Here is a 274277-nt window from a genome sequence, read left to right as displayed (position 1 = left end):
GGGACAAAGAGGAATGGCTTCCCACTGCCAGAGGATTCAGATATTGGGAAGAATATTGAGGTGGTGAGGCCCTGGCACAGGGTGCCCAGAGAAGCTGTGGCTGCCCTGTCCCTGGAAGTGTGCAAGGCCAGATTAGATGGGACTCAAAGCACCCTGGTCTAGGGTGTTCCTGCCCATGGCAAGAGGGATGGAACGAGGTGCACTTTAAGATCCTTTCCAACACAAACCATTCCAGGATTCCGTGAAGAAAACAAATTAAATGCTGGGATGTGCCAGACCCCATCACCAGCGCTAGAAGTCAAACTTTTCCACAAAATAACCAGAAGAAGAGTTTTGTTTATGTTACTGCTGCACACCACAACCTGTTTTTCCTACTAAACTCATGTACTTCAAAGCCAAAATTAGTTAATGAGAAAAACCCTGAGCCCTGCTTGCCTCAGGCACATCACAGCAGAAGGATGACTGGGAAGCCCCAGAGGACACTGCCCAGGTCAAGGGCCCTCCATTTGTCCACTGCTAAAAGTGCAGCAAAGCCATTGTACCAAAGCACTTTGTATTCCCTTGGCTTTTATAAGACTCACCACCTCCCGTGTGTTCGAGCAGCTGTGTGTTTCCCAGGGAGGAACGCTGCTAGAACTATTGATTTTTGGTAATGTGGCTGTACTTTCTGAGAGTAAACATGCTACAAGATTTAGAGGACAACCACAGACACTTTTCTCTGCTCTTGTTTCAGGCCGGCTTCTCACCGACGCTCCTGTGCTCCCCCTGAGGCTTCCCACAGCAGAAGCCACCGGACTCCAGGCACGGAGATCACTGCATATCTGAGACCTGCCTCAGGCAGTGTGGAGAGAAGACCCTCAAACATCATCCCCCAAGACCTCTGAGACACCAGGAATCCTCCAAGACCTCTGAGACACCAGGAAGTGGCTTCCCATCACGAAAGCATCCTGCACTCCGGTCCCTGGGGACTCGGGAAGAGACTGAAGAGAGCCAAGCCTCTGCTTTTGACTTTCACTTCTATTTATCTTGAGGAGAAGCCAAGCAGAGCCAAGAAAGATATTTATAACTCCCCCCTCTCCTCAGCCACCACGGAAACGCTCTGGTTTCGGAGGAGCCCTGGAGCACAGCTGATGAAATGCCTCCTGGGAAAGCATCTTGGCGTTTTTTCATTCCGCACCAGGAAAGAAGGTACCTGGAGGTTCCTGCCCTTCAGAAGCAACTGAAGATTGGCAGATTCCCCTTCCCATCCTTTCCTACAGCTGCCAAGGGCCCACTTTGCCCTGAAAAGGCTGCAGGGAACACGAGGAGACGTGGATCAGGAGCAGTCAGGAGGGAGGCAGGGGAGGAGAAATGCAATTGCCCGCAGAGCCGTGTCATTTGATTGGAGTGGGACGCGAGGCTCAGCAAAAGCACAGTAATTCTATAAATCCAAACACGCCAAAGGATTTATGTCCTCGATGCCCAAGGAATAAATAAGAGGATGGAGGTTAGGATTTTTTTTTAGAAGTATTATAAATGAGAATGAACCTGATGGAGGTAAAGGTCAGCTTACAGAATCAACACCACGCATGCAGTGCAAGCTACTAACTCCCATCAAGGGAATAGCACTTAGAGGACTAAGTGCCCTCTGTCTCCCTGCTGCCTTCCCAAATTGAATTAGAATAGAATAAGGAAAGAGCACTGTTAACTTTTAACCCCAAACCCAGCACCTCCAAGAAAATGCTCCAGGGATATGTCCTGCCTTACAAGCCACAGCCAAAGGTTGGGAAACACTCAGTGAGGATGCCTGCAACTCCCACGGGGACAGAGCAGGTGCCTGGAGAGTGGCAGAGCAGCATCCCAGGATCTGTGGGGGATGGCAGAGAATACAGCCACACTGCCCAGGCCAAAAGCCATGAGTTCCCAAGAGAAGAGAACTGGATGATGGATAACTCACATTTCACAGGTCTGCCTACAAACTACCGTAGGCCCAAGTGCTCCTCTCTCTCCCTCTCCTGTCCTGGGGACTAAGTCCAAGGATACATGATGAAAGGCCTGTGGTAGCTCCCAGAAAGCAAGTTTTCCTCCACTTCTCCTCCCAAAGTCGTTTATCATGAGGCAGGAAAAGCCAGCAACACCACTGTCATTTCTGACACCACATTTTCTCCCATTTAAGACAATTTTGTTCAGATGCTGGAAACCCTTCTCCCTCTGAGGTCTGTTCCCCTCAGTTACCCACAAATTACCCAGCAGACCTCCCTTGGGATGAGACAACCACTTTCTGAAGGAAGGCAAGAGGTTGGAGACTTGTTCTGAGCGAGATGGAATCACATATCAAACCGCTTGCTCCTTGCAAACCCGCTCGTACAAACTTCAACCCTTAAACCACAACAACTTCCTTATCAAAGGCAGAGCAACAGATCAAACCCAGGATGCCTTTTTGCCACATTTTCTTCCCCTTTTTAAGCCTGTAAAATAGGTTTTGCTGAGGCAAGGAGGAGGATGACTCCTCAATGAAGAAGTTAAAACAGGCGCCTAAATGATGTCGTGTTCCAAAGCGCGGGTGTTTGTCAAGCTGTCCTCCTCGGGGGGCTCGCTTCCCACAGACAACCTTCCTGGAATGAGACAGCACCTCTGTGTTCCAGCCTGGGAACAACAGCAATAAATCACAGCTAATCCACATAAGGACAGCAGCGATGTGTTTCAGCTCGGGTTATGAAGAGCGGAGGTGCCAACGCAAACCGGGGCTTTTAAATCACCCGTCACGGGCTCAACAAGCATGAGAAATATTAATGGATTCGGCTGAAGAAGCACTGGGAAGTGGGAGGACAAAGTAAGTCCACGGAAAGGAAGGGAGTCAGAGGTATTTAAAACTTCCTTCACGTAATCTCTGGCTTGCATTCACGCTGCCTTGGCCTGGATTTTGCCACTACCATCAGGATTATTGATCAGTTTTTAAAGCCTTACGTCGTTTACAGTAGTCAGCCAAAAAAAGACCCATCCTGAATCAATAAAAAGTCCAAGCAGCTCTGCTGAGAACCTCGGATATGCTGAGGGAAAAACAACCCACTGCAATGCCTTCCAATTAAAAATTCCCACTAACAAGGGGATAAAATGGATATACACACACACACACACACACACACCTCCCTGGACTGCAGGGAGTTCTGCTGTGAACTCCAGCCCCAGAAAGCAGTGCCTTAGGACTGGGCTATTATAGATCAACAGCCCAAAATTGTCCCTGGTGACTCAGCGCTGCGGGCGAGCAGCGCCGTGTAATGTCATTATAGCCTGTGACAATCCGCCTCACAAACCCCACTGCCCTCGGCAGGGAGCTGAGGGAGGGTCCTGTTTTCCATATCTGGAACAAACACAGAAATTAACAACTTTGGAGAGGCTGGGAGGAGGACGCTCGTAGCTCCAGGAGCCTATGGCTGTGGATGAGCTCGCTGTCATTCCCTCTGCCCGGTCCATGCTGAGGGTGGGACGCCAGCAATCCCTCCTCTGCCGTCTCTCCTGGGTGGAAGATGTTTATCCACCCCAGGATCTCATGCAGGAAGGGTGTGAACAGGCTGAGCACCACTGGCCTCCATGGTAGAGCACGTGCAGGAGGATCACGCTGACGGACAACCCAGCGCTGGGAATCGGGGTCTGGCAGCCCACGGCAGCGCACGGAGAGCTCCAAGCAGGAGATTAAAGGGAGGCTTTGGAGGAGCTGGAGGCTTTACAGCTTCAGCTGCTCCGCACAAAGTGACAACACTCACCAGCTCGCCCGCCGGCAGCACAGCCCCAGCGCGTCCCGATCGGGAGCAACGAGGGAACAGGCTCGGAAAGCTGGGAGATTTCCGCTGGAAATCAGCATTTTATGGTGCTGTTATCCCTCCAGGGAAGGGGAGGAACAAACAAAATCCCAGGCATCCGCTGACAAGCATGGAGAAAAATTAAGCGGCGTTTCTGAAGAGGTGCCTCAACACAGAGCAACAAAACCTGTTTGTCTGCAGACTTTCTGCGCTCTCCCCTGGAAATTTCTCCATCTCGTAAGGGATGATATATTTGAATTAAAGTTTGTATCCCACAGCTTGGGATGGAAAACACTGGAGAAGAGCAGGGAACAATCACCCTTCCAAATCATCTGGCTAAAGCACAATGCGCAGTTCCCATGCCAGACACAACAGGAAGGCACTGACTGCTTGGCAGAGTGCTGGATTACTGATACCCAGCACCAGGCAAAAAGGACTGATGGGAGGAAGTGGCAAAAACATGGCAAGATTAAAAATCTTAAAAAATTAAATTTTGAAATGTGCAAGTAACACTCAGAAACACTGATGGGCTCTAAGAGAGTGGGCTGAACTCCAGGGAACTCTGTCCATCCGAGTTCCTCTGCATACCCTCCTTTGCTGGCACAAACCACAGACTCCAATCCTGCTTTTGGGATTCCACCTACTTGTTTAATGCACCTCAGTCCTGCAGCCTCCCACACAGACCTGCCAGGACCTCTCCAGAAGGCTGTTATCTCCAAAGCTGCCACAGCTCCCAGGTTGCAGTATGTGCTGGCAGAGCTCTTTTTTCCTCATCCCAAAAAATTCACCAAACTCCATCCCAGTCGTGACCCAAACTCCCCCAAATTACGACAGACAAACCCCAAAACCAAATCACCTGGTGGCTCTCAGAAGATGACAAATAACCAGGCAAATTGTCAAGATCTGGGGACTTTGCTAAATAAGTAGATTCTTCTTCCTTCTATTTTTGACATTCAAAATTTCCTGAAACAATTTGGTGCCAAAAAAAGAAATACCTGATTCCTGTGTTATTCACCCTGGACACCACTCTGCCAATGATTATCTGTCAGAGATTTCATTGTGCTTGGAAGCCTGCCAGGAATAATGCATGAGAAGCATAGGAAAAGCAGGTAGGCAGGCATTCATCCAGAGAGGAGGCTCTTCCCAGCATTCCCAACCTCCTCCTCAAATTAGCAACTGCTTCCTTTCCATGGCTTTTTAAAGAATGGCTGGCTGGGAATTCAATATTTCCAAGGCTGTTCAGGTGTTACAGTCTTGGAAAATGTTGTGCAGAGGGTGGAAGACAGGGAGGAAGGACAGAGAGAGTGGTTGTCACCTGGCTGTCACCACCAGCACAAGGCTGCAGATTGTTCTGTTCTGCAAGTGTGCAGCTGGCTCTGGAGTGTCTCTCCATCCCCAATATAGCATCCAGTCCTTCCACATGGATAATGCAAGGAACAGCCCTTCCCCTCTCCTTTTCTTCCAGCCTCTGGCAAGATATAAAAGGCAGCAGCAGAGACCTTTTCACCTCATCTCCCTTAGGGAGAATAAAGCAGGCAGACTTCAGGAGGGAGAAAATCTTGTGTCATAAAAGCCCCAGTGGCCTCTCTTTTGGGAGATACCCAAGTCAGGGCTATCTCCTCTATGACACAGGAAAATCCCTTACCATTAAATCTCTGGTGCAGTGCCTTGGAAACAACATGACCATCTCTCTCTGGCAAAGTACCACCAATATAAGAAGCAGCAAGTTCACAGAGAAAGCTCCACGGCGCATGATGGGAGGTTTCCTTTATATATTTTTATTTCCTGAGCCAAAGTAAATGCCATGTAAACGCCAAGAAGCTCTTGGTACATTCACAGATGCCATCTCATGGGTGTTCTGCATGCATTCCATGTAGGACTCACGAAGTGACAAACTGAAGAAAGGATCAGTGAAGGTCATTGGCTCCACCATCCTCCCCTTCTCCAAGGCAGGAGAAGCTTGGTGATGGCAGATCCTAAATTTACATCTCTGCTCCCTCAAAACAATCAGGACCCCCTTTTCCCAGCTCCTCTAGAGCAGTGCTTCCTTATCCTCCCCTTTACAAGGGTTTTCCTAATCCCTTGCTTCAATTTAAGCCCATTATTTATCACTTCATCATCCACTACTGGCAAAAGCATTCCCATGCTTCAAGAGTTTTTCCTATGTGCTGTCCTCCTTCCCTTTACCAGCCTCAAATCAACTCTTTCAGCCCCAGCTTGCAAACATTTTCTACCCTTCCAATTATCTTACTGTTGTCCCCTGGACTCTTTGCACCCATCCATGGTAACCAAAACCTTCAGCTAAGCGTAGTCAGAGGTTTACTTTAAAGACATTTGTCTTTTTATTTTATTTCCACAGACTGACTCAGTCTGGAGCAGCCCCCCACAAGCCAGAGCCTGGCCTGCTGGGCTGGTATTGAGGCATTCTCCATCCTCCCTCCTGGACCTGTCCTTGTTCGCAGCTGCCTGTTTGCTTCTTCCTGATTTCCCAACATTGCTTGGAGCTCTGTTCCCTCCTACTCACCTGTGCAATATTCCTGCCTCTCCCCAGCTGGGTTTCACCTGCAGACCTCAGAGTGTATTTCATGCTGCCCTAACACCCTCCTGACCTCCACAGGTGGGATGAGGACGAGGTTTCTAGCTCTGTGAATATGGAAGCAGCTGATCCTTCTCTGACTGCTGCCATGTGAAACCTCAGCTCTTCATAAAATTGGAGCAAAGCCACCTCAGCTGCCAGAGGGTGATGCAGCAGTGGGGAGGGTGACATTCAGCAATAGTCTAAATTAATCTGTCAGGCTGGATTTTTTTTCAAATAGAACCATTCAGGGCTGGGTGCAGGCCTTTGTTCAGCTGAATTCCCCTCCCTCCAGGATCCCCCCCACTCTCAGAAGCCAAATCTAGTGGTGCTCCTGCCACTGCCACGCTGCAAATCCTTTGCTTTAGCTCACAGTTTTGGGTCTGTTCCCCCCATCACAAATCCATGAAAATTCATGTGCTTCAGGAAATCAAACCCCAGTTGCTATGGTGAAAGGCATTCTGCAAACTAAGAAACAAATACAAGTGGGACATTTGGAGGTTACCAGATTTTTGCACGTCTTTCAGACAAGAATAAAAACCCTTTCAGCAAATTCAAGGATCTGGTAAGACCCTGGACCTACACCTCAAATGTGAGGGATTTACAGTACAACTTAAAGAAATTAATAATCAAACACTGCATTTCTCCACAGAAGCCTCATTCCCACGGCTCCTATTACAGCAAATGCAGCAACAGTTTCTAAGAGCTGGGCTTTGGCTTTGCTGCAGAGATGGCAGGAGGCTTGAGACGCATCCGGGAACACCAGGACAAGGAGCTCCCCTCAGAGTGACCTCTCATTATGCCCATCAAACACCAAGAGGAGGAGTCTAGCTACAGAGCCAGTAAATTAATTCAGACAGACACAGAAAATTATCCAGCAGAAGGGTCATGGCACCTTTGGGATGAACTGCCTACTTTTGCTAATCAGTGGGTTGGGGTTTTTTGCATTTAATCTGCTGGGTCCTTGCCTTCTATTAAGGCGCTGCTGTAATTCAACCCCTGGCAGCTCCACAGAGAAAAGTCATCTTAAGATCGAAGAGGTGACGCTGTCCTGGCTGGCTGGTGGCATAACAGGGATCTGGGAAGTGAGGAGGTGGGATGCTCACCGGGTGGGAGGCAGAGGCACCCACAGAACCTCCAAAAGGCTCAGCTGCTGGCCTGGGTTGGAGTGCAGCGGTGCAGGGACAAGAGGATTCAGAGACTCTCAACAAACCCTCTTCCAGCAGTCACAATTCCTGCTAAAATTAGTCAGAGGGGTGTAGAGCACCTCTGAGAGAAAAAAAAAAGGCTTCTTTTCTTGGTAAGGTCACCAGAGATCTCTGTCATGCAAAAGCAGCACAAACCTTCTGCAGTGTGCTCTCCTCAGTGCAGTGGCTCAGCCTTCCCCCAAAACCTCCAACTCTGCCTCCAAGGCCCAAACACTCCAACAAAGATCTTTTCCCTCCTTTGTCTACTCTCATTTTTCAAATGCCACTTGAGATTTCTGTTTCATCAAATGCAAATAACGTGAATATGGCTTTTTCTCCCTCTGAAGAATATAATTCGCAGGAAAGCATTTTCACAGCAAACCCAATCTAATCTCTTTTTTTTTTTCCCCCCATGATTATACAAACTGATCTCCAGTCTCATCTGCTCAACTGTCACATCCTCCCATCCCACTGTTGCTCTAATTGCTCACTGCTGAGCCCCCTCGATTGTTCCGGTACCTCTTGGTAATGGCAGGAATTCTCCCCTCTGCAAAGTGGCATCACAGCCTTTCATTTCTGCTTTTGATTCTTCTGTAAAAACGAGGTGAGGAAAGCACTGGCTTGTTTCTGAGATACTGATGTTGCACCACGATCTCTTACTCAGTCTCTCCTTGCCCCAGTGGATTTTTTGTTTGGTATTTTTAACTCTAAACTTCCCTAGCAGCCACCTCCTGTTAGGTATTTGTTCCAGCTGTCAGTCCTGCTTTGGATCTACATCTTTACCACCTCGCTGAGGATAACAAGGTGTTCTTACCCTTTCTGAACACCAGGCAGTCTTGATCCTCACCTAACACCAGCTCATTCTTTAGCTCTTTTATTTCACCTCAGCTTAGAAACACGTCAGGAAAAGATTCAGCCTCCTTAAACCCACAAACAAAAATTACACAAAAGGCCTGGGTTCCAATGGCTGCAGAACACGAGACACACTCCTCCATCTGCAAGTGGAGTTGGCCCTACACAGGGGCAGGTGTTCATTTGTTTAGAGCTTGGTGGGCTTGGGGTATTTTGAGGGGTCAGGGGTTTATTCAGGCCAAGGTTTTTCTTTTCCACTGCACCTCTGCATTGCATCAGATGTTTTGAGCTGAACTGCTGCATGGCACAGCCTCTGCACTTCTCCTACCCAGCAGGACAGGCACAGTGACAGGGAACACCACTGGCCAGTAAATGCACTTTCCCCCTGCTCCCAGTGAAAGCAGTTTCAGTGCCATAACTCAGTACACTCTTGCAGGCCTCGAAAGAGAAGGAGCCTCATCAAATGATGCCTTATGTGACCTAGAAGCCCTCCCTGGGCACTCCTGCAGCCCCACTGCTGGACCAGGGCACGCCAGCATGTGTCACCACCTTGGCTGATCCCGTTCCCAGTCTTCCATCCCAGCTTAAAGTCTCCCCTAATGCTGTAAGACATAAGATGTGCAGCTTTCTGCTGCTGTACCTCTGTAGCTGTTCCCGCAATATTTAATCTTGTAAGCTGTTAATGCACGGATCTGTGCTAAGCGGCAGGCTTCAGCTTTTTCTGCACTCAAAATTTGTTTCCTTCTTGTCTGAACGTGGCAAAGGCCATTCATTTACATCTCAGACCTCAACACAAGCCAAAATCCATTCCATTTTGACCCAGTGAGAGCCCAGGTGTTTTTCTTCCTTTCCCTTAAACGTGCAACAGAAATTTTTGGCCAGTTGGGCTTTTTACATTTCTTTTCCTTTTTATTTATTCCCTGCAGCTTTAGTTGTTTTTTTGTTTGGTTTGGGTTTTTTTTTTCCCCTCACTAAACAAAAATAAATAAAAGCCCGGAGGCAGCGCAGCCTCGTCTCCGGAGATGCCGGCAGCTGTCCCGGCCGCCTCCGTGCCAGCGCTGTGCCAGCTGCGGCGCAGGGCACGCGGCCACCGCCAGGACACGGCGGGGAACACGGCAGGGAGCTGCCAACCCGGCCTCTCCTCCAGGCCCAGGGCCTTCCAGCCAGGAATTGCTGCCTCCTCCCTCCGTTCTCTGAGAGATTTCTCCTGACTAGAGCACGGTTTTGCCTAGAAGGAATCTGTATCTCTCCGTATGAAGCGGTCCATGAAGCATCCCCAGCTTTTTGGGACTAGATTAGAGAAGTGCAAAGTCAAAGCTTTGTTGGACATAAATCCATTGGGTCACACAGCCCCTTGGGCTCTCAGCTGCACCTATGCCAGGAAGCCTTTTTTAGGGATATTCTTCAAGACAGAAGTAATTTAAACTCCCAAACGCAAGTTATCCTACAGGATCTATTTTCTGAGCAGTGTGGGAAGGTACCGGCCTGCACAACCATTTATTAGCACAAATAGGAGTGTATGTTTAAACTCTGTGGAACGGGTAGAACAAAGGATTATTAAATAAAATTCCGATTAGTTCAGCTGAAAGCAAAATACCAGCTGGAGCCTGGTGTAGCGCAGGCATGTTATCAGCAAACATGTGCTGCCAGCGCATCTGCACACACACACACACACACACACACACACACACACATACACACACACAACCCTCAGCTCTGACCACGGGGAGCCTCAGCCTGGAGTAGCACAGCCACAGCACTTCCATCGTGCTCCCTGCTCTGACAGCTCCAGTCCTGCCCTGAGCCTCTGTCCCTGCACAATGGGAATGAGAGCGATGAAACCTGAGTTTTCCCACTTACCCTCCTACCAGCAGCCATGCTTTGTTAGCGTTCCAAGTGGGAACACAGCCACTCAGCGCAGTCCCACCGCCTGGAATCACATGCAGGGCACATGGCTCTCCCTCCCACCAGCCTGCCTAACTGCAGCCATATTCATTAACAGCGTTTAGATGCTGGTGCAAAAGTTAACGAAGCCACTCTGCGAGAGGGCAGCCTCCCCGGCACAAGATAAATAATGGATATAAAAGCAGGCTGGGAGGGAACTGGCACGTCCCTGCAAGGTCATGCTGGAATGCATCAGTGGCTCACTGAGGCTGGGCTCCTCCGGTAAGAAGCCTGGAGCTATTTATGACTCATGTAATTAATTAATGCCAACGGGCGTTCTGCTGCAGGCACGTGGGAGACCAAAGGGAAATACGAAGCGGGCAGGTTAGGAAATGTAGTGGAGGTGGGAGAGGAGGATGACATTTCTTGTGGCAAGACATGCTTTGAAGTAATTACCAGCAGTCCAAACAGCCAGCAGCTCTTCTGGCTCTACGTCAGTACAAAATCAATTAGGAGCTTTAAAAATGCATCGGGCTCATATTTCTGAGAGCATCAAGAATAAGAAGGAGCCTCAGAAGAAGAGCAGTTGCACTTCCAAGCACGGCAAGACCCTTCCCCAGGTCCTCAGCCCCCACAAATGGTGTGACCAGCAGAGGGAGCACCGTTAATACCTTCTCAGTCACCAACGGCTTGGGATGAGAGCACGGAGGAAGACGAAGAGTTTAATTTTATGTGTCTTTAAAGCCTGAGGACAAGTTTAACACAGGCAAGAGAAAGCAGAGGCCTGCAGGCACTCGGGGCTCCTGATACACATCTCCTCCCCCTTCCAGAGCTGGCTCTCCCAACACTTGGAGCTATCCAAAACTGCAGATCACATCAAGAAAAGGGACCAGGGCTGTAGCTTCCCTGCTCCAGCTTGCAATACTGCAGTCTCACACTGCACACTCAACACGTGGTGACGCTGAGTCATGACACCATGCTTGCACAGACCGTTTGAGGACAATGAGAGCTTAACCTAATTTTGTCCCTTTGTTTGTCCTCTGCACAGAGATCAATCAGTTCCACTCCCTGCCTTCACATCCCCCTGCATTCACTGCCTGATACATTATTAAAACTGTAAATACAAATAAAGCGCACTCTTCCCCTCCTCTGGGAGGGCTCTGAAGTCCTTCTGGGTTGTCCAGCTCCCACTCAGCCTGTATCCTCTCTCGTCTCTTTGTTGCCAGAATATCTTCTTACCGTTCCCAAATGTATCCATGCATTGTCCTCACTCCCTCTTATCAGAGCAGCCTGCAACAAATCCTCTCAACACAATGAGGATTGCAGATTTGCTTACAAGCCAGTGCTGTTTTCCATTTCTGCTCCTCTGTGTGTCTCTTTTCTCTCTGGACACTTGCAGGGGTCAAGCACCACGGCACCAGTCTGCCACAGCCATCTGGATGAACAGCAGAGGCTGTCTGCAGTCCCAAACCTGGCTGGCAAAGCCTGGGAGTCTGCAGCATGCTTCCCCTTTGAGCCTTACCCAACCTCCAGAGTCTGGGGGATCGTGTTTTCTACCCTCTGATCACTGCCAAAGCCCTCAGATCCTGGTGGGACTCCCTACCACTACCCGCTATTTTTCTGGAGCAAATCAATAGCAGAGATTAAAAACAGCAAGAAAACAGTAAGTGAAATCAGAGTGGGGTTTAGTTTCATAAATATATATGAGTAGAACAAGAGCAACGAAGTGCTTCTTTCTGGTGGGCTGAGAATCAACTCGAGCCTGAGTCTCCAGGGTAAAACAGGAGTGAAGTAAACGACAACACGAACACCCACTTAGCATTCGTGCTTCATATTCCTGCTCTGAGCCTCAGCAGCTTTAGGAATGCTCCTGTTAAATACTGTAATGCTCCCAATTATGAGTGATCTGGACTGTTTATTTTCTAAACAGATTCCCCTCCCCACCCTACCCAGCCCTCAGGAGATCCCATAAGCCTGAGACAAAAGCAGTCTTGAAGAGGTGTTTTGACCTCTTTAGGCTATACAATATCCATAGCTGGCTCCATTTCCCTAATTGTTTCATACTGACCTTGAGGATATTTTGGCCATTAAATGACTCCCTCTCCTTGAAAGATGATTTACCAGTCATTGTGTTGTTTCGTTCTTCAGCTGTAGAGAGAAAAGCCACCACCAGAATGAACTTCAGATGGGAGACCTCTGCATGCTGTACTTCACCCTCCCACTCTGTCCCTCCCCAAAATCAGCTGCCAGCTAATAAACCAATGCAGAAAACCCCACTTCCACTTGAATTTTAGGAGGAAAAGGGCTGGAACTGGTGCCTCCATTGGGATCACTGTTACCTGGAGGAAAGGCCCTAAATCACAGCTACTGCCGTGGTGATTCTGTAGGGCTGACTGCTCAATGCAACACACCTGCTTCTCTCTCTGGCTCGTTTTCATCCCACACCCTGCCATGTCAGCGTGAGAGACAGCTCTTGCGTGGCCTGGAACAGCACCAACTTCCAGGCTGAGCGTGCCAGCACCATGCCAGGCGGGACGCGGACGGCACCGCCACAAACCTCTGCTGCCTGCACCACCCGTGTGGTGTGGATGCTTCTGCGGGGTGGGCACGCAGCCACACACACACAGAGACATTCAGAATAGCAACCCAGGCCTACAGCAGCTGCCAAAAGCCTACGTCTGAGATCCATCTCCCCACAGCACGTCTGGCTTTTTATATAAATCCCCAAGTACATGATCTGCCCGTTCCACGGGACCTTTGCCTCGCTCGGTGAATATATTCAGTATTTCTTTTTCATCTCCATCATTAACTATGAAGTCCCACTCACATCCAGCTTGCTGTTCAAATCCTGTATGGAATACAAAGCGACTTGTATGGCTGCCTGCGGAATGCTGGCGGAATGCTCTCCCCATTGTGTCCGAATGCCTCGCGTGCCTCATGGGGTTGTGCAGGATATAGACTCGGGATGCCAGACCTAACTGCCCGTGTGCCTCCCTCCCATCAGCACTCTGGGATCACATCTTCAGGGCTCGGTTTGAGAGCTGAACCCCATCTTTACAGGGTTTCTATGCCCTGGGTATGTTTGACTTCGGCAGCAGTCAGACCAAAGGCTGCCCAGAAAACGATGACACAAATCACCTGCTGTTACCACAGTCCCCGCAGAGATTCAGAGAGGCAGCAACTAAAGAATTCTTGACACAACCTATTGCAGTACAGGGGCCACTGTGCCAGAGCACGCACGTTTGCACAGGGACAACCAGGCTGTGACACACTGCTCCTCCCCTAAGATGATGCTTTTAGGGCTGCTTTATAAAGTAATGTGATCAGAACGATGCTACAGACAGCCAGAGCAGACAATCTTTTGGCAGAGACAGCAGACGCCATACACTCAAGAATAGCTCGCGTTCAGCTCTGCAGCCGTCTGCATCTGATTTAAGGAGAAAGACAATGGAATTGCTTTCCTGAAGAAATAGGCAATCTCTAAGTTAGCCAAAGAGGATTATGTTTTCATCTTGTTTGAAGGTTAGCACAACACATGGAGTTGTTACCCAGTTTCATTTTAACACTGGGACACAGAGAGCCCAAGATCTCACCTCCATGAGGAACAGCTGAGGTCACTTGTTCTGTTCAGCCTGAAGGAGGCTGAGGGGAGACCTCCCCAGGGTCTGCAGCTTCCTCACAAAGGGCAGTGCAGGAGCAGCTCTGACCTCTGCTCTCTGTGGCCAGGGACAGGACCCAGGGGCATTGCTGGGTCTATGCCAGGGGAGGTTGGATATTGGGAAAAAGCTCTTCCCTCAGAGGGAACACTGAACAGGCTCCCCAGGAAATGGTCAGAGCTCCAAAGCTGCCAGAGCTCCAGGAGTGTTTGGACAATGCTCTCAGACACAGGGTGGGATTGTTGGGGTGTCCTGGGCAGGGCTAGGAGCTGGACTGGATGATCCACGTGAGTCCCTTCCCACCCAGAATATTCTATGATTCTACTTGAACTTGTATTTTTCTCTAGCCCAAATACTATGAGTGCTACTAGGTGACAAGTTTTTGAATCTATGATTCTTGCTCATTGCATTTTAAATTTTCTTCTGGGTTTTATCTGCAGACATCTCCCCCCTCCAGCCCTGTGGGGTAAGAAAAAACCACACTGAAAAAGCAAACAACAAAAGTGTCTGCTGAGGAATGGGATTACTTTAAATGCATTTAGCAGCAAGGATGAAGGCTCTGTACGTACTTGGATCTTTCCTGAAGAGAGTGTTCATGACTGTGGCATGCAGCTTCACCCTATCCCATTCTTTAAGCATCAGGCCAGAGGCCACAAACCGCTCCACCAGCTGATCAGCGACCATCTGCAATCTGGGAAGGCACCAAGAGAAAGAACAGAGCCATGTAAAACAAGGAGCCTCTGCATCATCAGCTTTTGGCTTTTCAGCCAGGAGGGCAGCAAGTGTGAAATGAAGTCTCTGCATGCACACAGGAAAGGGAGCTAGCTAGTCCCTGATGGAAAGCGAGCAGAGGCATCAGGATTCAGCTCTAATGCAAAAAGTTCTGACTGTTGCGCAAAGCTTCCTCTGTGATCGCTTCTGCTGCAAATATTCCACGAGGAAGGGCAGATTTAGCACAGCAGAGAGCTTGCTCACAGTGACAGATGTTACTGGGAGCTGAAGGATGCATCTTTCTACTGCCAGGAAACACAATGTGACTCTCCTTGCAAATGCTAAAATCTGCACACCCGCAGGGGCTTGGGCACCTTGACTCCCAGAGGATCTGCTCAGGGATTGCTGCAGCCTGGATCCTCTCTGTCCCAGAAAAGCAACCCAGTCACTGGGCTTGCTTTCTGGGAGAGCCCAGAATGTGGTGACAGGGGGTGCACAAACCCAGTCAGCACATTCTGGTGAACAGTCCAGCTTTGGAGCTACTGAGCAAGCAAAATCCAGTCCTTAATAAGGACTTATTCCCACCTTTGTGTCTGGCCTTGACTGTCAGGATCTGAGGGCAGACCCATCCTAGGACAGATAGCAGGAGCAGGGATCAGAGCAATGTACTCATGTCTAAGGAGCTGAAGGAACTTCCAGGCTGCTGCTGTGACACAAATATTTCTGCCTCATTCTTACCAAAGGCAGTGAGGATATGCCAGAATGAGAGCTTCCCATCTCCAAAACAAAAAAAGCCAGGGGGTATTAAGTCTATACAGGAGAAACTGAGCTTCTCTCAGCACGTCCCAGGGATCAGAGAGCTTTCTGCTCCGTGAGAGTTGCTCCATGTTGGTGTCTCAGCTGTGGCAGTGTGGCCCATCCCCAGAGCCTGGGGCTGCCACGCTCTGGATGCCAGCTCTGACCCCACTGCTGGCTTTGGACTGCCCCTCACGGGCTGCCAGCCCCCATGTGACCATTTCAAGACTCTCAAACAACCAATTGTCATGGCTTTCTACTATTTTCTGGCTTTACTTCAGTGATTTTTAAAATTAGCAATGACAAAGATTAAATGAATATCATTACAGACAATACTAAAACAAATTAACAGAGAATAGCTCAAGTGAAAATAGTGCTTTATTACGTTATAAAGTTAATCAAGGAAATAAAACAAATTAGAATGAATTATAATGGAAATTATTTGCCATGTGGGAGGCATCAGAGCATGATCCCTCTTTCAGTCTGAGCCATTATATGTGCAGAAGGGCTTGCCAACCCCTAATTCTGTCTGCAGTTATGCAAGCTAAGTCAGGATAAATCAAATCTCCTGCTTTACAGCTTAAGCTGATCAAGATCATCCAAAGATCAGGAAGGAACTCCACCCCTCAGCCATGCCAGGAACTACACAGAGCTAACAGGACATCTTGCATGAGACAGGAAGGCACACACCTCTCTCCAGCACAGGCTGCAGCAGTCTGATCCAGCACAGGAAGCCATGTGGCTCCTACTCTCCTCTAGTACTGGCCTTGCAGCTCAGAAACTGCTTTCCCATTTCCCTAAGCAAGGCACTGCAGGTTTCAGCAGGTTCAAGGAGCTGTTCTGCAATGATCTGTGTCCCAGGCCAGAAGACAAAGCAAGGTTTTCTAAAGAGATCACCATTTGTCCCCTCTTTATAATCACTGCTAGTCCAACACAGTGCCTGCTGGAATCTCAAAGGCATGAAAAGCTGCTCTCCATCAACACAAAAATATCTTTTTTTTTTCCCCTCTGCAAAGCTAAATGTTTTTTCTGGATGCTTGCTAATAGATAAGGAACTATATAAGGGGAGAAATGCCAGATGAATGATATCAGGAGAAGGTGCTTCACCCAGATGGTGGTGGGGCACTGAGCAGGGAATTGTCACTGGCCCCAAGGCTGCCAGAGCTCCAGGAGCATTTGGACAACACTCTCAGGGATAGAGTGGTGTTGTTGGCGTGTCCTGGCCAGAGCAAGGAGTTGGTCCCTTCCAACTCAGTCTATTCTGTGATTCTGTGAATTAATTTGCAGGTGAGGGCAGGACCAGCCTGAACCAAGGATTGAAACTTCAAATTACTTGGCCCTCCCTGAGCCTGCTGCTATGCAAAAAGCAAAACAGGTGCTGTGGAAGAGAAGCCTAGCAGTTTCCAGGTGCCATGCTAAGCACAAGGTCTGGCTTTGGTCAAAACCTCAGCTAACAGATCTCTGTCAAGGAGAGTGGAGACACCAGTCCTTTCCGGGGGGGGTGGTGAGTGCTGTTTTCAGTTTCAAGGCAAGGTGGATTTGAAGACCTCACTTCTCTCCCCTGCCCAAAGCAGCTCTGCCACCCCTGATGCACATCAGCACTTCCCCCAGAATTATACCTAAGTGGGTTCTCACCGCTCAGGATACAGCTGGCATCTGAAACAGAGCACGGTGAAAGTACCAACAATTCAAGCTGTCCCCAGAGGCACGCAGACATCACTGTCAACTGAGGCCCTGCTTATGCTCTACACCATTCCTCTCCCAGCTCCTCAGGCCACAGACTTATTTTCAGATGCAACCAGACTGGCAAGCACTGCACCTCAGAGAGAGCCAGACTCGGGAGAAGAGACCCAGACCTCAGCTCCCAGAGCTGATATTTTAGATGCTCTCTACAACAAAACCTACTGAAGGGCATTTGGGTCATCCAGTGTCTGTCTCCATCTCATCTTTCCAAGTGCTTCTGCCCTCTTTCTCCCTGTGCTCTCTCTCCTGGCTGATCTCTGCCTTGCCCTGGTTCTCTACCCACCCCGCTTGTTTTTATCTCACCTCTTTCAGGGTAGGACAGACTTCAAAGTGGAAGAGCCAAGAAAAGGGAAATACTTCAATTTCTACTGCCTCTCAGCAGTTCTTACATTTTTCATTTTCCCACTCATTTCCTTATCCCACTTCCGATCTCTTACTTCAACACAGCCTTCAAAGTGTGGTTTTAAGCAGGGCCTCCCCCCTCCATCTCCTCAGCCCTCAGGGAAAGGATATGCCAGAACATATCCCTTCTTCCCTGAGCCAGTCCTTGCTCACAGCCTCCCTCCTCCAGCTGCACTGCTCCGTGCTCCTCTGCTAGCTCCTGCTGTCCTCTAGCAATGGGCACAGACAACAAAAGGGCAGTGCTGTCAGGCAAAGAGAAGGCTGAGGCTCAGAGACAGGAGGTAAAGCTCTTTTGGCTACTCCCTTTCCCTGTTTCTGGCAACCAGCAGCACGGAGTACAGCAGCTCTTATGTTAATCATAGAATCTACAATGGTTTGTGTTGGAAGAGGTGTTAAAGATCATCTGGTGCCAAACCCTGCCATGGGCAGAGACACCTTCCACTAGACCAGGGTGCTCCAAGCCCCATCTGTGTTTCCTCATTCTTCTGGAAAGCACCAAGAGAAAAGATGGTGCTGCCACTGGTGACGTAGTCCTTGCCAAAAACAAGATGAAGGAAGGTTGTCCAGACATTGCCACATCCTGGGCAGTGCTGTTTGTAGAGCTGCAGCCATCAGCCACAGTGGTGAGCAGCACAAACACTCAAGATGTCACCAACCAGCCTTCGAGATTTTGCAGCAGCAGCTCCAAAAGACATTTCACACCCAGCACCCGTTCCAGGCTGCTACAGACACACAAACCAGTCAAAAAGTCCTGTAATCAGGTCATGCTCTTCTGAGGACCTCCTGGGCTAACTGGCTTTTAAGAATAATTAAGTGCTGCAGAATACACCAGGCTGTCCAGATTAATCTGGATTGCAGGTTGAAGAACTAGACAGTAGAGGCCAAATCATCCTGCCTTCTAAGTCATCTCAGGAGTATCTCCTTGGCCATCTTATCCCCGTGTGAGCCGTGACTCCATTATTCAACCTGACAGCCTGCTGCAGAAACAAACGACATCCTTCAGCTGCACCACCAGTGACTGATTTAAAGAGCAAACACATCACTGCCTTAACAGGTTCAGGAAGCAAGGATGACTTCATCTTTGTGACTGCTGGCCTGAGGACTGCCAGCAGCACCCACCAGCTCCACAGGGTTTCCCTGGCACTCTGGGGAGGAATGAAAGACAGGAGCATGGGGAACTCACCTGTCTGAGCCATCCTTCATGTGGACTTTGGCGTAAAGGACGTCTGTCATGGCAGGGTCATCGTTCATGTACTCCACTCCTGCCACCTCCACAGTCAGGGGCTGGCCTCCAGTAATTTGGCTAAAACCCAAGAAATCTCTAATGTTAAAAAGTAAAACATCACACCAGCTCTTGAAATGCAACACAGAGTGCTCTTCGTGCACACACCAAATATTTGGGTTTGCTATGGGAATGAGATTAGATACTCTCCTTGCCATAGTGAGACGGCAAAATTTGACTAATTGCATGTTAAGTGGGACTTAAATGTTATACAGAGTCTATGGGGCAGTGAACTCCACTCAGGAGCTCTTTTCTGTCCCCTATTTTTCAGCTTGTTTGCACTAAAAAAACCCAAACTCAAAAAGTCTCCCAAATTCCTAAAACTCAAAAGGCGATGGCTGCTATTGCCTTATCACCCCAAGTGGTAAAATAATTTAAATTCATACATTTGGTGTTTCAGACACACATTAAGTCAATTTGTCAGTGGTCACAGGCCACCTCAACATGAAGATCTGCACATCCACATGCCAAAAAACCCACCAGAAGTAAATGATTCAAGTTCTCATTGCAGAGAGGCTTCTGCCTCCCTGTGAAAAGACCAACCATAAAGTCTCCAGCTCTCTGATTTTTGCTGGGAAAGGTACTCGATACAGAACACAGCTCTGGGTGCAACATCCAACCAGTAAACAGAGCTGGTTTAAAATCAGCTCCAGCTCTTCATGCAGGATATAATATGCACTCCCACACCTGCAAACGCTCTGTAGAGTGTATCTGCTTCCCAACATGCCGCCTCCTTGCCTTTCCCAGCAGAGCATCCCAGGAGGCTGGGATGAGAGTAAGTGATGCCTCCTTTAACACCAAGGCTCGTGGAAAGAACAGGGATTGTCTGGGCAGGCAGATGTAACAAACACCACGAGCTGAGTTAGCAAGGTGAGTGTGACATTGCCCTGACCTTGCTCGCTTCTGTTCAGCTTTGGAGGTTCTCAGCAAAGATTCCCAAGAGAAATAAGCAGAGTGTAATTTCCCTTCCCAGTATAGTTACTGGGAGGGAAACAGCACAAATGTATTATGGACATCACACTAACAGCACTAAAGGTCATGTATTTTAAAAAGGGTCAAAAAGGTAACAGCTACCTTCACAGGTCACTGCCTGCACTTTAGAAAAGGAAATGAAAGCTAATGCAGGTTTATGTAGGTGGAAGGGAGATTAATTAATTTTCCAAGCATATTTACTTGGGTGTGGAAGGGGAAATAAACTAAAGGTTACCTTCAAGTGTTGATTCTCCCTTCACTAAAGGAAATAGGGAGCAATGATTTTCTCGGCATCAGTTCAATCCACTTATGAGGAAGCTGGCACTTTCCAAATATTGCATTCAGAGCCTCCCCCTGGAAACACACTTGTATTTCTGTTCAACAGCTGAACTGGAGCCATCCTTTTAAAGGCAGAGGTATGAATTCTGGCTGTGCATTAATTCCCACAGATATTAGCTGGCACAGCGTGGCCAATTCTTCATGCACCGAGGCAACAAATAAATGAATGCAAAGGATCTGTGCTCTGTGTGCAAAGGCTTTGCAGAAATAAATAAATAAACCACTCCCTCAGGCCATCTTCAATTACTAAGCTGACCAGAGATAAGCTAATTACGGTGTCACTGGACCACATTTGCAGCTAAAGCCCCAACATCTGCAGCTTGGTGTTAAGAGGCAGCGAGGCAGGCGCGCTCCCAGAGCAGCACGGACCGTTTCAGGCTGATTACTCACAAGGCTCCTGATGGCTCCCCTGCACGCAGCTCCCCTCGTCCAGGAATGCGTGTCAAGGACACCTCAGCATCTGCTCTGAGGCAGGAGGGAAGTGCCAGAGCTCACTGCAGGCAGTGTGCAAAGGTAAGGGAGCTCAGCCCTCCCTCTGCAGCAGGCAGGGGACAGCGGCTAAGACTGCTCACGCACAAAGAACGGGGACGTGTGTGAGGAAGGGAAGTGAGCAGAGCAGGTTTTCAGGGAATGCTGAGGGTCTGAGCTGAGCTATAGATGGCTCAGCCTATAGTAAGACTCTCTGTGGCTGCTCAGTGATTTCTACTGCCACATTTGAAAAATGTCAGCCTTCTTTTTAAATTTCTAGAGTTCAGAGAGACTACTGAGCTGCTCTTCTCTTCGCTGCTCCTTGTCAGGACAGAGTGCTGCTTTCCCCTCTCTGCAGGCCTTGGTGATGACACCCCTTTCCCACCACTTACTCCACAAAGTCCTCTTTGCATCGCTGCAGGAGGTCACACGCTTTCTGGATCTCTTGTTCGTTCAGGAGCACCAGCGTCCCAAGAGTCAGGTGAAGCTTGGCAGGGTTCTGGAACAGGCTGCTGCTGACCCCGTGATCCTACAAATCAATCCATCACACAGAGGTGTCTTAGCTCATCCACACACACCCTGCTCCACCACAGGGATAAAGAGTACAGAAAACAGGTACCGAGTCACTGGCATCAACCCTTTTATCTCTGGTCAGGTTGGTGATGACTCAAAGTTGAAAATTTCTCAAGCCTTGTGAGGAAGCAAGCTCAGCCTGGCAGGTGAGGTGCTGTCCCACCACAGCCCCCTGCCTGCTTTTTCATCAGAGCTGCTGAACAGCAGCCTGGAAAATCATTATAGCAGGCTTGAACTCAGGACCCAGGACCTGCAACACTCACTCATATGGGGGTTTTTTTGGGAGGAGACTTCCACAGCTGCCAACACAGCATCTGTTGCCAGCAATGAACTCAACGCAAGCCAGCTCAGATTTAAAACTTAAGTCCATTTCTTGTGCAATAAAGCTGAGACCAGCTGTAGTGACAAGCTCTAAATGGTCTCTAAATCCTGTCTAAACACAGGTTGCACCTCACAACAGAAGCACAGCTAATACCAGCTCTGATAATTATATTTTTCTTCTTCCCATATGCCCTATAGTTTGCAGAGATGAATTAAAGTTTAAATTCCCTTTATAAGAATAGCTGTGTGTTGTTGCTGGGGAGGAACTGTTCCCAGGTGGAGCAGTGGTTGCATCCAGCTTTAAGAAATATGCTATTCTGTTCTAGGATACTCATAAAAATACCTCAGGGATGGTTAACACACCCATATTAAAACAATTATTTCCACTTAGTGGCCACTTCCCATCAGCGCATTAAATAACCTCCAATTTTAACTCCAGAAGAAGCCAACCTGCCAGGCCATGGAAACCTTTCTGCATCTGAAAAGAGTGCACCAGCTGAGAGCAATAGCTTTGAAGTTCCTACTGTGCTCCAGAGTTTGAAATAAAACCTTTCAGACGTTTAAATGCTGCAGTATCTCAGGCCGTCAAGAGCTTAATGCCCCACATCTCACTCAGCATTTTTCATGCCTAATGACCACATGCAGACCCTTCTTTACAGCACAGCTTATGGGCTGGACTAAGGACAAGGCAGCCTGCAAAACAGAGGTCAGGGCCTTGCTCCAGCAGCCACAGCCTGGCAAAAACCAGGCCTGGCCCCATCTCACTTCTCCCTACCTTCCCCTCCCTGCAGTAAAAGCTTTGTGGCTTCCTTTAATTCAAGCTGCTGCTCACATGCATGACAGGACACGATTTCTCTCCGTCAGCCTTTTTTCTCCAGCGATATCCACAGTCAGAGAATATTTGGCCCATCACAAAACAACAGCTTGGGTAACAGAAACTGGGAGAAGGTTTGATTTAACCTTGCCACAGACAACCGGCCGAGGTCACCCCCATGGAGTGCACAGATGAGGTACAGGAACACAGCCCTTTGCAGGTCAGAAAGCCAAAGCCCTGCCCTCATTTTCTGCCCCAGCACAACTTGTGCTGTAAACATGACCCTGCCCCAAAAGCAGCATTTTCCCCCGAGGTTTTCAACACCTGAGCTGAGGTGCTGAGAGTTGACAAACGATGGCACGCCACCTCCACGAGCCATGTTACTGCTGCTGGGGAGTTTAGCAGGCAAGAGCAGTGCACAGCAAGCAGGCCAAGACCTAGATAATCCTCCTGGTTTACTCCCTAGTATTTCAGGCAGCTCTTCAAAACCCTGCTTACACTCCCTACTCCTTCACAGGCCGGCAGATCCCACTTCTCCCACACATAAAAGAGATTGCTACGTCAGAGGTGGCTCTCCCTGGAACAGCCAATGTTTCTGAGAGTGTCTCAGCAGCCTTTCCTGGCTGGATACTGCTCACCAGGATGCAAAAAGGCTGGAACTCAATTATTCTAATCCCAGATCATGATGTGAGATCATCAATCACTGAGCCACCTCATGGGAATCTGCCCTATTGTCCCTCCAAAAATTCAAATCTGGGCTCTTTAAGATGTATTGAGAAGCAGGAAGAATAATCCCTTTATGCACTGTCCATATGTGATGACTGTCCTTTTTAGCCTATGCCTCTTCCTTTAGAAGGACCACAAGAGAATGTTTTATCTGGGGTCTCCAACTCCTTGCAAAGCCCAAGCATGCTGTCCCTCCAAATCTAAGACCCTGTAGTAGGGAAGCCATAAACTACAACACACTTCAGCCCTTCTACATGAAAAGGCAAGGGATCAAGCTCCTTAGCTCTTCTGCCCTGGTTGTGTCCTCTCTGCTGTTTTAAGAGCTCCCAATGTTTGCAGACAGCTTCATGTTTTTCAGGATTTTTTTTCCTTAAGAGCAGGATACTGCATGCCAGTTACGTGCCCTCTGCCACCCTGATTCACAAAGGAGCGAGCCAGGAAAACAGCATTTGCACAGGATTGACTGAAGAGCTACAGGCTCAAAAAACCCTCCCCCTTTCTGTCCCTTCTGCTCTGAGATACAAGGCCTCATTAGCAATGTTTGATATTTACAGGTTGCCATATATTACAGTTTCTTTTCCCTGCTACATCTGCAGCCCCTTCAGCCTGCAAACGTTGCGTTTGCACAGCTCTCAAAGACCCAACTGTGATTTTTTCACAGCAATGTTATTGCAAATCTCTTCCCTTTTCCACCTGCATGCTCAGACAGACGTCTCAGTTCTCCTCACTCTGACACCTACATGACTGTGAGAGGAGACTTCCAAGGTCATCCAGTCTTCTGGACCTCCCACTGCACCACAGCACTGATGAGCCTGTCCAGGTGAGCCACGTCCCCGTATTTAGATTAAATTAAGCTAAAAGAGCCTCCCCTCAGCCCTGCTTCATTTGCCTGGCAGCCCTGCCTGTACAGCATGAACAACACCTGAAGCGTTCTGTATTTCAGCACAGGGTTTATCTTCTAAAAGCTTTTAAAGACACACACACACAAAAAACTTAGAAAGCATATACCCACCAACATAATGCTATAAAATATAAATGAATGGTTGTCATGGTAACTGCTTCAGAGAGAAATAGAGTCCCTCACAAATGCTCAATGGCCAGAAGAGATCCTCACACACACACAACATACAAACACACACACACACCTGGTCCTTTCCCTTCCTTACCATTATTACCCCTCATTCAAAGGCTGAAGTTTACCCAATCCTGCAATGTTTTGCACTAGGCAGAGAAACGCCCCACTTCTGTCACTGAAACCTATTCAGATTTCCTCAAGTATTCCGAGAAATCCCATTGCTTTGGACAAATCTATAAGCTCTTTTATTGCTCTGCGAGGCACAGTTTTGAATTACTGTTTTTCATTACTGATGTGCTTTCTAGCAGACCCTGCTGTGAGATAAAGTGGTATTAGAGTGGCATTACCGGCTGGAGGAGTGATTGAGAGACACACGGGGCTGCACTGTACTCCTCCAGCTAACAGGAAGCAATAAATATATCTGGAAACCCTTTTGCTAATACCAGGAGAAGGGAAGGGCAGAAAAATAAAGCACTATATATTCCTAGGCTACACATATGCAACCCTCTGAATACCTGTTACTGAGTTCTAAGTTTCAAAGTGAAAATTTAAACTCTGGAGCTGATGTAAGCGGTGCCAGGAACATTTCAGGCCTTTACAGGACTTGGAGCTGTCCAGACACAGAACAAAAACTGCAGAACAGACAGAAGATCAGGCGGGAGGAGGAAAATGAAAGTGGCCTGGTCTCAGCACTTCTCTGACCAAAGCTGGATTGCTGCAGTTTTCTGAGACAAGGAGAGTGTGAAGGTTTGCAGATGTTCCAGGCAGCTCCTTCCAAATGTGACTGACAACAGTTGGGGAATGCACAAAGTCTTTGAACACATTTTTAAGAGGATGGCAGACAACCCCCATCCAGAGATGCAAACTGACATTTAAGAGTGAGCAAGAGAGAAACAATGTGACAGACAAGATGAGGAGGGGTTTGGAGAGCAAGCAGGATCACCAGAGGAGACTGGGCCAATGGAGGGGTGCAGAGATGCAACCCACCCAGAAGGCAGGAAAAATGAGTGCTCTGCAAGGAGAAGGGCTGGTCCTGTGTCTGTCTGTTGTGCTGCAGAATTAAAAACACTGGAGGAGAGTGCCAGCAACAGCACTGCCTGCAAAGATGGATAAAACACACATCGTAGAGATGTGATGCTGAAAGGACTTAGAAAGGACCTTGGAAGACTCAGCCAACACCAGGGCAGCCTGGAAGCCAGAAGCCAGCAAGTGTTATGGGATAGACTGAGGTTACTGCAGCAGGCAAGGCCATAGGAAGGGACTACAGAGCTCCACGGGACCTGCTGGCAGACAGCTAGAGGAGGAGGAAGAGGAGCAGAAGGATCAAATATAGAGTCCAGGATGCCAAGCCTTCAGGCAGAGCAGGGCCAGATCTCCAGGGAAGGCCAAGTGAAAGGACTGTAGCAGCCATAAGCCCAGGAAGAAGGGGTTAAAGGGCAAGAGAAACCCCATGCCAAAAGCAGCAGCCTCACTCCAGAGCCAATGGCATGAGCAGCCCCTACAGAGCCCCTCAAAGAGCTGCTTCTCTCACTGTACCTTCAGCATGTCCCACACAAGGATGGAACTAGAAACCAACAGAGGGAGCCAGGCCATCACTGATGCCAGCCTGAGGTCCCAACTCTCTGTCCAGCCAACACCTTCCCAGGCTCATGTTTCCATCCCCCTGCCTGCAGGGCATTCCTTTAATCAAGGTGAGCTTTAATAAAGGTAGTGCTGCTGGCTAATGAGGAGAAATCCTGCTCCTAGCCCTAGGGAAAGGTTCTCCTGGCACTGCACTGGCTTGTCCCTGGATCTGTTGGCCAATTCCAGTTGTATCTAATGTCAGGTGATAGGAAGCTCCTAAGATGTCACGGAATTAAGCAGCTGGGAGGAGAACAGGGGCTTAAATCCTGACTGCCAGGAAAGACAAGACTGCAAAGACAGCTCAGATCTGCTCTTGGAGATGAAACAACGGATGTGCAAGGGACCATGAGAACTTGAGCAAGAACTCCTATCTCCTCAGATTTAAGATAATACACACCCATGACATGAAGACATAGGAAACTAAACTTCTTAAGCCGTGCTATCTGCAAGATTGTATTTTCCCTTTAGCAAGGCACCAGAAGAAGAGATGGACGTGAAAGTGAAGAGTATGAGCCCACAGAGCCCTGCAATGTGTCTGCAATGCAACCTGCAGCAGCCACAGAGAGACCTCTGCCTGCCTAGAGATGACCTCCAGCAGACACAGAGGACATGGCAATTTAGTGGCACCATGCCCTCTCCTCAGCCCAGCCCTGTGCACTGACACACCACTTCTGTCAGACCAGAAGCACAATAAAATAAACCAGGGAATGCAGGGCTTTCTCTTCATTTTCTTCCTCATTTCCCTATGCCTAACTATTTCCTGCTCCTCCCAACCCAAGATCTGAAGGCAAGTAGGAGTGCTGTCAGCACAAAGTCTCCCGGGGAAGAAGAGAAGTGGTGATATTTGCAGGATAGCATGTGCTACCAAGTCATTTCTTGCTCAGCTCTGGCAATGACACCCATCTTCCTTCACTGTCAGGAGCCAAAAGAAAAGTGAAACAGAAGAAGCAGCAAATTTGGGAATTCCTACTTGGTTTCATGGTTATGTAAAAATCATATAAAATGTAGACAGACACATTACATTATTTAGTGACTTTCCTATTAAAAATAAAAACCCCAACCCTCTTTTGAAACTTAGATATCCTTCCATCTAGAAAAAACTCTGCTAACAATTCACTAAGTAAACCATTCCACTTTTCAGAAAATTTCACAACAGCACTCAAGAAATTCACAGCAGATCCACTCAGTAAAAGGCCTATTGAAAATGCATTCCTAGGAAACAGAATAGAAAATGGCCTGCAAGGAAAATACCAAAGAGCTCTCTCAATCAATGAAACAGCACTCTGCACTCTAATCCTCACGTGGATCCCTACCTTTGAGCATTTCTCCAACACCTCCTCCTTGAACTGCAGGAACTTTTCCTGGATGGCAGGCTGGTTGAGAGCGAAGGACAGGAAGTGTGTGAAGGGCTGCTTCTTGCGGAAGCTGTCCAGGAGCACATCGATCCGCGTCCGGGCAGAGATGACGCCGCTCCGCTGCTGCCCCGTGATCACTGCAGGGAAACACAGCAGCACCTCTCTGCTTCCCTGAAACTCTCTGCTTTTAGTCCCAGCCTCCTGAGGAAGCAGTAGAATCAAAACCCCCAGCCATCCACTGAAAAACCTGCCAGATTCCCTGCTTGACTTAAAATGCCTGACACGGCTGTGCTTTCCTCAGCAAAAACAGGATGATGCCATCAAAAGCACGCCTCTGCTGTCCAGAAAGTCAGCTCTGAGGGCCTAAAAAACAGTAACTGAGAGCCCATCAGTTCAGGGGCCCTTCAAATTTCTAGAGCATTGTTTCAAGTTTTCATATAGGCAGAGTGAAAACGCCAAGGAAATCCATTAAGGATCAAGACGGTCCGTGTGATTTGTGCATGCACTTCAAGGCACCAAACAGAGAACACTTGAGCTCAAAAGGAAAGAACAGCAAGGAGCAAAATTTCCTTGGCTTCCTATTATCCCATATTTTCAACATCTCTCAAGCTTCCTAACAGTCCTTCAGAGTTCTCTGGGAGAAGTCAAGACCCACTCCTCGAGAAGCACCACCGTGTTCCCGTGCAGCATCCCAGTGGGATCCTCCCAGCATTTCCTCCTCCCAGCTCTGTCACAAACATCCCTGCACACCGTGCCAGTCATCTCTGGAATGTGCCCTAAGGAACCCTCCAAATACCCACTCTGGCAGAACCCACATGGGTCAGCCCTGATGAGCAAGGTCTCCTTTCTTTTTAAAGCCCTGGAAGTGATGAGAGGGAACATATGGAGAAGCCCTGCTCTCACTGTTGGCATCTAGTGACAGCACCAGAAAGTCAGGAATGTCATCTCAACCCTTCTCATATTAAAGCATGTGCAGATGTTTATTTTGCACACAGACAAACAAGGTATTTCTCTGAATGCTTATTTCAGTTTCTTATTGATGGAATACTGTTTGAAAAGCAGAACTAAAAATAAAATACCACACATTCAGGACCCAAGTTCTCAAGCCAGTTATTTAAGGCCCAGAAATTATTTTTTTAAAAAAAAACCAAAACCACCTGACACTGTTTTATGAGGATTTATAGACAATAAACAATAAAAAATAAACTCATGAGAAGAGTGAAATGACTTTCCCAGGGCCAAAAGCGAGTCAGTGCTGTGTTAGAAGTAGGAAATAAAGGGAAAACATCTCCTGTACTCCTTCCCTGTTAAATTGTGCTTGTGCAAGAGCAGATAAAAGCACATCCATTTTATGTGTATTCTACTCACCAATTTCTCCTTCCACTCCAGGCTTGGGAATGCTGATGGAGGTTCGAGTCTCTGTTTCTAGCCTCTTCTTTGTTTCCCCTTTCTTCCCAATGATGTACCTGGAGGCAGAAAGTGCAAGAGTTTCCCCTCACACAGTAACACTGAGCCACTCTCCACCACGTGTATCCAGATCCAGACCCTGTGTGCTGGAGGGATGCACACACCCAGCTCCATGTGCAGGACCACACCCAGGCACAGAGGTGATTCCCAGGACTTCACATGTGTGCAGCCTGGGACAATGTTGAGCTATGGCTTACAACTGGTTTAAATGAAAATAAGTTGGTAGAGCCACCACATCTTGCTACAGTCTCTCCATCAGCTGGGTTATCTCTTTACCCATTATCCCAGCTGAGGAAGAAATAAGGGCTTTTTCTGGTTTTTGCTTTGCTCAAGGTAGTCATTTGCCAGAATACACAATGGATTGCTTTTCCTTCTCTGTATTTCAGCAAAACTATTCAACTAATAAAACTGTCAAAAAGAACTAGATAAAACTTTGAACACTACAGGTTCCTCAGTAAACAAGGGACTGCATTCAATAGCCAATTCCAGTCATGTGTGCTTTCTCTGAAAGCTTCCACAAACTCCCCCTGCCAGGCTGCTCACTCCAGTTCTTCCTCCCCCCTTCCTTCTCCCACCCTCCTTGATGCTTTCATGTTCAAGGGGAGAGATGCTCAAAGACTCTCCTGCCAGCCAGCAAGCACCACCTGCTGTCCCTTCCACGGGGACAGTGAGGAGTCAAGTGAGGCCCAACCACACTAGAAAAGCTCTGCCAATTTCCCATTCCCCCACACTCAAACCCAGAGCAGGGAGCACATTCCAGAGATCCAGCGCTCACCCCAACCTCAGAAAAGAAATATTCCGTGCTCAACTTCTTCCCCAGCTGGTGGCAAATCAAACAAAGCAAAGCACACAGGCTCACTTGTAGAAGGGGCTGGGAGCCTCCACCCGGCACTGGAAGCCTCGCTCAGTCTCCTCCACCACAAAGGCATCGCAGGGCTCGTCCGCGCAGTCACCGGGGCCTACCGGGAAAACCACATCAGGCCCTGCACAGCCTCTGAGAAGTTTGGCAGTGCTTTATGGAGGACAACAGTCTCCTCCCAGCCTTCTTTCAAGGTTAAATGAAGGAAGGAATGGGCTCCTCTCTGCTGTGGATAACTGCTTTTTATTTATCACCTCACTACCAGCTCTGGAACACATAATGACTGCTTCTAAATCCGGCCGGCTGTGAGGCACAGGAAGCAGGTAGTTACAGCCCAGGTTTTACCTCAGCTGGAGTTTGTGCAATTCCTACACAGTGGGAATGCTCTCTTCTGGCAGCCAATTCAGAAATTTAAGGTTGCAGAAGAACACAGATAAAAGGTGAGGATAGCTTTGGTCCGAGGGTTCAAGCCAGGGATTTAGAAACAGCCTCAGAGCCACAGAGGTGCCTTTCTTCCGTGGGCCGTTCGGTCGTGCACATATCAAACAGAACATCCTGAAAGAGCCTTCCTATTCCCTTTCCAACAAAAACAGGGATGAATTTGGGTGGAAAGCACCTTGTTAGAGCTTAGTGCAATCCACTGAAAGGCAAGGTGGGAGGAGAAACAGGACACAACTGCCATGTTCCCATCTGAAAAGTAACACTGGAGCTTTTCTGTGCCCACAGGTCACACACAACTACAGCAAACACACAGGCAGAAACACAAAGCAAAACACACCAGGACATGAAGAATTTTGTCCCCAAAATAGGTGACACCTTCCAAAAGCTGCACTGTAAGAGGCCAGTTTTTAAAGGTGCAAACATTGCAAGGACAGAGGGGCTTTAGCAAGCAGCTTCCATATCTGCAAGCAGTGATGGTGAGGAGCAGAAAGGAACACGGGAAAAACAGATCTACAGAGCTATTCTGGATTTTCCCTTTTCCTCGAGATCTTCCACAGTCAGCCAAGCCACTTGGGATAACTGGAACTGCTTCCACTTTGGCCAGCAGGATCATCAGGGACCAACACAAAGCCTCCTTCTCCCTCTTGAACACCTCAATCCGCCACACGGGCAGGTCTCTGTGCTCACAAAGATATCAGAGACGACACTGAGAGATCCCTAGGTCCCCAGTGTTGATGCTTCCACCTCCTGAGCATCACTCCTCACCTGTACAGAAGTCCTCCTCCTCCTCGTGTGGGAAGGCTTGCTCTTGGATGAGATTTTTCCGGTACACTCGCCCCCCGATCGTTATCAAGGGGGGCCGCAGCACGTCCATCCTGCTCCTCCTCCTACTGCAACAACAAAAACAGCTGTGCTAACTCAGGCCAAGGAAAAGCTAATTTCAGTGTCTCCTTGCACACTGGGTTGGGAGGGACCTTAAAGCTCAGCTTGTTCCAATCCAAAGGACACTTTCCACTATCCCAGGTTGTTCTGATGGGGCAGCCACAGCTTCTGTGAGGAGCCTGTGCCAGGGCCTCACCACCCTCATAGGAGAACAATTTCTTTCTAATATTCAGTCTCAACCTCCCCTCCTTGAGCTAAAAGCTTCTCCATGTAGTCTTCAGAAAGGCAACACCTCCTCAAAACGTACCTGTCTCAATCAAAAGGTAATTTTATCAGAAGTCACAAGTACATAAAGCACAATCAGGTGAAAACAGGAAATCAAAGCAGTGTAAGGTATGGAACTCTGAAACTCGAGGGTTTCAGCTAAAACTCACTGTAACCTCAGTCAGTGTGACATTTCATCGTTTCTTTGGGCTTTAGCTGGCACTGAGGTAAAAACATTTAGAGCAGAGAACATTTAATGGTGCTAAAACAAAGAGCCAGCAGTGTTTCTGTCAGAGACTTCACATCTTCAGCACCCGAATTTCTGCATTCACTGGCAGTGTTAATTTAACATGTCTCAATTTTAAACCACAATGTGTTACTCAGAAAATAGTTTCCACCAAAAAATTCACCTTTGTCACAAGGTTTAACTGTCCACTGCAACAGAACAGGAAAAAATTAAAAGCTTGCCTCGGAAGCAACCAGCATTTATTACAGAGTGGCATTGGGTTGAGAAGGTTAATTCTTCTTCCCTCAGTTTGAGCCCCACCTTCTGAAATGACTCACAATCATCTGAACTTACACGGACGATTAAAAAAACCTTACACTTCGGTATAGGTAATAATTCTTGTAGCTCAAGGGAAGGAGTGCAGAGGTAAAATGGGCACAATGACGGAAAAAAACATGAAAAAAATCAGTCGCTGGGCTTTTGCTTCCACGCAAGATTTTTGGGGGAGGTGTATGCTTTTAACACACTGGTATCACAATTTCTTGACACTTCTGAAAAGTGAGCAGCGACAGCGGCAAGCACAACGCAGCGAGGTTTGCAGCCTTACAACAGGATCCGGAGGGGCTGAGGGCAGCTCCGCGGGAACCAACTCCAGGCCACGCGGGGAGGGCGGCACCGGCAGGGCGCCAATTCCCGGGGCGCCGAGGGTACTGCAGCAACGGAACCCCAGAGCTTTACGTTCACATCCGTGCGGGAAAGCGGCAGGAGCAGTGAAGCGCTCCCGTTCCCTCCGCCGCTGCCGCCATTTTGTTCCCCCTCCCCTCACCCCCCCCCCAACCCAGCGTCCCGCCGGAAGTGGCGCGCGCCCGCCCCATCATGCACCGCGAGCGCGGCCACGCGCGCCGCCCGCACCAAGCAGCCGTCCGGGCTCCCGGGTGAAGGAGAGAGGGTTGGGGACGGGACCGGGCATCGCTGGGAGGAGGCGACGGCGGCGGCGGCGTCCCGGAAGGTGAAGGGCGACGGCATGAACGCGCGGGGAGGGCGGAGGCCGCGGCGGCGCGTGGGCTCCGCACTCACCGGGAAGCGACTCGGAGGGGCCATGGGCGGGAGGGCGGTGGCGGAGGCGTGGCCAGTGATGGGGCGTTGCCACCGGCAACAGGGCGTGGCCTGTGGAGGGGCGTGGCCTCTGATGGGGCGGGAGCGCGGGCGGTGGGGCTCCCCCCCCCGCCAAGATGGCGGCTCGTGAGGTGCCTGAGGCGTTGGCTGGAGGTTCCTGTAACAGGCCCAGGCATCGCCCTGACCTGCCGCCTCCTCTCCTCCGTGTTTGTTTAAAATAAACCCCCTGCAGCCACACTTAGGAATCTGTCGGGTCTGCGAGCCCCGGCTGGCATCGTTTCAGCGCAAATCGTTGCACTTCTCTTGCGAGCAGGGTGCTGAGCCCTGAGGGTTTGCTGAGGGAGGTGTTGCCGGGTGTAGCATAGCAAAAATAAAAGTTCGTTTTATGCAAGCATTTTTATTCATGGCCCGTAAGCCCCCAGCCTCCTGTGAGCCGCTGTTTTCTGTGTTACAGTAACCTTGAGCGCTCTTGGGAATCCTACAGGGGAGGGAGGAACAGGACAAAGGGAACGGCTTCCCGCTGACAGAGGTTGGGTGGGATATTGGGAAGAAATTATTCCCTGTGAGCCCCTGAGAAGGGGCACAGTGTGTCCACAGAAGCTGTGGCTGCCCCTGGATCCCTGGAAGTGTCCTAGGCCAGGATGGACAGGGCTTGGAGCCACCTGGGATAGTGGAAGGTGTCCCTGCCCATGGAAAGGGGTGAAATAAGATAAGCTTTAAGGCTTTAAAACCCCCTTTTCTCCACAAAACGCTCGAGTGCTTCCCAAGGGCGCTGTCTGTGTACTCTACAGAGCCTGCAGAAGTGTACTAAATACGATAACAGAAATGAATTAAATGGGCAGGATCATTTGGAAGTGCTTATAAGTATTTGGAGGAACAGCAAGTGCTGTCACTGATAAGGGCCAAGTGACAGCTTTTTTATATCAGAGAGGGACATGACGAGTTTTAAGTCCCATGTCGTGACAAACCCAGTACCTCTTAAAAACAAGGCTGAGACGAGAGCATACAAGAGGCATCTGGAATTGTGCTGCACAGGCTGATGGATCCTCAGGCATCGCCAGTTTAAGTCAAATACAGTGTTTCAAAAGGCACAAGCACGTCTGGAGTGATGCAGAAAGCAGCTGCTGCAAGTTAGGCACGGCGTGGCTCCGTGCAGGATGCGGTGCTGGAACTGGCAGTCCTGCAACCTTCCAGGTTTTATGAGGCAGCAGAGCTCCTGTGTTTGTGCTCCTGGAAACATGGGGGAAAGAAAAGGAAAGAAACCCCGCCTTTTATGACCCTGAGGAGCGGGACAAGCGCCAGGGCAGCTAAAGGCTAGTGAATTCAGGCCAGCAACCTGTACCTTGTTATTTTTGTGCATGCTCTGGATTAATTCCCAGGGGAATTCTGAGGGGCTGGAATGGGGGTTACCTAAAGTTTTGGGGTGTGACAGCTCTGTGCCCATCCCCACAGTGGGCACAGGCAGCTCTCCCACACACACAGAGCAACCTGGACGCTTTGGGGCAGCGGAGGCGACTTCATCCTGCCCGTCACTGCCTTCATCCATCCTCAGAGACACGTCGCCGCTGGCTCTGCACCCTGGGGAACTCTGAGACGCCCCTCCTAACTCAGGCTCTGCTCTTTGTCCTCCCAGGCTGGGCCGGGGTGCAATGGCAGCCTCCTCCTCGTCCTCCTCGGCCGGTGGAGTCAGTGGCAGTTCCGTGACAGGGTCGGGGTTCAGCGTTTCGGACCTGGCGCCGCCCCGGAAAGCTCTCTTCACTTATCCCAAAGGAGCCGGGGAGATGCTGGAAGGTGATTGTTCCTGCTCTTCTCCTTCCCCACTCCTCCTCCAAGCTGCTGAACTTCACACCCCACTGGCAAAAGCTGGAGGTAGAAAGGGAGCACCAGGGCTTGGTTGGTCCCGGCTTTCCCACCAGTTGTTCATGAGGAAGTGATTTTTCTGGCAGTCACCTGCTTTTTAGCTCCATGACAACACTTCAGACCAGGAAGCATCTACCTGAAAGGGAACATGACTGTGTTAATTGCTCATTGTTAGCTAATCCTTTGATGTCAGGCAGGGATTACTGCGAGGATAGCTGAGACAGGAGTATTTTTCTTGGCAGAAGTAGTAATTTTCATGGTTTGGGTTGGATTTGACCGGGTTAGTCCAGGAGGCAGCTTGTCTCCCTGCCAGCTTGTGTCTGGGTGTCCAAGCTCTACCACTGTCTTTGTTGGGATTGAGGAAGGAGAAGCCCAGCAAGCCCTGGGTGAGGGAGGAAGGGCAGGTCCTCTGGGTGACAGGGTTAAATCAGAGTCTGTCTGCTCCCCTTGAACTTCCCTTGTCACCATGGGATGGCTGGGAGCGACGCTGGAGTGTCCCTATGGGGCAGCTGGGAACTGATGGCTGCGCCGTTGAAGGGTTGTTTTTATTACATATTAGAGCCCATATGCCAGGCTATTGAAGTAATTATGACTAAAGGTTTGCTCACAGAACTTAACGAGCCCTCAAAACAAATTAAAGTAATGAAGCACTTTGTGTTACCAAATAGACAGGCAGCTGTTCCTCCCGACAGCCACTCGGCAGGACAGACAGGGAGCTGGAGGAGAGAATCCAACATTTCGGTTGGAAAAGGCCTCCAAGACCATTGAGTCCATCCTGTGACCAATCCCCACTTTATCAACAGCACCAGAGCACTGAGTGCCACGTCCAGTTGTTCCTTGCACACCTCCAGGGACAGTGACTCCACCACCTACCTGGACAGCCCCTTCCAATATTTTTCCGTGAAAAAATTATTGCTGATGTCTCCACGATGCATTTGGGGCAGCACTTGTGAGAGGAAGCTCGGAGCACAGTGAAATTCCAGCTCTTCCCTGGGGTTCAGCTTTGGATTAGATTTTTCCAGAGTTTTGTCTTTGAAACTGCTCTCCACATTGTTCTGGCACAGAGCTTTAAATGGATTGTCCTTTAGGCTGTCCTCTTTACCAGGAACACAGCAGTTCCTGGGTGGCAGGAAGAACCAAACACTGTCCCTGCTGCAGGAAGCTCTAGCTTGGCTTTTTAATTTCTGACACCAAAGGTGATACACCCATTCTTTCATCAGGCAGCTACCAGTGCCTGTGCAGTTTCCTCTTCACAAATTCACACCGACTGCCTGATTTTTATTACTACTTTAACTATCTCACTTATTTCTAAATAAACCCATAGGTATTTGGGGGTTTTTTAGAAGGAGGCAGTATAAACTATGTCAGTGCTCGGTACATGATTAGCCATGTTTTCCAGATTGCTTTATTTCTGAGTCACTTGTGTGATCAATTACTGACTTGGATACACATTATTTGAAACTCTATGTAGGGTTATGGTCTGAGCCCGTGGGAAATCCTAAAGCATTCTAAGGACACAAGCGTCTGAGCCCTGAGGGAATCAGAGACTTCCATAACATTACCTGACTTCTCCTTAGTTTAACTTCTATTTAAAATGGACTAAAATTGCTTCTCAGAGGGGATGTAACAAAATTCCACCTAGGATCAGGAACCAGCCAAAGCCCTGTGCAGAGTCACAGGAGCTGCACTCAGCACCAGGGAAAGTGTCGGAACAAGGCAAGGGGAACCCACACCTCAAACTGAAAAATAGGAGGTCAGGGGCACTGAAGGCTGCTCAGCCTCAAACTCTGGGGTTCAGCCATCTCCTTTTTCTGTTTACAGATGGCTCTGAGAGGTTCCTCTGCGAGTCTGTGTTCAGCTTTCAGGTTGCATCGACGTTAAAGCAAGTGAAGCACGGTAAGCGCCGAGCGCCGGCCGCGTGTGGCTCGGGGAGGGTGGTGGGAGCAAAGCCTGAGCTGCTCTCGGGTGCCAGCCACAAGAAAGCAGAGTGAATGCTAAGTCAGGCCACCACTGAGTCCTTTTGCAAGCCCTATGCAAAGTGCTGGGAGCCCACAGAGGCTGGGTGGGAACGGGCTGTGCCTCCCAAAGCTTGTTTTTCCATGGCTGTGTGGCAGCGCAAGGTGAGGCCGGAGGAGGAGGTTCTGGGCAGGAAACGCCCACGCTCTGATCTCGGCCCAGCACTGACTGTCTCTCTGGCCTGGGGCAGAGAGACGCTCCATTCCACCTTTGTTTCTCTGCTGAGCCCTTGTGGCCCTGGCAGGGTCAAGTGAGGTTTCCCGAGGCACTCGGGAGGGAGGTGGCCACGCGTGGCGTGGCGTGGCGTGACAGGGCTGAGTCCACTCCCTGCCTCCCCAGGGAACAGCCTGACATCCTGTTTGAACCTCTGCTTCCCTGCCGGGCCCTTTGCCCTCACCCAGGTGCCTGTGACCCAGCAATGGGCTTGGCTGCGTCACAGCTTTGGTTCTCACAGAGCCCAGCAGCAGATCCTGTCTGCTGCTTGAGGGTCACATCCTTTCTGGTCCCCGCCTCTTGTCAGCCAGAATGGTACTTCCACCTGTTGTCTCTGAGCGGAGAGGTTTCCTGTCCTACTCCGGTTGTTGGGGCGTGCAGCAGCTTGCAAGGCCCTGATCCTGTATTTCTGCACCAGAAAGCAAAGCTGAGCTCCAGAGCCATTGTTTCCACAGCTCTGCTGTGGCTGTAGCTACCAGGGGCTGCTACACAGCCTGGCACCCCGATAAACACCAGCCTTTGGAACTGTGGAGCACCTCCCTGTTTTCTCCCTGTAAGAAAGGTGAAGGGCTTAAAAAAAAAAAAAAAAAAGATTGAGGTCATCAATTTTTGGCTTGTTTGTTTGACAGTTCCCAAAAGGGTGCAGGAGGTGGAGTGAGAACAGTCCCTCTTAAAAGCACCCACTGCTGCAGTCAGCATAAATCACACTCGGTTTATGTTGCGCCTCTTGCTAGCCCTGGGCTGTCTCTCCAGGAGGCTGCAGTGAGCTTACAGCACTGTTAAGACTTCCAGCAGAGCTGGGAGAAGGGATATTCCCATCTCTGCACTACTGCAGCACATTTAACTGCAAATGTGTGCCCAACACACGACTGGTTATAAATAAACCTGAGAGGAAGATGCTGTCTGGGGACCTTCCTCTCATTAGCTCTCTGCAACCAGAGCCTCTCTGCCACACTCATCCAGGTCCTCCTCCAAGGACCTTTATCAAAGTCACTGTTCCTCCTGCTGCACCCAGCTCTACCGTGGGCTGACCAAGCCCTCTCTGAACTTCTCTGTTCTTCTGCACTATAAATATTTATGCTTTATGAAATGAGCTTCATCCTGTTTTCACCCCCATACACTAATGGGCCTGATGTTTCCCTGTTAGGACTTGAATGTACATGGCACGGGCAGGGATGGGTAAACACACACTGGGGCAGAAAAGCCTGTCCCTGCTTTCTCCTCGCTGTTTGCACAGAGTGGGTTTGGATTCAAATGGGCTCCGTGGGTTTTATTCTGCCCTGCTCCCCACTGACAGCTGGGAATTTGCATGTAATTGAAAGGTTTAATTGCACTGCCATTGCAAACCGCAGTTACCTTTGAACTCCTCGCAGATCAACAAGTCGCAAGGATGGAAAAACTTGCCGGTCTGGTGGAAGAGCTGGAGGCAGATGAGTGGAGGTACAAGCCAATAGAGCAGCTCCTGGGATTCACTCCCTCCTCAGGCTGAGCGTGTCTGGATCGCTGCTGTCAGGGAGCAGAAGAAAAACATTCCCTGGCCTGGCTTCAAAACGCCCCCCATTTATCAGATGCTGACAGCTTCATCGGCCAGGATGGGGCTTTGGGTTTTTTTGAGAGTGGGGATCCCCCGTAAAGCTGCCAATAAATGGAAATGAGGGGATTCTGTAGGTCCTTACAGGCTGGCAGGGCTTGGTTTCTGTAACTTAGAAGGCAGGATCAGCTGTACAGCCCTTGGAGAATCTCGTATTGTTTACAGAGGAGGGCACACGGACAGTGTGGCTGCGGGGAGGGCGACCCTGTAACTCGGCCCAGGTTCCCGCTGGAGCGCAGCCGGAGCGCTGGGTGAGCGGGGAAACCCTCTGGAGCAAACTCCAGAAGCACTCCTCAGCCCCAGCTGTCATTCTGGGGGATGGACACAAACTATCCTGGGGTCAGGTGAGGGGCCAAGCGGTGTCACCTCCTCCAGCAGTGCCTCGGCCATTGCCCAAGCCATTCCCTTTTCATCACCCTTTCTCTGATAGCACTGGTGGGACACTGCTCTGTCTTTAATACCCTGAAACTTTGTTCTCTTTGTTCTGTGTTAGATTTCTGACAATAAAATAATTCTTTCTCTGAAACTCTTTATCTGGTCTGATGAAACAATCGGCTGTAGGGGAGTTACGGAGGTTTAGCAAAGCTCAGAGGCAGATCGACTGTCACGATGGTAGACTGAAGTTCAATGTGAGACGAACCAAGTGGCTTGACTTAAGTCAGATTTTAATCCTGGTTTAACTCAGCCAGAGGAGAAGACCCTGGCTTAAAACCATCCATTTAAATAATCTTGTTTTTTGGTTGTACTTCACTTCTGTTCTCGGAGGGGAACTGGATTTCCATGTTCTGGCGTAACCGTTTCAACATGTTGATTTTCCATGGATGAGAGCCTTCGCCCCATGGCTCTGTTGGCCAGCAGGGGGTAGGAGCAAGGCACCGTATGCAAGCAGTTATTTGATTTACTGCTCCAGATGCATAATTTTTCCATTTCCAACATCTTACTTACGAGATGATTGTATATTTTACTATTTCAGCCCAGCCACATGTGCATTGAAACAGATTAACTGGGATCCGTTCCCATTTTAGATCACCAGCAATTAGCTAAAACTGAGGGGGGGAAGTTATACAGCCACCTTCTGTGTTTGTTGCTGTTAATAAATCAGTTCCAGTGCCAGAGTCAGCTCTGGGCAATCCAGAGCCCCACGCTGCCGGACCCGCAGGTGAAGCGCGATTCCAGCCCCGTGGAAATTCACCGCGCGGCTGCCGGAGCAGCGCAGGGATGTTCTCACACAGGGCTGCAGCTCAGCTGAGACTGTCCCACGCTGGCTGCCCCGGCCCCGGCCCCAGCCCGGAAAACCTCCTCCCCAGCCTTGGAGGGCTGCCAGGCCCTGCTCTGCGGGGGCCTCCTGCACAGTCAGCGGCTCCGCGGCCAGGAGCGCTCCAAACGTGACGGCAGGCGGGATTCAAACTCCATCCCACATGGGAAAGAAGGGAGCGCTTCAGCCCTCCGCTTTTTTGTTTGCTTGGTGGCATCTATTTTTAATCCCGCTTACTCCGGCCACCTAAATCTACCTCGGCCAAACCTGCCGAAAATCCTCACCTCGTATCGTCGTGGGGTTTGGGAATGGAGCGGCGGATTCCCCCCCAAACCCCCTCACTCACACCCGCTCCCTCCCGACTCACTGACCCAGCACAGTGGGGCACAGAAAGAGCTTTTCCTTTTCACTGCTCAACTTGGGAAACTTTTCCACCCTGCCAGCCCTCCTGGGATGCCAGGGGCTCGGTGCCTGCAGCTCTGCCCGGGGGATGCAGTGCCCAAGCATTGCCCAGACTTCCCCGTCCAGATCCAAAACACGGCGGGGCTGAGATTTATCCCCCTCGCCCTCCTCCCATTCCTTGTTTTCCAGCAGTTCCTTGTGCTGGGACAGAGCAGGAGCAGGGAACGTCCCCAGCTCTGTGCTGTACATGGTGTGTTTGTATGTGTGCCCAGCACCAAAATAGACACATGTGTGAGAGCCATTGAGAGGAAGTGAAAAGTTCACCCTGTACAGTACTACAAATGCAAAAACATGTTGTTGGCCGTTCCCTCCTCCCGCTCAGTAAACACTTTATGTAAGGCAGGGAGAACTGGAGGCATCCGTACGGGCAAAAACCTTCCACGCTCCCCCCTCCTCCAAACCTAGGTTTTCCCTGGCAGCTGGAAAACTCCCAAGCCAACCTAGAATTTGCTTTGCAGATCAGCGGTGGGTATTTCTCCTTGGGGGTGTGGAAGCACCCCGGGGGTCGCGGGAGCTCGGGGGCCGCTCGGAGCCTGCAGCTGGAGCGCAGGGGGGAGGGAGCCCGGCAGCTGCCAGAAAAAAAAAGTTGATGCGGGGAGGGGAGGGAAAATGAAAAAAAGAGCCGAACAAAGAGCCTCGTTCAGGGCTGCTGGTTGGTTTTCCTGTGGGTGCTCGCAGCAGAACGTTATGTACCGGCACAAGCCTCGCTCACACCTCCCCTCCCCGGCTCCTCTCGCCGCTGGCCGCGGCCCCATCGCCGGCCACGGCGCCAAGGCACGCGCTCGCCTCGCTGCCCGGGCAGGCCGCCCGCCGGGGAGGGCCTCTCCCGACAGCGAGCATGCAGCAGCACCCCCAGAAACACCCTCTGCCGTCTCTTCCCCCCCAGAAGCACCCGAGGGGGGATGAGTTCGAACGGCCCGGCGCCGACCCCAGCACTCGAGCCGGCGCTCGGCATCTCAGCTGCCAAAACCTGCCCACCGCCCTCCTGGATGCGCGTCCCTCCTTCCTCCGCCCGGCTCCTGCAGCTGCTTGTCCCAGGGCCGAGAGACGGGCCCGGAAGGTTTGGCTGTGGCACAGACCTGCCCGGCCAGCAGCACGCCGGGACCTGCCACCGCGTCCCACGCAGCCAAAAGCTCACCTGTCGGAGCTGGCCACGGGCTCGGAAGATGCAGGGACACCCCTCGTGTGCCTGTCACCCCCAGCCACAACCTGCTGGGTGGGAAGGACACCCACCCCGCCAGGCACAGTTAAAACCATGGCCTCAGCCCCTCTGTTACTTGGACACGGAGGATCTCACCGGTGTCTGTGCCAAAACAGTGTGTAAATTTACCTAAGAGCAACTTTTTGGGCCACAGAGCTGCTGGGGAAAAAAAACTCATGAAGCCAAGGACTCCTCCATAGCAGTAGCCCATGGGGCAGGAATTTGCTCCCCACCATAAACGGGGCACAGTTTGCACTCGACGTGAGCCAGGGCACTCGCTGAGCCCCTCAGTACATCTCCACCCTTCCTCCTCCTCCTCTTCCTCCTCCTTCTCCTTCTTCTCAGCCCCTCCCCCTGCAGCCTGCAAAAGCGCTGAGCTCAGCACATCCCGGGCAGGGGCCCAGCCAAGGACCCTCCCCAGTGCCAGCCGCTCCCCCTCCCCGGCTCCTGCTTAACCCTTCGCAAAGCCGGGCTGGAAACCAGAAGGATCGAGTCAATCTCATCACAGACGGGGACAGGCACAGCTGGCTGGGAACAGACTGTCCAGAAAGCCTCAATCTCTGTCTGCTCTCCCAGAAAGGACAGCAGGTCAGGGGGAAAGACACACTGCTCATCCACAGAAACCACGCTGGGTTTACTGCCAGCAGCAGGACCAGGGGAGGGGAAGTGCAGGGATTACCAACACTGTAGCTAAAACTTTACTTTCCAGCCCAAAACCATTCCTGGAGGCCCTGCTGCAGAGGAGTGGCCTGGATCTCAGCTTCTTTTGGGAAGCAGAAAGAGCTGCCAGCCCCACATTGCCTCCCCTCCCCTCCCAGCTGGATTCTTTTATTGTGTGGATCAAAAACTGCATTTCCCCACTAAAACTTGCCATCACACCAGAGCTGCTTGCTCCGCTGCCTACTAGGAGATGTTATGGCAAAGAAAGAAAAATATTTATGCTTGGCTCCAGAATTCCAGCTTATTTTTAGCAAGGCGCCCTCCCTGTGGTCCTTTACCTCTTTTTTGTTTATTTGCTGCCTTCCCTCTGTTTTGACCCCCCCAAAAGCAGCAGATTCTCATCTATTTTCAGCTTCACCCAGCCGACGCTCTTACCAATGACTTGGTGGCTGCGGGGAGAAATAACCCACCAGGTACATTTTGTGAAAAACAGGATCCCAAGCACCATCCAGCTGAGTGTGCAAATATTGGGGTATATTTTTAACAGCTGGGGCTGGGGGATTGTTCATTTTTCATCCCAAAAAGCCGAGGAGTGGCTCTGCAAGCCGCAGGCGCAAGCCAGGACTTGTTCCCAACTCCCCGCACATCTCCTCTGCTCCCTGGGATGCTTCCCCAGCACGGAGTCCCGCTCCCAAAATGCGGATGGGTCCAAGCTCTGACCCCTGAAAAGAACCAGAGCTGCTGGTGGCTGCACAGAGCCTGTGCTGGGAGGTGGCAGGCAGTGGGTGCGGGACCCTCGCTCCTGCCTGCCCCGCGCCGTGTTCTTATCGCCGGGCTCTTATCAATCTCGGCTCGGGAAGGACAGGAGCCAAGATAGATCCCGGGCTGGCTTCGGAGCGTGCTCAGCCCCTCCGATAAAGCGGCAGGCAGCGCAGCGGGAGGATAAACAAAGGCCTTTATCTGCCTTGGGGAAGGTCACGTCCGCGGGGACCGGCGGGGGACGCGCTGCCAGGGCCGGGGGCTCGCCCGTGCCCCGTCCCGCCTTTAGGGAACACCAGGGGAAGCAGGGGGATGTAACCCCGAGCCTGGCACCGAGCAAAACCCCACCCCGGCCTGTCCGTGCCCTGCCCCGCACCCCTTGGTCATCCACCGGAACCGGTGACGGAACCGGGACGAGGCCGGCGAACGGGACACCGGCATCGCGGAGGGTGGGCTCCCGCTTTTGGTCCGTCCAGGAGCCGGCAGTGCCGGTGCCAGCACGCAAACAGCCCCCGGACCAAGCCCTAATCCTCGGGGAACCCTCACTGGTTCCCGGCCCAGGGAGGGTGCGGGGACACGCCGGGCGTCCCCTTCCCCACCGCACCGTGACGCGTGTGCCCGAGCGGTGCGCTGGTCCCGGGGCTGCGGGGGTGATCCCGGGTGCTGGGGGGGTGTCCGGGGGCGCTGTCCGGGCCCGGGGGGTGCGGGGCTCCCCGGAGCCCGGCCCGGCCCTGACGCAACCCCGGCTCCCGTTTGCAGCGCCCGGGGCCGCGGCCTGAGCGGGAGGGGGCGTGGCCCGGGGAAGGGGGCGTGGCCTCACCGCTGTCACCGGGCAGGAGAGACGCCGCGGACGTGCCCCGCGCTCCCATTGGCGGAAGCGGGGAGAGGGGCGTGGCCTGCCGTGCCGTGCCTATATAAGGGCGGGGCGCGGGTGGTGCGGGCAGAGCAGCGGCGGAGCCGGGGCCGTGCGTGTTCTCCCGTATCCAGATCCATGCCCGGGCTGTGGGAGCGGCTGGCGGGCGGCGAGCGGGGCCGCCTGGAGACCTCCGACTGCGAGTCTCTGGGCAGCGCCTCCGGCTCGGAGGGAGGTGAGTGCGGGTCCCCTCAAGGGCTGGAAGATGGATGAGGGGTCCCCTGGGCAGGAGGAGGAGGTGGCGGCGGTGCTGCGCCAAGCCCCCGTTAACACCCCCCAAAACCCGGGATCGGTGTCTCCTCTATGGACCCGCGGCGCTGACCTGCCTCTGTCTCCTCCGCAGATGCCGAGTACGCCGAGGGGGTCTCCCTGCCGGACATGGACCTGGAGCTGCTGCACGACCCCGAGGACGAGCTGCTGTGCGCCAACCTGCTGGACGTGGTGCAGGCCGCGCTGGGCCGGGCCCCGCTGGGCGCCAAGCGCTGCTCCCGGCTCCTGATGCCGGCCCAGCTGCAGGAGCAGGTGCGGACGGAGCTGCTGCGCCTGGCGTGCAGCGAACCCTGCGGGCTGCGCGGGGCCCTCCTGGACCTGTGCGTGGAGCACGGCAAGGCCTGCCACGACGTGGGGCACATCGCCGCCGACCCCGGCGTGGTGCCCACCTTCCAGCTCACCCTGGTGCTCCGGCTGGACTCCCGCCTCTGGCCCAAGATCCAGGGACTCTTCGCCTCGGGGGCGGCCTTCGCGCCGCTGAAGCTGAGCACGGGCTTCAGGGTGATGAAGAAGAAGCTGTACAGCTCCGAGCAGCTGCTCATCGAGGAGTGCTGATGGGCCGGGCCGGAGGAGCCACTTCCCAAGTGCTTCGGAAGAGCCGGGCAGAGCGTGGCGGCCCCTGGCAGCCGCTGTAGTTTAGGTTAGGCTGGAGTAGGGCTGTAGGTGGAAATAGTTCGGGCAGGCCGAGGTCCCCGCGGGGCCCTGCCCGTGCCGGGACGTCCCTGGCGTGGAGCAGCCGGGAGCCGGGCGGAGGTCGCTTCACGCCGTCGATGATTGCGGGATGATCCCGGCGGCCGCGCTCCCGGAGGCGGCAGCGGGGCTGCTGGAGGGGTGCTGGTCTCCTGGTGGCACATCAATCATGGGGGGCTTTTTTTTTTTTTTTTGTAAACCAGGATTGTAATCAATGGGGTCTCAGTGGGAGGGGGCGTCTGGATGAAAGGCAAAGCCCAGCGCCGGCTGCCGGGGTCTGGAATTGTGTCCTTGATCACTTGAGCGGTGGGAGAGGGGCCGGAGGGCAGGACCCCTGGCCCTGCCACTCTGGGGGCACTTCGTTGGTTACAGTTTTACACTCACTTGATGTTCAAGTGCGAGAATTCCTATGCAATCGTGTCGGGTGGTTTTTTTTACTTTTCTAATAAAACTTTGTCTTGATTGATGATAACCCGCCGTCTCCCTGTTGTCACCTCTGCTCGGGGGGGGGGATGATGCAACCACTGGTTTGAGAATTCCCTGCTGGGCATCCCCGGGAAGCCTTTCCCTGGCAGGGCAGCCCCTGCGCTGGGAGCTGGATGTTTTTTGGGAATGGTGGGGGAATCCCGCTGCTCCCACTCCTAATGGGAGCCACGGGGCTGTGACTCAGGGGGGCTGAGTCAGGACCCCCGAGCCAGCCCTGGGCTCGCTCGTGGCCAGCGAGGAACCCCCAACACCCAGCCAGGGTGGGGAATTTGGGCAGAAACCCGGGAGAACGGGCTCGAAGTGGGATTGAGCAGGAGGAGGGTCACAGCTGCTGGGGGGAGCACACCCCAGCCCCAAACACACTCTGCGACGCTGAGGCCAATTACCCAAACCTGCAATTAGAAGCCTGGGGGAAGAGGCTTTCACTCAAGGATAATTGAGCTGCTTGGCAAACGAGGAGCCTGTGGAAGGTGTGGGGGGATAAAACCAGCCTGAAAAACCATTTTCATTCACATGCGAGCTTGTTCTGACTCAGCCTTGGGTTGTTTGATTTCTTTATTATTATTATTTTTTAATACCCCTGTGGACAGACAAACAGTGACTTTTTGATGAGAATTTTCACCACAAAAACCTTGCTTTCTGACACAAATGACCCCTAACTGGAGTGCTGGGAGCAGAGATTGCACCCTGGTGTAAATACCAGCTTGGAGCAGTCAGGGCAATAAGCAGTGCTGGAAATGCACCTTTACACACATGTTGTACACAGAGGAGGGATTTCCCCTCAAATTTTGGGGTCTGGAGCATTTCTCAAGGGATCGCGTGCTACAGCACCCCCCTTTCACATGAGGGGCATCCCCTGTGGGCTCATCCAGCACAAACCCATCCCTGGAGGGACTGAGAGGGGTGGAAAGGGAGCTCCAAAGCCTGAGTTCCTTGGCCAGGCTGGAAGCGAGGCGTTGATCCCAGGGCACAGCAGGAGATTTACGGCAGCAGCTCAGCTGGGGCTGTGCCCTCAGCCCTGCTGAGGCATCCTCAGTCTGGGAGCGGTATTTATAGCTCCAGAAAGACGTGGATTTTTAAATACTGAGCTCCTAAGGGGGTGGCCCTGTCTGTGCTGTCAGCCTGACCCCTGCTCATCCCCCGCCAGCCACTCTCAGGGAAGGTGATTGGCTTCGTATCCCATTTTTTAAAAAACTAATCACGCCAATAAAAACCCCACCACAACTCCCAAAAGCCAACACAGAGCGATGTCACAGCCTCTGTCCTGGGGGTGCCCAGCAGAACCTTCCCCACACCCCTTGGAACGCCCCAGTCACAGCCCCAGCTGTGAAGGTGAAACTGCTTTTATTTATAGTAAAATGGCCTTTCCATGAGAAATTTGGGGGCGTCTCAAGGTCCCTGGAAGGTGCAGAAGCTTCCAGTGAGGCTGGATCAAATGTCTCCCAGGGCAGGGGGTTAGGCAAAGGGATATTTTGGGACCTGGGAAGAGTCAATGGAGCTATTTGTGGCATCAGCATCAGCCCAGGGATCCCAGGTGCCAGCAGGGGAAAGGGAGATTTTTGGGGGCATCAGCAGCAATAAGGCAAATGAGGATTTAAATGCCAGGATAACGCTAAACCCTCATGTTTTTGTTATCAAAAATAATGATGGGGGGAAAAGGGGTCCCCTTGGCTCCCTACCTGCCAGAGGAGGATGCTCTGGAGTTCCTGCCTTCCTTTGATGCCTCCCTGCCTTTGGCAGACGCTCCAATTAAAAGCTTGGGCTAACGAGCTAATGGGCAGTTCAAACTACCCACACCTTTGGTGAGTGGGCAGGGACCAGCACACCCAGAAATTCCAGAGTGTCTCCCATTGCTCCAGGCTGGGAATGACCCAAAATGCAGCAAAACCACCCCAAAACCTGGGCTGTGGATGTGCCCTGTGCTGGCAGGGCTGACTCACTGCCAGAGGGGAAATGGCAGGGATGTGACCCTTGGCCTCTGAGAGGAGGGGGAAGAAAAGGGAAAGGGGAGAAATTCCCACCCTTGCCCTCTGAGAGAAGGGAGAAAAAAGAAGGAAAAGGGGGCAATTCCCACCCAAAGCTTCCAGCACTTTGGTGCAGGGGCCTGGGGAGGAAGAGGGAGGTGCCAGAGGGGTCCAGCCTGCCCCAGCCTCATCCTGCCCCAGGCAGGGGGATGTGAGGAGAAGAGACCCATCCCAAATCCATCCCCAAAACAAGGCACTCCCTACCCACCTGACAGGGATCGTGTCCCAAGGGCACCTTCCAATGCCAGGACAACGCTGCCAGGCTGGTGCCATCCTGAGGATGACAATAATCCCCCAAAAGAGCTCAGCCAGAGGATGTGGGGCTAATGGGACGGGAGAAGGGCCCTTCTGGGAACATCCCAGCGGAACAGGAGCTGGCTGGAGCAGGGATCCACAGGACACCAGCCCAGCCGGAGCTTTTCACATTATAAACATTTATTTATAGATGTACAATTGTATAATTAACTCTAAATCGAGAGATACAGCCTCTGTGAGCATCCACTGGGATCGACGCCTTCTCCCTCCTTATGATCCGTCAGTATCGACCAGGAAAAATAACCTGAAGGTTTTGGTGGGCAGGCTCCGGGCAGGGAATGCCCTTGGGCAACACATCCAGCTCCTTCTGCGAGCAGGATTTTGGTTTAACCCCGTCCCCATCATCCCTGTGCCTCTATCGAGCGCCATTTCCAATCCTCAAACTTCCACCCAATTTCTTCCCAAGGTGGAGGAAAGATTAAAAAATAAAAAAAAAGAAAAAAAAAAAGAATAAAAACCCCTTAAAATCGGGTCCAAGCCATGGTGGCTGTGGGATAAGAGGGCTTGCAGCCAAGGGGAGGCTGAGATTTCACTAAGTAAATAAACAGCTGAGACAGAGCGCGTGGATTCCTAAGGACAACGGGATGAAACCATCTCTGCCAGCCCACCCGGGAGCTGCCATGCTCCCAGCTCACTCCCCTGACCGTGCCAGGGGATGGTTTTCACTGGAAATGTCTTTAGACACAAATGAGCTGCAGAGCAGAAAAAAAAAAAAAGAAAAAAAAAAAAGATGAAAATAATCCAGTTTATTCCATGGGAGGTGGCTCTGCTCGTGCTGGCTTTGCTCCCGAGAGATGGCTCCTCACCTGGAGCAGCCTCACACCGGTCCTGCCCATGGTGGGAGGGGGAGCAGAGGGCGGATCAGACACCCCCTGATCTCCCCCAGCAGAACTTCTTCCAACAGAATCAACGGAACGCTTTGCTCCTTATGGATTTGCGGTATTTTCCAGGATTTGTGGCATTTTCCAGGTGTCCTCCGGGAAACACGAGGCGGGGTGTGAAGGCCAGGGCCGGGCTGCACCCTGTGGGTGAGGAACCCCAGCCTGGGACAGGCACAAAACCTCCCAACAAAGGGTGAGGCCGATGGAAAGCCCTCTCTCCGCTGATTACCAGGCAGAATTCGAGCGGACTCGGCAGAAAAAGGGAGTTACGTGCACAAATTAACCAAAGACTGACGAGCAAAATCCATCCAGGACAATCCTTCCCGTCCCCAGCGCGACGCCGGCGCTCAGCTGACCCCGCGGCTTCTGCCGACGCTGCGAATCCACGGCTCTGGACGGGCTCCCTGTGACCCCCTGCACTTTTGGGATCTGCTCTGATCAAAACCCCAAGGGCAGGTGCATGGACGTCCCCGGCCGCAGAACGTCCTCCCGGGAGCAAAGCACGGCAAAGGGATTCCTGTTTTCCAGGCAGGAAAGTGCTGCGGAGAGAGACGCCCTGGGAAGAGGCTCCCTCGCTGCCCTGCTCCCCAAAAAGGGCAGAAACCAAAATAATTTAATCATCCAACCCCTGCATAGTTTAAAAGTACAACATATATACAGCTATAAATTAATGCTAAATAGATTATATTTTCTTTGCTTTTTCTTTTAGTGTTTTCTTTCGTCAACAAATCGTCCCACTTGTCTCTCCGCTGGCAGCGGGGAAGGGTCTCCTTCTGCTTCTCTGCAGTTAGTTTGGGTTATTTTACACTCTGTGTGTCTGTTCCAGGGGCTGTGGAATCCTTGTGGGATCCTTGTGGGATCCTGGGTGTTGGAAGGGGAGGAGGAAGACGGAGAGCTGGATTTCCTGTCCCAAGCGCTGCCTGCGATCGTCAGAGAGAGGCAGAGAGAAGAAAGAGGGGCAGTTGTGCGTTGCTAGTTCTCCAATTCTGTTTTTAAGATAAGGTTTGATTCTTTTTGAATAGCAAAGTCAGTCTGTCACCTCGGCTCAGCGACTTCCCCGAAAGTCTTCAGGCATTTCAACGCTCTGGGAACAAAAGCGGCAGCGGCGTCACTCTCCGGACAATCTGTGACTTCCCCCTTCCTTCCCCACCCCACAGCACAGGCAGCAGCTTTTCCAGGCTCTTTCCAGACCACAGGTGCAGGGAGGGAATTAAAGAAAAGCAGGTAATCAACACCAGAAGAGGCGCAGTCATCCAAACCAGAGAGAGGGAGGATCAAGATAAGAACAGATCCAAAAAAAAAAAGCCCAATGGGCCCCCGAGGATTTGCTTTAAAGGCCACACTTTCAGATGCCAAGGAAAACAACCCCCAAAATGGCAAATCAAGCAGCTTAATGGCCAATGTCCTCAAGGAGTCTCTGTGAGCCGAAATGGTCTCCACACAACACCTGGTACAAGCTTCACCCAGGAGTTTTTCCATAGAAATCCCGTGTTCAGGTAATTTTGGGGTAGTGGGATCTGCACATTTCACAGCCAGCCCAGCAGTACCTGGTAGGCGAAATCAGCCCAAAAATTTATGCAGAAAAAGGACTCCAAAGCCTGTGGCCATTTTTCCCCCATTATTTTGGTGCAGCTCACCCAGCACATCCGGTCTCACATGTGTTATCCGTGCTCTCCTTAATCCAAGCTCTCCAACCCCCAAATCTTCCAGATCCACCCCCTCTCCCAGCTGCTTTTACTTTGATTGCCAGTTTAACACAGTAAGTCACTTCTACAACCTGCTGGGAACATTTGCTTTGCTCTCCTTGAAGGGGAAGACAACAGGAGCTGGGACAAGGAACATCTGTTGGCTGGGACTCCATTCCCTGTCACCGTGTGGCTTCACGTGCCAGGGATAACAGCTTTCCCAGTAAAACAGGCAGCAAAGCAACCAAAAACAAGGGTTCATTAAAACGTGGGGGCTGGGTGCCACAGCATGTAAGAAACTTCCAACCTCACCAAGGGATTCTGCCCTGCTCCTAGAGGCCAGAGAAAACAGGGAGCCCGCAGAGAGCCGAGGGTGCCGACATGCAAACTAAACCCAATCGATTCCTGATTAACGAGGGCGCGCTCGTCGGAGGGGAGGCCTGGGCGTGTGCACCCCGAGGAGACTCCTGGAGGTCTGTGTCTCAATCAGGGATTTCAGTGATAAAAGCACTACGGGTTCCCTGCTCCCGGCTCGTACTTGGGCTGGGACTATCCGTGCATGGAGGCCTGGACGTCTGACAGTCTGCTACAGCTGGGGGTGCCCATCTTCTGTGCCCGCTGGTACAGCTCCGAGTCCCCGAAGTAGCGTGCCCGGTACAACAAGCCTTCCTCTGCAAAGGGAAAAGCCCAGCGTCAGGAATGCCCTCTGCAGGAGACTCCCCAGCCAGGCCCTGCTCCCCCCACGGCTCTGCTGGGAACAGGAGGCACCTCCAGTCGTCCAAGGTGAAGCAAAGGATGAGGAAATGCCCCGCGCCCTTCGGGACAGGATGGGCGTAAGAGCTGCTGACAGCTCATCCATCCCGGGAAAAGCCAAGGGAACCCGTCTCCGGTGCCAGGAGGGGCATGGGCAGCCCACACAAAGCTTACCCCAGCAGGGCTCCGTGCTTTGGCACCACCCAGGGATCACAGCCCCTCCGACATTCCGGAGCTGAAATCCCATCCCAGCCACAGCTCCCAGAGCCGTGACCATCACAGCAGCCCGAGCACACAGGTTGGCCCTGGACTCGCTCTTGGACCCTCTGCCACCAGGATATTTGGCTGGATCACCTGCCTGGGCAGCCCCCACAGCCCTCGGAGCAGGGCTGGGATGTGGGACGCGTGACACCACGGGCAGCGGACTTCCCAACACTGTCCTCGACCAACTGAAATATTACCCAGGGCTATCAGAGATCCCAGAGGTTCCACCTTCCCCCTCCACTGGAAATCAGAGGTATCCTGCTGACATGGCAGGGCACAGCTCTTGTCTGACCAGTTCTGCAGCAGCATTAAAAAGCAAAACAAAACAAAAAAACCCCCACATACCGGGCCTGTCGTGAAGTCATAGACTGAAAAAAAAAAAAGCCAACAACACAGGAAATGTGCTGGCACCGTGTTAAAGTATAACTTTAGCACAGCTTAGTCCTCAAAGGCCTTTCCAAAGCCACCCCATGGAGCAGCTCCTGCCCCCTCACTACTCACTCTGCTGCTTCTCTCTCCAGCAGTTATTCCGAAGGTTTGCTATGTAATCGTCCTCCACGCTCCGCTCGACGTTCTTCAGGTTCGTGCCCGTGTACTCCTCGGCAAAGTTCTCAGACACGTAGTAGGGGACTTTCAAGTGCTCTGTGACCCTCCTGTGTGTGTGACCCACAGACCTGGTGCAGGGACAAGAGCACAACAGTGCAGGACGGGTTTCAAGGGTGCAGCAAAGCCCCCGGTTCAGGTGATGTGATTCCAAAGGGTGGGAAACATCCCTCACCCCTAACCAGCCACCAGAATGGAGGCTTGGGAGGGAACAGCATTTCTGCTGGAAACCAACCACCAACACTGGGAGAGAGAAGCTGCCAGGTCTCCAGCAAGGTGGGCAGAGCTGTGAACACACACATATATAACTGCAAGACACACTGCCCAGGGCCTAAACCCACTTAAAATAAAATGTTCCCTGGAATTTTCATTAAATTATCGAATCTGTGATTTCCTCCACTCACAAAGTGGGACCTGCTCTGTGCCCCAGCACTTTCCAGAAGGAAATCTCTTCCTCCCCTGTCCCTGTGAATCTGCATTTCAGACAAAGCCCTGCTCCTGCTTCCCCTGGCACCCCAGCAAACCTAGAGATCCTCCCTAGGGTGTGTGTGTGAGCTGTAACACAGGAGCTGGGCCCAAATGCTGGATCTGCCAGGAACTGCTCCACCTGGAGACGTGCCCAAAGTTCCCCGTAATAAATACCAGCTGTTGCTGCTGCTGCATAGAAAGTCAGCCTGATTCTTGAGCCAGGTATAAACATTAACTCATCCAGCTCACCTTTCAGTCTGTTATCAGAGTTTACAGGTGGGATCCCAAGACTCCTGCACGTTTCAGTGCTGGGCAGCTGAATGGACTGAATGGGAGCACAGAGCTCTGCTGGGATTTCTCAAGGCAGAGGTGCAGCCAAGCTCACTATTTTCCCTGGCCAGACAGAGCCCTGAGCTCTCCCAAAGTTCATACTCCTCTCCTGGATGGACTACAGAGCATGCCCTCACAGGAGAAGGACTGGGAATGGCAGGGGTGTGAAGCATGAAAATCAGGGCACAAGAAACCTGTCACCTGCAGTCAGACATGCAATTAAGTCAGGCCAATTCCATGAGGTGTTACTGAACAGTAACAACCAGGCCCACAGCCAGGCAGCTCTTCCAGCAGGAAGATCCTTTCTGGAAGAGATTTACAAAGGGAACAGTGGTTCTTTAGGACTCTGCCCTCCTCAGTGACAGCTTCACTATGGAGAAGTGGCATTTAAATCTCTGGGTTCAAAGCCGAGCTGAGCTCAGGCACAGCTTTCCCTTCCCTCCTGGCAGAGGAGCTGGCAGTCAGTGATCCAGCAGCTCCTCCTGCCGGCACTGCAATGCCTCATTCCAGCTCAAACACCCTGGCTGCTCGGCAAGGCTGGAGGAGGACTAGATGAACTCATTTGCCACCCCTGTCCAAATCCAGGCTTGGAAACCAGGTTGTTTGCTGCTACCTGAGCATGCAGAGACAGGGACAGCACAGGGAACAGGGAATGGAGCAGCAGAGAAACATCTGGGGCTCAGGGATGGCTTCCTTTGGCAGCTGGCAAGGTTGGAAGCAAATCCCTGCCCACTCAAATGCTGTCCTCCCTTTGGTGTCTCCCCACCCTACAAACTCCTCACCAGTACAAACCAAACTGGTGTACGTGTACAATGCTTAGCTTTACAGTGCTAATACCAGCTGTGGAAATCACAGCTCAACACCCCTCACCCTCTCAGAATGACCCTTAACTGTGCCAAAACCATCCCATCTTTTGGTCCCAAGCTCCAATATCAAAGTCCTCACTCTGAGTCTGAGAGCTAAGCTGGGTTTTATAGTATTTAACATCATGCCGCTCCCCTGGAATTGTTCAAGTCCAGGTTAGATGGGGCTTGGAACAACCTGCTCTAGTGGGAGGTGTCCATGGCCACAGCAGGGGGGTGGAACAAGGTAATTTTAAGGTCCCTTCTAATCCAAAGCCTTCTGGGATTCTATGATCAATGGCAAACATTGCTACCTGTGAAAACAGGCAGGAAGCCCAAGCTGCAACCAGGTCTGCCCTCTCTAAAAGCACATAAGGAACTCACGCTGAACATGCATTAAGCTTTTGCCAAGAATGATGCAAGCAGACAGAAATCAAGCCTGTTTTCCCACTCTTTGTTAGCACTGCAAAGTGACTAAGAATAAGGACACATTCCATTAGTCACTGGAAGGAGCAGATGGGGGCATTTCCACGGGATCTAGAACACAGCAGTTTCACTTTCACATCCTGAATGTCTGGCCAAAGCTACTTCATGGCAAGATGGGAGTTCAGAAACAGGGGGGTTCTCTGGGAGTGTCTTTTATTCCTTATCCTCTTCCTCTGCTGTGTTGTACTAAGGCTTTCATGGCTTTTGTTTTTCACACTCTAACTCTACACCTCAATTTGTTCCAAATGGGATTTTGGTGCTGGGCTTCCCAGTCTCCCCAAACCATTTTGTCTGTCCCTTTCCACGACAGACACAGCTGTGGGTATGGACTGCAGGATGTCCCTGATAAGGAACTCTCTCCATTAGGGAAGTGAGCACCCTCCAACTTTCCCTGCACCAGGTGTCTCACACCTGTTTGAGAACCACAAAGACTTCACTGGCAGCAGGAGCAATAGGGTCAGGAGATAAAGAAAAAAAAAAACAAACCCAAAGAAAGACAGAAAGAACGGAGGCAAGATCCCTGCCCCCCCACACCCCTCCAGAGCCACCCCTCCCCATGTGGATAAGTTTTAGAGGAATGGGTACTAACAGCCTGTGGCTCAAACTGTAGGGTGGGCTGGAGACCATCATCTGGCTGAGAGCAGACACGATGATCAGGATGAGGATGGGCATCAGCTGGACAAACAGCCCCAGGCCACCCTGAGGGAACAGAAACACACAGTGGAGTGCCACCCATACAGCTGGACAAGGATCCCATGGCATTGCTCTCCCTCCCTCCCTCCCTCTACAACCTCCTCTCTCCTGCTTTTCACCCAAAACAGCTGGGAGGAAGAACCCAGCAGCCCACAGGACAGTGTGATTCCAAAGGTCCAAACCCCCTGGCCCTTCTCTGGATGTGACAATGGGCAGAGGGGACTGCCAGGGGAAGCCTTGGGAAGGGAATTCCAAAGGCCTCATGCCGGTTTGTATTTCTAGAGCAAACCAGTGAGCAGGATTGGTTTTATGGCTGGCCGCCTCCCCTTTTTAGTGCTGGATGGATGAAGGGAATTCCCCCTCTCCCTCATCTCTTGAGCTCCCTTCAGTTCCACCTTTAAGCTTAAGAAAAAAATATTCAGGAAATTCTTGTTTATTTTTGTTACAATAAAATTTGCTCTGCCCAGACAAAAGCCATAACCCTGACTCCAGCTTTCTGTTGGAGGGGGTGGCAACAAGCAGGACTGTTGGGACAAGCCAGCCACAGGAACCAGCTCCCAGTGATGTGCTGGGAAAACCTCCAGCCTCCTGGATCCCAGTGCGTTTTCCACTTACGTCCCCCTGGTGCTCCCGCCGGTCCTGCCTCTGGTGGTAGGTGTATCTCATCCTGCCATTGCTGTACACGTGAACATTACCTGAAGGAAGAAGAAAACTCTTTATTCCAAAGTCACAGTGTGGAGGGTGCTGCTGGCTGCCCAGGGAGGGGCCACAAAAGGTGGCCATGATCTGTGTCACCTGCTTACAGGCTGAAACAGGAGTATTCCTAAGGTGCTTGGAGTGCAGAGTTGGGCACAGAGTTGCTTCTGCAAGATTTTGCAGGATCGTATGAAAACTCAGCTTGGAAGTGACCTCAGGAGGTTCAACCTCCTGCCCAAAGCAGGGTGAGCTACAGAGAGAGAATACCTTGCACAGGCCTTCTCCTTTCTGATGGGATAAATGAAAACCAGTTACAAACACAAATAATTCTGGGGTTTTCCCCACCCTGCAAACAAAGCTCTTCCATGTCTTGTTTTAAATGTCAAAGCTACAGCTGCAAAGGGAGACAGGCTGAGACACCAGCCCTCAAATCTCTTGGGACAGTGAGGAAAGGGAAAAAGAGGCTGAGCTAAAATAGCAACATGCTGTTTTTGCAGGAGCAGCTTGGCCTCTCTGCCAGGCAGAGCACAAATGTTGCAAAAGGCTTCCAGATGCCTTTGAGTCATTGGTGTTGGGGTGTTAGTGCTTAGACTGCAGTCAGGAAAGAGCTACCAGAGTGAATTTTCTTAACTGAAACGAAATTATTTTTTTCAAGTTGGTCCACAGAGGTCAAAAAGCCCTGTGTCCACTTCCAGTCAGATATGACTGGAACAAATACAAAGAAGTCTCCTGAAATACCCTTCTCCTGACATGGAATCTGTGTCTTTTGTGCAAGTAAAGGAACAGATTCTTTCCTGCTCCCCAAGCCATGATCAGCACCGTGGACAGACAGGACACAGATTTATTTTTCAGTTCACAAGGTCTAAATTATGCTGTAGAAATATTATTTTCCTTTTTTTTTTTCAATGGAACACAGGGGAGAGAAGGAAGTGGCCACTGATCTTGGAGAACCCGTTCCAGCTGTGTGGTGGAGCAGACAGAGATCAAGAACAAGGCCCAGGTGTTACCACAGTTTGCTCTGATAAGAAGATTTAAATTTCAAAACCACCAGGCAGAAAAGCCTTCCTCAAAACCAGGATTATATTCACAATGACCCTTAAAACAGATCACTTTTTCTTCAAGCATTCAACCCAACCTAACAGCAGCTGATGTTGCCGCATGCAAACAAACGCCTGAGGCTGGGAAGAAGTCCAGCTCTGATGGTTGCTGAGCTCTCCAAAGATGAACAATTTAAGAAACTCGAGGTGTTTAGGCCACATGTGAAGGAGAACTACCCCTCAGCAAGCCCAACAACCCTTGCACAGCCCAACAAACCCCAACTGCGCCTTTCCAACGCCAAAAGGATGCCACAAGAAATGAAGATTTGAAGACTGAAGGTGCTTACTAGAAGGAAAACCACCCCCGAAGAACATGTTGAAGAGGTCCTCAGGGGAGATGTCAGCCTCGAAGCCGCGATGGAAGTCGGCGTGGCTGTGTCCGTGGCGGGCGGGGTTGAGTTTCTCGTCTCCGAACTGGTCGTACTGCTTCCTCTTCTCCGGGTTGCTCAGCACCGCGTACGCGTTCCCGATGGCTGCGGCACGGACAACGAGGAAGCAGTTAGCTCCTTTCTCCCACAAACTGCCAGGATTTGCCTTTCTCGTCCTGCAAACCAAGAGCCTCAGCTCTTGGCCTTCTGTTGCGAAGATTCGTGTCTCTGCAACAGGTACCAGGCGCGAGTCTCGGGCAAATCCAGGCAGGAGGAAACCACAGTCAGTGAAAAATTCCTTAATTAATTCAAATCAAGATGTTATGATATGACTGATAAAGATTTGGTGAGTGTCCTCAGAGAAACCCTTCAGCTGTAGGCAGATGTGGAGGGAAATAAAATTTTAGTTGACAAATTTTATTCAAAAGTGGCATTAAGGGAACTCAGTGTCAGAGCCTAAAACCAGAACTGCAAAGAATTTAATCCCTGAAAGAGACTTTAAAACTTTCCATAAAAGCTGCTAAGGAAACATTAGCCAGAAGTTGCATCCATCAGCTATGAGTTTCAGTACCTCCAGATGCCACATGTAAAGTGCATAATTACAAGGACTGTTAATCAGCACCTGTGAGGCTGGAACTAAACCCCTGCCAGGTCTCTGGGTCCCTCTCCTTCCGGCCTCAGGAGTTTGAGCCCTTTTCCCAAAATGTCTGCCTGTCACCTTCCTATTCCTGTACTCACCCCTCCACACATTCCAGCTTCCCACTGCCCTCTGTACCAACCCAGCCCAGGCCTCCCCGCGTCGCAAGGACCCAAAATGCCCACGGCAGTGGCTGCCTGGTGTGTAAAATGCAGGGGCAGAAGGGATGGAAAAGGGGGAAAAGGGGGATAATGGGCCCTTCTGGAGGAGATCAGCTCTAAGATTCAACATTTTCCCCATGGTCAGATGGAGGTGTACAGTTTCTTCTCCGAGTGGAGATTTGGAGGGCAGAGGATGTAATGTCAATACACTCCTCCTTCTTGGTTATAATTAGTGCACCCAGAGCAAACATTTCTAGAGCCTGGCAGGGAAGCTGGTGGACAAGGACTGACTCAGAGAGTGTCGACCACACAGCTGGAAAGAACAAGGGAAGCAACGACAACAGAGCGGTGCAGGGTTTGTTCACTGACTTTGTGCTGACAAAGCCCAAGAAATGCCTCATTTTTTTAGCTCCAAGTAGCCAAGGCTCAAGGCTTTTTCCAAGAGCAGACAGGTAGTGATGCAGATCTGCCATGAGACAGCCTGCAGCCAGCTGGAACTGTAAACTGAGACACGGGCTCAGCACAAGACGCAGCACCTTATCAGCAGTCACCGGGAAGGCGAATGCCAAGACTTCAGCTAATACATCAACGTAAAGAAAAATTAACTCATATCCTCATAGCAGGGCACGTTTTCCCCTTCACCCTCTGGAACCAAACAGGTGGACTTCAGCTCAGCTCAGGGGCTGAAGGACAGGAAGCCGTGGAGGCAAGGCCTGGAGGAGATAACCCCGTGGAGGAGGATAAAGGGCACTTTGCTTAACGCTCCACTTCTGGCATGGAACTCCTGCCAAAGCCTTGGGCAAACATCATTATTCAAGATTATAGGTGAGGAAACCTGCCTTTGGCCACTGAGGGATGCAAGGATGAGCTGTGGAGCAACAGCTCTGCACAGACAGAGCTGATACCTGTGTGCAGATGCTCTTTCATCTGCCCCCAACACCAGCACAGGCTCTCCAAAGTAGCTGGGGGTCAGTCACTGTTTGCTAACACTTATCAGGGACAGATTTAAGTCTTAAAAGGCTTGAACAAACCTTACCTAAGACTTTTACTGCTGAATTTGCGTCTGTGAGGAGCTCACCTGAATACTGTACCAGAACACCCACATCAGGCCAGCACTGCTCCCTGCTCCAGCAAAGCTCTCATGCGTTTCACTCCCACCATCAGGCTGCTTTGGGGTGGAAGGTGCCTTAAAGACCCTCTTGCTCCAGCCCCTGCCATGGACAGGAACACCTTCCAATACCCCAGGTTGCTCCAAGTCCTGTCCAACCTGGTCTAGAAAACTTCCAGGGATGGGGCAACCACATCTTCTCTGGGCAGCCTGTGCCAGAGCCTCAGCACTATCTCGAGTGAAGAATTCCTTTCTAAAAAGTGGCCAAAATCATTTAAATGGCTTCCAAACCAGTGCTGTATGACTGGCACTCAGGAGTTCTGTGTTTAGCTCAATGATAATAATCAAACTTCCACAACTTGCAGGGGAAAATGGGATTATATGTTACAAGCAATAGCATCTCTCTTGGAAAATAACTCCAATTTCAAGGTATCTTACTTATCTTACTCTTATTACCCAGGAAACACCCCTGCTGCATTGATAGAGAGGCTCTGAGAATTGAGCTCTTTGCAGCAGAACTAGAGCTCTTTTTCTGAGTTTTGGCTGGGCTCACTTGTGTGGCTGCTTCAGTTTGACCCTAGAAACTTCCACTTGGGATTTCTATCCACAAATGGTCGGGTGTTTCCTGGAATGTTTCTCCTGAGTGGTTTGTGAACCCTGCATCCACCTCTGGTGCTGCACAAGTTAACTGGGTTAATCCTGACAGAATTTCCTCCTGAGCAGCGAGGCAGGAGGTTGGAGCAACACACAGGGAAGGGCTGCTGGGAGAAGGAGAAGGAAGGCTTTTCCTCACCCAGCCATCAGAGGTGAATCCTACCCGTGCCAACCTGTGTTTATTATTTTAAGCTCATACTTTGGTCATGACATGACCAGCCCTGAAGTGAGACAGCTTCACAAAGAGCACCTTCATTTCACTCTGCTTGACTCGTGGGGTTGTTTTCAAGGGTTCTCACAAGCCCAGCTCAGTGAGAGTTGGGGGCAAACCACAAATCTGGAGCTGGCTTTACCTTTGAAGGCCTCCGTGGCCCCCGGTGCGTGGTTCTTGTCCGGGTGGAACTTCAGTGCCAGTTTCCTGTAGGCCTTTTTCAGATCCTCATCAGAAGATTCTCTGCTGACTCCCAGAATTTCGTAGTAATCTTTGCACTGCTTTACCCTGCCAGGGGAGAGGGCAGCAAACAGAGACCCTGAGTTCCAGGAGTGAAAATTCGAGACTCTTTGTCTCGAATATTTGTCAGCTCAGAGACTTTTCAGGCAGCATCATTTGGATGGATGTTGCTCAGGGAATCTCTGGATTACTCAGCCCCTGCTCCTCACAGGGTGACCCAGTTGTTTTCACCAACTCACTCCGGCTGTGCCGGCAGGACCAGCACAGAACGAGTCGGGCCAGTGGAGGTGGAAGGGCCCCTCCTCAGACCCACACAGGAATGTGATTGGCAAATAAACTTCACATTCATCATCTGCACGTGTTGGAGGCTGTTTGGGAAGGACTACAGCACCTGAAGGATATTGTCCTTTCCCCACCTCACTCTCTCCTCAGCTAATTCCCAGATCTAAAACTTGCATCAGCTGAATTGCAGAGAAGGAAGGAGGGAGCAGCCCAGGGTGTGCAGCCCTGTTCTTCCTGGGCACACTCAGCCCAGCCAAGGCTTCTGCTTCTCTCGTGATGAGACAGAATCCGGCAGGCTGGGTTTTTGGAAAAGTGGATGACGTAGCAAACATTCCTGCAAGGCCCTTGGAGCGGCTCTTGCATAATTCAGGCCGTGCCCATAACCTTAAACAAAGTTTACCAAGTGACTGCACCTGCAGTTCAGTCCTTCAGCTTCCAGGATGGGCAAATGGGAGAAAGGAATAAAGGGAAGCTTGAAACAGGGTTTGGAAAATGAGCAGACCCAACCCAGCTGCCTGCCAGGGCGACTGGAGCTATAAATCCTCCTGGGCACGTTCTTAACGCTATTCCATATGGTTCAAAGCTGAAATCTTTAAAATACTGTGAAAAGCAGACAGGTACCACGTGATAAAGTCAAACAAATGCCCCTGAGGGCTGTGCACAAACCTCTTCACTGCATCCAGCTGGTCCTGAGTGTAGCCCTTGGGGGCCTCCCCCCCAGCCTCTCCGTTGGCAGATGGGAAGTCGCCGCTCATTTTCCTGAACTGAGGGTTTGTGGATTCCCTGGACTGGGATTGGCCATTGGCTGACTGCTCGCTCTTGTTGAGTGACTCGAGCAGAACTGAAAGGAGAGAAGCAAAAATATAAAGAAGAAAGGAACAAGCTCAGCCTGCCCTTCCAGCTCTCCCATGAAGAGACTCCATCTCTGCCACCTTCCCAAGACCCCCCCATCCTTCCCCAGGAAGACCCTCAACTTTCCTCCCATGCAATCTTTCAGCTCCTGTTGCTTTTCAGCCAGGCATGAGGGCTACTCCTGAAGATGTTCTGCTTTTCCCAACACACACAACATCTATAAAAACCCCAGGACCACCCAGACAGACAGTCCAGGAGCCACAGCAGATCAGTAAGGCAGTGTATCCCTGTCCTTTTTTCCTCTTCCATCTCTCCTTGACAGCAAAGCATGTCCAAATTTGTCCTCTAGCACATAATAAAGCGTATCATTCTTCTTTATCTCCTGCCTTTGAGAGCCTACAGTGCTGGGGAAGTGATGTGATGATGCCATATCTTTAGAGAGCTTAGAAAATAATTCTGTGGGCTGCCAATCCCACGGGGACACTCCTCTTTTGGGGACAGAGCTGCAGCACTGCTGGCTGCCAGCTCTTCACACGAGTCACAGGGGCGCTTTGTTCTCCTGTCGCTACCTACGGATTCGGAGCAGCTGTGAAAACCATCTTCCCTCTCCTGGTGCGCATAAATTCACCTGCCCTTTTCTTTTCCTCCTTGCAAGGCTCAGGCACTGTCTTCCATCCTCTCCAGCCAAGAGGGGACAAACATCCAGGCCTGGCCTAAGCACCCAGGTGACACAATGGAGGGAGAGTCCAAGCATCTTTCCATCATGCATTTCCCTGGCAGCTGCATAGCACCATCCTTTAAAACTGCTTTTCAAACCAAGCATCAGACTGATTTCTTCACCCCCATTAAGAAGAACAGGCACACATGCCACAGTGAAACCCAGCCAAGGACATTTACACAGGCCCCAGTATCCTGAGCTTGCAGTCCTTTATCCAGAGCCTAGAACTGGGAAGGACCTTCCACCCCCTCCCATGGATTGCACACTACAGACCTTGCACTATGGGGTATCACCTTCTTTAGGCAAGTGCAAACAACTCTTGCAGGCCAAGAGATGAGCCAAGATATCCTATCTGGCCCCAGCACTTGGAGGGGGCAGAAAAATCCACTTGGTAATCCAAAAGCCAATAGAGGATGAGGGATGAAAAGGACAGTGGGCTAAGGAGCAGTAATGGATGAGCTTTTGGGCTGGGGGCTTCACAAATTTAAAAATAATTTATTTTAGAAAAATAATTTCTTCCCTCCCTCATATTCCCGATGCTTCAGTGTTCACTGAATGATAGCCTTTGGTTTTGCTCCTTCCAAACCTAGAGCAATCTGCCAGGTGATTTTAAATTTCACCTCACAAGGCTGTTCACCCACCTTCACCACATCCTGCTGCTTTGGGCTTAGTTCCCTACAGCTTACCAGGAGATTTTGATCCCAGAACAGTTCAGGTTGGAAGAGATCTCAAAGCCCATCCAGCTTCACCCCCTGCCCTGGGGCAGCCTTTCACTATGGCTCCAAGCCCCAAAGTCCAATCTGGCCTTGGGCACTTCCAGGGATCCAGGGGCAGCCACAGCTTCTCTGGGCACCCTGTGCCAGGGCCTGCCCACCCTCCCAGGGAACAATTCCTTCCCAATATCCCATCCATCCCTGTGCTCTGGCACTGGAAAGCCATTGCCCCTTGTCCTGCCGCTCCAGTTCCTGATGAAATCTCTCTTAAATTTTCTTGTAGCCCGTTCAGCCCTGGAAGGAGCTGTGAGGTCACCACAGAACCTTCCCTTCTCCAGGCTGAGCAGCCCCAGCTCTCCCAGCCTGGCTCCAGAGGGAGAGGTGCTCCAGTCCCCTCAGCAACTCCATGGCCTCCTCTGGACTCTCTCCAGCAGCTCCAGGTCCCTCCTGTGCTGGGCCAGCTCTGCAGGTGGGGTCTCACCTGAGCACAGGGACAGAATCCCCTGTCCCCTGCTGCCCAAAGTGCATTTCCCAAACCCAACCACAGAAATCCACAGGTGGCCACAATGGGTCAATCCCATTTTGCTCTACAGCAAAATCTGTTGCTTTTGCATCCTCTGTGTAGCCCCAGCACAGCACAAATTCAGGGATTACTGAAGCAGAGAGTGCAGAATTAGGCTTCAGTTCTGCCAACTCAGTTCCTCCCCAGCACGTGCCATGGAGCACTTTTCCTCCATTATTAGCCAATGTTTGCCCAACTTCCAATAAATTTTCCCCTGCTCCCGCTCTTCCGACCAGCGTGTGACTGCCTCTGCCAACGTGCCCTGACACAGGAGATTTTTGCTGCAATCCCCTTGCAAAACCCTTCCCTGATCCCAAAAAGCCCAGCCAGGGTCAGAGTTTGCAGCATCGGCTGCACAAGGGCCACGTCGCTGAGTGTTGCCAAACCCTGGGTGACTCCTGGGAAAGAGATTTCCCAGGAGCTCCTCAGGGACCACCGTGGGATCTCTGGCAGCGTTTCCCAACTCCAGACCCAGGAGGACATCGAGCAAAAGCTCCTTGGATGAGAAACTTGGTTGGGTCTGGCCACAGATTAGCACGTTGTGTTGTTTAACATTAACCAGCCCTGCTGCCCGCCCTCAGCCTCTGCTTTCCTCCAAAAGTCACTTTTCCTACCCAGGAATTTCTCCAAAGTATAAATTCCAGAGGAAAGGGAGGGGAGGAAAACCACACCACACGTACAACACGCTGTGTTTGAGGGAGCGGGAAGAGGCCTGGTGCAACCAAAAAGAGGATTACAGGAAGCCTTGGGACAGCCAAAATGCAAAGTTCAGCCAAAGAATCCAAACTCAGACGAGGTCAAAGTGGAAAAAAAAAAAAAAAAAAAAATTTTTTTTTTTTTCCTTTGCATAATATTCTGCAATGTAAGAACATGCAGGGAAAGAACTGTGTTTGGCTGCTTTCACAAGCCACTTCCCATATTAATTAAAGCTTTCAGGAAATTATGAAAACGAACATAAATCTGTCTTCAAGGAGGATTATTTTGTTACACATGTGAGAGTGTGATCCCAGCCACGGCCTGTCTGTCTGCAAACAGGGGGAATAGGAGGGGGAGAGGAGGAATACGATGAAAACAGAAGGAACAGGAAGAGGAGAGAAGGAATGGAAGGAGGAACAAGAGAAGGAAAGGAGGAAGGATGAGGAGGAGAGAATAAATAAGAGGAAGAGATGAGGAGGAACAGGAGGAGAAGGAATAGGAGGAGAGAAGGAATACGAGGGGGAATGCAGGAACGGGGAGGAGAGGAAAAGGAGAGGGAGGGGAGGAATGGGAGGAGGAGAGGAACAGAAATAAGAGGAGGAGAAAAACAGGAAGAGGAGAGGAACGGGAGGAGGAAAGGAACAGGAGGAGAGGGACAGAAACAGGAGGGAAGGAATAGGAGAGGGAAAAAAAGAGCAGGAATAGAAATGGAGGAATAAAAGTGGGAAAGGAGGACTATAAGCAGGAGATGAACAGGAGGCAGACGAGGAATAGGAGAAGGAGTGTAACAGGAAAAGGAGAAAAGGAATACGAGGAATAGGAGAAGAGGAACAAGAGGAGGAGAAGGGCTTTTCGCAGCCCCCCGAGAACTTCTCACTCGCCCTGACAAGCTCCTTCCCTCCCCTCAGCGCTGCTCCACCAGCAGCGGGTGTTGTGCGGCTCAGGGGTCCCACAGCAGCGCGGAGCCGGTCCCCCGTCCCTTCCCGGGCCCCTCCTCACTGGGAGCCCCCGCTGCAGACAGAGACCGTGAGCAGACGGCACTCGATCGCAGCCCATCGGTGCCCGGTGCCAGGCGGTACCACAGCCCGAGCACCCGGGACACCCCCGGGACCCCCGAGGAACTCGCTTTCCCGGCGCGCCCCGCGCGCATTGCGCAGGCGCGGTGAGGGTGAGAGGTCAGGCCCGGCGGCGGCCGCGCAGGCCGCGCTCCCCCGGGCCCCCCGCCGCGCCCCCAGCCCGGTGCTCACCGCGGACCCGCTGCGAGGGGTAGAGGCGCTGCGCCTTCTCCAGGAAGCGGCGGGCCTTGTCGGGCTGGTTGGCCTTGGCGGCGGCCAACGCTATACCAATGCACCGCTCCGCCTCGTCCCGGTTCGACTCCATGGCGGCGGCGGCCGGGCGGGGGGGCGGAGAGGCGGGGCCGGGCGCAGAGTGATGACGTCACAGGACACCGCCCTCAGGCGGGCGGGGCCGATGGAAGATTTTTGGGGAGCAGGGAAGGCGCAGGGAGGGAGCAGATTTTGGGGGGAGAGGACGCCAGGGCAGCCCCGGACCCTGCTCTCGGAGGGGGTTCGGAAGAGAAGGATTAACCCCTTCAGGAATTCTCTCTCCTCCTTATCGAGTTTCCTGCCTTTGAAACAGGTCTTGGCTGCGGGGACTCTGTCCTGAAGGAGACGCTAAAGGGGGATGAGGCTGCTCGGGGCTGTTTCACATTCAGTCGCACCAGGGATGGCGGGGAGAACCTTCATCCAGACGAGAGAATTCAGGTGACACATCCCTGGAGGCTGGCCACGGGGAGCAGGCAGGAGAGAGGGAAGAATGGCTGCCGCCAGGAAGGGTCAAACCTGCACTCCCACCTTGGTCTGTGGGGTGTGACGTGTGTGACCCACACCCAAACCATCCCGAAGGAGCAGGCTGTGCCTGGGAAATGAGGGAGGAGAGGAAGATGACTCTAGCTGGAGTGATCAGGATCAATATTTCTGTATGAACCACAGAATCACAGAAGGGTTTGGGCTGGAAGGGACCTTAAAGCCCATCCAGTCCCACCCCTGCCATGGGCAGGGACACCTTCCACTGTCCCAGCCTGCTCCAAGCCCTGTCCAACCTGCCCTTGGGCACTTCCAGGGATCCAGGGGCAGCCACAGCTGCTCTGGGCACCCTGTGCCAGGGCCTGCCCACCCTCCCAGGGAACAATTCCTTCCAAATATCCCATCCATCCCTGCCCTCTGGCAGTTTGAAACCATTTCCCTTTTTGTCCTGGCTCTTGAAGTCCTTGTCAATATTCCCTCCCCATGTTTCTTTTCACCTCCTCAGGCACTGGAAGGCCACAATTAGGTCACCCTGGAGTTTCTCTCCAGGCTGAACAATCCCAATTCTCCCAGCCTTTCCTCACAACAGGACTGCTCCATCCCTCTGCTCATCTTGGTGGCTTCCTCTGGACTCTCCCCAGCAGTTCCATGTCCTTCTGTGCAGGAAGGAAAGTATTCCAGGAGTGATTTATCCCCTTTGTCTTTCCAGCTCTGTAAAGTCATGGAGTTTTCCCTGCCCTCCCCCGCCAAAACACCCCATCTTCAGTGCCTCAGCCCCAGCCTTGGGGGAGGATCTGGAGCAATGGAGAGACGGAGCCAGGCTGCTGTGAGCAACATCTTTACATGATATTTTACAGAGGACAGCACCCGGCAAACAACGGCTGTCAGCCCCTTCCCGGTACAATTCCCCACGGAGAGGGCTCTCCATGTGGGAAATCGATTAGGGAGCTCCTGCTCCTCCTGGTGTAAGGCAGGAAGGGCAGGAGAGCCAGTTGCTCCACTACTTTTAGCTGCCCTCCTGCAGTAGGTGCAGCATGGAGCTTTTGACTGGCTGAAATCTTGGTTCTGGGATCCAGGAAATGCAGGAATTGCCCGGCTTTTCCGAGGAGCAGTCTGAGAATCAAAGTAACCCCCGTGCCATTTTTTCATAGCATTAAATAAAGGTGATTTGGGGTCCAGCTCTGGAGCAGGGCACATCACACTGCAGAGGTGGTGGCAGTAAAAGTCCTTTCCTTATTCCTGAGAGAGAGGAATATTAAGGAGAGCCAGCAGCAAGCAAATACAACAGGCGTGGATTTCTAACTTGGATTGACAAAACCCTCCTGTTACAGACAGCCTGGGCTCTCCAGAGCCTGCTGCCACCCTGCTGTGCCCATGGGCTGTGCCAGGGGATGGGGGTGCTCCTTCCCAGCCCCTCTACTGCTGCTTGGGAGCTGTGAAGTCCCACGCTGTCTCCTGGGCACACTTCCACATGGCCCTCATGAGCCGTGTGAAGCCCATGTCCTTGGGCTTCTCCAGGCCTCGCATCAGGCGCTGCTTCATGATGGCAACAAACTCCTTGTTGCTCAGCTCACCATTCCCTGCAAAAAGGAGGAGAAATAATCAGAGACCCACCATCAACCTCCTTGAAATGGTATCTTTAAAGGGCAGCAGTCATGAGTGTCCTTTCCTGCAGAAACTGAGACCACGTTTGGCTCCCACCTCCCAAAATATCCTGCTCAGCAAGGGATCCTGAGCCACAGATTCTAAATCCCAACCCTATGGATGCTTGCAGGAGGCAGAAAAGCAAAATGCAAACCAAATGTCTGTGTCCTCCCAGGAAACAACACTTCAAGTGGTTTAGGAAATTAAGGGTGCAGAATTTTTTCTAATGAAGTAGAAGGGAAGATTTGTTGATCAGATGAATGAGGTTATGGAGAATGCAGCCACTGAGTGGCAAAATTCCAGCAAACTATCAAGGGGTGAGCAAAATTCCCTCCAGTACTGCAGGTTTTTAATGTCTGTAAACACTGATGGAATGAAAACAACAAAATAATAACAATAATAATAATAAAAAGAGGTCTGTGCTCTCTTTTCTGCTTAGTTTCTTCCTTGGGGGACTCCTTGGGCAACCACAGTCTTTCCCCCTGAGGATTTGCTATCAAAATATTTAGGAGATTCTCCTCTGAGAGAAGGCAAACAGTGAATATTTGGATACACTTCAGCTCACTTGAATCTCCAGCTGATCATCTGGTGTGAAGTTTGTATCAGAACAGTGGTACTGAAGCACAGAGGAAAATAAAACAGGAGATGGGACCTTAGAAAGGTGCAAAGGAGTGGGTGGGGCTGAAACCAAGAGGGACAACAAAGAATAAAATAATTAAACACATTTTTTAATGTTCATACTTATGCACCAGTGCTGCCAGATGCTGGTGACTGTGCTGGAGAAGCAGGGTGCCAGCCAGGACTCTGATTTTGGCTTGGCTGTTTTGGGCAAATGGAGAATTTCCTTCTTTCCAAGTTGGAATTGCTGTCACCTGGCAAAGACTCCAGTAATTCTCGTTAAATCAAGCCAGGAGTGCTTCAGTGTGACAACAATCACCCCAGGGCACTCACACCCTCTGCAAAGCCACCAGCTTCCCAGCAGGGCACAGAGCTGCTATTAATTCATTAAAAATTAAGCTGACATTTGTCTAGGACTTTGGAGATAAAGCCCCAGACCGGCTCCTTTCCAACACTGCAGCACAGCAGTTCATTTTGTTAAACAAACTGCAGTTGTGTGGGGGTAAAAAAGGAGCAAAGTGTGCACATCAAACCCTCCCATCTGTGCTCCAAGACCCACATCTCACAGGGTGGGTACCACTGGATACCCTTCCCACAAAGGCAGGGGGATCACCACAGATCCACAGACAAAGAGCATGGCAAGAAAAGCCCTTTTCCTGCCCTGGATTTCCTGCCCTGGATTGACTCTCCCAGCCTCGCTGAGGTCGGGGTGGTTGCTCACCGTCGCAGTCGAAGAGCGCGAACACCACGTCGCACACGTGGTCCGAGAGCTCCACCTTGGCCACTGTCCTGGCCACCTGCTGCATGGTCACTGCAACACAGGGAGGGCACAGGGTCACACAGGGGGCAGGATGTGCCAGCCACAGCAGGACACCCCTGCTCCTCTGCAGAAAACGGCATTTGTGTCTTCAGAGAGGCTGGGAATAAGCTTGATTGACGAGGCAGCTCCTTCTGACAGCATTCCAAGGATGATATTCTATCAAACAACAATCCCAGCAGGCTGGGAATTCCAAAAACTGCTTTTCCTGTTGCAACCCAGTAATTGCAGAACGAACCCACCCCCCCTCCCACGGGGAGAAGACCAGATTAACCTTGCAAAAAATTAAAGAGTTGTAAGGAAGTATTTCCCTTTTCTCCCCAGACTGGCAGCAGAGAAGCAAGCAGGAGTTTTATTCCCACCTTTAGAAAAGGGCAATCCATGGAGCTATCAATCTGGAAGGGTTAGGCAGTTGATTTTGCTGCACAAATGGAAAAAACAAAGCCCCCTGGCTAGGCTAGTGTGAGTGTATTTAAAGTTAAATTGCTTCCCTAGAAAGCCTGACCTAAGGAAACGCCATTCACAGCAACTGGGATCAATGTTTAGCTTTGGAGGAAGGGCAGAGAGGGAAGTGGTGCATCCCAAAACCAGACTGAAACCACAAACAGCTTCTGCTTTCCTCCACAGCATCTTTATGGGTTTCTGTATGCCCAGTCCTTCAGTAATATTGGAGAGTTAAGTGTGTCAGAAAGGAAAAATTAATCATCCAATGTATACTGTAACTGGATTAATTACAAACTGCATAAAATATTTCTAATAGGATTTTTTTTTTATGTATGTTTACACTATTGATACCTTCCACCCCATTTCTGCACCCCTGAGTGAAATCTGGGGTTTTCTGAGAGGAATTCACAGCCACCTTCAGGTCCTTTTCCCCGTAAAACCTCTCCTTCTACTAAATAATGCAGGAGAAAATTGAAATGACACAATGTACATAATGTAAAATACATAAAATCTCAAGTAGGACCCTGCTTATCCCACATAATTATTCTTTTTGAGTGAAATTCCTTTTCTCCATGAGTGATGCAGCTCCAGTCAGCAGTTATTACTCTGTATTTCCTCAGACAGCAACACCAAATTTCATTTCATTTGTTGCAAATGTAAAACTTCTCTCCAGGTGCTTCACCTTGATGCCATCCCTCCCCTCCTGGTGCCTTAGGTACCCTATGGCTGTAGCCTGACATATTAAAAAAAATTTAGAATGATTTCCTACATCACAGAATTCCAGAATGGTTTGAGTTGGAAGGGGCATTAAGGATCACATCATTCCAACCCCTTGCCATGGGCAGGGACACCTTCCACTGTCCCAGGCTGCTCCAAGCCTCATCCAAACTGGCCTTGGACACTTCCAGGGATCCAGGGGCAGCCACAGCTTCTCTGGGCACCCTGTGCCAGGGCCTGCCCACCCTCCCAGGGAAGAATTTCTCCCTAACACCAAATCAAAATCTCCCCTTTCAGTTTGTAACCATTGTCCCTTGTCCTAATTCCTTCAATTATTAAAGTCAGGTTTTTCTGCTGAGATTTTACCTGCTCCTTCCATCTCTGCAAAGAGTCTCCTGATCCTTCCCCTCCTGTTTATTTTTTACTGCCACAGTTTTCCCAGCTGGAACTTGTACTCATGGCCACCAGTTCCTGCTTCCTCTCTCATTAATCCAACTGCACAAGTGTCAGCTCCATCCCTTCGTTCTTGCTTGATGCCAATATGACTTCATATGACTGTGCTGTGCTTGGTTAGGGCTGTGCTGGTTTTTAAGGAATCAAAAGGAAGAGGGAAAGCATCTCTACTTTCCTCTTCCACACACATGCTCCAGACCACAAGGTAGCTCAGGGAGGGAAATAAAATTTAAACCTGCTGGACTAATTTCTTTACCACTTCACAAAATGAAATCGGTGCTGTCTGGCGGAACATCTCTTAAAACAAAGCCTGCCAAGGTTTGGGACTCTGGAATAAAAATTCTCCTGGATTTCATACCATCAGAAATGAGTTCTACATTTCTGTCTTGAAAAGCTTCTAAAATTTCATGCATTGGTATGCCCCACTGATTCTTTTAATGAGCCATCTGAGTTATTTTATGCAAGTTTAGTGTCTGACACAGTTATCCTTTTTTTCCACTCTGATTCCCAGAACTGCACCATGAGCAATGCTGCACCAAGCGTCTGCAAACGGGGCTTCGCTCCAGGCGAGAGCCTCGCCAGATGGCAAACTTCACTTTTTCCTTCCAACTTCAGATTAATCACACATGTGGCCAAAAGAATGGACAGCTGGGCTGCTGCCTTTGTTTTCCAAATGGCACTCGGGGTGATGGGAGCAGAGCTCCCTGCCCTGGGCCATTCCAGGATGGAAAGGCAGGACACGTGTGTTTTGGTCTCCCAGGAATCAGTCTCACGTTGATGCACACGTTTCATGTCAAGGCTCCCAGTTGGAAATGTTGGATGCTATCACTGGCAGTACAGCTACCAAAATCCATTGAACTTTTTACAAATCATTTGCATGAGTACGTGCCGGAACACCCATCCAGGAAAGAGCTGGATAAGCCTTATGCAATCCTGTAGGCACAGCACATTTTCCTTTGTCTCCTCAAACCATGAGGCTGCAGCCCTGCAGCTGAGCAGAAGCTGTTTTGACATCAAAGGGAGCATAAGAGAAAGTCACAGAGATCAGAGAAAAAAAAGCAGAGTTCCCAGACCAAAGGCAGTGCCTACCCCCTGTTTGTGCAGTATCTACAGCCAGAAATATGGAAAGAAAGGAGATTCCTTGGAGACATCCCAAACCTGACTGCAGGTGGCCCAGGGTGAGTGGCTGCAGGAGATCCTGTTGGATATGAGGGTCTCCAGGGACCCAAGTCCTCCCCTCCCTCCCACTGCCATTATTCCAGAGAAGCAATCTGAGCTGTGCTTCCAGGGGGGGCAACTTCTTCCATCCATCTCCAAGGCAAAGGAAAGCAAGCAGCAATTCCATGACTGCATTCCAGCTCACCTCCTTCCTAACTCCCTGTTGACTCTGCAGCTGTTTCAAGAAGCATCATTCAAAAAAAAAGATTTTCCATGAACCTTTCTGGGGCTCCAGCCCTGCTCCAAGCCACAGATCAGCAGTGGGCTCAGCTGCCTCCCCGTGCTTTGGCCCATCCATGCCTTGCCCTAAGCCCCAAAGGAGTTATCCCGTGGCTCTCCACCAGCAGAAGGGCTGCTTGGAAAACCTGGCTGCACACAGTGCCAGAAAAAGTGCAATTCACACCCTCCTAAAAGGGGAATAAGCACCAAATTCAGCTGCTGTCCTGCTTCCAGCTGTGAGCCCAGGCTGGGGAAGTCTTCTAAGGAATGCTTGTGATTTAGGAGAATGACAGCTATTATGTTGCTGGGAAAATGAAAGATGGGCTAATAAATAATCTGGGTGTTTTTAAATGGGTCATTAAAATACAGGTTTATGATCCTTTTTAGAAGAAGAAGTGACTTAAATTCAGCACAGAAAACAGGCTGTCAAGCTCTGGCTGTTTGGTACCAGCCATTTTTTTCCCCTCTGAAATTTTAAACAACCCTTCTAAAATCGTAATAATGTTTGCTGCTTTGTTAGCAGCAAATTATTACACACACTAACCTCTTCCTAGTCCCCATCCCAGTGGAATTTTTACCTTGTTAGTTTGTACCCAGCAACCTTGTGAAAGCTTCACTTTTGGGAGGGCACACTCTATTTATGGTTTATTTTACTTAAATCTGATTCCTGCCCAAGGAAGGTTCCCTTGCCCCAGCTGGGGCAAACACTCCCAGCTCAGTGGCTGCAGCAGCTCATTAATGGCACGTAATTAAACTGCAATCACACTGATTTACCAACTGCACACAGACCTAAATTCTGCAAAAATGTGTATTCCACAACACGATAAATGCTAATTTCCTGTGGGCACTGAGTAAATTTGATTTGCTGGGCTATTACCTCCTCTGGGATGCTGCAGGAAGGGCTCAGAGCAGCAGCACACCCAGACTTGGCATTTTACTTTTAAATGAAAGAAAATCCTGTCAGGTTCTCTTAAGTCTTAAGGTAATGATGATCTAAACCAAAGAGTACAGATGATTTCCCCCAGAAAAATTTAAGATGAGAAGGGCTGCTGACACACACAAGCAGAGATGTGACACGTTTGTTTCCCTCTGTAATTCTACTGCCCCAAAACCTATTAATGCCCTAATATTTCCCCACAACAGCAGCAGTTTGAATAGCTGACTTCCAAAATGTTTAATTCTGCAGCTGCCTAAATAAATCAGCTTTAATTTTGCAGCAGACAAGAGTTTCCACTTAGCCTAAAAATCTTTTAATGAGTTTGCCATCTTTTTTTTATATTCTCAGTCTGTTTAAAAAAATAAAATCCCCTCTTAAAAAAAAACCTAAAGACAAAAGCACACACTTGTGAGAGATCCTGGCAGCAGAGCTGGACTTTGGTTTGAAATATATTTTGGGGTTTTTTGAAAAATATATATTTTTTTTTTTTTACATCAGTGTGTCAGATCTAAGAACAGACCAGCTCAGAAAAGGAAACATGATGAGAAGGAGGAGGAGGATATGGATTGGTCTGATCAATAAACCACATTATTACCAAGGTCCCCAGGAAACACCAGCTCTGAGTTTTATTCAGCCCACTCCTCTGGACTGTGGGTTATCTGAAACACAGTCTTGGACAGATTTTAATGCTCAGTCTAGGGCTCAGTGGTGTTCCACTGCTCCCCCCTCTTTCCCTCCATCACTCCCTGAGGGGAGCTCTGAAGATGTTTGCCACTGCTTGGATTTCAAGGCAGAAATGCAGCACCCAGCCCTTATTTCTAGGCAAAGTCTACGATTTTTGAGCAAAGCTGAAACAAAATAAGGGTTCTGCAGTTCCTACCACCAGCCCCACTGCTGCTGTGCCTCTGCCATGTGGATCAGAGACCCACAGAAGATAACTCTGCAAGAATTTTTTTACACTCATTTTTGAAGTCCTTTGACAAAAAAGGTCAATACAGAAGATGGGGATGAAGAAGAAACACCGGTGTCCCTGGGATCTGGAGCCTGTGGCACACTCCTTAGGTCACACAGCACAATGGTCCTTCTGCAGGTACCACCATGAAATCACTGCTTCCTCATCCATTCAGGCTACACATGTCACCCTTTTTTTATCCCTGTATCTAAAACTGTGGAAGTATAAAACCTGGAATCCCTCTTTATCCATGGATGTAGCGAGCTAAGCACCTCATTACAGGGAGGAATTGCAATTTGGGTACATTTTTAACCTGTCAGCCTGGGCTTGTCTGATACCTTCCTAACTCCAAAGACACGGAATGAGTTATGCTCCCTCAGGCTTTCAGCACCTGAACATCCCTCAGGTTTTAATACCTTTATCAAGAGAAGCTCCAGCCATGTGGTAGAAGCTCAAAGCTGTGTCCACGTCATTTATGTTCTTCAGAAAAGTGAAGAAGTTCTCCACCTCCTCAAATGTCAGCCCCTAGGACAGAGAAAAGACACTCATGTGGTGATGGGAAAAGGAGATCACGGACACTGCCTGGAAATGACACAGTGACTCATTGGCCTGAAGCTGTAGCCAGAAGGGAATTCATCTGCACGCTCCATAAACTCAACCTTGGCACTTGAGGATGTGGGTTGTGACCTATACTTCTGTTCCCCTCCTGCTTCCCTCCCAGTCCCACAATGGGAAGGGACTGAAAACCATCTCCCAGGCGAGCAGACACACCACAAGCCTGTAGTTGGGATGCAGAAGACCACTGCAAACAGGTGAACTGATAATTTTTTCTGAAGTCTGCACAGTTGCAATGATAATATCAAACAGTCTGTGCACTGTAAGGTCCCTCCCAAGGGATTCAGGGACCCCTGGGGGCATCCATGTCTTACCCAGTGTGGCAGAAGATGACACTAAAACACAGAAGTGTCCCAGTCTGCTTTGCTGCTGGAGGCAGGATCCCTGTCTGCTCCGCTTACCTGGGCCAGGCGAGCATGTGCTCGGTGAGAGCCGACAGCCACGCTCTGGGACGGGCATGGAAAAGCATCCTGAGCTCCCCAGGAGAAGTGGTGCCGATGAGCACAGCTCTGGGAATCCCACCTGGTTACACTACACCTGATTTTATCACCCTGCTCAGCTCCAGCACAACCACAGCAGTGCTGGGACAAGAGCTGGAGCCTCCAACTCCTCCAGCAGAGCCACTGCACGGAGCCAAGGGAGGAGGTGAATCATCACCACGGTAATAACCACTCAGACTCCCTCTCTGAGAGACATAAATCAGCTTGTCAGGAGTTCAGGTTCAGGCTCCTCCTGTCCTGCCTGGCACAACAGATTGATAGAGCAAGATATTAAAAATCCTAATTGCATAACAGCACAGTTCCATGATCTGGATATGTTCAGCAGGTACTGTCAAATATAAATTTACACAATCTGCTGTAACTCTGCTCAAACAACTTCTAATCAGGGAAGAAGCCACCAATCCTTTGAAAGAAAATTTTTAAGGTCTTCCCATACAGACATTTGCAGCTTGTTCCTGTCTTTGCTGTGAGTATGTGGCACTGCACTGATAATCTACGTGTGCACTGACACATGCAACAGCAGCTCTGTCAGCCCTGGATTCATGGATCTGGGCCAAAAAGGATGAGATGGCAAAATGGGAGAGCACATGTGGACAACAGAGCTGACTGAAGACAGAAATCCCTGGTGACTCTGCAGGGAGCTTTCCTTGAATGTTTGCCTGCTCCTCTTCCTGAAAGGAACACTAGGATGTACAGCAGAATTAAATTAAATATTGTCCTAGGAAAAAAAAAAATCCAATCAATCAGGTACTCCTGCAGGAAGCACTGCAAAGATCCCTCTGTTTTGTACAATGGTTCTACAATAGAAAATATCTTTGCAATTATCATGATGCCTCCCTGCCTGGGAGCAGGGCACTGAGAGTGTGGAAAAGCCTGGAGAACCATGAGGTGTGTGGCCATTTCCAGGTCAGCAGAAGACATTGTGCTGTCTTCTTCAGCAGAAGATGAATTGTCAGCATCTGCCTGCTCTGTCTGGGACATCTGAGGTTTGTAGTGCTCTAAGCAAAGAGCCACAGACCTCATATTTTCTTGGAATTCCCAAAATGGCAGATGCCCAAGCAGCACTGCTGTCTTTGCAAAATGGACCCTTGTTTGGAATGCTGGAATGGTTTGGGTGGGAAGGCACCTCAAAGCCCATCTCATTCCACCCCCTGCCATAGGCAGGGACACCTTCCACAGGCAGGGACACCTTCCACTATCCCAGGCTGCTCCCAGCCCCATCCAATCTGCCCTTTGTGGTCCTTTCACCAGCTGAAAAAACAAACTCAGTGACACACGTGTATCCTACAAATTGTAGCTTTCATGTGGACAAAACCACTGAATGTCTGTAGCAAAATACCATCAGTGTTACGAAAATTAATATTTTTTTGAGGAACCCTATAGGTGAGGATGGCATCAGTATTAACTCTGTTCCAGCTACCAAAATAAAATAAAAATCAGAGACTGGGACAGCCTCAGACAAGTCAACAGATGAATGATCACCTCTTTCAAGGCATTTGTAGCTCCAGCTGTTGATTCATAATCAGATGAATCCCTTCATCATCCAAGTAATCCCCACAAAACATAAGCAGGGAGACTCCAGAAGCACTTACCTGCTTATAACACAACAGCTCCAACATCTCCTGCAAAAATTAGGGCTTTTCACTTGGGAACCCAGGTTCAGCCAGGAATTCCACCTTGCTGCCACCCCCTGCTATCTCCACAGAAAAATACCTCAGCCAGCCCCCAAAGCACATGTAGATGATGTGAATCACTGGTTTCTAAAGAGACTGCTTGGTTTTCTAGCAGTTAGGGGGGCATAAAACAAATAATAGCTTGCTTGTGAGTATTGCTGATGACTCAGGCTCCTCTTAGGAGAAGAAAATCAGCTGTGTAAGTACAACTTGGGGAGGAACTCATGTTAGACAAAACAGAATGTGGCAGCTCTGCTGAATAAGCAAAGTACACCTATGTGCAGGGTAAGATTGGGTTTTTCCTCAAGAAAAATAAAAATAGTGAAAGCAGATTGGCAGTTAATAGAACCAAACTTATCACTCCCAAAAGCAGGAATGCAGAATAACAGTGTTGGAAAACAGCTAAAGATTAGATTAAACTCAGAGTTTTGTTGTTTTGGAGGCTGCCAGGGTTGCCTTGCGCACTCAAGGTAATTGCATCAGACAAGGAAGACAAGGTTTGGCAGATTCCATAAGAAAGCTCTCTCAAAATAACAGTACTTCCAGGGGAAAGACTTGCTGGGTGAGTTTGGGAAAGTTTCTGGGCATTTTATCCTCACCAGTGTAAGGAATTGTGAATTTTTCACCAATTCTATTCCTTGCAAATGTAATTTTTTTTTTTGTCCTATTGCCCATTTCCTCTCCTTGAAAGTCCTTGGAAAAAAAGGAAGATAAAGATTTGCTCTGAATCTGGCTGATTTGGGGATGAAAATAAGGTAAGAACAAGAAGTTCCTCCTCTGGCACAGATGTCAGGGTCTTAGCTTACACATAAAAGGAAGAAAACATCTGTTGTAGGAAACCTTCCAAAGTAAATTCCTTTGCCTCTTTTCTCACACATCAAGCTACTGTTCAGTAATATCTATACACACATACATATAAATAAATGTATATATAAACCCAAAAATTACAGAGAAAGAATAAACAATTTGCAAACTTCAAAACCAGAGCTGATCTTTTTTATACACACTGTATTTAAGCACTTTTTCTTGGAGAAGTCAAATTATTTCTGTTAATGTAGGAACCCCATTAAGGAACCAAAAAAAAGGAGCAGAACCTGGTCAAAACTTGTGTTTTATAACACACTTGGCACCTCAACCAGTTAAGAAATAAACTCTGGTTCTGATGTCAGAAGAAAGCAGCTCTAAAACAGCCAGCCAAAGATTTTCCATCCATTCTCACTCTGATGAATTGTTTGTTTATATTCCAGTTAATAAAAGAACATTCTGGCTTAATAAAAGAACATCCATTATAGGAGCAGATGTAAAATTCTAATTTCTCAGCCCATACTTGCCTTACCTGATAAAGCACATCTTGTGGTATGGATATCTTATTCCAAGGTCTCTCACTGAAATAATGAGTGTAGGGTCTGCAAACTCACTCCTCTGTAAATTGTGAGTAATTTTTCCCAGAAGTTAATAACTAAATAATAACCTGCCTGGCCACAGCAGCTAATGAATCCAAGGTCGAGCCAGGAACTGGGAGCACGGCTTCAGTGTTTGTTCTGGCTCCAGACCCAGGGTGCCATTCAGCAAATTGAATTTTTAAAATTACAGCATCTCTTTTCATAAGGCATGAACCTACAGCTTGCACTGGCCACCAACCCCTGCATTCCCAGCTCTTCCCTCTCTCCACCATGGCTTAACACGGTGTGGATGCTTTTCCGAAGGAAACTTGGACTGACCTAACTCATCTCGCAGCCCAGCCTGGGGCTGAGAAATTTTCCCAAATTTTCCAAGAACACCACTGACCTCTCCATCCTGGAAGTGCTTCTTGAGCTGTTTGAGCATGACAGTGAGCTTCTTGGACTGCACCCCGCTGTATGCCAGCAGCATGCTCCCGAACTGCCGCTCCGTGATCCGCCCATCCACCGGGTCGTGCCGCTCGAACTGCAAGGGAAAGGCAAACAGGGAGATGAAAATGAGGAGCAGCAGAAAGCTCCACCTGATGTATGAAGCATAAAAAAGACACCATAAAAAAAAATTAATATTGCAGGAAACACTGGTGAAGAAGTTCTGATGTGTTTCAGTGTCTGCTTTCCCCGGGATTGTCTCTCCACATTCTCCCTATGTGTGATTCTATGGACAGCTCCTGGGAGAAGCCCTTGTATCTCACCCTCCCAATTTTATCCCACAGGACTGGGCTAAGGATTGGTTCCATGGTTGCTCTAAACAGGGACAGTGGTTAATAAACCAAAGAGAAGTCTTGCAAAGTTCTTCTCATTTTACTCTTCCCTGCTCCAAGGCCTGTACCAGTGTCCCAGCAAGGGAAGGTTCAGGGATGTCTCCAGACTTCACCTTCTCCAAGTTCTCCTCATCCTCAGACCCTTCCAGTCCCTGACTCTTACAAATGCTGTGTGAAGCTCCTGCAGCACTTCCAAAAAGCCCTTGTGCAGAGGAAATTTTTCTCCACTAATCCATCTCTTCTGCAGTAGTTTGTCTCCTGGCTTCCACTGCAGGCAAGGAGGGAAGAGCCATTGCCCAGCTTGGGGAGGTGGAGGGTGGGAGCACCAGGTCTTTGCCTACTGAATAATGGGGATTATTTCATCCTTTCCTCTTCCTCCACCTCTGTGAATCTACAAGCATCAACATTAGACTTCACCCAGCTTTGCAGACCTCAGCACTCAGGATCCCTTATTTGGGATATATCCCTTCAAATTTACCAGGAAACACAAGACCAACACTCCAGCTGATCACAAGTCAGAAGATGACATTTAACAACAAAATTAATTTTTAAACTCATGGGGAACAACTTGGTACCAGTGATTGACATTCTGCTGCCTACTGAGTTGACCATTCCTGCCTCAGCCGCTCTTCAGTGCTAATGAATTTTTAATTATTACCATATCAACCAGATTTTAGTTGCTTTTCCCAGTGGGAAACCAAGGGATTCCTGATAAGGGAAGCAGCAAGGCTGGAGGGATTTGTATGGGTGACTCTGGCAGGAGGCAGACCCCAAATGGAGAAATTCTGCTCTTCAGCCCCCCTGTGCTTTCACCTGAGTGGCCCACACGGTTTTGGGGGAAAAATGGTGATTTTTACTGTCATCTGATACAGGCTTTGGAGATCACTCATGATGCAAAACGTGGGCCTCTCCCATTCTCCTATGCTGGGGGAAAAGAGAGAGAAAACTCATCTTTTGGGTATGTTCCTCATTAAAAAGCAAAAGTAGTCATTTCTGCCATGCCTGAAGAATGCCAAGAAAATGCCCCTGGGACACAAAAATTTGCCATCAGTGCTGCTTCAGAAGCAGCCTTGATGCTTTTTTCTGCTGTAATATTCCTAATTTCATCCCCAGAGACACCAACCAGCTCTTTTCTACCAACAGCCTTAAAGTACCCCAAGTTTTAGCAGAGCTTTAGGTACCATCTTTAATTAAAGGCCAGGAAATGGGTCCAAATATCTCAGATCAACCTCCTAAGTGGTGACTATGCTTAGAAAATCTCAAGTTGGTGTCTAAAATCCTATCAGCCCCCTCTCCCCTTGCCCTGCATTAAGGATCAAGCACTGGGCAGCTCCATGGGGTAGCACAAGCAAACACAGCTCCCTGCAGATGGGGGAATAAAGAACCAGCTCCTTGAAGGTGTTTTTGGAACTAAACCTTCAGATTGTGGTCAGTTTTGTGCTACCAGATGAAAAAACCAACCAACCAACCAAAAAAAAAAAACCAAACCAGAAAGGAAAAATTAAAATACTTTTCATCTTCATTTTTGTACTGATATACCACACAACTATTTACAAGAAATAATAAAAAAAAAACCAACCTGGAAACTATGGAATTTATGCTGCTTATTATTTATCTCACTTTAAAATCAACATCTCTAACATTAAACCAGAGCACTCAGATATTTGCTGTCATGTACGGTTGTGCTCATTGCAAAGGTCAGCCCAGAACGGGGCTGGGAAGTGAGAGCTGGTCCACATCCAGTTCCCAAACTTTAATATAACCACCACTGAACTGAGAAAAAGCAACAGCATCACAGTGAGGGCTAAAGAAAGTTCAAGTCTTACCTCCAAGCTACTGTCAGATGCATTTAAATTAATTACAGAAGGGATAAGCAGGGCATGTCATTTAAAGAGAAATTTCAGGGGGGGAAATTCTGCTTATTTTTTTCTGGTATGTCAGAGATTCTGTTTATCCATAAAGAAACTGGGTTTCAAAGGATTTGTGAGTGGAAACCCATTGATTCTTGATGAAAGAAAACCCCCAGCTACTCCTGACACCCCCTTTCCCACCCTCCTGGCCAGGAGCACAGGGACATCCATGCTCCTCTACCCTCTGGAATGCTTTCCAGCCAAACACAAGTCACCACTTGGAAATGAAGGAAGGTGCAAAGCCTATAGGAATTTTTCTTTCAATACACAGCCTACAAAAAGTGTTAAAATCCTCTGGGTACTTGAAGAAAGCAGGAAAAATAGTGCCCATTCCCAGGTAATCAGAATTATTTGCCTCCATGCACAGGATGATATTGTACAGGTTATTTTTTTGTTCATTGGGGAGGGGCAAGAACTCCAAACCCTACAAGGAGGGGATGCAGGGCACAGCACACTGAGATTTATTACAGGCAAACAAGTCTTCTGACAGCCTTTTTCCCTTTCATGGATCTTCAAGAAGGAAAAGCAGGGCCAAAGCAGTCCCTGACCTGGCATTATCCAGAGGGGATCCTACCCCATCCCAAACTGCAGCCCCAAAATCCAGCCAGCCCAACACCTCCAGAGCAGTTTCCACTCGCAGCCACTTGGTGCCAGCAGTGGATTCTGCATCTGCACGAGGCAAGGAAAATGGGATAGAATGCTGGCCAGTGTTCCTCCTGCAGGCCAGGACACCTGAGGTGCTGAAGAAATTAGCTTGAAATAGAAAAAAAGGCTGTGTTTTGAAATTCATTAAAAGCCAACGTGACGTGAAAGGAAATCCAAGGCGTTTATGGAACAGTTCAGCAGGAACTGTTCATGACAAGAGGGAACAGCTTCAAACTAAAAGAAAGGAGGTTTAGATTGGATATTACAAAGAAATTGTTCCCTGGGAGGGTAGGGAGGCCCTGGCACAGGGTGCCCAGAGAAGCTGTGGCTGCCCCTGGATCCCTGGAAGTGTCCAAAGCCAGGCTGGATGGAGCTTGGAGCACCCTGGGAAATTGTGGTGGAATGAGATGGGCTTTAAGATCCCTTCCAACCCAGGTCATTCTGGAATCCTATGGGAGAGGAAGAAGGTAGGAGAAATGGGGTGCAGCCCTTCACTTCACCAGCTTTGGTAGCCCAGTCCCAGTTGTCAGTCCAAATACACAGCAGGGTACTCCCTGTTTTTTGTTATTTAAAAGATTACCCATAACCTTAAACATGTGTTAAATAGTCCCAAACTCCCCCTCAAACCTGACAGGATAAGCATATTCCTGCTCCTCTGTGAGATGAAATGCCCAGTTTTGTTCAAATAACCCCACTCTCCTTCCTTCTGAGAGAAAAGCTTTCTCACAGGAGGAGAACAGAGGACAAATAAGCAATTTTCCCTGCTTCTACATCTCCTAAATTGCACAAGTTTATGGAAAGGCAATACAAGGACCCATCATAAAAGAGGAGAGCCATAATATCTTTTCTTCCTTGCTTCAGTTTTTTTTTCCCTCCACTAACTCAATCCATCTTCCTCTGCAGGAAATCAAATCCCAGGCTCTGAGGAACATCCAGCCCAAACCAATTCAGAGATACCACCATGAGAAACATCCTGGTGGAAAAAAAACCCCAAAAAAACCTGCTGGAAGTTCCTAAATGTAGACATTGGTTTCCTTTCATCTCTCCTTCTGCCAGCAAAGCTCACCAGTGGGAGGGAAATGAAGCAGCTCCAGTGGCCTCAGAAAAAGGCCAAGTTTGGATACCAAACACTTCCCAGGAAAAGGTTTCTCTTCCCAGCTGATTGTCTCCTTCCTCCTCAATAAATCTGTCATAATCAATAGTATTAACAGGAGAAGATTCTACCTAAAACTCCAGTGCTAAAATCCTCACCAACCAGAGAATGGGAATTTAAAAAACTGCTTAAAAAAGGAGGAGCAGCATTTTGTGATTGCTGTCACCAGACCCAGCTGGGCCCAAGAGAGCAACCCAAGCTCTGCAACTGGGGAGGGGACACCAAAACCTTCAGAGAGGGCTCAGCATCACCAGACAACCATGAGTGGATGTCAAAACCTCCCATGGCAAAGTGGGATAAATAATGCCTGCAGATGATACCCCTCCTTCCTAAGCTGGCATTTTTGGGCTGGACACACACTGGTGGCTTGTGTCTCTTGCTTTGTTTGCTGAAGAAGAAAATGGCTAAAATAACCTCCAAGCACTTGGCACAGACAGCATTTAGGATCCACCAAATCCCATCGGTGCAGGAGAGAAACACCCAGTTGTAACAGGAGCCAGCAGAATGAAAACACAGCTCAGATTTTTCCTAAAGCAATGCCAAAAGGATATACTTCCTATCCTCTTCAAACACTCATATTAGCTAAATATCCAGCTGTATTTTAGCAGGCTCTTAAATTTCTAGGAAGGTTTCCCCTAAAAACAAATCCAACAGATGATGTATTCCCTACAATCTCAAAGCAAGGATCTTAAATAAATAAATGTATGTGTGCCACATTCCTAATTGAGATAGCAAAGAGAAATACATCTTCAAGGACTTTTGGATGGGGAGAGAAGTGTTGAGGAATGATTTTTGAGCTTCTTTCTGCAAGTTAAAATAAACATCCATGGAAGAAATATTGCTAATACTAATTCTATCAGGTTTAGGGGTAGTTTAAAAAGGTGACCTGTTTCCAGAGCTGCTCTGTGCATAATAAGGAATCAAAAGGGTCTGGGAAATAATGATTTGTAGGGTAATATTCAGATTCATAATATATGACCCTTTAAAGTAATATTTGCTCAAAGCTTTCTTTGACAGGCTGTAATACATTATTTATCTGCAAACTACTGCAGCACTGGCTCTGTTTACTGTTCTGGAGAAGGAGGCTGCCAGGATCTCTCATCAAGTTGCATATACAACTATGACAGGAAGAAAAAGAAAGGGGAAAACACTATATATCTCCCTAAATCCCAGCAACCTCGTCCATCCAAAAAAATTTAATGTATTTGTGAATAAGCTGAAGTGTTTGCACAGGCACCAAATTACTGCCAGAAAAAAAAGAAAGGCAAAAGTTTCTAAAGGCTTTTTGTTTGGGGAGATTGAAGATTTAAAATATTAATTTCTTTTTGAAGAGGGGGATAATTATGCTGAAGGGTTTCTTCTGTGGACACAGACCTAAAGTGCTGGGTTTTGCAAGATGAAGCTCAGTGTGCTCTGGACACAGCCTACAAAGAGCCCCCAGGTGTAATTACTGCATTATTTGGTAAAGCCCACTCAAAGACACAGCTCTGAAGATGTTCAGAGCTGCTAACAGCAGGAGGAATGAAAATGGGAAGGAAGAAATGCCAAACCCAGCCTGCAGCATCGCTTCTCTTTACCTTAAAAATTAATAAAGAAATCAGAGCTATTTTCACATGAGAAGAATCCAATCTTCCAAACACTCTCCCTTGTTCACACTTTCTTCCCCTCTGCCTAAGTGAATATGTAGCAGCCAGGTTAAAAATGTCCATCTGTCAGCAGCAGTGCAATCCCAGCAGACCTGATGTTGGAGAGAAGCTTTGGAGATTTCATTGACCTTGGCGAGCCACTGCTGCCTGCAAGGGGGAAAAATTCATTCCCATCACCAGCCACTTGTTCCACTTTAACGAGTGATTTACAAAAGGGTTATGTAAAGATGGCTGCACCTGAACTTCAGCCCACAAATGAAAATATCTTCCTGCAGGCTCTGAGGCAGATCCACACTCTGTGCAGTGAGGGAATGACAGGAAGGAATCCTACAGAAAAGGAATCAGTAATGCTAAAAGGACATGAAAAAGGACATGTCTGATAAATTAAAGGGATGGAGAGGGGGAAGAGCTGAGCCATCTCCTCCCGTGTCTGCTCTCCAGACCTGGCTCTGTTACTGCCATCCCTGCCCTTGACAATGCTCCTGGTACCATGGAACAGAGCACTTTTTCCATCCTGCATGCTCCCTGAATAAGAGGAAAGTTCAGAAACAGAACAAACTCCCAACCCTCCACACAGGACAGCGGAGCTGCAAGCACCTGAGTGAAGCCATTACTCTGAAAAATACCAATATCTAAGCCTCCATGGAGCTGCTGTAAACAGTTTTATTAAGAAATACAGCTCTCTCACTGCCTGTTAAGAGTTCACATTGTTTTCTGCTTGACCTTGGTGCTCAATTCCCCAAGAAGAATAAGTTTGCAGGAGTTTAATTCAGCCTAGCAGGGGAAAGGGTCCTGCTTCCACATTCTTCCTGCATCAGCAGAAGCAAAGTCAGGGCTGAAGCACAGCCAGTAATGTGTGGGAATAAAACAGAGAGCACAATGAAACTGATGAAGGAGCCTTGTGTCTTAGGCCTAATCAAACAGAAACCATGGGAGAGACAGACACAAATAACTGCTCCCTGGGGCAGAAGTGACCAAGAGATATGTTGTGAAACTTTGATACCAGGTAACTGCTGCCATGAAGAATGTATAGCCAATGGGGAATTGTTACCAAAAATAGAACCTTATGTAAGTGCCATACAAGTAAAACCCTATATTAAATGCCTTGTATACTCAATAAAACTGGCTTCTGATCTCAACTTGGATGTCCCTGTCTCAGTCACTGACAGTGTGGAGGTGCAGAACAGCTCTGAATTCAGAGCCTGAAAGGGGAGAATGAGCAAGAGGACAGAGGTGTTTGTTCATGCAGCAGAAGGAGGAGGCAGAAGCCAGGTACCTGCTAAAAGAACACATTCACACAGACATCCCCAACCTCTTGCCCACCAGCTTTTGCTGCTCCCTGGCTGTTGGCTAATTTGGTTGTGCACACATAAACAAGAGCATCTATGCTAAATGGCTGATATTTCCTAATTCATGGACTCTGATACAAACCTCCACACATTCCTTTGGCAAGGTAATGAACCCAAATGGCACTCCTGGGGTTTTATTTGCAGGGGTCCGGCAGAAGGCTCTGCTGCACTGCGGGAGCTCGGCAGTGGATTTACACACCCTTCATAAACCAAAGGAGCCTGTTGGTACAGAGTAAAGCCTTCCACTGCTGCTAATGATGCAATAAATAGAAATTCCAATAAAATCCTCCACGGCTTCCCCTGCAGAGCCACTGCACCAACCACACTGAAGTCACCTGGTTCAAATACAGACAAGGCAGCAGCGGGTGTTTTCTCACCAAGTGGTTGTCCCTGTCCCAGCCTGTCCCAGCCATGCTCACAAGCAGCTGCAGCACATGTGCTGCCACACCATGCCAGCCTCACTGGCACACTCCTGGACCACCGGGTATTTTGGTCACCAGTGACAGGACCCAAGGGAACAGCCTGAAGTTGAGTCAGGAGAAGTTTAGGCTGGATATTGGGAAAAGGTTCTTCCCCCAGAGGGGGGGTCAGGCATTGAACAGGCTGCCAAGGAATGGGCAGAGCTCCAGAAGTGTTTGGATAATGCTCTCAGGTACAGGGTGGGATTGTTGGGGTGCCCTGAACAGGGCCAGGAGATGGACTCCTGTGGGTCACTTCCAACTCAGGACATTCTGTGATTTTACAGCTGACATGCAGTTGCTCAGTATGCTCTTATAATCCTGAGGCCCCCCCAAACCACCCCACAGACTCTTTTCTCTGCCTTTCAGAGTGAGGCATTGGGAAGGTTTGATTTCCCTGGCACAAGTTTCCTCATTTAGATTTGGAATCAGCTAGGAAAAGCATTTATGGCATCTTCTGACTGAGGCACAAAGACCAACCTTCGGTAGCTCACCCGTGACAGCAAAGCCCCCCACCCACCAGCATTCCCCCTGCTTAATGGAAAAAGGGACTGGAATTCAACCTGCCTTGGATTTCAACTAAACTTTCCCTGGTGCACACTTAGGCATTTCATTACCTGCTCTTCTGTTCCTGATTGATGAAAATGACTTGCCTCAGACTCCTCTGTGGTGACTCCTCGTGTTTAGTGAGACAGTTATATCTCCCTCCTGTCTTTCCTTTAAGCTGCACATGCCATGGCCTCATAACTTATCCCTATCCTCAGGTTTTGCTTTTTTTTCCATACTGATGTTCCACTCTGAATTCTTCCCAAGTCTTTGGCTGACACTGGACAAGAACTGAATGCCAGCTTTTCCCCAAACCTGAGACAGTGCAGTCAACCTGAAAGCTTCATGTGACCCTTTCTACTCACATGCCAAGACAAAAGCAGGCTGCCAGCTCTGAATGTTGTTAAAACCAGGATGAGCTGTCCAAATCACTTCCACTGCCTGCCTAGAAATCCCCAGATTACATATGTGTGTGCTGGACTGTGCCTTCTTAACTACAGAGCTCCCTGATGTGAAACTATTCACAGTGGTTGGATGGTCCCACTTTTAACTGGACATGTCACATATGTATTTATCCATCAGCCCATCTTCCTCTCCTTCCCCTGTAGCCAGGTCAGGAAATCACTAACAAAGAACACAAACAACTTTTGTACCTGTCATTAACTGCCCTACTGAAGAGGCAATTCCACCAGTGCTGGTTTGCCTTTTCAGATGTAAACATTGTGTGAAGGAAGAGAAAACAAATCTGGAACTAAAGCAGGAGTTCCAGGTATACAGGATATAGATACAAAACTAGGTGTAGAACTGACAAAACTATGTAAGTACACAGAACCCTTTACAGGATTGCTGAAAAGGCAGAATTCATAAGGAAAAAGGGAAAACATGACATTCCCAATCATTGTTTCCACAGGGGCTGGGTCAGTGGTGAGGCTGAAGTGAAAAGATCAGCAGGTAAAGGACAACTTTGAGAGACAACACAGCTAATCATGATAGAGATTGTCACAAAGGTGACTTAAAATCAAATAAAAATGTCTTGTTTAAGTTCAACAGCAAACTGACCTCTAAAAAGTCCGAATTTTGGGTCTCTCCTTGCAAAGCTCAGCCAACCTGACACCATCACACTTCATTTTTTCAGGCTCCTCAAACCAATTTACTTAAGTTACTCATTTTCCCCCTAAATGACTGCAGAAGAAACAAAGATATATGCCTCATTACTGCAAGCTTTGTTGCCTGTGTTAACAAATCACTGAAAACCTGTATTGCTGTGCCAGCCTACATAAAAACAAGGCAGAATCCCAAAAAATCTTGAGTAGGCTTGTAACAACAGAGCAGTTTTTAATATCTGCTACAGGATTACTTGGATACTAACTATTGCAACACTGGGACTCAGAAAGGCACTAACAGATTTAAGTTATTACCCTAAAACCCAACTGAGCAGCATCAGAAATGCCTTCTGAAACCACAGTATTTGTTAAGACAGGGTTGATATCCCAAAGGATCTAGGACTTGCTAATGAGAAATGCAGATGGAAGTGCATCCATCACCCCCTTCTTCATAAAATCCAAACCAGGCAGTAACTGTATTGGCACTGGCCATGAAATCAGGAATTTCCAGGATAAAGAAGTTACTCCCACATCACCTGTCACAGAACAGACACAAAGTATGGAATTTTTCAGATGACAGCAATGGTGTCTTATACCTTTGCCATAGTCTTTCAGAATCCCATTTTACTTTCCTTGGAAGACCTTTTTATTGGGAGATCCTTAATCCTTGGGTAAGAGGAAGAATATGGAGATTAAATCAGTGCTATCAGCAGGTTTTGGGTTGCCTTGCAGGAGTGACACACACAGAGAACAAAGGGCTCACTCATCTCTTCCACGTGCGCCTCCAGAATCCTAAAAAGATTTAGGCTGGAAGAGCCCCACAGCCTGGCTGGGAATCCTTTTGGTCCACCAAGGACACAGGAATATCTGGGACAGGCATTTACAAGGTGAAATAGCATAAATGATGATGTCAAATTCTATTCATCTTCCAGACTCACAGAGATCTTCCACTCAAAAAACGAAGAGTGAGCCCAACACCACCTGTCCCAAGGGGACACGTGAGGGCTGCAGAGCCTGTCCAGACAAACTTGTCACTGTTTGTTGAGGTAAGCCACAAGAAAAAAGAATTTCTGGTTTTAGGATCTTGCCATTTGCTGGGCTGTTTCCTGTAGCTCAGCCTTAGCTAAGCAGAGCCACCCCATAACCCAAAAATCTGACCACAGATTTCTCCAAGTAGCCAAACCCCAAAAGGACGAAATAAGGTGTTAAGAGCTTCTCTTTTACCTCTGGCTGTGGTTATTTTCCTCATCCTTCCCTTCCTGCAACTGAGTTGACTGCTGAGTCTCCATAAAGTGATGGAAAATACATTCAAAAAGAAAGTAAAAGAAAGCAGAAGAGAAGAAGAAAACACCAGGTCATGGTTATTTAAACCTGCTGTCAGCACTTCAGCCATAAGGAACATTGAAATGTTCAGGGCTTTGTCTGAGTTAATTCCTCTGTGAGAGTTTCTGCTGAATCTTAGCAAGAAATATGCATGGATATTTTGATTTTTAAAAAAATGAACAAGAATCAGTAAGAGGAAAGATAAAGTGGGTTCAGATGGTCAGAAACTATTGTTCCACCTTCAGTCAGCAGCAAAGAGCTCTAGTATGAACTGCAGCAATGCCTGAATCCTGAGCTGAAGGAAAAAGAGCTTTAAAATAAAGATCTTTCTTAAAGTAGCTTTTTTTTTTTGGAAGAGACAAAGCCAGCAGCCCAGTTTGAGAACAAAAGCTCCAGGTCACTTAGGGGCTGCACCAGCCCCAGGAGATTCTTCAGACCTGCACTTCCCCAAGGACTTCCCCAGAGCTCTGAACATGAACAGAAACTGAGTTTCAAATCAACATCCCAGCTTCAGACCATGCTCCAGTTTTCCTGAGCCAGCAAAGGATGAGAAGATGAGGGAACAAGAGTTCAGCTGGACATCACTTCTCACATTTTCCTGATTTACATGGGTCAGGGTAAACCCTTCTCTTCTCAAGTGACATCTCATCTCTGAATTAGCATGCTTTTTAAGCAGCTGAGTTCATTAGGGCACTCCCTGAGAAAAGAACAACACAAACCCACCAGACACTGGTGTGAAAAGCTCCTTAACTGTGAACAAACACATCGAATGTGAAGCAAGGAGAAAAGGCGGGAGATCATGTCAAAAGAGATAAAAGCTGAAGTGGAGGGAAGCCACTCTGAGGACAGAAATAGGCCTGTTTTGCCTAATGTGAGCTTTGAACAGGAAAATCAGGGCTTTAGTAGCATGAACTCAGGGAAGAGTTAAGTTTGGCAGCACAGAACCATCAGTGTTTCAGTGGAAATGAGTATCAGGAATGCCAAGCACAGCCTGGTGCTGTGCTCAAGGGTGCTGGTAGGGAGTCAGTAATGATGCTTTTATGATATTTGGTAACTTACCTAGACATAAATATCTTTTATTGTTCCCAGTTATAAATAACCTGTTAGACAAGCAGCTACTATTAGCCAGGAAGATGCACAATTGACTGGAATAATCAAAAATAAAATTGTGACAGCAGGAAAAGAAGAACAAGTACCATGAAACTGAAAAAAATAAAAATCCCCATTGCTTCTTAATGAGGGAAGTGGGGACCTGTGGAGGGAGCAGAGGGTCAGGAATACTTCAGTGCTCACCCCTGGAGTGAATATGGCAGTGGAAAATCAGGGCATATAGAATAATCTCGGCTTCTTTTGCCTTTACATTCAAGTTACAGCTGATGTTTCTTCACCTTAAAAAGTATTTTACTCCTTTCAATTTTCAGAGGCACTGAGGAACTGTCTCAGTTCACAAAAAACATTGTATTCAAGCAGCCTACTCCCTCCCCCTGCAAAGGCAGGGCCACACCACCTGCTTTAATGGCCATGAAATAAATGAAGGCAGTGAACTGGACAATTGCCTTCATGAAAATAAAATAATCAGTCCTCAGGTCAGTTTCTTACTTGGATTTGTAAATTTCAAATAAGAAAGGGGATAAATTCAGTTTCAAATTGCAATAACTGACTTGATAAGAACTTAATAAAATGCTGATCACAGAACCTGAGCATGTGAGCAATAATACACCAGACTGAAGTGACAGAACTCTGAATACTGTTGAATAGGCTGGGGGGCATCTTCTTGTGCACTAATCCTGATTTCCAACGCAAATAAAAGCCTGGCTTTGCTCAAGCCAGGTTGAACCTTGCAGCCTGATGCAGTGATGGGCACCATTTCCAACTGAGTCAGCTCTGCCTGGGAGCTGAGACAGACCAACAAGTCCACTGTTGCTTTCCTTGTACTGATTTTATACAAAAGACCCAAATTTTGAAGGGTGATGCTTAAATTTAGATTATGTGACTAGGAGCAGGAGGCTGGGAGCTGTTGTTAAAACTCAGGGTAATGCAAATTAAAGAGGAGGTTAAATTCAGAAGAGATGGACAACATTTCTTACAAAACATCCAGGAGTGAACAACAGAGGTCACATAATAGAGACCACCTATTTAGGAGGATTCAAACAAGCCTTGAACATTTTCCCAACAGAAACATTCAGAATAATGAAGCAAACAGAAAAGGTGAGGACAAAAGCAGAGATGAAGAGTTTTGGGAATGTTATAAATCCTGGCCTTTTAGGGCCCAGCTCACTGATTAGGACTGAGACCAACTTTCCTCAGCAAGGTAGCAACAGGTCACTCACAGCCTCTGTTGTTCTTCCCTTTAATCACCTCAATCATCTCCATCAGCAGTGTCAAGGCAACAGCCAGGCTTTTGGAGGGACACACACCCAGGATGAGCCAGCTGCTGCTCCAACTCCACAAGAACAGCCACCAACAAATGCTGGAGATGTTCCTTGAACACTGAAATGCTCATCAGGAATTTAACAGGTTGGACCTGCAAGTCACAGCTGCAGAAATTCCCTCTGTACCCTTCCCAGGCTCTTACTCCTCCTCCAAAAGCCCCACTCTGCAGCACAATCCCTGCTGCACTGCCCTCCCCCATACAAAAAAAACCACCCCAAACCTCAAGCTTCAGAATATCGTGCTGCAGCTTGCGCTGGAAGTCCAGGAAGTGGGAGATGGTCAGCTTTCCCTTCAGATCAGCCCCAAAGAAGTAGGTGGTGAGGGCAGAGTTGAAGCCGGTTTTGAGGGTGTTGCCGGTGGTGGAGCGGTCCCGGTGGCGCATGCCCATGCTGGTTTGGGAACGGATGATGCTCTGCACCTAAAATAAAAAATCACAGGGAGGATGTCACAATCAAAACCATACCAGTCAGGTGCCAGCATGAAGTACTCCACACTCAGCTCACCTTCCTTTCTTTTCCTCCTAAAATAATTCTCAGAAGACACAGCAATTCAAAAATTTGGCTGAACTTAAAGAGAGTCACAGAATAATTCAGGCTGGAAGTGACCTTAAAGACCATTTAGTTCCAAAACCCTTCCATGGGCAGGGACACTTTCCAACAGGCCAGGTTGCTCCAAGCCCTATCCAACCTGGCCTTGAGCACCTCCAAGGATGAGTCCACAGCCTCTCAGGCTTTGGTTTTTTCAGGCTACTTAAAGAAAGAAGAGAATCAAGTGCTTAAAATGACTTTTAAGAAACAATTCAGCCAGTTTGCAGACAAACATTCTAGTGCTGATCCTACCCTTGGTCAGCAGAGCAGCTCCTTCCCAGCAAAATCCCAGGAGGTGAGAAAACTGCAGCAATTGTGGGGAAGAAAAAACTCTTCAAATGTTTCAGAGCTTCCACTCCTTTAATGCCCATCCTTGTGAGCTCACACACATTTCTGCCCACTCGTGCACAAATCCTGGGGTTTTCAACCCAAGGGCACCCTCTCCTTGTCTCTGTCACAGCTGGAAGTTCCTCCTCCATCCCTGGGGCTGTGCCACCCAGCACAAAAGGCTCTTCAAAAGAACTTCCCTAGCCCATAAAAGATGCCAAAAGGTTGACCTTGAAAGATGTTATAGCCTGAAAATCTGAGAGTGTGTTATTTTAAGGGTTCTGATCAAATTTAGGGGGGCAGCCAAGCCAAATGCAGCCATCTCCTCTCTCCATCCTCAAGTATCTCACTGAACTATCCAAGTGCATCTGAGTGATTATTGCTGGGATATGAGAAGCCAGGCTTATTCTCTGTGTAGTAACTGATCTCTTCCAACAAGGCAGCAAAAGGATTCATGTTAAGGACAAGTTTGAAAAAGGAGGGGAAAAAAAGCCACCTGAAAACCCAGGCTTCCCAAAGCTCCAGTAAACACCACTGCTTTGCCATCAGCCTCTTCCCTCTGCCGACAGAAGTTGGAATGGAAGAAGAAAAGCAGCTGCCAAGAGCTCCAGCTGTCACAAAGATGCCAGAACTTCATTATTGTGGTATTCAGTGTGTTCAAATTTTTCCTAATGAGAGAGTGAGTGCTGGAGCAGCCCCAAAGGAGATGCTCTGGAGGAAAAAGGCATGCTGTTGCTGCTGGGTTCAACTTGCTGGAAACCCTGCATCCCAACCAGAGACTGCTGGCTGTTCTTCCACAAGGAAAATCAAGTTGGGGAGAAAAACAAAAGGAAAATAGCACAGAAAAGAGGTTTTGAGGCTTTCTGGCCACTCTGATGCGAGGAAGGATGTGGGGCGACCTAATTGTGGCCTTCCAGTGCCTGAAGAGAGCCTGCAAGAAACCTGGAAAGACTATTCACAAGGGTAATGACTTTACACTGAAAGAGAGGAGCTTTAGACTAGGTATTAAGAGGAAATTCTTCTCTGTGTGGGTGGTGAGGCCATGGCAGAGGCTGCCCAGAGAAGCTGTGGCTGCCCCATCCCTGGAAATGTTCAAGGACAAGCTGGACAGAATCTGGAGCAACTTGGGATAGTGGAAGGTGTCCCTGCCCATGGCAGGGGGGTTGGAATGAGATGATCTTTCAGATCCCTTCCAATCCAAACTGTTCAGAAATTCTGATTTTTTTCCCTGTAAATAACAATTCCTTAGTTTGCTTTGTGCTACACTGTTAACTGTGAGCTCTGCATGCAGCAAAGTTTGGAGACAAATATTTATAAACTGTCTGAAGCAAGGCATTTTCTGGCCAGCTTGGAAAACTGCCCCTGTTTCTATGTGAGTGTTTACCACTCTGCAGAATGCTCCACAGAGCAGCTTCTCCTGGGTGTAATTTATATGGAATCCTATGGCTCTCTTTTCCTCTCCCATATATAACAAGTGTCAGACAGGCTGAAAATCCAACTGTGGGCACTGGAGCCAAAATGATTTCACCAGTCCCTGTTTTGAGTAATCCTTTTAATGCCCAGAAAGGCAGGCACCACTGCAAGGAGCTACCCTAATCCACAGCTCATCAACTGCACAAGGACGTGGAGCTCTGAGATGCTCCACTGGTTTTTGGTTCATATTTTCTTATTTCTTCCCCAAATGTCAATCAATGTGAAACCACCACATTGCCTAAGTGTTTGTGATGTTTCATCTTTTGTACCAGATGAGGGGGGGGAAAAAAATCAATTAAAATAGTTAAAGGCTTGAAGAGAAATCACCAGTAACACTGTCTGCGAGCTTTCTATTTTACAGCCAGCTTTCCTTTAAAAATAAAGGAGTAAACTAACAATTTACATGCCAAAGGATGAAGGATTGAAGGCAATACTGATGCAGGCACCACTTTATTCAGGACTGAGCACTAACCAGATGCCTTAACTGGATAAAAAAACCTTTACAAGGCCTGAAGAAATTCAGTATTTTTTATTACGTAGTTAAAGCCTCCAACTTAGTCACATATCAGCTAAATTACTGAATTAATTTTCCTTCCTGATGAAGTTTTCAAGCATCAGTTAAGAAGAAGGACCTGCTGTTGGCTGCCTCCAAAGACAAGGTGTGAGGGAGGAGTAGGAAGTTCATTCCCAAGTGCTCACAGCCAGCAGGGATGGAATGATGCTTCCATGATGGTCCTTTTCTTACTCCTCTTTTTCAACCCATTCTCCCCAAAATGATGTTTCCTTTTTAAACCCCTGAGAGGGTCAGTTCCAGCTGCCCCTGCCAGGTGAGATTTACAGGATAAGGCTGCAAACCCTGCCATCCTTCATGATCTCCCCTAGGCATTTCCACAAGGAGTGAAAAAGAGGATTTATCTTGCAAACAATTGTTTGTAACATTATGTGTTTGCATAGTGAGATATATGTGCCTCCCGCTGCAGCTGTGTTTGTTCTTGCAGCAAATCAGTATCTCCACAGGTAACTTCTCACTTTCCAAAACAGCTCCTTCATCCTCTGACTCTCAGGCTCTGGAGGATGAGCCTTCACCCAAATACTCTGATACTAACCAGGAACTTTATTCCTTCCTATACATGCAGTGACATGTGTAACCAGCTTAACAAAAATACCTTCCCCTTCCTAAGGAGGTTTATGTGACTTAGTGCATGTGTAACTTCCCCTGGCCTACTGGACAATTTGAAATTATTTAAATCAATTTTGTACCCTCATCTTCATAGTGATTAGGAAACATTCATCCTATAGAAATGTTCCTTTTTCACTTGGCTCTAATAAAAAAGCCAAACATGGTGTCTGTGTTAGCACCTTGGTATCACTGCATTTTTAGTAGGAGGTTAATCATTCTCTGCTTTTCTTAAATTCATCTATCTCCATAACTGATTTCATTCTAGAACATTACAATTACCATAAATCACCTTTTGGACTGTTCAGTATGGTTACACAGCTGCAGTGGAGGGCTATGTCCATGCACTGTGCAGACAGAAGGAAGAACAGCAATTTTTCCTTGGGGAAAGGAAGGGACACGAACAAAACCCCAGGTTTACATTTCAAGCTGTCAAGTGAAGTGATATCAGACTGCAAATGAACACACTCAAGTCTCCTCGTAGTCCAAAGTGTGCATCCAAAACCCTGCACTTACCCAGTTATATTCCATGGCTCTGGAGCAAGCTCGTGATGGTGACATCATACCCACAGGTAATAATTTAAGGAGGATGACAGCAAAAGATTAGAAAGGGAGGGCAATTCAACAGACCTCCTTTGCCAGTAGTTCTTCCCATTTATAGCAAGTGCCCCAAGCATGACCTTGTAGAGACTCTTCTGCAGTTAATTACTCATTGAGACAACTGATGAGTAAGAATCTGTCCCTGGATTCTCCAGGGCTGCTTTGTTCTTGGGTAAATGCATTTGAATTTCCCTTTATGAATAGGACACACAGGTGATTCAGGATGTGATTTCAGGGTGTTTTGTAAGTTGCCAATATCTTAAGGCTAGAAAGAGGCAAGAAAAATCACAGTCTTCTGCCTGGGGAGGGCAAATCTTTTCCCCACTGACAGTTCAAGCCTTCAATCTATTCTCACTAGGACATAACCATAAATCACAGCTTATAGGAAGAGCTCACCAGTATCAGACATGAAGGCTAAACTCATTAAAAAACCTGCAGCAAAGTCCCTGTTGATGAAGCCTTGTAAGAAGTAGAGGACTAATGAAAACACGCTCTCAATAATACGTTTTTGGATTACACTGGAATAAGTGGATAAATTCTCCTCTGAAGCAGACTTACCTTGGCTATTCTCTAAAGACAAAATTAAAGAATGCAGTAGAAGCTGTGAAGGCAGTAGGATCAAAATCCCACTTTATCAGTAGAGTGAAAAAAGTTCTTTGTCTACCTCAAAGGTGACTTTTTGTATGGAAATGTTACAGAATCATAAAATGGTTTGGGTTGGAAGGGACCTTAGAGCTCATCCAGTTCCACCCCTTGCCACAGGCAGGGACACATCCTCCAAGACCAGGCTTCTCCAAGGCCCACCCAGCCAGGCCTTGAATGTTGGTGAAAATGTCACAGGAAACTTGAGTTTGTAGTGCTGGTTGAATGAAAAATTTTCTCTTGAAATATCCAGTTTAAAGAAACAAACAGCAAGCACTGAAGCAACACAGCAGAGCACAAAAGGGAAAGGTGTAAACCAGCACTAAGCACAAATACAAAAGGCAGTAACATCAGAGAGGAATGCTGTGCTTATGGCTAAGGTGCCACAGCACTGATTGTTCAACTTGCCTGCTCAAACTCTTCCATGTCCACCTCGCCGTCACCGTTCAGATCGAACATCTTAAAGGCGATTTCAAAATTCCTCTGGGGAGCTGTATGAAAAACCCAATAAAACACAAAAAACAGTCAGCAAAGATACAAAAGCTCAGTAAAAAAAGGGCACAAGTTCTGAATGACTTTATCCAAAAGCAATTTTTCCTAATTCTTTCAATTCTAATCAAGAAATGTGGCACTTAGGAACCTCTAGCTAAGGGCTTCATGGTGTTCCTTTTACCAATAGTCTTGACAAGGAATTGTGAGGAAGAGATATTTCTGAAAGATTTATTCTATTTACAGGTGGGAAAAGCTGGAAAGGAAGATGCCATCTGATATTTCTAATGACAACTAACAGAAAATGATGCAGCAAGAAGCTCCAGCCTGTTCCATGCAGTCGAACACCAGAGGATGTTCCTCAGGCACTGCACTCTCTGTGCTTCCCACGGGTGAGGAGCAGACCTGGAATCTGGGCTCTTGCCTCAGCTCTTGCCTCCCTGTACAAATTTAAATAAATCATGACCACCCTGTCTCAGCCCAGTCATGACACTGAGATAAGGTGTGGGCTGGAGCTCATGAGCTGAGACGCCACTGTGCCTTATTTTTCATTGCATTTAGTCTGTGCTGTCACGGTTTATTTAGTCAGAACTGCAAAAGCATCCCTTTCCCAGCCAACCACGCTCCTTTTCCCTGCATCCCACCACAGAATTTCAGTACATTTCCATTTTGGGCTCTGTAACCCATCGCCGTTTGAAGCTACGACGCCGCGCCACAATTTTTTCCCAAATTAAGTTAATATATCAGGATTTATCATGCTCTGCTACTTTCAAATATACACCTCCTACAGGATTTGTGGTGTTTGCTGGGATTTCTAGGGAATCCTCTAGGCTATAACTAATGCTAGGGCTGTCATTTTAAATGATCAGTTAAAACCTAGCTCCTTTTTTCATTTCCCACCCAAATCTAACACGGATCACTGGTGAGGTTCACCCCTCTTTAACCTCATCTGTGCAAACAACTCTTAATATTTCCTGTGGATGCTCCAAGAGTAATGAGTTTTTGCATCCACCCTTCTGTGGGAAGGGTGTTCCCAAATGGGGGTGGGAGAGGGGAGACAAAGAGGAATCACTCAGAGAAAAGGAAATTAATTAACAGAACTGGATTTTGGATGTTTGTTACAACTCCAGCTCAAAACTTTCACACTGTGTTTTCCCCTTGCTGCAGTAACGATTAGCACTTTATCAGGAAAAGATTGAGCAGACAGGCTAATGAGACCCCTTTTCCCAACCACTTTGTGCCCAAAATAGATGAATTAAGGGCATTGGGGCTGATGGCAGGGACAGCCTGTCACTACCTGCTTGATATACGCAGCACACGTGGTCCTGCCCTTATCATCCCTGCATTTCCAATTTCCCCTGCCAATTACTCGGGCTTGGAATTCCAGACACCACGTGCAGGAGCAACATCTCCTGTGACCACAGCCAGGGCCAGCAGCACGTGGTGGGTCATCCCCCCTTCCACCCACATCCCTACTGCCTGCTGGGAGGGGGAGACCTTCACTCTGTCCCTCCTTAACTCAGTGTTAATTGACCTGGGGACAGCCAGTTCCCAGCACCACCTTCCTAATCTCTCCAATGATACATCAAATTTAAGGGATTAAGCCTCCTCTGTATCCATCCAGCGTCTCCAGTGGTTAATTTCCTATTTTCTTGAAGAGCAACAAGCTTCCAACTGCCCCCTTAATAGTTCAGTAACACATGCAATTTTATTCATTTTAATTGCAAGTACTGCATGAAAGCCTGGAGCAATTTCTTCTTATTAGCCCCAAAATCTGGCACTATGGAAATGTACTTCCTCTATGGGGAAGAGGAGGAACAGACAAAACTCTCATCTAGTTACAAGGTTCTACAAAAAGAGCAATCAACACCTATTTCTTATCCCATTTTCTCTACCAGAGTATATTGATGTTTATTTAAAGATTGGAAAATCTGTTACTCCTTGTGCAACTGTCACAAGTTGGGCTTTTTTTCCCACCTTTTTAAAGGAAATATATAATACCATTTGTGCAGACACACAGTGAACCGAGTAAAACAGTCACTTGTTCCTCACAATGGCCATTTCTCTCCTTTTCAGTCTCTAAACACATATTTCCATCAGCAGTGTATAGAAGCCCCAGAGGAGAACAACACCCCCAAAATTTAAATGAGCAGTTCAGCATCAACGATCTGCAGGGTCAGTATTTCCTAAAGGCAGGGAAGGGTAGCTTTAAATTGGCAAATTCAATTACTTCATCCCTTCAGCTAATAAATGGCATGGCTGGTTTCATCCTTTGATCTACATATCCAGCTCCAATTACCTGTAATAACACTTCAATCCAAACAATGTGACCCTGAGCCAGGGGAACCAGAGGGCACCCAAGCCAATTAGCTCATCCCACTCCTGCTCAGGAAGGAATTTTCATTAGAGATGTACACCCCTGATGTCCAGGACTGGATTTATGGGGTCTGGGTGAGATGATTTCTGCCTCTCCCCTCGGCTGTGATGCTTCTGACCAGGATTTATGTGGGAAGAGTTGCCCTGACAGCGGCCAAGCCCATTACCTCAGCCTGCACAACCTCCATTTCCCTTCCTCTTCCTGCACTTACATCCCTCAAACTTAAAGACCATAAAAGCAGCAGATACCAGATTGCCCAGCTAAATGCAGCCTTTGCCCCACTCTTTTACTGTGCCCCCCAATTTTACCATTCCCAACTGCAGCATCTCTAAATTTCCCCACTGCCTCCTTAATTAAGATGCCTGCAAACAAAACAAACCTCATGCAGTGGCTTCCAAAGCCATGCAAAGGACTGTTTGGTTTTCATATGGCATGATGCCTGCCTTGATAAGGGAAAACCACCTCTGGATTTTCCCCAAGTGCTCTGCTGCATTCCCAGCTCTCTCTGATTGTGTGAGCTGTCTCCTCCCCATCCTTTCTGACATTATTAAAAATAGAGACTGTTTTGTTGCAACTGATTTCCCTTGGGCAATGAGGCAGAAACTGAACAGGGCAACCAATGGCAGTTAATTTTTTAGCTTTATTTCTATCTTTAGATGTTCCAGGGGATCCTCCAAATCATTAACAAGGAAGCATGGAATGATTTGGGTTGGAAGGGACCTTAGAAATCACCTATTTCCAATCCCTTCCATTAGGCCAATATGAGTGAAAATGTGGTACTGAAGCCAACACCACTATCAGTGAGTTCCTAGCTTAGAGATACAGGGAAAGATCCTTTAGATCTGTAATTCCACCAGTTCTCCATGCCAAGCTGCTTTTTCAACTAAGCCAGGATTTAGTACAAAGGACAATTAACATTTTTTCTTAATTCATTTGTTCCAATCAAGTATTTGGGGACAGAAAGAGAGCAAGTAAAGCAGAAGCCAAACACAGAAGTGTTAGAGAGATGAGTGTCCTCCACCAGCAAACAAATAACAAGCAGCAGCACTGACCACATGGAAAAAACCCACTCAGATCCATCAGGGTAGAGCCCTCGGGAATGAGATGGGTTGATTAGGCATCTTTAAGCCAATTATGCCATTTTAAACTATTTTCAATTATTCAATGGACCAATTTGCAGCACTCAATTGCTCTTTAGTGCCCTGTACTCTCAGCAGAAGCAATGCACTCTGAAAGACATTAAAAGGTTGTTGATGAGAAAGGCCCCATTTCCTTGTTTTTGTGCTTGTTTGGGATCTTTCTCAAAAACTCAACATTCCACACTTGGAGACACCTCTCAGCATATCTTTCCCTCTGACCTCCAGCAGAGGAACTGCATTTTAGGAAAACAGAAGTTTTAATGCACTTTTGGAGAATACACATTGCTCTCTTCTCACAGAGCTGGGAATTTCTTTGCCAAAGGTGATTTTGTGGTGATGTTACTTTAAAAAAATAAAACTTCTGGCTATTCCTTTGAAAACACTGGAATATCTCGTGTTTTGGTGGGAATTTATACACAAAGCAGCTTGTGACTCCCAAGGCTTAATAACTCCCCAAGCAACTCCAGTGTGGGAAGAAAGATCAAGAACTCAGCTGGGAAAAATCAGTCACTTGGAGTTAAATATCCTATGGTTGCTTCTTTTCCATTTCTCCCAAAATTAAAAAAAAAAAAAATAGATGTGAAAAGGCCACAGTATCCTGAAAGTGAATCAATCCCAAATTAACACAGCCCTGAAGCAGAGACAGCTATCCATAGAATACAGATGGCTGAGCCCCAGCTGCAGTAAATATAGGGGAAAAAACCCATTAAACTTAATGTTGCAGATATTTTCCTTTCAAATTATTCCATCATTTCAGGAAATGAATCCAAATCACACCAAGTTGAGGGTTTTTTTTAATGTTAATCAACCCAGAAATGTAAATAACAGGCAGCTAAAACACTGAGCCCACAGCACAGACACTGAGCCATAGTATCATCAGTTCTAGAGGAGAAATGGGTTCTTTCTTCCCACAAAGAAGGATCAGAATTAACTTTGAAATAATGCAAGTGTGTAATCTTGGGATACAGGGGAGAAATTGCTCCCTGTTAGGGTGGTGAGGCCCTGGCACAGGCTGCCCAGAGAAGCTGTGGCTGCCCCATCCCTGAATCCCCCATCCCATCCATCAAGCCCATCACACCACACAAATCCAAGGGATGAAGAGCTGAACAAAGGGAGACCAGGTGAAGGATGCAGGCTGACAGAGCCTCCCATGCCCTACTCCGAGTTTTCAAAACACTTGGCAACATCCCAAACTGCCAATTGTGAAAGATCATTCCCATTTCTGTCCTTCAAGCATGGCACAAGTGGGATGCCAAGCCAGAGAGCTCTCTCTCTGCCAGGAATCAACCAGGCCTGTGTTTGGAAGCTGGGATATTCCTTGGAAGATGCTGCTCAGAAAGGTAGGAAGACATCCCTACTCCAAACAGTGAGGATGAGATGGACCCACGGAGGGTCTTGAAAGACTGAAAATTAACATGAAGAAGACTAAAACAAACCAAAATAGTCCTATAAACCCAAAGCAACTTATGCTTGTGGAAATGAGCCCTGTGGCACAGGGCACAGTAGGATTAAACCACCACTGGTGAGGTAACTGAGGACTTTCCTGGAATTATTCCAGGAATAATTTATTCAGAACAGTCATGGTCCAAAGAGACCCTGGAGATCCCAGTGTGGGAGAACAAGTCCCTCCATCCCAGGGACACGCACAGAGCTCAATATCTGGCCAGAACATCATTTCCAGAGTTAGATGGCTTGGAAATTGTTCCCTGCAAACAGGGCAGGAAAAAAGTAACAGAGGTGAATCTATCCTAAGTGAGTTACCTGCTCTGATGGGAGAAGGAGCTGCAGATCTGCTTTGAGACCCCTGGCAAAAGGCTAATTACTGTGGCTTCAGCCAGTGTTATTTAGCCCTCCTGCCAGGAGAATTAAATCCAGACACAGCAACAGTCCAACTGTGGAAACAACACCAATTCATTATTTTAATGCCCAGCTCTCTTCAGCACCTGTTAATGAAGTCAGAATTAGCGTGCCTCGACAATGGACCCCATTTGCTGGGAAACCGCAGTCACTGGCGATGGAGAAGCTCTTTTTCTCCTTCCTCCATTTGTTTTGCAAGTTCCAAAGCAAAAACCTCTTTGGTCAGGGAAGCCATGTCTTTGTTTTCCTATGATACTCAAAGGATCCAGGGGAAATTCCATCAGAATTTGCTCATCTTTCTACCTCTGCCCCAAAAACATGAGGAGCAGCTGAAACAACAGAGTGGAGTTCCCTCAAGGCCCCTCAGCTCTCATTGCCTTTAACAGAAGGCTGACTTTCTGAAGCAGCTAAAAGCTACTTTATTAGTTGTTTTAAAAATAAATTTTCACAGAAACACAGCAACCGACGAGAACAGACAGTGCTGGAGTGAGAAATGGCTCGTAAATAAGATACGGTGACAGACTCATTTTCTGAGCAATGTGCAAACAGCTGCCTCAGAGCAAACGTGAAATGAAGCCTCCAGCCCTCTCTCCTCCTCTTGCTCCCCATTTCACAGAACTCAGCTGGAGGGAGTTTCAGGTCAAACTGCAAAGACAACTGAAAGGAAGAGTTTGGGGAAGCCCTCCCAAAGCCTGATGGAACACGACCACAGTGAGCCCTTGGGGCTTCTTGTTTCCCAAGGATCTCATTGATCAGTTTGGAGTCCAGTGAGCCAAACCAGACCATGATGGATCTCTCCCCATCACTCTCCCTCCTGCCTCCCTCATCCAGACCCAATGTCCCACTCTCCCTTCTGATTATCTTGCTTAGTGCTCAATGTGCCACCTTCCTTCCCCAGTTTTTATTTAGTTTTATCTATATGATGGCATCTACAGTTCCACCATGTCCAGATAGCTCCTTAATGTTTGGGTTATTTAAACAACACGAGGAGAAAACCAATATTGAACTGTCACATTTAAGATTTACTTTCCTCATTCTATTTTATTTATTTCCTAGGGAAAAGAACCCAATCAGGAAGTACTGGATTCCTGCAAGGCAATGTTCACTGGTCAGAGAGTGAATCAGTGGGGTGCAACAGTGAGTTTTCTATTTAGCCACAGGGCAAGGTTTGCTTGGGAGTTTATTTTACAAAAGCAAATGCTTTAAAAGTGAAATCCCAACTCTTCCTCTGGGGAATCATTGTTTAACAGGAGTTCCAGAGACACTCCTCCATCTTTAGTAATCATTTAGCAAATTCCTCAAATGTTTAAAAGTCAGCCTCAAAGCCCTGGATATTTTTTTTCTCCCTTTTTATTTTTCATTTTCCTTTTTGAAAGCTCATGCCTTGCCAACCCTTCACATGGCTCCTCAAAGCCAGCTCTGACTCCTTATTAACCTAACTCCCCTATAATTGTGGACATGCTCAAAAGCCCAAGAATAAGAGGAAAAAATACCTGTCCCTCCCTCACAGCCTCCCAAACAAGGCTGGCTGCTCCTACAACACAAGGTTCTCCTTTTCTTTTATTCTCACAACAAACAAGTTAAAGCAAAGCAAGAACAATTTCTCTTACTGCTGCCTGTGGAAGCACATGAAATTAATTTTGCGCCCTGTGCACTTGATTAGGGGGTTGTTCACCACCAGCACAACCATAAAAACAAGGGCAAGAGTGTTTTCCAAACCACATTCAGTAATGTGATACCAGAGGTTTGAGAGTTCATTGTCATCTGTGGAGGCTCAGATGAAAAGCCCTCGTTACACCTGAGATCATTTTGGCACAGCCCAGATGAAAGTAAGAAAGGAACAGCAAAGGTCTTAAGGGCCAGTTCTGAGACTCAGTCAAATAAAAAAAAAAAAAGCAAAAAAAAGCAAGCAGATTAAAGTCATAAAACAAATTCCCTGGCTTGAACCAGCTTTATCTTTCTGTTTGTTTTCACAACTTGAAGGTCACACACAAGTCTGCCCCCACCACGTCCATCTGACAACAAACAAGACCTTGCTGCTTCCCAGGAATAGATCCTCAGTAAATGAAGAGCTGCCTCTCGTGTCTCCTGTTACAACATGCAAGAACATGAGGGGAGAATAAAACACCTGTTGCTGTGACAAAAGATCAGTGAGTAACCCAGCTGACTCCCTGACCAGCACCAGGCAGGCAGCAGTGGGCTCTGCAGGTCACTGGGAAGAATCCAGTCTTTTAATTCCACAAATCAGTTCAGCATGGAATAGATACTTAGAGGATCAGATGGCCGAATTTTCTCTTTTTAAATCTGACAATAAAATGTCTCAAGTTCATTTGGACAGTGGCTTATTCCCCCTTACCCAACATTTTCTAATGGGGCTGAGAAACTGCCATTGACTTTCTTGTTTATGACACAGCACCTTCCAAGCAGCCAGAGAAGCTCTGCAAATGAGGTTTTGAGCTCAACTTCCACGTGAAGAAAGTCTAGAAATGCCATTTGACATTACCAAAGGCTTCAGTTTCACTGGTTCTTGCCAGCAAAGCAAACTTTTCAGTGCTGGCACTCCAAGTGCAGACGACATTGCTGGAACAGATTAGCAGATCATGGAAATATCGCAAATGCAAGTCAAGTGCAGCAGGGTGAAAAGACAGAAGGTATCTAATGATACTTGTTGAAATGTAAACAGCTTAACTTCCCTCCTCATTGGATTACATCACAAACTCCAGCTCACCCAAGTGAAAATACAGCTGGAAAAGGGAGTTTGCAGAGGCGTGAAACCAGTGAAAAGCTGGAGATCTGTGTTCATCCAAATCCAAGAATATCACATGAACACGGCTCAAGAACGTGTCTCCATTTACAGATCTGAACAGCAGGTCAAGTGAGTCATTAAAAAAAAATTTGTCACATTTCAAAATGAGAAATAAATCTTCAGAAGTCATCGATCTGCTTGTCCTCCCGAAGCGCTGGAAGCTCAGGCTAAACCAGATGAAGCAACAGCAATTGCTCAGCTCGAGTTGCAGGCAATCAAGAAAGCCTTTTAGGGAGATGCATGCTATTGCTTGTAAACCCTGAAAACTTCTGAAAAACAGGAATTGCAGGGAAAATCCCTGCTGTACTTACTGGAAAGGACCGTGGTGAGGAAGATGTAGTCGGAGAAAGAAATGAGTCCGCATTCTCCGAGCGCGTAGAAAATGCTGTCCTCGTCGGCAAACTTCTCCCTCTCCTGGGATAACTTCTGGTCATCCACCCCAGCCACACCCCAAAGAGAGGGGAAAAAGCACCAGATTAAACAGAGAAACAGGAGGCTTGATTTGTATCCTTAGCACCAACAAGCCATTCCATGGACACACACACCCCTACTACCTCCATCCATATCCAGTGGACCTTTTCCAGCTTTTGGATCTGTTCAGAAAAGTTCTGCAAAGATCGGTGCTTCCCCATCCCAAATGAGGGATAAGGAACTGCATGGGATTTGTTTGCTGGTTCAGCCCTGCTGAAATACACATAAATAAAACTGTGGCCATTTTGCTAAAAATCTTTGAGATTATTGGTAAAAAACCTCAGACTTTAACACAGGATTCAAAGAGGAAATTGTTGTATTTCACTGACAGCCTTTTAGTTAGATTCTGTTGTAGAAAGGAGCCAAGAAGGGACTATTTGACATGAATATAAAGTCTGATCAAAGTTATCCAATCCCTGTGTGTGTGTGTGTGAGCTCACAGGGAGGACTGGGCCTGAAATCAAACTCAATCTCCCTGCTCCAGTTCTTTCCCATTTATCAGCTCACAGTAGCTTACTAAGCTAAAAATTCGAGTCCCTTTGATCTGCAGAACCCCCAAAGGCTGAAAAGGATCCATAAAACTGTTAGGGAATCCACACTGGTGACCCACTTTAAGGACACAGTAGGAGGAGGCACACCACACACAGAGGAGAATTAAATTAATACAGAGGAGAGTAGGGGTGGGTGAGGTTATTCCATGGAAACCAGGCCATGCAAGCACACGCAGGCACGGTGAAAGCAAGGCTGGATTTAGGAAGGGTTTTAGGAAAAACCACCGACAAAAACACCACCACACGAGGGTCCAGCTACAAAACTGTCCCCCACTGTTACCTCTGTCTAGCGGAGATCCCATCATATACAAGATAAAGGAAAGAAAACTGGTTAACCAACAATAAAACAAGCAGGCAAAACATCACATCAAGTTGAACGGTTAGGCTTGCCAAGAGCAAGGAAAGTTTGGAGCAACCAGGTGGTTGCTGTGACTGGAAGGCTACAGAGATATCCCAGCAGGTGTTAGGTCATAGCTTCTCCACTGTCTGCAGCTGATGTCTCTCATCCACCTCAGTTTTTTTGGTTTTTTATATTATTTTTTGAGAGAGAACTCACCATTGTATGTGATGGCAGAGTGGGGATGAGCTCAGCTAATAATTTAGATGAAAATTTAACCTGTATCTGGCTTGGAAACCACAAGAAAAGAGACAAAAATAATCATACAGATCACCAAAAAACCATAGTTTCCAGGGAAAAATAGTTCAGCTCTATCAATCACATAAAACTGTTCCCAGTAACTCTGCCTTGACCACCTGGAGAGCACCAGGAATTTAGTAAGAGGTTACTCACTACCAGCAGACAACATGTTAATGGCCTTCATTTGATGCAAGAAAACAGCCATTTATGCTTATGGGGTACCAGGTTGAAATATCATTTCCTCAAAAAATGGTTTTGCTTCCATTCCTGTCGAGATGGATCCAAAGCAAAAATTACATTGATGCTGATGTGAAGAACAAACATCTGGTTTTCCTTTGAACCAGAGGCAGGATTTGGAGAGAAAGCAGCTCCCTGTGACTGCTGCTGGAGGTGTTGCCAGCAGCATCTCACCTGCGCCTGTGATTTATTGCCTCTCCCTCTGATTGCCTCTCTTGGGCAGCATTGATCATAAACTAGCTATTAGCATCTTGCTTGATGAATCCCATGAAAAAGTTCCAGAAGGTGGTTTATTAATTTTTATGGGTTTCTTTTCTGCACTTAAAATTCACAGCCAGCATCAAACAGCTCAAAATATTCCTCATAAGAGGAAAGCACATCCATAGACTAACAATAAAAGAGGATATTAAGTTAGTTGGTCTCTGAAATATAAAGACAGATGGGAGGGAGAAGCATTTACCCATTTGTACCTTACTTTGAGCAAACATAGTAAAAAAATGTTATTTATTTATATTTAAACCAGCATCTCATTGTCACTAACCCAGGGAACACAAGCTGTAACGACAGTGCTCAGCTGCCTGTAGCTTGGGGAAAAGGAAATTTCTCCCACTGATTTTAAGAGAAAATAACAACTGCCCTGATCAATCAGATTTTCAGGTCCCTAGCAGTAGAACAGAAGCTTTAAGAACTTCCCAACTCTCCCATTCATTTTCCTCTGTCTCAGTGAGAAGCCGTGTGTTTGGATTGCTTTCCAATTTTCCATTTCCATTTTCCAACTTTGTGGGAAGCTCACCCCACTATGGGAAAAGATCAAAGCATCCTTTTCCCAGGAGCTGTTCCCCACCATGAAACATTACTACAAGGAATTACAGATAACTTTCAGGAAAAAGAATATATATATTAAAAAAAAAATAAAAATCAATCTGCCAACTTCACAAAGCACAATGTGGGCTGTTGTCATCCCTCAAAGTTCAAGGTGATTGACCCAAAGTCAATCTAATCCTCACTAACACTTCAAAACACCCTTTTCCACATCCCACCTTCCCTTCCAGCACGCTCCCATTCAGCCAGAAAGGTAAAGCATGGCATCAGAACACCCAAGGAACAATCCATTTTCAAACCTCCACCTTCTTTTAGAGACAAGCCATCTCCACAAATTGATTACCCACACCCTTTTGTATGTGAGCACAAGGTAATTCTCAAAGTTAAAACAGTCAAAACTCTTCCACTTAACATTTTTTTTTCCATGCTAAATCCACTCCCAAACCAGAGCAATTGGTTAAGATCATTCAGCACACCCCAAAAAAACCACTTTAACCCGAGCATTCACGAGTGAGCAAGCCATGTGGAACACTTTACAATTATGATGTATTTTTTAATCAAGCAGTAGATTCATATTTAACAAGCACACAGACGAGCAGACATCCAAATTAACATGTAAAAAGAAAAAATAAACCCAAATTATCTCACTGCTTTTGGCAAAAGCATGGCTGTGTGAGTTCAGTGAGAAGCCACCAGTCCAGTCTCAGTGGAGCAAAACTCGTGACAGGTGTACAGGCAGATTCTCTTACAGTTCCAGAATGATGACAGGTCAAAAAACTAACTCAAATTCAAGATACAGAACTTGATTTGCCCTTTCCAACTTAAGGCTCCAAGCACCAAGATGTGGTTTAACAGATCAATGCAGTCACCAAGCTTCCCCAAACCCACGTGCTAGAGGAAAAAGTCGTGTGCTGCATGCAGGCAACTCCCCAGAGTGTTTTTATGTACAGGCTGGCTGCAAAGCACCCAAAGATACATCACAAATTTCACATATTCCACTCCAAAATTGATCTGCTGCTGGAGCCTCCCTTAAACTAAGGGCATGCTACAGCTTCCAAGTAACAAAGGATTGGTGGAAAACCCCATGGAATCTTGATGTTCCTCACCAAATAGTACCTTTATTTTGGATTTTCAAATTGTTTTCCCAGGGCTGAGTGCGGAGTGAAACGTGGTAATATTGAATTATGCAGATCTGAAAAATAAAGGTGTATTTTTGCACAAGGGAGGATGCCTTCTCTGCAGAGGCAGAGATGGACACAAGGTGCTGGTGCTCCCCATTCCTAATACAAGTCTAGAAAAGCCTGACCACCTAAATCCTGGCAGCTCCACTTCATCTGGCATTCCAGAAACTACAGCATTTAATTTGGGAAGAACATATTCTTGGGAAATTCCTCAGAGCTGCCAGTTTGGGTTTCCATCTGGAGAAGGAAAGGATGTTTTGGGCACATTTTCTCCTGTAACTTATGTTTCAGCACCACATTTGTACTTCCATTTGTACTTCCATGAACCAAAGCTTCAGGAATTTATGTGACCACTTATGCCTTCCAAAACAACAATAAAATAAATATCCCTAAGATGTAATGGGTATTTGTCCAGAACCAGGAAGCAATTCTGTCAATTAGCAAGGGATGCTAGATGAAGAATAAACCACCTTTTATGGAACAAAACATCATCGTACTCACTTTGTTCCTTTTGAACATCAACACTTTTGGTTGACCAATATTGTGTGAGCAAATACAAGCCCACAGTGTAGAGTGAAGTCACCTGGATGCAATTCTCTTTCAGTCCCAAATGACCATCTTCAGTTATGGAAAACATTAAAATAAGGCATTTATTAATGTATTTCATGGTTAACTGTAGGCATGTAGGAAAAGCAATCCTATTTACCAGCAGGACAGGTGTGGAGTATTGCAGCTTTTCCCAAGCAGGGCTGTTGAAAATCCAGGGAAATATATACTGAGGGACTTGGTAGCAGACAAGGGAAAACCTTAATAAATTCCAGTGCAAATAAATTCCAGTTTGCTGTGGTAATTAAAAATATGAATGCTTTCAACTCTGTCTGCATCAAAACACTGAACTGAAAAAAGGAGGATTTTAAATTTTGCTCTTTTTTTTTTTAAGATTTAAACTCTAAAGAGTCAAAGCCATGTATCTAGAGAGTTCAGGCACCTCACTTTAAGAAAAATGAAAAAAGAAACAAAAAGGCTTTCAGGATCAAATTTTAAAGCTGAGCCTTTCAGCCCAAATGTTCAAAAGTCCTTTAGGGAAAAAGAGAGAGGGGAGGTCCCTCTGTGCTATGAAACACAGACAAAAATGGGGCTTGGGGAAAATCTGAGGGATTTAAGAGTTTTTCAAGTCAGTTCTATAACGTGGATGCAAAAGAAGTAATTTTAAATGCACCGCCTGACTTTTTGTATCACTTTTTCTATATCATTAAATAAGAAAGAAGTGTTTGAGGCTGTGATAGAAACAGCAGAAGGACCTTTTGAAACTCATCAACCTCTTTTAGCCATGGGAAAGCTCACATTATCTGGAACCACTAGGAATGATAATTTCTCTTGTTTGCCAGCAACACAAGCAACCACACACAAGTTCTCCATGGCAAATTGTGGTGGCTGAGTGCTGACCTAAGAAAATGCTTAAAATTTATTGTTGGCAGATAATACCTTTCAAGAGTGTATTTTAATCAAGAGGTTTTAAGAACTTCTGGTTTTGGGGGGTTGTTTTAGCTGTGTATCTATAGAGGGGCACAAAAACACAGAGGTGGACATGGGTGAGGTTGTCCTGCGCATTCTCTCACCCTAAATTTGAGCACATCCAGAGAATGAAAACCTGGGCAGCAATTATTACTGCAGGTGTACTCCTGTGACTGGAAAGAGAAATCTGCATTCCCTCCCTTCCAGCAAAGGCTGTAAATATTCAAACCACTTTTCAAACAAAGGGCACCTGAAATGCAAGGCCAGCATTCTGTACAACCCAGAAAAATCAACGACACAGACTTCCCCGACCCTCGGCAGGCAGCGGAGCCACTCATGCAAGGGAGAAACCCCTGCAGGAAAAGCAAATAGGAAATGCCTTGGAAAAGGGACAGTCTACACTGGTGCTCCCCTCAGCCCTCTGCAGGGTAATGAAATCACAATCTGCAGGACCTCTGGGGCATTTTGCATCGAAATTTAATGGGGAGGATTGAAATTAGGGCCCTTGATGGTCCACATCAAGCTTCTAAAATGAGCTGAGTTTTGCCACCTTTGAATTTAAACAGCTGTTTAGGTCTCTGATGGAAATTGGGATGCTGCTCTCCCTCATCTCAGCCTGCATTGCCAAGATGAACTCATTGTGTTGATAATGCACTGCTCCTTCTCTCAGGCAGAAATCCCAGTGTGAAAGGACACCAGGAGGAAAATAATAATTCTTTATAAAAAGTGATTATTAAACATTGGCTCAGCTGATGAGGCTGGGGCTGTACACCACCAAAATCTTGCCAATTCTCTTTCCCTCTCTCAATCCTTTGTTTTCCTTCACCTGCTTCTCCCATCCAGCTTTTACCTCATTTGTAGCCAAGTAAGTTCAAGCACCTCCTGAAACATTCCCTGCCACTCTCTCCATCCATATCCCCTTGTCCCTATTAACACCACAGCACCCAAGGACAGAGTTCTCTGAACTTTGTTTTGTGTCCCTTGAGTATCAAGCATTAAGCTAACATGAGCAAAACTATCAAAGAAATTAAAGCCAGAAATACCCGAGAATCCATTTTTGATTAAAAGACTCCATACACCCACTGAGGGCCTATTAGCAAGTTGTTTATTTTTCCTTAACTTTCCCTGTGGATTTCATTAAGGTCACAAAGCTACAGGGCAAACTCAAAGTGCTTAGAGATATTTTCCTCTTTACTTACTAATATTGAATGAACTCCCCTTTGGTTTCAAGTTCTTTTTCCTACAAAACATTTTAAGAACTACAACAACTAAATATCTTCTACCTAATATATTCTTTAATACAGTTCACGCTACATAATTCTATAACTTGAGAAACTCAAGTTTGCAAATGTAACCTTTCCCAAACCTACACACCACCTTCAAATAGATGACATTTCCCCAAAGCATTTGACCAGGGACTCAAACTACCTTTGTAGCCTCAAGGGGAAAACGCTATTTTCTGACAGAGCCATCTCTATCACAGTCTCATCAAGCTGCAAAGTAAGACAGAAGCCTCAGAGGACACCATGAAACCAGCAGGGCAGGGAGACACACATCTGAGCTTTGCTCAAAGCTGTTGCTGTTAATAGAGCCAGGTATTAATGGTTACCCTGAGGACTGTTCTCTCCACAAGCCAAACTCAGGTTTTCTGAAATAAATCCATCAGGCTGAGGATCAAGGAGAGCCTGCTCAGGAGTATTTATTAGAGGAGCAGGGAGAAGAGGTGAGTGTACACTGTCCCTTTCACATGAAAAGTGCGTATTATGAGGTCTGAAGCACAAACTAACCAAAGCACATGCTGTCTGCTTTGTACCTGCCAGAAATCCTGGTGGGAGGGGAGAGGGTTAGAGAAGGGAAGAAAACGAGGGAATGCTTGGTTACACCAAAAAAACCCCACAAACCAGAATTAGAATAAAGACAAGTATCAGAGATATTAGCAGCTGCAAGAAACACCCACCGGGTACCTGGAAACCAGAACAAAAGAGGACAAAGAACAACCAGAGGGTTTTAGTAGGAGCCCTGTGGAAACGAGCAGCAGAATTAGGGATATAAAAAGGTAACAGCAAGTAGAGCTTTGTTAAAGTCAAAATACACCACAAATGTTTGGTGGAGGAGGTAGGAAAGGAAGACATTTGTTCGGTACCTAAAGCAGCCCAAGTGCCCACAGGGATGTTTGTGCACTGTGTTAGAAGAAATTAACAATCTTCTTTGATGAAATCCAGCTATACTAAAAACAAATCAAGAAAAGAATTTGCACAGTTCAGTGTCCACACAAATCCCAGCAAACAGAGAAACATCAGAACTAACTGAAACAGACAGGAGGGTCAAGTTTAGCTGGGAGAGGAAAGCCAACAAGAAACCAACCAATGTGGAGAGGGTGTCAGCAAAGAAAGCCAAGAAGATAAAAACCTTTTCAGCTTAGCTTTGCTGGTTATCTGCAATAAGCTGCACCTCTGCTTGCTTCCACAAAGCCACAGGCAAGGATTTTGTCTCACCACTTCCTTACAACACCTCTAGGGATGGCAGAGGAATGTTCATACAAATCAGTGTAAGGTTATTATCCATGTAAAAAGGTGCCTTGTGGTTATTATGCAAATGCTACCTGTGCTGAGATCAGAGGGTTAAGGAGTTTAAAAGCAGGGAATCTGAAGTTGGACAGTGACATTTCCCATGGATTACGGACCAGAATGGCTAAACACTACAAGGTGTCTCTAAGCAAGCCATAACCCAGCCTCACCAGCTCCAGATGGGGACACATTCATTTCAAACTCTGTCACAAGAGATGCTGGCAAGACCTCACACAGATGGATTTTGTACTGTTTTCATTGCATTTAACCTGGAGAACATACCAAGTGTCCTCCAAGTCCACCTGCACTTTATGCTGCTCTTTACTGAATTGTGATACTGGCTTTCAGTAATGCAACATTTAGAGTTTCATCCTTTGGAATTAAGGTTTCAGAGGCACTTAAACCTCCAGGGAGTTCAGAGCTCTGACCCAGTGCTTGGCTCCTGAATGACAGCAGGACTTTAGGCTTGTCTCACTTGCTGCAAGTTTGGGTCTAAAGCAGCTTATCACACTCTGGTGAGAGCATCATGCTCCAGGCAAAGCTCATCCACAGAGCAAAGGATCCCAGAAATTCCAGCTAATAAATCAAGGCTCCTTTCCTTCCCTTCCCACTTTTTCAAGCCTGTGAGCAAGATCCTTCAATCCCCCAGAAAAGGATGGTCCATCTACCTCTAGCCTTCTCTTTGGGGATCCTCCCCGAGTACTTTTTTCAAGCTCCTCTGCTCCTGAGGTGTTCTTTAAATCATCTGGGAAGAAATCTGCCTCCTGAGCTGACTCCCAGCAAGTGTTCTTTAATGGACACACACCCTCAGGTCAGGGCAGCTGAAGATACTCATGACATGACCCTGCATTATCCAGTGGAAGTGAATTCCATAGATGTTTTACTGGCCCTTAAAGGCATAATTTGAAGTATTTTCCTTGTCCTTCACCTTGCTTGGCATTACTTTATGGCATCCCCAAACATCTAGAGAAGTAAACATAAATGCTGGCAGGAAATTCTTAAGTCATAAATTTAATTAGAGGGCACTGAAAGCCTCTCTAATTACTTACTGCAGGAGGGGAAGCTGTTGCTGGTAGCTCAAAGGCTCTTGCTCTTATTGAGCAGTAGCAAGGAATTCTCCTCACAGGAGGAAAGAGCAAGTCAAGTGTATCCTAATTAAACTAATAAGCCATCTAGAGTGGGGCTTTTATTTCCTAAATAGGCCAGAGGTCTCTTTAAACATTCCAGTTCACCTTTCCACCAGGAGGCACTGCTGGAAGCTCAGCTAGGGGACACCTGGGAGCTCCCATGCTGGTGACAGGGTGGATATGCAGCTCACAATTCAGAGCAATAACATGAACAGCATTGCTTCTTTGAGAGATGAAGCTTGTCAATCTTTAATGTATCAGCCAAAAAAAAAAAAAATCCCAGCAATAAACAGAGAGAGGACAAAAAAAGAAAATTTTAAACAAAATCTGCACGACAACTTACGTAACATTAATGAAGCTTATGCCAGGTTAGACGTGCTAAGAAATCTCTACTACTTAGTGAGAGAGTATTCATCACTAAAACATGAGTTATTTCTCCTACAGATGGGTTAAAAATGCATTTGCTTTCCCACTGCCAAATGCAAGGGGGAAGAGACAGTGGAAATGTAGCAGACAGACAATCAAGGTCTGGGCAGCTCCACACCACAGCACCCTGAGACTGTGTCTGCTCTCACATCAGCCTTTTGCTCAGGCTCCATATGAAATGTCTGCAAGCTGATTAATACCTTTTTTCCTACTCTGAATGAATAGTAATCAATGCCTCTTTTCCCCTACTTTGCTGAGCTTGCTTCCCTAGGGAAGAAACCACCACTCTTAGACAGAAACAGAGCCACAGGTTGTCTCCCTGTGTGTGCTCAGCCCGTGCTGGCACACACATCTGACCAGAGGTTTGTGCTGGCTGAGCGTCTCCAGGGTTTTTGGTCTTGCATGAATGAAGAAAAAGCATTTAGGCTCAAATTACAGGAGCATTGCTGCCATTAATAAGGCAGTAACATTTACCTCCCTCTCCAGTAACCCTATAAATTTGATCATTTAAATATGTAACATTTTTTTGTTTTATTATACAAAATTATTAAAATTTTAATTTAAGTATATAAAAAAAAAATATAAATAATGCTAATAATAGGAAGAAGGAGAGGCAGGAAGAGGGGAAAATGGTGGATATTTTCTTCTCACCATGGCATTCAGTCACTTGCACAGCAAGCTGGCTTGGAAACCTAACAAAAGCACAATACAGAGGCACATGACTCCCCAAAATCCTTTGGCAAGATCAGTCCTGGTCACCCCACAACGGCCAATTAGATGTTTTGATGGCAGTTTTGCCTCAATAAAATTGGTTCTGTGAAAGGAGCAGCACATAATCTCACTAATGCAGCAGCATCTATATCTCAAATACACATGTTAGAAATTCCCACAGATGCTACAAACACTGTCCTGGAATATGTAATTAAAATGCAACTGACTGCACAGACCTTTTAACTGAATCTCCTTCTAAAGTACTACTTGCATGCTCTCATCTTTGCTTAGAACTAAAATCAATCCTCTTTCCCACACTTCAGCTGGGATTGTCACTGCTTTGGAGTAGCACAGATTGCTTATGTCTGATTGTTCACAAACTTATTTCTCCTTAAAAAAGAACTTTCCAGTGACCAGGCATATGTCTGAGTATCACAATTCCCATTACCTCTGTGTGACATCCCTCAGGATGCTTTGGGGAACAGTGATAACCCTCTCACCCTTCTGCCTGAGCTCAGCAGCTCCTTCAGCACACAAAGGCAGGTAGAGGCTGCTCTGATAATCCAAGAAGAATGTGTGGCTGGAACCAGGCAGGGAGGAAGAGATGCAAAAGGATTTTATCACTATGTGAGTAAAACTCAGAATGTGCAAGGTCAGCTCTGCAGCACCTCAGTTGTGCTTAGCTGAGTAAAAGCAGTGTTATTTTTTAAAAACTAGAACCCAAAGCAAGCAACAAAATGAGAACAAGTTGCTGTCAGATCAATCTACTGTCAGCTTCCTTCATTACCAAGGGAGAGCCAAGGCCAGCTCATTTTATCCTTTCCTCAAATTATCCTCTCACCTGGACATTACCACTGCCCTAATAGCCACAGCCAGATGTAGCCAGTCCCAGGCTGTCTTTAAGCAGACAGCCAAGCAAACAAGAACCTCTATTTCTTCATTTCCAGAGTACACTGCTTCCAGGGTGTTATTAGGCTGTGGAAGAATCAGGTCCCAGGAGAAGATAATAATAATAATAATAATAAAGCAATGCCAATTGCAGTCCCCTAAATCTGCTGCCTCACTTTCAGGCAATCAAACCACAGCATGGAGACATCCAAGTGCAGCAGCAACATCTGTAAGTTATATAAAAAGCTATTTCAGTCTACTACAGGTCAGAGCCCTCAGTGTTGAGGGGCAAAGGAAGAGAAAGTTGAGTTGAAAGGATTTGCCTTTGGATCTTTTATTCAGTGCACTGGGAATCGCCTGCAGAGTGCTCGGGAACAGAGGAGCTATTAGCAAAAATAGTGTGGGATTCAGCATTTCTTCCCTACAAACAAATCTTGTTTATGTAAAGCCTAAGGGATGAGGGTGATAGCTTGACAAGATAAAATGATGAAAGTGAGCAAATGCAAAACAGACTGTCATGAAACCAGAGGGAGAAACACTGGGTATTTTGCAAAGAATATACGTCCTTCCTTCGGTTGGGTTGTTTTTTTTAATCACAAAAAGCAGACATCACGTTTGTGGCAGGGGGGGAAAAAGAAAACAGGTGTTCACGACACGCTTTGGAGCTTTATGTATCAAAACTAACTGCCAAAATCCACCTCCCTGTTGTCTGTTTTCCAGCAAAGCCCTGCTCTGCTGCCTGGGTAACCAGCACACTTGTCCAGTGCTCATGACAGGGACCCCAGGTATTTCATCATTTTGTTGTTACCTGTCCCTGCTAAACACAAACCAGGGAATTGCACATGTTCAGCCCACACTGTGTTTATATAAAGCTTTAATTTTTATTTTTTTTTTCCCCCAGTGTTGAGGCTTTCTGGAAATGCCTGATGCTCTGTGGCAGGTGCACCCTTCAGCAATAGGGGGTGAGATGCTGATGTCCCTTTGAAAGCTTTATTTTCTGATGGTGCAGGTGAAAATGCTGCTAATAGCTGGAGGACTGTTGTGTGCCACTGGTGATATGATGGAAAATTAAGTAATCTGCAGTTATCTGCATCAAGGAGTATGTCTGAGCTGCCAGTCCTGGGGCAGAGCTGCCTTTACCACCCCAGTGGGATTTACAGAGTGGATAATTAGGTCTGTGATATCCATAATAACAACTGGGATGCTACTTGGTTCCACTTTCACAGGGAGACAAAACTAGATCAGAATTTGCTTAAGATTTTACCAACACCTCTGATGACAGCACAAACACCCAGAAGAGCTGTGCAGTGCTGCAGGAAGAAGCTGGGGCTGAAAAGGGGAACAGAAAAAGGCTGTTTGATAGGGGGGAAATACATGGGTGGAATGCAGAAAAAAACCACAAGAGCGTCGTCTTCTTTTAAGAATCTGGAGGTAAGATTGGAAGGGAAAGATCCAGCGAGTTTTCCCTGAAATGGTTTCACTTGTGGGGCTCTCACACAAGTCAGAAAGAAGCAACAAAGAAATGTTATTACAACCCATGATTTCCCAGCCCACCAGAATATAGGAAGTGGTAATATTTTGTCTGTAAACATTAAAAAAAAGGTCCCTTTATAAAAATAATCTTTCTGTCATTTCAGAAAAAGCACTGCAATGTTATTGAAAAACAAAATGCTCTGAAGAGAACACTTCACACACTTCATTTAACTTACACCCTTGCACAGGTAATAACTGGAAGGATTCTAGGTCAAAAAAGCCATTAAATAAAAAACTTTTAATAGTCTAATGTGCTCACCTTCCCATCGTAGCGTTTCACTATGAACTGGTCCAGGCCCAGGTCTGCAAAAGAAAAAAAATACTTACAGAAAAGAAAGCTTTTATGGTGTAAAATTAAGTATTTCTTGTGTTTTCTGTTTGAGAGGACTGGAAAGTAAAAGGCACAGTCTGAGTAACGTGAGTAGAAAACATAAGGACAAGAGGAAAATTTTATTTGGTTTTGTATATTTTGTACTTTGAACATAAAAAACCCAACAAACTCATGGAATTGGAGAAGAAAACCTTCTATAGCAGGGCCAGCAAGAGCTCAGCAACCAGCACCTCTCAAGAGCCTGAAATACCCTCCCCAAAGTAGATCCCTGCACTATTACCAGGCAAACATTTCACCTGTGACTCTTGGTGGTTTTAATAACACCTTCTGAATGGCTCACAAATGGGAAAACAAAGACTTGTTCCCATAGTAAATTTGGATATCCCCAAAGAAATCCAAAGCTTGTTCATATTTAAGTATAAAATAAATATATTTTCAAGGGGCTAAGCTGTAAGTGCATTTGTAAGAAGTGGAGTTCTTTAGCTGGATGGGAGAAAGGCAGGGAGAGGGATTATTTATACCAATAAAGTCTCTGATACCTTCACAAAATGCTTATTTATGTTGAAGAGGAGAAGAATATCCCAGCCTTAGCTAAGGCACAAAGCTCTCATCTATCCCACAATGCCCAGCAGGCTGCATCTAACACTGGTGGCTGCACATATAAGCAAGATGACAAAAAAAAAAAAATCAGGAAGATTAATTATCTGAGCTTTGCAATCCAAAATCAGGAAGATGCAACCTGAGAAGAGATTAAGCAGAACTCAAACCGAGCATTTCCAGTAAAACTCAAGAGAGTACAGGCTGATTTTTGGTGCTCTGAGAAATAAAACCTTCCAGAGAGCGACGTCCCGTGTATTTTCTGCCACTGTTTATGGTAATTAGCACATTCTCATTTCAATTTAAATTAGAAAATAAGATGGAAAAAACAAAATAAAGCCTTCCCCATGCCTGCTGCATCACCTGCTTTTGAAAGAGCATAATGAAACCCTTCCTGTCTACTGGAAAGTTTCATGGTATCGTGCAGAAAATGGAATTATTCATTGCTCCAGGGTGACCCCCTTACCCTTTGTGACCCAAATCAGCTGCAACTCCTCTGCCACCAATTTCAAAGGTCAAGGCAATTGTCACAGGGCTGTCTGCACTTGTGAAAATTCCAGCCAAGAAAGCACCTTCTCAGTATTTCGTGGGCCTGATAACAATGCAAATTGCATATTCATACACATTTTCAGACTTTAATCTTCTGAATTTTGTCCTCCTCCAAGCTGTGGGTATAAATGCAGTGAGCATTGGTGCGTTTAGAGGTAGGATTTGTCTGATAAATGTGATTATTTTACTACAGATGCTTTATGTGGTCGGAGCTCACCCCGACCATCCATCTGGATGGTGACTTAAGCCGAGCTTATGTCTGTGTGTCATAATAAAGTCATTTCTCAGGAACACCTCCCTTTTCCCATGCCAGGAAATGCTGCTGAAAGACAGATCCCTGACAGCCTGACATTATACATGTACTCATAAAAAGGACATGGGTTAAAAATAGCAAGTGAAAGTACCTCTTAATGGCACCCCCTGCAACTGGGAAACACTGGGAAAGCAAGCAGGTTTCAATAGAGAGCCAAAATAAATGGATGATTGTGTAGAGAACAGCAGGAAAAGATGAGCTGATAACTGTCATTTTATATATATAAATACCATGTATTTTGAAATAATTATAAAAAATATTTATGTAATAATTAATATGGAAATAAAGGCTCCTGGGCTGTCCCAGCAGTGGTGTGGGCATAGACCCAGGGCAGGGCCCATCCCCTGGGCTGGCCCTGCTGAGGGACTCCAGGGCTGGGTCCAGTCCTGGGCCCTGAGAGCCCTAGAGGGGCTGGAGCATGTCCAGGGCAGGGAATGGAGCTGGGGAAGAGGCTGGAGCCCCAGGAGGGGCTGAGGGAGCTGGGAAAGGGGCTGAGCCTGGAGCAAAGGAGGCTCAGGGGAACCTTCTGGCTCTGCACAACTCCCTGACAGGAGGGGACAGCCGGGGGGGTCGGGCTCTGCTGCCAGGGAACAGGGACAGGACAAGGGGAAACGGCCTCAAGCTGTGCCAGGGGAGGTTTAGTTTGTATATTATGAAAAATTCCTACACCAAAAGGGGTGGTCAAGCACAGGCACAGGTTGCCCAGGGCAGTGGTGATGTCACCTCCCTGAAGGGATTTAAAAGCCATGTAGATGTGGCACGTGGGACATAGTTTAGTCGTGGCCTTGGCAGTGCTGGGCCAATGGTCAATATCAACCTTAAAATCTTTTCCAACCCAGATGGTTCCACAATTGTACTGCACATAAGCACATTGGTTTCCACCAGTGTTTTATATGGCCACACTTCCAGCCATGCACAACAACATCCCCTCTCCTCTGCTGCATTAAGCTGCACACTTAAATTCCTCTGTGAAATTCCCCTTACAGAGGTCCAGAGAGGAGCCAGCTCAAAAGCTGAAAAGAGGCATTTATGTTCAATGCATACCCTTCTACTCTATACATTTTCCTTTTCCCACTACAGTTTTATTTTTTTTTTAAGGACTTAGCTGCCTGTTTTTCCACAAGCCTTTAAACCTGACAAAAGGAAACCAACAAAGAAGGTCCATTGCCTGATGCCTGGAGTCTTCAAATTACATAAAAAACCCCAAAAGCTTTTCCTCCAAGATGCCGCAGTAGGAATTCAGCATTTGCACAGGCTGGTGAGCCAATGGGAACAGTGCATGGATGAGGACAATCACAGCTGAACAAGGGAAGGGAAGAATGTCAGTTATTACACCTCTGTTCTTCAAAAGGCAGAGTGTTATGTTAAAACCACCACAGGATTGTCTCTAATGCCACACTCCCAAGACAAAGAGTCCCTGGCTGGGCTATTGCTGCTGAGTTGCAGAAACAGGCTAATAGGCATGTTAAACCAGGAGAAAAGAGCTTTTCCACCTTTCACTGAGGAGCAGGGGCTGAAAAAGCATTCTGCCAGAAGTGGTTGAAAGGATTTCCTCAAGAGAGGCAGCAATGAAATCCAGGAATCATTTCAGGAAGATACGTGGCTGCCTCAAGCTTTCCTGGGACACACACCATGGCCAGTGTGGATTGCAGTGATCACCCAGAGCTTCCCTCATTTTTTCTTTTGGAAAAAACCGAGAGTTTCCAACATGACCCACCCCAGAATACACTTATATTTATCTGACACAACACCTCATCTTTCCCTACACATCCCTTTTGCTCCTGCAGCCAAGGGCTCTGCACCAGCCATTCGCTGCCAGCAGCATTTCAGTGACCTGCAATGATTTCCAAATCAACTTCCCTGCAATGTTTAACTACCACTGTTTATTACTCCTACAAATTCTGATGGCACCTATCAGTGCCCCCAAATAAGCAGCAGCACTGACACGGAGTATCTAAGCACCTAGGGCCACTAAAAATGTTATTTCAGAGTAGACTGACACCATTTACTCACCAATATCAGGGATATAGGCTGCCACTTTTATTCATGTGATGGTACTTTCACAGCACTCTAAATATAAAAATGATTCAATATAAAGCAAAAATTACTTAAGACTCACAATGGGGAAAACAGGGTTTTCAACAGTAGAACTGTACTCCCTGCATTTACTTCTCTCATTCTGTGCTGGGGAGGGTGTTTTCATGGAGAGGAAATGATTTATGTCAAGGAAAAAAACACAGAATAACTTGTTCTTACTCTTGTTCAACAATAGCCAAATCTAAAATCAAATGCTTATTATATTCCTATTGATTAACAAAAGCATACTTTCCATGGATTTTCTCAAAGCCAGCTAATTGCCACACTTGATAAATATGCAGACAATTACTAAGCTCTTCATGTTATTTTGTAATAATAAATCCATAGCAGTAGGTTATAGACTGCAGTTCTAAAAAACATTTAAAAAATGAGCTTCTAGGAGGACAATTATATTATGTCAAGAACACAGTTGAGATCAATTAGAAACCACCATGATTTCCTCTGGGATACCAGCAGCTTCTCACTGATGGAAAAAACCTTTTCAATTCCTTCCAGTCTTGATATCCTTGTCAGATTTTTCACATTATTTGGGTAACATTCACTCACGATCTGCTTTCTTCCCCCCACTGCTTAATATATAACATGAACTCTTTTTTTTGCCAGCAGATGAATAAAAGGGCTAATTATGAAGACTCAAGAGCCTGCTAACTGTGCTTGTGATATGCCACATTATGGCAGGAGAAAATGCTGGAGCAAGCTTTCTCCTCCAGAGCTGTAATCCAGCTTCTGATTGTTGTATTCAGAGTATTTCCCCTCTGAATCTAAAATGTAATCTGCAAGCAAACAATGAGCTGCCTGAAATTTCTCAGGGGACAACAGCCTCCAGCTTAGGTTCAAGTCCAGGACTGTTTTGTTCCAGGAAGGAAGGATCAAGAGATCTGATTCTCCTCTATCTCCTCCTGCTCCAACAAGCCATGTCTCCCTGTGAGATGTGCATTCCTAACACACCTGGTCAGCCCCACCAACCTGGCACCTGTAAGGGAAGCCCTCATTTATGTGACTTTCAGCACACAAGCATACATGTAAATGCATCTCTTGCTCCTCCTTGACTCTTATCCTGAGGTCTCATATCAAGCATGACAGGCTCAAAGATAATTCTTGCCTAGGCATTATGTATTTTCACAGAAAAAGAACCCCACCTTATTCAGGAGACAACTGGAGTTACCCCTCACTCACATCCTTTCTCTGAACAGCTCTTCAGCAGATGTACTGGGGAAAAATAGAGTGTGAATTCCCAGAAGGACTGAAATCCAAGAATCTCTGGCATCCTTCTAGGTCTTAAATGCTGACAACTTTGTGTAACTTTAGGGATCTGCACCAGCCCAGGGAGTTCTCCCCTCCTCATCACATGAGTGCTTGTCTCAGGTCCTGACTGCTGGTTCTACCCATAAGATCCATATTTCATAAATGTTAATCAAAATTAAAAATAATCACTCATGCATTGCAGCACCCCAGAGGCCAGCTTGTGCTCAGCTTCTCATGCAGGTCAGGCATGGAAAACAAACCATTTCTAACAGGAGAAGCAAGCTGTACACTCTGATGCAGCCACTGGGAATCAGCGTGTCCTTCGTGGCTCCTCTCCTCTGTCGCTATCCCCTGCACAGAGACTGCAGGGTCACAGCTGCTGCTTCTGCCTGGCCTTCAGCAGCATGTTTGGGGTCTCTTGCACTCAAACAAAAAACCAAACCAGCCAAAAAAACCCTCCAAGAGCTCAGATATTTGAGCTGCTGTCGCTCATTATGTGGTGAAACTTGAAATGGATCTTTCCTACAGCAGGAGTCTGGGACAACCAGCGAGGTTAATACAGGGATGGAAGAGCAGGACTGGTTCGGGAAGAACCTGCCTTCATTACAGCATGTTGGGGTGAGATAGAAGAAGTATTTTTTACTTCTTTCTGTCTTTATTGTGAAGGCTGTAGGGAAATAGATACTGGCTGAGCGTGACACAGCTCCTCTTAGTCCAGAATGCTTCAAAATACTCACATTCCTCAGGAAAACAATCAGTGCAGAATGGACCCAGACAAACTTGGAGAAATGGAGGGAATCCTTGCACTTCCCACCAGAGACAGAGTATTTTCAGCTGGGACTGGGGTTTGGGACTGGGGTTCGGGACTGGGGTTCCAAGGAAGCACCAGGCAGGAAACAGCCATGCCTTCCCATCCACCCGTGGAGCAAAGTTAGCTCTCAGGTATGAGAGGATGTGGAAGAACAAAAATAATACAGGACTGCAGGGAGCAGAAATCACCACCCACGCTTCTCCTGGCACTTGAACTTTCCAGCTAGCACAGAAAGAAATTATTTTTTTAAATCAGCTTTCAAGTTTAATGCCATTCTTCGGCTCCTTCTGACAAACCATTCCAAGCTCAGCAAGCTCGTGTCATTCCTTAAGCACAGCTTGCCTACCTGGGAATGCTGTGGCAGGAAGTTTGACTGAACCAGAGAAAGCAATCTACAGGAGCTGAGGAACTGGCATTCATTTCCCCCAAGTTAGCAAAATGCAGGCTAGAATTAAGCTGGCACTTTATTGACAATAAATCAAACTTTCCCCTACGTAATCTATAAAAATGAATCAGGCACACGATACCTTCACAGTAGATAAGCAGTTTAAAAATAAATACAACAGGGACTCAGCTACTTCATTACTCCAGATCACTTCTATTCCACAGTGTTTTCTCTCCATAAAACAGTAGAGGCATTTACAAGAAGTTACTCCCTGAAATTACGACCGGCAGCTTGAGCACACTGAAGGATTACCTCAAAGAGGTTTCCTGGGAACACACCAGGCTACATCACAACCCCAAGGAATGCCTTGAGATGAAGACAGGATGCTCCAGCCCCAGTGGAGGGCACACCCAAATCATGACTCAAGAAGAAAGCAGCCCCAGCATTTCCCAACTAACCTGTAACCTAAATTATCCTATGAATCAAAAGCACAGGCAGGGTGTGAAGTATAGAACTCATCTGGCCAGCAGGTAGCACTCTCTGTTTTCAATTTCTGGTCTGAAAACCAGACCTATCTTCCTTTTAGTTTTTACTGCCAGCTTTAAAAACATTTGAGAACAAGGTTATGGCTGGTTTGGCTTTATTGTAGCAATAAGTGTTTTACTCTTCTACTGTTCATTATGTATTAAAAAACTCAATTTACTGTGATTGTGGTGATGCACAGAGCTGGTGAGGAACAACCTCCCTAGAGCAGCTCCATCTAGAAGCAAATCCACAACAGTAAGAGTTCTGAAGACAGATTTTTCAACTCAACAAAATCCAAGATGCCCACCTTCCTGCTCTGCCTGCTGATGGGCAGCCCAAGCTCAGCTTCCATCCCATTCCACTTGCCAAGAACACCTCAGACCACTTTCTTCCCTTACAAGCTGCTGTGTGTCACTGACTGGCAGCATTTGCAGGCACTGTGGCTTCACGGGGCCATTTCAACAGCCAGGATAACAATGGGAATTCAATGGGAAGTGAGTGGCTAAGACTGATGAATTATTATTTCCCATTAGTCACCTCTGCTTGTCTGTGAGCAAGGTGTTTACTGAGCATTCTTCTACCTATTTGCTGTACACACCCTAAAATGCACCAGGCATGTGGAAAAAGTAAAAGAAGAATCAGATGTGTTGAAATGAAACACAGCAGGTTTTCAGTTTTTGGGCTTCCAGACATGTGCTAATGCTCTTCCAAGTACCAGTTCAAGGAGTCTGAGATAGACAAGATGGTAACCTACAGCCATAAATTCACATGGAAACTACAGCCATTTCCAGGGCTTGATGGAAACCTAAATATCAATTCACCTACGTGCTTTAAACACTAATGCCAGGATTATTCTTTCTTCCCTCCTGCACACACTTCATGTTGTTATTCTCTAAGCACAAGGGCATACACAGTATTTATTTAGCAGCTGTCATCTAAGATATCAAAACAATTTCCCAATTTGGATATAAACCCCACACTCTAAAAGTTAACATTCAGGGGCTGAAGTTCTTCATTAATGTCTGCAGAGTCAAGGCAAGTTTTGATTTGACAAAAGCCTGTTTCATTCTTTGAGGTACAAATGTAGGAGACCAAAAAAAACATGATCTCCCACGTCTTGCCCCAAACATGAATCTCTAAGATGGAATGCTGACAAAAACCTCCTGATACCCCACCAACACCAAATATTCAGGACACAGCTTTCCAGACAACAGCAAGGCATCTCTCTCCCACTTGTTGATTGCCAAACCCCTCCAGGTACCACAAGTGATGTGTTTTTCTGCAACCCACAGGGAATCTGAAGATGGCAGAGATGAGCCCTACCCTGACCAGCAGCATCACACAGGGCTGCCTCAACTCCTTTAGAACCATCTAGGTTGGAAAATACCTCTAAGATCATCAACTTTTATTGCTGATGTTTTCCTTGCCAAAACAACCTCCTCTTGAAGGTTTAGGAAGTGTTTCAGTTAAAGGTAATCTTTCCCTATTAAATATAGGAGAAAGGCATCCCAACTGCTCTTCAGGGACTCACACCAGCCACATCTGTTATACTACAACAGCATTTTGGGAAACATGAAAGGGCTCAGGCTAATTTTGGGCTTGGAGCATGAGAGCTTCAGGAGATGCTTCCTAGCCCTGGCAATCAGAGCTGAGAAGTTTAAGGACCAGGTGAGCAGAGGCTGGGGAGTATCAGTTCCCCTGATCACCACCCACACACCACTCACTCTCCGGCTGTTTCTCGTTGGGGGTGATGGATCTCACAAAATCCTGCGGGGTCATGAAAACCTCGGACTCGCCGTGCTCGTTGATGACCTTCAGCGTGGCAAAGTATCTGAAGATTTTGTCTGGTGTGGAGTAGGCTCTGATCCTGTTCTCATATTCCATCACCTGGAAATGAAATTTAGCCAGCATTAGACATGCACTGTTCCTGCCCCACACTGACTCTTAGTTCTCAAAGAGATTTGCCACAGGACAAGTTGCATTCAGCAACACAACTCTCAACTCTTTTGGCAGTATTCCTTTCAAAAACCCTTTGAACACCCAGGAAAATTGGACACATCAGCTGCTGATGTCCCAGGATTAAGAACAAACACCAAAAAAATCTTTATTATGAATAAATTTAGACTCTTCATGGTGGCAGAGGAAAAACAAATTCACAAAAATCCCTGAAGGTGCTTTAAAAACATGAGCATAAGAAATCACACTGGCATCACATTTGTGAATCTAAAGCAGCCCAACCACAGCATTGAAGGATTTGATTTGTGATTAATATATGAAGTAAAAGAAAAGTCTTGGAAGGCTGGGAGAAACCTTTACTTTCAAGCAGAGTCTAGGAAAAAATCACTTGGAGCCGCAGCTGGTTGCTCAGTCACCCAAGCTCATTTTTTCCTCTCTTCTATCACACTGGCAGAATTCCCCAGAAACTCATTCCTCCCCACCAATCTGCTTCTTCCTAACTCTGCCAGCAGTGATTTTTTTTCTTTGTACCTAGAATCAGTTTCCCCCCAAACAGCTGGAATTAATCAAAGACAACAGACAGCTCTTCTAAACAAAATCCCAACACAAGGCCACAAGGGTGGAAAAAAGGCACAGACACCTACACTTCATCATGTATTAGCACAGAAAACTTTCCTCCTTACTTCAGCTTTTCATTCCTGCATTATATGCCGTGTTTAACAGTCCATAATGTACTTGAAACCTGCAGCTGGCCAAGAGCCACAGGAGGAAAAAATCCCAACTGATGATGTGCTGCAAGAGAACAGGCAAGATCAAGGGTACTGCCAAGGCAGCTGTAGATTATTCCTGGCTTTGCTCCTGGTTCAGCCTTGTCCTTAAATTCCTGAACAACTTCCTCAGCCTGATGTTTATCAGACAGAAAACACCCTCTCTAGTTTTTCTTATTTCTAGGATTTAAAAAAAGCTGAATGTTTTGAATCCCCCAAGCCAAGCTTTGGTAAGGCAAAGCCTCTCTCTCTCTCTCCTCTTCATTTGCCCCAGCTCAGATCTCCCAGCTCAAATCTCTCAGATTTTCCCCAGCTTCATTTGCCCCAGTGTCTCTCAGATGACACTACCTAAAATGACAATACTTCAAGCATTCTCCCCACTCCTCTTTGCATCACCACAGCTTTTCCAGAATTCACACCTCCTTGCACCAACCACTACAGGCAGTTCCCTCCCTCCCTCCTGCAGAAGAAAGTTTTTGTCCTTAGGCCCTTTGCACTTCTAATCAACAAACCTAATCCCACTTTTATTGCTTTGGTCCACAAGGTTCTCCACAGCTAAGGGCATTGGAATGAGGACAATTGTTTTATTGCCAAGCTCCCAGTGCCAGTAAAAGACAGCACCCACTCTTCCACTTCTTCCCGACTTTGTCTACTGCTCCCACCTGGCAGGAGGCAGCTCCTTATGCCAAAGTGATCTTTTGACTTGTGGGTGCAGGCCCATATCTCACTCCTGCCTGACCTGATCTCATGAATAACACCCCACCCAGCTTAATCAGCCAGAAACAGCTCTGTATTTTTACCTTCAAGGAAGACAAATAAACCCAAGGACAGTGTGAAAATCCGGACTGGAGCCAAGGGCAGACACCACAGACCACGACCAGCTGCCTCCATCCAGGGCAACCCTTCCACACAGCCAGCTTTCTAGCTAAAAAACTCATTAACCAAATTTTCCAAGCCTGTGGAAAAATTTCTTGCAAGACACTATCAAATGCTTTCCTTTAACCCATCTGGGCAGAGCTCGACAACCCCAATGCTGCATCAGAGACAGGAGTCCTGACATTTCTGCCAGTAAAACCATGTTTCATTTTACCCCACTTGACTTCATATCCACAATTGCTCTTCCCTCTGTATCCATTTTAAGCCCCTGCTGGAGATGCTACTGGCAGGCTTGTTGCTTTCAGGTGCTTTTCTCATGTTTAGAATATTTAGAGTATTCCTTCCACAGCAACAACAGCTTACTTACAACATGGGCCCAAAACCACACCTCCTGTCTCAGCTTATGGCACAAAAATGCACAATCTAGACCAAAAAACTAGAATCTAAACTGCTTTTTAGCATCTCACAGGCTGCTTTCATCACACCTGAAAACCTCACTTCTTCCACAAGCTTCCCTACAAGAAGGGAGCAAATGCAGCCACAGTTCTTCCCTTTTGCCTGCAGCTCAACCCACAATTACATCATTCTTGGTAATGAGCTAATCAGCTGGCAAAAACTGACAAATGTTGCAGCCCATCCCTCTGACTGCAAGGCTGGGTGCAACACGAAGCCAGGTCAAGAAGGGAGCAGCCAAGATGCTACAAATGGGGAAAACCTCACTCACTCATGACTGGGTGCTGAACATCGAGTGAGTAATGATAACAGGGGTGACCTGTTCCCTGGACAGAAATGTGGACTTAAGAGCCCATGGATTTGGGTGCAGACAACCTTTGTGAGGGGTTTTTGCACTGCTTCAAAGCAACCTGGAGTGAAAATCGTGCCAGCCAAGTGTCTCCTCTCCTGACCTCTCACCTTTTCCTATTACAAACCAGTCCTCTACACAAGGAAGAGCAGTCAAAATCCTCATCCTGCCCCCAGAAATGCAGCCTCATGAAATCCAGCACCTCCAGAAAGATGATATGACTCAAAGGGTAAAATCCCTTTTTTGCATTTATTAGTAGAGCATGTACTGGAGGAGAAAGACAAGTAAGTAATCCCTGCTGCTCTACAAGAGTGAAGGTGCTGTTGAGACTGTCAATGTTTATGCTAAGCCTCCAGTTAAAAGAAAAAAACCCCAACCTAAATGCTATGCTGACATAAAAATAAAGCTCTAAATTAACATCTCAAGGCACAGAGCATCACCAGGGCCTCCCTGACTATGCAACGGCACACATCTTAACAGGGTAAATTAATTAGGACTCATTTTCTTCGTGCTTCCTCCTGTGACACACACCCAAATGAAGGTTCAGCACGAGGAACATCCCAAGGCAAGATACCTGCAGGACCCAAACACTGCCAGTACATCTTGATAAATCAGCCCTACTGCTGCATGCAAACACTTTTAGCAAGTTAATTAACACATCAGCCCGCCCCCATCCTGTATTACAGCTCATTAGCCTTCAAACTAGATTGAGGCACTCAAGTAATTTTTTCTTTTTCTGCCCTGAATATCCAGGACCTACACACCACCACAGAGATGGTGCTTGGGGACCATCCACACACAATCCCAACACCTGAGAGTGGTTTCTGTTTCAGCTTCCCCCTCTCACTGGATCACTATTTAAAACAGCAATGTCAAACTTAATTTATTGCTTAACCACTAATCATCACCTTCATTAAAAGCAACATTAGGATAACAAACAAGTGTTAAACACTTCCAATTAGGCTTAATTTTTTCACAAGGAAAATCCCACACTATTTTCAATTAATCAGGGAAGAGCTGGGAAGAGTTTTGACCGTGGGTGGAGGTTTGTTAGGGTTTTATTAAATGCCTAGAAGAGTCAAGAATCCCCGAGATGCTACACAAATAGGGGAGCAGCACATCCTGGGAGCAGCCCTGATTTTGAGTGGTGACAGGGGCACACCTTTCCCTGTCATCTGAGCTGGCCACATTCAAACACAGCTCCCGAGGTGACTCACTGCAGCAACTGCTGCTCAAACACGGAGCAGGCACCTGGGACAATACCTGGCACATCCTGCGTTTAAAAGAGCTTTTGCAACATTGGCATTCAGGCCACACACAGGTACATTCTGTCTCGAGGCTGCAGAGAAAAGGCTTGTTTTGGCACAAAGATGGTGAGGGCTGTCTTAAACAGGGCTGTCCCCAAGGAAATTGCTGCTCCTGAGCTCTTGCTGTCAGAGAATGGCAGACTGAGGTGAGAAGGGATCCAGGCCACACACTGTTTCCATCTTTTGGGCACACCTGGCTTATATCTTATTTGGAAATCATGGTCATATTCCTCCCTGCCTAGTTTGGGAAGGAAAGAGCTGGTCAATACAGGCAGATCTCTAACAATTGGAACAATAGTCCTTGCCTGTGAAAAAACTTTCTCTGGCTTACCCAGCCACGTCAGACAAAAATCAATCCTTACACTCACTGTATTCAAAAGTAAGAGCGTGGATGGAGATGGACTGTGGTGCTCTTTGCAACCTGCCTCCATCTGCTGACACTGGAAAAAACCAATAGCCTGCTTTTCTTGAGTGGTACTGGCAGGAGCTGAAGTTGTCAGAGCACCTGACACCCAGCTGCCATGAAAATGAGCAGCTTCCAGGAACCCACACCCCTGGACCATTTTGAATATCTCAGCACAGTTATCTTACTATGGAACTTCACTGAGCTGCCACCAACACCTCACAACAGGAGAGAGTCTGGAGCCCCACGTACCACAAGACACTTGAAATCTCAAGTTGTGTAATCTTTTCTGACCAGGAACTGAAATGATTCAGCAGCTTCAAAGGAAACAGCTCTTAATTTTTCATGAGAAGCTGTTAAGCCACTATATATGACTACCCACAATTTAACAGCTAATGAGATGCAACCTCCAGAATACAGGCTTAAAAATAAATATCAGAAGCGAGTCATAATAAAATGGGAGTAGATGCTCTTCACAATTCCTTTCTCCTTTTTGGTGCTGCACAGATATTACATCATCCAACGCAGCCCTATAAAACTGACATCCAGATGGGCTTAAAAAATAAAATACTGCTGTCTGCCTGCTCCCAGTTACAGAACTCCATCAGAGCAAATTACACATCCTTTAATAACAGTGGTTTCAGATTGTGCCAAACCGGTTCTGAGAAGCCCCAGGCTCCTGGAACTGCCCAAGACTGAAGGCAGGTCACAAGCCAACAATAGAGTTTATTACTCAAGTTTTCCTCCTCTTGAAAATGTGTCTGATCTAAAAATGAAATAGCTAGAAGCATCAAGAGAGAGACAGGACTAACCAAGATGGGGAACTGAGGCTGTATTTCAACAAGTACATTTGCACAGAATAATTAAATGAAGAATTAAAGTGCACCGTTCCTATAATCCTCCCTTCCACATTCATCCTCTACCTCTGCCTACATGCACTGTGTATACTCACAGGCAAAAGGATGGACTCAGAGACACACATGCTAAATATCCCAGATGGTTTAAAAACTTTGGCACCAATTCTCTGCTTTGCATGCACCATCCTAACAGCCATCAGTGCAGGAGCCTTGATTATCTTGGACATGTGAGTGGAGGTGGGAAAAGAGGTCTCCATTTCAGAGGATCAGCTTTCCAAACACACAACACGCAAATACAACCTTTCCAGATACACAAGTTTCAACCTACAGAAACTCGTGGCAACAAGAGCTGAGAAAGTTGTTTTCTTACTGTTTTGGGAGCCTAAGACAGGTACAGAGCAAGCTTTCTCTTTTACAAGATGCCCAAGTTTGGTACCTTGCGGTCTCTGAACCCAGAACGCTTCTTTTTCTTCCCTTCTGGTGGTGCCTCCTCGTTGCTCGATGCCACTGCCCTCCTGCCCTCGCTGCTCTCCTCCTCCTCCTCCTCATGCTTCACCTTCTCCCCTGGCTCTGTCCTGGGGCCATGTCTGACAGAGTCTTCTGCATAGGCCCTAGAGCAAGGAAAAGAAAACACCCGTTTAGGAAGTGACTGAGAGCTGCTAAAGCTGCCACAAAATGGTCCTGCTGGGCTCCACCTGAGTGCAACACTGGTTACAGCTCAGTGGGGAAGGCTGCAAAGCAAAAGCAAGGAAGTGATCAGTCCCCTTGGAATTCAGTGTGCTTTCCCCTGTTGTAATCAAATTTCCACCCCACACCAAAACCCAGACTAATGGTCACAGTAAGTTTTCCCAGTCCAAACCACTCAGTGAATTTTGACACCTTCTCCCAAAAACTAGACATGCAAAAAACAAGAAGGGCATATCATACCTCCTCTAGCATACCTCCTCTAGCACTAAATTCCACCTCTGCTTCCCCAAAAAGATGTATTAAGTGACAGAAATGTGTTTTCCCATCAGTACTGCAAGATTCAGGATGAACAACCTTTTTGTTTCAGCTCAGCTGATTTATTTTCTATCTCCAGCAGCTGACAGGCTGTTTTATCCCCTTCTTCCACCAATGACTCTTCTAAACACCACTGTTGCATGATTTGTGACAACAAAACTGGAGTTGTTTGTCCTCAAGGTGGAAATAAAACTCTGGCAGAACACAGGACCACTTCTTCCTTGCTGTCCAAACACAAAGATCTTCAGGTAGCTCTGTTTGTAGACCAAGACTCAACATTTCAAATCACTCTGAGCCAGGAGCAACTTGCAGAACTGCAACTGGCAATGGGATGATTAAATAAAAAGCAGGATAAATCCCTAAGCCAAACAAATGCTCTGGCTTTCCCATGCTTTACTTATAAAGCAGTTTAGAATCAGACAGAGCTCAGACCACATTAACATCAGAGAAATTATAATCTCTGAGGATCCGTTAACATGTCACAAGCAACAAAGCCAACGGTTTGACAAAATTATTTCTCTTTCTAAAGGACTCAAACAGCTCAGGGAAACATCCCAGCCAGCCCATAATTTAAGCAAATCTGCCTTTACTTTGCATTCCTGGTGATTTATTTTGGACTAATCACAGGGTATGGAGCTTACACACAGGTGATTCTCCTTGGCCACTTTGGTACTGCTCGGAGCTATGAATGTGGTCATTTACAGCTGTGTGAGTTTGTTTAAAAAGGGCTGCCTTGGGAGAAAAATGAAAACAAACCAAGATTTTTTTGAAGTCTCCCAAGCTCTAAACAAAAGGCTACACATACTTCATCCTACCAGTTTCCTGGAAAACATAGATGTGGTGTGTAATATTAACAGAAGAGAGTCTGTGTCTGTCTCCCCAGGAATCACAGAATCATGGAATGGTTTGGTTTGGAAGGGGCCTTAAATATCCTCTCATTCCACCCCCCTGCCATGGGCAGGGACACCTTCCACAGCTTGCAGCAATCTCAGCACATCAGCTTCCAAGAAGGAGAAATGAGGGTAGGTGCTCCATCAATTAATTTAAATGCTACCAAAATAAAAGACAGCTCTCTCCTTATCAGCATCCAATAATTCACTGACAGTCACAGTACAAGACAGAAGGGAATGGGCTAAAGAACTGCTAACGTCCACAGTACCAGTGGGAAGAAGGCACTTTATTATTTATGGAATGGTTTGGGTTGGAAGGGATCAGCTCAGTTATGGGTTCAGAGGTTTCTAGGACAGAACACAGCTCCATTACAGGGGTCTGATGAAATAAAATACACAAGTACTCAGTGAAGAGTAGTATTAATCCTGCCTTTTCCATAAAAATGGAGTTTTACACACTTCCCATTCTGAAAAGGCCCTGAGTCTCAATTTGCCAATATATATTTGTGAGTCTTACAGCAAAGCACCATCTTTATGACCTCCACTGAACCAAACTTTCAGAGACAGCATCCAAACCTGGGTCCTCCACAAGTATCCTGAGATAGGGAAATTCTTTCCCTGGAACAGCCCAGCAGCTGACCTTTTTTGGAGCATGAAGTCCATGCTGGCACCTGTCCTGAAGCCTTTCCTGAAAGTTTAATCAGCACTGGCACACCCTCGAGGAGCTGTGGGTTTGGCTGAAAAATGCAGCTGCCAGCTGAGGCTACACCAGCAGCACTGACATGGAAAGCCCTTTGTCCCGTGCAGGCAGGACACCCATCTTAAGTAGCTCTGAGGGAATCTCTTGGGAAAAGGGGACAGAAAAGCAATAGGAAATCAATTGCTTATCTCCACAACTAAGCTGTTCCATAGGAAACATGCTGGAGAATAGCTGTATCAGGAAAGATTTGCTTCTGTAATGCTTGACTGACACCGGGGAATGGATAGATGAAATTGAAAAATCAAACATTTTCAGCACATCCCACACATTCCTTCAATCCATCAGGCTGTCAAATCAGTTGCTCCAGCGATACAGATGGAGGCTGTTTGAATACAGTCGGCTTTTTCCTCCCTCTGGTTTAGCCAGGTAATTAACTCTGCTCCATGGTCAGATCACCATCCCAGCATCCAGGAAAATGAGCTCTGAGGAGAAAGGCAGAGTCTGTAGGCTACTTCTCAAGCAAGGTTTTAACAGCTGTTCCTCACCTCCAGGCCACTGGCCAAGCTACTCACTGAATTAACCACTGAAGGAGCAACTCTCTATGTGCACCTTCTCTGTGGATTTTACCACCCTCTGCTGCAATCCTTGGCTGCCAACAACTGCAACTTCCATAAAAAAAGTCTTTCAGTGTAGATGTCAGTGTGGCTGGAGAAAAAAAAGCCCATAGCTCCAGAAATATCCACCCTGCTGGACTTCCCTCAGCAAGTGAAAACTGTCTCTTCCCCTGTTTGATGAGACTGACTTTCCAATGGAATTCCTGGTGCTGCAGCTTCTGCACAAAAGGGAAATGAAAATACAAAGCCTTCCTTCACTGTGTGCCAAGGTCAGCCACCAGCCTTTCCCCACAGTGTGCCTGCCCTGGATCCTGAACCCTACTGCCATGCTTCAACCATTCTGATCTCTTCAGACTGTTTCCCTCCAGTGAACTGAATTTGAATCAAAGATTATTTCCCATCAACTCAGCAATATCTCCTTTGAATCCTTGGAGAAAGCCAACAATCGAGTGTAAGATTAGATTCCTCATCCTCCCCAAAAACACTGAGCTACCAGAGGCCTGCAATGATAAATTCTCTCTTGGGGAATCCTTCTTTAAGAGAGCCAAACACATGCACCCATAGGATATACATACAGGAAGGATGCTGGGACTCACACTGAGCATTGGCACAACACTCCAAGTTGCAGGTCTTCTTGCAATCAATCCCTCACTTGAAAGTATTTTTCTCCTTTGAATGACAGAAGCAGAGCAGCATGAAAAAATCACAAAGCTTTGTGCCAGAGATAATAGTGCTCAGTTATTCTAATCCTGAAGGCAGTAGCAAAGTACTCAGCTATCAGTTGCTGCTCAGTTTCAGAGGGAAATGTAAGAGATATAAAACAAGTTGGGCACTCAGGAGTCAGCAAAGATGCTGCCACCAAATGAGAGGCAGGAGGGAGGAATCCTGCCTGACACACATGTTCCTCAGTTGCTATTCTCCCTGTATGTAAACATCTGGAGACATCTCAGCAAGGTTTAAAAGCCACTTAAGGCTTCAGGGCTTCCATGCTGTAATGCAAAAGCAAGTTTGGACATGACATTCATAAAAACAGGCAACCTCTAGGGATCAGGAGAACTTTCAGCAAGCAGATCTGTCTCATCCTCAGCTCAACCATATTCAGCAACTAAATTAGTCACCTGAATCTTGAACGAGAAAGTCACCAGAGAGGATGAAGAGCCACAACCCAATTTTTCAGGGTGTTATGACACTCATTTGCGTCCCTCCTCATCTCTCACATACTCAATGTTGACATAAATTGAGTGAAATTTATCACAAAATGAATTTGTGGCAAGAACATCACAAAGGCAGTCTCCCTAATGACACGTGCTGTGGTGTCCTGACATTACCCCAATATCCTTGTAAACTATAAATCTGGTATTTCTTAATCCAGGAGATGCTGCTTTCATTTCCAAACAGAGCTCACCACAGTGGGGTACAGGGCTGTGCCCCCCAAGATCTGATCCTTTCCTTCCCCAATGTCCTTGGGAAAAAACCCCAGTGTTCAGCCAAAAGCCACTGGAGAGAACACGGTGTTCTTCAAAGATGCCACTCCCAGACCAATGTGTCTTGAAGTCTTAGGAAAAAACCCTCAGCACAAGAATCCCAAGGATAATCTTGTTAGTGTGTCACCTCTCACAAAGAATTAAAGAAAGCATAGAATTACAAAATGGTTTGGGTTGAAAGGAACCTTAAAGATCAGCTCGTTCCATCCCCCTGACGTGTAAACACATGGGAGCTCTAAAAATAAACTCACATGAATAATACCTACAATTTTTCATCTTTTCTCTCATACATTAAGTTGTACCTGACAGATCTATAGCTATAAAATAGGTTTCTCCCCTCTTGACCATGATTTATGTGGTCTCCTTTGTTTTACTACAAGAGATATTTTTGAAGTCTCTGTTTCAGCTGGTATAAAGTATTTCCAGTAATTCTGCCATTAAAAATGTTTCCTAAGCAAATTACTCTAAAGCCCCCAAGACACTGGTGCAAAAAAATCAGTGCATTCTTAAGCAGAGCTATTGAATCCCGAAACAGTTTGATTTGGAAGGAACCTTAAAGCTCCAGTTCCACCCCCTGCCATGGGCAGGGACACCTCCCACTATCCCAGATTGCTCCAAGTCCTGTCCAGCCTGGCCTTGGACACCTCCAGGGATCCAGGGGTAGCCACAGCACCTGTGCCAGGGCCTGCCCACCCTCCCAGGGAACAATTCTTTCCCAATATCTAAACTCCTCCTGTCTTCTGGCAGTGGGAAGCCATTCCCCCCTTGTCCTGTCCCTCCATCCCTTGTCCCCAGTCCCTCTCCAGCTCTCCTGAAACCCCTTTAGTTACTGGAAAGAGCTCTGAGGTCTCCCTGGATGCAGGTGGACACCTCCAGCTCTCCCAGCCTGGCTCCAGAGCAGAGGGGCTGCAGCCCTGGGAGCAGTTGCATGGCCTCCTCTGGACTCCTCACTCCACCAAGGCCATGTCTGTGTTATGGTGAGGATCCCAGAGCTGGAGGCAGCAATTTCCAGAGTAACACAGGTGTCTTGCCCTTACTCTTACCACTAATTTATTTACAGAAGGATAAGAAATGTATCATTAAGTCTATTCAGTCTGTCAGGAAGAGGACTGGAATAACTCTGCTTACAGAGGTCCCTCTATGCCCCCAAAGGTACCTTTGCTCCCTTATTTCACTCAGTGTTAGATTGATTAACAAGCTTCAGCACCAAAATTCCAATTTAAGTGCTTTCAGATACGCACTGATTCAGCCAGGAAAGGTTGTGACATGAAGAACAGATCTGCAGACATTTCCTAACACTCCAAATGGGCATCAGGAACTAGAGAGTACAAGTTTTACATCAGGATCAGTAACAGAATATTTTTTACAAACGTTAAGCTTGCCACAAACTGTGAGGTTTAGTACTTCTCATATATTAGTGCCTCATTTAGAGTAGCCAATGACTGCTCCAAGATTAATTTCAATTAATTCAGTTCATTGTGCCAATGCCCAGATACTTAATTGCTTCTCTTGCCAGCTGGAAATCCTCAGAGTTTAAGTTATTGCTGAGAAAGGGTAAACTTCATTAGTCTTCTAAGCTCAGCTATTTGCACTGCTCAAGCATTCCTCACCACAGGAAAATTGAGCAGCAAGAGCTACTCCTGTTGTATAATAATTTAGAGGAGATACATTCTCCAAAAGCAGGCAACAAAACCAACACTTACCTGCAGTGGACCAAAGAAATTTCCCACCAACCCATCTCCCATCTTAGGCAGACACAATTAAGTCTATCTTACATCATACAATCATAGAATTTTTCCATATATATCTTTTCACTCCTTCATTTCTTCTCTTTGTGGGAGCTTCCTTACCCCAGCACATCCTACAGAATCCACCTGAAACACACTGGTTTCAGACTGCACCTGACAGTCTCCACCTGACAATTCCTGTCTTTCTTCATACCATCACCATTTTCTACTTATCTAGCCCAAGAAACTTAAAATTTCCAACTGCTTCTTGATCTGGTCTGTTACATCTTTACTGCCTTAACTGTAAAGAAATATTTACGTATTTATCTCTTAGAACTAATTAATTATACTTACTGCTGCTTCCTGTACTAACTCAGGACACACCTACCTGAGTAGCTCAGGATATCATTACAAACATTCTGTATTCACCTACTCTCATACTTAACTCTACTGATCACCTAATTTCCATTTTCAGAAAGACAAAGGAAATTTACACTTCATCTCTTACTTCTTTAAACAAGGCTAAAATGCCCACTTGAAAGTCTATTGGAAACTTCCACAGATGTCAGTATGAAGAATTTTCTACATCAAACGTATCAGTTTTGTTCCTTGTTTCATTCAGCAGCTTTATGCCAAGTAATTAAATTAATATCGTAAGCTTGGGTGCACTTTTATTTTACAGTTGCTGACACTGAGGATTTATTTCATGGCTCAGATAGGAAAGGAATACTTGAAAGTCTGTACAATTCTATTTAGTGCTTTATAAATTTATAAAATATGAAGGAGACAGAGCAAGGAAAGGCACAACGAGTAATAACAGCAAGTCAGCCTCTTCAGATTGATGAGAGCTACGTCCCTCTGACTGATTTCTATCAGTGCTCTCAGCTGAGGACGGTGCCCAAGGAACAGCAAAGTATTCCAGGAGCCAAAATTCCCTCCCTGAAACCCAGCCCTGACCCAGCACAAGCACCATCCTCCTGATAAAAGCAACACCAGCACCTGAAACTTTAGCTGGTTTTAAAAGCAGAGAGGAACCTGCTACAGAAAGGAAGATTCTAACTCCATGTCTCTGGGACAGCTTTACATAGGACACGATGTCCTACTGTCTTGCTGCTTGTGTTAAGGATAAGGTTTGAAGTGGAAAAACCCCACTCTCGCTTCCTTGCTGGAAAAGGGGCGTTATCCTGGCCATGCCCTCAGAGGCACTGACTGCATCAGTGCAGATCATTAGCAAAATGCAGCACAAAACGACACTGTGCTGGATCACAGTGTTCTTCCTCCACTAAGCAACTCCTCTCAGCAGAGAGCCAGGCTTGACAGCTCTAAGGAACAGCCAGAACAATTCCCATCACCTTTCTCACACTGCATTAAAACTAGAGCCTTCTAACCACAGGTGAACAGAAAGCCAGCAACAAATCACCTGAGTATTAGAATGAAAAGAACACAGGCTTTCAGCAAATACTTTATTTTTAGACTCTAATTGCAGCCATGTGCTTGAGTGACACTGCTGGAGCCATGCTGCTCCCACATGATGGAAGAGAAGGGAGTCCCTGGTTTACTTCAGACATGGCACAGGCCCAGGGTTCAGTGAAAGTCACCTCAGGAAAGCCCAAACATCCCTTTTTCCCAGTTACAGGAACGAGCTTCGAGCCTCAGAGCCCATGAGGTGTCCCAAGGCTCTGACCCTTAAAATTCACATAAACCCTGTGTGCTGCTGCCTTCCCATCAAAGGACAGACTGTCCCCTTCTGCTCCTCTGCTTCATTTCATACATGAAGCAGCCAGCACACCACACCACACAAAAAAACAGAGGAGTAAACCCCGCCCAGATGTGCTGCTTCAATCAGAAGCTGTGAAAGCAAAGGTTTCTCTCTTCACACCACCACAAACCGCCAGGCAGAGAGGAAACCAGGCAGGAAACCACATCAAAGAGCCCGTGTGAGACAACGCCTCAGCCCCGAGCTCTGTCGCATCCCTGAGCACTCCCAGCAGCAAAGCAGCTCCTCAGGGCATCACCCTCAGCCATTCCTCCCACTGAGCAACAGCAGGACAAGCAGGAGCGCCGCAGGTACTTACCAAAGGCAGAAAAGAAATTAGATATCCATATATTACCTCTGCCAAAGGAATCTGGCACTTGCTGTGGCCGCAGTGGTCCCGAGGAAAGCTGCCACCACGAGCCTACGCCGGGTGCCGGGGTGCTGGGCTGTGCCATGGTAACGCCGAGCCACCGCCGCCAGCCCCGCGGCCACGGGCAGGAACCGCAGCCGGAACATCCTGCCAAGAGAGAACGCTGCTTTAGGAAAACAACAGAAAGCTTCCCAGTGTCGCCTGTCCTAAACCTGGAAAAGTGTCACAGATCAACTCATGGGTGTTTATTACCTGTTCTGAAAGAGGCACGTAATCTGCCTAATAATCAGATTAAATACCTGTGAGTGTTGGCTATTGGCACATACGTGACTGTCACATCCAACTGCTTATCAGTGTTACTCCAATTCCTCAGCCTTTCCCCAAAACCCTCATCGAGAGGGAACCTCAGCTTCCCACAGAGGCCACATCCCTGAAAATGTTCAAGGCCAGGCTGGATGAGTCTTGGACCAACCTGGTTTAGCCAAGGTGTCCCTGCCCTGCAAGGGGCTGGAACTGGATGATCTTTAAGGTCTCTACCGACCCAAACCATTCCATGATTCCATGGAATATCTGCAGCCCATTTCTCAATTTCCACGGCATGGGAAATGGCAGGTAGATCTGATAAGCAGCTACAGCAGGTAAGAGGCATTTGGCCAGAAGCAAAGTCACAGCTAGATTTTAAAAGGCAAATTTAGCCAAATAACAAGCAAACTTATCAAACAAAACCCAACCCAGGCATTTAAATTTTCCTAAGAAAACCCTAATGTTCTTAAATCCCTTTTTTGCTAGCCTGGAGCAAAACAATTTATATTCAACTGTAAGTACAGGGCAAGTTTCAAAGTGTCAAAACTTATAAAATATAATCCATACCCCATTACACGTGCAGTGGAACAGAGACAAATGGAAAAGCAGAGCTACAAATCCAAACATAATTACAGCAGAGAAAAAGGAACCACAGAAAACACCACCTCATCACACACCAGCTGCAGGAGGCAAAGCAATTTTGGTGGCTCACAGGACTGAAGGCGAAGGGTAAATGCTGCCTTTGAAAAGGAAATCTGCTGAGTGTTCTTGTGTAATAAAGGTTTTATTTCTGAGGCAATTTTTTCAGTCACAAGGTCAGCCTTAAAATTGTGACCAGAATGGTAAAGGAATTCCGAAAAAACCACAGAGCAGAGGAGCAGCAGCCTAATTTTTACCTTTTATTCCCAATTCTTGCCATTCTACTCACATATTCCCAGGCAGAGAGTAACAACAGAATACAAAAATAAAGCCACATCTATTGTTTTCTATTTGCTTCTGCAACACAAGATGCCACCACACCGTTCTGCTAAACCATTAACTTCCAGAAACAAGTTTCTCTGTGCAAACACCTCTCATGTTTGTGGTGTGTTAGGCTGCAAAGAGTTGGATACATCAGTGCCATTTGCTGCAGGTCAGGATCCCACAGTGGAGCGATGGGGAATTTGGGGCAGGAACAGAAGAAGGAGGGAAAACACATCAAATATACAGCAGATGATTTTGAGGGCTGGAGCTCGGTATCTTTTAAGGTAAGAGGTGGTGGAGAAGCCCCTGAAGACTTCATGGCCCAATCAAGTAATGAAAAATAGTTAACAAATCCCTTGTCAGTGGTTTTATTCCTATCAGATTCAGACTTTTGCCCAGTCACAGGACAAGGGAGGCGAGATGGAGCACAGGAGATTGCAGAGGTGCCAAAGCCACAGGTTGCCCGTCCATCCCCGCCTGGATTTATGGGCAAACACCACAAATTTCAGTGCTCACAGTGAATCCATCCAAACAGCATCCATTTGATATTCATCTGTGCTCCTGTTAAAATTGGCATTATGGTTTTGTTTATTCCTTTTCAAATAAACAGGTTTAAAATTGAAGCGTTAATGGAATGCAGCCAGCTAACGGCACTGATTCTCCAATCCTCTCCAGCTCTGAACAACAATGAGATGGTTATGAAAAACAACTCTGATTTCAAATTTAAAATTATTTCCACTCTATACAAACCTGATGTTCCCATTTCATCTCCAGGGATGAATTTCTGTTCCATGTGCAGAGGAAAATCTGAATTTGTTGCTTTCCCCAAGAATCTATCCTTGCCCTTCCTAGGGTTCCCCATCCTAATTACAGCTTTATATTCCTAACATGTACTGGATAAGGGAAGTATTGCCAGTATAATTTAATCAACCAAAATGAAAATTAAGCCCCACAGCATTTACTTGGGAGCTTGAAGAGATTTTTACAACATTTCTGATTGTTGGCTTTAGTACTGCATAAATGTTTACTTTGCCTGAGCCTTAAGAAACACTAAATTATCTGCTTTGTCCAAGCAGTCTCCATTCTTGATTCTGCTGGGATGTTTACCCAGACTGTTCACTTGGTAGCAACTGCCTGAGAGAACTGAAAGCAGCCAGTTCTCACAACAGCCCCAAAATAAAGAGCATCCTTATCTCAGAGCAATTAAAATCCCTTTGGAAGCTGAATTTTCCATCTGCAATTTATACAATCTCTCACAATTTTCTTTTTTTAAATCAGAAGTGCCATGATATTTGGTATATTTGGTTAAAAACTCCAGGCACTGAAGTCAAGATCACTTGAGAAAGCTGATGCTCACTTTTAGAAAGATTAAAAATAAGCATCTTGCCCTGTGCAGCAACAAAAAGCTCAACACCACAGTTTGCAATAAGGCAAGGAATAAAACTGAGATCAAGTATAAAACTCCCATCAACTAATGTAATTACAGCTTACAATAAGAAACAAACCCAATTCCTGAATGATTTACTATAATAAAATTTTTTTTATATGATACAACAAAGCAGCCAAGAGGAAAAAACAACAAAACACTTAACTTTTATGTTTGCTTATTTTCATTATTTTGGAGTTATCATGATGTTCTAGCACTAGAGCTACAAGGAATCTGTAGACTGTATTTATGTTTCCAAGAGATAAGCCAACCTTACCTTAAATTCTTGCTCATAGCATCTCTACAGTCATTTTCAGAAGTTGAATTAATATCCTCAGACAAAAGAAATGGTTGGGGCTTTTTTTCCAGAACAGAATGACCTACCAACTTTTATTTATGCCATAATTCATAGATGGCTTTTTTTAAGCAGAAGAGTCAACAGAGACTCAAACCCATTAAGAAAACACCAATCCCAAGCCAGGACAAAACAGAGTCCATTCAAACTGAGACCACCCGGGTCAGGTGAAAGGAAGAAATGCAACATTATTTCAACACTTACATCAGTTCTAGCATGATGTGGGTATTTGACTTCCCCAAACAATGAACAATGACCTTCTCTCTCTCTGCTAATCTGTTCTCCAAGGAAATTGAGACAAGCTGTCCAGCTCTCTCTCTAGCCTTTCCAAAGCCCGAGATTTTTTCAGTGCTGATAAGAATTGGAAGATCCCAACTCTTACATCCTTTTTCAGAAGAAGACTTGCTCCTGTTTTTCCAGCCCCCTGATTAGCTCATGATTCCAAGACTGAAAGCACTAAGCAGCTCATCCTGAGGAAAAGGGACTTCCCACACTTGGGTACCCCCCAGCACTGAACTTTCTGTAGACATTTTGGGGATCCAGAGCAGATAAAACACTTGAAATCATCATTTTGATGTCAAAACTGGCCTTGGCAGCACAACCATTTGAGAGGGAGAACAGTAAAATTCAGAGAAGGGGTGACAGGTACTTATGTGAAGAATTCTACTAGGATATGGTAAGCCCATGAATCAATGCAGAACGTCAATTATGAATTTAAATATACTGCAATGCAGGAAGATCATCTAAAAAGAAAAAAATTGTATTTAGGAGGAACTATTTAGGCATAAAAACTCCTGCAGAGACTGGCTGAGATGGAGTCACTAAGAACTCAAAGAGCTTTCTTGAGCTGTGTGTTTATTAAAAAGCCAAGTCTGACGTTGCCAGAGCACATCAAGACATCCTGACCCAACAGATGCTGCAGGAAAATTCCTCACCTGTTCCCATCTCAGCCCCTGACTGTCAATTCTGTCTGAAGCCAGAGCCAACAGCAGAAAAGTGAGGGTAACAGCTCCCAGCTCTCCTGTCTCCATTTTCTCATGAGGATTGGGAAGAGGGGAAGGAAAAATTAAAATGGGGGAAAAAGCACAAGTCCAATGGAAAGGAAAAGTCAATATGCAAGGGAAAGGGTGAAGCAATCAGGAGAGAAGTTTCACCATTAACACTGAGATTCATAAACCAGGAGGAAAGAAAACCTCATAGCTTCAACCTGCCTCCACCAAAACCAATTATGACTTTTCCTTCCCAGAGAAGCTGTGGCTGCCCCTGGATTCCTCAAAGTGTCCAAGGCCAGGTTGGACAGAGCTCTGAACAGCCTGGGGTAGTGGAAGGTATCCCTGCCCATGGCAGAGGGTGGCACTGGATGAACTTTAAGATTCCTTTCCAATGTGAACTATTCCATTATTCCACGAAATTTGTATAAGAATAACTCCTAAAAGGGTGCCAGGAGGTACATTCCAGCTAATGAAATATCTGGATCCACTCCTTCCCCCATTTCCAAGACAGACCCAACAGCTACTGCTCTTTTCCTCTCTGAATTTTCATCTCACAGAGCACAATTTTGAGATAAAGGATTTCACACCTTACTGAAGTTATTAGCCTACCAAGACACATAAATCAGCTTTGGGAAAATTAAATCTAGCAGCAAAAGTAATTTCTCCTCAAGTAGGGATTGGGGCAATATTTGATCACAGTAATTTTGCTGGAGAGGAACTACATTTGTTTCGGAACACGATTCAAATTGATGTAGAGTCCACCAAGTATCAATCAATGCAGAAACCTAAGCCATAGCCTGGCAATTTCTTTTTAACTGTCATTGCAGTAAAGTTTCACCTCTTCCTAAAATCCTCAGCCCTAGAAATGCCCAACCTCCAACTCCACAGCTCTACACCCAGCCATGGCTCAGCCTCCCCATCAGGGATGATCAGTGACATCCCTCCCCTCGTGAGCTGCATTATTCTGCCAAATAACTGTATTGATTTTCAGGGCTAAGGGGAGAAGGTGATGCATTGCAAACACACAAGCTTTTAGATTTAGCTTTAATAAGGCATTTTTAGAAATTGCAACTGGATTATTTATAAAGATGTAGGACAGTAGCTGGCTTGGGCTTCCCTTGAAAGTGAGACAGAAGTGTTTAACTACTGGAGAAAAACTTTGGTGCCACTAAACTGGCAGAAGAATCTTGGCAAGCTTAACAGCAACCCCAGATTTAACCTGCGAGCTCAGTTGCCAGAGGATCTGAATGGACGGATGCAGCCACCATGAGGCACAGCTTTGGAGGCACAAATGAAAAACGAGGGTACCCAAACAGAGTAAACTGGTCCCATCTGTTGCAGCAGCACTGAAAATAGCACCTCCAGCAAGAATACAACATTTCCTTGCTACTTCAGACTGCCAGACTCCAGCAATGCACTGGAGGTTTCTAAGAGGTAGCTATAAACTTCCACAGAAACAAATGCCAAATGCTGTTTTTTCCTGGTTAAATTGTCCCTTCCCTTCCTCCACACAAAATGCAGCACATTCCTTGAGCTGTTCCACCTAGAAAACATTTCAGTAAACCTCAGCCATGAAAAACTCCCTAGAAACACCTCCACAGATGTCAGAGATAACTTAGAAGAGCAGTAAAAACAAAAAAAAACTTCTCACCCTTTCTTAAGGATAACAATCCTGCTTCCTGAGTTACTCCTATCCTAATCAGTAGGGTGAAATTTTGTTTCCAGTTGCTATTCTCAAATAAACAGGCTGCCTTTGCAAACCAGCCACAGGAGCAGGTGCACCAGAGCACAGGTATTTCCACACTGATTTGAGGAGCAAAGGATCACCAAAGAACTGTTGGCAGAGGGGTAGAACACACAGCACATCTGCCTTTTCCTATAAAAAGTTACAGCCAGCAGGAATGCATCTGCTTAATGGCCTGACTCATTTAACTTGCCTTGCACAATCTGTGTCCATAAGGCATGATTTCCTTGAGAATTCCTAACTTTTCCACAGAATGGAGAGACTCTCCTTGAAGCTTCAGCCAACAGTCATCCCCCTGCATCTACCTCACAGCAAACAAAAAGTATCCCAGAATAGTCAAATTTAAGAAATGTTTATGGTTCATCTGGCTCCAAGAAAAGCAGGGCTAACTCCTAATGAATAAACATGAAAAATTAATTCTGGAAGAGAAAAATTTAGAACAAAGAAATAGCCTCTCTAGGCTGACAAGGTGGTGGTTTGGCATGCTTGAGTTATCTGCGGATAAAATTTCAGCTCCAGAAAAGACAAAGGTTTTTTTGAAGGGAGACAGACAGTGGATTGTGTCAGAATTTGATATGGTGAAGCCTGAACTCCTCTGTGACAAGAAGGAAAAAGATTTGTGAACCCCTCAAGAGCCTGAATACCACAATGGGCAAATTTCTCCTTGGCTGAAGTTGCCTTTTGAACAGAAACATCACCTACAGCCACATCCTCCTTAAGAAAATGCTTCTTCCTGGCCAAAAGTCATGCTTTGGTGGCTTTGTTTTCTGTACAAAAAAAAAATTAAAATTATAAACTTACTGAAACAAACAAAAAAATTCACAGCATGAAATGAAAATCATGAATCACAGCATGAATTCACATCACAAAATGAAAAAATTCATTTACCAGATGGTGATTGTTTGGGAAATCAGGAGAAGAGTACAGTGCTGCTCTCCCCCAAAAAAGGAGAAGCAAGTCTGAATCACTGCAGTTGCTTTTCCAACAACACATTGTTGGATTAGCTTGAACTTCAGAGAGGAGAAAAGAATATGCACAAGCCAGGCTAGTGCCTGGTGCTTTTAGAACACAGCCTGAGGAGCTTGGTTTCAGCAGGAAAAAAACAGAAGCAGACACTTGGCTCCACCCAAGGTGGGCAGGCAGGCAGCACACCTTAGGTACCTGTCTGTATCACAACTGAGATTTTTGTGACAAAAAAACCCCACTGCTCTTCTAGCTCCTGAAGCAAAAACGCCAGAGGTGGGAAGTTTGCACCAAACAAATGAAAACACAGAATTTCAAGTGGTGGTACAGAACACAACTGGTCCATACAGACACTGGGGCTGCCTGGTCTGTATCAGAACAGAAGCTTTATCTGCATCACAGACAGGCTACAAATTCTGGAGCCACATGGATTCCCAGGGCTCATGTTTCAAGTCCAGGTCAGGTGCAACTTTGCTTGTCTCAAACCATGACCTTCTTGTTGTCTACACGAGGATCTCAGATTTCACTTCACAGAGCTAAAGTAAGAGAACTAAGAATTTTAGCTTGAGAGACCTTGGAGACCCAGAAAAAAAATCCCCAACCCAAACCCTGTGCCAGTCTCAGCACAAAATTCCCAGTTACAACCATCAGAGCTTTGGTTCTTCCAACCTTGTCCTGCTCCACATCCACAAATGAGTTGTTCTTCACATGGTGGGACTACAATTAAAAGCTGCTCTCAAGAGAGGTTAAATCCAGAATGCATGGAAGCAAACTCCATTGCAGGTTTCTTCAGGGAAAAACAACTCCCTGTACTCACAGACAGGGCAGTAGACAAACATAACCCAGAATTTACTACCCAGGAACTTTGCAGGGAAGTCCACAGAAGCCACAGTAAAACAATTCATGATCTAACAGTCTATTTTTCCTCTTTTAAAGTATCTTAAAATCTAAAACTAAGAGGTGAGGCTGCCACAAGCTGTGGATGATGTGTGCTTAGGGAGACAAAATGCTTCAGGATCTACTCACTTTCTGCTATAAGTCTGTGTATTTTTTACTTGAAGTGTCAAATGCATCTCCCCAAAGATAAATATTCATCCTCAGTCTTGCAGAACCAAGAAAAGATCTGGAGAATGATTTTGGACAAGGACATGGAGAACTGGATGACTGTTAATGGCCTTTCTATAATTCTGTCTTTAAGAGGGAGCCACACCATTTGCACCACATTTTTCTTAGAACACTTCTGTTTAAAAAAGAAAAATAATAAAAAACAATCATCTCAGAGGTGTACAACACCCAAAGACCCTGGGTAAGTGCCTCCTGCTAAATTATCCCAAGCAACATCATGCCACCTGAAGTCACATCTAGGCCAAGACACTTTTTCACTGACACCCCTTCAACATCCCAACAAGAAAACACAGCACCTGGAATAAATATAATTAAGGTTATTTTTATTGTTGTACCCAACCACCCTCAGCCTCACTGCACTGAGCTGTGTTAAAATATTGGGCCCAAATATGTCAACTGGGAACTTGGGAAGAAAAGGCCAGGTATTTCCATAACCCAGCTCACTTCAGGAAGTGTTCCTGCAGCAACTGGAACAGCATGAAACAATGTGTTTTTATAATAAACCTAATATGATTGCTACAGAACTTATTTTGCTCAAGAAAATAAAAAAATGTTATTTCCACATTCCAGATCTGAACATGCTGATGGCTCCCTCAACTATCACCTGAAAAATTTAACGTTTCTGAGATGCTGCTTCAAAGCCCTGCTCAGACTTCAAATGATTTGCAAGTCTTGCAGCCTGAGGACAACGGGATCATCTCTCCTCAAACCCTGAGCTTACCCAGGATCCCAGGAGGCACAACAGGAACCTGCAGGGAGAAGTGACACAGCCACCAATGACACACAGGGCCATCCAGAGGGTCCTCAGCAGGCACACAGTAATGGTGGAATCAAGGCACATCATTCTTTTTCCTCCAGAACATGGAATTTCAGCTTCCTTGGTTCAGGAAGCATTAGGGAATATCACAAAAATTTCAACAGGAGATGGGTCATGGGGACAAGCCACTTCCATCCACAAGGAAATAGAGGGGTTACATGAGTTTAAGATTCACTGTAAACACCTTCCACTAACCCAGGCTGCTCCAACCTCATCCAGCCTGGCCTTGGACATTTCCAGGGATCCAGGGGCAGCCACAGCTTCTCTGGGCACCCTGTGCCAGGGCTTCCCCACCCTCACATGGAAGGATTTCTTCCCAGTATCCCATCTAATCCTGCCCTCTGACAGTGGGAAGCTTTTAAATGATCTGTTGCTCCAGATGGACAAATAGTTTAAGTATCTTTTATTAGCTTTGGTTGTATTTTTGTTGGGGCTTTTTTTATACCTCCCTATGTTCAAACATATTTTTTAGTGAGCACTTGAGGTTGTTTTTTTTTGGTGTTGGGAGTTTTTTACATTTTATCAAAGTGGCACAGCTGAGGTTGGGCTGACAGAAAGCTACAGGCAAACAAACTTCTTCCAGGTGCTCAAGCACTTGGAGCTGGAAAGTCAGCACAACTCTGCACACTGCAAAAAAAGGCAACTCATTCTCCTACAGCTTTAAGATAAGCCCTAAGAGAGCACTCCAGGACAAGAATGTTCTACACAGAATTATTAAGGGTAACAATCAGCCAAATGATTAATTCAGCAGTTAAAGCACCTGACAGCAGCTGAGTTGCACAGCCCAACATCCAGCAACATCATCCTCACCTGCAGCGTATTTGCTCCCAGTTTGCAGGTCAAGAGGTCACAGAGAACACAGGCAAGTATTTCTCAGCTGGGCCCTGTTCTAAAAATGAGAAAGAAACATAATAAAGGTCATAACTTCGTGCTGCACCTAATTTCCCTCCTGGCAGTCATGCCCTGCAGTGCTCACATGTATCGACCTCAGGAAATGCATCTCAGACTGAGCCAAAAAAAAAGCCAGGAGGAGGAAAATGGTTAACAGCTGAAAAAAGGAATTACAGACAAGCCAGGCCTTTAACTCAAGCCTGAGCTGGCAACGAAGATTCTAAAGCAGAAACCTCCAAAAATCCAGCCTGGTTTGACCTGCCCACCCCATGAGACCCCACTAAACACAGTCAAATTTACCATCTTTCCCAAGCAACTCATTAAACTACAGGCAGGTACAGAACACATAAATCACGTTGTGATAAATATCAGGCGTTTCTGTACTCTGAGCAGTTTATTAACTCTAATTCATCCTAAAGGTTTTCCGACACAAACCCCACATCAAACACAGCTGGGGCCATTCAGCGGAGTTAAAGCTTAAAGGAAGCTCTATCACGAGAAAGTGGTTTGACAGGAGCTCTTACACACGGCAATAACTCACGCAGCCTGAGCAGCTCCGCCGGCGATCCCACAACCAGCAAGGAAAATAAACCAAACCTAACTCCTCTCACGGTGTGAGAGCCCCACAGAGCACTCCCTGCAGGGCCCCTCGGCGGGATCCCCCCATCCTCTGAGCGCCGCGATGTTCCCCCGGACCCGCGGGTTCATTTCCCAGGGGTGAAGGCACAGTGTTACTGCGAGACCCAGGGATGGAGGAGCCAGAAGAACACGGCATCCCGAGCCCCGTGTGGGACGGAAAACCTGGTTTTCCCGGCCAGCGGCTCTGCCTGCGATCCCTTAGCCCCAAGTGCCGGGACCCTCTAGCGCCGGGGCCCAGGACCCCTCAGTCCCGGGGCTTTGGAGTCCCTCAGCTCCGGGAGGCAGGACCCTCCTACTCCCGGGGCCTGCGGCTCTCCCTAGCCCCAAGAGCCGCTTCCATTCCCGGGAACCCCTCCTCAGCCTCCAGGACTCCCCTCAGACCTATGGCCTACGCAGACCCCACATTCCGGGGCCTTGAACTTCCCCCAGCCCCGTGCCCCATGCCTCGGGACGCTCCCACCCAGTTCCGGGTGCTGGGATCCACTCAACACAGGCCCCATCACACCCCAAAGCCCGGAACACCGGAACCGAGGACTCCCCAGCCCTGAGCCATCCCCTCTCCGCCACCTCCCGGCCCCCTCAGGACCCCGCTCACCTCAACCCCGCCGCCGCTCCCGCCGCCCCGCCCGCCGCGCGCGCGCTTCCGGGGGCGGGGCCCGCGCGGGGGGCGCGGTCTGAGCGCGCGGGGGCGTAACCCGCCCGTGGTGGGCGTGGCCTCGGCGCCTGCCGGGTGCCGTGAGGGGTTCGGGGGTCGCTGCGGGTTTTGGGGGATTCCCTGCGAGTGTTGGGGTTCAAAAACCTCTTGGTGTAGGTCACGAGAGGCCTTTATACAGCGTGTGGTGAGTGTTCCTACGGGTCCTGTGTGTAGGGGCTGAGGGGATTTGGTATAGGGCCTGAAAGAGTGTGTAGGGAACCTCAGGGGATTTGACGCATAGACTGGAAGGCCTGTATATAGGGTCTCAGGGAACCATATATATATGTATATATATGGGTTCTTCGTGGTCTGTATGTAAGGTCTGAGGGGTCTGTATATAGCGTCTGAGAGGCCCAGATAGACAGAGGTTCTGAAGGGGCTGTGTATAGGTTCTGAGGGGCCTATATTATATATATATATACAGGTTCTGGGAGGCTTGTATATAATGTCTCAGGGGCCCAGATAGACAAACAGATAGACAGAGGCTCTGAAAGGTCTGTAGATGAGATCTGAGGAACCTATATACATACTACATATATATATATATATGTATATATTTTGAAAGGTCTGTATGTAGAGTCTCAGGGGCCTATCTATCTATGATGTATAGATAAATATATATGCTATGAAATGCCTTTATATAGAGTCTCAGGGGCCCATATCTGTAGGTCCTGGATGGCCTTATATATAGCATACATACATACTATACAAGGAGTGTCTCTATAGGTCCTAGATAGCAGGGCTGCAGGGCTTGTGTATAGTGCCTGAGAGAGTGGTATATAGGATCTCAGGGGCTTTTATATAGCTATATAGCCATAGAACCATAGAATGTTAAGTGATTGGAAGGGATCTTAAAGATCATCTTGTTCTGCCATGGGCAGGGACACCTTCCACTATCCCAGGTGGCTCCAAGCCCTGTCCAGCCTGGCCTTGGACACATCCAGGGGCAGCCACAGCTTCTCTGGGCACCCTGTGGTGGAATTCCTTCATTCTCCTGGGTAGGTGTGGCAGCAGCTGCAGCCGTGCCCAGTGGCCCAGGAATAGGATGACAGCGGGAAGGGAAAGTGAGAGAGGCATGCCTGGGTCATGTGCACCTCGGCATCTAGATCAGAGGGAGGATTCACTGCTGAGGAGGCTAATTTTAGGTATTTTAATTATAGTTACTTCCAGATGCCTCTTAGGCTGGCTCTCCTCAGGCTTTAATGTACCTACCCCCCATTAAAAAGCACATTTTCCAGAGGCATAAATAGACAGCAATTGCTCTTGAGGAATCCAGGAGGTTGCTGAATCCTGACTCTGCCCTCCCACAGCAGGAACACTGTGAGGATTTTTAGGATGAACCTTTTGGCGAGGCTTAAGGGGATCCCAGAGGCTTAGAAGGGTCTCTTTGGGGCGGAGGTCTGGCCATCTCCAGATCCCAAAAAGGGGTGGGAGAAGGAGCCAGCAAACACTGGCACGTTTGGGTAACTCAGGTCTGAGTTGTGATGAGACAGGGATCACCATCCTGCCCAGTCCAGGTGAATTTTCCCCCCCTATCCTATTGCTCCATGAGAAGCTGGGCAGTGCTCATGGTGACCAACACCACTCCTTTATTGGCAAAGTAGACACTGTCCCCCATCTCAGGGCTGTGCTGTTTTATCGGCAGTCACCTGGAAACACCAACCTTTCTTCTAAATAAAAGGAGATAAAATGCACTTGAACCTGGGATCCTCCTGAATATCCTCATCCACCCATGCCTGATGCACCTGCAGGGTTTTGCATCAATCTCCATGGGCCCAATTCTGCTGCATCACAGCCCTGGACATCTGTAGGAGTAAAACTGGCTAATCCAAAATTTAACATGGAGAAAATGATGAATGAATGGGCTAAAAAAATAATTTAGGATTTTTTCTTCTTAGCTGACTTATTTAATCCAAGCACTTTGGGGCGTGAGCAGGTTTTCCAAAGTGATGGCTTTGCTTATGGCTTATCACACACTCACTTTCCCTTACATCAGTGTTTTATTTGCAGGAGAGAACAATCCACGCTTCTCTCGGCAGTGTCGGGATGGTTGATGAGGGTTTGAAGCTTAAGTTTTCCACTTCAGCCTTTCCTGAAGGAAAGCACTGCTATAATATTAATTGCAAACGCTGGTGTGCTTTTCTCCAGCAATTCTTCTCGGGAGCAGCTTTCCAATACTCAGCCAGCTGTCATTATAAGCACCAGGAGAAAGCTTTGTTAAATACATTCTTTTCTTTAGGTTTTCCAAGAGTGGAAGATGCTTCTAGCAGGAGCTATTTGACCTAAAACGTCAGGGTTTCATTTTGGTGCCAATATCCTCACCCCTTTCTCTCTCCCTGCGCCTTGGGGAGCCGTTCCCTGCTGGCTTGTTTAATTGCCTGGGGTATTGATCTCAGGGCTCACATTTAATTCCCATTTTTGTGCTTTGTAATGGGTGCCCACACACTCAGCACGGGTTTGCTAATGAATTTTTGGGCTTTCTGCTGCCCTCAGCCTGTGCTCAAAGCCCATCTTCCCCCACCTCTGTCAAATATTCCCTGGAAACGTATAAACTGACAAAAATTTTACTTTTGGTCGTTCCCAGCTCCTCTTTAATGATAAATAAATATCCAAATACAGAATATGAATGGCTGAAGGAATAGGGACTAGGAGAGAGTTGGGGCAGGGTCTGCTTGCTGTGCTCATCCCTGTCCTCCCTCAGAGCTGCTGGCAGCAATCCCTGTAGGAAGTCCCATGAGGAGGACATCCTGAACACATCTGTGCTCACCCAGGCAAAAAGAGGTGTAGGGGTGGGTAGTTCATGGTGAAAAGAGGTGGCTCTGCTCCCAAGGGACCTTCCCCATCCTGGAGCTTCCTTCCTCCCCCTTTCCTGCCTTTCTAATCTCCATTTTCTACCTCACCCAGGCTGCATTCGCCACAGTTTTGCCATTTTTAGGCTTTTAATCCCAGCGTGATGGGATGCTGGGAGCTGTCCCAGGGAGAGGCTGATGTTGCAGAGAGGGAAACCCTGGCTGTGGTCCATGAGGTGACTCCTTTGCCGAGATGTGCGTGGGAACATCTTCCACTGTGGAGTCATCACTGAGGGCTTGGCTACTCGAAATCCTTGTTTTGAAGCATTTTTCCTTTCGCCATCGGTTTTCAACATGACAGGAGAGGGAAACACAACAAGCAGGGATCAAGCAAAGACTCTCTCCTGTCTGAGCAGTGAAGCTTGGGAACAGCTGCTGCTGCAATTTGTCTCCTTGATTTTCCAAGAAAATGCAAATAATCACTGAAATGCTAAATGTGTGGAGTTGGAAAGACAGTGGGTAAATCCTTCCAGAAGGATGCAGTCGAGGTTTCAACCGCACTTTCCCAACCAGTAAAGAAGGGAAAGCTCATCCTGCAGGAAAATCCAGCCAGAAATGAGGACTGAGATGGAGAATGTCTCAGGGACAAACTCCAAAATGAACATTGCTTGGAGAAAAGCTTTGAACAACCCATCAGGACTTGTGGAAGGCAGCACTGGAGGGAGGTGGGGATGGAAAAAGGAGAGCTGTGATGGTGTGGGTGATGCTGAAGCACATCTGTGTCATCCCATGACTTGGTCGTGCTCCTCCCCGTATTTTTAGAAACACAGTGGGGTAAATAACAGGAATTAAGAAGGAGCTGCCACCGGTGTTGTAGTAACTCCCAGGCCAGAGGAAGAAGTCTTTTCTGAGTAATCCAGGTACATCGTCTTTCAAGAGAAAGCTGAGCACAGATTGCTTATTTAGCCCAGGTGCTGCGAGGTCTATCGAGGTCTATCGAGGTCTATAGCCCAGCCCACCATGTCTCATATATATATATATATATACATTTATGTGTGCATATCCAGATATTTTTTGATCACACACTTTTCTTCCCCTTCATTGAAACTGCTGTTGAGTGGGGTGCCAGTCTGACCCAGCGCCCCCCCCGCCACTGCATCCCCAGGGCTGTGGTGGTATTTTTGCTGCATCCCACTTTCCTGCAGCCTCTCCCTGGTGGTCTCCCTCCCCAGTGCTCCCCATCTCCTGGCACCCCTCCTTAGTGCACCCCACCTCCCTGCACGCCTTTTCCCGGTGCTCCCCATCTTTCAACATCCCGTCCCTGGCTGTTCCTCCTTAGGGCTCCCCCCGCGCCCCCTCTTTCCACTCCCAGCCACGCCCATTATTGGTCACGCCCCCATTGGCCCCGCCCCGCGGCACCCCCGTCGAGGAGTTTCCCTGCCCTCGGGCCCGCGCGTGGCCCCGCCCACCGACCAATCGCCTCTCCGGGCCGCCCACCTGCTCGGCGCCGATTGGCTGCGCCGGCCCAGAGGCCGGCCGGAGGGGCGCCGCGATTGGCCAGCGGCGCCGGCCGGTCCCGCCCCGCCGCTCCCCGCGCGCCCGCCCCGCCCCGCCCCGCCCGGGCGGCAGCAGCACCGCCGCCGCCGCCACCGCCGCCGCCGCAGCCGCAGCGTGGGGCGGCTCCAGCGGTGCGATGGCGGCCACGGCGGGCAGAGCGCTGCCGCTCCTCTTCTGCGGCCGCCGCCCCGCCGCGCTCACCTCCGCCGCCAGCCGCTTCCCGGCGCTGGGCCGGCGCCGTCAGCAGCAGCAGCGACACCGGACGGTGAGTGAGGCGGCGGCCGTGTGCCCTTCAGAAGGCGGGCGCGCTGCCGGCGGGCGGCGCGGGGGCCCCGGCTCCGCGGCTTCTCCACGGCGCGTTCGCGGCGGCTCCCGGCTCCGCCAGCTGCGCGTTTATTCTTAGCGCCGTCACTGGGTGAAACTTGAGCGCGGCGGCGGGCGGCGGGCGGCGGCAGCAGCGGAGCTCTCGTGGTCGCGCTCCGGCAGCGGCAGCCCGCGGCCCTCCCGCCCCGGGAGCGGGCGGTGCTGCCGGCGCTGCCCGGCGTTCCGGGGCCGCGCTCCCGGGGCGGGGGTCGCGGCGCGGCGGGGCGCGGCCGCCAGGTGGCGCCGGGAGCCGCCGGGAGCGGCGGGGGGGGCGCGGGGGGCGCGGAGCCCCCGCCGGGAGCGGGAGCGGCGGCACCGCCAGCGAGCCGGGCGGGCAGCGCAGCGCCCCTTCCCCGGGTTTTGCTGTCCCTCCCTTCCCTTGCCGTCCCGCTCAAGGTCAGCCAAGGGAGAGGCGCTCGGGGGGCTTCCCGAATCCCGGTGGGGGCAAAGCCGGCTGGGCTCTGTTCGCTCCCTTTTCCTCGGTGGCTTTGCTAGGAAAAGCGGGGACAGGCAGAGCACAGCTTCCTATGTGTCTCGGGGCGGAGAAAAACCTGTAAAGGTAGCAGGTCGCGTCTTGGAGCTCGAAAGATTTGCTAAAAATACCGGGAGGGGTTTTTTTCCCCCACTATTTATTCTTTTCAAACTAAGGGAGCAGCGTGTAACCGTGGGATATCCTTCTGGCTTTTGCCACAATCTGTTTTATTGCTGCCTGTAAAAGAGCTTCTGCCGGAGGTGTGCACCTGTCGCTCCCTTGTTTTGCTCCAAACAAGTAATCACGGAACTACGTGCAGCCACCAAAATCGTGCCTTTAATCCGGTGACGGAGCGGGCTCTGAGCTCCTCTGGAGCGGCGGATCCATCACTGGTGGTCCCTCGGGTGCTGTTTAAAGAGTTGTTTGTGCCTGGTATCTTCAGGGTGCCGCTGTTCCTCCGCCCCTGCCGGTGTGTTTTGGCAGCGAGGGGATGCCCGAGGTTCCGTCGGTATGGGGTGTCTCCATCCCGGCAGTCCCGCATTGGCAGCGCCGTCGTTCCCACGTGTGTTGACTGCAGGCACCTGCTCAGGTGTGGAATGGCCTTTCCAGAGACCCTGATTCATGTTTGAGATGTCTCCTTTTAGCGGTGGGGCCCTGGGCAATAATTTGTGTTTGTCTAAATTTAAATTGACCTTTGCGATTGGTTTAACGGAGACTCAGATCCGTGCTTGGTTTCACTCCCTGGGTTAAGCGTAGCAGTAAATGTGTGAGAAAATTATTAAAAAAACATTAAAAAGCCGTGAATCTCCCGTGTTTTCCCAGGATACTGAGTGGACGTGACAGAGGTGTGGGCATGTTAAAATCCTACTCTCAGAACCTTCAGGAGCTTGGGGAAAGAGGAGGATTTTGCTCCTGTCCTGGGGAACTGACGATTAGAAAGCCCTCCTGGCTTTCATTGGGCTGTGCTATTTGATTTTTGGCAGCCTGGCATTAGTTTTTGGGTTTTTTTTCAACAGGGAGGTTGTGTGCAGGTCGGTTTGGTTGAATCCCCGAGAACCAAGGGATGGGGTGCAAGCGGGTCAGGATCCAGGATGCCGGCAGCTCCTTCTGGCAGCATCTGTGATGTGCCTGTTTATCCCCTCACAGCAGGGACGAGTTATCCTTTCCCTCACACTGCACTTGAGAGCCTGTGCAGACCACTGAGAGAGAGCAGCTGAATCCTGGAATAAATGATCTCCAAGGAAAAATTAAAAGAACTGGAGCGCTTCATTATAAAGAGGAAATTGAATGGAGGTGTTGCTGCAAAGAGGAAGCAGAAAATCGGGCAAATCCATGTCGGGTGGGAGAAATAATGGGTTCAGAGTGTGAGCAGAGGGGCTTGGCTGGGTGCTGGGAATCTTTACTGACAGTAAGAGCAGTGAAATGCTGAATTATTTCCTGGAAGGCTGTTCAGTCTTTGTTATCAGAAGTAGTTGGGACAGGTTAGGCTCGCATCGATCAGTTATGGCTGATGAAGAATCGATCCTGCTCTGTGATGGGACTGGGATGTACAAGCTTGCTGAGACCGTAGATTATATGAAGGAGGACTTGGGAAGGGTTTGTATAATATGAGCATAATTAATAGAGTGATTATATCAGTTGTGTCTGAGCAATGTTGTTCTTAGTGCCATCAATTCCACTTGGATATTTCTCAGGATGGTTGGATTCTCGCAGAGGGGATAAATAAAATGGGCTTTCTTTGAAACAGGCTGGAAATGCTAAATGGTCTTATGGATGAGTTCTCTCAAAAGCAATATAAGTAATGCTGGAAGAAGTAGACCAGATTGCTGTGAGAGGACAGTGCTGTAAAACAAACAAAAAGCTCCTCCAGATGAGTGAAGGACAGAGGAGGAGGTTTGGATAACACCAAATGGGAGAGAGGGCGAGAGGTCCCTGCTCTTGAACAAATACTTGGATTATGAAGGAATATTTGGGAGTGCATTCATACTGGGAGACACAGGGCTTGAATAAAGCATTCACAGCTTTGCTTGAGAGTTCTGAAACCTGAGGGAGCTGGGAAAGCTCAGTGGGCTCAGCATGGAGATGTTCCCACAGGAACAATCCTGTAGGGAGAAGGCCTCGAGTCTTTGCGTTCTGTCCCTAACAGGATCACAAGGGGTGAGAGATCTGGGGAGGAGGATGCAAGAAACCTGAATGAGAAGTTCATTCATTAATCCTGGAGTAGGGATAAGCAAGAAGAAGGAAATTATCAGCTTCCCAAGGGCTGAGGTGCAGTGGGGCTGGGAAGCAGGCCTGGAAAAGCTTCACGAGGAAGCAAGCTATAAAGAGTTTTCAATGATGTGGAGACAGACAAAATACTTAAATAAAATGTACTCCTTTTGTGTATTGAATGCCTAAATCCTCATGGCTTTTTTCCTGCAGAGACTAGAGGCTCCTGTTACTGTGTTTCCTGGTGCCTGTCACCAGGGGTTGGGTTATGTTGGATTGGAATGTAGTCAGCTGGTGCAAAAATACCTACGGAAAATCAAGGGCTTGGCTGTATGTGTGGCATTGCTGTAGTGGTTCATCCTGGCACTTCTGGGCAAATCAGCAATATTGACTTCTAGTGCCTTCTTCCAAGCCTAAGAAGGAAAAACTGAACCCAACTGAGCCACAGCCAGATTTTGAGCAGGTATTGGACACCCTGCAGGCTTTTCTTAGTGCTCCAGATGAGGATGGGGGTTACTTGTGCTGATCCATCCTCCAAGCCAGGTAGGATTTTGGTGATGGTGGGCCAGGTTTGAGGATGTGGTGGAGAGTGTATCCTGCAAAGATCCTGCTCTGTGCCGAGCAGAGATGGGATAAGCCTCAAGAGGAGGATGCAGGGGACATCCCTTTATTCAGCATAGATACAATGTCTATTTAGTGGGGTTTTTTTTCTTATGCAGCCTCAACTTGCAGAGAAGTTGTAGCCCAGCTCGTGAAGCAAATTGTCAGGTGGAGCTTGGCACTCTCAGAGCTCAGGGGTGGCTGCAGGGATGGTGAGGCTTGGAAGACTGTGGGGTGTGTTTTTGCTGAGAATGGAAGCTGGCAGACTTGTTTAATTAACTGCACTGCTGTTTCCCTGACCTGGCATACTGCTGATTGTGATTTTCCAAGGAATGATTGAAAAGCTTTATTTATTTTTAAATTCTTTCTTGAGCTAAGGCTTCAAAGGGGATGACCAGCAAATATATTTGGATGTATGAAAGTGGCAAAAATCAGAGAATACACTTTCAGTGCTCTCTCTGTGTGAAAGAGGAACACAATACGAGGAGTAGATGTTGGTTTGGGTTGTTTGGGTTTTTTTTGACAGTTATTTGATGATATTACTGCTTTTTATTTCTTATTTAGCCCATATAATAAGGGGACTAATAAAGAATTTTAAATGTAGGGTCTGTGATGGAAAAGGAAGTTACAGTCATGATCAAGTTGATGCTGTCACTAATACAAAAGATGCAGGGAAATTCTTTTTCCACAATGGGAATTTTTCACAGCTGTGCTCAGGAGGGAAATATCTCTCCTGACCAGAGCCAAGTCTTGGAAAGAGAAGAAGAAAACAAGTTGTTCTTTTTCTAAAGCTGTTTTAAGACTCATCTTAAGGAGGAAACGTTCTGTCAGCTTAGGTTCCCCCACAGTCTGGAGGGTGCAACGTAACTTTTATGACTTAATTTCTATGAGTCACCAGTTTGCCATTCGATAAAATAGCATTGAGCTGACTCAAATATGCAATTTAAATTATTCTTCTGATTGTAGGTCTGGGGAAACGTAGAAATTGTTTTAGATTTGGGTGGCTGTTTGTTTTGTTTGCCTTTTTTAAAATAATTCTTCATTAATTGCAGTGGTCAGCCACTCCTCCTAAAATCCCATCTTGCTGCTTTCTACTTCTGTGGCTTCTGGTAGGATGAGGAACTGTGCTAGAAAAAATTGAAATTTATTGAAACTAGATGAAGCTGTGCTCTGTGTGCTCACCATGGGGACACACTTCTTATTTCTGAAGTGCTCTTGGGGTGAGAGACCACCTGGGATATTGCTGGAGGGGATTTCATCATGTTTTCACTTTACCAGTGCAAACTACAGCAGTCAGGCTTTAAGGGCTATTTTGTCCTTGAGTATTTAATGCTGAAAATGAAATTACTTGTGCTTCTGCTATTAAAGATTCTGCAAAGGGTTTTCTCCCTGTTATTAAGGTCTCAATTGGTCATCAGAATGAGATGTCATCTTAATGAAGATGAAAATATGCTGCACTTGAGTGTGATGTGGAATTAGTTTCCCGCAGGACAAGCCCGTGGGGTATGGTTTTTGTCTCATGTAAAACACAGAGCGTGTCCACTATCTTCTTCTGCATTCTTGGCAGCTCTTAAGGAATTAGGAAATGGAGAGCTCATTTCAGCAATTTGCTTTTGTTGGCTTCCCCAGGAGGAAAGGGCTGCTGTGCAATGTGGAAACTCTCAATCTCTGACACGTTGGAATAATTAAAACTCGAATTTCACTCAAATATGTAACTTGTGAAAGATCTACGAGGGTGGAATCACCATAAAAACCAGCTCTGGGTGACTGTCAGTCGTGTGCTCTGTCAGTCTTGTCTTAAACCCTTGTTTTTTTCTGCCCAAACTGACTCTTGATGATGCTGAGCTCTTTTGGATTGGCAGCTGAAACCTGTGGAAGGAACAGCAAAAAGATGTTTGCTGGCCAGGGTGGAGGTTGTGAGATGGATTCAGAGTAGGAAGGAAATTAGTTGTGACAGATTATTGTAAGAGGAAATAGTTAGTCATTCTATTTCAACCATTCTTTAAAAATCCATCCTCATAATTTAGGCTCCTCATTTTTCTTAGATGTTTGGACTTAAGTGAGAATGAGTTTTCTGCCTGGCAAAGCAACTCCAAAAATGACAATTTTAAGTACTGCTCTGACAAATGAGGATATTAAGAGAAAATGGGCTGCTCAAGATAGCACAGGAGTGATGTGGGATTTTTTTTTTTTTTAACTTGTGTGTTAAAAAGAAATATCTGGGGTCTGGCTGATGGTTTTTCTATACAAATTTTCCTGCATGAATACTGTTCTGTCATTATTCATGCTTGCCCCTGAGAATAATTTGATATCCCATGTCCCGCTCGTGTTTTCTGCTTCTAGACAAAACTCACACACTGTGAATATGCAGTGCAGCAGCAACCTTTTAATAGTCATTTAAATTAATTGGAAACCTGTCCCAAACATCACAAAGGTTCCTGGGGGGGAGATGGGAGGGAAAGCTGGCAGCAAAAGTTATTTTCTCCCTGAAATAACAGTGAGCTGAAAAACTGCAGAGATTTCCCAGGGGGAGAAAAATGTGATTCCTTTTTTGGAATGAAAATGCCCTGATTTATCATGTGACTTGGGAAATCCTCTTGGCTTCCTGCAGAGGGGGAAAGTGTAAGTTGAAGGTTTGGTCGGGTGGTGGAGCCTGGCATGTTTGTGATGCATGAGGGCTCCAGTGGGAGCCTCCTGCTTGCTGCAAGGATATTCCTGTTATCCAGGGACTTGTTCCTGAGGCAGTGACAACAGAAATTTCATTGTCTAAATATTGAGTGGATTGGATAATTGCACTCGTACGGCGCTGTGTGGTTTCTTCCGAGGCTGGGGGTGTTGCGTTTAAGTGGAGAGTAGGATCCTTCCCTTGGGTTTCAGTGTAAGGGATTCAAGGGAACCAAATCCAGCATCTCTGATAAGAGAGAAGAATTGTTTCATGAGCAGTGCATATTGCTAGTAATGAAACCAGCTCCAGAAACTCCCTTCTGAATTAAGGGAATATATTAAGATTTTTTCCTTTCCCGAGATGAGAAACTCGAGATGAGCTGTCCTTGTGTTTCATGAGCTGCCTAGAGAATTCCTGAGCGTGGCTTTTATTCAGGCTGTGGTCAGTGCCCTGACTGTTGTTTTTGAGAGGACTGTTGTTGTTTTTGAACCTGGAAACCGTGGTGTTGGGAGGGAGGGAAACCACCCCAAGAGCTGAGACATCCGTTCCTCGTTGCTCGGCTGGGTGATGCTGTGATTGCTAAGTAACGACGGTCCCAAAACAGAGCTTTGGTCTGAAGCCAAAAAGCCACGGATTTCTCTGACCAGCAAGCTGAAGAGTGCTGAGATGAATTTTATTTTAAGGATAATTTCATCCCCAGACAAAGACCGTGACTCAGGTTCACGCATGTTCTCATGGAAAACAGATCACGGTTTTGAATCAGCCATTCACTCGTGTGTGTGGGAGGGACCATTTCCATATTTCCTCTTGGCATTTGGTGCTCGAGAGAGTAATTTTAAACAAACAGTTTCACAAAGTACCTCGTTATTGAGCTAGATTGAACAGGGCAGGATATGACACCGCTCAGATATGGTTTTTTTTGAGCTGGCAAGGAAGTCAGGATTTTGAGAAGAGCATTGATACTATGCAGGCACTTGTGAAATGAATTGTTTTGTAAATAACATTTTTAACAGATGTTGTTTTATTTTTTTCATCTTTCCCTAAAGGTGGGTTGTTTCTGGTGGCTGTCCTTGCAGACCATTCAGTTTTTCTCTGCACAGCAGCTCCTTTGCTTGTGCTGAATTGTGGGGTTTTTTTCCGTTTGCAGTCAGTGGTACACACTCTGCAGGATGCCCTCCCCTCTCCCACTGCTAACACACAGCTCCAGTTTGTGTGGAGCACACAGGGCTCTGGATCTGGGGCAGGGAGTTTGGTGGAGCTCCTGCTTTCATGACCTACTTCTTCATGGAAGTAAAAAAAAAAAACCAACCTGCTCCTGGTGGCTCAGAAGAGAGATTTGGCCTTTTTTGGAACAATAATCAGACTCCAGCTTGATGCAGTCGTACTCCTCGAGGTTGTTCCCTGAGTTATTCCGGTTTCAGTGGAAAAAAGGAGACAGGAACACCTATGCCTAGAGCAGTGTGGTTTTTGGGATTTAAAGCAGGCACTCTGTGTTCCCGAGGAGCTGTTTGTTGTTGTGGTCAGTCAGATGTAATTAATTTCTTTATTTGTCCTTTTGTAGAGGTGTAGGTGTGTAACTGACTCATCCTCAACACTGTAACTCCTGTTTTTTTCTCCCATTTAGGACATTTGACAACACTCATAAAGCTGAATTGCTATGATTAGCCTGACATTTTATATAATAGAGTGCACCAGAGAGGGCTGTTTGTTCTTGGAATTACAATGTCAAAGTACCACAGTAGTTTTCAGGGCAGTGTTTCCGTAATTTGTGTGGATTTCCCGCTCGGATGGAGTGCACATCGCCGTGAGACAGGCGGATCACCGGGATATCTCCATGTTCCCTGCGTATCCGCAGTAGCCGGTGCACGGGTTCCGTGGCACTGCGGGATCTCTGCTTGCCTCCTTCAGGAGCTGACGATGCTCCAGGCAAGATTCTGACTCATAAAACGCTTCCAAGCTTCCTTACAGCCTCGGGAATGTGGAAATACGTGGCCTGTGGGCTCCAGCATCAAGCTGGATTCCTGCCCTGGCCGTGCCATCCCACCGAGGACGTGGAGACCCCACTGGCTGCGTGTCAAGTCTACGTTTTCTCAATTTCCTTGGCTAAAAAGTTAATCCAGCACTTACCTCCTCTCCACTGAACACCCCTCAAAGCCCTGCCTCTTTTTTAAAAAAAAAAACAAATAAAAAAAGAATAGTAAAGCTTTCAGCTATTCTATCTATCATGCTTTCCATTTTTATAATACCAACTGGCATCCCAAGAGTTGTTTTTAGGTTAGGCTAATTTGGTTCTCAAGTGTATTTCCCTTTTTTTTGCCATGAGTGGTTTAAAATGTGTATTATTTTGGCCATGATTTGCCTTGGAAAAAGCATTCTCTGGAACACTTTAATACAGTTATTTAATAGCTGTAAATAACTGAGCTGGTAGAGAACAGCTTGGCTGACCACTGGCAGTAATATGCATGAAACTTATTTAATCCTAAATGATTAAACTTGAGTTTTATGGGTTGTGTTTATAGCTGCAGTTCTCCAGCTCTGATTTCATCTCTGTGCTGCCTTAACCTTAATATTAATTTTCAGTCCTGCTGATCACTGACTTATGTGAGGCTTTTCCCACGACCAGATCAACCTCAGTCTGGTTTCTGAAGAAATGTAACAGTCAAAATAGAAAAATATATTTCTTTTTTTTTTTTGCTGCTGTTACTGTATCTTCCTCCTACTGCTCTGGTGTTTTGCTGAGTCCTTCAACTTCTCTTGGCTGTTTGAGATGCATGAAGAGCTTGTACATAAACATGAGAGAAATCCATACAACTTCTTGGTAGAGAAATTTGGATTTATTGCGCATTACCTGAGTGCAAAACCCTTCCAGCTCTTGCTGTGAAAAATGTCTGCCTATTTCCTTGTTGGTCTGAAGAGCATCACACAAGTTGAAAGGACATTTTAAGTATAATAACTTCATGTTTTTGAAATCAGTTAATGAAGTTCAAGTTGTGTGATGTTCAGAGTCAACTCAGTAACTTGCGTGATCCGTGTGAGTAAATCCCACTTATTCCCTGGGAAGGTGGTTATTTCCCAAAATCAAGGGAGAGGACAATTGCAGGCAGACAATCAAAAATAGTGGGAGTGGGAAGAAAGTAGATGAAAAATAGGATGTGCTCGAGCTGTTGTCACCTGTTCATATTCCTCTTTGCCATCTATCGCTGTTATTGTAATAAGCACAGGAATTACAGGAAATACAGGCACATGAAAAGCACTCCAGCGACTTCTCCTGTATTTCTGATTTATATTCTGGGAATTTTGGTGCAGAGATGCCATTCTTGCCCATCCCTTGGTATTTCTAATGCTGTTGCTGCAAGGTTACTTTCCCCTCCCTGTTTAATAGTGTACCCATAGTGATAAACACAGTTTTTTTCCCTGTGCCAAGGCTTTTATCTTGCCTTTTTTTTTCCCTCCCCTCATCCTTCCTGTAAGAACAAGACTACCAAGCCATTTTGGGGGTATTAATTGCACTTTTTCACAAGAGACTGAAGGAGCACAACCTCAATAAAAAAGTCTTAACTTTTAACAGTTATGATTGCTGTTTACAGCTTTAGTTGGGATGTGGCTTTTCCAGGTAGATAATCTGATAGGGGAGGAATAACCAGGCTCTGACTAGACACTTTCTGCCCACAGCTCTGACCAGCCATCAGTTTTCTTTCCCTCTCTGCAGTAATTAGTGTGGAGCTACAAAGCTCAGAGGTTGGACACAGTGTATTAACCCTTGTGTCCAGGAGAGAGGAGATGGGAATGTTTGCCTTCAGGCTGGCCTCTTGTGAGAGTGCAAATCATCTGCTTTTTGTCCAGCTGATGTTCATAAAGTATTTCCTTTATAGAAAAGCTTTTAAGTAATATTTCAGGTAGGATTTAGAGTAACAAAGTTGAATAAAACATGTGCCACTTTGCTGCTGAAGCTGCTAGTTTCTTTTTTTTTCTTAGTAGGGCTAAGTAGCAGTGGCCAGCAAGATTAATTTTATGTGATGGTGCTGATTTAGCACTCCAGAGCCTTCAGTGGTAAAGAACTTTCTCCCTGTCCTCTCCCTTTTCTTCTGTCTTCCACCAAGTTTAGTTTCTAAAGCACAAACCCAAGTGGAATCTGTAAAATTGGGAGGTGTAAAATGTCCACTTCATCCAGCACGAGCTGTTAATCCCTCTCTGCACGGTTTTACATTTCTACAAATGAATTTTTTCATCGAAAGTTAGCAAAAAATTGTAATAGAACATAAGTGAAATAGCAAAAGTTAAACATCCATGTTTTAGAGCACAGTTGGTTGAATCATCGCCTTCGGACCTTTGAATGATGGTAATTTTTGGACCAAATTGTTGCTTCCACTCTTAATTCTTACATTCCTATGCTCTTAATTCCTCCCACTGGGAGGTTTTGGGGGAATCTCAGACTTCTGGGGGCAGTTTTCACTCAGAATAGGTTGCAACTCATTTTTAAAAGATGGCTTTGAAGATAACTGATTTTCAGACATCTTTACTGTGCTTGTGTTAAGATTATCCCAGTTTAGAAAAATAATCTGGAATTACTGTCAGTGAGACAGTAATCTGGCAGAGTACAGGTTTAAATGGATACTGCTAACAAATCCCAGGCAGTAAACTGAGCAGAGCTTCAGCATCAAAATATTTCCAGCTTTCTTGTAGTTTTCAAAATTCAGAGTTGCTTTACATTTTGCTGATTATTTCACAGTCGAGACTGGAAAATTACTTCTACTTTCTGAGTTTTAGGGCCACCATGAATCTTTTTTACCCTCTCTTGGTTTCCTCAGATGTGTTTTTTGGCAAAGAGCTGCTTTGCCAGGCATCCATCACGAAACTGAAGACACTGGACCATACACAACCTCACCAATTTTGCGCTTGCAGTTGTAGGATGCTCTGATTTCTACCTGTTTATTGTGGGAAAAGTTAATGTTTGGGTTGGAGGATGGCAAAACCCGGTGTTTTCGTGTTCCTCTGTCAGTAAAGGTGTGCAGAAGCAGCAGCTGGTTGTTCTCCAGGAGGAGTCAGCATGGATTGGGAAGCAGGAGCTGCAGGGCTGCCCCGGGGTAACTCTGTAGTTGCTGCTGGCAGAGAGGCTTCAGAGGAAGGAATTTCTGCAGTTCCTGTGCAAGCAGATGTTTTATCTTCATGAATCCTTCCTTGTCTGAGTGCAGAAGAGATTTTCAGGAAAGGCTGAGGCGGCTGTGGGGATTCTCTCAGGTTTTTTGTGAGTAAATATTTAATTTCTAAGAATTGCTGCCCTTTGAGTGGTGATGGTGGGTCCCTTCCAAAGAAAAGGGCTGTTTGGACCTCTTGGAGGATTTCTGGCCTCTGACATTGAACTTGCTGTTTGTTCCCATTTGGAAACCCTCTTTGGGATTGCAGAGTTCCTGTTGGAAGTGTGAGCAGTGAAGAATGAAATTGAACTGGTGAGCATCCCTGACTCTGGGATCCTGCAGACAGATGGACACTGGGCTGTTCAGGGACTGGGTGTCTTAATGCAGCTTATGTGGCTTCCTGGGGGATAAGTAGGAATGGATTTAATGCCACTAAATGGGAAAAAAAAATGTAATTAATGTTACATTTACTCTGTACAGATACATAACACTTAATATACGACTGTGTTTTCAGAGCAGTTTTCCTTCAAGTGATAATACCAGCCATAAAAATTCCACTTCTGCAGCAGGGCCATAAAAAATAATGACCTATTCCAATGTACTATCACATTCCTGAGCTTTAGGAAGTGTCTGTGTGGTGTCAGATCTGCACTTGGGGCTGTGGAGCACCAGGGTTAGAGCTCGATCTGTATGCGAGGGAGCGATGCCGGGGGTGGTTGGTGCTGCAGAAAAGGAGGCAATTTTTGTGTGCTTGAGGAAAAAAAAGCAGGCAGCTTGAAGGGCAGAGCTGCTTACTGCCTGGGGAAGCTATCCCTCCTTTCCAGCACCTCCAAGGAGGGGAGTTTATGTCTCTTCTGATATTGTGTGCCTTTTCTGCCACTGCGGTATTTAACTGGGCATTTTCTCCATGCGCTGTCTAGAAAACATTCATTTACCGAGTTTTGATGTTTTAAGGCAAAAAATCCACAAGTGTTAGGATAGAGATTAAACCAATTAACAGCTTGGCTAATATACCACAGAATCCCAGAGTGGTCTGGGTTGGAAGAGACCTTAAAACCCGTCCCAGTCTATCCCTTTATAGGCAGGATCCCACTATCCCAGGCTGCTCCAAGCCTTATCCAACCTGGCCTTGGGCACTTCCAGGGATCCAGGGGCAGCTCCAGCTTCTCTGGGCACCCTGTTCCAGGGCCTGCCCACCCTCCCAGGGAGCAATTCCTTCCCAATATCCCATCTAAATCTCTCCTCTGTCAGTTTGACACTATTCCCCCTTGTCCTCGTGCTCCATGCAGTTGTAGAAAGTCACTCTCCCTCTTTTTTATGGACCCCCCTTTAAGGTGCTGCAAGGAACTCCAGGTTTCCCTGGGGCTTTCTCTTCTCCAGGCTGAATATTCCCAGCTCTCCCAGCCTGTATCAAGGGAGTTGGTTTTAAAAACAATTAACAAGGGGTTGCACAATGGCCCCACAAACGGGGGGGAATTTTGTGTCCAGGTCAGAACCAGCAGGGCAGTGGATGACAGCCCCACCCTGGTGGGTTTGAAGGGATGATTCCCACCTGACCCTGGGTCTGGAGAGGCTTTTGTGCCCATTAGGGGGGATGAGGAAGGTGTGGGGGCCCAGGTGAGAGTGGTGAACAGAGTAAAAAGGAGATGGGAGAGCATCCCTCTCTCCCCTGCTGCCACCTCAGTTCTGTTTTCCTCAGCATGGAGCGTGTGCTGAGTGACCCCCCAGGAGAGCTTTGGGGCTCTGCTGGAATTAATGTGCTGTAATTATCTGGCATTTCCAGTCTTCCCATCTCTGTGTGTAGGGCCAGAGCTTGGGATGTGTGTCATGAATGTAAACTTCTTTGTGGAGAGAGAATGTACCGCTTAGCCCCAGGATACACCAGGGGGAAGTGAGGTTTTTGCCTTACAAACCTCGTTTTCTTCTCCATCCTTTCCTCACACCTCAAAGGGAGCACCTAACAAAGTTGAAAACTACATCTGGGATGTTTTTGGTGCCTCTTATCCTTGTTTATAATTTAGTAGTAACTCCACGAAAAATGTCTCAATTCATTTCAAAAATTGGGAAGGTTTACAGCCAGCTTGGTGTCTTGGTTATGTGTGCACTTAGATCAGAATGAGCCTTTTATATCGGTAGGGCAAAGGACAAAGAAATGCTTTTTTAAGTATGCAAGTGGTTGGATAAAGTAAATAAAGGTGAAGACACACAAATATTTGCTGCTTGGACTGTGTGTGACAGGGCACTGGATATGGTGATAAAAAATTCCTCCTTTTTGTGTACAAAGTCAGTTTTATTCTTTTCAAGCTAACAAAGAGGTCAATATTAAAATTCTGCTGTCGCCTTTTCAAGGAAATCATGTGGGCAGGATCATCTGGCTTTTCCTAGAGACAGAAGTCTAAACAATTGTCACTAGCAGATGTTTTGTGTAAGGCTTTTTAAAATGTCAAGTTGCTTTTCTTATGACAAAATTCAAGTTGACTAAACCTGAAGCTATATGTATCTTGGTTTTTTCCATGCCAGTCTATGTGGGGCCTTAAAGTATTTACCAAGCAGGAGTAGGGCTGCTGCAGCAGGAATATTTTTATCAGCAAAAGTATGAAAATCCAGGTCCTCTATCAGCTTGTCTCATACTGAATGTTAATTTTGTATAGGAAGAGTTAATGAATTGGCATACAGATTTAATCACCTGAACAAGAGGAGCCCTTCCTGTTGTTGGAGTACCAGAGTTGCCTGTTTCAACAACACTAAAATTGGTAAAATTCTCTTTGCAAGATAATGATGTGTGGATTTATTGGAAGTGTCTACCAAAATTCCACAAGTGCCACAAAGTGCCACCAAAATTCCAGGGTTTGCTGCCTGAGTGAGCCCCGGGACTTTGTGTTACTGCAGGTGTACATTGGTGATTTAATTAGGTGTGGAGATATTCCCTCCTCAAAATGGGCTCATGGAATAGGTTTCCTTTTCCTCCTTTTGCCAAGCATGAGCATGGCACAGAGCACCTGAGTGATTCTGGTGGCAGTGTGACCATGTGAGAGTTAGGGGGAATGAAAACTCCAAATCACAGGCAGATGATTGAAAGTTTAAAAGATGCTGGGATAAATCCAAGTACCACTGGGGTGGTGGTGTGGTTTGCAAAAGTTACCAAGGCCAACTCCTTAGCTGAAATTTCTTCCAATTAGGACATTCAGTTGGAGCTAATCATCTTCTGATGGGCAAAGAAATGGTTAACTAATCACACCTGATGGGTTGAAAGTCCTGTTCAGGGCTGGGTGGTGGTCATTTGCTTGGCAATTATGTTGGTACCTAATTGCCCTGCGGGTAACTTTAACTAAAAAAGTTAAAAAACCCTTTTGGAAAAAAGTTAAAACTCTTCTGTAAAAAAAAAAAAAAAAGTAAAACTCCTGTGGGTTTTTCCATTGGGAACTTTTAGATTGAAGAATTGGATCATCTTGAAGGAAGTTAAGAGACTTTGATTTCAGTGTTCAAGCTGGAAGGAGGTAAAATTTTGCAATTTTTCCTTATGGCTATTAATGAGCAGTAAACCTGAAGAGTTGTTGGGAATGACTGGGTGGTTTCTTGTTGCAGGGAATCCTTGCAGCTTGGCAGCTTCCATCTTTTTGGAGCATGGCTGGATTCAAACACCTCAGGTTGCTTAAGGCTTTGTAAATCTTTATTTGTCTTGAAATGCCTGAGTTCTGGCTGGATATTTCCAGGTAATTGCATTTTGGAGTTGGGCAATGCTGATTTTTTCACAGTTTAATTAAGCTCCTGCTTGACTAATGAGGTTCTTCACTATTTCCACCCCTGCCGTGTTGCTTGTTCTCTGCAGGCATCTTTTTGTTCCTCTCTTTCCTATTTTATCATCCTGATCTTCACCCTTTTGTCTACCAGCATGAAAATAAAAAACTGGAAGTCTTGGGTGGTAAAGATTTTTCAGCTCTTGGAGGTGTGTTAAGAGGTGTTGACTATCATCATTGGTTCAAGTTTTAGTGTCTGTTCATGCTAAAGAACTTCTGGGCCACTTTACATTAAACATATAAAAGGGAAAAAGAAAATACCTGTTAAAGTTCCATCAAAGGTGGAGTAGGGAATGTGGCCAGAGAATAACTTGAAAAATTGCACCTAAATCCAAAAGGGTTTTGACTATGCTGGATGTATCCTCCTGTTAATTGGGAAGCGTGGCTGAGAAATAATTTGGGAGAAAATAGATGGGATTTGTTCGAAAAAACAAGCATTAATCTGCATCTGTTTAAGGTTAGCAATGACTGATACATTTTTTGAGTAGTTATAGAAAAGGCAGTATGAATTGTTATGGTTGAGATGGGAAGTTTATAGGTTTTTCATTATCTGCTGATAAGGGAAATTGTTGTGGCATTTCTGAACGAGGTCGATATGGAGACCAGTTCATTTCATCATAGGCCTCTGGCTTTTTGCATGAGGGATTTTAAGTGTGCAGGAAAATCTTTAAGCCTAACAATTCAGATTCATCATGAAGTTGTTTTTTAGAGCTCTGTCTTGCTGGGGAGCTGGCTGGATGTGTGCCCAAGTGAAAGCTTTTATTTAAAGTGTTCCTTTTGTAGGCATTTAGACAGATTCAGGGGAATTATCATTATAATTGTCCCTCTTCAGGCTGTAACTGTGCCTTAGATGGCTGTTAAGCTTCTGATCACTGAAAGCAGCTGATGGTCTGCTCCTCTGAAGGACTGTCAAAACACCACATTTTTTGTTTCAATTCAGGAGAAAGTAATTGGGATTTTATCCGAGACAGGAGTGTTTGCTGGGCAGAAAATCATCTTGGGTTACAGCACCCTGGGTTTTAACAATCAAGCCATCCACTTTCCTCTAGTTTGACCTGACAGATGATGACAGTCTGCAATTTTTTTTTTTCCAATGAAAAATAATATAATGGCAAATAAATCCCCCTTTTCTCGTTTAGGACCGACTCCTCTGTCCCTTTCTCTGCCTTTAGCCCAGGCACAGTTGCATTCTCCGGGGTGAAACTGTTTTGTTGGAATATCTCACACACAGTTTGGCAAGATGTACCTTCTTGGGGTGGATTTGCCTTTCCTCTTCTGAAGAGATGGAGTTTACTGAAGGCTGAGTGAGCAGGTGGTAATGAGGGAGTTCTTTTATAGCTCCACTATAAACAGCAAGAGCAGGAGGACTGGTGCAGGAGGAGGATGGATTTACATTCATGGCATTATTGGATGAGTATTTGCTGTTTGTAGAACCTCTGAGTACTATGACAATTAATCCTACCTGCACCCTCCTGAGCTGCCTTTGCTGCTGGCACATCCCTGGCTTGTGTTTGTGTTGATAGCCTGAAATTGTAGGTAGGGCCTGTATTTATGTACCAGCTGTACATTTTGGGTAACTGGGAGTCTCTTGCATGGTTCTGTGCCATTGTGGCTGAGCAGAAAACCATTTTTGTGCCCACTTCAGCCTGTGGAAACACACAGAACCTTCAGTGTGACCCTCTGTCTCCTCTCTAACCAGTTCAAGTGTTAGGGGTGGAATTCACGAAGATGCTCTCAGGTGGTGTGTCTCTTATAGTTTGTCTGCACCTATCTCAGACTGCAAGAAATATTCTCAAATATCTGATGGACTTAATGCTTTTGCCTTGTCTTAAGGTGGATTTATTCCTAGGTTTGTGGGCTGTCTTGAGAAGGGACTTGGCTGATATTCCGTAGCAGGTCAAGTATCTGGGACAAGTTCTGTTCAGTGAAATTGTTCTGAATGATTTAAAAAAAAAAACCCAAACTAAAACAACCCTACCACCATGCTTTAGTGAATCACCTTTTTGTGATAGATTTTGGCACTAGGTGGGAATATGAATGTGTGAGCTGGATTAAGAGAAATGTTCTTGGTAGCAAACTGCAGGTGCTGTCCTAGTGTTTGTCTGGGGTTTGGCATTACAGGTGCACAGTGGTTTTCTTCTTCCTTAGTCTGTTTTGGCACAAGTAACACAACATTTGCGTTTAGAATGGGTAATGTGGAGTTTACAAACATGAGAGGTTTTCTTTCTTTCCTTACCGAGGTGTTTCAGGCTGGAATCCCTGATGGGGTGGGATAAGTGCAGATGAGGAATGTTGCCTTTTTCAGCTGTGACTCAGTTTTCTTTATTCAGGTCAAAGTGAGCACCTTGCTCAGTTTGACAGGCGTGTAGCAGGGAGGGAAAAAAAACCCCAAACCACTAAAACCCTCAGCACAGACTGAATCAGACCCGTTCAAAATGTTCAAAAAGTTGTGTGATTTTTCAGGTGATACACACAGTTCACATGACAATCCCTGGAGAGGGAAATGTTTCACCAGGAAGCAGATGGAGTGGTTTTTTAATAAGTGCAACTTAGTTCCTTTAGGCTTCCCCCAAGTTCATTTCCTCCAAATGCTAAACTTGGGAAAACTTGATCCATATCTTCATAAACTAAGAATCACTTTGGCATTGGTGTGTGAACTGTGTTTCTCACCTGCAAAACCACACAATTTCAATGTTAAATATGCACATAAACCTGGCAGCATGCTCTGGAGAACAGATTCCAAGTACCTGTTATAAAGCTGATTGAACCGAGCTCAGCTGCTCCATACTTTCATTTCAATGCCCTATTTGTTTGCAGGTAAACATGTGGAGGAAGGTGATGGCAAATACTTGTGGTTGTGCACTTGTTAGGACTGCACCAGTCAATTATTCCTTGTGATTTTGAGGTCTGTAGATATTTGCTGATCCTGGGCAGGGTGTTTATACCTGTGAAAAAATTGTCTGGGTTTTTGTTTTTTTTCTCCCTGCCCCTAGAAATATGTATAAATCTGAGTGTAAGAAAAAGGGATTTTTTAGTAGTTTTTTGATGAAGATCAGGGTTAGACATATATAATACAGTAGTTTATATAATAGCAGTGATCTCAGGTGAGCCTGGGCTTCTCCTCAGGTCTACAGGATGGGAAGGGCAGGCAGGATTATGTCCAACCTTAGCCCCCCACAGCCCCTTGCAAATTTACCAAAATCAGAGACTTTTCTCAATGTGCAGAGGGATTTGTGTGTCTGTAAATAGTGTGAGGCTGTTCAGACTTGTGTGGGTTGCTTTGGGTTGTTTTTTTTTTCAGGTTGGTGTTATCTTCCCCTTGTGTACTTTGAACAGACAGTGGGGGATAGTAGGTATTGATGACTTGAGAGAAGTTTTTTATTGTCTTTGGTTTCCTGCTTTTGTTGGAGGTTCCATCAAGGTTTACCAAAGCTGCAACAGAGGGGTTCCTGAAATACAAGACAGGATCCAAACATACTTTCCTCATGTGATGGGTTAGAGTTTTGGTACAATTATTGTTAATACGTGACCATAATTTCTTGTTTTCAGTGCTGCCTTTTATTTCCCCCCCCCTTTCTATTGCCATAATCTTTGAGAAAAATGGTATTTAGAGCTTAAAAAGCCCATGGAGAATCAGAGGGAGCATTGTCATGAACGCCCTGGCTGTACCAGAGTCTGACCTGCTAAGCTGATGCTCCTGGGTGGGTTATTTACCTGCTTATTGTCCCCTTCACCCATGACAACTGGGCTTTCCCAAATCTGTCTGATTTTCACTCCCTCCTCAGAGGTCTCCAGTATTTTGGCAGAGGCCAGAGATCTGTCTGAGGGTGCTGTGGTGGGTGATAACTACTGACAGTCACCAGGCTGCTGGACAGAGGAGCAGAGCTGTCAGGCTGGATGCTCCAAGAAGTGTCCTCAAGGAGCACAGGCTGTGCTGGGAGCACTGCAGGGCTTGTCAGTGCTCCCCACTGGCTGCAGCCTAACTCAGCTTTAGCAGGATTTTGCAGCAGCCAGAAGAGTTGTGTGGGAGGTTTATTTTTTTTTTTTTTAAATTTTTTTTTTTTCCTTTGCAGCACCTTGGAAGTAGAGAAGCTATTTCAAACCCTTTGCTTTCTGTGCTTTCCTAGAAATTCATGTGGACTAAATGGTGAGGCTATGGTTGCCAGCTGGAGAGTGCTTTTCTTCTTTTGATATAAGTATTTTATAGCTGGCCTGGGGTGTGTTACCATGCTGGGGTGATGGGAAGGCTGACTAGAGGAAGAACAGGTGTGTGTGGCAATAAGGAGCTGTGCAGGGGTCACAGCAAGGCATTTTACACTCTAATGGGAACAGATGGATCCAGACTTCTGAGTAATGGAGTCATCTCAGAGACAGAAAAGTTGTACGGACGTGATGCTGCTGCACAGTGCCTGAACCCACAGCTGCTCCCATCCCTCAGTTTTGTTCCTAGATTATTGACAGAGCAGGCTCCTGACTGTGTTTTTTTGCCTCTGGCTTTCTGAGGCAGAAGTTGTGGTACTTGTGTTGTCCCTGTCCAGCCTTCCTGCAGCGGCTGTAAATAAAAATCCAAGAGCGCTGCGGATGCTTTCAGCCAGGAGGATCCTGCTGGATTAACTTCGTGGATCCCTGCTCCTTGCTCTCCTTCCTCCTCTGCTGCTCCTAGAAACCTCCTAGACTGAGGTGGGCTCCAGGTTTGGGGAAAGCAAGTGTTCATTTTGGGTATTTTACTGAAACAGGACAGCACGAGGTTGCCACGCATACAAATATTCTTCAAATAGGCAGAAAAGATTTATCAGATTTTACTACTGAGCACTGCTGGAGCTCTCCAATTCAAATTTGGTACCCAGGCAAAGAAGTTTATGCAAAACACCTACGTATTATAGATAATTTTTAAATGCTTAGCATCATTTTCACAGCAAAAAACCCCAAACTGTGGAGAATGGATTTCCTCTGCGAATCCCTGTGGTTATAATAATGATGTTACTTTTGGCAAAAATGACATAATTTAATCCTGCTTAATGCATAGTCTCTGATTTAACAGGTGACAAAGGAGATGTAAATTACATTTCTCATTTCAGTGAGATGGGATATGTCCACATCTATCTGTTGACAAGTGAAATTAATTATGGCAGTCTTTCTCTGGAGCTTCATGTCGTGTTGCACGAAAATATAATAGAAACCCAGAAGTTCTCTGGACAGTTCTGGATGCAGTTTTTTGTTACCTAATTTCTGACCATTTAAAGAGCTTGTGCTCAGGGCCTGTCAAAACATACCTTGAGCTTTCCTTTTTCCTCAGTGTGCTTTACAGGAGCCCCGTGCTGGCTCCTTGAATTACACCACGTCTGGCACGGGAGCTCTGAGCCCTTGGGAACAAGGGGAATGCTGTCCTATTTTCCCATCAGGAAAGCTTGTGCTTCCCTGGGAAGCACAAGCAGCTACAGTACATAACTCTACAGGCACTTTGAGTGTTTTCCTGGTGCCTGTGCTCATGTTTTCCAGCTAGTTTTCTCCCTGGAGGTTTGGGAAGCTCAACTGCTGTGTAATAAATACACCGAATCTTCAGCTTGCATTTTCCTCCTAAAGCTGCAGAGAAATTGAAATACTGGGGCTGCTGCCTAGGGTTTGGTGCCAGAAGTTCGTTCTCCTCAGCTCTGTGTTGTTCTCAGCCATGGAAAGGCACAGGAAGCCTGTGTCATGGATAGAAGGCTCCAGGGAAAAGGAAAGATGAGGTGCAGAGGAATGTGCTGAGTGGCTTTAGCAGATGAAGGTTTTGTTGTCTCACTGTCAGGGCGCTGCAGCCTGGTTAACTGATGTAACACCCTGTTCACACTAATGGCACTTCTTAGAAATGATGCTTCTTTATCTTGTTTCCATTAGAAATACTCAGGAAATGTGTGCTGGGGGTTTCTCTGGGGGCTGATGTCCAGTTTCTACGGAGCAGCACAGACCCCTCATCCTTGGTCACTCCTTGCTGATCTCTGGGAGCATCCCTGGCTGAGAGCTCTTTTGGCAGGAAGCTTGTTCTTGGGAAAACTGCGTGTGTCTAAATAAAAACAAAAGCTCTGCCAAGGTCCTCTGGTATTCCTGGTATGAAACTTTTGAGTTAGGAACCCCAAGGCCTCCACAGATCTTTTGGTTCTGGCCTCTGTTCATTCATTCAACATGTCCTCAGTGATCAGCATTGCTGTATAAAATGTTTTGTGCGGTTTGAATCCATATAAGGATCTTGCTGTCAAAACCACACTGTCATCAAAGGCCTCTTTCTGAAGGAGAGCTTCCATATAAATGCTTTTAAGATTATGCAAGTTGCTTATTTTCGAAATATTGGCACCAGAGCTACTTGCTGTGAATTCCTCTTTCTCCTTTACAGAGAGGCCATCATTGGTTGTGACTCTAAAAACAAAACAAAAACAACCTCCCCCTCAAATTACTCATTAGAGGCAGCTTGGAAAAATAATGACATCTCTAACTATCTTGGACAGGAAACCTTATTTGAGTCTCCATCTTGAAAAGAAAAAATGTTTAGTCTCAGAGTTTTGCTTGGAATTTGCTCTAGAAATTAAATCAATACGTGGAATAATGAGAAATTGCTGTCATTGGCCACATCTTGTTCATTAGAATAATTCTTGTCACTAAAAGCATTTATTAAAAATAAAAGGAGGTCCTTCTTACAGTGGAACAATATTTTATAAAAACAGATGAGTAGGCTCACTTGAGCTTCCCTGGACAGTTAAGAACGGGGCCTTTTGGGTTTTTAACTTGCCCATCCTGCTTTGGGGAGATAAAAGCTGTGGTTGCCATCCGTTTGTCACATCCCTAGATAAGGACAGATGTCCTTCCTTCCTTCCAGACTCTGTTAGAGCTATTTGAGCTGTAATGTTCCATGTTAAAGCTGGAGTAAAAGAGGAGAACAGCTCCAGGTGTCTTGGAGGTCCTGTCTGGCCTGGGCTGTGCAGTGGTGCTTGCCTTGTCCTGTCCTTGGTGGCTGGAGTTGGTGCTTTGCAAAATTATTTGCATGGAAGAGGCTGTTGTGTCATAGCAACCTCAAATCCTCCTGGGAGCTTGTATTTCTCCAGGCAGGTGGTAGAATTGGACAACCAATAGATTTGAGACAAAGGAAAAAGGAACTTACCCTACCAAAAGGGGCTGTGCATGTGCTGTGGTAGCTTCTGAGATGGATGGAGCCAGTTGGTGCCAAATAATTATGTGCTCTCATCTGGAAAGAAGCTGCCTCATTCCCTCTAGCAGAGTATAAAATTAATTTCCTGTGATTGGCTGCTCAGCCCTACTTGAATATCCCGTTTGGGAGTTTTTTGAACTGTCAAAAGGGATAACCCAAAGCCAGTGATGAGCTGGTCTGCTTCTTAAGTGACTTGAATTGATAGATGCTTACCCCATTTTTTATTTGTGGGGTGTTTTTTTTTTTGGTTTTTAACCTGTCTCCAGTGCTTGGCAAGTGTTTTGCAAAGTTCATCCTGGCTGGAGTTGTTGCTGGGGGTGGTACCTGTGCTCCAGCACGCAGCTGGGATCGAAGCCTTGCTTTGTTTAAAGACCCTGTTTGTATTCCTGGCCAAGGCAGCCCTCCTTGAAGGGAGGAGGTGGTGCAAGAATTACGGATTGCAGTGGCCAACTAGTTTTAAATCAATGTAAGCTCTGCCTCCTCTAGTGAAAGTTCCTGCCAACTGCAAGCCTTTAACCCAATGGAATTAGCCTAAAAATTGGGAGTTCGAGGTCTCCTGTAATCCCCCACACTTGGAAAAACACATCCCAAAACTGGAAATTTAAGCCCATTGGTGTAAATAAATAAAAAGATATAATTAATAATATAGTAAATAAAAATGCAGTGCAAGAAGAGATCCAGAGTGACAGCACCTCTAGGTGCAATTATTCATTAGGTAATTGGGAAGTGAGCTACACCTACCCGAAAGAGAGAACAAGTGCCTTCATCTGGTCTTAAATTGGGTGTTTTGCTTCCCCCACCCTCTTTGGCTGTGAGATGATTTGTCTGTGAGCACATTGATGTGGAGGTTGAATATCCTGAATATCACTGGGAGCTCTGACACATCCAGCCTTCCTTGCTTTGGAGTAATTAATTTCCCTTTCCTTTGAGGTGAAGGAGCGAGGCAGTGGGAGACTGATGAAATATCAGCGTGGATTTGTGAAGTGTTGTCTTTTAGAGGTGTTTGAGCTTGGAGTCTCTTTCAAGTCCTTGTGTACTCTTTCTTCCCAGTGCTGCTAGAGGGCTGGGAAATGAATGCAGTGCCTCCCCTGTAAAGCTTTGGAAAAAACACTTGGATGATTAGAGAAAACAGATGTTAAGGAGACCGACCAAAACCCACTCTTGCTTTCCCTTGGGACAAATTCACCTTAATAATTCTGATTGAAAACACAGTAACAAAGGAGCTTGCAAATTTGCAGCCTTCATTTCAAATATACACATATATATATATATATATATATATATACACACACACAGTATTTTGAATGATAATTCAAAGTTTATATATATATCTACACACACAGAGTATTCTAAATGGTAATTTGTCTGGGATTTGTGGCACTTGTGAAACACAAATATCTACATAAAGAAAAAATGAGGCAAGGGAAAAAAACCTGTTGAATAAATGGTGTATTTGATAGAGGAAAAAAACATTATTAGTGGTTCAGATATATCCAGGGGGTTTTAAAATCCTGTTTTCTCTTTTTTTTGCTGAGGGCAAGGCTTTTTCCTTTCTAGGAGAGCCTGGAGCACTCTCCCTGTGCAGCCTGGGCTTTCCCTTTCAGCAGGGTGTGTGGAGCTGTCCCTGAGCTTTTGTAAGCATGACTAATCTTGCAATTTGAGCTTCTCCTTCCTGAAGGAAAAACCTCTTAAACATAGGATTGAATTCAGTCCTGCAGCATTCAGCTCCTGTGGCTTGTAATGAGTTTTGGATGTCTCAGGGCAGCGGGTCATCTTTAATGATGAATTAATTTTGAGTGAGGAATCAACTGTTGGTGTCAGGATGGAATTTAAGCCTCTGGAATTTTCAATGATACTAAGCCTGATGTAATTCTTCAGTTAAGGTGCTCTGAACCAAAGTGGCCCTGATTTGGCTTTGCTTTCTTGCTTCTGTCCCCATGTAGAAAACCCTTGGTTAATTTTTTTTCCCCCAGATTTACTAATCCAGTAGATTAGAGCTTTTAAAAGCTCGAAAATACTTGCTGTGGAGTTAAATGCTTAAACTTACTCGGCAATTCCTGGATACTGGGGGCTTTCTAGAGAGACACTACAATTGTCTTTTAGCAGCTTAATTGATGACTGAGCTTTGAATCAAAAATAAATCTGCCTGTAATTTTTCTTCGTGTGAGTTTTTTTTTTTTGGCAGATATGACACAAGTGTTTTAGGTAGGATTCCAGAACTGCTGTTAATTGGTGGATTGTCCCTTACCAAGGAAAGAGGTGGGGACCTAATGAGGTGTTTTAATCAAGGAAGTTGAGTGTCCTGTCCCCAGTGACATGCAGCACAACATATCCCTTAAGAGACTTTATTGGGAGCCAAGTCCAGCTGGATCCAGTGGCTTCTGACATCATCTGAAAAACGAGGCAGCAAATTGTTTCTGGTAGATGCCGGTGGAACCTCTGGGGTAGCTGGAGCCAAGGTCCCTCCAGGGCAATAAAGAAATAATATTTATCCATTACACCACCCCGCTGCTCTTTTTCCTTTGGTTCTTGCTTTCTGTGTTTCTTGGGTTGAGGATAACTTTGATGGTGATTTCCACTTTGTTTCTTTACAAGGGAATTCTTGTGGGGAGGTGTTTAAATCCTCTGAAGTGGTTTATTCCATGGAAATCATTGTACAAGTTAGTGATGTATGCCTGTGCTCAGGTAGGAGGACGAGGAGCCAAAGTCAGGTTCAGCTCACAGCCAGAGTTATTTGAAAAGTCCTGTAGTGATATTTGCATGGGAATATTTTGGCAAGTGGTAAACATTTGTGTTGGTAACTACACAAAGCAAAATCTGCAATTAGCTGTTTTCAATATGCACATTTCAGTAACTTTCCAACCTTTTAATCTGTTTATTTCACCGAAACAGCAGGAACAGAAACCTCCTGACTGTTTGAGCTGAGCCTAGTGGGTCTTAATTTTGATAGTTTCTCTATAGCTGTGCCAAATAGCTGCTGCACTGGAGTAAATCTTTGTCTCTTCAGTGTCTTTGCTTCCCTGAGTGGTGATTTTCCCACTCACATTGCATGACCTGTGTTCCTGTGGCCTTTGTGCTGAATGTTACAGCAGTGATTCCTTTTTCCTCCCCTCTCTCCTTCCATGTCATCCCAATTTGATAGGCTGCCTTCTCCTTTCTCTCGACATTGTAACCTAGTCTGCTCTGAGAAATCCTCCTGTTGACACCTTTCCAGCTCCTAAATGGGATAAAAACATCCTTGCAACCTCATGACTACCGGGTTGTTGGAGAAAAGTGCAGGGAATAAGCCCTTTTTTTGACCAACACAGCTCCTGTCACTCCTGAAGAGCAGAGAAGCTTCTGGTTTCCTTCATTTAAATAAATGTTTCTGCTGAGGAAAAGGTTTTAAGGAGAGAAACACGGTCTGTATTTCTGGTAGGACTCTGTACAAGTTGTCATGAATGTCAGGATCTCAAAATCCAGGGTCAGTCATGCAGCACCATCCTAATTTGAAGTGATGAAGGATCCTGAGTGTTGCTTGAGATGAGAGTTGGCCCCTTAATGTTGTCTTAGTATCAACAGTACCTGTGACCTTTAAAGGAGGACTCAAAATTGAGGCTTTGAATTCCCCTGGAATTCCACTGCCTGCATTGCAAGCCTCTGTGTGATGCAGCAGGTTGGGGTATTTCTGGGGACATGTAGAAACAACTGTGTGATTACTCCTTTATTTTGGTTTTTTTGCTTGGCAGCTCTGAGCTTCACAGGGCCTTGCAAGGCCTGTGGTGAAGCAGCTTGAGCTCAGCATCACAGCACGAGTGGGGCTTTGGGTCATCAGTGTAGGAGAAACCTGGGTGATTTGGGAGCAGCCCTCACCCTCTACCCCGTTTCTCAGCTGGAACTCTATAATCTCTTCAGTTTTTTATTTTTGTGGCTGCTTGGCAAATGCCTTAATCCTGAGATCCTTTAACTTAACCTTTGGGTATTGAACCCAACTCCTTGCTTAGGCTGTAACCACTCTTTGCATCCTCCTGTTTCCCTGTGGCATTTCTGCCCTGATTACAGAGCATTTTGGGGCAGAGTGTTTATCTTTGCCACAGAGAACACTTCTGTTTCCTTCCCCTCCATGTAATTGCTGGTGTGTCCCATGTTTGGGAGGGGAGGGCAGCTTTTTCAAGCACTGCTCTCTGCTGCTTATGTTGCTTATTCCTCCTCCTCATATGGTTGTACTCCCAGTTCAGGCTTAAATAGTAAATTGGAAAAAGCTTGGGATGATGAGGGCTTGGATAGGCTTTCCCAAAAAGCGGGGAACATTTGTTCCTGGTGCGTGACCAAGGTGAGTAACTTTATTCTCCTCTCCTAGAGAGAGAGAAAATAATTTTGTTCACCTCATACCTTTTACCAGTTGATTGTGCATAAGAAGTTTCTCCAAATATTGCTTGTTTTTTAGCTGTGTGACCTCACAGGATGCTGAAATCACTTTGGCCTTCCATGCACAGATTAAAAGGGTGGGAAAGACTTTTTTCATTCCTTGAGCTTTGCCCAGTCCACCTGCTATGAAGTTTTTTTTTTTCCTCTGGTGATTATGATGACCTGGTTATAATGATGATTTGTGTTTTAGAGATGATAGCTGATATTTCAGTCTCTACACTTTGCTTCTGGCTGGTATGGGAGACCTACTATCCTTTGGAGGCTTGTCTTCTTCCTGCAGAGAAAGGGTGGGGATGAGATGAGAAGCGATATTAACGTTGCCAAGGTCGTGTTTATTGCTGGGTGGAATCAGTGGAAAGTTCGAGGCCTTGTAGAGGAATTGTACCAGGGAGCCTTTCCACCTTTAAATGTGTGCAGAATGTTCTGGAGGAGCACTGGGGAACTGATTCCTCACCTGTATGAGCATGTCTAGAGAGTGCTTATTCCATCTCTTAAACTGCTTTCTTGGTGCTTTTACTGATTTTGTGTGATTTTTACTGCGCTTTCTTGTGGCTTTTGCGTTCTTAGGCAGTGCTGCACATAACAGGTGCCTTCAGCCAAGCTTCCCAGTTTTGTAAAACTTGGCTTGAAATCGTTCAGCAGAAGATCTGGGGAGAAGTGTGTGGAGCAGGAGATTTTGATTGTTGGGCAGGTGTGTCTATAAAAAGATCTGATGAATAATGCACAGTGCTGGCAGGAGGCTTATCGTGGGATTGCCACGAGTTGTGCAAGTCGTAGTAGATACTAATGCCTGGGCACTGCTCTGTGCCTGTAGCAGCAGATGTGGACAAAAAAATTAAAATATTGTTGTGTTGCTGAGTGCATGGTGGAGAATTTAGTGTGATGCGTTCTAAAGTAAAGGATTTAATGTTCTATCCCTGTGAAAAAAAATGTATGCAGCTGTTTAAAAGAAAAATATTATCACAAAATGCTGTAGGAACGAAAAGGATTTTATAGGGTTATTTGGGCTGGAAAAGTCCTCAGGATCATCCAGTCCAAGCTGTGCCTCATCCCCACCTTGTCCCCAGCCCAGAGCACTGAGTGCCACGTCCAGCCCTTCCCTGGACACCTCCAGGCATGGGGACTCCAAAGCTCCCTGGGCAGCCCCTGCCAAGGCCTGAGCTCCCTTGCCATGGAGAAATTCCTCCTGGTGTCCAAGCTGAGCCTCCCCTGGCACAGCTTGAGGCCGTTTCCCCTTGTCCTGTCCCTGTTCCCTGGCAGCAGAGCCCGACCCCCCCTGGCTGTCCCCTCCTGTCAGGGAGTTGTGCAGAGCCAGAAGGTTCCCCTGAGCCTCCTTTGCTCCAGGCTGAGCCCCTTTCCCAGCTCCCTCAGCCCCTCCTGGGGCTCCAGCCCCTTCCCCAGCTCCGTTCCCTGCCCTGGACACGCTCCAGCCCCTCCATGTCCTTCCTGGACTGGGGGCCCAGAACTGGACCCAGCCCTGGAGGTCCCTCAGCACAGGGCCCTTTTATACCCAGTTTATTGTCTACAAACTTAATTCCTATTTGTATATTAAAAAAAAAAATTAAAATCTGTGTGGGACAGATATGCAACATGCCAAGAAGATTTGATTACATGGATTAAGTGTAATAATAAATGGCACTGCAAAAGCCCCGAGTTGTGGTGTGGGATGCTGAGGAAGAAGTAACAGCTTGCTGTGAGCCAATACTCTGTTAAAGGTCTGTTGTGACACTTAACTGTGTAGCAAATACTTTAATGTATTTAGTTCCTCTTCAGGGTATTGCAGATTATCAATTACTTTATTTCCTGCTTGCAGAGCTGTAGGTAAGAAGCCGCTTGACAACCTGCAGTGAAAAAGGTATAAAAACTTTCCAGCTTCGGGCACTGCATCCAGGGCTTCCCATCCACACCCAGGAATGGGGTGATGCTTGCAGCACCTCCAGGCTATGGGTTTGGCTACTTTTGGCTCCTCATGTGCCGTGTGAGGAACACAGAAGAGTGTAAGAGGTGGTGTAATAATTCCCACTTGGGACCTCAGTTGGGTTTTCTTTGCTGCATCTTGCTATTTCATCTCTGCCTGCCTTGAAATACGAGTTCACTGGAAGAATCCTCCTGGGGACAAATCTAGATGTGATCTGGTATTCCTGAGAGCCAAGAAGAAAGTCTCATTTTCTGTGTGTGTTGTGGGGAGGGAAGTGTAATTAGCAGGATCTTGGGTACCTGAATTGTTTTGGAATAAATTTGTTGTGCTGCAAAATGCAGATCAGTTGAGGTACCAAACCTGCCTGAAGTGGAGATCTAAAACTGCTGGAATTTGAGAGGGAAAAGGGAGGTGACTTGTTTTTCATGGCGTTGCCCTAGAAATCGTGGGGTTTAGCAAATTTTATTTTTGATCACGTATTGTTTTTCTTTAATGTTTTCCACTCTATGCTGCCAGCAAGAACAGCTGAGGCTCTAAAGAGCTGTTCAAAAGAAAAAGTAGGGGCTTGGGGATTCTACCATGAAATTAGGAAGAAATGAGCATTACTTCTGAAAAACCTTGAGTCCTGTTAAAAAACCATCACTGAATTACTCAATTGGTGAACCAAACAGAAAACTGCCTTCTGACCACGGCCTTCCTGTGGTGTCAGTAACCCGACAAAAACCCCGCGATCCTCCTTAAACCATTTCACACACTGCTGTGGGGGGGGTGATGCAGTTCTGTGCCATAAATGCTCCTAAGCTGGGCTTTTTGTGTTATATTCTTGGCTCTGTGTGTGGCTTGAGGAAACCTCTCTGTGCTCACTGAAGTTGTGCTGCTGGAACGCTGCCTGCTCTGCTTTGGCCGTGTTCTCCTGGATGCCGGCGCAGGAAATAATTGGTGTTTGATGTGTAGTTAATAAAGAAGAGGTGGTCAGTGAAAAGCAGATGCCTCAGTGGATTGCTCCAGCAGTTTTATTGTCCTTCTTTTCTCCAAAATAGCCTTTCCAGCTCTTCTAGCAGGGATGTGGTGCCCATTCCGTGCTCGCCACGTTGGAGGGAAGCGATGCCACCACCCCTGCGCTCGCCCTTCAGGGTGTGAGGGAGCAGAGGTCAGGCTATTTATTTCATGTGTTGGAGCTGTGAAATGCTGGCACTGACTAATGCCCAGCTCATGAGAACATCCTGCAGTAATCCCCTGTCTCCCCCAGGACATGGAGCAGCAAGTGTGAAGCAGCAGCAGCTGCAGCTCCGTGTGTCGCTGGCTCAGGAGCCCTTCAGAGGTGTCTTGTCCCCCTGCCCCTGGGAAAAAAAAATCACCTGCCTTCTCTTCCTACAGCCAGGATTCATAATTAATATTATATAAATAATTAAATTATGACATAATTAAATTATATAAATAATTAAAACCATAAAAATATAATATAAATAATACATTGTTTCTAATTATAGTACATTCATTAAAAGAAATATGATATAATTAATAATTAGTCCATTATTTAATGCTAGTTAACTATTAGCTATAATAATAAATAATAATTATAGAAAGTTATGTAATAATAAATAAAATTATATAATATAATTAACTATGAATCTTAATTAATACAAATTATTTAGTTAATACTAATTAATATTATTTATTTCTGTTAGGCAGCAGGACTGCACAGAACTGGAGGTAGTAAAACCCAAGCTGCAATCAGTCCCTCTGACAGCAGGATTGAGCTCTGCTTTCCAAAACTATCATTCTCTTTCCATAATGACTTGCATTGTAAGTTCTTCTTGCGTGTCATTAATTATAAATGTTGATAGTAATGATGATAAAGTAAAATGAGGATTAGCTGGGACTCTGATGTGCAAAGCAGGTGTGGCTGAGCGTTGGGAGAGCTGTTTCTGTACTGGGCCTGTGGCAGGTGGGGTATTTTCTGAACTGACCCAGGTTTGAATCTCAAATCCGGCTTTTTGCATTATTTATTGAAGAAAATGCGTAATCAGGCCTGTTTTTTCTATTTCTGTCTTAAAGCAACAAGCCCTCCATGGCAGAGGTAACCTTGCAGAGCTCCAAGTGCCAAAGGCAGTGCTAAGGCTGCTTCCAAATCTGGTTTTTCTGTTTTGTTGCAGTTGATTTCTCCAAACAGATATCAGAGACAGAAATATTTCTGTCGCTTAAAACATGCATTTCCTGCTTTGCTGGCTGCAGGGGGAAATGGTTAAAGCATGGCACAACCTCTCTTCCTTCTCACAATCCTGGTTATGGTGAGAGGAGATGGAAGGGCTTGCATCTTTATGAGCTGCTTAGATCTGAGACAAAGCTGATGGGCTAAGTGCCACCTTTATGTTTTGCCATATGCTGCTACTCCTCAGTGTTATTTGCTATATTATTGTATAGAATTAAAAAAAAAAATCTATTTAAAAGGCAGTCTCTGGAGAAATATCTTCTGACTAGGAAGGAGGAGGATACAAACAGCTCCATATGAACCCTCACAGGGGGAAGAGGTGACTGTATTCGGAGATATAATTAAAGAAAAAATCGCTATTAGACCGGGCAGGCAGCATCAAAATTTGGCTTGAGATATCTTTGACCTTTTAGGAGCGTGTCTTGGACCGTGGCTGGCTTTTCCATGCTAGCTGTGAGCTTCAGGAGGGATGGGTGAGTCACTCTGGAAACTGGGAATGCCCTCTGAAGGGAGTTCTGAATGCTCTTAGATAGTTTCCCTCTTGGCTTTCTGTGTTCAGCTGAACCCCAGGGAGCTGAGGAATATCACATGGGAATAACCTTTGTGCTTCCCACTGCTGTTTCCTGTCCCAAACAAAAAAGATTGTGTATCTGCTGGATATCACAGGTATTATTGAATCAGGCAAACAAGTTCCCCAGAGATTGTTGTTAACCTGTTCTTGCCATCTTGGGCTGAGCCCTGAAGGCAGGGAGTGCCTGGAGCTGTTGAAAATGCAGTCGGGCTCTTTTTGAATTCTTCAGCAAGTTTGTCATGACCTATTGCCACAAACTAATTCCCAGTGTCCTTTCAGAGACCTTCTGTACATAACTGGTGGAAATAAAATAGCAGCCAGCTCCTTGCTGGCAGGTTTAGCTGCATAATTAGACAGTACCTCCCCCCAAAATAATATTCAAATAAGCTGAGCAATCTAAAACCCTTTGGCTTCAGGGCACAGTCATGCGATGTGTGGGTGTTCTTGTTTTCCGTGTGTTTTAATAAGAAAATTATTGAGAAGGTGTTGAAGGGCACCTCCACCAAAGTCAGGAGCATCACCTCAGGCTTTCCAGGGGTCACTTAACACTGAAAAGTTTTCCTCTTGGTCAGGCAGCCTCATTAAAAGCCTTACAAAGGAGGAATTCTGGGACTGCACTGGGCTGCTGCTGTCTCAGGTATAATGGGAATTGGGATAATGAGGGATCTAGTAAATGGCATAAGAATCCCTTTTACCCTGTCTCTGTTGGTTATTTTCTTTGTGCTGATAGAAGAAGTGAAAAGTGTTGGTTTACCTTTTCTGCTGCACGTTAACATTCCTGTACCAGCTGGAAAATGATGCCATAAAATCGGGATTTTTGTAGGAGAGCTGGAGATTTTGGCTGCATTGTAGCCAGCGTAATGACATGATAGCATATGTTGTGAAGCTGCCCTACATAAATGCATGAAGAGAGAACTTCATTTTCTGAAAGTCATCCCTTGAGATATGTGAATGCAGTGTTAGTCAAATATGCTGCTAAAATTGTCTACAAACCCACACCAGGATAATTCAGTGTGTGCTCCTGTGTTTCCCTTTCTACAGAACGTGGTTTATAAATATCTCAAACCCCATCGCTTGGGCACTGCTGTGTGTTGTGTGTGCCTGTCTCAAGGTTGATCCCAAGAGTAACAGGTCCTGGGAATAGCTCCAAGAGGATGTCAGGGCAGCAGTGGGAAGGATAAAGGTGATATGGTGTGGACAAGGGCAAATCTTACAGCTCAGCTCGTTCCAACCTGGCCTTGGGCACTTCCAGGGATCCAGGAGCAGCCTCAGCTTGTCTGGCCACCCTATGCCAGGGCTTCCCCACCCTCCCAGGGAACATTTCCTTCCCAATATCCCATCCATCCCTGCCCTCTGGCAGTGGGAAGCCATTCCCTGTGTCCTGTCCTTCCATCCCTTGTTCCCAGTCCCTCTCCAGCTCTCCTGGAGCCCCTTTAGACCCTGCCAGGGGCTCTGAGCTCTGCCCGTTTTCTCCAGGTTAAATAACCTCTGCTCTCTCAGACTGAGATACTTTAGCTGCTGACAGCAGCTGCATTAATTTGTGTGAAGTGCCTCTGGATGGACCTGCACCCATGTTGGGAAGTCAAATTGAAGAGCTTTCTGCAGAAGACACTTGGATATAGATAAGGCTCCCTCATGGTGGATTTAAAAAATATTCAATCAAGCTTTATAGTGATGTTGTCTGAGTTAACTGAGCTCACAGCTTCATTAACAAGGATGTCTCATGGCCCCTGGAATGCTTTGCCATGTGGAGATTTGGAAATAGCAATCTCTTGTAAACATTTCCAAAGAAATCCGTGCTTTTGTTCTTCTCCTGTAGCCGTGTTGCAGAATGCAGTGGGTTTTTTCACAGCTATTGATTGAAATATTTTGGTTTCTTTGCTACTCCATTTAAAGCCATAGTAAAAAGATGCTGGAAAGAAGTCTTAAAAAAAGGAGCATGTTCCTTGTTTGGTTTTTTTTTTATGCACTGCATACCCAAGAAAATTTCACATCAGAGCTGTAGCAGGTTTGGGTTTGATTGAAAGAATAGTGGCAGCTCCAGGCACTAGTTAGTCATTGTCTGAGGAGATGTGAAAAGGTCTGTAATCCTCAGAGATGTGCTGTAGTCATCTTGTTTCTGTTGCCCTGCTTACTTGACCTTTGACCAAATATCTCCCTGGGAATTATTTTACAGACAGAAAAATTCTGGACTTGGTTTTTTTTGGAACAGGCTTTTGAATTTTGTTGGCATTAAGAAAAAAACCACCTTGTTGTGGCTGAAAAAGCTGCACTTGCACAGGAAGGTGATGTAACTCCTGCTCAGAACAAGCAGGTGGCACTTAAAGTGTCAGGTGAACAAAGCCCTGAAGGTGGCTCTGAGTATAATGCAAATAAAAACCTGCATTCCCTCTGCCCCTTCCCACAAAGGGTTTGTGTTCCATTTTTGATGCTTTTCTAGAGAAGGTTAAAATGACCTTTGATTCGTGAAATGACTCAGGAAGCTTTCATTACTTTAATACCTGAAGCTTCAGCTGGTTTTGTTGGAGATAAGCCCTGGCTGTCATGACAGTAGGACTGTCCTTATTTAGGGATGTTCAGAGTCTCAAACATCATGGAAAGGCATTGGTGAAATTCTTATCACAGCCTTTATTATCATGTTGCTGCAAAAAAGCTGTCTGTATCCACATTTTATTAGGGGGAAAAAAAGATTTAGTTATTAGAAGTGCTGCTTTCATGCACCTTTAAGGAACTGAGGTGAATTCAGGGAGTGAGAGAAATTCCAAGGCTGCTCTTTGGCTGGAATACAGGGGCCCTGATGGGATAATAAAGAGCTTCCAATTTCAGGCACAGCAAACAGGGAAGTCGTTGATGTAAATACAGTCACAAGAGATGGGGACAAAGAGGAGATGTCTCTAAGCTTGGAGCTGAGCAGAAACATGCAAGATCTCTAATATGTAGGTTGGTTGGGGTGCTTTTTTAGCCCTTTGTTGTGACTGAAATATTTCTCTGGGTTTCTCTGCGAAGCAAAAAGCTTTTTTTTTTCCAGCACTGATCTCATCCCACTGGGATGAGAAGGAGCAGCACAGCCTTGAGGTCCATCACCTATGGCATGAGGGTTCCTGCTCAGGTAGGGAAGGTGTCCTGGGATCTCTTTTTTTTTCTCCATCCCACCTGCCTCTCCTTCCTGAAGAGCTGTAAATTGAGGATAAAACCAAGTTCTAAACTGTGGTGCATGTAATTGTTAACAGAGGCAATTACAGCAGGAACAGCGTGGACTGCAAATAATGAATGTGGATTTTTCCCTCTCCCTGATGGGAAATCCAGTGTTTTGTGCCAGGCAGACTGTTGGGAACACTTCTAGGGGTGAAGAGTGAGCTCTGTGAAGTTAATAGAGTGTTGTGCTGCAGGGGCTGTGGCTGTGTGTTTGTTAAGCTGGTGGGATTCAGGTTGTTCAGTACCAATGCAGATTTTCTAAATGACTATTAAAATTAGAAGCTGAAAAAGCAGGTGATTCTCTAAATGAACTTCTCCCTCAGAGGCAATCCTGAAAAAAAAAATGAGGAAGATAGCATTTTATTAGATGTCACAAGAGGCTGCAGCTTGCATTTCCCCTTTTCACACAGCTGAAAACTGGAACATTGTGTCCCGAGGCTTGGGAATCTCCTGCTTCTCTCTTCACCATTTTCACCACACAAGAGAAGGGGGTATGTTTTCATTTGTAGGCAGCCAGGTAGGACTGAGTTGAGAACTTCAATAAAACCTTTTGATTGCTGGTTGCTCTGAGCTTGCAAATCAGTTTATTTCTGCCTGCTCTTCCAGAAGAAAACCGTAAAGCGAAAGCCTGGCTCGCTGCTGTCCAAGTGGGAGTGAAACTGTGAGCTTATAACTCTTGTTATGAGTGCATATTATGTTATTGGCTTTTTGCAAATATTATAATGAATGTTATGTATAAGGTTAGAAAATTTTGTTGTACTAATATAGTTTATTTTATTTCTGTTATTGATGAAATTTAGAAATAGTTGTATAATGCAGATACATGTTAGGTTATAACATGATATTAAAGCACAAACTACTTCTTGTTTATATAACCCAGAGACTGAAAAGACAGTCAGAGACCTCCCTGCATTCTTAAAATTATCTTGTCCTCCAAGATCTCCAAGAGAAGGATTTATTGCATCCTTATTGGAGGGTGGAAAACCCAGAGGCACCATGAAGATGGATCTATTGGGAAGGGGGCAAGGTAAAAACTGAACCAAAGGAGCCTCAAAAACTTAAGAAGAATGTCTGAATATGTATGGGAATTTATGGATATGTAGTAGGGTTCTGTTTTTAAGGGACAATCCTTTGTCAGTAAGGTGTGCTCTCTTGGCTGAATGCAGAGACACCCAGCCCTATTTATGTACTTTATTCTTATCTCTAAATTGTCTTTTTATTAAACTTTTAAATTCTATTAAAAAATACATGAACCTCGTTTTTCACACTCTTTACGTGCTCTAAAGCTCGGTGGTGAACGTGCCAGAGCACTGAGAACAACTTGTAAGCAAAGCTGGGGAAATTGCCATGTGTATATGTGGTGTTGCTCAGGGAGATATTTAATGTGTGCTGTCACTCAGGGAGGTTTGCTGCCTGCCACAACCTTTGGAGTAAAATCCAGGCTCTTTCCCCTCTCCTTTCATGCTGTGAAAAAAGAGGTTTGCATATTTTTATATAGAATTAAAAAATTTAAAAAGAGATTTAGGAGATAAGAATAAAGTAAAGTATACAGATGTGGCCGGGTGTCTCTGCATTCAGCCAAGAGAGCACACCTCACTGACAAAGGATTGTCCCTTAAAAACAGAACCTTACTACATATCCATAAATTCTGATGTATATTCAGACATTCTTCTTAAGTTTTTGATGCTCCTTTGTTCAGTTTTTACCTTGCCCCCTTCCCAATAGATCCATCTTCATGGTGCCTCTGGGTTTTCCACCCTCCAATAAGGATGTAATAAATCCTTCTCTTGGAGATCTTGGAGGACAAGATAATTTTAAGAATGCAGGGGGGTCTCTTGACTGTCTTTTCAGTCCCTGGGTTATATAAACAAAAAGTAGTTTGTGCTTTAATACCATGTTATAACCTAACATATATCTGTATTATACCACTATTTCTAAATTTCATCAATAACAGAAATAAAAGAAACTGTATCAGTACAACAAAGTTTTCTAACCTTATACATAACATTCATTATAATATTTGTGAAAATCCAATAACATAATATGCACTTATACCAGTGCTGTTGATATCCCTCTGGCACAGATGAAGGGCACTGTTGGAAGTGTGATCCCCCAGCCTGGGAGCTGCTGGCTTTAGGGAAATCACATAGCAGATCCCTGGGGGAAAGGAAGGGCAGGAGTGTGTTTACTTTTCCTCTGATTAAAGACAGAAATGATCTCATCGTGGAGCATATGCATTTTTCTTACTCACTGATACTGTGAACATGAATTTTTCACTAAAGGGGACACATTATTTCTTGGGAAGAGGGATTAGAAATCTTCTACTCCTTTGCTGCCTCCCAAGTGATTTGTTTTGTGTGTGTGGTCTCCAAAACGTGTATGCATTTATCAGTTTTACTCATTTATCAGTGTCCCGCCGTTCTCCCTGGGTGTTCATAAAATGGAACATATAACAGGATATTGGATAATTACACTCAGCAGAATATGCCTGTGTGTAATAAACAACCAAGTTTAAATTGGAAAATACACTTTTGTGTTTTGGCTGCAGCTGAAGGCTGATTTTTTAGATGAGTTTATTGAAATAACTCCCAGTCCAAATGTTGACCTTCATTTAAACTTCATTTCACCCCTCCCCTTCCTGTAGCACTGGGCTGTGGCTGCAGTAGGGCTGAGAAGCTGCATTCTCATTTTCCTTCCCTCTAACTGCTCGAGAGGTGCCGAGCTCTGTGGTTGGAGTGTGAACACTCACAACATCTGCAACAAAAGCTTCAGTCCTAAAAATTCAGTGTGTCATTTAGGTACTGTCTGTGGTGGAGCTGCCAGTTTGGGCAGGAGTGCATATTGCTCTGAGCTTCAGAAATGGAGCCAAATCCTGATGTGAAAGAATGTTGGTGTGCTTCAAAAAATTTACAGGAACGAGTGGTGTGCAGGGGTGGGAAACCTCCACTTCCCAGTTTTGTGTTTGTGAAAGTGTTGTTGTTCCGTAAACATAAACTCTTACCTGCTGGCACTTAGTGGAAACAGAGATGTAGCTCAAATAAATATCAAGTGTTAATACAGAAGGAATTACTTGCAGAGTAGTTTGTTGCTACACAGGAAGGAGCAGTCGATGCTGTTATAAATGAAATTAGAATTTTGACAGCTAGGTCCCTTGAGTTAACAGCAGTTTAATTAAAAATGAATACAATTTAGTAAATTGAATTGTAATTTGGTATAAAAGAATGCAGTTTAGTAAAAGAATGCAGTTTAGTAAAAGAATGCAGTTTAGTAAAAGAATACAATTTAATAAAAGAATACAATTTAGCAAAAAATACAATTTATATATATAATCTGCCAGTAATTATGATTAAAGCACAAGCAAAACCCACCAGGGTATGGAGGGGGTTCCCCACCCTGTCTCACGTAAAAAAACAAAGCACTTCAAGATAAACTTATATACTGTATGCTTATACATATATTCATTAATGTTTCCTGTAAGTTTCCTCCTATTTCTGATTTTTCTGACTTTCTGTCACTATTCTTCATGGCCCATGCCTCACTTGTTGTCAGGGGGTCTTCAGTCTTCTTTTGGTGGTGTTTTGGCAAAGGCTTCTCCTCTTCCTCATTGTCCTTTGGCTAACCTTACAGGTTTGCATGTGTGTACTAAGTGTTATGTAACTCTAGTAATTAGTCTTACATTTAATGAATTTTAGGCCCAATGCCTAAAGTCGTTCTAATTTTGTCCATTCAAGGCCATTTTCATCTTGGGACATCACTTATCTTCCAGACTACATCCTGTACCTCAATTTTAACATGTAATACCTGTGAAGGGGTGCATCTGCCTCATAACACTGATTCTTTTGATTGCTTCTAATAATAACTTTAATAACAGTTACAATTTAGTTAGCACTAATCAATTCTATTTATTACAGTGTGATCCTGTGGTGTTGCCATGCTCTGCCTGGAGCTGAGCTCATGGTCTGGGACACACACAGCTCCTTCCCTGCCCAGGGAATTCCGGTGTAAGTCTCGGGCACTCCTTAGTGGAACAGCATCTGTAGGAATAGTAATGCTTGTTTAAACCTCTTGTTGGAAAAATGTGATTCTCAGGGAGCATGAGTGTTGAAAAATCTCCAAGAGCTTTCCTTTTCAGTATAAAGATTGTGGTGTCTAAGGTTTATTTTTCTAATGAAAATCCCTGTTTGTGTTTCAGAACTAAAGTGCTTTGTCCACCCATCCCAGTTTCTGGATGTAGTTAAAACCACTCTTATTTCTCAAGCTTGACTATTTTATTTTTTTTCAAGGACAAGATATATGTTGGAACAAGGAGGGGGGGGGTGGAAATCCCACGTCTTTAATGTGGTCTGTGTAATTAGTTCCAGCCAGTACACTGGATAGATGATGTTCCATTGACAGGTACTCCAGACTAAAAAAGAATGAATTCTTAGAACAATCACAAGGATTCTGTTCTGCAGCAATAGCTACAGTAGAAGCATTTAGCAGAGTGATTTCTGCAGGAGTAACTCAGTTTTAATGCAAATCTGTCATGCACATAAGGAAATAACATCTCCTTCACGGGAAGAATTATTTGTTTAGCGAGATGAGTGAGTGCAGGGGATCTTGAAGGGTTAATAATTCCAGGTTAATTTTTCCACATCCACCTATGCCATACAAATACAGAAACTGCTTCTGTGTGAAGAATTTCTGCATCCTTCTGGGTTGGGTGAGTTGTTGCAGTCCCGAGTCGCCCGACTGCTTTGTCAACACTCTCTTCTATTTGCTCATTCCCTGCTGCTCTGTGGATTTTGCTCTTAGAGCTACGTAGTTCTTCTGGGAGAGAATTTCCAAACAGATCGACAAGGAGCTGGGATTCCTTGTGGCTTAGCAGGAGAGCCATCATTATCATCATCATCATCATGATGCAGCCAGGGAATCTCCGGGTTCCCTGTGGGTACCTTCTGCTGCTGATGCTCTGCTCAATAACCTTGAGGCTCCTGAGGCAAGGTTGTCACAAACTTAATTCCCCATTGTCCCCATTGGGTTCTTGGGGTCTCTAAGACACCCCCCCTTTTAAAATAATGTCAAAAGAGAGGATTGCACTTTCTGGGCACGCTGGAGTTGCAGAATTTGCAGTAGTGAGAGCCTTGCTGACGAGTAGCTTTGCCTTCTTTAAAAGAGGGATTTGCATATGGGATGAGGAGGCTGGAGCAGATGCTGTCAGCCTGGTTGGTTTGATCAATGAATTCAGAAACAATTCCATTGGAGTTCCTGTCCCGGAGCATTAATTGTCTTGGGTGGGAGCTGTGGAGAAGGGAGGTGTTTAATTTCGAGGATTTGCTTCCCTGCAAACTGGAAATCCCTTCGTTTGTATTCACAGCAGCCACGGAGCACTCTTCACTTTGAGTCAGAGCCACTGGGCTGGTTAAAGCCATTATTAGATGTAGGGATTTCCCCAAACAGCCATTTTTGACTGTTCTCTCTCCTTTCAAAGCCACTCAAACGTTTTGACCTGTAGGCAGTGCAAGAGAAAAAAAAGGTCACTGATAATTAGATTATTGCCCATCTCTATGTTAACATGGCTTTCTCTGTTGGCTGTGCATTATTGATGATGTGTAGCAGAGATTAAATTATTTTTCTGTAACTCTCTGCTGAGCTGGCAGCTCAGTACTTCAGCCCTGTTCTCTGCTGATGAAATATGATGGTGTGTGATTTAAGACTGCCTGAAACACAAATCTGAGTGTCAGAGAGCTTGCAGGAATCAATCAGTATCACTAGCAAATTACAGCATCTGCACTGAGCAATTACTTCAGAAGTGTCACAGTTAGTGTGAGACTGTTTTCTAACTAACTTGTACAGAATATATTGAGATTTTAGTTCAGTTTCTCTGTGTGTTTCTCAATTTCTGGGTGTTTTGAATACCAGCCTAGGTCTTGGTGACTCTGCCAAGCCCAGCTATGTTCACACTCAGCTCTGGAGGGTTCTCACCATCAATATTTGTGTGGTTTTCCACTGGCTCTGCTACTGGAGCTGTAGCAAAAAGCTGCTGGCCAGAGCTTTGTATTTGTTGTTTCCAGGTTGAAGTTTATCAAAATTTCTTACCAGGTTTGGCTTTAATGGTGTTTCTCTCAGCGTGTGGCAGAAGAAACACGTCCTTGGCTCGTCCTGCAAGCCCTGAAAAGTGTTCTACACTTATTTTGAGCTCAGTGTGAGTTTGGAGCCTTTAAACACCATTCCTCCAGAAATTTGGCATCTAAAAAGCAGCTGGGGGCACCTGTCACGTTTTGTATCCCAAAGTAAAACCCCCCTTGTGGAAATGGAACAGCACTGAAGGCTTCATTGGGGTGACATTTAGGGGGGAATGTTTAGGACAGTCAGTGTGCAGACTGGTGATGGTAACAAATGGTTTCAGCTCTGGTGGCTCACTCAGCACTGGATTTCAAAGGATTCCACTCCAGTTATTTTGAGCTGTGCATGGATTTGAGGTGTGTTCCCTACTGGCAAGGTGTGGTGTGAAACACAGCTGTTTTGCATTTCCTGCCCTTTGAACAGCAGGGACTTGGTCTGGAGGAGGAGGAGAACACTGTGGCATTAATTTTGGGTGCTTTTAACCATAAACTTGGGGGAAAAAGCAAGCTCAAGGTGGTGCTTCTCTGCTGTTGCAGTGCTTAGGATTTTGATCTGCTCATTCAGCATCGAGAAACCTTCTCCTGCCTAAAGGAGGGCTTAAATTAGACATTGACAGAAAATGTGTGCATGTTTCTGAGGAAAGCGGAATTTGGCTGACAGCTTGAGTTTATTACAAAGTGATATTGGGACTCATAAAAAAAAAAAAAGATTTTGTCTGTGTGTCTTATGTGCTGATGTATTGCCTGGTGTCTAGGGTGAGTTTAACTCCTCCCATCTCCCTGAATTAATTAGTGGAGCTTTTCCTGAATTTGAGTGTTTATAATTTATTAGTTTTCTCTAAGCAATGAGAATACAAAGGTCTGACCCAGCCTTGTGGCGATTTCCACCTGGAAGTTAAAAGTTGCTAAATTAAAGTAAAATTAGAAGATCTACGTGAGAAACTCTCCATTCATGGAGAAGAGAATACTTCTAAATCTTTAATACAGTATTTGAAGGTTTGTTTTTTCTTAGCTGTTTTAAATTGTAGTTTAAAGGCTTCAACCACCAGTTTTGGTGATCCTTACAAGGCTCTCACAGGGGAGCAAGGGTGGATGCAAAGATCTGCTGGCAAGTGCTGTGGTGTTTAATTAGGGTAAGTTCCACCAGTGCTGGCCTTAATTTCTGTTTAGAATTAATTTCTGTTTAGAATTAAACCCCAAATGCAAGCAGGGGTGGTTTCTCATCTTTCAGTTGCAAGCAGGAAAAGCAGCAGCTGTGTGGCAGCACATTGTATTGATTCCCTTATCTAGCTGATAACAGCCTGCAGGAAAAAGGAAAAGTGAATGAGCTTGAGTAAACCAGAGGACATCAGAGCCCCACCATGGGCAGGAGCTGGGAGTCAGGCCCTGCCACTGGCAGCATGGTCTGGGGTCTCCTTAATTCAGATAGTAAAATAAGGGACATTTTTATAGCAACAGCACCTTGTGATTTATCCAGTCTGCTTTTGTTAGCATCCTCTGCTCCAGGGAAGCTTCCTCCCCAAAGCTTCTTTGGAGGGAGAACGCTGTGCAGGCACTTCAGTGTGAGATGGATGGTGCCTGCTGGCAGCAGAGACTCAGAGAGGGATGCAGCAGTGCCAAGGCTTAGTCCTGTTCAAAATGCAGTCCCAAGAGGGGAGGTGAGGTGTCGGTTCCTCGGATTTCCTGTTGGCTGCAGTGTTGGGCAAGATTCTGTGTCACACTTGCTTAAGCTCACAGAGCTCCAAGGTGTCCTGAAAATTAGTGTGAAGGGCTGTGGGTTGTGTAAAGATCAAAATGATGCTGACATACCAGGTGTGGTAATAAAGGTGCCAAAGGAGGAGCAGTTCCCACAGGCAGAGTTTGGTGGGGTTTGCAGAGTCTGAGGTTTTGGATGTAACATTTGGGAAGGGTGTAAAACGTTGCCACACGAGGCCAGCGCTGCCCACAGCAGCATTAGCCAAGAGCTGTGGTTTCTCCAGACGATGGAGGAGTTGCTGGTTTCTTAACCTGGGAGCAGTATGGGCTAAAAGCAGGACTTGGGCTGGAGGCAGTGAGAGTCTGGTTGTGATCCTGACATGCCTTGCTGTTCCCTGTGGCAAACAGCGTTCCTGTAAAATAAACCTGTCGAGAGTCAGCTTGCTTCAGGAAATGCTTCCCTGCAGCACTTCATGTTCAGTGCTCTGAGCCTTTGGGAGAGACCAAGCCCATCTCGTCCTCCTTGTCCTGCAGTGTAGCAGCTGGATTTATTTTCCACAATGCAAGACTTCTGTGCTTGAAAAAAACAAAACAAAACCCCAGGGAATTTCAGCTTGTTCATAGATAAGGTCTGAACACATGTGCCTTCAGGTGGAATTGAAGAATTTCTGTGTCTCTCAGAATTTCTGTATCTCTCAGAATTTCTGTATCTCTATCTTGCCAAGACAAAAAATCCATGAGGTTCAGTTTCTAGAACTGTTATTAAATAACTAATTTTTACAAAAGAAAGCCCAAGGTCTGGCTTGTTAACAGCTTGTGCATCTCCACTCACTGATGTGCAGACCACTGTAATATAGAGAGGCTTTTCAGAGGCATCTCTTGACAGGATCCACAGCTCTTCGAAGGGATTTGTCAGTTCAATGCCAAGCTGGGAAGAATTTGGGTTGTTTGAGTGGCCTTAGCCATGGGCTGGGTGAGCAGAGCTCCTGGGCTGGCACAGGCTCCTCGTGCTCCCCCAGAGCCAACAGCGCTGGCAGAAATTCCCTTGAGCATTTTGGATGAGATCTCCCCAGGGCCTGGCTTTGTCCTTGCCCAGAAATAAAACCAGGGGTGGGCATTCATTTTAATTTTTATCATCACAAGGCAGGTAAAGCTAAATGGAAAATATTGACTGTCAAAATCTGAAGTCAGGCTTTGAATATTTTGTGATAAGGTTGCCTAAAGACCGATTTGTTTTCTGCATGTTGTCTTTATCAGACCTGATTCTTGATGGAAAATAAACATAAATAGTTTTTTCTTCTTTATCACTTCCATGGAAGTGACATCAGCTCTCCAGTATTTCACAGGATATTCTGATTTGGAAGGCACCCACAAGGATCATCAGTCCAGATTTCTTTTTGAAGCTTCAAAAGTACCTGTTGGTGAGGTTTTTTGCCCACATTTACTGGATTTTTATGTCTATTTATTATTAAATAGCTGGTTAGCAGCAGCTTTACATTTCTTAACCTAAATGCTATGAATAATGTGTTTGGAGTATTGATCTATTGAGTACCCTACATTTGACTTGGAGATTTATATTTCAACTTCAGTTAGAAGAAGTCATAAAAATGTCTTCTTTACAATTCTCTTTGGTTTAAATAAATCAGAAAGTATGTGGAATACATAGCAATTGACATGCTGTGTGTTTTCAGAGATAAACTGGGAGTTAGGATTATGGGTGTACCTAAGTGCAGGGAAACCCTATTGCTGCATATGAGTGGCATTTCAGGGAAATGAAGTAGAAATGGTGAATGTATTTAAAGCTGACTTTTCTTAATGAGTTTTCCTGCCTGGTGGCTTGACTTACTGAAGCTCAATATTCTTGAAATGGCCTGGATTTGAAGTTGCCCTTTCCCCAAACTGATTTTTGTTGCGCTGTTGCTAAACCCAGCTAGAAAGAATAGGGAAAGAGATTTTGCCAGGCTTGATTAAATTCAGTAAAAACTTTCACTTTTTCCTTTGTTAAAAGTGGGTAGAACTTACCTTTCTGCTCTTGAGTGTTTAAATCTGAGATCTCCTTGACCCAAGCATCAATTGCTGCTCCCAAACTCCTGCACTGAAGCTTTATCCCTTTCTATGCTTTTAATTCTGGAACATTTTCCTTTTTATCATGCTTGTCATGCCTTTGAGGGCACCTGAGTTCATGTGGGGTTGGAGTTTTTTCCTTTTTCCAGATATATCCCAAGCATTGGGGCTGGGGAGAAAAGATGGGGTGAAGAAATAATGATGATAATAATAATATGAAAGTTACTTTTTTGTCAGAGCTTTAGTGACCAAACTCCCCTCCCTTTCCCAAATGCAGGCTGAGGATTGCTGTGACATTCCTCAGGGGTACAGGGCTTCCAGGGAAAATCCCCAAAGCCTTGATAATGCCATGATCACACCTGAACAGGCTGATCCCCACACCAGGTTCTGCCTTTCTTTCCACAAGGTTTGCTCTTTTCCCTTCTGGCTGCTGAAAAATTCCTCCCTTAGAGTTCAAATGGTGATTAAGAGTGTTTTTTCCCCCAGAATTTTGAGTTGCTTAGAGTACTCTGTGCCCAGTCACTCTGTGGAACAAATTGCATGGAAATAACACAGATCATAACTGGTTTAAGTGATTTACCTTGGCATTATCAGGTGGCAGTTGTGTTGTGGTGCTCTCTGGAAAGGTTGTGGATAGCTCAGTGATGAGGTGAAGTGAGTGGGCAAATGCAGGTTAAATGGTCTGTGATATCTGTTTCCTAAACTCTGATTTTATTCAACAGCTAAAACAGGGCGGGGGGGGGAAGGAGGAACAGGAGGAGGATCCTTTCCTAAAGCAGCACTGAAAATCCTACATCCACAAGCAGAATTAGTGAGGTTTTTCTCAACAAATATCTGAAGCTACACCTGAAACAATCAGTTTGCAAGGTGGCAAAGCGATTTGAGCTGGGTTTCTGTGAGCCTGAATGCTCCTCTCTCACCCTCTGAGGCTTTTGCCTGGGAAAGTCCTTGTGGAAACCCTTCCCTCGTGTCCTTGGGTGGAGTGCAGGCTTGGCAGGGGGATTCCAAATGTTGAACAGAAAAATTGCTCTGAAATATTTATCCAGTAATTGCGCTGAACAGCTTTTGCTCTCCAATTTAATCAAGTATTTTATCACCACTTCGGGCTGCAGGTAATAGACATAGCGGAATGTTTTGGATCTCACCCCTCTTGCATTATTCATGGTCCGTTGTCTCTCTGTTCTCAGCTTGCCAGATGAATTACTTGTGTTTCCAATAGTTAGGCTTGATTTATTCCTTTTTTCAGCCTGTGTAATGCTTAAACAATTCCCAGGCAGATTTGGAAAATAACTTCTTGAAGAGACACAAAGTTTAGGATGGCATTGATCTGGCATGCACTGAGGCATCAAACTGACCCCATCTGTTTGAGGGCAGAGCTCACCAAGAGAGACTCATATTTGAAGACTGTAAGTTGTCTCTTCCACAAACCACTTTTTTTTTTTTTTCCATTTCTGGCAATATTAAAAAAAAACCCAGTTCCTTTTAATCTTGCCCTGATGACTTGTCTAAACTTTGATACTGCAAGGCTGTTGAATGTCAGAAGTTATAGACTTGGATTTTTGGCAGCAGAACTGAAATATTGGAGGGTTTGACTGAAGTTAACAGTGTATCCTTGCACTGTGGGGAGTAGGATGGCCAAGGGGGATATGAGGAGCTTGGGGGAATAAACTCAGAACTGGTAGCATTGGGAATTCACCCTTAGTATAAAAGGGAAGTTTGTTTTGCAGGGGTCCCAACAGAAATAAAAATGGTGTTTTGGAGCTGGAGAGTGTGTTCTGACCTGTGTGCTTCCCACTTTGAGCTGGACAATCTATTTGTGCTTTTGATGTCTGTGTCAGACCCTTCCTAAGGAGGAATAAAGTTTATTAGACTGGAGGAAGAGTGCTGCCTATGTGGAGGTACATGGATAAATCACTCCTTGTGTACCTGAACTACCTCTTTTGGTTCTTTCCTACATGAAATCTTTCATTTGAAAGGACTGAGTGAGTACTTTGAGTGCTGTGCAGAGGATAAAGCAGCAACCACTTGAGAAAGGACACAGCCAGTTTGCATCACTTGTTCCTTAAATAGGAAAAAAAACCAGTTTTCAATTCAGAGTTCAGTCTTGAGCAGCTCCTCATGCCGGAGGATGAAGAGTGTGTGTGTGTTGCCTCTGCTGGGGAGTTGTTCTGCAGGGTCTGGTCTGTTATTCCTCTCTTTTGGCAAGTCCTTGTAAATAGTTTCGTGATTAATCGAGCTCTTGCTGTACACTACAAAGCAGTGATCTCATGGATAAACTTGCTTAGAAAGCCCTTTCTCATCTATTGTAGCAAATTTAGCCAGGCATTTGAAACACTTCATTTTTTTAATTGTTTCTCTGCCAGAAATATTTTAACTGCATTAGAGATCTTTGTATGAGCCAGTGATAACTTTTCTTATGAACTCTGAGCCAAGAAGCTGCTGAAGGGTTGCACAGTTCAGTAAAATGTTTTTCCTGGCCTTGCTGCTGTAAGGAAATGGAAGTTTCCCTAGATTGTGCTAAAGAGCAAGAAGTGATTAAATGCAGGGAGCAAGGATATCTGGGGAGGGTGGATGCTGGGGAAGCCTGTCAGGGGCACCACACAGTGCTCAGTACTGGGGTTTGGAACACCCCTGTGAGCTCCCCTAGGCTGGTAACACAGTACAGGTGACTGCAAACTTGGGACAGTGGAAGCAGGTTTTGGTTTCCTTCCCCTGGTAAATTGGACTTACAGTTGTAAAATGTTAAAATACAGTTGGTAACTGGGAAGAGGGAGAACTTAACATGAATAAAATAACTGGGAAAAGGAGGTTTTTCCCTTGCTGAGCCATGTGTGAATGTGCCAGTGGAAGAGGAATGCTGAAGTGGCTTACTTGAGATCCATTGCCTGTTCCCAAAGGATGGGTTCTGGGCTCCTTTGCTGCACGCTTTCACTCACATGTGCTCTGGGTAAGGGGATGGGGCTGACACCTCCATGTCTTCTTGTGACCCATTGAAAATATCCTGAAGCATAAGGAATGCTAAGGATCAAGTGAATATCTTTAGGGCCGTACAGAAACAGATTTCCAGTCTGTGGCTGGCATTTAGTGACTGAAAAATTCATTTGGTATTCAGTTTTGATCCTTGTCTCTTGTATTCACTTTCTACTACCAAATCTGGTGGTGTGAATCTGCTTCTGAGTTTTCTGAGAACCTGTGAGTTTGCTCCTGAGAACTGCAGCTGAGCCATTCCTTCTTTCTCTCCCAGGAATGCAGTTTGTTTGCCCTGTGCAGCTCTTAAATGTGTCATTCTTTAAGCTGATGACTAGCAGAGGCACGATTCAGTAAAATTTTAACCCCAAGCTGGTAGTCTTTGACAAAACCTTTCATTTTAACCCTGTAACTCTTTCCCAGTCCTACAGTTACAAAGAGCAGGCTTTAGCTTCTCTATTTTTCTCTGGAAAGATGATGTTGGAGGAGTGACTGATGTGCTTCTGTTAGTGGGATGTGCTGTATGCGGTGCCACCAGCTGTGTTTTGAAGATGCTGAGATCAGGAGTGTGGTGGGGGGACCTGGTCAGCAGGGCAAGGGGAGCCTCTGCTGTCCATGAGGAATTCCCAGATGGCTGCTGACAGCTGAGGAAACAGCTGCAAATGTAACCCAAGAGCTTGCCTGATCTGTGACACAGCCCAAATACAGACATCCATAGCCAAGTGCATGCATCCATTGTATTTTAGGATTGCTATTGTTATAAATGCATATCGTATTATTGGCTTTTTGCAAATATTATAATGAATGTTATATGTATAAGATTAGAAAATTTTGTTGTGTTAATATAGTTTCCTTTATTTCTGTTATTGATGAAACTTAGAAATGGTGGTATAATGCATATATGTTAGGTTATAACAAGATACTAAAGCACAAACTACTTTTTTGTTTATATAACCCAGAGACTAAAAAAGGAAATAGTCAGAGACCCTCTTCCATCCTAAGATTGTCTTGTCCAGGTGAAGACAAGCAGTCCTCCAAGCCCTCCAAAGGAAAAATTTATGGCACCCGTTATCAAAGGACATGAAACCTAGTGGTGCCTAGAAGATTGATCTATTGGGAAGGGGGGCAAGGAAAAACTAAACAGAGGAACACCAAAAATCCTGAGAAAAGTGTCTGAATATGTATGGGAATTTATGGATATGTAGTAGGGTTCTGTTTTTAAGGGACAATCCTTTGTTAGTAAGGTGTGCTCTCTTGGCTGAATGCAAAGACTGTACCTGTATACTTTTTTATCTCCTAATTGTCTTTTTATTAAACTTTTAAATTCTATATAAAAACCTCATTTTATGTATGTAATTCTATATGTAAACCTCATTTTTCACACTGTGATGAAATATTCTTAGTAAATTCAGATGATTGTGCTCTATTAGTCAATTCAAGGCAGGCTTGCTCGCTACATTTTGAAGGTGATTGTCACTTTGGAGCCTGCTGGGAGCTGACCCTGTTCCACTGTGCTGCCTGTGTGCAGCAGACACCTGTGGGTGCTTTGACAGTGCTTGTCACTGTTTGATTTGGGGCAAAAATGGGTGTCTGATCTGAAAGTTTAGTTACCCACACTTCATATGTGGCTCACTGGTGTGCCAGTTGTCCATGTCGGCAGTATAGCTCCAGCTGTACACGTCTGTGTGTGCCACATGGGTTATAAAAGTTGGTTTAATTCCTACTGGAGCCTTTGTTGGTTGTTTCCAAGCTGGGTTTAAAAAAAAGAAAAAAAAAAAAGGAGAAAAAGTTTTGAAAATTACAGTCTGAAATATGTGTAAGCTGTTTGAATAAAATCTGCCTTGTGCTGTAGGTGTGTGTGTGACTTCAACTCCACTGTGTGGAGCTGCTTGGTCCATACAGTGAACTGGATGGTGGTCTCCTTAAGGGAGGGGAAATAAGTAGAAATGCACTGGTCCAGAAAAATTGAGTGAAAGAGTCCTCTTGGTCATCTTTGGGTTTGTTGTTTTGGTGTATTAATGTTTATAAAGCTTTGGGGTTACTTGGAGCTGCTAATTTTTCTTTCATAATTAAAAAAAATAAAATTAATTTGTGTTTTAGTGACATGAATATTCATGGACTTTGCCAGTAATGCCACTGGTAGCTCATGAATTTCCCCTCTGTCTTGCTCCTGTTGATAGCCAGTAAGCTGCTACCAGCTGATGGCTTCAGAAATGTTGTTGTAACTACACAAATCATAGGTGCTGTCAGCAGCAGCTCTGAAATCAGCCAGCTGACTGTGTGTGTGCCCTCTCCTGCTGGTAGAGCTTGTCCCTTGGCTGTGGTGGTCCCTTCTAGGATGGTCCTGGTGACTTCATGATCTCCCCCTGCGAGGAACTGGTGACTCTTCTTGGCACATTAAAGCAGAAGAGCTGCTGCACTGAGCAGCAAAGCACTGACAGTCTGTGCTGTAGTTTAAGATCAAGTCAGTAAAGGAGAGCTTTAAAAGCCCATCTGGAATTGTGGTTTCTCCTCCAGCTGTGCCAGGTTGGCTTCTTCTCCATGGCTTACATGACTGTAAACTCGGCTACTGTGGCAAAAAGCAGGAAAAATGGATTCCCAGGATTGATTTGCAAGAGACCTTGGAGGTTTTTTTCCCCTTGTAAAGTGGTAAAATAGTATAAGAAGCATTCATTGTGTCAGTACTTGAGCCATTTCTGTCATGTGAGATCCCTTCTAAGGAATCTGGAACATCTTTGCTTGGTCTCAGACTCCTCTTGTTCCCAGGTGCTGTAGCACATGGAGAGGAGACACAAAGGTGCCAGTCACCCAAACGACTTGTGAAATGTATTTTCTGTGAAGAGCGAACACTGACAACCAGTTAAAAGCCTCCTCTATTACCTCAACCTTTTCCTGCTATTGCCAAAGACCAGACAAAAATGACTCCTCCATGCAAATTGGTGTGTGTTTGACAGAAGGCTTTCCTAGAAGGAGAAAGCAACCCTTTGAACTTGGCAATTAATGACTCACTGACACCCAAACAATCAATTTAGGCACATTGAGTTGTTAAATGATGCCTTACTGTTTGCTTGTGTACTTCATTTGGGATCCTTGAAGGAATCGCCAGGTGGGATAGGTGGGAAAACACTCCTTTCACAGAACTTAGCCAGCTGTGGTGTGGTTTTTGAAAAGCTCCTTGTTCTGTCTAACTTAGTGCTCATTTGAAGTAGTCTGCTTAAATGGAAGTGAGTGAGGCACAGGAGCCTTTTTCAGGCAGCAATAAATGACTGAAGCTGCTGTGTTTTCTCCTGGAACAGTAAATACATAAAGCAGCATTTCCAGGTTTGGAGCTGATGGGCATCAATGCCCTTTGCCAGAATGTCCCAGAGCCTGAGGCTGTAGAAATGGAGCAGGAAAAGTCTTGCACAGGTGGTTTTCAAGTGCAGAAAATGGTTTGTCTGCTTGGTTGCTGCAGCTCCTGTGCTGCTCAGGCTCCTCACTGGTGGTTCCAGGATCAAGCTGTCCCTTAGTCCTTCACGGTGACCCTGGATATGTGACAGGCAGGTTGGACTGCAGTTACAGCTGCTTGTCTTGCCCCTGTTGCTCATACTAAAGTAGATATGGTGGCATAAACAGTGCTTTAAGAGCTGTAACCTGTTAAATCTAAGGATTGGCAGTGGTTGTTTCTCTGGAGTCTTCCCCCATCCTCCCCACTGAGCTGTCTCTGTCAGATGGAAAAGGTGCCACATGTCAGCTAATGATTTGCTTAATAGCATGGTTAGGCACCAGAGCAGTCAAACCAGTGACAGAGTTAAAATTATCTCCTAATTAGGCTGAGAATCAAAGAAATCCTGGCTTATGGGAAGAGGAGGGAAACAGGGAAAGAGTTTGCATTTAAATGCAGTTCTAGGAAGGTTTGTGGCATCAAGAGGAGTTCGTGTCACCCCATGAAGGTGAGCCTGACACTTGCGTGAACTACCTCTAGCCAGACCAGAATGAGCATTTTTAAGCCTCTTGCTGGGCTGTAAATAGTGTGGGGAAAGCTTATTGAAATCTGTTTGGGGCTGTGCAGGCTTTATTTCTGTTTATCTTTATAAATTCCATTTATACAAGGTCCACAAGTCCTGATTTTTCTTACCCAGCCGCCGCTTACGGCTGTGTCAGAGGTGTCCCAATGCCAGCTCCCTGAAAAGAGCTGCTGTGATCCAGTGGCACCTTTAGTGTAGATCAGCAAGGGAGCAGCACCACAGCGTGAGGATGGAGCTGGCTTTGCACACTCACAGCATTCAGCCAGCAGGGACAAGGGTGTTCTTGCTTCCTGCTGGGATTTCTGCAGGGTGTTGGGGGTTTTACACATCAGGGGTGCTGCCTCTGTCCAGGCAAATTGAGGATCCAACACTTGGGTAAGAGGAGTGACTTTTACGAGATGCTTCGCTAGAACTTGCTTTTTTTTTTTTTTTTTGAGAAACCAGGTAGTTAATCTTCCTTAGGTGGGACTTTCTGTCTGGAAGATGCAGAATTCCAAGAAAAAGGAGTTTGATGTTAGCAATCAGTGTGCATGAGAATGTTCCCTCTGCCAGACGTCATCCCCTGAACTTGCCACACTCTCTCCTACAAACTTGCCAACGCATTTCTCACCAGCCCACCAAACCAAAGGAGTGGTGGTTGCTCAGTGGTCTGGGAGATGATGCTTCTGCATTTTTCAGTGTTCTGGAAGGGTAGAGGTTTTGCTTTGCTTATCCAGAGAGTCATGGTGTCAAATTAATGACATATTTTACTGGATTTAAGTCCATCTTCCCTTATCTACAAAAGGCGAGAAGAACAGCAGTTCTTGCTGGTCAGACTTATTTACTATGTCAGCCTGTCAGACTGGCTACTGTGTTGTTAAACATACTGTATATATTAATAACAAATAATATTTGAGAAACAGGACTGGTCTCACAAATGTTTCCAAGCCAAGGACCACACAGACTGTGTTCTAGACTGTAAAACTGTTACTGTCTCTCTTTGTTACTGTTAAAAATTGAAATAATGTGTTTTTTTGAAGTATTTGGTGGCCCAGCCCCTTGCTGCAAGTAGGGGCTCGTGACAACTTGGTGATGATCTGGTTCGGAAAGGCTGGAACAGGCCAAAGCTTCCCCCTGCCCCTCTTTCCAAATAAATCATAATTTCATAAATACCTTGTTAGCATTTGCATGCTGAAAACCTATCAATGCCAGAAAAAAAACAAACTCAGGTGAACTTTAATTCTGTTCCTCTTGCTTGCAGGCATATTGGAATGAATCTTTCTGGGTTCCTAATGTGGAAAAGAAATTTATCCCCAGAGGAGAAGGGTGTGCCAGTCACCCACCATTCAGGTGTGATTCCTGGGCTGTATTCAAACTCTTGGTGTTGTAACTTTGCCTGAATTCTTTTCCTAAGTTTATTAGTGATATTCTTGAATTACAGGAAGACACAGTGTAGAGATGAGACTCTTGCCTTCTTAAACTGGTTTCAAAGCACTCAAGTACCCTGTGCCTGCTGTGCAAAAGGGTAAGATAAAATTTGGGGAGGGCTTTTGTACAACCTCGTTGGTGATGGGACAAGGTCATTGGGAATGTCACCGCAGCAATGGTGCTTGTCTGTAGACAATCCATGTGGGATGTGCTCTGGCTGAGTGGATTTGCTGGGTTCTTGCATTCCTGAGCAAATACGATTGCAGCTGGTGCAGTGTCCTGCAGCGCTGTAGCAAGGCTGTGACCTGTGTGCCTCCTGTTTCCCTGCTCATCTAGCTGCTCCTTTCCCAGCTTCCTGCGTGTTTTCAGTTTCCATCGTGGCTGTTTCCCCTCAGAAATGAGTGCTCTTTGATATTTAGTCTGAACTTGATGTAAGTGTTCCTGGTTTGCGTGTCTGCAACAGTGGTCTGCTTTCCCACTGAGGATTTTTTTTGCCTCCAGAGCTCTTTATGGATTCTCCTTAGTATTTGTCTGGACAGCCACTTATACTGCTCTCAGCCAGCTATTTTAGTGCTTCTCTTAATGCTTTCTCAAGGGCTAATGTGTTTTCACCGCTGTGCTGGGAAAGCACGCAAGGTTTTGCCTCTCCGAGGCGGTTCCAGAGTGCCATCAGGGCTCCTGCTCCCCAAAAGGATAAGCTCTCTGCTTGGAAATGCCTGGGCTTCATACCTAAACTCATCACTTTGCTGCTTTCTGTCTGATTTTAGCAATAAACTTCGTCTGCACTGAAAAAAACCAAACAAAAAACCAGAAAACCAACCAGAACAAGCCAAAAAACCCTGTGAGAAGAGGGGGATCTGCTTTCGATGTCTCACGCGAATGTTTGTGGATGTCCAAGCTTTCAGCAGAGCCCGTTGGAAAGAACTGTGACTAGAAGCTGTGGCAGCTAGTTGTGGTTCACTTACAAATTGCTTGGGTCCAGTTCATCCATCAGCAAAGTAGTGTAAGCAGGGAGGGATGAGAGGAATGGATTGTAATGGAGCCCCAGCCCTGAATCACTCTTCCTTTATGTCTGGACCTTCCGAGTTATTGATGGGTATTTTGGGGATGATTTCAAGCTGCAGGTATCAGACTGCAGAGCTCTGATCCCAGCAGATTTCACAGGCTTTGAAGACCAGGCAGAGTCCTAGCAGCACGTTAGCTGGGGAAACTTGCTCTCTCTGTTGTTTGTTCACCCAAACAGCCAAAATCATTTTAAAAACAAAGGAGAGAGAGAGGGACTTTTGTATGGGCAGATAGTGACAGGACAGGAGGGAATGGGTTAAAGCTGCCAAAAGGCTGGGATGGCAGGAAGAAATTGTTCCCTGTGAGGGTGGGGAGGCCCTGGCACAAGTTTCCCAGAGAAGTTGTGGTTTCCCCATCCCTGGAAGTGTCCAAGGCCAGTCTGGATGGAGCTTGGAGCAACCTGGTCCCTGCCCATGGCAGGGGGTTGGAATGAGATGGGTTTGAGAGTTCATTCCAACCCAAACCATTCTGGGATTCTGTGATTCTCTCTGGCCTCTTAAGGCTATCCCCACAGAAGAGCAGAAACCTGGGATTCACAGCTGAAAGAGCTTTTAGTCATAATTAGCATTGGATCAAAGCAAAAGTCCTGCTTCCCAGGGCTGTTTAGAGCAGTGAGAAAGCATTAAAAAGGTTCTTGGAAAGAAGGTATAGAGAGTATCTGATTCTGTGTGAGCTGAGCCAGCCTCCTCACTTGGATTGAAAGCATATGTTTTGAAATATGTTTTGAAGTCCTTACCTTGATGCCTGTCGCTTTGTGGCTTCTCCACAGAGGCTTTTTTTTTTTTTTTTCTCTCTGTTTTGTGTGTATGTTTAATTTTCCAGAGAAGAATGGTTCAATTTTCATTAACTAACTGAGACTGTCAATGAAAATACAAACTCTAAAGGTGTCTCTGACAGCTTGTGTAACTCGGAGCCAAATTGTAAATTGCCTTCTTCTAGACCACTGAACACCTATCACAGTGTATTAAACCCAGTTTAATTGATTTGGAAAAGCTTTAAGGAAGTGATCAAACCAAAGATCTCCTGTTACTTTCCATTCCAAATCCCTCTCTCCCGGGATAATCTCTTTTCCCAGGACTGTTCATTCTTAAAAGGCCTTAATGACTAGAAAAATGGTCATTTTTCTAATGGTTCATTTCCAAGGCTTCTCAATCTCTCTTAATATGAGTTAAGCCTCAGCCTCCATATAGGGAAGAGGTGTGAACTGCAAACCCTTTGTAACATGGGTGTCTTTGATGTGTGGCTTGCAGTTTATAATTGGGAAAGTAGTTCAAATCAGCTTTTTGGGACTGGCTGCTGAAAATGGATTTGTTTTGTATAGGATCCTCCTTGTGTCTTATTCTTTGGATGAAGCTGCAGTAGTTTCTATGGGGAGAAAAAACTGTAGGTAGAGGTGTAAACACAGTATATTATATGTTGTGTGCTGTTTTAACAAAGTAAAAATACTTGAGCTGAAACAATTTTAAAAATTTCAGTTAAAATCCTACTAAAAGAAGCCTTGTGATCTGGGGAATAGAAGTTTATAGGAAAAGGAATTTTAAAACAAGGAACTGGAATGAAATATTTGGGTAATCCTGGTTTATCGCACATGCTGGCAATGGTTAACTTTATAAGTTAGGGGAAGTCTTAGGTCTGTTTATCTTTAAGATTCTTTAGTGATTTTAACTTGGATGTCTGGACTTAATCATTATGTGGACAAAAGGTGGGTTTGTGCGTAGTGCATGTCCATAAACCCTGTTTTGTCTGGTTTTGCCAAGGAGGGAGGTTTGGGAGGAGACAGAGTGGATTGGTGCCTAAGCTGTGGTGGCACCTAAAGGGGAGCAGCAGCCCTTCCCAAGGGCATCCAGTCTCTCATCCCCACAGGAGTGATGGATGTGACTGAGGTTTGAAGGTGGCACTGGCTGTTAGATGAAGTGATTGACTTCATTACAGCTTTCCTAAAAATTTATGTTTGTGCCTCCGTTGTGCTTTCGTGCATTTGAGCATAATTACATTCAGTTTTGTAGCACAGCAATGCCATGCAGGAGATGCTCAAATGAATAGCTCTGAGCTATTAGGAGATGCTATTGCAGTCATTCCCTTTATCAATGGTCAATTAAATAAAAACCTTTTGATCTCTGGGCCTCCTGCTTTATTTTGCCAGAGATGACTGATGATGAAGCAGTGAGTGTTCCAGTCAGCCCCACCCACTGCCAAGGCTGGGGTTTGGTGAGCAGTCCCACAGGTGATAAAAGCTTTTCCTCCTCCAGAGGAGTGAGTCTTTGTTTCTGAAACCATGCACAGAACGCTGCAGGATACCCCATGGGTGCTGCTTGTGCTGTACAGAACCCCACTTGCCTGTGGTAGGGAGCAGAGGTAGTCACCTCTGCTGTGAGGAAAGGCTGAGAGAATTGGGATTGTTCAGCTCCAGGGAAGAAAAGCTTTGGGTTAACTTAATTGTGGCTTCCCAGTAAGTGAAGGGAACCTGCAAAAAGAGAGACTATTTATAGGGAGGAATGGCTTTAAACTGCCAGAGGGGCAGGGCTAGAATGGATATAGGGAAGGAATTCTTCCCTGTGAGGGTGGGCAGGCCCTGGCACAGGGTGCCCAGAGAAGCTGTGGCTGCCCCTGGATCCCTGGGAGTGTCCATGGCCAGGTTGGGCAGGGCTTGGAGCAGCCTGGGATAGTGGAAGGAGTCTCTGCCCGTGGGAAGAGAGAGTGGAACAAGATGATCTTTAAGGTCCCTTCAAACCCAAACCATTCCACGGTTCTATGATTTCTATTACCTCCTCCCCTCCCAGATAGGCCAGATGAGATGAGCAGGGAAAAGCTGAGCTGGGAAACCTTCAGAACTGAATTTAACACACTAGTTAAGTATCAGGTTCCAAATTAACACGTTTGTGCTCTTCCTGCGCGTTGTTAGTGTGTCAGTAAAGATCTGCCTCTGCAGAGCACTGCCTTTCTCTCGTGCTTTAACTTCTGCCAAGATCCCTCTTGTACTTGTGGCACACAGGAGGTGAGCATTGCACCATCTCCTCTCTCAGGGTGCAGGAGGGAGGCCATCCTGCAAAGTAAGTAAAAGTACATCATTAAACAAAGAACATTAAACATTAACATGTAAGGATATCAAGTTTGCGTGTAAGTGTCCTTGATCTGTGGTCTGGTAGCACAATGAAATGGAGTTCTTTAATGGCTTTAAAACATCCATATATTTTTATTGGAATTTTTTTTTTCTGTTTGTTTCCTTCTGTTGCTCTAGTCTTGCCAGGGATTTAGAAGTGAGAGTTGCACAGTAACAATCCTTAGGGCAGGGAGCGTATCCAGGGTGAGAACGTCAGGCATCCACCCTTAACCAACTGGAGGATTCTTCCAGGGCTTCATGAAATGTGTGTGGGACTAGCAAAAGGTTTGATTTTTACTGTACTAATCACACCTGGTGGTAAACTGCTGCAAACTGATTGTAGAAAACAGGGAAGAATGCCAAGATGAATGTCTTACACTCTTGTATTTCTTCCAGAAAAAAACTGGCTGGTGTTAATTGGCTGCAGATGTTTGTAGCCAAACTTAGTTTTTTGCTTAGGACCCGAACTTGTGAGAATCAGAGTATCTATAAAGCTTGTCTGGCACTTCAGGACAAGACTCTTAAACCTGCCTGCTAAGTGCCTCATAAAGGATTCAATCCTAAAGTGAATTTGGCCTCTAGGCTCTCCCTGTAAGGCTCATAATCCAAGAGAAGGAACCACTTTTTGTGGATTGACTGGATGTGACTTTGTGGGCACAGCCTCTTGCTGTCTGGGAGTACTTACCTTTCTGTTCCACCACTTTTTGGACCAAACCCAGGTGTAAGGGTAGCCAGAGAGATGAGATGTTTCTTGTGTTGTGCTTTCTTGCAGGGAATTGATGGTGTAGGACTCCCCCAGCAGTGGGATGTGCTGGGCTGCTGTGCCTTGCAGGATGTTGCACCTCACAGTATTTCAGAGCGTTCAGATCCTCCCAAGCTGTGCCTGTGCTGGTGCTGACTCCCAAGTCTGCAAGAGCCTGCTGTGTCTTTTCAAGAGCTGAAAGCGAGGTTCCCTCATTTCTGAGTTTATTTCCCTGGAAAACCAGTGTGAGCTGGCTGTTCCCCAGCATGCACCGAGGCAGAGGAGTTTCCTTGTGCTTGTGGGAATCTCTCTCTTATTAACTCTGCTTATTGTTTAATTCTTGATGCTGGAAGTGCAGGGATGTCAGTGAGGTGCAGTTTCCTCACCAGGAAGCTCTTTTTGCAGTGGGAGAAGAGGGACAAGAGTTCTCATTTTAAACTGGCTCTGACAGAGGCTAAAGAGTTGCCTAATGGGGTTTGGGGAAGGAGATCAAACAAGAAACCAAGCAACAAAACAGCTGAGCTGCCCTGGGGAAATTGCTGAGGGGCATCCATGCCTTCTCTCTTAGTTATTTGGCTGTGAGTGACTGAGAGAGACAAAACCCCTAAAATTAGTGAGGTCACTGAATTCTTCAAACTTTCTTTAAACAATGGTTGACAGCCCCTTTAATTTTGAAAAGAGTTATAAATCTTGCAGTAAGACTCAAGTGATGAGTCTGGATTAGTGAAAGGCATTTAGCTCTTAAGTTTCAAAGCTCTCAACAGGTTTAAATGTTTTGTTTGGGTTCTGTGTTTCAAGCCTTCAGGATTCAAAGGAATTAAAATTCTCAGCTTTTTTTTTTTTTTTTTTTTCCAGTAACCATGAGGATTGCATTAAAGAAGTGGAATCCAAACCAAACTTTGCTCTAGTAAAGCAAAAATATTTTCATGGTGAAACTGTGATCTGGCATCACAAATTGCCAGGGAGAAATTCCAGCCCTGTTTTGTGTTGTCTGCCAGAGGTAGGAAGAACTGTGTGAAGGTTGGACAAAAGAGTGTGAAGGTCTGCCTATCATCTGTCTTAAGTTAGGAATAGGGTAATTCTCTGTAAGTTGTTGACACTTGCAATAAAATGAAGAATATAGACTGAGAGAAGGTTTTGGTGGTTTTGATTTGGTTTTTAGCTGGGGGAAAAGTCATGTGGATGGTGGCAAGGGAAGCACCTTAAAAGCAATTCTGCCTGACTGATGTGCTTTACATGTCAGCTCAATTTTTTTCCCTTTTATTACCTCTTCTTCCCTGTCTTGTCTCTGAGAGGCTCAATCAAAGCCATCAAATTCAGTGATGTTCCTGCTTAACAACAGTTCCTGCTGCAGTTCCTCATTTCAGTATCTCCAGAGCAGCAGTAATGCCTGGGAGAAAGGCAGAATGAAGGTTGAGGAACAGTTACTTCATCCCTGCTTTTTCCCTTTTTTGCAGAGAATTAATCTCCTTCTTCCTACCCCCTCTTCTTCCTGGACACTGTGGATTACCTGCTTCTTTTTAGGCAGATGGGCAAAGGAAGCAGGATGAAAAGGGAGTATTTATAGCTTACCTCCTGTTTATGTTCCCTTCCTAGCAGATGTGATAGAGCTTTGTACTAATGCTGGAAGAAGAGAAAATTCAGGCAGGAATGAGAATTGAGGCAAATGAAGATCATCTGCTAACGCGTAGGTCATACAAAGTGCTTCCAAATGTAAAGAATAACACTTCCCACGTCTTACTGGCGTTGCCTTTTTTTTTTGTGTGTGTCCGTCTACAGTCTTATTTTAAAATACAGAAGAAAAAAAATCCACACAGAATAGCACTGCAGTTCAAACAGGTTCTCATTTGCTTGACCTTCATCCGCATGAAACGCTGCCCTGTGGAGGCAGTGGGCGCAAAATGTTCTTTTTGGTGCAAAGTCTGACCTCTTGAGTGGGATGGATAAGGGCGTGCTGTCAAAGAGAGAGAGAGGAATGAGTTCAAGCCAGTGGCATTCAATCAGACAAGTGTTTAGGTCCTGGGAGACAAGCTGTATGCTTGAAAAAGGCAGCAGTTTGGACTTAGAGAAAATTGCACTCAGGAGTACGTGGCTTGTTGCTGTCACTGCAAGGGCACAGCTCTTGGGTACAGGGGCTTTCCCCACTGCTCTCCCTCTCCAGCCAAATCCCTGGGGGTTTGCATGGATGCAGTGTGAGCAGAACCCTGCCAGGAGCAAGGGGTTTATGTGTTTTATCTCATCCCAGACTCCAAACAGCAGCCCTGTGTATGCCCGGAGGGAAATGCTACACAGGTGTATTGGCTGTGAGAATGCATCCAGAGACCACAGCAACAAGCTGCAGAAGGCCTTCCATACAGGGCTGAAAATCCCTGGTAAAGTTTGGCTCAATTTCAAAGGAAGATTGAGAGAAAAAAAAAAAATATTTAAAAATTATAAAAGAGAGATCCTGGGAACGGGCAGTGGTGTCCAGGCACCTGAGAAAGAAAAGAAGTGGGTGAGAGATGCAGGCATACATCTCCAATGGCAGATAGGCCTATTTAAATCCCTTTTGGAGGTGTCTGAGGAAGGGGGGGGATGCTGAGGAGGAATTAGCAGGAATTAGCTGAAGTTGGTGGGGCAGTACCAGGGTGCCGGCAGCAGGCCGCTCCCTCATAAGGCGCCGCCATCTTCTCGTTGTCACCCTGCTGCCCTCGTGAGGGGCTGCTGTGGGCTGGGAAGGTGCTGTGGGTGCTCTGAGCCCCACACTGGCTCTTTGTGAAGGGTTTTATCAGCAGACTGGTTTAATAGTCACTGGGAAGGGATGTCTGTGGCTGAGGGGGTCTCTGAAGGCTGTGTGGGGTGCCCGATATTTGGGATGTCTGGGGCTGAGCCCTCTGTGAGGGCTGTGTGGTGTGCCCAGGGCTGAGAGGTCTCTGATATTTGGGGTGTCTGGGGATGAGGGGTCTCTGATATTTGGCGTGTTATTGGGCTGAGGGCTCTGATATCTGTGGAGTGTCTCAGGAGGCTGACAAGTGTCTGGGGTTGAAGAGTCTGTGGTCTCTGTGGGGTGTTTGGGGCTGAGGGGGTCTCACTGTGGGGTACCCAGGGGATGAGGGATCTCAGTGTGCAGTGTCTAAGGGTTTTCTGGGCACTTGGATCCTGGATAAAGGGTTGGGTTAGGGAGAAAGTGTTAATTTCAGCCTGTTTCTTGATATTGTCTACTTTAATTGGCAGCAAATCAACTTAGTCCAGTCTGTTAAGCCAGTGAGGAGTGGTGACTGATCTCCCTGCCTTTATCCTTTTATCCTGCATCCTCCTGTCCTGTTTCTGAGGAGTGAGGGAGCAGCTGGCTGGGCAGCTGGCCCCAGTCAATCCCTCACAGCTAAATGCACTTAAATCCAGTTAGAGCTTCTGTGCTGGTGCAAAAACACTGGCTGCATTGGGAAGTCACACATCACATCTCTTGGACAGCAGATTTCTGGTCAGGACATGGTTTTGCCCTGAGTCTCCTTTACTTTGCAAACAGCTGGTGTGAAGGGGGAGGAAAAGGGGAGGACAGAAGGGGACTTTGAGAATTTAGGATCAAAGTACTGTTTAAGAGAGACCAAAATGTAACAGATTGAGTACAGGAGCAGAAATGAGGTAAAGATGGATAAATGGAGCCCTTCAGCATGTTTGAGGTGGGTGGCTTGGGTTGCTGTGGCTGCTTGGGGAAGCTCACAGCAGTTTTCATCACTGAGACTCCAGCCTGGAGGTTTTAGGATAACCACTTTTAGAGCCAGGAAAGACATTCAGTGTTTCATGCAGCAAAAGTCAGGATAGAGAGGAAAATAGCTGCTTCTTGTTGGAAAAGGTGAGCTGCTTTGTATCAGACTTAAGGCAGCCTCATATAAAGGAGTCCCCTCGTAATTTGTAAATTAGATGTTGCCAGAAGCACTCGCAAACATGTCTCAAATGCATTACTTGTAGTGAGAAATTTTTAGGCAGAAAATGCCCTGTTTTTCACAAAAGCTCTGCAGTTCTTGCTGCACTGGTACTCCAGATACTGAATTAGCAGCATGTTTTACTTGGGTTCTAGAGTAATGTTCACCTTCTTTCATGCTTGCGGTGTTATTTTTTTTTTTTCTTCCTGGCCAACTTATTTTCTGACTTTCATTAGTGTTTGGAGACTCAGAGCTGCTAGCATTCCATCACTGATAATTACATACCTGGAGAATGGGAGCTGCTCCCTCTTTTTCTGTCAGAGAGCACTCACTGGTAGCTAGAAGGTTGATTTTTTTTTTTTACAGCAAGGCTTTGATTAACTCTGTCACCAAGTTAGTATTGAAAAAGCTACATCAGGACCTATAGAGTTGCTGTTAGTTTTAGCTTTGACCTGGACAAGGCTGGAGGAAGCATTAGTTTTAGACAGAGAACTGGGACTTTTTTCCTCTTGCTTCTTTAATCATTTTGGGATTGCAGCTGCTGCATAACCCCGAGCCTCTTAACATGCATCTTACTGCAGATAAGGCAGGAAATGAAGGATCTGATGGATGTGGAATGTGAATTCCTGTGTGTGCTCTTATGAGACCCAGAAAGTTTTTCCTAGTGTTTAAAGCTTCCCATTTCAGCAGTCTGGCTTCGGTGCTTGTCACACCCCCAAGTATTACTCATTTTGGGAGAGGTGGACATGTCTGTCTCGGCTGAAATTTGGGTGCAGTTATTCCACACTTCGTTGCCGAAGGAGTTGTTGGCTGTTTTCCTAAGGGCCAGATCTGGTCAGTAAAGCTTGAAACGAATTCCTCTCTCTGCCCTGCACTGCTCTGATTCCCAGCTTCAGCCTTTTAACACCTTTCTGTATGAAGCTGTTGAACTGCAGACATCGAATAATGGGTTCAAACATTTCTCACCATCTCAATTTTAAAACAACAGTCTCCCTTCAGGAATAAAAATGATGGATGACTCTTCAAGCTCTTGCTAACCTTGGATGACATATCATGGCATCTTGGTTTCTGCTGAGTTTTGAGTTCATTTGTTCCTTTTTTTTGCCTTCCTGCCCAGTAGAGACTGTTTTTGTCGATAAGGAATTGTACCAGCAGCACAGTTCAGAGCTGCAGGAGTGACAGATACAAGTGTTTTAACAACATCTCTCCTGTAAAATTTTCTGGCAGCACACTGCTGGGGAGGGGAGTGTTGGGGAAACAGAGGGGTTCAGCCCATATTGGGATGCAAGTATTGTGCAAGGGGTTAAGTCTGGAGACATGCTCTTTTTGATGAGTCACCTAACATGCCCTGGGTTTTTTTTCAACCTGTTTTGCCTTTTCCCTGTTTTGTTTTATGAGGGCAGGAGGCTTCTGGAGTGAGGTTGTATCTGTCAGATACTCATAGCCTTAAGATAAAGTCTTTGCATGTGCTACCTGATTATATCTTCCAGCTACATGGTTATTTTGCAGTGGGATAGTGCTGGGTTTAGCAGGGTGTAGGGTGTTCTGAGAACTGCATTTCTGGGCTGCCATTCACATCTGGTAGAAAGGCAGAATCCTGCTGTGCACTGTTTGAAAAATGGATGAATTATGTTGTGTAGAAGGGGAGAGTGAAGCAGTAAAAACCTCATATCTCACTGTGCTGTGGGATCAGGTAAAACAGGTGTATAAACAGTCTTTGGAGTAGTGCTTGCTGACTGAAGAGGGTTTGTGTCTCACTGAGTGAATTCTGCCCACTTGTTTTTGTGTCTGATACTATTTTTGGAAGGTTTGAAATTCCCCCTCCTTAGGTAAAAATTGGTTCTGAAAATCGATTTGCCTGTGGTACCACATCTGATCCTTGAAGCTTCTGACTTTGTTAGTAATATTAAGACAACGGAGCTGGATTTGTACAGTCTGTGGGGCTGTAGCTGTGTTTTTCTCAGTTTTGAGCATAAAACCTGTTGGTTTTTGGTTTTTTTTTAAGTGGGAGGGGTTGTTCAACAGTAGCACGTGTCAGACAGTCAAGAAGACTTGCCTATGTCACTTGGAAAAAGGCAAATTTCCCCTTTGGCTCCCAGCACACAGCTGTTTTTTACAACATTACTTCTGCTGAAACATTTAACTTCCTACTTGAGTTACAGCTGCTTGGTGCCCACTTCTTTTCCTGTGTCTGATTTGACCCTGGGAAGCTGAAAATGCAGTTGAGAGGAGGCAAATTGAAAACGACTGATCTTCTTTGTCAAAACTGATAGAAATGAAGTATAAATACAGCACATATCACAGTGAATTTCTAGAGCTGTCAATACAGTGACCATTAGGGCCAAAGGTCCTGCTTTCAAGAAAGATTAGTGGATATTATCCTTGGTTTGGATATCAAGCTTCAGAGGACAAGGAAGAGAGCAATTAAATACATTTAAAGTAGGTTATCAAAGGCAACCTCGTGAAACACAGAGGTTTGGACAACTTGGCAGAGCAATAATCAACAACCTGGGTTTTTTTTCCAAACTTCATTAGAAATTTATTTAAACAAGTCCTCCCTGAAGATACCTTTATGAAAATGTAGGTTTGGCAGCTGTGTTTTAGCAATCATCAAAGAAAAATTACCCCAGACCATAGGAATGTTCAAGTTGGACAGCAGCTGTTGAAAAATCTGAGGCTAGCCACTGAAATATAAACCAGCAGAGACAGGTGAGAGTTGGTGTGTTATCCCTTAATCTGGTTTGCAGTTGGGCTCTTTTGTATCAGAGTTGTAATTTCAGTGTTGGGGAAGGATTAGTATATAACCAGTGTAATACAATCTAAAAGATAGATTTTAAATCAGTCTGGTTGTAGATTTTCATGGGCAAGTGAGTCTCTTGCTAAGTTTACAGAAAATACAAACCCATTCATGTGCTTTCTTCCTCTTGGGCTGTTGTTTTTTATTTTTATAGCTCAGTATTACAATTATTGCTTTTTATGTTGGAACAATTTGTTGTTCTATGCACAGGCATATTTACTACTTTGTGTCTCAGAGTTTGGCTTCCCTCTGTAAGGACACAAGAAAAGTAACGTTGGCATGGGAAACAACCAAAGAGGATGAACCTGTTAATCCACAACTCTAAATAAATATCCCTCCTGCTTATGTAAAAAACTTTATTTTTTAACCTTTAAAGACTTGTGCTTTGACACGATTTCTGTGCTGTGTCTGTGTAGTAAATGGATTTCTGAAAACTGACCGTGTGGCTTCAGAAATACCTGTCCCATTAAGGAAAACAAACCACAGCTGTTCTTTTACAGACTCTCAGCTAAGCGTGCGGAGGGCGAGGTGTGTCGAGGTGAACTTGGCGGAGATGGGAAACCCTGTGGGGTGACAGATGGGAAGGGAAGAGGCTGTTCCTGACAGGCGCTCCGGGTTTGTGGCTGTGCCTGGCACGGCCATTGGGGAAGGGGGGCACAGGAGGTGCCAGATCCTGCCAGACTCTGAACATTTGTCCTTTTTGCTGTGCCTGTGTTTTCCAGGTGCATCAGCGGCTGTCTCCGTGGCAGAGCGTGAGAGTGGTGTATTGCAGTACCGTAGTGCCCTCTGATGGTGAGTACACACGTGCACCAGCTCCTGCCTCACTCGGACTTCCCTCACTCACATTTCATTCCCTGCCCCCTTTTCTGGTGGAGGCTTTTTTTTGGCCGGGCACCAGTCCAGTTTGGAGCTAAGGAAGCGACAAGGAGAACAACGTCAAGAAGAATTAAGGCAACGGGCAGCTTTTCTATGAACTGTCCTTACAAAACTGGACAGGCCTTATAAAGAAGGATGGAATTGCGTGCAACTGTCCAAATCTCTTTGCCAGACTTCTTTCTCGTGTAGCTGTGAGGTCTGTATGATCCCTACCCTTCAGGGTGCTGTCCTTCCTGGAGGGAGGTGCCTGAGGCTGGAGCCAGGCTCTGTTCAGTGGTGCCAACCACTAGGATGGCAAAAGGTAAAGGGCAGAAACTGATGCGCGTGGAATTCTACCTGAACGTGAGGAGGCACTTCTTCTCCTGTGCACTGGAACACATAGCCCAGAGAGGCTGTGGAGTCTCCCTCGCTGAGGATACTCCAGAACCATCTGGACACAATCCTGTGCCAGGATGTGGGCTCTAAAAGCTCTGGGATGTCCCTGCTCGAGCAGGGAGGTGGCACTGGAACACCCACTGTGGTCCTGTCAGCCTGGCCCTACCTGCCCTCTTAAGTCCATTTATGTAACAAAAGTGCAGCTCATATCAGCTACATGTCAAAATGGTCAAAAGCACCATTTACTGCAGTGAATAAGTTGTGAAGCCAAGGTAATGTTATTCCTTTATTTAAATTCTGGGATGGCTCAAACATGGGAATTTTTTTGATAAGGTTGTCAGAGCATAAAGCAAAAGGATGCACTGGTGAAACTTTAAAACTCTGTGTGCCACAATGCAAAGAGGAAAGGAGCAGCTTTCAGCTCGCTGCCTGCTTAACATCTGCATGCTGTGCACAAGGAGTCAAGCACTTGTGCTGACAGACGTGAGCATTGAGTGGATCCTCTCCTTGTTAAGGCTTGTTAATAAGGTCTGAAAGCTAATAAATGAAGGGTTCCTGCTTCCCCTGCCAGGATAACAAGTGTGCAAAGACAAAGAGAAACATGACTGCTCTGCAGAGCTTAAATGAGAACCTGGGGGGCTTAAACAGGTAGAAGTGTAGAGGATGTGTAAGGCTGAGAAAATGTCTGCCTGTGCCTGATTTCATTTTACCTCTCCTCATGTTGTGCTTGAATAATTCTCTCATTATTTCTTCCAATATCTTTACCAATAGCCAACACTGACTTCTTTGGCCATACTTTTTTCTTTTATCTGTACTCCGTTTTGACCTCATTTATTGCTCAAGTTGATCTTAAGCAAAAATGAAAATCTTTTAAAAAAAAAATACCCATGACCTGTTGCTGGTGCAGATATGATTGAGTCAAAACTTTGTGGTGCTTGGATGGAACTCAAACCTCAAAGCAACCCCACGCTTAATATAGCATGTAAAGCTTCTCAAATCCTCCATGGTCTCATTTAGCACCGTTCCTGGTCAGGCTGTAGGTGACTGTAAACGTAAGTGACACACACTTGTATAAAATGAATATCTTCTACTTGTCCCATGCATTTAAATCCTGGATTAAAATTTAACTAGGGGAAGATTGGCTGAAACCTTAGCTCTGTAATTAGTGAGGTGCCAAATGCTTTGTCCACTTAGTAACTTGTGAAGTAGATGCAGAAGACACACAGGGCTGTGGGAGAGAAGAGTGAGGCAGCCATACCACAGGGGCTTGTTAATGACTTTTGCTGGAGCTGCTGGCTGCTGTCTGTTAGGTTTGTGTTGTTGTGTCCTTCAGATTTCCTTCTTTTCTTTGCCTCTTCCCTCTTCAATGCAGTAAAAATCTGGCCAGCATTACTTGTGTGGGAGGTGATGAGAGGATCAACCTGGACTTAAGGACTTTCCCTGCCAGCGAATTAAGCTAGAAAATTACTTTTACAAGGTTTTTGCAAGGAAAACATAAAGCAGTAAGTACAGACTTACTGACCCTATCTTTTGAAGGGAAATAATTTGGTCTTTAATATTTCACCTAAGCTAGAAATCCTAGTGAAAGGCTTTGTTTGTGCTCCTAATGCTCATGACTCTTACAATGCAGCAGGGCTGTTCTTGGTAGGCACTTCCTCCAGACCTGGCAGTCCTGGAGCTCTGGTTGTAGTACTGATGGGGATAAATGGAAAAAATATCAATGCAAACATTGTTCTCCCTTTTGCTCTGCAAAAAACTGCCTCACTGCCTGTGTGGTCCAAGGGAGCATTTTAAATTCAAAGAAAACCTTATAGCTGGTGTCATAACAGCTGCTGCTAAGGAGCTCTAAATTTTGTCTGGCAGTCCAAATAAAGCACTCTGCTTTATTTCTTTCCAGTAAATATCTGGTTGTTGTCTCTGACTCCTGTGCTTCAAAACACTAAAGCTACTAAAATCCTGTCAGATGTCTGAGTCTTGAGAATAGACATTGATAGGTTTTCAATTACTGGGGCCTCTTAGGATGCTTTAGTTGTTTTAGGTGTCCATACTTGGTTGCTTCCATCTAGTCTTTAAGGACTTGAAGGCAGCAATCCCTTGCAAGAGGGAAAAAGCTTTTTTTATGGTTGATTCATTTCATGAAGGTTTGTGATCCTTAAGAATAAGAATTCTTCTGGCTTTGTGAAAGTGCACTTGGTAAATCCTTTCTCAATATCCAGGATCCCCCAGTTTTGGAAAGGTGTGTTGCCCCAGGACTTGTCCTCATAGTTCCCTTTGCTAGTTAAAATAACATTATTTGCCTCTGTTTCTACTTCTGTTGACTTTTTGACTGACTAGTTTTGATGTTAGCTGCTTAAAATGACTTAGCATGTCAATCCATGAGTTCAGTGTGTTTTAAGGAGACAGGAGTTGACCAAAGCTACAACAGGTTGGGATACTGAGGCAGATGAATTGTGGGTGGGTGTGACTGCACCATCCTTGAGACACAGCAAATGCTCTGAGCGATAAAAAACCCTGTATGTTTTTACATAAGAAGGATACCTATAAAAGCAAATCATTTTGAGGTGTGCTGTTATATCTTAGCAACTACCTCACTTGAGGACAGTTATGACTGTGATTCAGTAAAGGGCTTAGGGAATATGAACTTTTAACTTCTCTTTTCTATGTATGGATCTCACGAAGCACACAGAGCAGGCTGTGGTAGTAAAATAATAACCACCTTACAGCTCATACAAGTGACTACCATGGGTTTTATAATAACAGAAATCCTCAAGAATGCCCTCAGAAAAGCTCTTGGCAGCACCAAAGAAATGGAAAATCTTGTTTCATCTATACCTAAGTAGTAATGCCTGTCTGGAGAAGTACAAAGCATATTGATCCCGTGAATTTTAGATGAAATGACCTTGAAGCCTAAACTCTGAGTGCTGCTCTCCTACAGCCTCATGCTACTGACTGCTTTCTTACATGTCTTGCCTCAGGACAAGGAGGAGGAAACCAGAACTAAACAGGAATAAAAACATTTGAAGTGGGTCCTTCCTTGATGTTTCCTAATAGACACAATCTGCCTTTGTCTCCTGAACTATAAATCCTGATATAAACAGTAGTGTTTTGTCTTCCATAGTCCAAAATGCTTTATTCTCAAAACCTAACCAAAACATACCCTGCTGCCATGGCTTTTGGATATCATGTTGCCTTTAGAACACAGGTGATTGTATTTAGAGTATTTTTACAAAGTACAGAAAATTGCTGCCAAGTTACTGGAGTAAGAATCTCAGCTATACCTCCATTTTTCTTTGGCCACATACCTTGAGAAAACCAAAAGTCAGATTATAATCAGGTTTGCCTCTTTCTCTGTGGAACAAGTAGAGAAGATGAACCTTTTAACCTTTTAACAATAAGCTTGTGTTTTTGTTGTCTCTGTAGAAGTGACGGTGGTTTACCAAAACGGGTTGCCTGTGATTTCTGTGAGTCTTCCATCACGGCGCGAGCGCTGCCAGTTCACCCTGAAACCCATCTCAGACTCTGTCGGGGTCTTCTTGCAACAGCTGCAAGCAGAGGACAGAGGAATCGATCGGGTTGCAATCTACTCAGCAGGTACTCCTGTTTGCAAACTGATTTACTTGCCAGCTGTTTGCATCCATCCTTTTGCTTTTGATGTAAAAGTTTGCTGTGCTTTGACCTTCCTGAAGGAGCAGAAGGAAGGAATGCTATTCCTAGAGTGAGAATATTGTGTAGCCAGGGCTGCCAAGGAAATCAGTCCTAATGGAGATGTTGTCTGGTGAGTTCCCTACTGTTTAATAGGAAAGATGCAAGCCATGCAACCAACATTGAGGCTCAAATTGATTTATAAGGAATTGGGTGTGAAAGGTGGTACACAGGAAATATATCCATGTCTCACCTTTTAGTTGTCCCAGCAAAAAGCACCACACTTTGGAAAGAACAGAAACCAAACAGCTGGATTTGGGATGGTGTTGCAACTTAGCCACGGTGTGTTTTAAGTCCTTTGGTCCTCCTGCTTAATGCATCATCTGTGCTTTCCTTACAGATGGCACACGTGTGGCCTCCTCCACAGGCATAGACCTGCTTCTGCTGGATGACTTCAAACTGATCATTAACGATGTCTCGTACCATGTCAGACCACCAAAGAGAGGTAAATCAGCCTGCTTTCTGTTCAGCACCAGGAGTACATTTCAGCATTCAGTTCCCTGCTTCATTGCAACGTGCTTTATTAACTTGTTTAGGAGCATGAAGCCTTGTAGTTTCTAATCCTGCCCTTGGAGCCCAATTTAGAGATAACCAAGTGATCAGAATAATCGCTAATGAAAAGCAGATATTTTGTTCTGTTCAAACCTAGTGCCCCCAGCCCTCAAGAGAAATAAACAAAGAAATAGAATTCCTTTTAATTTCTAAGTTTTTCGCAATTTTTTTTTAAATACTGGAAAGTAATTTAATTTAAGTCATTCTAAAGCAATACAATACAAGACAGGAATTAGATTGAAACTTAGATTGTCTGGTTTGGAAGAAAAAATTGTTGCTTCCCCTGACAGCTAACATTGTTTCCATTTAAGTGTGGTACTTTGAATATTGCAGATAAACCTCAAAACCTTGTTAGCTACCAAACAGTGAAATAAAGAAGACTGTGCTCTTAGGAGGTTGTGTCATGAGGAATCAGATAGGAAGGGAATGGAATCCAACCTTTTTGAGTCAATAAGAAAATCCGTTTCAATAATATTATTTGGACGTGTGTGATTTTCACGATGTGAAAACCTGCAAGAAGCTTTTGAGACACTTCATTATTACTGGGGGAGGCAGGAGCTCAGTGGTTTTATCTGCTCTCTTTCTTCTGGGCAGTTTCATAGCCTTCATAAAACACCAGGTTCTTGTGTGCCCGTGGTTACCTATGAGGATTTAAACAGAAGGGACAGCTTGGGAAATGCTGTTCTGTTTGGCTCTTGGCTCACAGATGTGGGGAATTTTATTGTTCTGTTAATCTGGAATTAGGAGTGCAGTGCTGGGTGAGGTGGTCTTTCTCCCCTAGGTGTGGGGGAGACTGACCTCTACTAGGGATGATTTTCTTTCCCCCATCTCATTAAAAGCACCTTAGCAGAAAGCTCTCCACTAAGACTGGATATCTAAACCACTGGAAATCAAACACACAAAGAAGTTACTCTGCTCTGTCACCCTCTGAGTGCTGGTAGGTGAGCTCTGGGATCACCAAGGTTACAGGAAATTGTCTCCTAGGATGCACTTGCCGAGGAGATTTCTATAGTTTGTGCTAAAATGAATGTGCCTGCAAGCAGGCACTGAGATTAGTCCTGTCAAACTTTTCAGCTATTCCTTTTGCATTTTTGCAAGATCACCCTTGTGTATTTGACAATGGAAATACCAGATTACTGTGTTTTTATATAAGTACTTCTTGATGGTCACCTCTGGAGGAACACATAGATTTTTATTCATAGGAGAACAGGAGCCCTTTAACTAAAATGAAATTATGTACTTTGTGTGTCTTGGCACAGGCAAGTGAGTCACTTTTTTCTCTTGAGCTGCTGGTGTTAAGACTTAAGCTGTCCATAGCTTTTTGAGTTGGTGAAATCATATTTTGATAACTTTAGGTACAAGTCCAAGGATGCTACAAAAACTATTTTTTTTTTATTTGGTTAATGTCAAAATATTTTGCTTTAATTTCAAATTGTCTTTTTTTTTTTTTTTTCTGTGTGGGCTGGAATACAATACAAGTAGTCCCAACTCCTTTACAAACTGGTATCCTCTAGGAATGTTTTTTGAGTCTGAATGCAAGGATAAAGGTGTTTTTGAGTCCTGTCCCTGTTCTTGTTTCTAGATCCCGAGAAGGAGAACTTTGCTCCTTTGCAGGCATCACAGCACGGGGTGTTACCCACAGCACACTGGGAAAAAAATTCTTGGCACTGGCACTAAAAAATGCTGCTGCTGAGGCTGTTGTGGGGTCCCTAACCCACAATGTTCAGTTGCCACCGGTAACTCTGGTTGCTGGTGGCCTGTAGTCTGAATTCTGCCTGTCTTGACAGCTGGTGTGGTGGATTGTAGGTAGTTTAGTTTGTTTGTCTTGTATATAAATACTAATCGGAAGCAGCGGTTGACACCTGGCCAGCTTTATAGGACTTCTCTTTCCCTTGTTCTTATCAAATTTTAGGAACATCCAGTAGCAAAGCCTGGTTTTCTTCCAAGGGAATCACGTTGTCTTAGAGTGCTGGAGCTCTTCCAAAGACGACTTTGTTGAGAAGATAGTTCTGTTCCTTTCCGGTGCAGACTGATAGCGGTTTCCCAAGGGAACGTGAGAAGCCCTGTGGGCACAGGTGTATAAAGCAGCCTCTGTTTTTCCCCTAGAGCTCTTAAGCCATGAAAATGCCACGACGCTGAATGATGTCAAGACGTTGGTTCAGCAGTTGTACACAGCCTTGAGCATTGAGGAGCACCAGCTGAACAAGGAGAAGGAGCTGATAGGGAGACTAGAGCAACTGAAGGAGCAGCTAGCACCTCTAGAAAAAGTAAGGAGTTTCTCTGCGTGTTGTATTTATCCCCCAAATGCAGCCTGAATGTATTTCCAGGTTTTAATTGGGTCCCTGGCATGCCTGAAGTAGTTTTAAGATCACTGAAGCAAGTGTTTACCAAACCATGTCTGCTGCTGATTTCTGTGGAAATATTTTGTTTCCTTGCTTTAGGTAATTGGAATTGAGCTTGTTAGTAAATAAAGACTGGGGCTAATGCAACAGAACGTCTCTGAACATGGAGGAATAAATACTTTCCTGAGGCATTTAGAGCATGCTCAGAGTAAATATAGGCGACAGCAAGACAGGAAAAGAAGTTCAGCTTTGTTTGTATAAGCTTATTTTTTTAAATTTTGTAATAAAATCATGTTTCAAACCACTTAATGTTACTATTAATATATGGGACTATTTTTACATTATTATCTCTTAACAATACTAACATAATTACTTCTGAGACTGCAAGGTGTGTGTTTCTGCCTTCTGCAGGTCAGGATGGAGCTCAGCAGGAAAGCAGAGAAGAGGACAACCTTGGTGTTGTGGGGAGGCCTGGCCTACATGGCCACTCAGTTTGGGATTCTGGCCCGCCTCACCTGGTGGGAATATTCTTGGGACATTATGGAACCAGTCACCTATTTCATCACCTATGGTAGTGCCATGGCAATGTATGCTTATTTCGTAATGACCCGCCAGGTAGGACTTGTTGTGCTGATATTGACACTTTAGTAGAAGACTTTCTCTGGGCTCTAATCCCTAGAAAAATAGCAAAGTTGTGCCTGGTAGAAGCTGCTTTGCCCCTTGTCCTGTTGGAACCCAGATGCCACTTGTCTAATTTGTGCTGGCCAGGGAGGTGGTGTGTGGCTCTGGGGTGTTCCCATGGTGGTCCTGGCTGGTTGTCTTACCAGAAATGCTTTTCTGTGTTTGGTGACTGACTGCTGTAGCCAAACAGATTATTCTGCTGGCAGCTGTGGTCAGTACAGACAGGTATGGCTGCATGAGGTGCCTTCTGAGCTTCAAGGAAGGTACCCCTCTCACATGCCACACTGGCCTTTTTTAAAGAGCCCAAGGATCAGGCATTTTGTTGGAAATGCCTTTCACAGATCTAGCCTCCCATCCAGATGAAGAATCGTCTCTGGATCCTTGTAATTGTGACAGATTCTCTATGGATTTTCTAGTGCATGGTTTGTCTCATCAACCCCCTAATCCTGCCTAAATAATGAGGCAGGGAGGGCTCAAAGTGTCTCTGCTGTCACAAGGCCATCAGAACTGATGCTCCAGGTGTTCCAGTGTGGTGTCCCAAGGGTCTGTCAGCTGCATCATTTCAGGGACAGTATTTATAGCTTTTCTCCCTCCTTTTTTTCCCCACAAACTTGTCAGTATGAAATGTTAGTTCTTGTTGTCTCTGCGTGGAATGATTCACGCGCTGGGGACAGGAGGAAGGGGGTAGTAACTCACTGCTGGAGTGTAACAAATGAGTAGAGAAGCAAATGTCTGACTTTGCTGGGTCTGACTGGGATGGAGTTAATGTTCTTCAGAGCAGCTGGTGTGGTGCAGTGCTTTGGCATTTGTGACCAAGACAGCCTTGGTAACACAGCAGTGCTTTTGCTATTGCTGAGCAGTGCTGGAACAGCATCAAGGCCTTCTCTGGTTTTTGTTCTTCCCTGGTCTGCCCCTTCCCATCCCTGGGAATAGGCTGGGGGTGGGTGAGATGTTGTGAGGGAACACATCTGGGACAGCTGCCCTGAGCTGACCAAACTGATACTCCATACCACATAATGTCACATTTTCTGATAAACTGGGAGAGTTTCTCCAAAGCAGCTGTTGCTCAGAGTCTGACTGGGCACTGGTGGTGATGAGTGATTGTTTTTGTATCACTCTTATATTATTGTGGGTTTTTTCCTCAGTTATTAAACTATCTTTAACTTTACACTCAACCTATTTTCTCTCCTTTTTTTCTCTCTTTAGGAGTATGTTTATCCAGATGCCAGAGACAGACAGTACTTACTATTTTTCCATAAAGGAGCCAAAAAGACACGATTTGATCTAGAGAAATATAATCAACTCAAGGATGCAATTGCTCAGGTAACAAGAATTTTTCCAGAAACAAGATAAAGAAATTATTGCTTGCTAGCTCTTCATTACTATTAATAGACACACCTCAAGCAAGAATGAATGTATTTTAGGTTTTCAGCCCATTTTCTTGTCACAGCCCCACTGCAATCACTGAATTGGCTTTGATATTCCCAGGAATAGAACTGCTGGAAGTGTAAATCAACATGAAACCCATATCAATCTTTAAGGACCTTTCAGAAACTGCTGGCAAATCTTGAGTTGTTTCAGACTCTTTATGCCTCAGAGGAGCCTAATTCAAGATTTCTTTTCTTCTCAGCTCCTACACACCAGATGGATTTAGTGAGGAATGAAAACTTGCATCCATTCAGTTCAGTTCTTCCTGATGTAGTACTTCAGTGCAGTCCTGGAAAATAATGTTCAGAAAATGTAGCTGCATTGTTAAAGTCAGTGGGGGCAGATTTCTCAGACTCTGGAGACAGACACTCTTGACAGATTATCCACATTGTTGGGATAGAGACGTTTCCTGGTGTTTCTCAGAGCCTTATTGCAGAAGGATGGAGTGAGCAGAAGAAGCAGAGTTACCACATTCTCTTTCACTACTCTCTATCATCCTTTATTCCCAGGTTCTGGAAATGACAGTGTCAGATACTCAGGGCAAGATGAGTTCTGCCCCTGCCGTGCACAAGGAAGGACCCACAGGTCTTTCTGGGGTTTCTTATGCCATGTTGAATACAGATGCCATTGGATGGCCATATTTTCCTGGAGTTTTTGTTCTAGAATCAACCATCCCTAATAATTGAGTTGTATTGTTGGGTTTTTATGTTGGCTTCTTTTAAAGAAAAATATTCCAGTGAGTTTACAGGGATCCAGATCTTCCCTACCCTATTCCTTTAAGTGGCTGTGTGCAAACAAGTTCAGAAAAATACAGCTGAGAATGGTTTTCCTAAATATGAGCCTGCAACTTTATTTCACTTTTTTGTGATCAATTTCCTGCTGGACAGGGAAGAAACAAGGAAATACGGGAAAGCTTTTCTTTCTCTAAAGGGAAATGGTATGGGGGGAAGTTGTTTTGGGAGCTTGTGCTTTATAAAGTGTCTTTTACTTTTAGGCAGAATTGGACCTTAAGAGGCTTCGAGACCCACTGCAAGTTCATCTGCCCATCCAGCAAATTTCTGAAAAGGACTGATCAGCAAAGAAGCTCTGAACCCCGGCAAAAAACCTGTTCATAGCTCTTGCTTTTTTTAATTAAAGCATTGCAGGTGGAAGCTGGGACGTGGTGTGGGGGGTGGAGGGTTTTTACCTTTAATCAAGACAAAGGACTGTAAAGGGGGAAAAAAAAATCTCTTAAATCTGAAGATGGGACATCATGGAATGTTAGTTCTGAAAAGGGCTTGGCAAATAGTCACATTTTAAAACCTGTCAGAATATGGTGATTGTGTACAAATACAGGATTGGAGGGGTTCATGAAAAGAATGTAATGCTGGGGTGTAGGGGTGTCTTCTTCCAGCTTTGCAGGGTCTGCCTCTTGATAAGACACCAGCAGCCTGCTTAGCTTTTTAAATTTTCCTTTACCTGATTCCAATCTCTCTCTCTCTCTCTTGAAAAAAAAAAAACAAAAGGAGAAAAAAAAAAAAAAAGAACAAAGAATCCAAGCCACCTGGAGCTCTGGCTGGTGATCAGAACTTGCACTCCACCGCCATTAACACGCACACTTCTGGTCAGACCTGGTCTCTTTTATAAAGTTACTACAAGACTGCTTTCTACTGGAAAACCGTGAGCTTCCCCTTCCCAGCCCACCCCCTGTGCTCCACTGACTTCCTCCTTTGCTTATTTGTAGCACAGATTGGTTGTAGCCGAGTGAGAGAAGGAATGAGTTCTCTTCCGGACATTTGATAATCGATATTTTGGATTATTCCATAATAACTCTATAAACTTTGCATCCCAATGCCCTTGAGCTCCTCCTAGAAATCCATGGCAGCATTGCATGAGCGGTTTTTTATATTCAGTCTTAAGGCAGGGAGGTTCCCCTCTTCCTACCCCAAATCTGAGAGCCACCTGGACTATGAAATTATGAAGGCTTAAAGAATTACAAGACTGTTGCCGGAATCATGACTCCTGCTTTTAAATGAACAGTTTTGGAACATGGAATAATGAAACTTGATACTTGACTGCTTGTGTAATGGGATAGAAGGTTTCATATATCGTGAAAGCCTTTCCCTTGCCCAGAGGCTTTTTGAGAGCCTGGGGATCTTGGAGTGCAAGACACAGAACTGCTTTGGTTCTGTAGCACTTTCCCCTGATTAAGTAGCTTTAAGTGAACTTTGTGACCACAGGTCAGAATTTCTTAGGAGTGGCTAATGACATCTCTTGTTCTTAGCTAAAAAGAAATAAAGGAAGGAAGGTCAACCCATTGCCCTCTCTCTTAGCCAAGGCTGGCTGCTTTCTAAGCAGATAAAACATCTCTTCACTCAAAGCAGGTCAGTCTGGCTTAGCACCCTGCTGATAAATGCTGTGGAGACAGGATGAAGGCGGGAGAAGGACACTGAGCTTTATATACAGAAAGGCTGGCTGCTTCATTCTGATGTTTCACTACTACTCCTCACTGTGTCATGGAAAGAGGCTTCTGGTTTTTTTTTTTGAGAACTGTATTTTAAAAATATAGGAAAGAAAATAATTCAGTATTAACTAGATGCCAGGTGCCTTGCAGATGTGGAAACACAGCTGGGTTTGCTGCCTCTTCTCACTCAGTGGCATGTTGGACCGAATGGGTGCATGTTTCTAGTTTTGTTTTTTTTTTTTTCTTCCCTTCCCCTTTTCCTCTGTCTTTCCATTTAATTACATTGTGTGATTATTTTTTATCTGTTTTATCCTGTTTGTGTGATGATGAGTTTTAAAAGGAAAAAAGTGAACACAATCCTGTAGCTGAATCCTTGGTGTGTGTTTGGGATGAGGGAGGGAGCATGGAGAAAAGTCCTTCTTTAAAAAACAAAAAAACAACAACAAAAAAAAACAAACCACCAAACCTGAACATGTGTAAAATCCTGTATCATTTATGAAATATGTATAAAAGAGCAATGTACTTCTGGAACAATAAATAACTATTCAATTTTTGAATCAGTGCTCTTGAATAATGTTATTTTCCCCACTGACAAGAGACTATTTCCTGTGTGGCAGCTCTCGCCTGAGTTTCCTCCATTTCTTTTTGTTTAGGTTGTGTCTTCTTGACTGCCCTTACCTCACCGAGGCCGTGGTGATGCAGATAATAGCTTTCCTGAAGAAGCCTGGATGGAGATCTGGCTGCCAGGCCTGGCTGGCAGGAGCAGTTGAGGTGGTGAGGTAGAGGTAGAGATACTTGGTCTAGCAAAGATCTCCCTTTCTTTGGCCAGCATAGTAATAGGATAAGGATATACAGGGGCAGATAATGCCCAGCAACTCAAAAGAGGTACCTTTTATGTCAGTGGATTTCTGTACTGCACTCAAGTGCTGTGTTGGAGAAAAACAGGAGTGTTAGGCTTCAGATCCTTTCTTTCTGGGCCCTTGAATGGTTTGGTTTGTCATGGGGACATGTGATTTGTTCATTACCTTTGGGAATCAGCAGTGTGTGCTTTGTCCTAACTTTATGGGTTATTGAGATGAGACGTTTGGTGGAGGTTTCCATTGTGCTCGTGGACTGCTTAAAGAAATGACCTGATTCATTATAAGTTTTTGAAAAAGCCAGCTCTTGTTTTTTATAAAGCTGGAGCTGGGCTGGAAGCTGTTTGTTGTCACCTACCTTTAATCACTGCTGACAGGCCTCCTTCCTCCAAGCAGCCCTCTGTCTGCTGCTGTCCCCAGGTGAGCTGCTGCCAGCCTTAGGTAAATTGTTTGGCTCAACTGCATAAGAATTTGCCCATTTTGGCATCCAGGGGAGCAGGAGACTTCAGGACATCTCAGCACCACCATCTCTATTTTGAAATCAAGAAGATGCTGTTACAAAACTCTGCCTGCACACACTTTAATGTTGCTCTAGAGATGGTGTGAGTAAGGAAAGTGCCTACACTTGTGCCCTGAAATCCTCCTGCTCCAGTCTCAGTGCCTTGGAATGCTAACACTGAAGGGGAAGGGCAGGGTTTGTTTACCCTCCTGATCCACACTGTTGTATCTCAACATCAACACACTCTCTTGCAGCAGCTATTTCCCCTTTGGGAGCCAGGCAGGTGATAAGGTCCTGTGCCCCTGGCAGCACTTGCAGAGCAGGCAGTGCTGCCTGAATTTTAATGCACCACTGCATTCCTCAGCCCCGGTGAGGGAGAAGCAGCAGGGTGCATTGCAGTGCTCAGATGCTGCTTTTTCTACCAATTTTGTCCTTCTTTTCATTAACCTCTTCTGTGAGGGAGCTTTCAAATAAATGTATGACCAGTTTAAAGTTTCCTGGAGAACTGCATTAAGTTCACCCCTGAGGCTCTACCTTGCAGGCCCTTCCAGGGAAGGTGTTCATGGCTCCTCTTGCTTGAAAGAGCAAAGAAAACCTTTTTCTTTCCACCTGTGACCCTGTCTGCCTGGCAGGCAGCAATGATGATCACCTTGCTGCAAGTTCTTATGCTTCCATATTGGTTTTAAGAGGGTTTGCATGATGCTTTGAAGCTGCTCTTGGCTATCAGACCATGGCACTGAGCCAGCCATGTGAAGCTGGCCAAGCTGTCCTGTCTTTGGACCAATTTCTTTGATACCCTCTAGGGTTTTCTTGTGTATGTGTAATTATAAAAGTAAGCTTCTTTCCTCTGTGCCCCATTGTATGGCTTCATTTTCACAGAGAAAGGAGATTTTTGTATCTTAGGTATTCTTCTCCCTTTCCCAAGAAATTCTAATTATTCCTTTTAAAAAACCTATCAGGCTTATTTTCTTTACTGACATTAAAGGGGTGAAAAGTAAAATGTGGTAACGAAAATTAGACTTGCAGTGTACCTAAGCCCTGAAACAGGAGAAGAAGCTGTTCTTACTTAGGCTGTGCTGCTGTGGCTCTGAGGGCTTTTAAAAGATGAGTCCCACTTCTCTTTTTGCCCCTGACTAGTTTTGCAGTTGTTGGTGTGCTGTCTGTGCCCTAATTCCTCCATCTGAAAATGGAGGAGCATGGAAAATATGCTGGGTTTATAGGACCTGTGGAAAAACACTCTGAAAACACCAAGTTCTTTGTCACAGTGCTCCACTAAGGGAAAGGAAATAACTCTACTCTTAACTAGGAGTGATGTATTCGCCTGATTTTGATGGGTTCTCCATGTTGTACTTGTGTTGAGTTTGCTCATACTTCACTCAGCTTGTGCTCCCTCCCTGATCTCCACAGCCTTTCCCACTGGCTCTGAGTCCTGGAACAAGTTGTTTACAGCAACAATGCCTATCTCAATGTCCTTGACTTCAGTGCAATCCATCTCAGCTGCCTGTCAGGGCTTATTGTGGACGTGCATCCTCCAGTCAGTCCCAGACAAGGGAGCCTGTCCTGTGTGCCAGGTTCTCCTCCCTCTCTGCATAGGAAGTGCTGATTAGCTCTTCCTCTTGCTCCTTCTAGGCAGGTTGCAGGTTCCTGCACCCAGAGCTGTGCTTCACACACCTCCCAGGCATTGGTGTGTCCTGAGAGGTGTCTCTGACCAAGCTGAGATCACCTCAGCAAATGCCAAAGCGTTTTTATTCATGTGTCCATTACAAACTGAACGAGGCTTTCCAGCCCTGCAAGTGCTTTGAAGAATATGAGTTCCTTGTGTGAGGATGGTAAAGAGATCACTGCAGAGATCACTGGGAGGCACAAAAAGGGTGGTTGCCACCTGCAAAATGAGCATTTATCTTGTGTGAAGAACAGATGTGCACAGGCTTTGTAGCAGGTGTAGAAAAATCCCTCTTGGGTACCAAAATAAAATCCCTGCCCTCTATTTTAATTTTGCCTTCCTTCTTCCTACCTTTTAAACAGTACTGGCAACTGCTTTTAAGAGATTCTAACTTGAGCCTGATTCTTTTGGGGTGTTGGGTGCATCAGTCTTTGGGGTGCAAATGTGGAGGTCAGGAACAACATATTTGCTGGAGATTGCTGGTCCTACAGAATGCCCTATTGGAATTGTGTCTCTCCCAGAGCATCTCTTTTCAGAGAGGTTTTTTGTTTGGGTTTTTTCCCCTCCATTTATTCTCTCAGGACTGAGTGTTACAGTTCCCTGAGGCATAGATTGTTTGTGGGGGAATTGGAGCTCTAAATATCACCCAAATTAACTTTCCAAGAGAAGGTGCTGATAGAAGAGTTGCCTCCAGTGCTTCTTCCTGGAAATGTATAGAGGTAGCAGACTGTCTTCTGCAGCTTGAGACCACTTCCATCATATGGTGATTTGGCATAGTGTCATCTCTGGGAATGCTGGGGCATCCCCTGCTTTAATCCATTTTTGAGAACTTGATAGGGCCTGTAGGTGACACCTTTGAGGCTCCAATTGCAGTTCATTTCTCTGTGTTAATTGTCAGCTGTCAGTCACTTACCCGTACCTGTCAAAACCTTGTTATAGCAGGCTCATACAGCAGCTACAAAACAAAAGCAGCTGGTGAAGAGATGGTTCAGAGAGCTGTACACACCTGTGACACAAACAGAGCATTCCATTCAGGCTTGTCAGTTTTATTTACCTGGCATCATAAGTATGAATTAGCCTCTCAATGAAAGTGGCAAAATAGAAATTCCGGTAGCTTGCTGTATTATTCTCTGTTCAATTTTAGTTTCTCTTCTGGGAATTCACATAATCACCTCTTGAGGGTTATCTGCCTTGATAGCTTTGTGTAGTGAATCTGTTCTCCTTTCCTGTTGTTGGAAAAACTTTTCTGGTGCTGCACAGCTGTCAGCACAATAGGGCCACAAGAATTTATATATATATATATATTATTTTTTTTTTCCTTATGGGAGCAATAACAGTAATTTTTTTTGAGTTTTTCTGTTGTTCCCTTGAGTTGTTCACCACTGAAAAAATACTCCTGTGCTTGGGTGCAGTAGAGCAGCACTTCTCTCCCAGGGGCACACCTCGACAGAGGGAGGCCATTGAGAATTTTCTGTAGTGTCCAGTCCCTGCAAGACAGACAAGCACCCAACCTCCCTGTCTTGTGCAAATTCAACATGTAATATAATGGAGCCACTTTTTTTCCCACTGGGATTTGTACCTTGGTGTCATTTCTTAGACCAGCCTGCTGCAGAAATGCAGGATGCCCAGGGAATGGGGAAATGCCCGCGCTTGCCAGATCGTGTGGTTACTGTAGGCTCAGCTGCACTCATTGCTGGTGGAGAGCTCTTACAGGGGTGAGAGGGAAGAACCCTTTCTGGGTTTGCTGTAGTAAAGAACACATTTCAGTGTGCTGCATCTAGAGCTTGTGGCTGTCACCTGCAGCTCAGCCCAGTTTGGTTTGAACTAGTCAGGAAAAGGTTCTCAGTTACTCGGTTTTGCATCAGAATTAATTCCATAACGTTGGGATTGGTTTGTTTTTTCAAGACAAGAGATTGTAAGAGCACTGCAGCTAAGTGTCTTTACTTGCCTTGTTTGATAATCTCGCTGCAGTGCTCAGGTTGTGGCAAGGGCCTCTGTGTAGCCTAGGAACAGCTCATTTCCCTGTGGGACACCAGGCTTTCAGTTTGACTGATGTTCCCATTGTAGCTCTGCTCCCAGCACTCCTCTGCAATCTGTGCTCGGAAGGATCAGTGCTGCTCCTCTGGTCATTATTTCCTGCAGTTAAGGCTCCTTAGCTGCTGTTTTCTGCCTGGAGAGAGCCGTGGAGTACGACTTGTGGAAGGAGCACAGATAACAAGCACCCATCTGTTCTTCTTTTCCAGCCCTTCGGGATGTCCGCGTGTCCCCGGTTAGAATTCTTCTCTGGATAAGATAGTGGAGGTGTCACTGTGGGGCACTCAGGGCAGAAAACAATAGCAGCTCAAGTCCAAAAAACAAGATTGATCAGTAAGTAACACCCTGCTGTCAGTAAGGGGCAGAGCTGCTCTGGGGAGGTCAAGGCTGGAGCTGTACCCCACGTCCCTTCGGCTTCTTCCTCTGATAAACTTCCAGGAGAGCAATCACACTTGCTCTTGAGTCAGAAGCTCCACTGAGAGGAAGGCTGCAAGAGCCACAGTCTGTACAAGGACTTTCAAGCCTCTGTACATTGAGTGGTGGCTCTTCCTTGGCTCAGTGGGATGTTCCAGTACTTGCTTTTCTGTATTTACTTTGTCGTTCAGCTCCAGCCGGTGTCTTCGATGGGTGAGTAAAGAGGCATTGCCTTATTTCTGTTTGCCATCTCTAAGGTTCACTATGAGCCTTGGTATTCTTAGGTGAAAGGCTGGAAAGTGGGAGAAATATCCCTTTTCTTTGAAGGTGATGTGGAATTCCTTCCAGTTGGAAAGATCCCTCTTTTACAGAGTGTGAAGTCCCCCATACTGTGAGAATCTCTATTGCCAAGGCACTGTGGGATATTCCTCTCCCTTTGTAGGACAGACTCTATGAGTAGACATTATGCCACCTTTTCCCCTGCTTCCTTGACAAATCTGAACGAAATTTAGTGCCATAATGCAGTGCTGCTCCCTTTATTACTGCTGGAGCAGAGACCTCCAGTTACACAATGCACCCAGGATTAATCTCTGCAGGATGGGGCACTCACCAGTGCTGGCTGGAGCCTGATTTGTCACCCAGACACTGCTACCGTGTCAGCCAGAGAACTAACGATAGCATCAAGCTTACAAATGGAAAAGCTTTGCTTCGTGGCTAATGCTTGTCAGCCCCAATTGCTCAGGCCACGCGAGAAGCATTGAGGAGGAGAAGAATTGAGCCAAGAAAAATGAAAGATAGTGAGCTGGAGGCAGTTATTCATCTTGTGCCAACCCCCAAGCTTGTTGTTTGGGGAGAAGAGGTGAGAGGAGGCTGATCAGTCGCTTCTCTATTTTTGTGGATTTTTTTTTTTTCCTTAAAAATTCAATTTAATTAATTAAAATGAAAAAAAACCAAAACTGTGCTGCCAGTGACTGCTTGATGTCTGCAGGGAGGCTGGTGTGGGGCAGAACTGGTGGTCCATAGGTGGCCATGAGGATCTGCAGTGTTCCAAAGAGCGCTGTCTGTTTTTTCTGCTTGTTTGCTTCCCCCTCACTCCTGACAGAAGCTCTCAGGGGAATGAAAGATGTGAGGGAACGCTACCTCAGTTCCCCTGATGTGCCTTCTTCCAGCTCCCTCTGAGCTGCTGTGTGTTCATCTCACTAAATTTTGTCTATAAATTATCTCCTGGATGTTTAGGAGACAATGTAATCTCCCTAGACGAGCGTTCCCAGAGTCTGTCTACAAAGGATATTTCATAATTACATGCAAGCTAATGAGAGTGTTGGTATTTTTAGTGCTGCCCAGCTGGGGAGCTGACAGGGCACTCCCGCTTCACCTCATTTGGCTTTTAACAACACGAAAACCTTTTCATCTCAGTCAGTGACTCACCCTAAGGCCACAGCAAATCCTCTTGTGGAAGCCAAGGGAATTACACGGAGGGAAGCCCGGAGGAAGCTCTGTTGAGGTCCTGTCTTTTCCTTTTGGGAGAAGTCAAACCAGCTTTTGGAGGATGGGATTTACAGCGCTGCTGCTGTCTGTGGGTAAGGGCAGGCGAGCAGAGGCAGGTGAAAAGGAGAGCTCAGGAGGGGATACCTGGTCATTCCCATCAGAGATTTTCCTGCTGCATTCCTCTCTCTGCTGCTCAGGAGAACGAGGCTGGTTGTGGTGGCAGTGAATCAGCTCCTCTGCATATGTTTGAATTGTGGCACTAGAGATTCCTTCATAACCCAGATCCATGCTCCCTGTGCCAGCTCTGCAGCACTCCTGACTCTGGCAGCTGCTCCTGCCTTCTATGCTGGATTGGAGACCGAGCAAAATGTGTCTGTGGCTGAGGGAGGCATGAGAGATGTTATATTTGTGAGATGTTTCTATGAGGTAGCACATCTTTGGGACAGATATTTACAGAGGACGCAGCTAAGTAAGAGAGACTTGAAGTCTGTTCTCTGAAGCACTTGTAGCTTCCATTTTAAAGTCAGTGAAACAAATCAAAATAATGAACCAGGGTCATTTATATTTCTAATAGAGCATAGTATTCCTCCCTCACCCAAGCTCCATCACACTGTTGTCAAAACAAAACAGCACAGCTTTAGGACTTCAAAAGAAATGTGGAAATGTGGAAAGTTGAGGCTGTTCCAGTCCAAGATGCATTTTGTCAGAGTGATTGGTTTTATTAGCCTAATTTTAGGAAATGGTAATCAATTTTCCTTACTCAGGGTAATATTAGCATTCCTTTTGCTTAATAGGGAATTGCTTGTCATGGATAAGTTGTGCTTAATCAGGTATTAAATGTAAGGCAAAATGGAACCTCTGGACTTCCAGTGAGGAAGCTGCCAAATGAGGGTTAATTAGGAGGAGACTGAAAATTTAATGAACACTTAAATTCTTCATTTATGTTCTCCCTGTGGTACTCTCATATTTTAATCATTTGCAGGAGGTTCAGAAAGTCCTCTGAAAAGGGACACACTCCTTGAGCACTTGCCAGGAAGTCTGTGTGTTTGTGTCTTGCCCCCACAAACACTCACTTTGCTCACAAACAGCTGATCTCCTGTGCAGATCAGGAGTGTTTGTGGGCTTGCAAGGAACACAGCAGTGTAAAGGGTTTAATGTGCTGCTCCCCAGAAGGTCCCAATTCAGTCCTTCACGCCCTGTGGATTTTAAGATAATGAATAAAAAGGTTTGGCAGCTTAGCTGTGAGGGCTGACACTGATGGGTTTTAAAAGAGGCTGCATAATCTGTTTGAGTTGTTCCAAGGCAGCTGGGAGAGTTAGCAGTGACTTCAGGAGAAGCTTGCAGGTGCTCAGTTAGTTGACCAAAGGATTGGTCGCTAACCAAAGTGACCAATCAAAGTCACTTGACCAAAGGATTGTTGTCCTAGGCTACAATTAATTATTTCCAGGGCATATTTCCTATGGCAAAATCATTACCTGGACCTCAGATTTTCTTGTATCTTGTTTTTTCCCCCCGTCAGCTAAACAGCAGGTCAGACTGTTGTATAATGTTGTCAGAGCCTCGTTAGTTTACTTGTTCCTCCAAGACCTTTAAGACAAGCTGTCAGAATTTTCCACAAGGCAATGAGTTTGCTGGCATCACCTTTTCTGCCCAGGGATCTGTCTCTGTCACAGTGGTTCTGTTAAGTCAGGGACAGAGGGGAAAAAAAACAAACCCAAAACTGCCTTGGTAATTACCCACCAACAGCTTGGTTTGATATCTACCAGCTTCTCTCTCTGTGTGTCCCAGCCCTGGACCCCTGCTCCGCCTACATCAGCCTGAACGAGCCCTGGCGGAACACGGACCACCGGATCAACGGCTCCCACGGGCAGCCCACGTGCGACAGCGGCATCGACGGCGAGTGGTACCGCTTCACGGGCATGGCCGGCGACGCCATGCCCACCTTCTGCATCCCCGAGAACCACTGCGGCACCCACGCTCCCATCTGGATGAACGGCAGCCACCCGCGCCAGGCCGACGGCGTCGTCCGGCGCCAGGCCTGCGCCAGCTTCAGCGGCAACTGCTGCCTCTGGAACACCAGCATCGAGGTCAAGGCCTGCCCGGGAGGCTACTACGTGTACCACCTCACCAAGCCCAGCGTCTGCTTCCACGCCTACTGCGGGCGTAAGTCGCCTCTCTGACCCCTCCTCGGTCCCTGAGGCTTCTCCAGGTGGCTGCCTGTAGGATCTCCTGCAGGATCTCCTGTAGGATCTCCTGTAGGATCTCCTGTAGGATCTCCTGTAGGCCGTGTAGGATCTCCTGTAGGATCTCCTGCAGGATCTCCTGTAGGATCTCCTGTAGGCTGTGTAGGATCTTCTGCAGGATCTCCTGTAGGATCTCCTGCAGGATCTCCTGTAGGATCTCCTGCAGGCTGTGTAGGATCTCCTGCAGGATCTCCTGTAGGATCTCCTGTAGGCCGTGTAGGATCTCCTGCAGGATCTCCTGTAGGATCTCCTGTAGGCCGTGTAGGATCTCCTGCAGGATCTCCTGTAGGCTGTGTAGGATCTCCTGTAGGATCTCCTGTAGGATCTCCTGTAGGATCTCCTGCAGGATCTCCTGCAGGATCTCCTGTAGGATCTCCTGTAGGATCTCCTGTAGGCTGTGCAGGATCTCCTGTAGGATCTCCTGTAGGATCTCCTGTAGGCCGTGTAGGATCTCCTGTAGGATCTCCTGTAGGATCTCCTGCAGGATCTCCTGTAGGCCGTGTAGGATCTCCTGCAGGATCTCCTGTAGGATCTCCTGTAGGCTGTGTAGGATCTCCTGTAGGATCTCCTGTAGGCCGTGTAGGATCTCCTGTAGGCCGTGTAGGATCGGCGAGGCGGTTTCGCCCGCTTTGTTCGGCTAGCGGGATTTTTCCACAGCTGACCTGGCCTCGGTGATTTAACGCTTCCTGTGGGCCCTGTGGTTTGTCTTGGCGTGCTACCAAAGTCAAAATTTGCATCTCTGACTCGCAGTAATTAGACCTGGTTGTTTCTCAGCAGGTCAGCTTTGCCAGCGTGGGCCAGGTCTGTAACTGAGGGGCTGCACGCGGGGTGGGAAGCTGGGGGGACAAATCCTGTACTTTCCTTGCATGCTCAGTGCTTTGTGCTGACATTGTTCTTGTCATGCCCTAGATTTTTATGACATCTGTGATGTGGTGGACTGCCAGGGCTCCTGCCTGGACACCGGTGACTGCACGTGTTCCCCGGGTACGACGCTGGGACCTGATGGCCAGACGTGCCTTGGTAAGGGTGGAGATGAGCTGTCCCAGTTCCTGGTGCTTCTCTTCCCTTTGTTTCATGGCTCACATCTTGCCTTCCAAAGCACTGTTAGAAATGACATCTCCTGAGAGGGGTTTTCCCCTTTGCTGCCTAGAACCAGGACTGTGATCCTGTAAATGGTTCCAAGATATGACATCCCAGGACTGCATCCATTCTGGTGCCCCTGGAGCTCCGTGTTTGTGAGGCTGGATTTGCTTTCTGCGTGGTTCAGCTGCTGAAGGCAGTAGCAGAGTCTCTTTGCAAGATCATGGTGCAGGATTGTGTGGTATCACTGTGATCATACTCAGGAAGTGCTGTGCAGTCTGGTATTAGAGATTTCCTCTCACATGCTCTGTTGAGTATCTCTCCTCCAAAAAAAGTTTTGCTGGCTGCTGCAGGGCTGAACTCCACCGTACTTCCTGCCCTTTTGGGACATTGTCCATAGCCTGGGGCTTGAGGAGACCCAAAGAACTGTAAGTTCAGTGCTGCAGTGCTTTTAGAGAGCATGACAAGGGGTTATTCAGGGAGCTGGCACTTGGTGACAGAGACCAGCATGGCCAGGAGGGAGGTGAGAGCAGAGTGGGGAACGTGGGCTTTGGAGATTTGTGGGGGAATCCCCATGAAGCTCTGGGGAGAGAGGGGCTGTGGTTGTGTGTGTGATGCTGGGCAACAGCACCTGGACTGAGAGGTCAGGAAGATGATGGGACAAATGAAGGGGCTGTTGGAGAGCTGCAGAGCCACACTGATGGATAGAAAGGGGTGGGGGAGGAAAGGGTGTTTGGGGGGAGGAGGAATCTCATCTGCCACTTGATTTGGTGGTGAAGCTGAAAGCAGATTTGGTTCAGGAGGCTGTGTGGCAGGTCAGTCTGTTCCAAAGGGGCTGCACCTGACAAAGCAGGTGTGGATGGTTTCATTCTTCACACATCTGGTGTCTGTGAGCATCAGGGCAGGGCCCACAGTCATTCCAGTGTGGAAGGAGCAGTCTGGTCCTGCTGCAGTTACACTTGCTCACAGTGATTCTGGGAAGAGCTTTTGCTTAAGCAGCTCCACTTGTCTGCAGCCAAGTGGCTGACTGAGCTCTCTCAGATAATTAAAAGCATTTATTGGCTGCTTCTGTGCAAGCCTTCCAGTCACAGAAGTGCCCTTGACAAGCACTAGCACACAGTGAATGCGTGGCAGGCTCAGAGGAAAGGATTTCCTGCAGCAGGGAGGTACACAGGAGTCCTGAGCCTGTCTGTGTGTGCTGCAGCTGCTTTCATCCCCCCAGGAGCAGGATTTCTGCACTGCTGCTTCTCTTCTTGATTCCCAGATGGCACAGCACCTCAGCTGAATGATCACACTGGTTCACCTGCCTGCAGCCTCTCTTGTGTGGCTCTGTGATCTTTCTAATAACTTTCTGTTGTGCTGAGTAATTGTGGAGTCACATCCCTGAGAGCAACAGTGCCCTCCTTATGGAGAAACCAAATAAATCCCCATTTGTCTTTCCTAAACAGAGAATGTGCTTCCTTTCCCAGGTCCCCCAAAGAAGGGAGACTGAAGCTGCTGCAGTAATGCAGCAGAGCAGCTGTGGCTGCCCTATCCCTGGAAGTGTCCAAGGCCAGGTTGGATGGGGTTTGGAGCAACCTGGGATAGTGGCAGGGGATGGAACAGATGAGCTTTAAGGTCCCTTCCAACCCAGACCATTCTGTGAAGGGTGAGCAGCTCTGTGCACCTCCCTGTGCTTCTCAGCTCATTACCTGCTTTAAATCCCAGAGCAGAACGGCTGATCCTGAGTTACGTTTTCATTTAGGGGTTAAATAAGGTCGCAGACTTCCTGTCACACATTCACCACCTCAGTGCATTGCCTTTGACTTCTTCAGTGCCTGGATCCATGCTCTACTAAGCCATGGTTAAAATCAGCTCAGCACTGTCCCAGTCCAGCCTCAAGACAACCAGCCTGCATCCCAGAAGTGCTGCCTGTGGGGAGGAGCAGGCACGGAGATCTGTGTGTGCAGCAAAACTTGGAAGGACCAGTCAGGGGAACTTCTGGGCCCAGCCCTCGACCAAGACAATCTCCAGGTCCTTCTAACAGCATCTCCATGCCTTTGCCAGTAGCCTTTTCCCTCTTCACCTTCTGTTTTTAAGCAGCTTTAGTTTTATTTTTAGAAGGGAAAGTGTGGAGCCTGTCACATGTGTGAAAAGCAGTGTGTGTGTGTCTCCTGGACATTCTTCCTGCCTCCCAAAGCAGGGCACCGGCCAAGTCTTTGGCTAAAAATACACAATTCACATTGCTTGTGGAAGGAGACACCACCACCAGCTGCCTGCTGTGGGTACTGTGCCTGTGTGGGACCAGTGGTACCTGAGAGAGCTCATCTCTGACCGGTCTGTTAAAATGGGACTTTTCTTTTTTCTTGGTTTGAAGCTTCTGACACCTCATAAATGCCAACTTCTAATGTTCTGATGAAACCCCATGTGAACCTTGATTGTGAACTTCAGCCTCCTGGCGTGCCTAAGAGAAATCATTCATTTTGTGGCTCAGCAAGAGCAATGTCTGTCCCTTCCTCTCTGATTTGCTTTTTGCACACAGAGATTAAATCAGGTTGAGGAATTAGAATCTCAGAGAACAAAGTATCTTCCAAAACAAAACAAGAAAAATATAAGGGCAGACAAACACAGAGCAAATTCAGCCTTTAAAAAAGTTAGGAAGACTTTTCAGAGCTTTACCAAGAGATTCAAAAGCTCCTGTCAGTGTTTAATTAGTTTTAGTGGGATTGTCTATTACATTCCTGAGCTTGTTTTTTTTTTCAGATGAAAATGAGTGTGAGCTGAACAACGGAGGCTGCAGCGAGTTCTGTGTTAACCTGAAGAATTCCTTCCGCTGCGAGTGCGGCGTCGGGCGCACGCTGGGAAGTGATGGGAAAACCTGTGAAGGTGAGGCTTCAGCTACCCCAGGCTGCTGGAAACTGTATAAATCATTCCTTTGCAGCACTGGCTCTCTCTTGGCTCCTTGCACCTGGGATTAAATGTCACTGATATCACCTCTGTGCTTGCCAGAGTGGTTGATACTGAAATATCCTTCTAAGCAAGCAGAGAGAAATCTCCTTGTTGTTGTCCCTGCCTTGTCCATTTCTGTTAGGATTCTGTTAGGATTTGCTTGTATTTATCTCCATGGGGGAAAGGCAGATGTGGAAGATTGGCAGAACTCGTTGCTGGAGTTGTTGGGATTTGGCTCTGGAGATTTGTGTGGTAGAGTTTTGTGGGGGCAGATTTAGCAGCGCTGGGCTTTGGCAGCTCACATCAGGCATGGGGTAATGTCATGGCATTAGGCTGGAGTAGGAGGATCACTTTAGCCTCCCAGGATGGAGATTGAGGAGAGGGGCTGCCAGTCTGCAGACTGAAGTTAAATTTAGGATTAGGGCAGCATTTTGCTCTTTGGTGTCTGTGGGCTCTGCTGCTCCATGCAGCTGCCACAGTTCCTTCACAGTGGTGGCACAGCCAGGTTGAAAACCCTTGATAAATTTAGACTGGTGGCTTAAAGTGCAAATTGTGGGCCTGATGTGTTGTCACTAACAATGCACAAACAATCCCTGAGCAGAAACAGGCAAACCCAGCAAAAATTGATGTGTGCCTGATGTTTTCTGTGGTGAGCTGTGGAAAAGCACTGTGCCCCCTCACAGCAAAGCTGTTCACAGACGCTATGGGGCCTCAGACAAGAAAAACAACTACAGATGTGCCTCGCTTTCCAGCTGCCCAAAAGAGCTAAATCTGCTCTCTGAGCTCTGCTGGTACATCACTCATCCTGGCAGTGACACTTTCCTGGGAAATGCTGCTGTGCAGAGCACTCCTTAAGCACTTGTCAAGTTGTGTGGGGCCAAAAATTGTCTGTGGGCTTTGTCCCTGCCACATCCAGTTCTGAGCTGCTGGGGCATCACATAAATGAGCTGTGCAATTTTTATTCCCGAGTGCTGCACTCTTCTGACAGGGCTGGAATAGTCTGTTTGGAAACTCGTTTGTTTCTGCCATTCCCCAAGTTGGCTTTTAGGGCCTTTGATATATCATTTAATTTCCCTTCTGTAAGAAGGATGGTGCCTTTCACCAGTTTAGCGCTGCTGCTGGGGATTTTTACAATCTTGTTAGTGAGTTTTATTTCTGAAGATGTGCCCTCAGCTTTGTGAGCTGGTAGAGAATGGGATGTGAGGTGTGGGCCACCTCACAGCTTGTTGCTATAAAGAACAAATGCAATAGATTTAGCTTGATTACGTGAGCTGGTGAGACTAGAATAGAGTTTTAAGTATCTTAAAATTTACATTATGATGCTTTACTCATTGCTTTGACTCATGTGGGGTGTTTGAGTTGTTATTTTCCATACATTGTATGGGATTTGAGTGTGGGATTTCCATTCTTTTCTTTATATTTCAGTGAAAAAACACACAGTGATTTCTGATGGCAGGCTCGGGGAGAAATATTTCATATTTATGATTTGCTTAACTTAGGCTATTTTATTTATTTTATTATTTTTATATTATTTTATTTCTTAATTTTTTATTTATTATCTATTTTATTTACTATTTATTTATATATTATTTTATTTATTTATGTTATTTTACTGAGAACAGTAGCACTCACCTAGCATATCCCGAATGGTTAAAAAATGGTAAAAAAAAAAAAAATCAAGCAGTTAAGGTCATTTGAAAGAAAAAAACCACTGTGCTCTGCATGAGTAAAGGTGTATAATTAAAAAAGGGGTCTCCACCTCATTTTTTGGGAGCCAAATTGTTGCCTTTGAGCTGTATTGCTCAGGCTGCTGGCTGGTCAGGGGTCTGTTGGGGCCCGCAGGATGCGCTGATTTTCCTTTCTTCCCCAGAAATTGAAGGCTGTCACAATAACAACGGAGGCTGCAGCCACACCTGCATTGAAGTGGAAGACACCTACCAGTGTGAATGTCCCAGGGGACTTGTTTTGTCAGAGGACAACCACACTTGCCAAGGTAGGACAAGAAAATCACCCCAGCAGCCTCTGTCCCCTGAGAGAATCTCTGAAGGAACTTTGCTTCTTGTTTCTGCTGTCTTCTCTTGGTCTGTCCTATCCAGGTGGGTTAATGGAGCTGTGTTACTAATGACAGACCATCCAAAAGTGAGAGCTTGAGGTTGTTGCTCTTCTCTCCAGGCAGGAGAACAGCTTGAGCTCATCTTTCATCACGTTAATTGTAGGGTTAGTGTTCCCTTACGATTAATACTGCTTAACATCTCCCATTATACTGCTCCCTGCACACCTCTGACAAATTTATGCTGTTAGAACTGACATTTTTCCATGCTTCAAAATCTCAGCTAAAGCAGTCCAGTCCCTTCCAAGAACAGGGTTAAAGACAGATGCATGGTTTTTTTCCAAGTATACCATTCCAGTAAGCATTCCTATGCCTTGAAGCAGGGCACTAGTTTTGATATTAGGTGCTCCTGCTGCCCCTTGGCAAAGTGCCTGGGATAGCATCTAAAAATTGACTGTTGCCTCTGCTGTTTGGAGGCCAGGGCAGCATTATCCTTGGAGAACCTTCCATCTGAACTTTCCACAGGGAATCCTTCATGCTGAGTCACTTGTGCCTATGGCATGCACATGGAATAAACAAGCTCCCTGTTTTTTTTGCAAAGATCTCTTTTGCAAATCCATCCAGGCTGCCAGCAGTCTGGTGTTGCCTGGTGTGCTCAGAAAACCTCCTGCAGTCTGATGTGCCACAGAGTGCCCAGACATCAGTTGGAGGGACAGATTCAGGCCTTATGGTGGCCAAAAGCACAGGTATGCCTCAGAGAGGAAGCTGGAATGCTTCCACTTGATGGAAGTTCTGCTTTTTAAGCTTTTTAGAAATGCAGGGCTCCCAGGGGTGAGCATTGCCCACTTGGGATCCAGCAGTGCTGGTGGGGAGGCAGAGGTGAGGATTTCCAAAAGCTGTGATCACACTCACTGATTGAAGGGCTGATTGATGGATACAGGCAAGAACAGAGCCGTGTTTTTCAGTCCTGAGGCAACCCCAGCAGGGCTGGAAGTTCTGGATTTCCCAGCCAGAGTTTCTGCTGCTTGTGAGGCTGCTAATGAGAGCAGCAGCACTGCTGGGAGCCAGGCTGGGGTTCAGGATCCAGCATCTCATAAAGTGAAATTGCCTGTTCTTTTGCATTCATGGATTTATCTCACCATGCTGTGGCCTGCAATTCTGAGCAGAAATGGAGCTGTACCACACAAATTTTTATGACACCTAATCAGGTTTATATTGGTTCAATTAACAGTGCAGGGCAGGCACAGTAGCCTGAAGCAATTGGATCTGCAGCCTCTCTACCCTCCTCTGCACTGTCTCCACGTTCAGAACAAACATTAATAATCTTCCACAGAAATCACAGTCTACAGGCTGCAATTTTTCCATAAAGATACCAGCCAGCAAAACACTTGGAATCTTTCAGACCATCCTAGAATTTTGCAGTCCTTCCTAGTACCCCACGTCTTCCTGAAGAGTAGGGGTGAAACGCTCTTCCCCAAATTTTTGTGCAGCTCTTTGAAAGGCCAAGGAAGGAGCCAGAGGCTGGAATATGGTAGCAGTAACAGCAGCAGACAGAGAAATGAGTGTTGGACTCGCCACAGAAGCTTCATCCCAGAGTCAGATGCTCAGAGGCTTTGGTGCAAAACAGAATTTAAAGTGGAAATGAGGAGGCTTTCCCAGTTCTCACAGGTGCTCTGGGAAGTATGAGGGTGAAGAACTAAAATGTCTGACTGGCACACGCTGGGTGTTTTCCCAAAAAGCCACAAGTTGGCTTGAGTCAAGAGTTTGTTTTTGTGTCCAGGTGGTGGAGAGCACACAGCTCCTGCAGCTCTGGAGCACAGGGAAAAGGGAATGTTCTCTTTCTCCCACTTTGTGCCAGTCAAAGACATGTAGAAACAGAGAGATCCTGAACCAAATCAGTCCTGAACTTCAGAGAACTGCAGCTGAGATCCAAATCTCTTGCCCTGAATGTCACCTTCATGAAAGCAGTACATTTTCTTATTTATCAAGGAGCGCTAGAACAGCGAGTCTTTAAATCCAGATGGAGCCAATCATTTCTCCAAAGGATGTTCCTCTCTGTCTGCATTATGCTGTCTTTCCAAGCCCCTTTGTCTGCTCCTGAGCTGTGCCATTTGACATGCTCACTTATTCCCACTTGTCTTCTGCTGCCAGTGGAAGGAAGGTTAAGGTAATTTTTAGTTCTTTAAGCCTCTGTTCTAACCCTGCAGTGTCATCGTGGGAACATATTGCTTTGGGCACTCTGAATACATTTTAGCATATCACTTTGAAATTATCAACTTTTAATCAAAACTCCTTCCTGAAGGTACTCAGAGGCTGTTGCAAATACCTGAGCTGGGACAGGGAAATTTTTTAAGGAGGGTGAAATGCCTATTTAAGCAGTGTGCCTTATATATAAAATATCCAGAATCCTAAATTATATAATTCATGATTGAAATTAAGGGAAGGCAGGTCATAGGAATGTTAAGGACCGGGACTGCAATTAATTTTGGCAAAAATCTCAGGAAACTAGAATATTTGCAAAAAAGTTTTGTTGTGGGATTTTAAAATATAATTAATGTAAATCCTGCAAAAGGTTTGTTTTTCTACCTGAAACCATAATATATGCCACCAGTATGTTTGTCCTGTCTCTAACTGAACTGCATAATCCCAAGGAGTATATGTACAGCAACCACTTTTTTTATTGAAGATTATTCTCTCTTCCTTCCTTTTTATTTTGTCCAAACTCTGTTTTCTCCTGCTTCTTACATAATGAAATTTTAATTTAAAGAAATTCACACGGAGGCCTGTATTAAAATTTAAAGGTTGGAATGAGTGAGCTAATTGGGTTTGCTTGTCAGAGCTAGGTTTATTGCTTATAAAAATATTATTATGGCATTTTGAGGTGCTTCCATTTTAGCCTGGTATCTATATGGAATTACTCTGCCTTGTTTCAACGTGTTCTGGGTTTGATGTAAAATCTGATTAAGGCTCTTAAAATATGGCTTTGCCTGGGGTGTTGTGAATTTGATACCCATATCTGGCAAAGGCTCTTGCCAGGACATTGCAGTGCAAGGGATATCAACCAAATCTGTGCTGAATATTAAGTGAAGCTGGGAAGCACAGCTAAGTTTCTCACTTCATTGTCTTCTGAGGCATTGCTGTGGCTGGAAAATTTGGGGCAGTGGCAGCTCTGGCTTGTGTTGTGTTAGGTGGGACTGCAAGATGGGTAGTTAGGTTACTGTGGTAGGATCATAATTATAAATGCCATCTGTGATTCCCCTTTTTTTCCCCCAGTTATAACTGGTGTAGCCCACTGGTGGGTTTGTAGCACAGACTTACTCTGGGGATTTCTCTTGCAGTTCCAGTGCTGTGCAAGTCCAGCTCTATTGAGGTGAACATCCCAAAGGACCTGGTTGGAGGCCTGGACCTTTCCCTCATCAACACTTCGTGCAAAGGCGTGTCCAATGGCACTCATGTCAACATCCATTTCTCCCTGAAGTCCTGTGGTACTGTTGTAGATGTATGTATGACCTCCTGCCCAGTCTCTGGGATCTGGGGATTTGGCTGTGGCTTACTTGGGGAGTAAAGGTTAAATAAATGGTTTAGCTGTACCCTCAGAGCTGCTTTCCTGTGCTGCCATGCAGCTGCCCTCAGAGTAGACCTGGGCTGGCATTCCAAAGGCAGAGAGCCCGTTCCCTCCAGCAGTGTGTGTCTGTGAGCATGGGTGCTGCTTTCTGCTCGCCTCCTGCTTCACAAGGCTAGAAGGTACAAGTGCCCTCACTCCTCATCCTCCTGCTGAGACACATTCTGGTCTCCTGATAAATTTTCAAGGCTTAAACTGGCAACTGGTCAGGACCCCGAGGGCTCACCTTAGCAGAGGGGTGTAGCAGAAGTGTGGTGCATCGCAGTTGGCAGCAGAGACCGAGGTCCTTAGTTGGTGTGTGAGGATGAGCAGCACCGTTCTGGATGTGGGGTGTAAACCCACAGGCCGGGCCTCCGGTGGCTGCCCCGAGCGCCGGCCCCGAGAGGCCTCTCTCAGTGATCTCCCCTTTCCTTGCTGCAGGTAATAAATGATAAAATCATTGCCACCAACCTGGTGACTGGCTTACCCAAGCAGACCCCGGGGAGCAATGGGGACATCATTGTCCGCACCAGCAAGCTGCTGATCCCGGTGACCTGCGAGTTCCCGCGCCGCTACACCATCTCCGAGGGCTACGTGCCCAACCTCAAGAACTCTCCCCTGGAAATCATGAGCCGCAACCAGGGCATCTTCCCCTTCACTCTGGAGATCTTCAAGGACAAAGACTTTGATGAGCCCTACAGGGGTGCTCTTCCCACCCTCAAGCTTCGGGACTCGCTGTACTTTGGGATTGAGCCCTTGGTGCACGTCAGTGGACTGGAGACGCTGGTGGAGAGCTGCTTCGCCACTCCCACCTCAAAAATTGATGAGATCCTGAAGTACTACCTGATTCAGGATGGGTGAGTTCACTGTCCCCTCTCTTGCTGGTAATTTAATGGGAATTGACAATGGGGCTGAGGTGTCTGTGTGATGCAGGAAACACTATCCCTTCTCCACAGCAGCCTGTCTGCCGTGCTGATAGCAATCACCAGCAGCCATCAAGCTGGAACCACCTGTCCCATCAAAAGTAATTGGGAGAAACAGTGGGAGGCAGTGAAAGAGGCTCTTCCGAGTGCAGCTTTTACAGGATGTGTTTCCCTGTCGCTAGCACTGCGGATAATTGAGTTGGCTCCTGTAGAAAAGATTCTCTCTCCTGATATCCTCTCTCTGCCAGCCACAAAGTGCCAAGCCAATGTGCAGAACCCCCCTGGCCGTGTGCCGCTGCCAGGCAGCTGCTGCAGCAACTGGAGCAAGTTTTTTAATTTTCTCATAATGGCCTTACTACAGCACGAGCCAGAAGAGCTCATTGCTGGTACGAGCTGCAGGAGAATCCCTTGCTTTGCTCTCCCCTGATGCCTGTCAGTGCAGTAAACATAGGGGCTTTCAGTTTGGCTGAAATCTTTTGAGGTGTTTGGGGTTAGTGATCGTTCCAGGATATGCTAAAAATAATTTTGTGCAGATCTGTGGGTTCAGTTGCGGTGGTTTTTGCATCAGAGGTTTGGGGAGCCTTGCTGTGGGCTCAGCTGTGGCTCCTGAGATGATCCCTCTTTTCAGATGCTTCTTTGGGTGCTGAAATGACCATGCCAATGCTACAGCATTGCTGTGGAGTGTTTGCATCCAGCTGCTGAACCAGACAGCTCTGAGGGAGTGTCATCGTTGTGAGGCAGTCTGCTGTCCTCCAGGGAGGGAAATCCAGCCAAAGGAGTATCTAAGACATACCCAAAAGCTGTAGCCTGATAGTCAAGGGACTGTGCTTGTGTAAGTCCTGCATGTTGCCTGCCAGACCATTTAATGATGACAACAATCATGTCCTCAGCTGCCAGACTAAATCACCCACTGTTACAGCTGCTGATGGCAAGTCCTGTGTGGTTCTCTTGTAGAAAAAAGGTGCTTCAATGTAAAGTACCCCAAAATACTGTTTTCATTTCCTTCTGAGAGGATTCAGCCAGCTCTGCCTCCATCCTAGGCTGCAGTCCTGTGCCCAACATTTCTGGGCTTTATGAGCAGGTCTGTAATGGAAAAATTGATTTTATGAACTCCCTGGCTTGGCTGTTCCCATGGACCCTTCACAGAGTCAAGGCCCCAAGCATTCTTTCATCTCTCCCCATGAGTGAAAATGATGGGATTTAAAACAGCAGCCAAAACCTGAGCTGGATAGAGAAGGGAGAAGGCAGGAAATGTCATCTCTTGAGTTCACCCCAGCACTTGTTGAAGAATTTATGGCACCAGCAGTCCCTTGGTACCTGCAGAGGGCATTAAAACTTCACTGAAGGGAAAAGTGCTCCACTCTGCAGTCATCACTGCAGGCCCCAGTGTTTCCAGTGATTCAAAATTAAATTAGCTGAGTGCACTGCTGAGTTGTCCCTGCTCCAAACACTTCTCTAATAACTCAGTTTCCTTCTAGAAATCCAGCTTCAAAAGCCCATGGCAATGAAGATGGCATTTTTGTATCAGTTTACGTAGGATCAGACCTGTAAGAGTTCATATTCCAAAGGGAAACGCTGTTTAAGTTGGAGAGGATATACCTTGGACTGAGGAATGGGAAAATTCCCTCTGCTGCTCTCTTCTCTGTTAATTCCCTGCCTTCTGAAAACAAAATGAAACAAAGGCATTGACCGATGGCACAGCTGATAAACGCTGAAGCTCACTGGGGCATCTGGAGCAAGGTCATGTCACCGCTGAGGTCAGGAGCTGTGATTCAGCAGAGCACGAGGTGCTTAAGGTAGTTCCATTGCAAAGCTCATCTTGTTGTGCCTCAGGCTGCCCCATTTGTTAGGCTGAGGTGGATATTTCATCGTGCAAGCCTTCCTTTTAACCTTGCAACCCTGAATAAGAGGGTCAGAGCACAGCTGCTGCGGCGCTGCCACTCTGCTCCCCAAACCTAAGTGCATTATGCACAGGGATAGGGTGATTTTCCCCATATCCTGACCAGGCTCTCCTTTTCCTTTTCCTTTCATACCTGTCTCTTCTCACCTCTTCAAAGTGAGCAGCAGGGTTTATGGGGGTTTCCTAGGAGAGTGGGATATGGTCTGGCCCCACAAATACAAAAGGACTTGCTCTTGTGACTCGTGAGGTTTCTGAGCTGGTTTTTGTCTATGTATCTCTGATTCCTTTGTGGTGTTCTTCCACTTTCCCTCTCCCTAGCCCCAGATCAGTAGGTTTCCTTCCACCAGTGTGCAGAACCTTTGGAGAAACTGGGATTTAGGAGTCAGTTTGAGCCAGTGTCCAATAATTATCACAGTTTTTATGCTCACAAATGAGAACATGCCTGTGAGCTGACTTCACGACACTGGAGCTTGGCCACTCACCTATGAAAAGTCTTTAACTGTCATTCCTTACCATCAGATGCCTTGTTTAAAAAGGAATTTTAACAACATAGACATTCCCAAACGTTCCAGTGGAGGCAGAATTGCTCTTTAACAACTGAAAGCGTCAAACATCAGCATTGCTGGCAATGCCATGCACATTTCTCATGCAAAGATGGGAGCTGAAGCTTGCTGCAAGAGCAAGACTTTGAGCTGCACCTGTACCTCTTGTCTCTTCCACCACTGCTTTGTTGTTTTGTTGGTTTTTTTAAAATATCTTTCAAAGTCCCCATTTTTGGAATTAACTTGCTAGAAAGGATGAGCTGCATTGCAATACAATTTCACAGCATTATCAGGGCCTCTCAAGATGCCCCAAGACTTTGCAATAGTCAGCAGTAATTATTCAGCCACCATTACTTTTTGTCTGTCAGACTCTAAATAGGCTGTAATAGTTTATAAATGAGCTGCACCTGGAATGTAACTTGCTATAAAAGCAGCTTATTTTCTTGCAGTTCTGCGACCTCTTGCACAAACATGCATTGCTAGCGATGGAAAAACTGAAATTATAAACTTTGGGTGTAGTGAATTTGAGCTGTTTGACCAAATCCAGCAGGAAGAAAAATGTAAATGCTATAAAGCTAAGTAAATCTGTATTTTTTGTTGTTTTTCATCATCTGTCATATTTTAGTAACGTGGGTGCAGGCTGCTTCATTTTAAGCATAATTTATGTGCATATCTATGTGTATACAGTAAGTGCATACCACGTTCTGGTGCGTATAACACTGCAGGCTGTTGCACAGGAAGGTGAAATGAGGACAGACTTGCCTGCAGCTCGCTGGCAGCCCCTCTCTGAGGGGACTGGGCCACGTCCTGCCAGCCCTCTGCTGTGCTGAGCTGTTCCTCGTCTGCAGATGCTATTAGCAGTGCTGCTGTTTTTCCCCGTCGTTCCCAACTTTTCTCCTGTGGCCAAAGAGGAAGTAGCAGAGATGGTAGCTGAGCCTGAGAGAACCGATCCCTCCTTTTCTTTCTCTGGTTAAGTAGGCTGGAATGTCTTTTCTCTTTCTTTTTCCATTCCTGGGAAACCCATTAAAGCCTATCCCTCTGCTCTCCTCAGCTGCGTTTCTGATGATTCTGTGAAGCAGTACACGTCAAAGGACCATCTTGCCAAGCATTTCCAGGTTCCTGTGTTCAAGTTTGTGGGCAAAGACAACAAGGTAAGCTCAAAACTCAACTCTCAGGTATTTCATCAGCTCTGATATGACAGAGGAGCCTCAGCACCGAGTCAGAAAAGGGTATGGAATAGCTGGCCCAGGGCAGGTGCTGCTGTGCCTGTTCCAGCAGCTGCATCTTACAGGAGCCCTGACATGGGTACTTTCAAGAGAGATTGATAAAAACAATTAAAATTAAAATATGAAGGGCAGTTTTGGGGCATCAATGCCACAGCATCATTGTTACTTCCAGGGTGATCTTGGTGGGCCCTTGTTTGCTGGGTGAGAGAAGTGTTCTCACTCATCAGGCACATTTCTCAGTGCCCTGTCTTTAAAAAAACACAGCTTCTAGTCTGGGATCTCTTCAACCTTGTGTCTTTAGCTCGTGCCAGGACTCCAGACAGAAGGCCACCACACTGCTTAATTCAATGTGAAGCCAGGCTGTCTCTCTGGGGCAGAAGCTCTGTGGTGGGAGGACAGTGGAAGGATAATGCCATTTTCCTAATGCAAATAGCTTTCCTTTCTGTGTTGGAGGAAATTGGATATTCCAGCCATTGCTATGCTCAGCCTGCTCCAAAAGGTGTAAAGCTAATGGAGAGCCCCAGCAGGGTTAAAACAGATGAGATCTTCTAAAATTCAGAAATTTTTCCTTGGCTTTCTTATTACCCCTGCTGCCTCCAACATGCATCCTCCCATCCTGCACAATGGATTCTGCTTCAGACCTCTCCAAGTCTTCGTGGCTGCTGCTTGCTCTCCTTGTCATTTACGGGGCAGGGAAGCAGCAATCCTGTCTCTGCCTTTGCTGTGCAAGGAGAAGAGGCAGATGTCTCCTTGCATTCTCTCTCTTCCCTCAACTTAGCCTCTCATCACCCTGTGTTTTCCTCCTTTTTCCTTTTGGTTTCCTGGCTTTGTTTTCCCAGCTCACTTGAAATTCTCTTGCACGTCTCCATCAGTCCTTGCGAGGCTTTGCGCACTCCTGAGGTGCAGCTCCTACCAGTCCACACGAGGTCTTCCAAGCTGATTCCTGTCATTTTCATCCCTTCATCTGGAGGATCATTTCACCCCTTCCTATTCCCTGTCTCCCCACTCTTGGCTCTGAGATCTCAGCCAGGCTCTCTGGAGAGGGCTCTCAAGGAAACAGAGGGAGCAGCCGCTCTGGCTGCGGGTGGCGATGCTGGACACGGACTGTGTGCCACAGGACCGCTGTGGTGCTGGGCCAGTGGTCCAGAGGTGCACTCCAGAGCCATGCACTGACCCTCCTGCTGTGTCCCCACCTCAGGAGGTGTTCCTGCACTGCCGCATCCTCGTGTGCGGGGCGCTGGACGAGACCTCGCGCTGCGCCCAGGGCTGCCGGAGACGCGCGCGCAGGGCGGCCGAGCAACGGGAGGAGGAGCAGGAGGAGGAATCCCTTCACATGGCTAACCACGTCCTGACAGGAGGCCCCATCAGAATCGACTTTGAGGACTGACACCCACCCTCTGGAACAGCATTCCTGGCCTTCCTTATCACTGCCTTCTGTTGTTGTTCTTCTCTGTTGAGAAACGGGAGGTATTTGTTAGAGCCCTGCTCGAACCTCAGGACTCATTTCCTTAACTCTGTGGTGATTATTTGTGAAGTATTTTGTGCCCACGAGGCAGCCCTTGGACTGCAGAACAGTTTGGTTTTATCTGCATTTCTCCCCGACAGCCCTTCAGCTGAAGGGACCCTGTTTCTTTGCAGGCCAGAAGTGTTACCCAACTTTGTCTTTCCCCACATCCACCTACAGGCCCCAGGACTGTTTGTCCTTGACTAAACAAATGTTATCCAAGCCCTTCTTGCATCAGACAGTACAAACAGTATCGTAGCTGAGCGTGTTTGCTGTGCAGCTCTGTGAGTGATGCCGAAGCTTTCGGGTGACTGTCAATAAAAATGTGTATAAAATATATCTCATCATGTGTTAAGTTCCTTGGAGCAATGCAATTGTCATTACAGGCAGCTTAAAGCTCACATCTGTCATGGGTACATTTAAATGGGATTTTAAATAGCAAAACAGATATGATTTTTTTTTAGTGGCTTTTGATAATTGCATGAAGTTTAATAGAGTTTCCTCCTGTATTTAGTGTATCCTCCTCCCTCTTCTCCCACCACCAAAAATGCCTTTCCTAGGTGCTGTGGCACCTTCATTGTAAGAGAAACACCATTAAACATCTCTAAACACCCCCCTCCCGTGCATGCTGCTGCCAAGTGTTTGTTTGGAAGTTGTGATGCATTGCCCTGGTTAGAGAGGCCGTGGTTCCAACAAAGGATTAGAGGAATGCAGGTTAATTATTTATAGCAGTCCATGGCAATGTGGGCAGTTCTCAGGACAGGGCTGTCCCCAGTGAGCCTGGTGACAGGAGGCATGGCAGCGTTGTCAGAGTGGCCGTGGCAGGGGACACAATCACCGGTGGTGGTGGTGGCATCGTGGTTGTCAGGAATCTTTTCGGGCTGTCAAGGTCCTTCCAAAGAAAATGTAATGGATGTGATCAGCCTGGGCTCCTCTGGGCTTCACTGAGCTGGGTGGTAAAGGATTAGGGATGATCCTTCATCATTTTCTGCTTTACTTGGAGCAGCCAAATTGCTGCAAAAGCCAAAATTTGGCTGCTGCTCTCAAATGGAAGTGGAATCCATTTGAAGGGACCATTTAGAAGGGAGTCACAAATGACCTCAAACATTTCAACCTGTTTCACAGATTTATTTGTTCTGGCAAACGAGATTCCAGTTAGGAATGAACATTTAATGGCTAAGAGTTTAATAATTTTTCTAAATAGCTTCATGGCTGCTTTTCCAGTCTTGGAAATAATGTGTGTGTGTGTGTGTGTGTTAAACAAAGATATTTCTATTATGATAAGTAGGTGTAAATGGAAAGACACTTTTTGTGTGGTATCTAACCATGTGTGAATGAAAAAGAAAGGAAAAAGGCTTCTCCTAGGATTGTTGTTCTGCTGATTCACATCTGCATTAGGACCACAGGGGCAGTTTCCCTGTGGAAATTTCTTTGTTCAGGCAGCCTCTGCTAAATATATTTGTTTTGATAAAACAAGAGCTGGGAAATGAAATTAATTATCTGGTGCCTTCTGGAGAATCAACTGGTTTTGTTTGTTCATGTGGGGGGAGAAGTTCCTTTCCTGGCTTATTTCAGTTATTGTGCACATGATTTGTTTTTTCCTGACAAATTCATGTGAAGCAGCTTTTCCACTCTGCAGCTGAAAACAATCCTGCCAAATGCACAAAGTCAAGAGGAGGCCATGGGATGAGCAAAGCGCTGTCTTTGTGTCCAGAGCAGGATGGAACTGAAGACAGCCCAAGGTTTGTGCAGCAACCTGGAGAATCCTGTGATCAGCTGCTTCCATGGCTGTGCATCCCTAGATAGCAGGAGTGGCACGGAGGGGAAGCAATTTTTAGTTTGGATGCGGTTTTACTGGAGTCCATGCGCTGGTTTGCTCCTCCACAGGATTACCTGGTGCTTTGGCGGAGTCACTGCCACCACTTGAAGGTTCAAATATTTCCTTGTAGAGCTGCTGGTGGGGTTTTTCAGATTACCACAGTGAAAAATGAATTTATTAAGTAGCTGGCCTGTTGGTCTCTAGGGTTTTGGGATGAGTGGCAGTCTGAAGGCAGGGAGAAATTATGATTTATGTCAGCGACGTCTCCAGCGCATCGGTGTCTGGGTACAGAGATTTTGTTCAGAACCTTTTGATTTCTCCAGTGTGTGTCATCACCTGCCAGCAGTTGCTTGGCTTTAATCTGATAGCAGTTGAACTATAAAATAATTTGTGATATTTGCCATCCAGCCGGCTATTGAACGTAGACAGTACAGCTGTTTTAATTTCTTTTTTGTCATTTAATCATTAGAGTATGTTCACATTTAAACTGGCCACAGGCACCATTTCACCAACAAAATACAAAGTTGGGGAAGTGTCTTGAATAAGGAATGTTCCCTTCCCATCCCCTAGCCTAAAGTATGTGTTTCTTAGCTGGATAACCAAGGTTATGTCCAGCCTTGTGCTCTGGCAGAGTGGTGAACCTCAGCAATGCAGAATTCCCTCTCCAGTGGCATTAGCCCAGCTAGGAAAGGCTGTCATTGCATCTGATCAGTGTTGATCAGAAGTCCTCTGTGATGGAACCCATGCCAATACACACCCCATGCAGCCATTTCCACTTTCCTGGTCTGCATACCAGCGGGCTCTTCTTGTTCCAGCCCACTTGGGGTCAGCTGAACATCTCATTGCTGCTCACTGTAAGGCAAAGGTGACTGGCAGGAACAGGAATACAGGGCTTAAATAATTTACAGCTCCATGCATACATTTTAAACCTTTTTAAACTGGAAGAAAAACAACCAAGACAGACTCTTTCCACTCTTGTTAAATCACCCTTTTGCAGCCTTAACTTCTCTGTGGCAGATGGAAGAACATAACCATAAATACGTTTGCAGGAGCCGCTGAAATATTTACGTGGCGAGGCGCTCACACACCCAGGAGCAGCTTCCTTCCAACAAGAAACCCAGCTGAAAGCTGTTTGCCAATGTTCTGTGGAGGCAAAACGCTGGTTTTGCATGCAGAGAAAGCTCCCCATAACAGATGGGAGTATTAACCGTGTTTTAGAAGGAATGGTGTCTGAGGCTGCTGATAGCAGCCCCACAGAGGTAGCACGTTAAGTCCTGTCACCTGACAGATAAGCCTCCAGAATTTGGAATATCTCATCCAGAGCCACTGTGAGCCTCCTGCTTCCCTCGTGCGAGAGATGGAGGTGGATACCCAGCCATTCTGTGTAAAAAGGGATCCTAAGGGCAAAGCTTTGTTAAATGCTATAGGAGAGAAGTAATTAAATAGATGTGCATGACACTGGCAAAAAAAACGTGGCTTCATCTCCTGAGACTGGGGGAGAGGGCTGTGGTTTCACATCTGATAAATTAAATGGTGGGCTTTGGTCCCAAATATCAATTGTGTACCACAAACACCTCAAGCCCTTCCCCTTAACTCATGCTTAAGAAATCTCCAGATGTCTTAAATCAGTTTAGGACCCACCAACTATTTAAATATGCAGGGTTGTCCAGGTGTGTAATGACAGGATGGAAAGTGTCAGGGACGGGCATGAGCAACGTACTGAAAGCAGATTTCCCCTCTTCAGTCTGTCACCAGTGGTGCAAAAATGTAAATTGCACATCCATGGACTAGGAATTTCACAGGGCTTGCAGAAACCTAATGCCTTGCACTGCAAATTAGAGAGTTACAGGGTGGGGGGAGGTAATAGCGTGTATTTAAGGTAAGCCCCGTGTTTATAACCAGCACTGCATCCTGCTTGCCTCTCCCGATGGAAAGAGCTGGCATTGGGATCCTGCTGCCTGGAGGGCTTGGAAAGGGGCGCTGGGGCTGTGGAGCTGCACCTGCAGCAGCCCCGGCTGCCCTCTGTCCATGGGCTGGCTCAGCTCTGCCCAGAGCCACCTCAGCCCGGGTCCTCAGCCCCTGCTGGGCCTGGCAGGAGTCACTGTGCTGGAGAGGGGCTCACGGAGACCGGGGCAGCTGCTCCTCCTCACAGCTCATCCCGCTCTTCCTCGCTGCAAATGCAGGCGCTCCTCTGGCTGTTCATGAAGGGCCGGCAGCCCAGGGTCCAGACGGCGTTGAACACCGTGTCTGCCATGGATTCACAGGCTGTGGAGGAGGATGGGATGGGCAGGTGAGGACAGGGGCACTCCCAGCCCGAGGCCTGCACTCACCTGCTGTCCCCTTGCAGTTGGAAGCGTGGGCTGTCACCTTTTCTCTAAAATCCTAAATCCTGAGGTTCCCTCCTCTTTTCTCCCCAGGGTGGCAGTAATTCCTCTCCCCACCTAAGCCCCTCTTTTCTTGCCTCTTTCAGGCCTTACTGGTTGATGGATCATCTGGGGCTCTGCAAACAGCACTCTTTACCAAACAGATTTCCCAGGAGGCCTCCACACTACTCCTCCTCCTCTAAGTTTTGCCTATAGCCACTATTAACCAACCTTTCTGGGCTTTTTGGGGAGTTATGATGCCACCTGCCAGCCAGCATGAAAAATCCTACAGCAGCTGGAGCAGCTGACTGTCTGACTACTAACCCCTCTTCACCTCAAAAAACAACCCTGAAAGTGCTTGTCAGTAAAAAAACAGGTTAATATTAGGTATTTAGGGTTTATTTACTGGCACTGATTGCTGTATGCATGATGAAGTTGGGAAAGCCTTGCCTTTGGGACTGTTTTCTCCTCTCCAAACACCTCAGAGCTCCTGTTCCCTTGGGAGGCTGCTCACTTGGCAGGCACTGGAGAGGCTGTGGTGGGTCAGTGGGAAAAACAAGGCTTTGGATGCCAGATAAGAGCTGGGATGGCTGTGGAAGAGGACTGTGGCAGGAGCTGCTCAGAGCAGCCCTGGGGACAGGATCTGTAGAGCCCAAGGAGAGGGGAGGATGGCTCAGAGGTTCACTGGTGTTACCTGTGCCTCCTACAGCAGCCAGGACAGGGATGCTGGAGGAATCCACTGCCTGGCAGAGGCAGCCTGGCTCAGCCCAGGAGTGTGGGCTCTGCTCTAACCTTAACTCCTTAGGATCCAGGTTTGCTTTGCTGCTGCAAGCAGAGAGCAAGAAGGAACCATACGAAAAAGTGTCAGGGGAGAATGTGGAGAGAGAAGAAGTTGGCTGTGTGAGGACCTGTTGATAAGGGTGACCATGAAAGATTGGCTGTGCTCAGCCTGCAGCACTTGTGTCTCAGTCCATGTCTTTGATTTCTCTTGCTGGCCTGGGCACTCTTTCCATGCATTTATTTGTGACCAGGTAGGAAGCCATCTGCACTAGTACTGGTGTCATGCAGACTTCCCATGTGTCCTGATCAGGCTGCACCTTTGGAAAACAAATCCATATTTAAGGATACCTTAGAGCAGGGCGTCAGCAGAGGTTACCAAAAAAGCTCTTCTCAGACTTGCAGGCTGAGGAGAGTTAAATTAGGCAAAACCAGGGTGGCACTTGAGCTGCTGCTGCATCACTAGAGCTTTGTCAGCACTTCTGAGCCTGCAGTGGCTCAGCCACCACCCAGCCTGGTGTGTCCCTAGTGCCATCATCATCATCATCATCATCATCATCTCTTATGTGATGGCAGATCCCTGAGAACCCTATCCTTGGCTCTCTGGGTTTTGCTGGCCCCTGGCCACGTACAGGTTTCAGTGTGTGCCTTGCTGGCCCTGGAAGGCTTGTTTGGTATCCTGTGAAGGTGCTTGAACTGTCTGGGAGTGTATCCAAGTTTTAAAGGAATTGCTTTCAGCAACAAAAAACATTGTTTGTGTTTTTTTTTCCCACATTGTAAATGTTTTCTAAATGCAGATAACAACCATAGGTCTCCAGCCTTGGGACAGAAGCATGTGGCAGAGGGGGCAGGTCTCTGCGTTCTCACCCAGCCGTGACAAGTGCAGGGCAGACATGCTGCTCCCTACTGCAGAGTTCTGCTTCCTTTTTGGCAAGGAAGGGGCTCCCTGCCCAAACCCTCTCCTCCAGGCCTCCCTGCCCAGGGCACGTGAGGTGGGCAGCCTACCTTGCACCTTGGAGACGAAGCCCAGGCTGCGCTTGAGGTCGGAGCAGATGGAGTGGAGGCACCAGCGGAACTTGGCGTCGCAGCGGTATTTGTTGGCCCCACAGGTGTCATAACAAATGTCCAGCTGGTTACAGCACTTGGTCATGGCAGGGATGCCCAAGTCTAGCTGGGGAAAGAGAGAAGAAGTGTCCCTTGGCTGCGTCCTGGCCTCAGGCTCACACAGCTGGAACGGGGTCAGGTGCTGCAGAGCCCAGCTGGCTCCTTTTCCAGAAGCTGTTCCTGATAGCTGGGGCAGCAGGAGGGAATGTGTGCTGCTCCCTCAGCATCTAAAGGAGGATGAGGGAGCAGCACAGTGGTGTCAGTGGTGCAGGTTCAGTGCAGGCTACATCACATTCTCTTCTCGCCTCTGTGTGCTGGGAGTTACCGTCTGGTAGAGAGGTGGGAAACAGCCCCTCCGTGGCCATTTTCTGGTTTTCATTTGTCAGACCTCATCAGGGAGCTCCATGGCCTTGCCAACAGTGGCAAAGGCTCCTTTTCTCTTTCCTCTTTCTCCCACAACCTCACAAGGTCCTGCTTTTTTGGCCTAACAAATGTGCCGTAAGTAATTTAGTGCCTTATTTCTCAGGGATGCACTTGAGGCTGAGGACAAACACAGCGTGGGCAGGGGAGTTCTGCTCCCTGTAAGCTTAGCTAATAACCCTGGGGGTGATGGGGAAGAAGGCCTGTCTCCTGGAGAGACTGGACTTGTTAGCTTGTTATAAATGATTCCTCTTTTTGCCCTTCCTCATGTAAAATTTAAGAGATGAATTGTTCCTTCGTTGCACTCGTCATTGCCTTGGGTGCAGAGGAGGCACCACAGAAATGCCCACAAGGTTTGCAATGAAATAGAGTCTCAGGAATTAAACCTAACATGAAAAACTGGCTGCAAAGAGAGGGGTTGTCAGGGCAGGAATCTGCCTAATTGCTGCAGACTCCATGGGCAGCAATAATGCATGAGCTAAATAGGAATCCCTGCTCCGAGAGCCTCCTGGGAAAGCTTTTCCTGGTGATTCCAATATGATTTCATTAATTGCCTCTAAGCTAATGAGCGGGTGCAGTATTAAAGCCTGTGAGTTTAATCCAGTGCTTGTCAGAGGCAAAAAGTGTGGGAAGAGGTGAAGGGGGCAGGTGTGGAGGATGCACTCGGGTGTTGCTGTGTGCACACAGCCTGTTGTCACCGAGCTGCACAGCCCAGCCCAGCCTTTTCCTCAGCCCAGAATGATGAGCTGGTGGTGAGATGAGGGAGCTGCATCCTTTGGGAATGGTGGGTGGGACAGTACATACACTTTCGGGTACCTTGAGCCCCAGAAAATGGGAGCTACAGCCGTTGGGTTCTTGGGGTTTGTAGTGAGGCCGTGGCATGGGAGCCTTCCCTGGGAAAGAAAAGACAGGACAAAGGTTAGGAAAGCTGATCTTCCCGAGGCCAGGTCCAAAAAGCAAGGAGAGATACGCAGCTCCCCTTTGGCATCCCCAAATACTGCTGGTTACATTACAGCAAGTGGGATCTTTCTATCCTCACTCTTGGAGTGTTGGTGTGCTGTGGACCTCCCCCAAACTGTGGCAGACCTTGCATGTCTGATCTTGCTCTGAGCAGGTCTTCTTGGTCCATTTTCTGCCTGTGCTGATGCACCACCACCTTCTGCAAATCATTTATATCCCTTTAATCTCTGCACCTTCCTCAGTCTGCTTCTTAATATGCATAAAGGAGCAAGAAGTCCCTCTGTGAATAATTATTTACCCAATGTAGGAAGAGTCCAGCTCACAGCCAGCTCTAGCAGTACCTTCAGCAGCATTTTAATCTGATTTTTGTAGGAGAGCCTGTTCAGTGCCTGACCACCCCCTGGGGGAAGAACCTTTTCCTGATATCCAGCCTAACCCTGCCCTGACATAACTCCAGCCATTTCCTGGGTCCTGTCCTTGCTCTGGGAAAACATAAACTGTGTGAATGCTCCAACAAAAACACATGTGAGCTGAACTTTCTGAAACCCATCACATCAAGGGTTAAGTTTCTGCTTCCCTGAGCACGGCTAGAGAATTTATACAGACATGAAATGGATCTAATTCAGCCCTTCAAGGCAGGGTTGGGTTCTTTTAAACTCCATTTTCACTTCTTGCTTCTTGTCAGCACCAGGAATTATTTAAGAAGCTTTCCCCATTTTTCTGTTGAGGTACCTAAAATGCCAGTGGTTAATTCAGCCATAAATCTGCTGTGCCCTTGGGAAGGCCTTACAAACAAAAGCCTCAGAGGGACTTATGTAGGAGTGTTCCCAGCACCTCTCAATTAAACTTTGCCAGAGCTGTTTTGCTTAAATGACAGATTTGCTACAAATAAATAACAAACTCAAACCCTGTCCAGCTGCGAGGTGCCACAGGTAATCTTCCCCTTCCAAAAGAGCCTTGTTGGTTTTTTGGAAAGGGATGGGAACTGGGACTCAGAATTCAAATGTTCCTGAGCTGATGCAGGAGGCAGAGGAAAGTTCAAAATCCGCCGTGGGTTTCGCAGGATGGAGTCAAATCCGAGTGACTTGCTTGTGATATTGATTGTGAATTTTGTTCCTGCAGCACACTGACTGGGATAAGATGGCAAGTCTGAGTAGCAGGGAGACTTTTTGGGGATGTGGAGATCATAGAATGGCTTGGGTTGGATGGAACCTTTAAGGTCATCCAGTTATCCAGTCCCCAGCCAAAGATAGCTGCCTTTCCAGATCTTCAATTCCAAAGTCACAGCTATTATAATGTTTTAGAAAGTTGTCCTGAGGGGAAAAAACCCCAACCCTCACATAAGGATTGTGCTGATCCACAAAACATCAAACTGCTTCAGGATAAGCCCTTGTAGGAATCCTGTCCCCTCCCCTCTGCAAAACAGAGCTTTAAAACTTGCAAAGTGCCCCTTTGTACTCTTTCTCATCTAGGTCAAGTCCAAGACACCACAATTAACCTCTCCCCCACATCTTGTGTTCTAGTTAACAGGAAAACAAAAGCAAAACAGGAGTATCAGGCCTTCCTGCCTCTCTGTGAGCATCTACTCAGTGCTCCTGTTATCATTTATTGCTTACCCATCCTTACAGGCAAGAGAAGATAGATTTCACTGCCTTGTTGGCACAGCCCTAGAACTGAAGTTGAGTTTTCCTGATGCATTTTAATGCCCCCAGGCTGTTGTAGCTGTTCCAACAGGCTGGAAAGCAGCCAGCTGGCGATGCAGGAGGTCTTAGGCACTGCAGTGCTGGGACATTGGCAGGGGGAGGTGAGTGTATTTTTGGGGGGATGGATGGTCTCAGGGCTCCTTGCAGTTTTGGGTGGTCCACTGTTGTTTGTGTGCCCCAGGCAGGCAGGCTTTGAGCAGAAGAGGTGCCTGCACACACCCAGCCTTGCATGCCCTGTTGGAGAGCTGGCTTTGAAGGCTTTTCTCACAGCCTGGAGGTGCCCCCCTCATCTTAAACACTTCAGGACCAAATGCTGAGCAAAGCACTGAAGTCTTGCCTGGCCAGGAGGAAGCTACAAGGGCTCCACTCCCAGCTCAGGCTGTTTGTTTCCCCTGAGCTGCCCAGTGAGACTTTGTAAGCAGGATGGTATTTTTGCCAGTAAATGCTAGTGTAACCCTAACGTCCTGATTTAAGGGAGTAATCCATCAAGTTGGTTGTTTTCAGACCTCAGTAGCTGCTGAAAAATCAGGAGAGTCTTACAGCTGGAACAGCCAAATGCCATGTGCTCAGCTGAAGATGGATGTGGCAATCACAGGTGAGTCCTGACCTTTACTGTGGCAAAATAAGCTATTATTGATATCTCTTGGCTGGAATAGAAATAAGTAAGAAGGAATCATTTTTGCTTCATGCCTGGGGGGGGGGGAAAAAAGGGCAATCAGGTCCTGATTCAGCACAAAGATGGTTTGTGTTCATCCTTCAGAGCAAGCACTGGCTCCCACTGGTTTGGGACCATCCCAGTGGTTTGCAATGTCTGTGCCAGAGATTAGCAAGGACAAACGGTCCTGGAGAGGTCCAGCAAGACCCCTGGAGCACGTGGGCAGCATTTCAGCAGGTTCCCCCTTCAGGCAGTGATTAATGAGCTATTCAGCAGAGGATGAGAACCGGGCTAAGGATGTGCTTGTTTTCCTTTCTAGGTAAAACGCTGTTCCAGTAAGATGCAGGCTGCTCCTGGGGTGTGAGCAGGGATTTGTGCTTCTCTCTGGAGGTGCTTTTCACGAGGACAGGCAGGGAGAGCCCTCTGGATGTGTCCAAAAGCAGTGACTTCTGCACAGTCTGGTGGGTCCTGAGGCTCCCTGAAGCCAGCTCTGAGTATCAGCATTACCTCAGGCACCCTGCAGTCCCAGCCACGTTTTTCCCACTGCCAGAGCTTTCAGTCTCAACGTTAAGGAGGGCAAGTCCCTTTCTGCTCTGAATTTGGAGCTGGAAGTATTTCCAGGCTCATCAGAGAAGAGGTTTCATGGCTGCCAGAGCTCCAGGAGTGTTTGGACAACATTTCCAGGCACAGGTGCTCTTGGGGTGTCCTGCACAGGGCCAGGAGTTGGACTCAGTGATCCTGATAGGTCCTTTCCAACTCAGCCTGTTCTACGATTCTGTGATATTATTTATGAAACAAAACAAAAATCTCAGCAACTTTCAGACTGATTTTAACCTCCTTAGGGCCCCTCTGCCCCTGGCAGGGAGCTGAGGTCCCAGCCCTGCAGCATCTCTTTGTCCTGGTTGTTTCCAGGGGTACCCTGGTGACGGCCCTGTCACCCCACGGCTCCGTGCACCCATTTGGTTCATCCTGCCCCCGGGCCAAACGGAACTATTGCTTTTTGGTGAATCCCTCGGAAGCCCGAAGCAGGCAGGAGCTGCCCGGAGCACTGAAGGCTGCTCCCGGTGACGTGTGGTTTGTCCCCGTTATCTCTCCTCCGCGCCGGCCAGCTCACCACTGCTCAGCAAGGACACTCCGAAGGTTGCTGAGATTAGTGCTGCCTCCCCTCCCTGTCCTCTCCCAGGCTCCGGGGAGCTGGACAGCCCTTCCAGGAAAACCTGCATCCTTCCCTGCCCTGTCTGTGCTCGCAGCGCCTGCCAGAGCGGCGGCAGGGGGGGCCAGGAGGGAAGGAGAGGGGGGCCAGCAGCAGAGAGGGTCACTTACCATACCGACATCGGTACTGACAGACGCCGTTCTTCCCCCCAAGCAGCTCCAGGAAGGAGTCGAAGTAGCTGTTCACCGTCTCAAAGCCGCCGCGGATGGTGTCGATGCCCCAGTCGGAGTAGGACGGCTCCGGTGCCGGCTCCTGCAGGCCGGGGCTGTCGGCTCTCTCCTCACGGGTGCCGCGGCCCCAGCGCAGGGTGAGGCACAGGAGCGCTGCCTGCAGCAGCAGCCGCATGCCGCAGTGCCGAGCCCCGGGCAGCAGAGCTGAGCTCCGCACAGCCGCTGCCTGCCCTCTGCCTGGACTTTAAACGCTGAGCCGGCCTGAGCTCACCGCAGCCGGGGGGCAAAGTGCAGCGCCGAGATGCGGAGCGGCTTCAGCTCCCGGAGCTGGGAGTTTGCACAATCCCGCCGGGCCAGGCCCCTGAGCAGCTCCCGGGAGTGGGGTCTGTGCCCCGGGGCTCCGCACGGACCGCCTCGCTCCCTCCCCAGCCTGCCGGCAGATGAAGAGTGTCTGTCCAAAATTTCTGCTGCTGGGGCAGGCTGAGGGGCGCCCCTTGCCTTCTCCTCAGGCCTCCTGGCTACCTGAGGGGCGGGATGAGACCTTCACCCGGCCTAGCTGCTGGGGGGATCGCTCCTAGCAAACCCACGGAGCCTCGGAGGGGTTGATCCAGCAGCTTGGAGTAGTTTGGGGTTACAAACACTGCATTCAGGGCTATTCCAGGATCAGTGTGGTGGGTGAGCGCTTGCCTTTGATGTGCACTGGGGGCTGATGTGATGTGGCTGGTTGCTACAGCTCCTGTGAGATGTAAATTAAACGTGTATAGCACAGGTGAGCGGGAGGAAAGGCTGGCGCTGAAACCCGAGCCAGGGAATGGGTTGTGGGGCAGGTCCTGGTTCTGGAGTGGGACCAGGCCTGCCAGGACCCAGGGGCTGCTCAGCTGGTGGAGGGCTCAGAGTTGCTCATTAAAAAGAAAGCAACCAAATGAACACCAACAGCAAAAGACAAAGCAAACGACTCACAAGGAATGGAGAAGGGAAATGGTGTAGGAGGGCTCTGGCTGCTGTTAGAAAGCTTTTCAGATGTGCCCCAGCACAGCACGGCCTCTCAGGAGGAGCTGGGCTGCAGGCATTTCAGATCTGTGCCAAACACAGATGCAAATTCTGGCATTTTATTGTTTTGCAGGAGATTCTGCTGCGTTGCTGCTTCTGAAGGGCCAGAGCTCCATGGCACTGCCTGTGGCCCTGGGTGATGAGCTCCAGACATGGGATAAGGAGGAGGAACCGCAGCCAAGGCTTGGGTTCTTAGATGGGTAAGTCAGAGAAGAGGGGAAGGGAGCAAACAAGCTGGTTAGCCCCTCTCCTGTGAAATGGTGTGGGGCCAGAGGCCGCTGCTGCCTGCTTGTTCCATCTCTTCTGAGGCCCATGGCTGCCAGGGCTGAGTTATGGGTGAGGGGACATTTAGGAGTGCAGGAGGTCCCAGGGCAACCTCAAACCAGCTTTGCCTTTTGGGGAGGTAAACCCAGAGGCAGAGAAAACTGGGAAAGGGAGGTTGGCAGCTTAGGAATCAGCAAATCCCTGTCTAGAGTATGCCTTTTGTGACATCTGTGTCACCCCTGGCACAGGGCAGAGGGGGTGCTGGGGAAGTGAGGACTTTCCTGCAGGAGCACTGGAGAGCTCGGGCCTCTGCTGCTCTTCAGACCATGCTGGTGACAGTCGTGGGTGGAAATGGTCCCTGGAATTTGTTGTCAGGAGCCCCAGTGCAGGATTGAAGAGCCCCACGCTGTGTCTTGCAGTGAGTGGAGCCTTTGGTGTCTCTGCTGGTTCAATCCCTGCTCTGCCTGGCACTCCAGTTTGCAGTCCCAGCTCTCCCAGCCTTTGCCAACAGCCTGGCAGAAATTAATGTAGAAAAGAGCAACACAGCTATTTGGGAATAGCTTGGAAATGTCTGAGAGCCTCTGGGTGTCTCTGCATGGTGTCCTGCTTTTATGTAGAGCCTTTTAGGGTTGTTCTGGAGGCAGTTCCAGAGCACAGCTTTCTTTGTCATCCCTCAGTCCCTGGTGACTGATCCATGTGCTGCTGAAGGTGAAGGGAGAGGGGAAGAAACGCTGGCAGGACCGCAGAGGAGGCAAACCACGGGGAATGTGGCATGAGCAGGACGTGCAGCCGCGAGCGGGTGGCTCTGAAGCTGTTTGCAAAATCAATTGGAATTAGGAAAACCGAACAGGGAGGGGAGGGAGCAGCTGGCAGAGAGCAGAGCCTGGGTAAAGAGGAGTCAGAAACTTTCCTGTTAGTTTGTCACCGGTCCCAAAGCAAAGGTTTGTGAATAAAAAGCAGTTTAACTGCTCTTCCAAAACGTGGCAGCCCCTTTGCCCTGGCCCGGGGATGAGCTGCTCTCCTTCCTTCCCTCCCTAAACCAGCCTCCTGAGAGCCTTTCGGTCCAGCTGCAAATAGCTTGGTTGCACCCAAACTTCGAGATCTGAAGAGCGGGAAAAATGTAGGATTGGGTAAAAGTAACCTCCAGATTTCCCTCGGGGAGTGGCTCAGCAGCTGCAGCAGCGAGGAACTTCCCGACTGTGGACGTGCACAGTGGGACCCTGCAGGGGTGGCCTCGCTTCCACCCACTCCAGCCACAAAAACCCCTTCCCTTGGCCAGCTTTTCTCTCTCTGAAGGTTTAAGGGGTGCGGATGCTTTTTTTTTTTTTTTTTTTTTTTTGCCACGGTGGTGAACTCTGACGATTGCTTTGCGAACCTGGCGCTGACCTCGGCACAGGCAGCTCCTGCCTGCGTGCATTCATTTCTGCCTCCGTAATGCTTTAAATATAGAGCGGCCCCGGGCCGTGGTGAGTCACGCGTTCCCAGGGACACTGCGGGGCTGCTGGCAGCGCTCCTGGATGGGGAGGGACAGGGGCTACACCCGGCCTGTCCCCTCCCTGATGGGGGAATGAGCCCCCATCCCCGATGGAGCTGGGAAAACCCTCCTGGCTCCGCATCGGCTCCTGGGGCTGCGATTCCACCTTCCCCTGGCTGTGCCAGGATCCTTCCCGTGGCACTGTGCTGGGGAGGACGCGGGATTGAGGGGCTGAGCTCCTTCTCCTGGCTCTGGTCGGTGTTCGGCAGGGGGAAGAGGTGGTTCGGGTCAGTGGGGGATCCGAAGCAGCCGGGTGAGTCACTGATTATGGGAAGGATCATATTTCGATGATGAAATACCCAAATCCCTCCGAGGTCAGAGTCCAGCAGCCGGGGGAGGCTGGTTGGGGGTGGTCAAAGACCCCCTCCCTGATGGGGGCCAAGAGTGTGGGCAGGTCCAGTCTCTGCAGTCCCTGTGCAGGTCCCTTCAGCCTTGTGCTGCCTTTCCCCCGGCTGTAGGAGAAGGTTCTGCCCCTCTGTCCCTGTGCTCAGGTGAGACCCCACCTGCAGAGCTGCCCCAGCCCTGGGGCCCAGCACAGGAGGGACCTGGAGCTGCTGGAGAGAGGCCAGGGGAGGCACCAGGATGAGCAGAGGGATGGAGCAGCTCTGCTGGGAGGAAAGGCTGGGACAGCTGGGATTGTTCAGCCTGGAGAGGAAACTGCAGAGACCTCAGAGCCCCTTCCAGTGCCTAAAGGGGCTCTGGTAGAGCTGGGGAGGGACTTTGGACAAGGGTCCGGAGTGACAGGACAAGGGAGAAGGGCATCAAACTGCCAGAGGGAAGGGATGGTAGGGATATTGGGAAGAAATTCTATCTTGTGAGGGTGGTGAGGCCCTGAGGAGGCTGCCCAGAGAAGCTGTGGCTGGCCCTGGATCCCTGGAAGTGTCCAAGGTCAGGTTGGACAAGGCCTGGTCTGGTGGAAGGTGTCCCTGCCCATGGCAGGGGGTGGAACTAGGTGAGCTCTAAGTCCCTCCCAACCCAAACCATTCTGGGATTCTATGATCCTGTCAGACCCTTTCCTTTCTCTTCATCTTATCCTGCCCTGTGCCAGTCACAGGCCTTTTTCCCTGTCTCTGACCTTACCCTGCATTTCCAGCTGCTGAGGTCCCCACCCTGGCTGGGTTCCTCCCATGCTGGTGACCCCCCATGGCCACGCTCCAAGAGCGGCTGTGCCAGAGGAGCCTCAGGTAGGACAGTGGGAAGTCACTGATGGGGTGGAACAGGGCTGTTCAGAGCCCTTCCCTTCCTCCAAAGCACGTTTTGGCTGGGGCAGAGCAGCAGCTCAGCAGCAGGAGATGATGGAACCCCATCACCTTTCCAAAATAAAAGAGTGTTGGTGCACTTTAGGCTTATTTCCTGTGCCACAGCTGCCAAATGTGTGAGCACATCAGCTGTGTTGGGGGCAGTTCTCTACCTGCAAGCCAAGTGCTCCATCAGCAGCACACGGGCAAAAGGATGGAGGCCTCTCAGCAGCCCTTGCTGTGCTTTTTATCCAGGTTCCTGACAATGGGAATTAAGCACCACAAGCTCTGCAGGATTACCTCAGGCACACTGCAGTCCCAGCCACGTTTTTTCCCACTGCCAGGAGTTTCAGTCTCTACATTAAGGAGGGCTGTGGTGTACAAACCCCAGAGGTTTTGGTTATGGGAGAGGCCAGCCTGACCTTCCCACGTGTGAGTTCACTGTGCTGTTGCAATCTCTGGTGCTTTATTCCCCTCCCCAGAACCATTCCAGGGGAAGTGGTTGTTTGACCTTCTGGCTTCACAAAATAAAGATTTGTCACCCCTGGAAAAGGGAGCCTCAGCAGCTGACCCTGCTTTTTCAGGCCAGCATTATCTGCCCTCCCCTCTCACAGTCCTTCAGTGCTGTGGAGACACAAAGTTTAGTGTCGAACAGGAATTTGGGGTAGGAGCAGCTCCTGCACCCGCCCAGTGAGGTGGTGAAGGGAAACAGAGCAGCTTGCTTTCCACAAATGGTGATCAAACTCTGTGTGATCAGATTTATAGCAGCCACATACGAGGAGAGTTGGATGTGGAGGATTTCTCACTGCTAATGGCAGTGGCTTTTATTTTAAGCCTGTTCACTTTTTTTTTATTTTAATACATTAAAGATTTTATTACAAAAAAAAAAAAATAATAATGTAACAGTAAGGCAGTTTCTCAGTTGTCAGTCACTGTGAGCCCAGACAGTTTTTCAATCATGTTTAATACAAAACTAGATTCACACAGGAGCCACGCTGGGGGATCCAAAAGCCCTCTGAGAAATGATGGGATAAGGCAGAAGCAGCAGCACCAGTGTAATCCCTTACACAGTCAGCATTGGATGCATGGGAACCACTGCAGTGGAGAGAGAGAGGAAACAGGGGTTGTCTGCACTTTAAAAATCTAAGCCAACCCTGTTGTCATAATCTGGAACATTCCTGATGTGCCTCAGCAGACTCAAAATTTAATTTTGAGAGATTTTTGTTTTTCCTTTAGCCAAATAAAATTTTCTGCTGTCAAAAGTAGAAAATTCTTTCCTGAAGAATTATCTGTGAGTGATTTATTGTTCCAAAGTCGTGCACCAGAACATTTGTACTCCCCAAGCACTGCCTGAGACTGATGCTGTCTAACACTGGAAGTACTCACTGGTATTGAAGGTGAGGGAGGGAATTGCTGAACAAAATTCCCCAGCTCTGGCTTTTTTTTCATGCTTTGGTGATTGTTGAACAGAGATGGGACAGTAAGAGCAAATGCAAGAGTTTTCCACACCTGTTCCTGATGGCAATTTTGTTTTGTGCTCCTTTACTAGGCAGGACTGGCTTCCCTACAAACATTTCTGGATGCCCCAAAGGCAGGATTGCCAACACCTCACTGTTCATTGTTCCCTTTTACTTGCAGGGATGTGGTGGGAGGTACCTGCAGCCACAGTTACCTCTTTGGAGCTTAACAAACTAAGAGAAAAGAGAGAACCATGGAGAGGGAGACTGATGGAAAAGTGAGAAAACTCAGGCATAAATCTTATGGATTTGGGGTTTTTTTTTAATTATTACAATTTAGTGCTCAAAGATCAGCACCTCTGGGGTGAATTTATTTTTGATCAGCTCCTGCTCTTGGTAAAGGAGCAGCACAGGTGGGAGGTGGGACTGTGCAGACTTCTCACATTATGGATGGACCTTGTTTTCCAGCTGCCAAAAGCCAGGCAAAATTCAGGAAGGTGCAGGGCTAAGGAGGGGCAGTTCTGAAGGTCCCACTGCTACCAGGCTCAGTAAAAATTTAACAATTATTTTCCAGCAAAGACCTTTTTTAAAGTGTCTTCCAAAAGGATGCAGTTCCTCCAACTCTAGTACCTTAAACTGCATTCCCATTAATCCAGAGGTATTTCTAGCACGTTTAACAATAGGTTTTGTACGTTTTGGCTCAATTGTCACGATTTTATTGAGGCAGAAAATCCAATTAACCAAAATTGGAATTTTTCCCTTGGTAAAGACTTCAGGCTTGACCCCTAAATCAGTAGAATCATCATCATCATCCAGAAAATTGGACTGTTTAGGTAGAGGCCAGGTGCAGCTTCCTTTGATTTTTGTCCTCATGCTACTGAGATAGAGTAGGATATTTTGCTAAAAATCCTCCTGTGAAAGGGAAAGGGTTCAGGAAAGTGAGCCTGCATCTAAAAAAGGTTCAGGACTATAAATAGGCTGAGAGTTTCTCCTGAAACCTTGAGAGCTGGGAGGAGGATAAGGGCAGGGAGCGTTCTGTGAGGACTCTGTGTTACCTCAGCACCTGAAGTCTCAGAACCAATTTGAAATTCCAGTGTCCTAAGGCACGACAATTTTGATTAATGAAGATGGGAAGATCCCCGTCCCCACTGCCCAAGGAGCAGAGGGAAGAGTTGGCTGCCAGGACAGAACAAAAGCAGCATTTGTTTGTGTGGACAAACATGCAGAAGAGGAGGGGAGATGGGCTGTGGGTGTTCCCAGGCTGCTCTGACACTGTGGAACGATCCTGACTCTGCCTGTGGAGCTGCTGGCTCGTGTGGCCAAGATTAAGAGCCAGATTCTCCACACAGGCTGAGAAGGAAGA

At 46.5% G+C, this 274277-nt stretch overlaps 8 protein-coding genes and 5 long non-coding RNA genes across 44 annotated transcripts in view; 8 read left to right on the top strand and 5 right to left on the bottom strand.

The window, feature by feature from the left end:
• The window catches only part of ASCC1 (activating signal cointegrator 1 complex subunit 1), a 34256-nt gene extending 1829 nt beyond the window's left edge, over nt 1-32427 (bottom strand). Inside the window, exons 1-11 of one of the 20 annotated variants that reach the window (XM_086899984.1) lie at nt 31879-32115; nt 30874-31088; nt 30665-30789; nt 29459-29558; nt 28501-28598; nt 27091-27269; nt 21038-21174; nt 18768-18887; nt 14503-14624; nt 12346-12425; nt 9282-9683 (exon numbers count right to left, since the gene is read on the bottom strand). In XM_086899984.1, coding sequence (XP_086756110.1) covers nt 9303-9683; nt 12346-12425; nt 14503-14624; nt 18768-18887; nt 21038-21174; nt 27091-27269; nt 28501-28598; nt 29459-29558; nt 30665-30773 — 1326 coding nt within the window. In that variant the 5' untranslated portion in view covers nt 30774-30789; nt 30874-31088; nt 31879-32115 and the 3' untranslated portion in view covers nt 9282-9302. The other 19 variants (XM_086899989.1, XM_023930094.2, XM_086899998.1 and 16 more) reach the window with 19 other exon arrangements.
• Nucleotides 32145-38593, top strand: ANAPC16 (anaphase promoting complex subunit 16). 2 transcript variants are annotated; one of them, XM_086900000.1, is made up of 4 exons: nt 32145-32280; nt 34021-34178; nt 36069-36143; nt 37850-38593. In XM_086900000.1, the coding sequence occupies exons 2-4, from the start codon at nt 34037-34039 to the stop codon at nt 37963-37965; spliced, it is 333 nt and encodes a 110-aa protein (XP_086756126.1). In that variant the 5' UTR covers nt 32145-32280; nt 34021-34036; the 3' UTR covers nt 37966-38593. The 2 variants fall into 2 exon arrangements, with proteins under 2 accessions (XP_086756126.1, XP_086756127.1); XM_086900001.1 differs by having other exon boundaries at nt 32148-32206; nt 37850-38586.
• A 4741-nt stretch (nt 38594-43334) lies between these two features.
• DDIT4 (DNA damage inducible transcript 4) lies at nt 43335-44749 on the top strand. Its single transcript, XM_086899980.1, has 2 exons — nt 43335-43492; nt 43661-44749. The coding sequence occupies exons 1-2, from the start codon at nt 43396-43398 to the stop codon at nt 44140-44142; spliced, it is 579 nt and encodes a 192-aa protein (XP_086756106.1). The 5' UTR covers nt 43335-43395; the 3' UTR covers nt 44143-44749.
• Nucleotides 44750-47204: 2455 nt separating this feature from the next.
• Nucleotides 47205-65563, bottom strand: DNAJB12 (DnaJ heat shock protein family (Hsp40) member B12). Of its 6 annotated transcripts, none has more exons than XM_086899979.1 (9): nt 65405-65563; nt 60228-60402; nt 59182-59327; nt 56188-56373; nt 54723-54802; nt 54004-54113; nt 51187-51359; nt 50207-50339; nt 47205-49067 (listed from the first exon to the last, which is right to left on the bottom strand). In XM_086899979.1, exons 2-8 carry the CDS (start codon nt 60314-60316, stop codon nt 50218-50220), a joined length of 906 nt encoding a protein of 301 aa, XP_086756105.1. In that variant the 5' UTR covers nt 60317-60402; nt 65405-65563; the 3' UTR covers nt 47205-49067; nt 50207-50217. The 6 variants fall into 6 exon arrangements, with proteins under 6 accessions (XP_086756105.1, XP_086756101.1, XP_086756103.1 ...); XM_086899975.1 differs by lacking the exon at nt 65405-65563 and adding an exon at nt 64350-64747; XM_086899977.1 differs by lacking the exon at nt 65405-65563 and adding an exon at nt 64128-64237.
• Nucleotides 64273-84428, top strand: LOC147652006 (uncharacterized). Of its 2 annotated transcripts, XR_015289909.1 has the most exons (3): nt 64273-64470; nt 64741-64865; nt 81394-84428. It is a non-coding gene; the product is annotated as an uncharacterized LOC147652006 (long non-coding RNA). The 2 variants fall into 2 exon arrangements; XR_015289910.1 differs by lacking the exons at nt 64273-64470; nt 81394-84428 and adding an exon at nt 65617-66975 and having other exon boundaries at nt 64777-64865.
• MICU1 (mitochondrial calcium uptake 1) lies at nt 65730-149915 on the bottom strand. Of its 2 annotated transcripts, XM_023930082.2 has the most exons (14): nt 149819-149889; nt 148504-148582; nt 138991-139152; nt 130899-131073; nt 125219-125381; nt 116901-116944; nt 105554-105619; nt 104287-104401; nt 95716-95798; nt 90722-90919; nt 77503-77640; nt 73343-73451; nt 67891-67980; nt 65730-66487 (listed from the first exon to the last, which is right to left on the bottom strand). In XM_023930082.2, exons 3-14 carry the CDS (start codon nt 139149-139151, stop codon nt 66324-66326), a joined length of 1506 nt encoding a protein of 501 aa, XP_023785850.2. In that variant the 5' UTR covers nt 139152; nt 148504-148582; nt 149819-149889; the 3' UTR covers nt 65730-66323. The 2 variants fall into 2 exon arrangements, with proteins under 2 accessions (XP_023785850.2, XP_023785855.2); XM_023930087.2 differs by lacking the exon at nt 105554-105619 and having other exon boundaries at nt 149819-149915.
• A 4392-nt stretch (nt 149916-154307) lies between these two features.
• On the top strand, nt 154308-231792 carry MCU (mitochondrial calcium uniporter). 2 transcript variants are annotated; one of them, XM_086899961.1, is made up of 8 exons: nt 154308-154528; nt 219559-219628; nt 223508-223678; nt 224130-224234; nt 226448-226608; nt 227095-227298; nt 228571-228687; nt 229787-231792. In XM_086899961.1, exons 1-8 carry the CDS (start codon nt 154400-154402, stop codon nt 229862-229864), a joined length of 1035 nt encoding a protein of 344 aa, XP_086756087.1. In that variant the 5' UTR covers nt 154308-154399; the 3' UTR covers nt 229865-231792. The 2 variants fall into 2 exon arrangements, with proteins under 2 accessions (XP_086756087.1, XP_086756086.1); XM_086899960.1 differs by having other exon boundaries at nt 154324-154528; nt 229791-231792.
• LOC147652005 (uncharacterized) lies at nt 190464-195768 on the top strand. Its single transcript, XR_015289908.1, has 2 exons — nt 190464-192235; nt 192291-195768. It is a non-coding gene; the product is annotated as an uncharacterized LOC147652005 (long non-coding RNA).
• LOC147652004 (uncharacterized) lies at nt 207064-208711 on the top strand. The gene is made up of 3 exons (XR_015289906.1): nt 207064-207152; nt 207244-207327; nt 207998-208711. It is a non-coding gene; the product is annotated as an uncharacterized LOC147652004 (long non-coding RNA).
• LOC147652003 (uncharacterized) lies at nt 211465-214807 on the bottom strand. The gene is made up of 3 exons (XR_015289907.1): nt 214761-214807; nt 213710-214091; nt 211465-213527 (listed from the first exon to the last, which is right to left on the bottom strand). It is a non-coding gene; the product is annotated as an uncharacterized LOC147652003 (long non-coding RNA).
• Nucleotides 231788-256526, top strand: OIT3 (oncoprotein induced transcript 3). 2 transcript variants are annotated; one of them, XM_023930068.2, is made up of 9 exons: nt 231788-232020; nt 239979-240353; nt 241343-241453; nt 244256-244378; nt 246312-246434; nt 249830-249990; nt 250534-250949; nt 254509-254608; nt 255882-256526. In XM_023930068.2, the coding sequence occupies exons 2-9, from the start codon at nt 240110-240112 to the stop codon at nt 256068-256070; spliced, it is 1467 nt and encodes a 488-aa protein (XP_023785836.1). In that variant the 5' UTR covers nt 231788-232020; nt 239979-240109; the 3' UTR covers nt 256071-256526. The 2 variants fall into 2 exon arrangements, with proteins under 2 accessions (XP_023785836.1, XP_023785835.1); XM_023930067.2 differs by lacking the exon at nt 231788-232020 and adding an exon at nt 236561-236915.
• A 768-nt stretch (nt 256527-257294) lies between these two features.
• PLA2G12B (phospholipase A2 group XIIB) lies at nt 257295-268111 on the bottom strand. 3 transcript variants are annotated; one of them, XM_023930080.2, is made up of 4 exons: nt 267312-268111; nt 263487-263563; nt 262152-262317; nt 257295-260271 (listed from the first exon to the last, which is right to left on the bottom strand). In XM_023930080.2, the coding sequence occupies exons 1-4, from the start codon at nt 267544-267546 to the stop codon at nt 260153-260155; spliced, it is 597 nt and encodes a 198-aa protein (XP_023785848.1). In that variant the 5' UTR covers nt 267547-268111; the 3' UTR covers nt 257295-260152. The 3 variants fall into 3 exon arrangements, with proteins under 3 accessions (XP_023785848.1, XP_023785847.1, XP_023785849.1); XM_023930079.2 differs by having other exon boundaries at nt 263475-263563; nt 267312-267966; XM_023930081.2 differs by lacking the exon at nt 257295-260271 and adding an exon at nt 261375-261466 and having other exon boundaries at nt 263475-263563; nt 267312-267820.
• On the top strand, nt 265346-266449 carry LOC147652002 (uncharacterized). The gene is made up of 3 exons (XR_015289905.1): nt 265346-265434; nt 265838-265928; nt 266308-266449. It is a non-coding gene; the product is annotated as an uncharacterized LOC147652002 (long non-coding RNA).
• Nucleotides 268112-274277: the final 6166 nt, after the last annotated feature.

This window comes from Cyanistes caeruleus, chromosome 8, assembly GCF_971803275.1.
Source record: "Cyanistes caeruleus chromosome 8, bCyaCae1.hap1.1, whole genome shotgun sequence".
NCBI lineage: Eukaryota > Metazoa > Chordata > Aves > Passeriformes > Paridae > Cyanistes > Cyanistes caeruleus.
This window is presented reverse-complemented; position numbering and strand designations above follow the sequence as displayed.

Coding starts and splice junctions, on each gene's coding strand:
- OIT3 (XM_023930067.2), top strand. CDS start 236,852: ATGTTCCAGTACTTGCTTTTCTGTATTTACTTTGTCGTTCAGCTCCAG. Junction 246,435..249,829: donor GGACAACCACACTTGCCAAG/GTAGGACAAGAA, acceptor TTTCTCTTGCAG/TTCCAGTGCTGTGCAAGTCC. Junction 249,991..250,533: donor CCTGTGGTACTGTTGTAGAT/GTATGTATGACC, acceptor TCCTTGCTGCAG/GTAATAAATGATAAAATCAT.
- MICU1 (XM_023930082.2), bottom strand. CDS start 139,151: ATGTTCCGGCTGCGGTTCCTGCCCGTGGCCGCGGGGCTGGCGGCGGTG. Junction 125,382..130,898: donor CTGGGTTCAGAGACCGCAAG/GTACCAAACTTG, acceptor TTTCATTTCCAG/GTGATGGAATATGAGAACAG. Junction 116,945..125,218: donor CAACGAGAAACAGCCGGAGA/GTGAGTGGTGTG, acceptor TTTCTTTTGCAG/ACCTGGGCCTGGACCAGTTC.
- DDIT4 (XM_086899980.1), top strand. CDS start 43,396: ATGCCCGGGCTGTGGGAGCGGCTGGCGGGCGGCGAGCGGGGCCGCCTG. Junction 43,493..43,660: donor CGCCTCCGGCTCGGAGGGAG/GTGAGTGCGGGT, acceptor TCTCCTCCGCAG/ATGCCGAGTACGCCGAGGGG.
- MCU (XM_086899960.1), top strand. CDS start 154,400: ATGGCGGCCACGGCGGGCAGAGCGCTGCCGCTCCTCTTCTGCGGCCGC. Junction 226,609..227,094: donor AGCTAGCACCTCTAGAAAAA/GTAAGGAGTTTC, acceptor TGCCTTCTGCAG/GTCAGGATGGAGCTCAGCAG. Junction 228,688..229,790: donor TCAAGGATGCAATTGCTCAG/GTAACAAGAATT, acceptor ACTTTTAGGCAG/AATTGGACCTTAAGAGGCTT.
- PLA2G12B (XM_023930079.2), bottom strand. CDS start 267,546: ATGCGGCTGCTGCTGCAGGCAGCGCTCCTGTGCCTCACCCTGCGCTGG. Junction 262,318..263,474: donor GGCTCAAGGTACCCGAAAGT/GTATGTACTGTC, acceptor CTCTTTCCCCAG/CTAGACTTGGGCATCCCTGC. Junction 260,272..262,151: donor CTTCGTCTCCAAGGTGCAAG/GTAGGCTGCCCA, acceptor CCTCCTCCACAG/CCTGTGAATCCATGGCAGAC.
- ANAPC16 (XM_086900001.1), top strand. CDS start 32,148: ATGCACCGCGAGCGCGGCCACGCGCGCCGCCCGCACCAAGCAGCCGTC. Junction 34,179..36,068: donor AGCCGGGGAGATGCTGGAAG/GTGATTGTTCCT, acceptor TTCTGTTTACAG/ATGGCTCTGAGAGGTTCCTC. Junction 36,144..37,849: donor GTTAAAGCAAGTGAAGCACG/GTAAGCGCCGAG, acceptor AACTCCTCGCAG/ATCAACAAGTCGCAAGGATG.
- DNAJB12 (XM_086899974.1), bottom strand. CDS start 64,482: ATGGAGTCGAACCGGGACGAGGCGGAGCGGTGCATTGGTATAGCGTTG. Junction 56,374..59,181: donor GGCCACGGAGGCCTTCAAAG/GTAAAGCCAGCT, acceptor TCCGTGCCGCAG/CCATCGGGAACGCGTACGCG. Junction 54,803..56,187: donor CGGGGGTGGTTTTCCTTCTA/GTAAGCACCTTC, acceptor TTCTTCCTTCAG/GTAATGTTCACGTGTACAGC.